At 41.0% G+C, this 255,957-nt stretch overlaps 3 protein-coding genes and 1 long non-coding RNA gene across 5 annotated transcripts; 2 read left to right on the top strand and 2 right to left on the bottom strand.

Annotated features, from left to right (window-relative positions):
• The first annotated feature begins 12,447 nt into the window (after window positions 1-12,447).
• On the top strand, window positions 12,448-14,079 carry LOC114143852 (uncharacterized). The gene is made up of 3 exons (XR_003595340.1): window positions 12,448-12,848; window positions 13,021-13,148; window positions 13,369-14,079. It is a non-coding gene; the product is annotated as an uncharacterized LOC114143852 (long non-coding RNA).
• Window positions 14,080-52,498: 38,419 nt separating this feature from the next.
• On the top strand, window positions 52,499-200,401 carry mtor (mechanistic target of rapamycin kinase). Of its 2 annotated transcripts, none has more exons than XM_028021230.1 (58): window positions 52,499-52,672; window positions 53,095-53,231; window positions 55,214-55,322; window positions 55,412-55,644; window positions 56,155-56,355; window positions 56,964-57,098; window positions 57,166-57,441; window positions 66,556-66,664; window positions 66,736-66,919; window positions 67,259-67,387; window positions 67,466-67,710; window positions 70,079-70,288; window positions 70,407-70,612; window positions 71,755-71,877; window positions 72,031-72,114; window positions 72,642-72,734; window positions 72,914-73,048; window positions 81,417-81,546; window positions 96,451-96,701; window positions 96,785-96,871; window positions 98,562-98,729; window positions 102,015-102,127; window positions 103,020-103,182; window positions 103,536-103,628; window positions 103,909-104,055; window positions 104,415-104,557; window positions 105,711-105,873; window positions 107,045-107,190; window positions 129,492-129,567; window positions 131,636-131,775; window positions 136,525-136,625; window positions 136,732-136,847; window positions 140,995-141,072; window positions 141,756-141,863; window positions 142,812-142,937; window positions 143,593-143,724; window positions 145,564-145,679; window positions 150,474-150,591; window positions 151,088-151,285; window positions 151,368-151,468; window positions 151,632-151,728; window positions 152,943-153,041; window positions 153,127-153,249; window positions 161,831-162,013; window positions 163,096-163,230; window positions 169,771-169,945; window positions 172,919-173,054; window positions 182,520-182,667; window positions 182,772-182,894; window positions 189,820-189,902; window positions 189,977-190,049; window positions 190,132-190,206; window positions 196,749-196,884; window positions 197,962-198,027; window positions 198,110-198,190; window positions 198,298-198,378; window positions 198,523-198,628; window positions 199,882-200,401. In XM_028021230.1, the coding sequence occupies exons 2-58, from the start codon at window positions 53,103-53,105 to the stop codon at window positions 199,895-199,897; spliced, it is 7,551 nt and encodes a 2,516-aa protein (XP_027877031.1). In that variant the 5' UTR covers window positions 52,499-52,672; window positions 53,095-53,102; the 3' UTR covers window positions 199,898-200,401. The 2 variants fall into 2 exon arrangements, with proteins under 2 accessions (XP_027877031.1, XP_027877024.1); XM_028021223.1 differs by lacking the exon at window positions 52,499-52,672 and adding an exon at window positions 52,686-52,801.
• On the bottom strand, window positions 109,683-113,118 carry angptl7 (angiopoietin-like 7). Its single transcript, XM_028021238.1, has 5 exons — window positions 112,616-113,118; window positions 111,140-111,240; window positions 110,858-111,052; window positions 110,475-110,670; window positions 109,683-110,374 (listed from the first exon to the last, which is right to left on the bottom strand). The coding sequence occupies exons 1-5, from the start codon at window positions 112,971-112,973 to the stop codon at window positions 110,205-110,207; spliced, it is 1,020 nt and encodes a 339-aa protein (XP_027877039.1). The 5' UTR covers window positions 112,974-113,118; the 3' UTR covers window positions 109,683-110,204.
• LOC114146849 (uncharacterized) lies at window positions 154,005-161,824 on the bottom strand. Its single transcript, XM_028021252.1, has 2 exons — window positions 160,052-161,824; window positions 154,005-160,020 (listed from the first exon to the last, which is right to left on the bottom strand). The coding sequence occupies exon 2, from the start codon at window positions 159,948-159,950 to the stop codon at window positions 158,991-158,993; it is 960 nt and encodes a 319-aa protein (XP_027877053.1). The 5' UTR covers window positions 159,951-160,020; window positions 160,052-161,824; the 3' UTR covers window positions 154,005-158,990.
• Window positions 200,402-255,957: the final 55,556 nt, after the last annotated feature.

Below are 255,957 nucleotides of genomic sequence, written 5' to 3'. Positions count from 1 at the left end.
TATTTTTATATTGATTTTTAAAAATACATCATTAAAAATATTAATTATTGGTGCGGGGTTTATTTATAAAGACCTGTGCTGTCCAATGGGGACACATCAAAGAACCAATCATATGTCAGTGATGAATTGTGATGTCATTGTTTTTCATCCAATGACTGAGAATCCATGTTGGTCTGCTGAAGTGCCTTTGCAAATGCTAGGCTAGTCGTATGCTAAGTAGAGTCGTTAACACCTCCCGAAAATCTGCAAATAAACTAAACAGAAAGGAATTAACTGACACACAAAATAAATAATTATAATAAGAAAGGACTGAATACAGAAAGACAAAAAAAAACACTGACCGGACAGATCTGGAAAGAAGAGATGGAAATCTTGAAGTCTGAATGCTGGGAAGGTGATTACTAGAATGCAAACTAGATTAGCAATAACAAATATTAATATTAAACGTATGGAACACCAGTTGTGACAAATTTCAAAAGATCATGACTGAAGTCTTTCAGTTTATTTGGATGCAACTTTGCAAACTTCAGTAGTCTCATTTTTTAGAGGAAACTCATAAATGTTCATTGTTTTTCTAAATGCACCGTTCTGAACCTTAACGTCTCACATCCTGATGTGTCTGTACGGCTCTGAGGATGTTCACCATTTATTCCAGCATCACACAATTTGGATTTAGGTTTCTGTGTTGTTTACTACTTAATTTAGTTCCTGTCATCTCGTCTTCCAGCTGCCCCGTTTCCCCGTCTGGCCCTTGTCTTTTGTCGTGTCAACCCTGCCTCTGTTTCATTCGTGTATAAGTCTCCAGTTGCTACCAGTATCTTATCTTATCTCATCTCTGAACTCCTAGCCTCACTGCTCACCTGTGCTGCCTGGATTTTGTGTATTTATCATCATTAAACCATCATTTTCACAATAACCTGGGTCTTCTGCATCATCCTCACCAACAACAAAAAATCACAACTCATGACATAACCTTTTGTATTTAAAGGGACAGTACTTTGTAATTAATTAATAATTTAAATTTTTACTTTATTCATCCCAGCAGGGAAATTATTTCGCAGTTACAGCACACGACAGGAGCTGTGTCTGCAGGCAGCCAGCTGAGCCGGCACCATTTTTTGAAGGAGGACCTGCGGCAGATGTCGTCGGGACCGGGAGTCGAACCCGCGACGTCCGCGGGTCTAAGGCCTCCAAACGTGGGGCGCGCCACCACAGCACACCCCAATTCATTAAAATCCATTTTTTAGCTTTACAGCATGTTATAAAGTTATTCCCTCATCAACATTCCTGGAGTTTTGCTGTGATTCATGCATGTTAGAGAAATCCTTTAATCTCCAAAGCAACCTTTCAGCTGTGTAAAATGAGTGGTGTAACCAAGCTCCGCTTTTGAGCAGCAGCTCCTCCTGACAGAGCAGCCTTGCCCCGCATCACCTTAAGACTAGCAGCAGCAATTAGTAAGCACCTGGTTTAACTGTGCCTCTGAATTACTTGAACATTGGTAAACAAAAAACATGTTGCTAAATGCTTGAAAGAGGAATGTGGTTGCATTGTTGTGTTGAAGGAGGAGTGTCAGAAAGAGCAGGAGCTTCTGAAAGAGACAGAGGCCCAATTTCAAGGCATTAATTTACAAAGTCAAATTATTTTTGTTTGATGTATACAACATTTTTATAAAAACTGAAGGTTAAATAGTTATTTGATTGTGCTATAAAATGGCATTATGTGCTCGGATCTAGGGTTGTTTTGGTGTTTTGATTATGTCATAGCAGTTTGATTATTCTGTGTTCCTTAGTCTCTTTCTTTGATTGAATCAGTCTGGTTCCTGTTTTACTCTTAGTGTTTCTATTTATGTATATTTCTTGTCTCTAGTTATTTCTAGTTACTCTAGTTTCATTATGTTTCATAGGTCTGGTTATTCTTTAGTGTTAGATTTATTCCCTGGTCCCTTGTGCCACGTTCTCTCCCTCCCTGTTAGATCATCAGCCTCATTCACCCTCACAGTATTTAAACCAGGGGTCTCCCAGTCCAGTACTCAAGGGCTACCACCCTGCAGCTTTAGATGCATCTTTGCTCAAATACACCTGGATCAGATAAACTGCTCATTCCCAGCCGATTGCAGAGCTGAATGAATGCTGCTGAGGGAACTCAGACATTTTAGAGCACAGATGTCTCTAAAAGTTGCAGGATGGTAGCTTTGGGACTCCTGATTTAAACCCTTCTCCTGCTCTCACTCCTTGCTGTTAAATCCTACACATCCCATTATCCCCCTGTTGTTCATGGTTGCTGTTATTTTTGTTCTGCTCTGGCTCCCTGTGTTATCCATTGTTTTTTTTGTTTTTTTTTCATTAAGAAGTTCAACATGCTCCCAGATCCTGTCTGCATTTTAGTCCATCAACAAACTCTGACCTGTCACCATGAGCCTGGAGAATACATATCTGGCCCTTTTAAATGCATTGGAAGTGTTCCTATAACCTTTTCCAGTCTGATGGGGAGCAACAATTGCTTCTTCAGGGTTTTGGACAATTTATTTCCACCCTGGCCGAGTGTAACAAACCCCAGAGAGCTCCAAAGCAGCAAACTAGCAGAACTCCTGCATTTATAGAGGTGGCCATGTTTGAAGTGGAAAAAGCTGAAAAACGGTTGTCATTATTATTAACAGAATTAACAGAGAAAGCTTCCTGGTGATGAATCAGAAAGGTGAATTGAAGCAGCAATGCAACTTGGTTGCTACTTAATATTAAAAAGCTGACTGTAGCCTCAGCAGATACCTCTGCATCCATCATAATATCCTCCTGATGACAGAGGGTCAGCTACACTTGGATTTAACTTTTTCATTTTGTCTTTTTACTTTGTTGAGGCTGGATAAGAAAAGAGCTGCAACCTGAGAGTTGGAACATCCATCCATCCATCCATTTTCTGTTCACCCTTGTCCCTAATGGGGTCGGGAGGGTTGCTGGTGCCCATCTCCAGCTACGTTCCGGGCGAGAGGCGGGGTACACCCTGGACAGGTCGCCAGTCTGTCGCAGGGCGAGTTGGAACATTTAGCAACCAATTTGAATGCTGTCCAGGGGCTGCATTTGACTAAGCAGCAGCTGCATTGCAGGTCAATCAGTGTCACAGTGAGAACCAACCCAGCCTTCTGGCCAGCGCTCTACTCATGTAAGGGATATCTTCCAGTGTGTGCCACATAAATAATGCACCATCCCTTTCCAGGTTTCGTTTTTTGTTTTGTGCTGTAGCAGTGGTTCTGTGTCAGCGCTCCTGATTCATAATAGTGCTGGCTCATTTCTTCTGTAAGTCGTGCTTTTCATTGCATCACAGTAAGGTGTGCAGTCCAGACATATTTTAGGAGCACCAACAGAAAAAAAGACGTTCCAGTTTTATCACACGAGCTGCTGGTGCTCTCATGCTGGCTGCTCTGGAAGACAGACCCACACCTTTTATCAGGTAGCAGCTTGGGAACAGTGAAGGAAGTTTTAGCTGCTTAACATCCATCTGCCTCAGGTTACATAGTTGGTGTTTGGTTTCCTGCAGCGAAAACTGACCTCTGTCCTCAGAAGTGACTGGACATGAACCAACACTGATGCACTTGGCTAAAAAGGCAGGCCTGGTCCCAACAAAATCTATAAAAGCAAATGCCAACATATTTTTTTTTCAGTTTCAAATATTACATGAACAGATGGTTATCTGGGTTTCATAATGAGCCATTTATATGTGTCCTTTCTCCACTTCACAATGATCTCTTCTTTGTGTTGGTGCATCACAATAAATCCCAGTAAAATACATTAAAGCGTAGCTATAACGTGAGAAAATGTGAAAAAGTCAAATATAAGATAAGACTAATCCATCCATCCATCCATCCATCCATCCATCCTTTTCTGCTTATCCGGGGTCGAGTTGCGGGGATAGCAGTCTAAGAAGACTATTGTACCAGTGAAATGTTTATGCAGATCGCCATAAAAAGTCTGAATTTTAATTCCCTTTAAAATCAGATTGTATAGTCTATAATAGCTATGTCTTTAATTTTCGTTCATGTTGACCAAATAAGCCTACAATAAGGAGACATTTGAGTCAAACCCCAAAATGATCAAACAGATTCTTAACAAAAGTGATGTTGGGGTGTTGAATATAGGAGATGTCCTGTACTTACAGCAAGATTAGAAACATTTTTACTTAAGATAAACTTGGGATGGCAGCCAGGATATAAAGCAGGAATTTAGCAGGTGGATAAAAGTTGCCTTGATGCTTTCATAAGGAAGATATCAAAACATACTGAGAAAAAACAACATGTAAAGTATGAAAAGCTTTATTAATTTAATTTTTCCCATGATTTTCCATTTGGTTCTGCAATTGAACTTCACTGGCAAACACACATATAAAATAAAATGCTTAAAGAATTTTATTTTATATGTAAAATAAGTAAAATGAGAACATGCTATAACCATCTCAAAGCAGAGATTTTTTCTGATATTTTCTCCTCATTAACATGCAGCAACTTGCTCCTATTTGCTGATGTCTGTAAACCTTTTGCTCTTTAGGCAAACCTTTGGTGCACATATTCAGCACATTCATTACAATTCAACAAATATACATGGCACAAATAACTGTTTTCAAAACATACATTTATTTTAAGACACTACACAAACTAGGAAGATTCTTACTCAGAGATTCATACTCAGAGTTTATAAAAAGATTTATTTGTTTTTCTCATGACACTGCATGCTTTCTAGATTCATACATTGCTGATGAGTCTGATTCTTTTGTTCAGTGATGTTTTTTGCATGAATGCTAAGGCCAACGTTCATGCAATTCATGATAATTTCAGTCCATATTAGACCAATCTATGAATTGTGATTTTCATCTTAGGTTATCTCAATGCCAAAAAATTATTGAAAATATGCTGTTTACTTAAATATGTTCACATGTTAAAGTCTAATTAATTTCAGACTGTGTTCACATGAATTTCTGCTCAGTATTATGAACTATAGGCTTGACTGGTCGAATGTATTCTAGATTTGGAGCAGAAATAATCAGATCCTCTGTGGCGTGGAGACGGAGCGCAGAAGTAAAAGGTTTCAGTAAACGGGTTGCTGATGACTGACAGAGCCAGATGGTTGTCTGCTTCATGGCGTCAGATCTAAACAGTCACACCTGGTTTTATTCCTGAACATTTAGCAGGAATGTAAGCTTAATCCCATGGAGTCCCTTCCTGTTTGTTTTTCTTTCCTCAGTTTCAGTCAAAATGTCTGCAGACTGTTGTAGGCAACAGTAAAGGTGATCACACAGATAATCGCCACATTTACCTGGAGTTAGGCACACTGTGCAACAAAAACTAATAATTTACCTCCGGCAGATTTCTTCAATATTTCCTTTTTTGTTGTCACACACCTAAATGTTTGAGATCATGAAATAAATGTTTCTGACAGACAAAGATAACCTGACCAAGGCAATATTTTGTTTTGACATGATAATTTCATTTATTATATCCAAACCAATCTGCTTTGAAAAAGTAAAAGAGATTTTAGAAAGATTCAAAGCATGAATAGTATGTTTAAGGCCATGACGCTGCATTTCAATCTTATTTAGGCATCAACTTTGTCTAGGCCACTCCCTAAGCTTCCTTTTTCTGAGCTTGTGGAGGTTCTATAATCAGGTGCCTGAGCTTAGAAGGCTATGAAAGGCTTACTGGGCATTCTTCTCTCTGATAGAGATCAGAATTCAGAATTTCCATCAATAACAAAAGTCCTTCAAGTTCTGAAGCAGCAGCACAGCCTCAGATCATCACACTACTGTCGCCATTACAGGTTTTTCCCAACGTTGTGGTGGTTTTTACACCAGATGTAACAGACAAAAATTTAAGTACAGGCTTGGAGGACAATAGAGGAGCAAGCCGACTGCCAGCTGGGAAATCCAGGAACGGTTTATGATTAAACTGCAGAGACGAAGAAGGGACTCGGGCAACCAGAGGGTAACCATCCACGGTGTCACGAGGGAGGAAATCCAAAAGCCAGGTCTAGGGTTTCACAGGGAAACTTCCAAGGCGTCATGAGGAATCACCATTACTGGCAAACACTCAAGCACTGAAGTGCTGGCAGTCTGCTCCTCTTAAGCTCCAGGATAATAGGACAATGAAACACAGTCATGTGTGCAGCCTCCTGCCACCATCATATGTATTTATGGGTGGCAACAGGGCGGACCAGCAGCTGCGCTCAATTTCCCACAAATTGGGATCTACCAAGGAAAGGTGCGCAGCCACGTGTGTGCGCACGGCTTGATACATCCAATTTTTTTTGTGCGCTGCACTTTTCTAAATTTGTCCGTATGCCATGTTTTAGTATGAAAACTGTGCACTCTTTTATGCATGGGCCCCAGGAGTTCTTAGAGAGATAGAGGCCCAATTTCAAGGTGTTAAATTACAAAGCCTAATTTCTTTTAAGTCATATATGATATAGCAATTTTAATAACTGCTGAAGGTAACATAGTTACTTGATTGTGCTGTAAAATGGAACTATACCTGGAAAATACATAATACTGCCCCTTTACCGAAGTGTGTGAAGGCTTTTTTCAGATCAGTCAAAGTTGGTGTGGAAAGCTTTTTTCACTTAAATAAATTCTTCATCATATTTGTCTGATATTGCAAAAAGAGTAAGAACAAGTAATTCGTAATGGCAGCATATTTTTTTGTAGTACTGTACTTTCTTTCTTCCTCATAAATGTGAATATCTCTTATATTTCCAAAAACACCCTCAAAGTCCTTAAGGTTTTTCTCCATTATTAAAATTTCAGTGGAGACAAGACAATGTTAGTGAGAAACACCATGTAGTGATAAAGTCCCATCACTTACTATTACACATTTAAAGTGTGGTTTCTTAAACTGTGCTACACATTCAGCAGTAACAGCAGGATGCTACAGATGAAAACCTAACCTCCAGTGTAATGTGCCAGTCATATTTCTGTAAATCATCATGTTCCAAACAGCTGGGATGTGTTTATCAAGCATATTGACAGGCTGTGAGTGATAGCGATCCTCCCCCATCAGTTTGTGACGTTCATCTGCTGCCGCTCATTTATGTGGAGTGGCCACAAATTTACAGATATCCATTTTGCTTAATGAATGCCGTTCATTCAGTCCCACAGCAGGCTTTGGTGGACACTGTCCCAGGACCATTAGGAAATGAGTCCACAGCCGGGCCGCCGGAGACAAGTGACGGCATCAGAACCTGAGTGACTCCTGCGTGAGTCAACACCGCTGGGTCTGCTTTCAGTCAGCTGCTGATGCTGTAAACGAATCCATTATGATGTGAAACACGGTTGGCTAATATTGCACCTTGTCAAGTCCTTCCTGTGTGACAAATCTAAAGTCACTGTTCAAAAATTATCACCTTCAAACTAGTGGGAACTCTTTTTGAAATGCACCAGAATCCTTCACAGTAGTATTAAATTTAAAAAAGGACATTTTGACACTTATTAATTTTGTTAAAAACCGGAACTGGTTAGACTTGAAATTGCTTTGCAAGGCAGATTTGTGGTGTAATAAATATTTCTGAGTATCAGTACCAGAATGTGGGTTCTTCAGGTGTTTGTCTGCAGCTGTCCTTAATCCTAAGGCATGGAGCCAAGCAGAGTACCAGAAGACAAACTACGCACTCTGACTAAAAATGTATCATCATCATGGATTCCACTTCTGCAGACTGGTCAATGTAAAACGCTTGTCAGGTTGGATTAGCTAAATGACCACTGCACTGTGTGAAGGCCGCATTGGACTTTTTCATATAATCAGCCCTAATCATCTAATTGAATTGAGCTTGACAGCTTAATCGTTTAAGTCTGAATTTGGATCTAACTGCACTTAAAAGAGTACATCTAAAATTATTGCAGGAGTAATTAATAATAGGCAGGGTTTCCCCCAGAAAACTTGCTAAGCCTGGTGGTCGGGGCGCCGAAGCGGTCCACCGTGTTTTTGTATTAAAAGATGCTCAGTAAACAGGAAATGTAAAAATATTACTGTGTAATTATATGTTACTGGAAGACATCGCCAGTGAAATACTATCTCAACTCTGAACTAGTCTTAAAAACAACAAATCAAAAAATGCAATTAAAATTAATATCAATTATTTGCACTTCTGTTTAATCCAAATTTAAGTCAGCGGCTCCATAAGGCCCCCCAGAGCTTTAGGAGCCCATAAATGCTAATATTTTAACATAGACCACAGATACATAAATGTAACATTTGTTTATTGAGATTATCAATGCTGCTAAATTTGATTTAATGGTTTCAGCACAAATAAATTAAAATATTTTAAATTGTTTAACATTTATATGTAAGATTTGAAGTCGCTGGCTAATTTACTTTGCAAAAGTTCAAAGTGCAATATTCATAGTTAAATTGTTTTGTTACCATAGTAACAATCTGATGCTGTGACTTTAATCTTTGAGTTTGAGCTGTTTGTTCACAAATACAAATCAGTAAACTGTAATTATAACTTATTGCTTTTTAGATTGGCCAGTTAAACTACTCCCCATCTCCCAGATTTCACTAAATCTAACACAGAAGCTGTTAGAGGTGCTGATGTTTTAGCAGCAAGAGGGGCCCCTAAGTCAAATTCTGCTCAAGGCCTCATACAGCCTTGGACCGGCCCTGCTTGATGAGTTAAATCCTCTGCACTGCGCAGAGATGTGGAACAAACGGGAGATTTAATTTAATGCTGCTAATGTGGCTTTAGTAGCTCTTCCATTTCGTGTCTATTGACTGTTTAACAAGGGGACACAGAAACTATTTTGGTTGGTCCGGTTTAAGGGACGAGTTCCTCAGATCTCCATGCAACCGTGCACATTAACGCTGTCTGATTAAGTGGACAAAGTATTTGATATGGTTTGATGTTTCGTGTAATCGGAAAAATAATACTAAAAATAACAACAAAATAACATAAAACCAACGTGATGCGCGACTACTAGGCGAGCGCTAAAGCTCCTCACTGGGCTGAACCTGCATGATGAGGTCAGAACTGGTTCATTAACCACTAACACACCGGTCAACTGGGAACACATACATAAACTTTACAGGGAAAACAGAGCCACACGCTAGGCAGCGTGTTGAGATGGAAAAGCTGCACAAAACTCTTTCTCCACAAATATAAATCATTCTCACCACTCGCTCAGCAACTTTGAAAACGCCACTACAAGTTATTCCTGGTTCATGTAGAGCTGCACAGCCAGAGCTAACATGCTGGGGTTTAAACTCCTACCTTGATCAAAAACTCTAAACAATTCCTCACAGGGGGTTGATGTAAATATTCATACAGGTCAGCCTGTGTCCAGCTTGAGTGAAAGGAGACGTGGGATCTGCGCTGAAGGTAACGTAAGACATCCAGCTGCTGCAACGAGCAAGGCATCGCGCAGAGTCTCCAGCTGTCTGATTGGTCCGGATTTAAACTATAAACCTATCTTCTATAAACTCATCTTTTAGGAATAATTCTGCTCCGTCAATGAAACGCTCAGAGCAACAGAGATGTTTGCAATCCAGCTTAAAAAAAAGACATGATTTTATTATTATTATTATTATTTTCCTAAAAACAAACAAGAAAGGCTTAGCCTGGCGGTGGAGCTAGTAAAGCATGGCGGGCCGCCGGGTCTATAATACACTGGGGAAACCCCTGATAGGTGAAGAGGCAAGTGGAGAAGTTGCACCAGAATGAGTCTGTAGCCTGTACAACCTTAGCCTGCTCACCTTTCCTTTAAAAATCCCAATTTGCGGGAAATATACCGCAGCTGCTGGTCCGCCCTGTCTCCACCCATAAATACATATGCAAATTAATATATATACCAAGAAGTCTGCCACCACGTGGGGCAATAATCATGGCAACGTCCTTGTTTGTAGCAGTATAAGTATTTATAATGATAATTGTAGATTTTATTCAAAAGGTGCTTTCAGGGAACATATGGTAACCTCACAAAAATAAAAAATAATACATTTTAATGAAAGAAAAAATTCCATATTAAAAAAAATTAAAAAATAAAGAGATCGTAAAAATGCCTGTTTGAACAGTAAAGCGTTCAGCCAGGATTTAAAGACAGACAGCGTGTCAGAGAACTTTGAGTGGGGAAAGTGAGCTTGTTTATTCTAAATAGAGGAATAGGCAATCGGTTTTCTAGATTCTGGTAAGTAAACTGTACTATTCATCTAAGTTGGACTAACTTGATGTAGTTGAGTTAAGAGCAGAATAATTTACTTGCTATTTCTAAGTTGTAACAACTTAACTAAACTAAGTTAAATTAACTTGACACAATTAAGTTCTTACAAAAAGGTCTTAAGTATACTGAACAATATGCCAAGTAAACAAAACGTAAGAATAGTAGTTAAATTTTCTCACATTTTTCAAGGCAATCGGTTTCCAAGATTTTTTTTAAAGTAAAGTCAACTTGTCAAAGTTTAGAGTGTGTGCATAAGTTGTACATTTAAGAGTAGAAATGATTTCTGTCCCTAAAGGCGCATTCACAAAGCGGGCGGCTCGATTGAAGAATGACTGCAGCTGGACCGGTACCGGTACCGCACGGCTCCTTTTTTAAGTTTTGCTCAGAGCTCCAGGATGATCAGTCTGGATCTCTAATCTAAACACTAATAAACCATCATCAACATTTACCAGCAGATCAATGTGATCTCTGATCAATCGCTCCCTCTGAATCCTTCCAATGGCGATGTTCTTCATCAGAGCCAAAGCTCTCCACAATTACGCGGCTCACCTTTGTGCTGCTACTTATATACGTGTGATTATACACCTTAAAAATAATCAAACCTGAAATGTTTGGAGTTAATTTGCTGATCCAACCCTGTTTTCTTTTTTAGTTAGAATGAAATTACCCCACGCATTTCATGCGCTTCGGCGCACAGACCGACGCCTTACATCTTTATGAGACAAAAACTGAGAAAAAGTAGGCTACTCTTTACATTCGAGTGAGGTTTTCACATCCTTTTATTTTTATTTTCTTTATTTTGTGTGTGTGTTGAGTTATTGTCTGAGGATAAATGCGGTTCTTCATCGTTTACGTTTAAACAATAAAGTTGTGAGGATTTGGATTTTGCATGTCCTTCCAGTTAATTGAGTCTCAAGTGGCTGTCGCGTCTTCCCCATGATTGTTTCCAGCTGTCCCTTGTTTTCCATGATTACCCTCTGTGTATTTAACCCCATTCGTGTCACCTGCCTCTTGTCGGATCCTTGTTGTGTGAATCCCTTGTATCTACCCGTGTTTCTGTTCCCTGCGCTTCCTGGATTTTGTGTAGGCCTATTTAATCATTAAAATCATCATTTCACACTATATCCTGGATCCACCGTGTCAATCCTCACCACAACTCCGCTATTCATGACAACAATATTAAAATAATAATAAACATCGGGTTTGATACTTCTTGGTCTAAATAACATTGAATGTAATCAGATTTCAGTGGATTTAGGTGAGTTTTGACGCTTTGTAGTTTGATATTGTTCACAGAAACGTTTGCTTGGCTGCTGCACATTTTCACGCCAGGGAAAAAGTGCATATTATATTTAAGCGTACTTTGACGCAAATTGAATTTTTATACATGCGGACTTGTGCGTAAAAAAAATGACACCAGGGCCGTGCAGAGACCTTTGGAGGGGCAGGAGCTCAAATTTAAAAAAGGGGCACATTGAACAAAAACTCCGTACAACAACATAGCAACAATCCATGTTAATCAAGTATCTAATTGGACCCTACTATATCATTGCCATCACACAGGAAAAATAGGAGAGTAATTTTTTCGGAGTTAACATCATTTTCATCTAAAAGAGTCCTGTTTATACATTAAAGAGTGAAATCATTTCCATTGGTCAATAGAATCGGAGTAAAAAAATAGAGGAAATTATATCGGAGTAAAACAAGAACACGCCCACTGAAGTTCCTTAAGTTTCGTTTCTTCCACCATCTTGTTATCCTGCAGTGGAAACGGAGGCAACGATTAGCTGTGTGCCAGGTAAGTCCCCAAATGGGTTGTAGATATATTTTACGTGGGGTTTTATGATTTTTTTAATTATTAAGACTAATTATGATGACGTGCTGCTGTTTGGTAGTGGGGGAAGGAGGGGTGCAGCGAGGAATTAACATGATTGGCTAACTAGTTAGCATGTGTGCTTCAGCTAACTTAATTTAGCCGTTTACAACAATGTAAGCAGAAAAAAAACATCAGTGTTGTACAATTCTACGTCCATTATTTTATTTTCACAAGTCAAGGCTGCCGCTATTTTTAAGCTGAGAAACGGAGTTTAAAAGAGGAGCGAGCTGTACTATCGGAGCTAGCTCTGCTAGCATGTGGAGTCAGTATTCCGCCCACAAAATGGCGCGGGAGGACTATGCTAGTAACTTTTCTTGAAGGTAGAGCAACGATTAAAAAAAAAAAAAAGAATTAAAGTTGTGCTTTGTATGCAAACTGTGTAAGTTCTCAGTAAAACATTTTTGATTTACTATTTTGTCCATAAACCCCGTTTATATCGAGTTGTATGGAGCTGATATGTTTTTTTTTCCGTTTTAGTTGTGGTAATTGGCTAAATTCAAGTAAATCCTGCAACCAAACTGCACAATAAGTTCCCAAGCTTTATTTATTAAATCCTAAGATGGATGTGAGAAAGTTTAACAAAATGATTTTTAAAACCTTCACTTCATCTAGGTTGAGCAAGATTTTACATTGATGTTTGGGGAAACCATCTCTGCAAAGTTCCTGGAGAAGTGGCCCACTGTCTACAAGTAGAAAGTCCTCAAACAAAGTCGTGGTCTCACACAGTCTGATGACCTTAAGAACCTTCTTGACAATGCTGAAGGCACAACAGAAGAGGAAAATGGTAAGTTGCAATGACTTATAAAGAAAGTGTTTAACAGAATTTTATATGAATTGGTTCAATATAAGTGCACCTTCTCCTGCCCTCAGTGTTTGGTAAGCTTACTCTGGAAGTATTAACATCGTTGCAAATAAGAAGTTTTGATAACTTATGTTTATTTTACTTTTTCTTCTAGGATGGGACATTGACATGTCATCCGTTTTGATCCTAGTGCACCTCCTGCCACCGTCACCTCTTGGGCGCAAGAGACCAGGAAAACTCTCAGCCAGACAAGCCAGTGAACATCTTGTGAAGTTTGTCAAGGTAAGGTTACAGTAAAGGGAACATTTATGTTGATCAAAATTCTCTATTTTTCCCTTTTTATATATATATATTTATTTATTTGTATTTCTTGTGAAGTTGGTCTCAAATTTAATTTCAAGTGACATTTAAAAGATGCTGAAAAGTAATTTGCCTTATCTATTAGAACCCTCTCTTCTTTGAAACCCAAGACTAATCATGTTTTATTCTGTTTTTGCCACAGACAGGAACCAGCATCCAGGAGCACCTTGATGGCATCGCAGAAAGCCGTCAACCATACCTGCTTGCAGTAGGGACTCAGAGGAGCGTGATTCACAAGTACTTCATTGTGATTGACAAACATGCCATACCTTGTAAATCACAAGGTTCTCTTGCCTGTTTTGATGAGCTTTTTAAAGCTCACTTTGTGTTCGGCACTTCATATGATCATAATCTGGTCAATGTGTACAACTTTCTGCAGACGGCCATTTATGAGATAGATGTTGAGACAACCAAAGTGAATCCTAGGGTTGCAGAGTTGAGGGCTCGGATGCTGCGTTAAATAGTTGTTTTGCTATGATTCAGTTACCAATCAACACCAAGGTATTAAATGTAAAATGGGCCAAACATCATGGAAATATGTATCGTGCAGATTTAGTTGTTTGTAAAGAAGTTTTTTGTGAAATGCCAGTTTTCCATAAGATCTACAATGTTGTTGTGAAAGATGAGAGGTTACTGTTTGTTACATTTGCTCTGCAAACAGTGTGTCTGAATGAGCATTTCAGTGCTTTTCAAGTTTTGTATACAAGAGATGGACCTCATGTTATTTATGTAGAAGAGCTTTACTGTTACAGAGCTTTTGATTTACAGGTGTCATACAGTCATGAAGATGCAAATGTTTATATTGTTCCATACTGTTTCCTGTGAACAATAAAAATGGCTGTTCAAATACTGATTTCTGGTCTTTGCATTGTACTCTTACAAACTCAGCTGTGTATTATAGCTATAAAAAATTGCTTAGTGAGTGAAATAAAGTTAAATTTGGCACTGTTTTAGAATTTAATTAAATGTTTAACTGCACAATATGGAATTAAATTAAATTAGGAGTAAAATTTTATACTATTAAGAGCACAATTTTACACTATATGGAATAAAATGTTATTCTATTTTGTGTAAAATTTATTTTTAGTTAGACTAAAATTTTTCTCTACTTAGAATAGAATGCAATTCTCTTTAGAGTAAATTATATTCCACTTGGAGTTAAAATACGGTAGAGTACTTTTTCTTTTAAACAACTTGGAGTAAATTCTCTTGGCATTGATTAAAGTTTTTGCACTAAATGGTGTTGATTTTAATCTGTAATTTCAACTCTTCCATGAGAGTAAATTTTACTCTATTTAGACTGGGACCAAATGTTGTCTTTTTTAGAGTAAAATTTTTTTCAAATTGAGTACATTTTAATCTGGAAATTTTACTGTGCATGCAGATAAATGCAAAGCAAATGTAGTCTATTTTCCCCAACAGGTATAAAGTTTCTGTTTCTGCTGCTGGCAGTCCTGGAGGGCTGAGTTGATCTGAGACTGTAGCTGTAAAACAGGCCAGAGGAGAGAAGGTCAAAGGTTATTAGCTTATTTCATAACTTTATAAAGTTATGAAATAAGCTAATTTGCTGCCATTTTATTAATGAAGCCCTAATAATATCTATTTAACCTCTAGAAAAACCTGGCTGCAGACTGATTTATAGATCGAAAAAGCTCAAAAGGGTTAACTCTATATAATAGTTTGATGTTAGCACCTCTGAGACCTAGAATTATAAGACTGGAATATCAAGGCAAAGAAAACTCAGTAGCTGCTGGTAGGGGCCATTAAGGGGCCTCCAGACATTCAGGGGCCCCTAGAAATGGTTTATTTGTAACACAGACCATAGATCTAAACCTGTAGCATCATTTGTAGAGAATGACAATGTTATTACATTTTATTTAATGCATTCAGCTGAGAACAATAAATAGTACATTTAGGATTTAATTAGGAAGTTTACTTTGTAAAAGTTTAAAGAATCGTCTTGATAGTTTGATTGTTGTGTTACCATGGCTACAATATGGTGTAATTTTTGTGTTTGAATTAGGTTTGTTCACAAATACATCACAGCAAATAACCAATAATTAGTGACTGATTTTAAACTCGGCCAATAAACCTGGTCTCCCTCTCACAGATTCACCTTATCTATATTTAAACATGTTGGCAATGCTGATGTTCTTAGTAGGAAGAGTTTCAGGGGGGGCAGAGGGGTTCTGTCTAAGGCCCCATATTACCTTGGGCCGGCCCTGCATGAACAGAAGCTGCGATGCGCATCTCTGGAATCTACCTGGAATTTACCTGGAATCTACCTGGAATTTACCTGGAATCTACCTGGAATTCCCCGGTGGCCCCTGTCAGATGCTTTGGAGACGTTTTGATTCATTTCATTGTGGCGTGTTTGGCTTTTTGCTGCGGTTCTAATTATTGCTACAATATTTTGTGAACTCTAAATGCTCTGGGCCGAATCTTCCTTTAAGACAGGGGTGTCAAACTCAATTTCACCAAGGGCCACTTCAGTATATTGGCCACCCTCAACGGGCCACATTGACGGTATAAATCAGGAATGCCCAAGTGCAGTCCTCCAGGCTGCAACTTTTAGATGCGTCCCTGCTAAAACATACCCCAGACAAAAAGTTGACTTCCCTCATTAGCAGCAACTCAGTTCTGTAGAGGCCTATGAATGAGTCAATGATCCAGGTGTGTTAGAGAAGGAACGCATCTAAAGTTGCAGAGTGATAGGTCTGGAAAACTAGACTTGGGCAACCCTAGCATAAATGTATGAAAATACAATGTTAAAAATAAATTAAACAACACCTCATATTGTTAAATAACTGATTTTATGTGTTCAAGTTTTAAATATTACATTTGAGTTTGCATGGATGTAAAATTCCAATATTTTTAAACTAAGCAGTTTAAAAATATGCTCAGTATTTTTAAACTGCTCAGCTAAACTTCGCTCTTTAGCTTGTCGATGTTTCAGTTTTATTCGCTGGGAAAATTAATCTTTGTCTGCTTTAAAGATAAGCAGACAAAGAATAAAAACAAGTTTTGATATTAACTCTCAACTTCATTCACAAAACTTTATCGTTATTTATTACACAACGAACATGTATTTCACATAAGAACAAAACAATGAGGTGATGCTGCCTGTCCTTGAACACAAAGCTGATCCCTCTTCACCCTGTCACCAACTCACACACATCCTCATTGTGTTGTGTTCTGTAAATAAACACAAAACAAAACACAAGCAAAATCAATAAACTATATACATATTCCAGTACAGCGGCGTAGGAAGCGGGGGGGACGGGGGGGACATGTCCCCCCCAATATTGAAGCCAGGTGGATATGTCCCCCCCAAAAAATTGTACCGCAAAATATTGGATTTTGACATTTTTTTAACTAGCGTGCTTTTATTTTGAAGGCGCAGCATCGCGTTACGTCACGGTACTCCCCCTCCCCTCTCTGAACTGCTGAGTGAGCACTTAGAAGGGAGGGAAACAGCGACACAGAAGTCAGAAACTTGCGAATGAGGTAAAATGGTCTGTCGGGAATGCTGCTATGAATATTGCTTATTTATAATGTCTTGTTGTCAGTTCACTTTCATATATAGGAACTGAATCTTTTTGGTTTAATCATCTTAGTCTTGAGATGATCACTCATCCAATATTTAACTGCTAACTTTCTCTAGACGTTTGCTACGCTAGCCAAAATGTCTTTTTTTTATATATATATCTCATTCAGTACAATGCCACCACCAACTAAAAGGCTGAAACAGCAGCAGGACTTACTCAGCTTTTTTAAAAAGAGTAACGTCAGTGTGAGTAACAGTCACACAACACAAGGGCAACACCTGTGTTGCCCTTGTGTTGAAATTAGCCCGGTCTGGGCGTGCGTTTTACGAGGATTTTTTATTTTTTGCGTGGTTTTGCTTCGCCGAAATGGACAGATATTATACCTGCCGCGCTCCTGATCGTTAGTTAAAACCACAGGGAGAGTTAATTTTAATTCTTAGCAGCGGCTAACCAACAAATTAACTTCTGCACCTTTATTTCCTCAAATAAACTGCTGGCTCCTCTTTTTAGACTATAAATAGATTAACACAACATTGACAACTCTGTAGTTTTCTCTGTTCTGTACTGCAAACTGGAATTAAAGGCGCCATTTCTACCAAAGGTCTGGACAGACTGGCGACCTGTCTAGGGTGTACCCCACACCAGAACCTCCCGACCCCACTAAGGGACAAGGGTGTACAGAAAATGGAAGGATAGATGGATTTCTACCAAAGGTTTAGAATGCGTTTTTGAACCAGATGCTTCAAAGCGCCCTGTCCATAATTCTTCAACACACTGTCAGCTCCCTGTCAGAAAGACTTTAGTTCAGAGTCCATAAGATAATACTCTGAAAGGATTTTAATGGATTTATTTTATTTGCCTCTGCGATTAACTCTGCGCGTAAAGTCTGTAATGTGACAAATAAAATGTTTTGTTTGATTTAAAATTGGCCATGTTAGGCTCAAGAGTTGTACCTCATTTCTGAAACCATCTCATATGTTTAGGAGCAACAATGCAGGGACAGCACAAAGGAGACAGGAAAATGAGAGGATAGTGCAACCGGGCTAGAGGCAGGAAGTCAGAGTGAGGGAGAGACAGGAGTGGAGCAACAGGTAAGATAGAGTAACTCATACGAGTAGATACTTCATGAGAGTCCACAAAAAAAGTTGAAAATTTTAATCTTTTGCTTGTAGTAAGTGTAGTTCAGGGGCATTGAGTGACATTGTAACTTTTCCTTCTAGGGAGTTCAGACTAGGGACACACAGCTGAGAGACTCTGAAGTCAGTGGACAGAGAACAGAGCCAAATCAGCCACATCCAAAATTCATAGACCCTCAAGCTCTAGCCAACAGAACTTTACATTTCCAAGGAAAGTGGTACAAGGAATTTCCCTGGCTACATTATGATGCAGTGAAAAATGGCATTTTGTGTTTTTATTGCATGGCAATTTACCAGGACAAACTCACACCATTTGGTGCAAAATCCGAACCCGCCTTTTCACTTCTGGATTTAAAAATTGGAAAAAAGCATGCGAAAAATTTAAAGCACATGAAAATAGTCACACACATCGTCATGCTGTTTCTGTGACTGCACAAGAAAGTCATCCTATAAATGCCCAATTATCCAGTGCTTTGGCAACTCAGCAAGGTGACAATAGGCACTGTCTGGAGAAAATTGTGAGCTCCATAAAATATTTGGTACGGCAGGGACAAGCTTTGAGAGGGCATGACGATGATGACAGCAATTTGTATCAATTGTTAAAAAATCTGGCAGAAGATGATGCCCTTTTGGCTAAGTGGTTGCTGAGGTCTCAGAAAGAATACCTAAGTCCACAGATACAGAATGAAATCTTGTGTTCTATGAGCAATAGTATTGTCAGTGAAATAGCAGATACAATCAGAAACCTACCAATTTTTGAGTTTGCAATTATTATGGATGGAACACAGGACATTTCTGGGAAAGAACAAGAAAGCATTTGTCTGCGATACATTGACAGTGACATGAAGCCCCATGAAGAGTTTATTGGCTTGTACTCAGTTTCTGAAACAACAGGAAAAAGCCTTGCTGCTGTTGTTAAAGATGTGCTGCTCAGATTAAACTTACCAATGCATGGTTTACGAGGTCAAACTTATGATGGAGCAGCCAATATGTCTGGGAAGCATGCAGGTGCACAGGCACTGATAAAGCAAGAGCAGCCACTAGCATTTTTTGTTCATTGTGGAGCACACTGCACTAATTTAATTGCACAGAAAGCTTGCTTAGCCTCAGTTCTGATCAGAGACGCATTGGATTGGGTGAACCAGCTTGGAGTTCTTTTCTCTCAGTCAGGGAAGTTTAAGGCAATCCATGCAGCAACAGCACATACAGAGAATCCATCGTGCACTGCAATAAAACCCCTCTGCCCCACAAGATGGGCAGTACGGAGCAAAGCAATCAGAGATGTTTTGTCACAGTATGGGTCAGTGCTGGCTAGCTTGCAGGAGATGGCTTCTGGTGCCTCAAACACAGCATCCACTGCTAATGGACTGCTGGGGCAGTTTAGGAAAGGTAAAACAGTTTTGGGTCTCATCCTTGCCTCACCTGTGATTGATGAGCTTGAATGCCTGAGCATCTCTTTCCAGAAGAGAACTCAAACCATTGCTGGAATGAGGACTGCTGTGAAAGTTGTTCAGACTTCACTTAAGGCTAAAAGAAATCAAGAAAGTTTCAACACTCTGTTTGAAAAGGCGATGGCTGAGGTTCAGTCTTTGGGTGTTAAACCCATCACAGTTACACAGAGAAGGCCACCCCCAAAACGCTTCACTGAAGGAGCTAAGACACATCAACCTGAATGTGCCAATGACCACTACAGAGGTGAATTCTTTAAAGTATTGGATGTTGTAGATGCACAGCTCACTGGGCTATTTAACCAGGATGACTTGCTGACTTTGCAAAAGTTGGAAGAGACACTTCTCAGTGGAACGATTGATGCTGCAGTCATTGGGAAATACCCAGAGTTGAATAGAGAGTTACTTTCAGTGCAACTTCCTATGTTTAGACTGAACTACTCATTTAGCAACAGCGCAGAAGCTGCAGGGATCATTGGTGGACTGCCTGGAGAGGTCCGTAGACTTTTTGGGCAAGTGGAAACTCTGGTTAGGTTGCTTTTGGTGGTCTCCGTTTCATCCTCTGAGGCAGAGAGAAGTTTCAGTGCGCTTCATAGACTCAAAACGTGGCTCCGGTCTACAATGACTCAAAACAGGCTTAATCATGTTGCTGTCTGTCATGTACATAAAGATAAACTTGATTTACTGGACAAGAAGTCAGTTTGCAAGCAATTTGTGGCTGCAAATGAAAGGCGGAAAAAACATTTTGGCTCTTTTGCCTAAGCCAGTGTTTGCCATCCTTTTATGTTTCCGGCACATTTTTGGCGAATTATAAATGCATGGCTGTAAAGTGCAGTTGTTCAGAAGCACAGAGGTGTTGATCTCTACCTAGGGTTATGTGGCCTATAATCTCTGTGCTAACTGCTTTTCCAACAGTTAAAGCACACTGTAGTCAGTGAGTTAAAAAGCTTGTCTATTAAATGTGTATTTATTGTTGGTAAATATTTCTTCATTTTTGATTTGGTTTAATTAGTCATACAGTTCGACAAACTGAATAAGCATATTTTGATTGATTTTCTTTTCTTCTTTTACTTAATGTTAAAAGTGTGAATAATTTGTTCACTACATTGTCTGTGAGGGCTCTTTCATCTCAGAATTTTGTTTAATCAAAGATTCATTTTTGACCATTATTGCAAGTTTGACAAAATAAAACATATCAAACTTTGCACTTGTGTGGCCTACTGAATTGTTTTTAATCCAACTGAAATATTTGATTTTCTAGTGTGTATGCGGACACTAAATATGCCAAGGGCTGAAGCCCTTGAAAGACATCTCCCTTTACTTAATAAAAGACTCCAGTCATTTTGTTTGGTGATATGCTCACATCTTATGAACAAATGCATTATGTAAATTTTAAATGCATTATTTTTGCAAGACACAATTTATAAAGGAATAAAGTAAAAGATTAAATAGCCTTTTTTTTAAGTAGCGTACTTAAGATATATTTCTGTTGAATATTTACGAATCTCAGATTTCCGACATGTGTCCCCCCCAATTGTAAACTTATTCCTACGCCCCTGTTCCAGTATACTGAGTTTTGGTTTTACATTCATTTTATTTAAATTTAGTTTGTTCGTACTTACCAATGTTTTCTGGCCGGATGTCTGGCACCGTTTTCCCCTGGTCAGTTCGTCGATGTTCGTTCTTGTGCTGAGGAAATCCGCAAAACGGCGTGTAGGTTTTCGTCAGTAATGCGCGATCTGGTCTTGGTCTTGTTTAAATTCATTTTTGAAAACATCTGTTCGCACAGATAGGTGCTTCCAAACATGGACAAAACACGAGCTGCATGGAGTCGAATCTGTGGCATCAAATCAGGGGGCAGTAGACGGTAAAAGTCCTCGATTGAAACATCACGGGAACTTCGCTCTTTAGCTTGTTAGCTTGTCGATGTTTCAGTTTTATTCGCTGGGAAAATTAATAATCAGCTTGAGGTGACTCTGCTGCACTCTAGTGGCGAGAAGCCGTAATGTTGGCTGGTAACAATCGGAAGGCATTATGGGAGATGTAGTTTGTAGTCAATTCGTGCTCAAAACCTATTTTAAGTCAATCAATGGGGCTGTAAAACGGTGGTGGGGGCGAGGGCCACATAAAATGACATAGCAGGCCACATGTGGCCCGCGGGCCTTGAGTTTGACACATGTGCTTTAAGACTTAATATAAATAACTTCTATTTACAGTCGCGAACCTCCAGCCCAGATCCCGTCAGCAGCGGCTTTAACCCGCCTGATAGTAACGTTAAGGAGAAGCAGAGCGAACGGTCAGCAGTTGAGGCTTTGAGCTACTCGCTGTCTTATATCAAGACGTCTGATGAAGACAGACATTCTTTATATCTGTCAGTGGACCGACTCAGATGGCCTGTAGTGAACCGGGCATTTAGCAGAATGATTCGTTCTTGTCCTTTCTATTCAATGCTTCATGAATCTGATTAGGGGTTATGTATTTTTATTTCTCGAGGCATTTGTGAATGTGCTTTTAACTTCAAATGGCAACTGTATTTCTGTTATCTGACGTAGTGCCGACAAATTCTGATTCTGAAGGTGGCTTAATAGATGTGCCATACTGAAGACAGACATGCTGCCCAGGCATGTGGGCAGATCCATTCAGACCAGGATACGATCCTGGGCTGCTGCCAAGTGAGGGGATAAAAGCCGCCTCCAGCACCTAGAACCAGATGCTACCTCATGAATCCTTTGGCAGGAATCTGTGACTAATACAAAATATATCCTCCCCCTTCTGAGAACCTGTAAAGAACTGGAAGGAGGGAGAATAATTAGGTGGAGGGGAATGAATGATGACAAGCATGACAGGAGGGTTGTATGAAGCCACGAATTAGCAGATAGACAGATGTAGATTGGTAAGGTGGGTGGAGAAGCAAGTACACAAGTAATTCATATCCTCCACCTTCTATTCCCCCTTTTTAGCAGTGGACTGAATGACATGCTCTTTCATCGGGAAAATATTTTCAAAGCAAAGTTGAGTGAAGAGCCAAGGCAGAAAATACAAGAGCAATGGCAGACAAATCAAAGCCTCCAACAGATAAGAGTGTGCGCCACATCCTGTCTGTCACTTAGCAGGAGGAGGAAGGCTGATTGTTAGGACAAGAGCCTCCATGACTGAGAGTGCAAACACATTTCTCTTGCTCAAGTGGCTGAAGAAGAGGCCAAATGTGTGTTTCACCTCATTAATACGCTCTTCTGCCTTTTTCTCTCATTCTCCCACACACACAAACCCTTTGGTGGAAACACATGTCTGACAGTAAAACGTGAGGTGCTGCTGACAGTGTCTCATTGGTGAAATATGTCCAGTTTGGCCCAGCAGAAGAGAGACCCTTGTGTCCAAATACAAAGATTTCTCCCATTTTGTTTCCCAACACCTCACTGTTTTATACTTTTACTTTCTCCATTTAAAACTCTGGAAACCGGAGTTGGTGTTTCTTCTTTAGAAATTTCCTTCCAATTGACAGCTTAATTAACTGATTTAATTTAAACATTAGTAAAACATGTTTTTTTTTAAAGTTAAGATCATAATCTACCATTGTCACTGTTGCGCTTAACTTGACCAAATTTCCAATACTATTCATTGAGACAATGCTGAGATGGTGTGTCGCATGGTTCTCCACTGAACAATGTCAATGTCAAGTTTATTTATATAGCACTTTAAAAACAGGTGTAAAACTGCACCAAAGTGCTGAACAAGAATGACAATAACACAAATTGATAAAAACAGAGTACCAAAACACTACTTCAAATAAATGCCAAAGGATACAAATTAGTTTTGAGAAGTGTTTTAAAATGATCAAGGCTGTTGGCAGATCTAATCTGGAAAGGTAAATTGTTCCATAGAGTAGGAGCAACAACAAAAAAAAAGCCCGATCTCTTTTCCTCTTAAGTTGAGTCCGAGGAACTGTCAATAATAGCTGATTATTTGATAGTAGGGTTCTGGACACTGACTAAAATTTTTAAAGTTCCCTAAGATATGGGGGGATAACCCATTTAAAACTTTATAAATTAATAAAAGAGTCTTAAAATCTATTTGATAAAAGATGGGCAGCCAGTGTAAAAAGGCCAGTATGAACATTATTGATAAACTGAGTTCTGCAAACAGTTTAATTTTTTTAAGTGTGAGGCTCCAAGAACACAAAGATTTAATCTCTAGAAAATATTTAGTGCCAGATGCTGGATTTGCTAAGAATCCTAAATATACAGACAAAGCTACAGAGTGGAACGGCTTACATCAGAGCATATTCATGTGTTACAATGGTCCAGTCAACGTCCAGACTGGAATCCAACAAAAAATCGGTGGAAACACTGTTTCTTTTGAGCTTTGTTGCAAGAACAAATAAGCTAATAAATAAATAAATAAATAATAATAATCTGTTTTCAGATGTGCAAAGTTGAGAGACTTAAACAGTTATCATTAAGATTATTACTAACCTTTATTTCCTCAGGAAAATCCCTTTGAGATTACAAATATATTTTTCAAGAGAACTGGGCCAAGATTTTTAGCACTTCAAAACTACCTACTACTTCGGGTTGTCTGTCAAATAGAATCACGTCAAAATACATTAAATACATTGTGTTTTAATGTTAAAAAACGCGAAAAAAATCAATGAGTGTGGGGTGTACGGCTACAACGAACTAACCGTCTAAAGTGAAAAATGTCGCCATCTTGTGGCTGACGTTTAAACTGTAGAGAAAAAACCATCACATTCGTGCTAAATAGCATATTCTAAGAAATATTTAATCAAAGTCTCAGTGTAGAAAAATCCTACGCAATAAAAATAAATATTTTAACATTTATTTGTATTTTCAACATCTCCACTTGCACCTGGCACCCCTGACAAGACATTCTCTTTGCTTGGGTTGTATACACGACTGGCATGAATTGTGGTTTGGTGGGGAGGATGGAATGCAGCTGGACCCAGGGACAAGGAGCATGGGACGGTGAAACTTTTATCTGATTTGTGGAACTTAAATAAAGGGTGATTTCAGACCCTTTTTTGCATCTGGATCACTCTAGAACTTCTCTAATTCCAAAACTACAACACCTAGACTCTTCAAATCTGGACTGGATTATTCTCAACCAATAACAGAATATTTAAAACCATATCTGAGAATATATGCAATAGAATTATGTACTATATTATTAGATTTAGAATGGGTGGAGGATACTAATATAAGTAAAGTAATAGTTTGTAGTGATTCATTATCTGCATTGTTTGAAAATGGAAGTACAAATAATTATCAAAATATATTATCAGGTTATAGCTGTTCATCATAGACTATGTGAACAAAATAAAAATGTAATATTATTTTGGACTCCTGGTCATGTAGGTATTTTGGGTAATGAAAGAGCAAATAGGTTGGCTAAGCAGACTGTAAAAAAGAAGATATTGATATGCCAATAAAGTTATCTAAATCTGAGGGCAAAAGTATAGTTTAGAAAGAAAGTAAGAAGCTATGAAAAATTAGGTGGGATGATTAAATAAATGGAAAGTATTATTATAGGATACAGTTGTTGTAAGGAGGAATAAACGGGAGAGAGGAGATAATTATAAATAGAATAAGAACCAGTCACAGATTTTTAAATGGCACTCTTTTTAAGATGGGGAAACATCTTACTGGTTTATGTAGTTGGTGTGATACTGTAGAAACAATGGGCCATGTTTTTAATAGCTGTAGGAAATAGGTGAATCAAAGAAGATTACAGCAAACGGAAATAGGTTTTATTATTAAATTAAAATTCACGAATGTGGTTGCTCAGTTAAATAGCAATAAAGGAAAAGAGAAGGTTTTTCTTTTTCAAAAATAAAAACTACCGGGCTCATTAGGAGAATTTGAGGAATAAGTATTAGGATCCAACAGATGGCAGTAGCGTAACAATAATGGATGCAAGCTGCAGTTAAAATTTGAACAAGAAGATTTTTGATTTTAACAAGACATTTATTCATACAATAATTTAACAAGACACAGTGAAATACATAATTGGGACATACTTAATAAATAAATATTCACATTAGTAGCTTCTTATATTGTAGTTGTTCCTGATTGTATGAGCTATTTCTCCATTTTCAGTTAAATCTTAGAATTATGATTATTTATTTCATTTTTATTTGCTTATTTTCTAGTTGATTTATAATTAGAATTTTTGTTTAATGTGTTATTTAAAATAAGTTCTTTAGTTAGTAATTCACTTAATTAGTTCATTAATGTCAGTTTGGGACGTGGGTGTTTCACAGTATAAATAGGTAGGTTTTAGGTAGCTCATTATGCACTTGGGTGGTCATATGGTTTTTTACCAGTCTATCCAATCAGTCAGTCCTCAGTCAGTCACTCTATCAACTTATAACTTGTGTTGCCTGAACTGTGGAATAAAGCACCAAAGAACTGCATTTTTGACTTTTTTGATCTTTAGGACTGCGTAAGCCAGAATCCACAGTGCATCAGGTGACTATTTGAGTTGGATTCACCTTTTGTTTTGACTAGTGATGGGTCCGGCAACACCGATGCGTCGGCGCATGCGTCAAGCCCATAGACAAAACCCCGTGTCGGTGCGCGTGTTGCTTTCAGCAAGTCACGTGACCGATACAGGAACTATTTCGCCAAACTGTGTTTATAAGGAAGCGAATCTGTCGACGTCAATTATGGAGCAACCTCAAGACTAACGAAAGGTTTCGTAGTTTAGGACCATTTTGATCTTATATCAGAAAATAAAGTATTGGTTATCACTTCGTTGTTGTTTCATCCGGTTCTTTTCAGTTTCTACTTGATCTATCTGAATTCAAATTCAGCTGAAATTGACTCTTAGTTTACTTTCATATTATGTTCTGCAGGTTAAGTGTTGCATATGTTTGACAGGACTGTCTTATTTAAATAAATCCACCTCCTCAATGCTGAGGCATTATAGGGCGAGGCATCAGAATGAAGTCCAGATACACCTAGGATAAACTCGGGTATACAGCCATTCTACAAATTACTCGGTTGCTTTTTATAAATTATTTCATATAAATGTATTGTTTACCTCATTTCTTTCTACAGCAAGATAAGTTGTCAAAAAAAGCGTAACAGACTAAATTTCAAAGTGTTGGAAAAGCTTATTTTTTAAATAAAAATTTGTGTCCTTCCCTCCCCCCAGTCCACAAGCATCCTCATTCCAAATACGTTCACTTAAATTCTCACTTTATGATACTTCTTCACATTATTTATTGACTGTATCTAAGAATATCAAATATATTTTGAACTTAACTGAAGATATGACATAGTACAATACATAATATACAATAAAATACAATGACTTAAATCTTATTTTATAGAGTAGGTCATCAAATCAGTCTGTCAACTACATTGCCTGTAGGGATTTTTTATGTCCAGCAGGTGTCAGTATTCAGTGACACAGTATCAACACAGTATCAATACAGTTTTGCTATGGGTCGAAACGCTTCATGACGCCTCATTTACCCATCACTAGTTTTGACCATCTTTAAATCTTAAGTTTTTTTTTATTTTGGAATTTGAGTTTTGGACAAATAGTCACTACAGCAAGTAAAAAACTGGATCTTGGCTTTTTGAATCAACAACAAGAAGTAAAAAAGCCAACCTTGGAGTTTAAGTCAATGCTCTCAAGTCTGCTGATACGCGGATGGATCCGTAAAGTTTGGAGGAAGCATCTAATTTGTTCTTTGGACGCTGACAACGGGAGGAAAGAGCCGCGCCCACAAGCCATGAAGGTGCCTCACCTACAAGCTACAAACGCTCACGTCTTTCTTCAACAACAGCGGTATGTACGATGATTGCTAATGCTGTAAAGGAAAATGGTCAAACGAGAGGAGTTTGATGACAGTGATCAACGTTACTGTACAAGTTTGTCATCATGAAGATGAATAAAAGACTGAGTAAAAGCGCTGCGCCTTTACGTACAGACAGTGGGTTTAAAAGAAAAAGACAGTTACAGACAGCAATAACAAAACTACAAGCAGTTCAAAGTGTTTGCCAAAATGTCTGATGTATTGAAAACACAGTTGACCAAGAGTGACTTGGAGGCTTCATCCAAACGAAGTATTAAACTGACTGAGAAAGACTTGATGTCCTATATAAAAATGTGCCAAGATAAAAGAAATGCTAAATTGAAGCAAGCAAGACGAATAATGGATGATTTAAATGTTTTGATGGAGTCAAATGATAAAATTGACTCGGTGAATTTTCTTCTTGCTACATTTATTCAGTGTTCTCAGGATGCAGAGGTGTCGCATAAAAACCTGACAAGTTTGCCACTCCTCTCTGATGAACTCATGAAACATGAAATGTAGCCTGTGACCTGCAGGAAAACAGGGGTCAGAGGGCATTATTCACTGATCTTGTTTTTAGTGAAAAACAAGTTAAAGTTGCCTCTGATACATTGTTTGGTAATATCATGGACTTCCAACAGCTCAACTCCAAAAACCCCAACAGCAGTTTTACCAACAGAACAAAAGGGGGAGTAGCTTTGCTACAAATGTTCTTGCAGTGAACAATGAATGTCGATCTGGAGATAAGATGAAGTTCTCCAAAGGTCACAGCTGTTTGTACTGTCTCCTAAATAATCATACAGTTGACAAATGCTTTAAGTTCAAAGACAAGCCACATGAAGATAAAGTAAACTTTATTTCTTTAAGGAAAAGGAAATGTGTGTTGGCTGTTTAAAGGTGGGTCACATAAGCAGAGAATGTAGAGGTCGCTTGGTCTGTTCTGTTTGTCACCAGCAGCATCCCAGTGTCCTGCACATTGACAAGAAAAGAACAGGAACTTTCTCCAGACATCCACAGAATCCTTTGAGTACCACCTCCACAATGACTTAGACCTGTGGCCATGTCAGGGTCTGTGATGAAGATAACTCAAACCTTTCTATTGTTGCAGTTCAAGCCAGGAGTCCAAAAACCAAGACCACTGTGCAGACATATGCATTTTTGTACCCAGGCAGCACAGAAACATTCTGCACTGAAAGTTTGGCCCGGAAGCTGCAACTGAAAGGTAAAAGAACTAGTATCCAACTGCAAACAATGGGACATAAAGACGTTGTGAGTACAAACATCATCTCTGGACTCCAAGTAGCAGCACTTGATAAAATTTATTTCATTGAACTTCCAGATGTCATGACACATCTGGAAACTAATGCCTGTTTCAAAGCGAAATGTTCCACAACAGGAGACATCGACAAGTGGCCATACTTGCAAAGCATCAAGCTCCACAACATAGATGCTGATGTAGATCTGCTCATTGGCACAAATGCACCTAAGGTAATGGAGCTGTGAGAGCTGGTCAACAGTCAGGATGAAGGTCCATATGCTGTTTGGACCCGAGTTGGATGGGTCATCAATGGATCACCCTGGAGCGAAAGGAACAAAACAGGCTGCCATGCTTTCACCGCAAACAGGATTTCTGTTAAACATCTAGAAACAATGTTGATTGAACAATACTGTATAGTCATGATTTCAAAGAAAAATCATCCCAAGAGCAGATTGCAATGTCCAGAGAAGATATCAAGTTTGTGAATATCATGAACAATACACCACAATTAAAAAAATGGACATTACTGTGTTGACTTGCCTTTAAAGGCTGCAAATTCAATCTTGCCTGTGAACTGTTGTATTGCAGAGCAACATCTTCCGAGCTCGAAAAGAAAGTTTATCAAGAACAGGATCACTGTCATAAAGTACATATGCAATGAAGCAGAGGGCAAGAACAGCCTTTCTTTCCAGCTCCAAGATGGACAGCAGTTGCTGCCCGGGCTGAGGAGATTCTCTAGAAACTGCAGATCTCTACAAAGTTGGGTCAAGCAGAAGATGACCAGAACAGCCTGCATGAGTATTTGGAGGAAGAAGAGGATGCCTGTCTAAAGCTTTAGCTGGAGAAGGTGACTTGTGAAGAAAAGATTGAGCTGGAAGACAACATCCTGGTAATGGAGAACCAGAACAACAAGTTGCTGAAGGTGTGCAAGCTAAATATGATGAAGCTAAAAACATCTGTAGCTTGGGGCTTAAAGCTCAAATAACTTCATATTCAGCTGTCTCAAAAAAGAAAAGAGTTTTCTACCATGATGCATCAGTCTGCAGAAGATGCGAACACTAAAGAGCAAAAGGTGTCACAAAAGATGCAGCAGTTTAAAACTATGCTGAAAACCCAATGTTTGACATCTGAAGATCTGGCTAAAGCAGTGCATTTCATTCAATTTGAACAACATCACAGGTTTGGACCAGAGATCAGCTCACTCAGAGCTGACTGGGCCATCTCAGAAGATGGCCAGCTATTCGGACTTGGTCCAGTGGTTTATAATGGAGTCCTCAGAGTGGGTGGACGTCTCGGATGAGCTGCTGTGCCATCTGGGGCTGGACATCCAGTTGTCCTGTGTAAAGCCGTGCATGTGACATTAATTCTGTGTTGCATTTACCATCTACTTGGTCCAGCAGGAAGAAACCACATGTTGTCCAGACTGTCAGAAATGCTGGATAGTCAATGCAAATTCTGCTGCCAGAAAGATCTTGTATGACTGTTACCTGCAGAAGAAATGGAAGAAAATTTCTAGAACAAAAATGGCCAAGGAAAAGGTACCACCAGACAAACGTCCTTTCACAGATGTTGGAGTTGATTGTACTGTTCATTTGAAAGTGGTTCATGCCCTGCATGCCACGAATTGTAGTAATGTAATCAGAAGATTCATCTGCAGGAGTGGTCCAGTTTCTTCAATCAGGTCAGATGATGAAACTCTGCAAATTGTTTTCTGTGAGGCCGAAGCCATTCTGAATGACACTTTGGTCTCAGATGATCCAAATGATTTAGAAGTCCTCACACCAAATCACATTCTCATTTTAAAGAGCAAACCTGTTCTGCCACCTGGACTGTTTCAAAAACAAGACCTGTACCTCAGGTGCAGATGGAAGCAAGTACAATATATGGCTGAACTCTTTTCGAAAGGATTTATCTCTGAGTATCTGCAGGAAAGACAAAAGTGGATGAGACGGAAAAGAAACATCTCTCCTGTAGACATTGTCCTGGTTGCAGATGCTACTGCACCTAGAGGATGTTGGCAGATGGGGAGAGTCCTGGCGGTCAAAGCTGATGCACAAGGCCTGGTTCGTTCAGTGCAACTTCAGACCAAACCCAGTGTGTTGGAGAGGCCAGTGACGAAGCTCTGTCTGCTCCTGGAGGCATCTGCAAACTAAAGACATTGTCATGCGTTGTCCTTGTGACAATGACAATAAAGATTTATCTTATCTTATCTTATCTACATTCTCATTCCTTCTATTCTCTTCTTTCTTTATTCTCTTGAAGGTTAATCATTAATGAAGAACAATGAAGAATTACTGAATGTCTTTGCATTAATATAGGATATTATTGAGGTTGTTAGAATAGCTCCTTTAGTTAGAGATGTAATTGTGATCTAATGCACAATTAGAGGCTGGAGTGTAGGAGCTATTTCTCCATTTTCAGTTAAATCTTAGAATTTAGATTGTTTAGTTCATTTTTATTTGCTTATCTTCTAGTTGATTTATAATTAGAATTTTTGTTTAATGTGTTATTTACAATAGGTTATTTGGTTAGTAATTCACTTAGTTTCAGTTTGGGACGTGGGTGTTTCACAGTATAAATAGGTAGGTTTTAGGTAGCTCATTATGCATGAGGGTGTTCATATGGTATTTTACCAGTCTATCCAATCAGTCAGTCCTCAGTCAGTCACTCTATCAACTTCTAACTTGTTTTGTCTGAACTGGGAAATAAAGCACCAAAGAACTGCATTTTTGACCTTTTTGATCTTTAGGACTGCGTAAGCCAGAATCCACAGTGCATCAGGTGACTATTTGAGTTGAATTCACATTTTGTTTTGATCATCTTTAAATCTTAAGTTTTTTTTGTTTTTGAATTTGAGTTTTGGACAAATAGTCACTACACTGATCAAAAATGGTGCACAAAACACTCTTAATACCCCACAGTTGTAAAACACCCTTCACTTCCCCGGTGGCTGTGTGGAAGCAAAACTCTAACCCCAGCCTGGCCTTGATGTTACACTTCCACAGAGCCACGGCATCAAAATGAGGTCCAGCCTGCAACCTCAGCCTCAAATAAATATCGGTCTGGTGCATAGCGGTCACTAGAGTGGACAGCTGTTTAAAAGTCATTGTTTCCTAAATGCAGTGGTTTCTATAGTGTGTTGTTGCGCAACACCCCCCCCCTCCTTTCTGTCTCTACTCTCTCACTCTCGTACTTCCTCTTCTGAGAGGGGAGATGTGCTACCAGCTCTCCGTCTAACGGGTCCGTTGAGTTTCCTAAATCTGCTGGGATTTACCCTGTCCAGAACTGAAGTAAACTCTGTTTAAGCTGGTTTCGAGAAACGATTCGCCTGGTTATCTGACGGCCTACATCCAGGTGTCCCACCCTTCTTCCCCCTGTGAATTAACCAGACTGAGCAGCCTATAGCCAACTAGTTTCACAGAGCACACCTGTTAACGGTCGCTCGTTCTCTATTTTACAACTTGCATTTGTTATTGAACCAGGTAGGTTTTGGTAACTCGGGCGAGTCCCAAGGATGATGTTTTACATATGGGCTACCAGCAACCTAAAACCATTTTCCACCTCTTCCTCTCCAGAATCAAACATCACAGCTATTTTACAACCATCAAAGAACTTTAAGGTGACTCATTAACTGAATGTCCACAACATCTTTTAGATTTTCTTTATGCTAAATATTTTATTAGTAAGGCATTTTTGCAAGGGTCAGTACAGCTTAATTCAGTAGCAGAAATAATCAAATAAGTAAAATCAATCATCTAGTCTATCTTTCCCTACTGCTGATACTGAGAACTAAAAAAGGGAACCTTTGAGAGAGACGGACGGAGTTTGGCGTTTCGAACCCCAGACCTGGCTTGATGATGAAGAAGGTGTGGCAGCAGGAGGAAGATGTTGATCGGCGAAGGCCAGGATCTCCGCAGGTCTGATGAGCCTCCTCTCCGCATGGATGCTGAGGTCACACAGGACTTGGTGCTGGCAGGAAAAAAGGCACCAGTTCTTCTTCCTTGTCTTTGTCTTCATCTTTGTCTTTGGGGTCAGAACCCAGCCGATGAGAGAAGTGCGATTCGAAGCCACAGATTGTGGGCCAGACGGGTTGGTCTCCATGTGCAGGACAGTCTCCGGCTCCGTGGCCCCGGCTCTTCTTCAGCTGCAGAGTTTTTTGTCCATCTCGATCTTGGCTCGAAGCTGCCCGGAGGATCCAACAAAAGGTTCCTCTTTTGCACCCACCTTATATAGGGTTCATCCACCCCCCTGGTGCGCCTGCTGTCTGCTTAGACAGATGATCTCATATCCATCACTGTCTTACAGACATTTCCTGATGTCTGTGCCAATGTCTCAGGGTTGCTCAACCTCCTGTGTCCCTTGCCTGCACAACCTTTCACCTACTCTCTACCTCCAACATATCAGTGATGTTTAATTGCAGTTACACCTTTTTACACCATTTCAAGTTTAATGTCAAAATCACATTTATATCACATTTATTTTCTTTAACTTCATTTATGATTTTATAACCATAACTTATTAATTATTCTTATTATAATCTTAATGTGAGTTATTACAGATGTTTTTCTGAAAAGAAACCAAGAATAATACATGATTCTAATTATTTACTACTAAAGTTACAGTTACTTGTTTTTCTTGTAGTTCCCACAAATATAAGTGTATTATTACAAGTAAACCAATATTCATATAAGTATTCTACTTTGAATCTTATCCAATTACTAATAATGTTTAGATTTAATTTTTTAAAACTTTCATGCTTTAAACTAAGAAATAGTCTCAGCTATTTTTATAAATCTGCAGGCTGGAAACTTCCTCTTTTTCCAGGAAACCTGCTTTTCCTGTTTAATGAATCTCTCTGACTGACTATGATTTCTTATGATTAGATAGAAAAAAGTAGAATTAAAGCAAAGTTTGCATGAGACAAAAACAACACACACAACTAGATTTATTTTATTGACACTTAAGTCTAATGTTGGGCCTTGATGTCACTTGAGTGATTCATTTTAAAGATAACTTTATTTATTATTACTGTTAAACTAAAATCTCCAGCATGGGGAAGTGGGATGAGCTCGGATTTTCTTGACAAGTGGAATTGCATATCAGTCTTTAGAATGCTCTCTACTTCTCCCCTCCATTGAGGTTAATTCAGTGGCAAGTTGTTGTAACTATAAGTTAATGTCATCGGCGTCAAAGATGGCTGACGGACACACTCGATGACCACTCCTGGAATATTCTCTCAATCCTTCTATTCTAGGAGAATCCTAGAGGCAAAAAAAGGCTGACATGCAGGAGTATCTAGGTAAACCTGGCCCTCCTGGTGTTAACTTAGTATGGAAAATTTTATTTCACGTAAGTAGGAAATTGCTATTAACCATGTATCCAACACAGTGGACATCATGCATTGCTGACTATATTTTTAACATAAGTCATGTAGTTGATTTATGTTTCATTATAACTGTTTTGCTTGCAATTAAGTTCATTTTGAGTATATCTGTTAGTTTTAAAAAAAAAAAAATGTTTTTATGCAGATCAGTTGTAGTTTGTGTTAGTAAAATTATAATTTACTCATACTTTTAGACCACAAGTGCAGCAAAGAATAAGGAACACTATATAATAGTCGATTAAATTCCGTCTGACTCCTCTGATGATGAGTATAGGGACAGCAGTGATGAGGAGTGGCTGCCAGAGAACGCTAGAAATATAGGAGATACGGATGATGAAAGAGATGCAGAAAGTCAGGATGATTGAGAGTCAAGATGATGAGGGCCAGGATGATGGACAGGATGCAGAGGGAGGTCAGCAAGATGAGGAAAATGTCCACATGGTACCTGCTCAGAGAAATATTCACAAGGGCCATGCCTGCATATGTCTGGAAATATGTCTGGAAAGTCCAAGACAATAACTTTGATGGAGACTTTCCACCTTTTCTAGGAGAAAGAGTAAATGTTGATGGAAGACAACCAATTAATTTCTTTAGGTATTGGTTTCCCTTAGATCTCACTGATGAGATGGTGCATAACACCAACATGTATGCACTGCAGACAAGGAAAGAAAATCTGGCAGTGACAAGCAAAGAAATGCAAATTTTTCTAGAGATCAACATGGTCATGTTGACATTCGGTATCCTAGGACACGGATGTACTGGTCTAGTGAGGATGGCCTTCGTCTTGGAATAATTGCAGATGCTATCTCTGTAAACAGATATGAGCAAATTCTGAGTTATCTACACTTTGTGGATAACTATACCTACCAGCCAGCAAACACAGACAGGCTCTTCAAAATAGCACCAGTGGTAAGTACACTTCAGAAAACATTCCTGGTGGCAGCAAACCCTGAAGAATTCCAATCAATTGATGAGCAAATCATTCCCTTCAAAGGCCAACTGTCAATCAAGCAATAAATACCAAAAAAGTCCAAACCCTGGAGAGTGAAAGTGTGGGTCAGGGCAGGGTCCTCAAGTTATATGTACAAATTTGAAGTGTGCCAGGACTCAGCAATTAGGAGTCAGAGCAGTGGCTTGGGAACGACTGGAGATGTAGTGATGTGCGTTGGTGACACCAAAAAGTACAAAAACCACAAGGTGTTTTGACAACTTCTTCTGCAGCACTCCACTCCTTGAGGCCTTGAAAGACCTTGGCATCTATGGCAGGTACATGCAGAACAAACAGAGTGAAAGGAGCGAGTCAGAAGAAACTTAAAGAGTGAAAAACAACTGAAAAAAGAAGGAAGAGGAGCCTGCTCTGTTGTCAGCACAAACAGTAACCTCACTGTCATACGTTGACTTGACAGCTCAGTCATCGAGCTAGCAGGCTACACAGTACAACGCCACAACAGAACGAAGGACTCCGGTAAGAGCAGAGGAGGAGGGCTCTGTGTGTACGTGAACAACACCTGGTGTACTAACACAGCGACTGTCATCAGCCATTGCTCCCCAGACCTGGAGTATGTGACTGTTAGGGCAGACCAATATACCTCCCCAGAGAGTTCACCGTAGTCATGGTAACTGCTGTTTACATACCACTGGATGCTAATGCTAAAACAGCTATTGGACTTTTGTATGGCAGCATTAGCCATCTGCAGAGCATCTATCCAGATGCTGTGCACATCATAGCGGGGGACTTCAGCCATGCAGACTTGAAGACGGCGCTCCCCAAATTCCACCAGCATGTAAAGTGTGCTACAAGTGAGGCTAACACTCCGGACAAAGTCTACTCCAACATCAAGCTAGGCTACAGGGCTAGATCACTTCCTCACCTGGGTCAGTCGGATCACCTGTCCCTGCATTTAATTCCTGCTTATGCCCCCCTCAGGAAAACTGCTCCAACCATCACCAAAACCATCAAATCCTGGCCCCAGGATGCGACACAGCAGCTGCAGGACTGTTTCGACAGGACAAACTGGGATGTTTTTGAACATCAGGACCTGGAGGTTTTTACAGACAGTGTACTGTGCTACATCAAGAACTGTATTGACACTGTAGCTGTGGATAAACTCATCCGGGTCTTCCCAAACCAGAAACCCTGGATGACTCAGGAAGTCCAGCGACTGCTAAAGACCAGGAATACCGCCTTCAGGTCTGGGGACAGGACCGTCTACAGTACAGCCCGAGCTAACTTGAAGAGCGGCATCAGAATGGCTAAGTCTGACTACAGGAGGAGGATATAGGGCTACCTTGACAGCAACAACAGCAGGCAGGTGTGGCAGGGAATCCAGCATCTCACCAACTACAGGACCAACCTCGCAGCTGCGGAAGGCGACGCCACGCTGGCAGAGGAGCTGAACCTCTTCTTTGCCCGCTTTGAGGTGAAGCCAACAGAGGCAACCACACTACACCAAGCAACCCACAACACCACACTCCTCGTTGTAGAGGAGCACGAGGTGAGGCGCACACTGCGGGCTGTCAACCCAAGGAAGGCTGCTGGACCTGATGGCGTCCCTGGACGTGTCCTGAAAGACTGTGCCGATCAGCTGTCTTCACCAGGATCTTCAACCAGTCCCTAGCCCTGTCTACAGTCCCATCCTGCCTGAAATCTTCCACCATAGTCCCCATACCCAAGAAACCTCACATCTCTTGCCTCAACGACTACCGGCCAGTGGCACTAACCCCTGTGGTGACGAAGTGTTTTGAAAAACTGGTCCGGGGTCACATCACAGCACTTCTCCCTCCTGGCTTTGACCACCACCAGTTCGCCTACAGAGCCAACAGATCCACAGAGGACGCTGTGATCACGGCCCTCCATGCTGCTCTGTCACATCTGGAGCAGCAGGGGAGCTATGTGCGGATGCTCTTTGTAGACTACAGCTCTGCTTTTAATACCATCCTCCCTCACAGACTGGTGGACAAATTGGGGGACCTGGGCCTCCCTCACTCCACCTGCATGTGGATTCTGAGCTTACTGACCAACTGACAGCAGAGAGTTAGGGTGGGAAAACATACATCCACTGCCCTCAGCCTTAGTACTGGCTCTCCACAGGGCTGTGTGCTGCTCTATTGTCTGTACACATATGACTGCACCTCTGCCCACCACAGCAACACCATCATCAAGTTTGCTGATGACACCACAGTGGTGGGGCTCATCTCAGGAGGCGACGAGTCCGCCTACAGGGGTGAGGTGGAGCGGCTGGTGGTGTGGTGCAGGGAGAACAATCTGCTCCTCAACAACTCAAAGACAAAATAGAATAGAATTACTTTATTCATCCCAGCAGGGAAATTATTTCGCAGTTACAGCAGCATAGAGACAAGACACACAACAACCACCACTGAGTAGCAATTGTACAGTCATGGCCAAATGTTTTGAGAATGATTCAAATGTTAATATTTACAAAGTCTACTGCTTCAGTTTTTATAACGGCAATTTGCATATACTCCAGAATGTTATAAAGAGTGATCAGCGTAACAGCAATTAATTGCAAAGTCAATATTTGCCTAGAAAATGAACTTTATCCCCCAAAACACATTTCAACTTCATTGCAGCCCTGCCTTAAAAGGAACAGCTAACATTGTTTCAGTGATTGCTCCATTAACACAGGTGTGGGTGGTGATGAGGACAGGGCTGGAGATCAATCTGTCATGATTAAGTAAGAATGACACCACTGGACACTTTAAAAAGAGGCTGGTGCTTGGCATCATTGTTTCTCTTCTGTGAACCATGGTTACCTCGAAAGAAACACGTGCAGTCATCATTGCACTGCACAAAAATGGCCTAACAGGAAAGAAAATCGCAGCTAGAAAGATTGCACCTCAGTCAACAATCTATCGCATCATCAAGAACTTCAAGGAGAGGGATTCCATTGTTGCCAAAAAGCTCCCAGGCGCCCAAGAAAGACCAGCAAGCGCCAGGACCGTCTCTTAAAAGTGTTTCAGCTGCGGGATCGGGCTACCAGCAGTGCAGAGCTTGCTCAGGAATGGCAGCAGGCAGGTGTGAGTGCATCTGCACGCACTGTGAGGCGGAGACTCTTGGAGCAAGGCCTGGTCTCAAGGAGTGCAGCAAAGAAGCCACTTCTCTCCAGGAAAAACATCAGGGACAGACTGATATTCTGCAAAAGGTCCAGGGGGTGGACTGCTGAGGACTGGGGTAAAGTCATTTTCTCTGATGAATCCCCTTTCCGATTGTTTGGGACATCTGGAAAATGGCTTGTTCGGAGAAGACGAGGTGAGCGCTACCACCAGTCTTGTCTCATGCCAACTGTAAAGCATCCTGAAACCATTCATGTGTGGGTTTGCTTCTCAGCCAAGGGAGTCGGCTCTCTCACAGTCTTACCTAATGAATAAAGAATGGTACCAGAATGTCCTCCGAGAGCAACTTCTTCCAACCGTCCAAGAGCAGTTTGGTGATGAACAATGCCTTTTCTAGCATGATGGAGCACCTTGCCATAAAGCAAAGGTGATATCTAACTGGCTCAGGGAACAAAACATAGAGATTTTGGGTCCATGGCCTGGAAACTCCCCTGATCTTAATCCCATTGAAAACTTGTGGTCAATCATCAAGAGACGGGTGGACAAACGAAAATCTAGGAATTCTGACAAAATGCAAGCATTGATTGTGCAAGAATGGACTGCTATCAGTCAGGATTTGGTCCAGAAATTGATTGAGAGCATGCCAGGGAGAATTGCAGAGGTCCTGAAGAAGAGGGGTCAACACTGGAAATATTGACTTGCTGCATTAACTCATTCTAACTGTCATTAAAAGCTTTTGTTACTCATAATATGATTGCAATTGTATTTCTGTATGTGATGACAACATCTGACATACACACATGAAAACCAGATGGCAGCAGATCATGTGAAAATATAATATTTGTGTCATTCTCAATACTTTTGGCCATGACTGTAGACAAAATAAAAATAAACATAAAATATAACATACTGTCAATATAAAAAGCAGCTTAGAGCAGTCCTTGCAAAGATTCAAAAAATGCAGATACAGTATGTATATGTAAATATATGTACAGCAAGTGTGCCACAGTGCAGTTGTGCAAAATTGGACTGATTAATGCAGAACAATGATTTAGCTTTTATTGTACAGTGAGATGGCATGTGGCAAGAAGGATTTTCTGTATCTGTCCCTACGACAGCGGAGCTGGAGCAGCCTATATGAGAAGGTGCTCCGCTGTCTGTCCACTATGTGGTGGAGAGGCTGCTGTTTATTGTCCATAATAGACAGAAACTTCTTCAGTGTCCTCCTCTCCACCACAGTTTCCAGGGACTCCAGCCTTAGTCCCAGTACAGAGCCAGCTTTCCTGATGATTTTGTCTAGTCTATTAGAGTCGCTGGCTCTGATGCTGCTTCCCCAACACACAGCAGCAAAGAAGATGGCACCGGCAACAACACTGTGATAAAAGGTCTCCAACATCTTGCTGCACACATTGAAGGATCTCAGCTTCCTTAAAGAACTCATAATAGATTACAGGAGGAATAAAACGGACATTACACCACTAACCATTGGGGGAAAATGTGTGGAGAGGGTAGCTGATTTCCGTTTCCTGGGGGTCCACATTGAGCAGGGCCTCACATGGAACATGAACACCTTCGAGCTGATAAAAAAAGGCCCAGCAAAGACTGTACTTCCTGAGGGTTCTCAGGAGGAACAACATCAAGGAGAAGCTGCTGGTGTCCTTCTACAAGTGCTCCATAGAGAGCATACTGACCTACTGTATCTGCGTATGGTATAACAGCAGCACTACGGCTCAAAGGAAAGCTCTCCAAAGGGTTGTGAATACAGACTAAAAAATCATTGGCTGCCCTCTCCCCTCACTGAAGGACCTGCACAGCGACCGCTGTCTAAGAAAAGCACAACATATCACAAAGGACACTTCTCACCCTGGACATTCTCTGTTCACACTGCTGCCTTCAGGCAGAAGATACAGAGCAATCAGAACAAGAACCAACCGTCTCAGAGACAGTTTTTACCCGTTAGGAATAACAAAACTAAATGCAATCAAAAACATCCATTAATCATCATAAATGATGTATGTGAGAATGTGGCTGTTCTTATTTATTAGTTTTTTTTTGTTGTTTTTTTTCCAATTATGTGTTAATTCTTACATTGTGTGTGAATTGTGAGACAGTTATTTTTTGTTTTTAAGCATATGCACTGACTGATGGCACCTTTTAAATTTTGTTGTTCTTGTGACAATGACAATAAAGATTTATCTATCTATCTATTTATCTATATATCATCCACATGGCATCGAAATGTGCAGGTCAGTCCCCTGAAGACACGGCCCAACCAAAGATGGCTGAAGATAGAACAAGCCAAGATCAGTGTCCAAAGACCCTACTTGGCGGCTCTTTATAACCAACACATGGGTGGGATGGATCTCGTTGACCAGTGTGTGGCAATGTATCCCCAGAGATGTAGAAACAAGCGGTGGTACATCAGAGTGTTCTTTCATTTTTTGGATGTGACTGTTGTAAATGCCTGGCGACTCTACCTGATGTCTGGATTGGAAAAGATAAATCTCCTCATTTTCAAAGCTTCTGTGACCCATGCACTGATAAATTCTGGCTCTGTTCAGCAAAACAGAAGAGGAAGACCCAGTGGAGCCCCACCTCCAGCAAAGTGCAGAGCAGTGACCAAAGTACCCAGTGAAGTCAGGTTCAGTGCAGGAAATCACTGGCTCGGGCTCACCCAAGTCAAAAATGCAAACAGATGCCACGATGCTGCATGCACAAGGAAGACCAAATACATCTGCATGCAGTGCCATGTGGCACTGTGCCTTGGATGCTTTGCCAATTTTCATGTAGCCTAGGAGTTAGGAAAATGAGTTAGGAGAGAAGTTAGAAGAGGAGTTCTGGAGATGTAGGTGTTTGATGAAGATTGTTCTCTTGGTTTTTACTAAACAGAAGGGCTATAGAATGTTAGAGTGTATGAAAGTATGTTCAAGTGCTTTTCAAAGCCCACAATGGAATATGTGGTCATGGATTTATGATCAAACTCAGATTAAATTATTCTTTAGTTAAGTTCATACTGTTCTATTTTGAGTGCTGAAGCGCATGTAGTCCACTGTAGTGGACATTTCGGTAACTTCCTGAAAAAATAACATTTTTGAAAAAAAAAAGTTCATATTTGTTTTTTTCATACCCTAAGAAGAGTAAAAACACATTTAAAAAAATCTTGACTCAGGGATTCATAATTCATGCATCAGAGGGATATGCATTTTTGCTTCGGCAATTAAAAAATTTTAAATTCGGGATTTGAAACCAGTGGCTCAATTGTAATGTACACCGTTGATAAAAACAGAACAGAGTTTTTAAGTCTTTTTGGTGTAAAAACTACACCAAAAAGGCTAAATATTCTCGTTAATTTTTTTTTAAAAACCAGTCATCTAAACACAATCCATGAAAACATGAAACACACTCTCAGACAAAAAAAGGACACTCATTTAAAACCCCAGGACTGATGGCCGATAAAAACGACTTTGATGCCATGGCACCGTGAAGGACCCTCCACTGAAGATCGTCAGTCCGGTTCTTATTAGAGGCTTGTATAGAGTCCTCCACTGAGGTTTCTGTCCTCAGAGTTTGTCACTCCACACACTGATGGCTCTCTTGTGTAGAGTTCTCTTATTCAGGATTTTCATGCAATATTAATACAGTACTTGTGGACCCATTCTGTATAAGTCCATCTCTGGGTCCATACTGTGCAGCAGGGGACCACTGTCCTCCTCAAAATCAGGGTCCAAGAGGATGTCTGGAAACTGGTCAGTCGGCTCAGGCAGACTGTCCAGCATCTACATGAAGTGCAGATGCAGGAGCTACCTCTCCCCAGCTGTCATTCTCCCCTTCACCTGTTCAAGTAACCGCCACACCAGTCTGGTGGATCGCACCCCAAGCAGCGAACCAATGTCCTGGCCATTTGAGAAGTCTGGTCCAGCCACCTGCACCAGCCTCCGCAGGGTCACCGTCCCGTATCTGGACAATGCCTCAGAAAGACCCGGTACGGTGCTGTCACAGGCGTCCAGTATTGCTCCACAGACTAATGGTTCTTCTAAAAGCCAATGCAGAGAACTATATTTTTGATCTGTGCAGTTTAAACAATCGCATGATTTAAAAACACTCTGATAAAACTGAGGCAACCCTTTTAACTTTAAAAAGCTAAAATTGGTTGTCAAGAAAACTGGTATGGGGTTTGAGATCTATCCAGGTACACGCAGAAAAAGGTGCATAAAGGCTTAGGAGAAATAAAGCAATCTTGTGTTTTGATTCATATTTTATTATGTTGAACATGTATTAGTACAATTGGTAATATGTGTATGCGAATAAGTAATCACTGAATGATTCTGAAATGTATGAATAATGATCTGTAATGATAACAACAAATAATTATGGTTGATGAGTTATAATCTGAAAGAGATGTAAGTTTTAATGAATATTAGAGCTGAGATGATTTAAATGATTTCAATACTAAGTTGTTGAATATGGTTGATAATGTTAACAAGACAAAGAGGGCAGTTATAGAAAAGAAGGAAGTTGGAACAATACAGTCAGCAGGATGGGTGAGGCCCGGCTGACAGGAAATGTCGCAAGTAGGCAAAAGGTTGCTAGACTCAGTAAACAGGATGGGGGCCGGTACTTTCCACCGGAGAGGCAGCAGATGTTCAGGAAGTCATGCAGACCAAGCTGTACACACACACACACACAGAGGAGAACAATATAAAAGGAGGCTGAAATGAGAAAGCAGGGGTTCTTTGTCCACGGCGCTGAAGGAGTCGAAACGGGGAAGCAGAGGAAACAGCGACGGACCGCACCCTGGAACCACGGGAGACTTGAGACTCAGCGCCGCCAAGAAGGGACAAGTACCGGACGCCCAAGCCCTGGTTCCTGATTCGATCGTCGGTCTTGCCTCAACCCAAATATATTGCAACAGACTTGGAGAAAAGACAGAGTTCCCGGAGGGATAAAGAGCTGGGTTTTCAAAGGATTTAAACCCGTTCTACTTTGCTACTATTCTAAGGAGGATTTTTCCGCATAAGGACAAAGATTCTGACCAAGGCTTCTGGATGTTCCTGTTGCTAAAGATCCATCAGCAACTGGGTGTGAGTTGAATTTGCCCCCAAAAATCTATCTTAGAACATGCGACATAAGTTAGGGAAAGGAGACAGCATGGTATGGTTATACATGTGGATCTTATTGTACTGCTCTCGAATTATATACAATTGATTATTGATTTGTATGTCACATATCCCTGCTTAAGCTTGCTTAATAAATTCATACTCTAAAATTCTAATGAGGTTGGTGGACATTGGAATTAATTGAGTTGTTTAATCATTTTTCAGTTCTTTTAATAAAGGTAAAACTAATGTACATGGTTCCAGTAAAGAGGAGGCTTCATAATTTCCTTTGGTGAGAGTAAAATAATGACCCAGGGACTTACATCCAAGTCACTAAATTTAATCTAGCCGGTTCCAAGAGCGAGTTATATTTTAGAAAGCGAGCTACCGTTAACAGAAGTGGTTATTGGAATTATGCAGCTGTGAGGGCTACTCAGCTGATTGTTCCCTAATTGAAAAGGGTCGTAGCTTCTGGATTGAAGGTAGTTAGAGCTAGACGAATTGCTTTCGACACCAGTTTGAATAGATTATCTCTTATAGATCTCGTTTAGGGTAATACCCAAGTCTTAGAGATTTTCCGGACCTGTTAGACAGAGAACTGGTCAGTAGTCAGCCCCGGAGGGTTGTGATGAAGTGGGCGGGGCTAGCTATTGCAGGATAACGGACATGGTTTAAAATGGAGCAGCATCCAGCCCCAGAAAATGTTTATATCTGAGAATGCAGCTGGTCGCATTCCTCCACACATAGTCAGGAGATCCTTTCAGGTACTTTTGAAGAAAACGGATTTGGAAAGAGGCAGTTTTACTGGTCAGGTGGAGAAGGCCCTGGCCCCCCTCCCGTCTTAGTAAAAACAAGACAGACTGTGGCAATGTAGACTGTTCCAGAAGAAATAAACCGTCTCTGATTGAATTTTTACAAGCAGACCTGATGGTGGGTCTAAAACAGAGAGTTTGTGCCACAGCTGTGATTCAACAAGGTTATTTAAAACCAGCACCCTGCCCCTATAAGACATTTGGGAGTGCAACCACCTCCACTTTGCCAACTTGTTTTTAATTTTTTACTCAACGTTTTCTCAGTTTATGCATACAATATCTTTACTACCTACAAACACACCAAGATATTTAAAACAGTATTTCCTCCAGACAAGACCTAGAGGGAGAACTGGGAGCCCAACAGAACACTCACCGATGGCCAGGGCTTTGCTCTTTCCCCAGTTCACCCTTGCAGCAGACAAGACAGAAAACTTTTCAGTGATCTTGGTTAAAATGCTGACATTTTTTTGGTCCTATATTAAAACATCGTCAGCGTAGGTAGATAAAACAATGTTGTTATTAAAACCAGGTAAAACCAGACCATAAACACTTGAGCATATTTTCTGAAGGAGGAGTGCGTAGAGCATCCCAGAGAGCACACAGCCCTGTTGAACGCCTTTACACACCCTAAAAGGAGCACACAGACCAGACTACCATTGATCTTCAGCACACCCTCAATGTTACTGTACAGCACCTGGATCTTGGCAAAAGGACCTTCACTGAATCCAAACCCCCTCATGGTTTTCCAGAGGAAGTCGTGTTCAATGCAGTCAAATGCCTTGAAATCAATGCTAGTGAAATCAAGCCAATTTTTAGACCCAATGAACCAGAGACCTCCAAAACGTCTCGAATTAGGTAGATGTTATCTACCATGGACCTGCTGGGGATGCAATAGGTCTGATCCCAGTGGATGACCTGCTCCATAGCCCTTCCCAGCCTAGTCATCAGGGCCTTGGAGAGGATCTTATAGTCAGAGGAGGGACACAGGGCACCAGTCCTTAATGTCCTGCAGGTTCCCTTTTTTGGGTAGTAGAGTGATAACTGCCCTGCGGCAAGACAAGGGGAGTGAACCAGCAAGCAGACTTTCATTATAGTTGTCTAGCAGGTCTTTTGCCAGAATGTCCCAGTAGGCCTTGTAGAACTCTACTGTGAGCCCATCACTGCCTGCAGTCTTCTGGCCCTGCATGCTGAGGAGGGTTGTGTGGAGCTCCTGAAGCCCCAGAGGGTGCTCCAGCTGACTGTTGGTCTCCTCGGAGACCTGGGGTAGTTCATTGCAGAACTCTCAGAACATTTCCTTGTTCTCTTTGTATTCGCCCTGGAACAGAGAAGAGTAAAACTCTAAAGCCCTCCTCCTGATCTGGTTCACTCAGTTGCTCACCTGGGTCCGACAGCGGAGAGTGGATCAGCTTCCTCTGCAAGCTGAAAAAGAATCTAGAGGGAGCATCCATCTCATTGATGTTTTAGATCCAGGACCTGACAAACACACCTTTATTTTCCAGCAGGTTTGCTAAAACTAGCCAACTAGATTTGAGAGCTTTAATATGCTCTCGACTTCCTGTGGATTCACTAAGTTGTTCTAATTCCACTATATTAATCTCCAGATCTCTGATAGATCTGGTAATGACATTGAGAGAGTGCTGCTGACTCAGCTGTTTTATTTGGACTTTCCCATAGTCCCACCACTGTCTGACAAGTAAAATCAGACTTTCTCTGTCTAAAACCAGCTCAAAAATAACTTAAAATCTCTTTAAAACCTTGATCATAAGTTAAAGCCGAATTAAAATGCCAGTAAGTGCTTCTAGGTAAAATGTTTCTAATAAAAACAATAAATATATTCCTTTATTTAATCAGGTAAACCCCGTTGAGATCTAGATCTCACTTTCAAGAGGGACCTGAGCAAAACTTTGCAATACATAGCAACCTGGTTACAAGGTTAAAACAATTAATACATATGCACAAGTATAAAACAATAAAAACAATTTAAAAACAATGACACTGTTTCATAGAATCTTGTTGCCTATCTTTAAGAACTGCTCGAAATAAGTCCAGTGAAATAATTTCCGACATCTTAAGTTCAGACTGCAACTGATTCCACGCTGTGGGGCCAACACACTGAATGCCTGCTTACCTTTTTCAGTTCGAAAGCGTGGGACATGCAGAAGAATAATGTTATTGGAGCGAAGAGAACGAGAACTGACAGTTCTATGTAGGAGAGTGGATAAATATGCTGGGGTTAGACCGAGTAAAGATTTATACATCAGGATCATTAAATGATTGTTTCTCCGTACACTTAAAGGAGCCATTCAGCTTTTGCGTACAAATCACAATGATGTGTCAGACGTCTACTACTGGTTATAAATCTTAAAGTGCAATGATACACAGTATTTAATGATTGAAGACATTTGGTCGAAGCATTCATATATAAAACATTTCCATAGTCCAAAAGTGGCAGGAATGTCGCTGCTACCAATTTTCTTCTAGCTTTGAGTGTAAAACAAGATCCATTTCGATAATAGAACCCAATTTTCATTTTCAATGTCCCTAGTAGATTTGCTATGTGATTTTTAAAAGAGAGTTCATTATCTAGAATAAAACCAAGATATTTATAATTACTGACAAACTCGATTTGTGCTCCTACTGCAGTGGTAAGCAATAGGGAAGTTTCTGGTAGTTTTCTAGCATGTGAGAAAATCATTGCTTTTGTCTTGTCCACATTCAAAACCAACTTCAGAGTTTGTAAACGTGTTTGAACTACATTAAAAGCAGACTGCAAATACTGTATTGCCTGCGATAGTGATGCAGAATAGCAGTATATTATTAAATCGTCAGCATAAAAATGGTAAAAAGCATTTGACAGATTATCACACAAGTTATTTATATAAATAGAGAATAAAAGCGGACCCAGAACTGAGCCTTGAGGTACGCCATTTAAAATAGTGAGAGTAGAAGAAGTGACACCAGAGAATTGAACTCTCTGGGTTCTGTTTGAACCCAGCTCTCACATCAAGCTACCCACATGGTAGCTTGATGTGAGAGCCCAATCCTGTGTAGAATTTCAATTAAAAGCTTGTGATTTACTGCGTCAAATGCCTTTGATAAATCAATAAACAAAGCAACACAATGTTTTTTGTTATCAAGAGCCTGGATAAGATCATTACAAACCTTTAACGTGGCAGTAACAGTGCTATGTTTTTTTCTAAAACCAGACTGAACATTTTGTAAAACACAATTAGAATCTAAAAAATTCTTCAATTGATTTGCAACTAATTTTTCAAAAATTTTTGCTACGATACATAGTTTAGAGATTGGTCTGTAATTGTTTGCCTGTGACGATTCCCCACCTTTGAATAGAGGCAAAACAAATGCTGATTTCCATACACTAGGGATTTTATTAGAGATTAGACTTAGATTAAAAATATGAGATAATGGCTCTGCATAAACTCTGCAGCCAACTTTAGAAAAAAAGGATCCAGATTATCTGGCCCCGCTGATTTTCTGGTGTCTATGTTTTTCAGTTCTCTGAGAACCTCAGCTGTACAAATAGGGGAAAAGTTAAAAATGGTGGAGTTACACTCATTATTCAAAAACAGTTCATCAGTATAAAAGCAGCGAGTGATCTGCAAAAGCACCGGTAAAATCTGGCATGTTTTAAACACGTTAAAATTGAGTTTAAAACAATAAATACCATCAAGACAAGCTAAAGAGATTCAGTTTTCCTTAATTTGGGACCATGTGTACTGCCTGGAGCCTGCGTTCATGCGTTCTGAGAGGAGACCAGCTGCCGCACAGCATGTTGGGCCGCTGGACGAGGTTCTGCATAATTATGGTCTTAAAATTCATTTTCAGTACATTTAAAATCCCCACCCCACCCCACTTCTGTAGAGTTTGGGGTGAAAGCTTTGGGACAGAGGAAGCCCATCCCTGCACTCTGGGAGGTGCCGTGATTTAAAATTAACTCCCCCTTCCACTCTCTACCCCAGTCTGTTTGTTAAATGATCACTAGATTCTTGTACATAAATTACATCAATTCTCTTTTGATTCAATTTTTTATAAATTAAAGAACATTTTACAGCCTCCCTTGCCCAGTTAAGATTCAAAGATGCTATTTTATAAGAATCCATGTTAGGTGAGAAGTTAAAAACAACACACCAAAAAAACTATTAAAAAAATACGACAGTGCTATGGTGCATCATTTTATTTAAAATTGTTTTCTAGCCTAGCTTTGTACATTATTTTCTTTCATCTGAATACTTCCTGATCTGTACAACCTGATACTGTCATGAGGTGCGGTGGTGAAGGTGGTGAGGCAGATGCTGTAGACCCAGGTTGAAGTAAAGATGGTAATTTTAATAATAAATCAGGTTCAAAACAGTCCACAAAGTTCTGGCGGCACAGCTGAGCAGAAGCCAGGGCTCACACCGGTAGCAACAGTAATTATCTGTGGCAAATGAACAGGCAGACAGAAATGATGCGACGAGGACCCGACAAAACACAGAGACACAGGTGAGACTAAATACACAGGAGGTAATTAGGGAACGAGAAACACCTGGGAGTAATCAAGGGGAAGACAGGACAACATGGAGACACAGGAAACTCAAAATAAACACACAGAAAAACACGGAACACGACAGATACCTCTTGCTGAAAAATAAAATCATCTCAAATTAGTAAATTAACTTTTAACTTTTATTCCTCTCAGACCTTTACTTTGTTGTAGAAATGTTGTAAAAGACTACTGGGTATCTAGGTTCTTTGCTGCTTGTTTGACACTTCCTTTCTCTCTGCAGTCAGCTTGAGGTGGGCTGGAAATTAATGTGGCTCCTTTTGATATTTTTGTTTCCTAAATGGATTACCTGTCACAAACTATTAGATGATAATTTTTTATTTGCTTTCATATGCTGTCTGTGTGGGCACATCACTTCCCTATCAGTTAGGTAGAAAGGGAAAAACAATGGTTATTGTGGAGCTCACTGCTAATTTTCCTACTGATCATATCATAGTTGGAGGGGATTTCAATTTGGCTCCAGATGAATGTATGGATCAATGGCCTTCACTGCTGGTAAAAGAAACTCCAAATCCTATCCTTAAAGAATTTGTTAGTAACACGAATTTAATAGACGTCTGGAGAGCACTACACAGTGGAGTCAAACAGTTCACCTGGCACAAACCTAATGGTCAAAGTAGATCACGCATTGATTATTGGCTGGTCCTAGAGTGTATTAAAGAAACAGAGATAGCAAACTGTCCTGTAAGTGATCACTGCATTATCAATTTAAAACTACAAAAAGTAGATAGAAGTTCTAAACTCAATAATTACTGGAAATTTAATTCAAACCTTCTTACAAACTTAGAGTTTTGTCAATTTATTAAGGAACTTATTCTAAATATATCAAGTGACAATTCTATTGAAACACCAATTCTTAAATGGGAATACTTGAAATATAGTATTAGAAAATATTCAATTAAATTTGGTCAAGAATTACATAGAAAAATAAAAGCAGAAGAGACAATGATGATTAAAGATCTTATGTCACTTTACAGAAAATTAAGTTGGACTGACAAGGATAAAGAAATAATAAATAAATTGCAATCTAAATTAGATGAGATATACATAAATAGGGCAAAAGGTGCTTATGTAAGGTCCAGAGCCAGAAAAAAATAGTGCTTTCTTTTGTAACTTAGAAAAACGTAGACAGGAATATAATGCTATTAATAGTCTTATAATTGATGAAGTGGAATGTTCTGAGACTAAGAGAATAACAGAAGAAGTATTTAAGTTCTATAGTAATCTTTATAAATCTTCACATACAGAACAAATTACTTCATCCTTTTTTGATAAAATAAGTAATCTAGTTCCTGTTATTGATGAAAACTTCAAGGAAATTTGTGATGAAGAGCTAAGAATCTCTGAAGTTAACATTGCTATAAGAAATATGGCTTCTGACCGCCAGACGGCCTCACAGCTAATCTTTATAAACATTTCTGGGAGGATTTAAAACTGTTTCAAGCCGTAGAAGAATGTGTAGGAAAGAACTCATGGAAACTATGAAACAAGGTGTAATTAAACTAATCCCAAAACCTGGTAAAGATAAGAAAAATTTAAATACGATAATTTAAGACCTATCATGCTTTTGAACACTGACTACAAGATCTTAACAAAAGTTTTGGCAATGAGGTTAAAAACTGGTTTACCTAAAATAATTAGTCAAACCCAATCCGGCTTTCTGAAAGGCAGATCCATCATAACAACATCCGCCTGGTTCTGGACCTTATTGATTATAGTCATTAATAAAAGATGATGGTTTTATGTTGTTTTTAGATTTCCACAAAGCATTTGATTCTGTGGAACATCAATTTATTGTTAACACGTTGAGACATTTTGGTTTTGGAAATAGTTTTCTTAATATGATTACCATGTTAAACACCAATATCAACAGCTGTGTGTCTTTGTCACAGGGCACATGCCCCAGATTCAAAGTAGAAAGGGGAATCAGACCAGGCTGCAGTATCTCGCCTCTCTTATTTATTTTAGTTACAGAACTACTTGCAATAACAATTAAAAACTCTAATATTGAAGGTCTGGAAATAAATAACCAGAAAATAATCATTAGCCAATTTGTAGATGATACAACCCTCTTCCTAAAAAGCAAAGAACAAATTCCTCCAGCTCTAAATAAAGTTGTTCTCTCAAGCCTCAGGGCTACAGCTAAATGTAAATAACTGTGAAATTGTGAGTATCCATAACTGTTCTGATTCTTCAATTTTCAATATTCCAGTTAAAAATGAAATTAAGTACTTAGGCATGTGGATTACTAAGTGTAAAGCTACCAGTGTTAGAAAAAATTTACAAGACAACATTGATAAATGTGGGAAAACCTTAAATATAGAACTTTATTAACAAAAACTGAATCCTTATCCAGGCTGACGTATCCTGCATGTTCCTTCGCCGTCCCTCCAAATATCATAAAACAGATTAACAGATGAAATTTTAATTTTATTTGGAAAAATAAGCACCATTACATCAGAAAAAGTGATTTGCTAAAACATTTTGAGGAAGGTGGTATCAAGGCAATCGATTTTGAAATTATGAATGGTGCTTTAAAAATTAGATGGCTTCAGTCCTTTTTAAAAAACGGTGATCTTATTTGGTTTGTTATACCGTCGTTCGTATTTCAAAAAGTTGGAGCTATTGAGTTGTTATTGAAATGTGATTTTGAATTATCAAAACTCCCTCTACAACTCTCTAATTTCCATCAACAGGTTTTGTTACAGTGGAAATTAATGTTTAAATAACTTCAGCCTCATAATGTTCCACTGTGGAATAACAGAGCCATTCTATGTGGTAGAAAATCTGTTTTTCTAGAAGATTGGTGGAATAAACAAATCTGGTCAATTACTCATTTACTGGATGGAAATGATGAAATTCTAAGTTTGGAGGAATTTAACAGGAAGTATGGAGCTGATTGTTCACTAACAATTTATAAGAAAGTTTTACGTAGTATCCCTAATGTCCTCATAGAATAGAATAGAATTACTTTATTCATCCCAGCAGGGGATGTTAAATGGGGGGAGGTCAGTCAGTTAAAAACAATTTACCTAATTTCTTTATTCCAAGACTCCATAAGATTCAAATTGAGCATGTGGACATTAGAGATAACAAATGCAATAACAGGTTTTTGAATCAGTATTCTATAAATAATATGTACCCAGGAAGAACAAAAAGCACAGTTTTCTTACAAAATTTTAAGAAATCTATGATAGTCAAAATTAGGACAAATTATTTGAAATTCCCTATTCCTCCTAAATATAAAGAATTACATTTTATTACCCCTCCAGGGGCTCTTTTGTCCCTTAAATGATAGTAGGCCGACAGGAAACAGGGAAGGACATGCAGCAAATGTCGTCGGGTCCGGGATTCGAACCCGCGACGGCCGCGTCGACCCACGGCACGCCCAGAATTACGTTGTAAAATAATAAATAACATACAGTATATCCTTCACATGAGTTCTTAAGAGAGAGATTTAAGTTTAATGTTGAGAATTGTGGTTTTTGTACAACTCAATTGGAAACAACTAAACATTTGTTTTACGAATGTAAAGAAGTATTAAACTTATGGGATCAACTTCGAAACTTTCTGTCTTCTAAAACAATAAATGTGGATTTTATTTCCTTACAAAACATTAAATTCGGTTTATCTATGAAATACATTTTTTTTTGGAATTTTTAGTCAATGTTCTAATGATTATAACAAAATATTATATCCATAAATGTCGCTATGCAAAATGTTCCCTCTCAATCTCTGCTCTTAAAAATGATCTTTCCTTTTTTAAAAGATGTCTGAGAAAGATGCAGAATTTAAACGCAATTAAATTGTTTGAGTTAATGGAAGAATTTCAGTAAGTAGTCCCCTCTGATTAAGTTATTTTATTATTATTATTATTATTATTATTATTATTATTATTATTATTATTTTATCTATTTTTATTTTGATTAATACTTTGTTGTAGCCTTGCATCTAATTGGTTTTGTCAACAGCAGGAGTTGTGATATTAGTTTTTTTGTAATGTCTGTTATTTACGTGTTGTTTGAGATTGTTATTGTTATTCTTATATATTCAATAAAAAAATAATTAAAAAGGTAGAAAGGGAAAAAAGAAAATAAAACTTCATGAAGCTTTGAGTTGCGCTCAGTTTGCGCAGCTGAACCCTTGTGAGGATTTCCCCCTGTGCATTACTTTGGAGTCGCTCTAACACAGACATACCTCTGTTAGTCACCGTGAGCTGTCCTAGGCTATTAGTAATACAATGAGAAATACCCTGGATAAGCCGAATAGTATTTAAGCGGCCGTCCGGCATATTAATACAAACACGTAAGTAACTCAGACGGCTGCTATCTCTGCGCACTGTAGGAGCTACATGAGCTAGCTTAGCATTAGCACCGGGGCTAAAGCTAGCTAAACAAACAAGCATGACCCTGTCTTGCCTCAGGTACAGTGCCTGTAAGTGTCTAAGCTAGTCTAGTAACGTAACTTAACTATTTAAATCAAGCAAAGGTCATTGAAATGTTTATAACTGTCCATAAACGTTAACAGGTAATTCCCTTGTTAACTTAAGTCGTTAGCTTGTAGCTGTCTGTAAACGACATAAGATGTCTCCTCATTTATAACCTTCCGCCCATTCATTCCCATTTTATGATTGTCTCGTGCATATTCGTTTTGCCTCGTTAAAGGGTAAGCCCTACTAACCCAGAATAATGATGTGGCACCTCTCCCTTGTTACTTGTTATTTTCAGATAAAACCATGGTGATCATGTCAGGGACAGCCACTGTGCTGCAGCAGTTTGTCAGCGGGCTGAAGAGCAGAAATGAAGACACCAGAGCAAAATCTGCCAAAGATCTGCAGCACTATGTCACCACAGAGCTCAGAGAGGTACCACACACACGCCCACAACACGCTAAGTTTACACAGAGACATCTCAGACATGAACAAAATGTTCAGTTCTCAGCGTTGGGTGCCATTCATTATTACATTAGGGCATTTACTTGTAAATAATATAAATTTAAACCAAATGTGTGCTCATCTAACTACAGACATCCAGCATGTAACATTGCAGTATCTGTAATACAAACTGCAATATTAGTTGGTAATGATATAGAAATATATTGTCATCACATAGTATACGTTTGCAATATTGATATTATAAATGACTTTTTGGAATGTTTTATTTGTTGATGGTAATACTCCAAGCAAACGGGTCCAATGTGACATTCACTGGGTATGTTGGGCAAAATTACCACAAATATTTAAAATAAATATCTAGGGCCCAGTCAAAACGTAGCTGGATGTCTGGGAAAAACAAAACATTTTTGGCCTTCCACCCACACAAAAGCTCTGTTTTATACCACTAACCTTAATATTTATGAAAACTCAGACCAAAGTGGAGATTTGAGAAAGCTCTCTAATTGTGTGTGTACAAACGGAGAATTATGGTCCTGCACATTATAGTCTGCGACAATATATCCACATACTTGCTTTGACATGACTTCCAATTGCTATCTTGTGTTTTATTATTTTATATTCTAGTGCGCTCTTTAAAAGTAGTCCAACCTATATATCTGTCGACACAAATGAACCTCCTGGCAACATGTTTAATTCTTAACAGGAAGTCGTGTTTTTTGTTTTGAAGGATTCTGATTGGCTGATGTAGCTTTTAGCTTTGAGTTACATGGCCCTGTTTGGGTTTGGCATGTTTATAACGCTTGCTCAGGGGCGGATTTATGGGTCCATGTGGATGAAAACTTATGATATTATTCTTCAAAACGATGTGGCGGAGATGTTTGTTTTTATAAAGATTCGACTATGTGTACAAGGCCTGAAACATGATCTGATGTCTTTTATTCAAAACAAATGATCAGCATTTATTTCTTCTGATGCTAAAACCTGTTATTGCACTTATACTAATGTAATGTTTATATGTTTAATTCTAATAAAATGCTAAATAAAGGAAGTGATTTTCCAAGCTGAGAAATCTACATGTATGTAGTAACAGTTGACTGACAGAGTGTTGCTTTAACAAGAGCAATGAGTGATGCTCCTTTAGTTCGACTCTACTTGTTTTGAACTATTTGATCTATTTCCAAACAGCCAAACTGGTAAACCTAGGCAGCAAAACACTGTAGTTGTCCTTTTTCAGTCAGCTTACTGGCATTGTGCAGCAACCCTTAGGAATGGACCGGGGAAAACTTCAGCCACTCCAGCATTTCCTGACTGTATGACTGTAACCACATAAACAGTTTGGTGTTTCTGCAGTTCTGAAATTATAACTTGGCAAAAAAATAATGGGGTAATCCCCAGAATTAGAACCAGTATTGAGTTTTTAATGTTACACTAATCTAAAACAAACTTCCAGAAACTGCAAAACTGCCGAAACACTGAGTTCCTTTAAATCTGGGCTAAAACACTCATTAATAGCTGGAACACTGATGAATATGTTTGATATATTTGCCTGAGGATTTTAGACAAAACGTAATGTTTGTTTCTTGTTTCATAATTGCTTAGTACATTATGTTTTTATGGTATAAAGTTCTTTCTTGCTAAAATGTGCTACATATATTTGACCTGTCTTATTGCAGGTGGAGTGAATTTACTCTTTGGATGCCAGTAATGTAATCAGCCTGACGCATGGAGTTTCATCGCAATAGATACTTACACTTACTCACAGTAGCCATAAACTTTATTTATGGCTACTGATAAATCCAGCAGCCATAAACAGTTTGTTACTATTGTCATCATAGCAACAAGCTGTGAAATTTAGTCATGATTTCTTAATCTCCACAGTTCCAGTGCTTGTACCACCATGGCAGTGGTGTCTTAAGAATCGAATTATCTGTTGTATGTTTTGTGTGCCACAGCTGAGCCAAGACGAAGCCACTACATTCTACGATGAGTTAAACCACCACATATTTGAGCTGGTATCCAGCTCTGATGTGAATGAGAAGAAAGGCGGCATCCTTGCTATAGGTAAGCTTCAGGCACAAGCTTCTCACTCAGGTGATTATGAACCTGGGCTTTGTGGGAGATCAGCGTCTGACGTGGCCATTTCTTTCCAGTGAGTCTGATTGGAGTGGAGGGAGGCAATGCCACCAGGATCAGTCGATTTGCCAACTACCTCCGTAACCTACTCCCTTCCAGTGATCCAGTGGTTATGGAGATGGCCTCCAAAGCCATGGGCCACTTATCGATGGCTGGAGACACGTTTACTGCAGAGTATGTGGAGTTTGAGGTGAAGCGGGCTCTGGAGTGGCTGGGAGCCGACAGGAATGAGGGGAGACGCCATGCAGCGGTAAGTCACTGTCCGTCAACACTTGACTGTGTTTGTTGTTCAAATACTCGAACCTGTTTGAGGGGATTATGGCTGCCATTGCTCTCTTGAGTTTTAATAATGTGTTTAGGGTTGAAGTCTTTTATTTTCCTTGCTCTGTTTTCTATATTGTTGACCTATATTTATGCCTTTTTCATAGTTTATAGAAATGTTTTTAAACAACCATCTGAATGGTCCTAACCTGGATGTGCATCCCATTGTTTTCAAAGCCTCTGTAGTCTAAACAGTCATGTCACAATCATCCAACTTTTCCGTCATTGATGTGAGACGTGCATCATACTTCTGAATCAGAAGAAGCCAGACGTTAACTTTGAAGTTCCTGAAAGTCTGTGTACTTTTTGGGTTCATATTTTGCTGTCTTGAAAAGCGTGACCCTTTTTCAACATCTCTATAGTGTTTTATGTGACAGCTGTCTGTCAGTTTCTTATCTGGAAAGCAGTGACGGATCGAGTGGCTTTGCATCTCCTCCAGGTGTTGGTGTTGAGGGAGCTGGCTGTGAGCGCGCCGACCTTCTTCTTTCAGCAAGTGCAGCCTTTCTTCGACAACATCTTCTATGCGGTGTGGGATCCGAAGCAGGCCATTCGAGAGGGAGCGGTGTCCGCTCTGCGGGCCTGTCTCATACTCACCACGCAGAGGGAGACCAAGGAAATGCAGAAGCCTCAGTGGTACAAAGTAAGGCTTTGAGCTGAAAAACTCTTAAATATTGGGGTGGAAGGTTTTTCTCCTAAGCAGTAGGAGTTAAAGCTGTTGAATGTAATTTTTATTCTATATTTGTTAATGCTATGGGAGATAATTTGTGAAAAAATTGAGTTTCTCTGCCTTCTCCCAGTGCTAACTAGAAACAACCAATCAGAGTTTTAGTGCTATCAGTCATCCTCATGTACAGTCTGCTCACTCGGCTACACTACAGCTTCTCCCTGTCAGCAGAGCCTGTTGTGAATGCTAAGGCTAGTTAGCATAGCCACCAATGACAGCAGATAAACACTCCTCCTGGTGTCAGTTGTTTCATTAGCACATTGAGCAGCACATACACAAGATTGATTGACAGCACTTAGACCCCAATCCTGACTGTGATTGGTTGTTTTTGATTGGGAGCGCTATATTTCTTCAGACAACAATAGTAACTCAAGGAAGAGGTGGACGAACTCAGTTTTTTCAAAGATTCCCTGTTTCATGTTACATTGTCACAACATGGTGACAGTTTTAAATAAAACGTAAAATGCCTGTTTTTGACGGTAGTTAGACAGTGTAGCTATAAGTGTTTGTGTTTTGTGGAACAGCAAACCTTTGAGGAAGCAGAAAAAGGCTTTGATGAGACCCTTGCCAAGGAGAAAGGGATGAATCGTGACGATAGAGTTCATGGTGCGCTGCTGATCCTCAACGAGTTGGTCCGGATCAGCAGCATGGAGGGAGAGGTGAGTTGGTATTTTCCTCCGGACGCTCGGTTTGTGTCATCAAGCTAAGTCTTTCCCCCTTCTGTAGCGAATGCGCGAAGAGATGGAGGAGATCACCCAACAGCAGCTGGTTCACGATAAATACTGCAAGGAGCTGATGGGATTTGGAACAAAGCCTCGCCACATCACGCCCTTCACCAGCTTCCAGTCGGTGCAGCCACAGCAGTCCAATGCCCTGTTGGGGTTGCTAGGCTACAGCACGCCGCAAAGTTTCTTGGGCTTCGGTGCCACGCCAGTACCTGCTAAGAGCTCCCTGGTGGAGAGCCGGTACTGCCGAGAGCTGATGGAGGAAAGATTCGACCAGGTGGGAGTCACACCAGGCAGAGCAATACCAATACAGTTCTACTGGTTTCAACTTGTAAAACGTAGAGACGCAGCGGTCCACCTGTTTCACTTCCCATATTGATACCTGAGGTTTAGTGTCAGCTGATACCGATCTGATATGGAAAATCAGCGGAACTGATTAAAGGTGAAAGTACAGGTAATTTTATTTATGTAGCGCATTTTCAGCAACAAGGCAATACAAAGTGCTTTACAGGAATTAAAAGAAAATACAAACAAAATAACAAACCAAAGGAAAGGAAAAGAAGAAAAATAATCAATTGTTGATCTAAAGTATGTAAACTAGGTGCTCCTGTTCAGGGTTGCTAAGTATCCTCTGGTCTAATTCCATTTTTGGGTTGGAAGAACTGGAGTCTAAAAAGTAGTCTAGTAATGTTGATCCAAAGTATACAAACTAGATACTCCTATTCAGGGTTGGTAGATAAGTATAAGTAAGCATCCTCCGGTCTATTTCCATTTCTGGGTTGGAAGAATAGGAGTCTAAAATGTAGTTGCCAAGGTAGTTTTTCTGGATTCTAAGTTTGTTCTAATCCCTGTTCTGGGTTACTAAATAAGTGCAAGTAAGTATTCTCTGGACTTTCTAACTGTGCTCTAAATTTGCAAAAGTAATGAGTACTCCACAGTTTCTAAGTAATAATAAAAACTAAATGTTCCTGTTCTGCAAGATTTTCTTTCTGGATTCTAAGTTTGTTCTAATTCCTTTTTTGGGTGCAGTAATAGGAATCTTTCTGCATAATAATCTAAAAATTAATCTAAGAAGTATAATATTGGTCTAAATAATGAGTACTCTAAATTTCTAAAAGAAAATAAGCTAAAGAGTGACTAATTCCTTTTCTTTGTTAAAAGTGAGTACTCCACAGTTTCTAAATAAGATAAGATAAGATTTATTTGTCATTGTCATCAACAGATTACGACGAGATTGAGATTTGCTCGACTCGAGTTAAGATGCAGGTTATGTGTATATACGTAATATACAAAGATAAAGAAATAAATAGTACAAAATGAGAAATAAACTTAGACATCAGAAGATGGTTGCAGCACCTGGAGGTGTCGCAACAGAATTTACATTTATAGCAAAGTGGTGTCAAGAGCAGAAGTTCTTATGCCTTTGAATTTAGTGCCATGATTGCCATCGGGTAAAAACTGTTTTTTAGGTGATTTGTCCTGGTTTTTTTAAATATAGTATATATTAAATATAAATATATATATATATATTATAAATATATTAAAAATAGTAAAAGGGGAATGAAATAAAAAGAGGAAAGGACACATTAGGGCACTAATTCTGTAAAAGTCCAATTCATTAGGGCATAGCAATATTCAGACAAAACAAAGGACAAAACAAAGACATGAGTGAAGGCGGTGACATCACAGGGACATGAAACCCAGTTGCTTAGCCTCCCAGCAGAAGTACGATAAGATGTTATCAAAGGCATATCCTTGGGAGTGCTCAGCTCCACAGCTGCATTATATTTACATATATTCAAGGAGATTGGAAATATGCAGCCTTTCCAAGGCAACATGGGAAAGCCAATTCAGATACAAAATGTATAGGTCGGGTATATTATAAATTTCAATCTCCCCTAAAGTCTCTCCGATACATCTCAGTTCCCAATTATCCAAATTAGCGTGGCCGTTCCATTTAACCGAAACTAGCAACTTCTCCAAGATCAATTAAATTCTTTGTGAGTCCTTTTGTCTCAGCAAGTTTCACATCCAACTTGCGTCTATGTCCACACCAACAGTCTGAGTGCTCGCTAATTCGGCCAAGTTCATCACAAATTTGTCGATAAGCCAGGAATCCACAAGCTCCAAACAGCAGAAATCCTGTTATCATGAATAAATCCAGGCTGTTGTCCTGCCGGGTGTGTCCCTGCAGGACAAGAGGGCTCTCATGAGCCCAGTCTTCTCGTGGAGAAAATGTGATCAATTGCCAGTGGCACAACTAGATACTTTCTGAGGTGTATGCGAACATGTCATCGGCACCCCAATTCCCCTTGCGCCTGTAAAGGAAGAATTATTTATTAAAACTTTGAACAAAACGTTTGGCTCGTATCTTCCTTAAAAGCCCTGGATCCTCTCGGCAAGCAGCGGGCAGCTGTAAAACGAAACTAAACAAGGCGTGTTGACGTCACAGCTCACAGAGTTTAATTCATACAAAGCAACGCATGAATCAGTTAACAAAGCTGCAGAGGTACAGAGATATGCATTTTATCACAAAATAACAACAGACAAAGACAAACACGAAACACACAGACAGACAAAGGCGCCCACGTGGAGAAAAGATGGAAAAAACTCTCTCTCTTTCTCTTTACACGTCATCTTATACAAAGAGGTGTTTCCGTATTTTAATTTATGCAACGAAGGCGTTCTGTTGTTCAACCAATCAGAGACCTGTTTCGGCCCCCCAGAGAAACTTGGAAACTCCCCTCATTGCAGCTCAGATGTCTGGTTTTTATCTAAGTAAGAGGGCGGACCACTTCGTGCTCATCTCTGTCTGGCACGGGCGATCTCGGGCGGAAGAGTCCCTGTTTTGAGATTTCCCAGATATCTCTAACGTCTATCCCCCACATTCCAGCGCCGTTTCCATGGAGATGCTAATTTTATGGCCCTTGTATAGGCGCCTGCTTGTCTCGATCGGGCCATCTCAAAGGGTCACACAAAGCCTGTTTTTCCAATAAGAGTGCTTAATATTCCTTTACACATGTTGTAAGTATTTTAGCACTTAAAAAATCATTTTCCTTAACACGCCCCAATGACATAAACTTATACAACTCATCTTTAATTAAAGTATCAATAGTAATACACTCCTGATCAAAATCTTAAGACCAGTCAAAAAATTGCAAGAATTTGCATTTTGCACTATTGGATCTTAAGAAGGTTCTAAGTAGAGCTTCACAATGTTAAAAGAAGAGACAAAACCTTTTGAGCGGGGAATTAATTGAAAACTGCATTTATACTCAAACATGATTTTTTTCAGCTGATCAAAAGTTTAAGACCATAGCTCAAAAAAACCCGAAAACCCCCCAAAACAGAAACAAAGTGTCAAAAAAAAGGACTCAGTAATGAGTAGCTCCACCATTCTTGTTGATGACTTCAAACAATCATTTAGGCATGCTTGATGCCAGTGTTTCCAGGAGGCTAGTGGGAACGTTGCTCCAAGTGTTGAAGATGGCTTCACGAAGGGCATCCACTGTCTGGAACTGATGTCCATTTTTGTAAACTTCCCTTGCCATCCATCCCCAAATGTTCTCAATTGGGTTTAGATCCGGGGAACATGCAGGATGGTCCAAAAGAGTGATGTTATTCTCTTGGAAGAACTCCTTTGTCAGGCGGGCATTGTGAACTGCAGCATTGTCCTGTTGAAAAACCCAATGATTACCACACAGACGAGGGCCCTCAGTCATGAGGGATGCCCGCTGCAACATCTCCACATAGCCAGCTGCTGTTTGACGCCCCTGCACAACCTGAAGCTCCATTGTTCCATTGAAGGAAAACGCACCCCAAATCATGATGGCGCCCCCACCACTGTGCCGTGTAGAAAACATCTCAGGTGGGATCTCCCTGTCATGCCAGTAACGTTGGAAGCCATCAGGACCATCAAGGTTAAATTTTTTCTCATCAGAGAAGACAACTTTCTTCCACCTTTCAATGTCCCATGTTTGGTGCACTCTTGCAAAGTCCAAACGGGCAATTCTGTGGCGTTGAAGAAGACGTGGCCTTTGAAGACGTTTTTTGTTTCTGAAGCCCTTCTCTCGCAGATGCCGTCTGATGGTTATTGGGCTGCAGTCAGCACCAGTAATGGCCTTAATTTGGGTAGAGGATCGTCCCGTGTCTTGACGGACCGCCAATCGGATCCTGCGGCTCAGAGCTGGTGACATTTTTTTGGGTCTACCACTTGACTTTTTTGTTCCATAACCCTCAGGATCGTTTAAAAAATGCAAAATGACTGTCTTACTGCCTCCAACCTCAGCAGCGATGGCACGTTGTGAGAGGCCTTGCTTATGCAGCTCAACAATCCTACCACGTTCAAAGTCAGTGAGCTTTTTTGCTTTTGCCATCAGGAGGTCTTGACAGTGTAAAGACTTCACAGAAAATGACATGGAATCCAGATGTTTGCACAGCTTTTGGCTTTTAAAGACTATGGTCTTAAACTTTTGATCAGCTGAAAAAATCATGTTTGAGTGTAAATGCAGTTTTCAGACAATTCCCTGCTCAAATGTTCTTGTCTCTTGCACTGATTTGTCCTTTTAACATTGTGAAGCTCTACTTAGAACCTTCTGAAGATTCAATGGTGCACAATGCTAATTCTTGCAATTTTTGAACTGGTCTTAAGAGTTTGATCGGAGTGTAAATGTACATATATGTGACTAAATTGCTGCCTACAGGGCAATTAAAAAAGAATGAAACAAAAACAGGGCAATATTTCATTATTTGATATATAAGTGAGCCAAAGAGCCACTTCTGTTAGCCTGTGTCTAGAACCGTCTATGGGCTGCAGGTCTGAAGCATTTTTTTTAGCATGTTTTCTTTCATTCTTGTAGCCTGATAGGAAGCCTTATCCAAACTGGCCACCCACATTAATAAAATGGTGAAATAATATTGACCACAAAACACTGTATTTATAAAAGTTAGGTTCTGACAGATCTGTGGTGTTCCTCTCCTGACCCATTCTGTCTGATATCAAACAACCCACTGTGCGCCACTGAATATCGCGACACATTTTTTTAATGCCCCTATTAAACTTCACTGTAATTGTTTAACCTGGATGGAAGACTCGCGTCTGTATTTTTGCCAGAGGTTTTAAGGACGGTGTAGTATCGGGTGGACATTTTAAAAAGACGCGAGTTGATAGCGGCTCACCGCGGCTGCGTAGTGTCCGTCTCTAAGCAACTGATGAACAGCGTCAGTTCGTGGGGGTTGGAGGGTGGGGCTCCTATTTAGGTCCCTCAATGACAATTTAGCTGACCTTAATATTTCCTGTGTTTGGCTTTGGTCATTATTATTACACTTATTGTTGAGATGTGTGTGATAGATGTGTCCATCAGACATTTATGACAATATGGAATAAATTGCGCCCCGTATTAGTTAAATACGGGGCGGAGACAACAACAACCACCTGTTATTTTAGGCTAGCTTAAGCTAACCTGAATATTTACAACTCTCTTGTTGATACACTGACATTACTTACCTACTGTCTTTCAACCACTTTGCAAAGCTTTTCTTTGTCTCTCCAACATCTTTATCCTTCCCCTCTTCCATTTTCTGTTTTGTGCCCCAGAGTTTTTTTCTGCTGCCCCCTTTTAGCTCCCTGTTGTCGAGTGCACTAGTACAATTCAAATTTAACCCTCCAGTTATGTTGCAGGTCAAATTGACCCGTTTTAAAGTTACTTTTTTTTTTTTAATAGTTGGAAGTATTTTTTTGCATGCAACTTTTTCTATTTGTCTTAATAGGTGGACTCTACATATAAATTGAAAATTTATTCATTTTACACATTTGTAATCCCCCGCGTCTACTTTTTACATAGATAGCAACACTCTTGATCCTTGACCCGGCAGTCAAGTTTGAAGTGCAAAAAAAGATAAATGTTTCCTTGGATACATATATATAAGGATATATGTTTCCTTGCAGCTATGAACCATTTTTCACCACACACACACAAACCCAGCATACCACACATGTACATGCACATGTGGACACACACAAGCCCACTTTCTCACTATTCTCTTTACTTCACTAGGAAACTGCGAGAAAGCAGGTGTTCATACAACTTTTGATGGGAACCTTTTCTGTTCCCGTGGACAAACTCAACCCACACTGAGTGGACACTCAGCAGAAGTGGATTAAAATATAAATCTGCATGACTCATTTATCTTGATTTTAATCAGTGGGTCAATTTGACCCTGAACAGTACATTTGTCTCAAGTTCAACTATAAAGATCACCCATTATAAAAAACAAAATGTAATATAAAAAAATTTACCAAAGATCAATTTCAAGGAAATTATTGTTTTTTTTTGTGTCTAGGTTTTTTTCAGTGGACATAAAAAATTTAAATTCCATTTTTTATGTCCTAATGAGTAAATGAGTAGGTTGTCGTCATTGATCCTTAATTTCTGAGAAATAAAAAAACATCAATGAAACAAATATTCATTGAAATGGTTAGTATTGGGAATTAATAATCAGATACAAAAATATTTTGGAGGAATTTTCTGGTTTCTGACACTATTGCATGATTAAACACTCCCCATGGGTCAAATTGATGTAGAAGTTTAATACATAATTGCTGACTAGAAAAAAAAAATCCTGCATCGTTTTTGCGCCCCCTCTAGTGCACCGCCCCTATGTGTTGCATACAGTGAATACCCACTTTTTGCGCCACTTTCGATTGCATTGAGAGACCGGTTGACCATATTCATAATTTGTAGATTTGGAGGATGTGCAAAGGAAGGCTCCAAAAATAGAGAAAAAGACAGCACAAAAACAGAGCAAGCAGGGCATGCAAAGGCAGGAAGGGAGCGGAGGAAAAAAGCGTCCGCCTTCACCGAAAGCAGGAGGGAAAAGACTAAGATTAAAACGTTTTGTTTTTTTTAAAACACAGACATAAATGTACTGAATTACTAATTTCTTTGATAACTCTCCACCGGTGCAGCTCACTGATCCATACCAATAGCTTCACAAGCTAACATGGAAAACATCTTTAATTTGATCAGTCAGCCCAGTTGGCCGAATAACAGCCAATGGAAAATAAATAATAAAGAAACTGAAACTGACTAAAAACAAAAGTCTGACTATCTTGGTCAAACGTAAAAATAAACTACAACCTCAAACCTACAACAAAACTACAAGTACAAACCTCCTTTCAAATGGCTCAGAAAATCCATCCATCCATCTTCCGCTTATCCGGGTTCGGGTCGCGGGGGTAGCAGCTTCAGAAGGGAGGCCCAGACTTCCCTCTCTCCGGCCACTTCTTCCAGCTCTTCTGGGGGAATCCCGAGGCGTTCCCAGGCCAGCCGAGAGACATAGTCCCTCCAGCGTGTCTTGGGTCTTCCCCGGGGCCTCCTCCCAGTGGGACGTGCCTGGAACACCTCACCAGGGAGGCGTCCAGGAGGCATCCTGACCAGATGCCCGAGCCACCTCAACTGGCTCCTCTCGATGTGAAGGAGCAGCGGCTCTACTCTGAGTTCCTCCCGGATGACTGAGCTTCTCACCCTATCTCTAAGGGAGAGCCCAGCCACCCTACGGAGAAAACCCATTTCGGCCGCTTGTATCCATGATCTCGTTCTTTCGTCATGACCCAAAGCTCATGACCATAGATGAGGGTGGGAACGTAGATCGACCGGTAAATCGAGAGCTTTGCTTTTTGGCTCAGCTCTCTCTTCACCACGACGGACCGGTACAGCGCCCGCTTGACGGCAGACGCTGCGCCAATCCGCCTGTTGATCTCCCGCTCCCTTCTTCCCCCATTCGTGAACAAGATCCCGAGATACTTGAACTCCTCCACTTGGGGCAGGACACTTCCTCCTGACCCGGAGAAGGCATTCTACCCTTTTCCGGCTCAAGACCATGGCCTCGGATTTGGAGGCACTAATCCCCATCCCGGCCGCTTCACACTCGGCTGCGAACCGCTCCAGCGAGTGCTGCAGATCACGACCTGATGAAGCCAAAAGAACCACATCGTCTGCAAAAAACAGAGATGAGATCCCAAGCCCACCAAATCGGATCCCCTCAACACCTTGGCTGCGCCTAGAAATTCTGTCCATGAAAGTGATGAAAAGAATTGGTGACAAAGGTCAGCCCTGGCGGAGTCCAACTCTCACCGGAAATGAGCCCGACTTACTGCCGGCAATGCGGACTAGACTCTGACACCGGTCATACAGGGACCTGACAGCCCGTATCAAAGGGCCCGGTACCCCATACTCCTGGAGAACCTCCCACAGGGCTCCCCGAGGGACACGGTCGAACGCCTTCTCCAAGTCCACAAAACACATGTAGACTGGTTGGGCAAACTCCCATGCACCCTCCAGGACCCTACTGAGGGTGTAGAGCTGGTCCAGTGTTCCACGACCAGGACGAAAACCACACTGCTCTTCCTGAATCCGAGGTTCGACTGTCCGACGGACCCTCCTCTCCAGGACCCCTGAATAGACCTTGCCAGGGAGGCTTAAGAATGTGACCCCTCTATAATTGGAGCACACCCTCCAGTCCCCCTTTTTGAACAGGGGGACCACCAGTCCAGTCTGCCTTTCCAGGGGAACTGCCCCCGATGTCCATGCGATATTGCAGAGTCGCGTCAGCCAACACAACCCTACAACATCCAGAGCCTTAAGGAACTCCGGGCGGATCTCATCCACCCCCGGAGCCTTGCCACAGAGGAGCTTTTTAACCACCTCGGCGAACTCGTCCCCAGAAATTGGAGAGCCCAATTCAGTGTCCCCAGGCTCAGCTTCCTCAATGGAAGGCATATTGGTGGGATTGAGGAGGTCTTCGAAGTACTCTGCCCACCGGCCCACAACGTCCCGAGTAGAGGTCAGCAGCACACCGTCCCCACTATAACAGTGTTGGTGCCGTACTGCTCCCCCCCCCGAGACGCCGGATGGTAGACCAGAATCGCCTCGAAGGCGCTCGCCATCATGCCCCCCCTCCAGGCCTTTGTCCAGAGTGGGGCCCTGGTGACCCGCGTCCGGGTGAGGGAACAAGAAGTCCAATGGTGCCGTTCATCATTGGGGTCTTCGGGCTGCGCTTTGCCTGGTCCCTCACCTAGGACCTGTCTGCCTTGGGTGACCCTACCAGGGGCATGAAGCCCCAGACAGCATAGCTGCCATTGGGGCACTCAAACCCCTCCGCCACGATAAGGTGGCAGCCCAAGGAGAGGAAAATGCTAAATATAATGTAAGATAATTACTAAATTATGACATTGTTCAGAGCACAAAGCATAGAGCTAGACTGAATAGATCTGGCCTTATGTACTGAGCACATTGCCACAGATATCTCATTTAGAGTTTTTTCAGTATCAAGACTGATACAGGTATTGATATCTGTGCATCTGTAATGAAATTTACTTTGCCTTAATCAGGTGTGTCGTTGGGTTCTGAAGTATAAAACCACTAAGAACCCTCTGATCCAGATGACCATCCTCAACCTGCTTCCGCGCCTGGCTGCCTTCCAGCCGCATACCTTCACAGGTGGGAAATTCAGGGTCAAATTCCTGCTTTTTCTTTCTGTGGTTTGTAATGATGTTCTTTCTGATTGGCAGACCAGTACCTGTCTGACACCATGGGCTACCTGCTGGGCTGCCTGAAGAAGGAGAAGGAGAGGACAGCAGCTTTCCAGGCTCTGGGGCTACTGGTGGTGGCCGTCAGGACGGAAATCCAGCCATACCTCATGAAGATCCTGGAGATCATCAAGGCTGCTCTGCCTCCCAAGGACTTTGCTCACAAGTCAGTCATTGGAAACAATTTCTTTTTTTCTTTTTTTTTACCAGACATGCAAATATCCAAATGTTGTGACTAATTTTTAAACTCCAGTTTTTGTAAAGCCTGCAGATACAGATTTGATCCAAAACCGGTTTAAATTTAAGAGTGATTATATTTAGGGGTGTCTCGATATAAATCTATCTCAATATATACATGTTTTCTTAATCATTCCCCAAAAGTTATCTTAGTATTTAAAAAAAGAAAAACTGACCATTTTGTATTCGGGTAGGTTGGTGGAAAAATAATGTTGAAATGTAAAAACGTAGAATGACAGTGTTGCTTTTTGACCTTTGACCTATGCAGAAGGCAGAAGACCATTCAGGTGGATGCCACTGTGTTCACCTGCATTAGCATGCTGTCCAGAGCCATGGGCCCCAGCATCCAGCCAGACATCAAGGAGCTCCTGGAGCCCATGTTAGCCGTAGGGCTCAGGTACCAAACGTAGGACACACATGGGGGTTTATATTTGGGTTTCAACACAATCTCACAGATTTTAGTTTTTCTCTTTAGTCCGGCACTCACAGCAGTGCTGTATGACCTGAGCCGCCAAATCCCCCAGCTGAAAAAAGACATCCAGGACGGCTTGCTGAAGATGCTTTCCCTGGTGCTGATGCACAAGCCCCTGCGACACCCGGGCATGCCCAAAGGCCTGGCTCACCAGCTGGCCTCTCCCAGCCTCACCAACATCCCTGAGGCCAGCGACGTCGGCAGCATCACTCTGGCCCTGCGCACTCTGGGAAGCTTCGAATTCGAAGGTAACAATCTCTGACAGCAAAAGAATTTCCTCCTATTCTTTTTGTACCTTTGAAGTCTTTCAGGACTTCCTTCATCGTCTTGGAAAAAATCCATTAAGGTGTGGAGTTTGATTTAAGTATTGTAGTACTTTTTAGTATCCATCTGACTTTCAGTTATCTAATTTTTCCACCTGTCCATTAGTCCGTTTCTCTTCCTGTCCCAACGGTTTGCTGATTTTTGCTGGTTTTATATTTAAAGTTTGGTCATATGTTCTGTCAATTCATATAGTAAATGCTTATATTTGATTTTTTTAAAAAGGGGCTAGGGCCAAGGGCGTAAATCCCATCTCATTATTGGGGGGGACCATAAACAGTAAAATTTTTTAAGACCAATTTTGGGGGGGTCGGAAATGTTACAGTGAAATGTAACGTAAAATGTGGTTTAAAATTTTTTTAACCACATTCAAGCTGCACGACCAAAAATAACTAGTAATGCACATCAAACATGTTTTATTCTCAGTAAGCAAATTATTGAGAAATAAAACTAAAAATCAAATGTTGCTTCTTATAGGAGATTTGAAAGGCTCCTATCATTTCTATTCCTCCTCTTCCTAGTTAATACAACTATATTGATTAATATATTTATTTATAAAAGTATAGAAATATAAAATTCAGTGCACAATTTTTAATGTGTGCACACAATTAATTATGTCAGAACTACAGTTCTCAGCCCAAGCAACAGAATCACTTTACTCCTCTCCAGAGATCTTAGACAAAGAAATTAAAACAAGTACTGCAGTTTAACTCACAAAATTATCCTTAAACCTCAGTTTTCCAAAACTTTAAGGCTTCTTTATTCACAACAGTTACTCATTTTCCAAACAATAACACAGGCCACACAGACAACTTTTGACAACTTGTCCCTCGGCCTCTTTTTTCTTATTCTCTTATTCTCAGTGCTTGTCTCTACTCAAATTTTTTTCACAGACCACTATCTCTCCAAGGAGAAGGAAATTCTACCAATGGAGATTTGTAGACATCACGTGCTTTCCGGATAAGAAACATGATTCTGGGTCTCACAGCGCTTTAGAGCAGTGCCACCCCCCCCCCGAACTCATGGCCTCTTGCCATATTTAACAAATCATGATATGTATTAATTAGTCAGCTCACGAAAGTGCTTGCTCAGAAGAACTTCACCAGGCTTGCTGAAATGCGGTAACTTATAAAGCAGAACGAAAATTCCTAAAGTGTTACACATCGAGAAAAAGGGCGCAAAGCCAGACTGACAAAGGTGCTTATTTTTAGGGTTGTTTTTCTTGCCCGAATGTAAAAAGGTAACTTTGAGCCTTGGTGTTTTTAGACAACCCCACCTTGCGCAAGGTACCGTTTGTCAATGAGCAGGAAAGAACCTCTTCACTTTTTAGCTCTTCAGACCATCAACAGACAGGAAACGTTCTGCAATGTAACAAGCAAGAGATAAAAATCTTACCTCTTTTTCTGTGTCTGGGCCCGGTTCCCTGTTTTGCAGCCAGCCTGGAGAGAGACACCTTTTCTTCAACTTTTAACTCTGAATCGGCTCAATCGGCACGTCGGGGTCACCATTTTTATAGGAGATTTGAAAGGTGCCTAAACTCATAGAATATATAAATAAAGAATTACACAAGACTCGGAACTCCTTCTGTTCATAGTTGAATGGGAAGAGATTTTAATGCACATCTGCTATACCAAAACATCATGTACACATCGTTACAGAAATCCAAAATCTCAAAAAACTTCTGATAACAGTTTTTTTTATAGAGTCCCAGGTCTACTGGTGTGTATTGGGAAGCCTTGACCAATGGCGTTGCTCTCCTCCATTTACGTAGCTCTTCTGGCTCTGTCTTGCACTGAATGTGTATTGGAAGTTCCGAGAATTAGGAGTTGACCTCCTGGAATAATTAGAGGCGTCTTGACTTCACATCTGCTCCATTTTCAGAGGTTCTATTAGTAAAATTGTTTGTTCCTTATCTGTCCAAACAGATTTTTTCCACTCACATTTTCCACTTACATGGAAAAATCTGCAGAATGTGTCAATAATAATCAGAATAATTGATAGATTAATCGATAACTAAAATAATTGTTAGCTCCGGCTCACCTAGAGTCAGGAAAGGAACAAAGCTTTGAAATAGCAACACAAATACCAGCAGCTATGTTTCTTCTTTTTTCTTAAACTTATTGATTCTGGAAGTTATCATTTTCTTTACAAATTTGGATCCTTGATGGAAAAGCAACAAATATTTTCAAGGATTTGTCCATAGAATTAATTATTACCTTATAAAATCAAATAAATCATTAGTAACTAGTAATCATTAGTAAGTGTTACATTAGCCGATGCTGTTCTTTTGTCCAGGTCACTCCCTGACCCAGTTTGTGCGCCACTGTGCCGATCACTTCCTGACCAGCGAACATAAGGAAATCCGAATGGAGGCGGCCCGAACCTGCTCTCGACTACTCACGCCATCCATTCATCTCATCAGCGGCCACGTCGTCAGCCAGACTGCTGTGCAGGTGGTCGCAGATGTGCTGAGCAAGCTGCTGGTGGTTGGCATCACTGATCCAGGTGTGACGATTGACTTGCAAAACGCATAAACCTTCATTTCTGATGAGCAACGTTCTGTTTGGAAATGTGACAGGACGGTAAAAACCCAGAACTACATTCTGTCCTGATTCTCCTGCAGATCCAGACATTCGATATTGTGTTCTTGCGTCTCTTGATGAGCGTTTTGATGCGCACCTGGCCCAGGCCGAGAATCTGCAGGCTCTGTTTGTGGCTCTGAACGACGAAGTGTTTGAAATCAGAGAGCTGGCCATCTGCACTATAGGACGGCTGAGCAACATGAACCCTGCCTTCGTCATGCCCTTCCTCCGGAAGATGTTGATCCAGGTAAGAGGTGCCCACAGATGGCTTCATGTCAGCCATTCACCTCTTTATGAGGAGTTAACATCATTGGAGGACCGTTAGCAGAAAACATTTCAGCAGCTTTTACATTCTGGGTTCATTTGGATTTTTTTGTTCCTCCTCACAAATTGGAAAGCTAGAAGGAGAAAATTATACTTAATTGCACTCAGGAGTCTTTAATGTAAAATTACATATTCTATCAGAACTTTTACAGCTGCTTTGAAAGACATCCAAGTTTTTAACTGATCCGGTTTGCCTCATTTTATTTTTCGGTTTAAATTAGTTTTTTCAGTGTTTTATTTTATTCTTGCAGTATAAAAATATGATTTTTTGTGTTGTTTTTTGTTTTGCTTTTTTTAGGGATGCAGCAAAAACGTACAGTGTAGGAAAAGCAATCGTTTCCAGAAAATTTTCCAACTGTAAACTGTTGCTTATAAGTAAAAGTTACACTTTCCTGCTAACTAGCTTTTAGACTGACTTGATCTAAAAACTAACTAAAGAAGTGTAAACCAGATGTCAACAAGTTATTAATCAGAACTTTATCTAGCCTTGAAACCAAAGCTTTTTATTCTCTTTAGTGGTAGCATTGTTTTTACACAGTGGAAAAATGTTTCACATCAAATCATTTCAAACATTTAACCCCTATAAAAAATAATAAAAAATACTTTGAAAATATCAAAATTTGAATAATTAAAGGGGGGTTAAAATATCATTTATGAATGTTTTAGCACCGTTTGTAATAGAAAATCTAAAAATAAAATGAGAAAGCTTTGTTCAGATTGCATGTGAATGATTCCAGAAGGCTTCCTAATGTGATTATTCTTGTATATTTTATTGGGGGGGGGAGTACAAATTTACAAATTCTAAACATCATATTTTTTACTTTAAAAAAGGCAATGTAGCTTTTCCAATCAAATATAATTCTGCTGCATTTTGTCTCAGGCAAAATGAAACTTTGTTTGCAGTTTCACATGGATGCCTTTAGAGGGGAGCAAAGCCCGTAATATTGCATGTAAAACAATCAAATTTCCCTTTGTTGAACAATAGAAGTTTGTAGTTTTACTTCACACCATAACATTTAATGAGAGAGAGCATAATAATTTATGAGAATCGTGGATATTTTTCAGATTTTAACCGAACTGGAACACAGTGGTGTTGGCAGGAACAAAGAGCAGAGCGCTCGTATGCTTGGCCACCTGGTCTCCAACGCACCTCGCCTCATAAGACCCTATATGGAACCCATTCTCAAGGTAATATTCTGCAAATTTTCAGTGTCATTTATGAGTGTAAGGCACATTTTTATGTCAGTTTTTCTATACTGTACACTTCCTCTAAACATGTAGTTTTAAATGTTTGTAATAAATCTTTCTGGTTTTGAACTTGCTTAAATTTTTTGTTTGCAGGCTCTAATTCTGAAGCTTAAAGATCCAGATCCCAACCCTGGAGTGGTGATCAGTGTCCTTGCTACAATCGGCGAGTTGGCCCAGGTGACGGTACCGGTTCAGTTTCATGCTAAAATGCTTTTAGGAGGAGGATTAAACACACACACACACAATCGTAAACGATGAATAAGTCTGCATAGAATCTGCCTGTATGGAGATGGATAAGGTAAAAAAATAATAAGTAGTGTCCTTCTTACGCCCTTCTGTCTAGGTGTTTAAAAGGGTCAGGATAGAACCGTTAGAGGCCAACTTGTTTTGCAGTGCAGACAGAGTGCAGGAGACGTTCAGGTACACCAAGTGTTCACAACTGGCTGTCCTGTTGACGAATCAACAAACCAGAAACACCAGACAGAAAGCAGGGAAAATACAAATCAACAAAGGCTTGGATGACTGGTTTAAAATAATTTCTGGCTCTAAATAAGGAAACTGGAACTTTTCCCACCTGTTTTAGTTGTTTCATGCAGTTAGATTGCTAGAAAGTCATAAGTTTGTTTAATGTTTTGTAGGATTCTGCTGAGAAAACAGGGATATATCTAAGATATCTGTGGTGTGATGTTCTTGTGATTGTGTAGGTGAGCGGACTGGAGATGAGGAAGTGGATGGATGAGCTGTTCCCAATCATCATGGATATGCTGCAGGACTCGTCCTCATTGGCTAAGCGCCAAGTATGGAGAACCAGCTAATGCACAAAACTTTTGTTGCATTTTAATAATGAACTAAAATTGCTTTTACATGATGTTCCTCTGCTCCAAATCAAATTAGACCGGCAATGTTTCACCTGTATTATTTTCCTGTATTGGCTGTGTTCAGCAGCATCAGCTGTCTGTTTCTGGCTTTTCTTCAGGTGGCACTGTGGACTCTGGGCCAGCAGGTAGCGAGTACAGGCTACGTGGTGGAGCCGTACCGCAAATACCCTTCCCTTCTAGAAGTGCTGCTCAACTTCCTAAAAACGGAGCAAAACCAGGGGATCAGGAGAGAGGTATGCACAGTCGCCTGCAGGGGGACGTTTGCTCTGTTTGCCTTTCCTGGGGAGTCTTACAGGGTCAGCATGATGTGAGTAGATTCAGGAGTATTCTCTGTCAATGTGTAATGAGTAGATGCAAGTTTTCCGCCAGAAAACTTGTTATGCCCAGTGGATGGGCTCTAGGGCAGTCATTCATCTAGCGACCCGTCGTGTTTTTGAGTTAAAAAATGTTTAAAGTTGATGGTTGTCGTTGCACCCCCCCCCCCCCCCACTACTTCTCACTCTCTACTTCCCCTTCTGAGAGGGGTGATGTGCTACCAGCTCTCCGTCTAACAGGTGAAACGAGTTTCCTAAATCTTCTGGGATTTACTCTGTCCAAAACTGAAGTAAACTCTGTTTAAAGCTGGTCACGAGAAAGATTCGCCTGGTTCCTGACAGCCTCCATCCAAGTGTCCCACCCTTCTTCCCCCTGTGAATTAGCCAGACTGAGCAAACTGCAGCCAACTAGTTTCACAGAGCTCACCTGTTAACGGTCGCTCCTTCTCTATATTACAACTTGCACTTGTTACTGAACCAGGTAGGTTTTAGTGACTCAGCGAGTCCCAAGGATGTTATTTTACATATGGGCTACCAGCAACCTATAAAATATTTTCTGCCTTTTCCTCTCCAGAATCAAACATCAGAGCAACCATAAAAGAACTTTGAAGTGACTCATTAACTGAATGTCCACAACATCTTTTAGATTTTCTTTTTGCTAAATATTTTATTAGTAAGGCATTTTTGCAAGGGTCAGTACAGCTTAATTCAGTAGCAGAAATAATCAAAGAAGTAACATCAATCATCTAGTCTATCTTTCCCTAATGCTGAAACTGAGAACTAAAAAGGGAACCTTTGAGAGAGATGATGAAGAAGGTGTTGCAGCAGCAGGAAGAGGTTGATCGACGAAGGCAGGGATCTCTGTAGGTCTGATGAGCTCTTGTCTCTGCGTGGATGGTGAAGTCACACAGGACTGAGTGACTTCACCATCCACTTCACCATAGACCCTTAAAGCGGCAGGTCTCTGGTCTTAGGGTGACTTCCTCATGTGCGTAGCGTTCCTCAGCTTCTTGTCTCTTGTCTCACGATCTTTCTGGTCTGTTGAGATGTAGACGAGTTGACCTCATGGAAGGAAGGCCACAGTTGTTCTTCTTTGCCTTTGTTCTTGGTCTTCATCTTTGCCTTGGTCTTTGTCTTTGGGGTCAGAACCCAACTGATGAGAGAAGTGCGATTTGAAGCCACATGTTGCGGGGCTGACAGGTTGGTCTCCATGCGCAGGACGGTCTTCGGCTCTGTGGCCCCGGCTCTTCTTCAGCTGTAGAGTTATTTGTCCATCTCAATCTTGGCTCGAAGCTGCCTGGAGGATCCAACCAAAGGTTCCTCTTTTGCACCCACCTTTTATAGGGTTTATCCACCCTACAGGCACATTTGCATTGGCTAGCACTGTTGCTGTGCTTGTTTCATTGGCTGTCTGCTTGGATAGATGATCTCATATCCATCTTTGTCTTACAGACCTTATGTCTGTGCTAATGTCTCAGGGTTGCTCAACGTTCACCCTACATGCATTGCCTGCACAGTCTTTCCTCTAACAGTTTAAGTTGCACAACAATCTGTTTCCAAATAAGGCGTTGATCATCTCTGCCCTCCTGTTAGTTTCTCTTTTCCCCCTAACCTTTCACCTACCATCTACCTCCAACACAACATCAGTAATCTTTAATTACAGTTACACATTTTACACCATCTCAAATTCAATGTCAAAATCACATTCATAACCCTTTTAGTTTATTTGATTCATGCATCTATAATATTATAACCAGAACTTATTAGTTACTCTTATTATAATCATAATCTGAGTTATTACTGACATTTTCTGAAAAGAAACCAAGAATAATCCATGATACTAATTATTTGATACCAAAGTTACAGTTACTTGTTTTTCTTGTAAGTGTTCCCACAAGTGTAAGTATAAGTCCAAGTATTCTTGCAAGTAAACCAATACTAATATAGGTATTTTACTTTGAATATTATCCAGTTACTCAAAATGTTTAGATTTCATTCTTTAAAACTTTCATGCTTTGAAAAAAGGAATAGTCTCAACTATTTTTATAAATCTGCAGGCTGAAAACTTACTTCCTCTCTATTCCAGGAAACCTGCTCTTCCTGTTCCATGACATTCTCTCTGTCTGACTATGATTTCTTATGATTAGATAGAAAAAAGAAATAGAATTAAAGCAAAGTTAGCAGGAGACAAAAACAACACACACAACCAGATTGATTTAATTCAGGTTTGAGTCTACTGTTGGGTCTAGATGTCACTTGTGTGATTAATTTTATAGGTAACTTCATTTATTGTTACTGTTAAACTAAAATCTCCAGCATGGGGAAGTGGGATGATCTCGGGTTTTCTTGACACCCCCTCCTGGAGGTCAGACCTTTCACTTATGGGGAGTCCAAAACCCTCCTGCAGGTCTGTGTCTTCATCCCCTGGAAAGAGAAGAGGTTTGTCTGGGATGTGAAGATGCGGCGCCCTGCAGCATAGGATTGGCAGATGACATCCACAATCCAATCCTCTGTCCAAACAGAGGACAGCCTAATCTAGGGCCCCCATAACACAAGAGCTGGTCTGAGCATCTTATAGCAGCAGTGGCTGCAATATATGCCTCCACTGCCCTCACTGGGCACAGTAACTCAGACCTATCACCAGCTTCCCCTGACAGGCTGAAAATGCGCCAATCTCAATGGTTGGTTACAATGAGAATGAGAAATCACATTAGGGACAAACGGCGGGTTTGGCCACAAGGTAACGCCAGAGCCATCTGAACGCCATCTGAGACATGATGGGCTGACAGAAAGAGCATGTAGCTCACTGACCTTCTTAGCTGAGACAATAGCCGACATCAAAGGAGTCTTACATGACAACCATTTGAGGTCCACCTGAACCAAAAGCTCAAATGGAGGGTGGCACAGAGCACTGAGGACCAAGGACAGGTCCCAAACTGGTGCTTGCGGAACCGTTGGCAGGTGCAATCTACGAGCACCACGCAAAAAAAGAGAAACCAGATTATGGCTCCCCACTGTACAGCAATTAGTGTCAGCATGACTAGATGATATACCCGCTACATATACCTTAAGCGTCGAAGGAGAGCGGCCCTTATCAAGAAGAGACTGAAGAAACTCCAAAATAGTGGATGCCACATAGGTGACCGAATCATCATTACGGGCAGACCACCGGGAAAACAGATGCCATCTGTTTTCATATTGCTGACGAGTGGAGAATGTCCTGGCACTCAAAATAGTGTGCATGACGGGACCTGAACATCCAGTCAGTTGCTGGTCAAGCCTCCCAGTGGCCACATTCACAGCCGGAGGCGTTGGGGATCGGGACGCCCTATCTGACTCCCCCAACTGAGACAGGAAATCCCTCCTGGCCAGAAGACACCATGAGAGACCCCGTGACACAGATTCCATAGAAGTGGGAACCATGGCCGTGCTGGCCAATACGGAGCTACCAGCAACATCCTGTGGCCCTCCTCAAGAACACTCTGAAGAGTCGGCCAAATCAGGGAAAGGGGCGGAAAGGCATGTAGGAGGACCCTGGGCCAAGGATGGCCCGAGTAACCGATGTTAGTTTGCCCAGCAGCTGCAGGAAGGTGATGTAAGGAAGCTGCCTGCCCAGCCTGAATTGACTCACCAGCTGGAGAATGTTGTCCACCCTCCGGACAGATGGTAGGCTGTCATGGAAGGAGAATCCAAAAGCACCCCAAGAAAAGTGGTTGTCTGCGATGGAAACAGACAGCTTTTCTCCAAGTTCACCTTGAGGCCCAACCGAGACACATGAGCAAGTAGGCGACTCGTATAGCAAGATGCATGCTCTCGAGACGGGGCACAGAGAAGCCAATCGTCGAGGTATGGCAGAACCTTCATGCCACAGGCCTGCAGAGGAGAGAGGGCTGCCTTCACGCACCAAGTGAACACCCTTGGGGAAAGGGAGAGGCCGAACAGGAGCACACAGCACTGCCAGTGGTGACCCCAATAGGCAAACCTGAGAAAGCGGTGATGTTCCGCTGCAATAGGCACACGAAAGTACACATCTGTGAGGTCAATTGATGTAAACCATTCTCCCTTTGTCACAGCCCAAAGAATCTCTGCCATCACGAGCATGTGAAATGGCAGTACTTTTAAATACTGATCGAGTCATCAATGCAAAGGCCTCAAGCGCTGCATTGCTAAAGCCAATAGCTGCATCTGCCCCACTGGTATCCTGAAGGGATACAGAAAGGGCAACCATGAGGTGCGCCAAGGAATTGCCAAGGCGGCCGGCACGTGCTTCGGCATTACACCGTGTTCCAAATTATTATGCAAATTGGATTTAAGTGTCATAAAGATAACATTTTTTGTTGGGCTATTAAATTTATTGGTGGTATTGTGTGTCAGGGCTCTTTGAATCACTATAATTAATTTCAGAGAGCTGGGTTGATTAATTTGTTTTTTGAGCTCAGTTAAAGGAAATCTACTTATGAACAATGTTCCACACTATTAAGCAGGCCACAGGTTTCAAGCAATATGGGAAAGAGAAAGGATCTCTCTGCTGACGAAAATCATCAGATAGTGTAGTGCCGTATGACTAGGTCAAAAAGATTCTATGTTGCATTGTGTTTCTGTGTTTGATATGATGTAAAGCACTTTGAAATGCCTTGCTGCTGAAATGTGCTATACAAATAAAATTTCATTGATTGATTGATTGATAGGTATGAAAACATTAGTTTGATCGGATTAAATTGATTAAATTGATCAGAATAAGAGAGCAGCTGTTTAAATGCCCTTACAAAGCAGCAAACAGTTATTTGAAGCTGCTGGTGCCTCCAGAACTTCAAGGTGGAGGATCCTCCAGAGGCTTGCGGTGCATGAACCTACTATTCGGCCCCTAACCAGAGCTCACAAGCAGAACCGGTTGCAGTGGACCCAGCCGTACATGAAGATTCATTTTCAAACAGACTTGTTCACTGATGACTGGTCTGCAACCCTGGATGGTCCAGATGGACGCGGTAGTGCAGGGGTGGGCAACTCCAGGCCTTGAGGGCCGGTCTTTTGCAACTTTTAGATGTTTCTCGACTTCAACACACCCGAGTCAAATAATGAGGTCATTAGCAGGACTCTGGAGACCTTGACTGCACTTAGGAGGTGATTCAGCTGTTGGGTTCAAGTGTGTTGGACCAGGGAGACATCTAAGAGGACACCGGCTCTCGAGGACCATGATTGCCCACTCCTGCAGTAGTGGATTGGTGGTGGATGGCCATCACCTCCCAACACGGCTGTGATGTCAGCAAGGAGGTGGTGGAGTCATTTTTTGGGCCGAAATCATAGGGAGAGAAAGAGAGCTGGTTGGCCCTTTCAGAGTTCCCGAAAGTATATGGACTTTCTGACTGATCACTTTCTTTCATGGTTTAGAAAGAAGAGCCGTACCTTCTGTAGCAAAATCATCTTCATGCATGACATTGCACCATCTCATGCTGCAAGGAATACCACTGTGTCATTGGCTGCTATGGGCATAAAAGGGGAGAAACTCATGGTGTGGTCACCATCCTCCTCTGACCTCAACCCTATTGAGAACCTTTGGAGTTTCCTCAAGCAGAAGATCTGAGGGTGGAATGCAGTTCATATCAAACCAGCAGCTCTGAGAAGGTTTTGTGACATCCTGCAAAGAAATTCAAGCAGAAACTCCACAAACTCACAAGTTCAATGGATCAAGAATTGTGCTGTGATCAAAGAAGGGGTCCTATGTTAACATGGAACTCGGTCTGTAAGATGTTTTTGATTGAAGTAGCTTTTGATTTTAGTACCACTTAATGCTGCACATTCAAAGAATGATCATTTGCAGTTTTTTATAATCCATAAAATGTTTAGAAAACCTGCTGTGCATAATAATTTGGAACAGTGCATTTTGAGTTTTTTTATTTTTGAAAAAAAATACTGTTCTCATGGGGATCTTTGTTCAGTAAAATTAATTTATACTGTAATAGTTCATGACTTGAAAATTATACTGACCATCATTTGCATTGACCATTTAAGAAAATCTGAGAAAATATCACTTGCATAATAATTTGGAACACTGTGTGTGGGTATATATATACGGTATATATATATATATATACACTGCTCAAAAAAAATAAAGGGAACACTTAAACAACACAATATAACTCCAAGTAAATCAAACTTCTGTGAAATCAAACTGTCCACTTAGGAAGCAACACTGATTCACAATCAATTTCACCTGCTGTTGTGCAAATGGAATAGACAACAGGTGGAAATTATTGGCAATTAGCAAGACACACTCAATAAAGGAGTGGTTCTGCAGTTGGGACCACAGACCACTTCTCAGTACCTATGCTGTCTGGCTGATGTTTTGGTCAGTTTTGAATGTTGGTGGTGCTTTCACACTCGTGGTAGCATGAGACGGACTCCACAACCCACACAAGTGGCTCAGGTCGTGCAGCTCATCCAGGATGGCACATCAATGCGAGCTGTGGTAAGAAGGTTTGCTGTGTCTGTCAGCGTAGTGTCCAGAGGCTGGAGGCGCTACCAGGAGACAGGCCAGTACACCAGGAGACGTGGAGGAGGCCGTAGGAGGGCAACAACCCAGCAGCAGGACCGCTACCTCCGCCTTTGTGCAAGAAGGAACAGGAGGAGCACTGCCAGAGCCCTGCAAAATGACCTCCAGCAGGCTACAAATGTGCATGTGTCTGCACAAACGGTTAGAAACCGACTCCGTGAGGATGGTATGAGGGCCCGACGTCCACAGATGGGGGTTGTGCTCACAGCCCAACACCGTGCAGGACGCTTGGCATTTGCCAGAGAACACCAGGATTGGCAAATTCGCCACTGGCGCCTTGTGCTCTTCACAGATGAAAGCAGGTTCACACTGAGCACATGTGACAGACGTGACAGAGTCTGGAGATGCCGTGGAGAGCGGTCTGCTGTCTGCAACATCCTTCAGCATGACCGGTTTGGCAGTGGGTCAGCAATGGTGTGGGGTGGCATTTCTTTGGAGGGCCGCACAGCCCTCCATGTGCTCACCAGAGGTAGCCTGACTGCCATTAGGTACCGAGATGAGATCCTCAGACCCCTTGTGAGACCATATGCTGGTGCGGTTGGCCCTGGGTTCCTCCTAATGCAGGACAATGCTAGACCTCATGTGGCTGGAGTGTGTCAGCAAGATGAAGGCATTGAAGCTATGGACTGGCCAGCCCGTTCCCCAGACCTGAATCCGATTGAGCACATCTGGGACATCATGTCTCGCTCCATCCACCAACGTCACGTTGCACCACAGACTGTCCAGAAGTTGGCGGATGTCCAGGTCTGGGAGGAGATCCCTCAGGAGACCATCTGCCACCTCATCAGGAGCATGCCCAGGCGTTGTAGGGAGGTCATACAGGCACGTGGAGGCCACACACAATACTGAGCCTCATTTTGACTTGTTTTAAGGACATTACATTAAAGTTGGATCAGCGTGTAGTGTTATTTCACTTTAATTTTGTGTGTGGCTCCAAATCCAGGCCTCCATTGGTTAATAAATTTGATTTCTATTGATGATTTTTGTGTGATTTTGTTGTCAGCACATTCAACTTTGTACAGAACAAAGTATTCAATGAGAATATTTCTTTCATTCAGATCTAGGATGTGTTATTTGAGTGTTCCCTTTATTTTTTTGAGCAGTGTATATAATGTATATACACCCATAAATGTACATGGGTGTGTGTGTATATGCCGTCAAGAAGTTCACCCGTGGGTATAAGCATTTCAGATGAGTTACTATTGATAATTGTCTATATCCAGAATTATTGATTTTTTTCCTTAATTATCTAATATTCTACCAAACTGATGGGCTTTCCTGTTTTATCCACATTTTTCACTCCATGCTGTTTATTTCTCAGCAGTTATTAATGTAAACATGAAACTGCTTTTGTGCAAGTTACTCAGCAGGTTGTTACTAGGCAACCAGAGACCGAGTGAGTTTTTTCTATCAACTTAGCTAGTTGTGACAGGTTGAGTAGCTAAAACCTAAAGCTCAGCCCTTTCTGCTTGACTTATTAATACAGTTTAGAGCTGATGTGTTTATTTTTTTGGACTAACCAGTTAAGAATTGGTAACAGAAGTTTCTTAGTAGCAGATTTTTTAACTGAATTTAAACTGCGTGAAGCTACAACTGTGACACTTGATATATTTTGTGTAGAATATATTTACAAAGTTTTTTTACCTTAAGTGCAAGGTTCACAAACCTGCTGTTCTAGCATTCTGTCACAGAAGTGGCCAGCATGATTCATCAGAAGGTTGATGTGCGTCCCAACAGGCCATCCGAGTCCTGGGTCTGCTCGGCGCTCTGGATCCCTACAAGCACAAGGTGAACATCGGCATGATCGATCAGTCACGGGATGCCTCTGCTGTCAGCCTCTCCGAATCCAAGTCCAACCAGGACTCGGGTAGGTCCCATCCATGTTACCCACACGTGTTTTTCTCACAAAGAGCCACATTGTGGGTGATATTATCTTTTCATTAGCCTTCCTTGAAATTTGCAGCAGTTATGAGATTTTTATTTCAAAGCTGGAAACAGTTCTATTTTTTTTTTTGTAAAAAAACCCCCTCAAATCAAGCCACAGCCACATGAATATACAGTATGTTTTACTATGTCCAGTCTGGTAAATATTTTTAACCACCTGAGAAGACTTTGTACTTCTTGGACTGCTTCTATTTGTTGTGTCACAGCGAGTGGTTGACAGAAAAAGAACAAGAAAAGTGACTTATGATTTAAATAGGTTTTTGTTACACTTGAAAATATTGTTTGGATAAAACCAGTTCAATTACTGAAAATGGGATTTATGTAGTAACAGCACTGACTTAATGCTGCCACAATTATGAGTTTCTAATTAAATAGTAATAACATTTTAAGCAAAATAAAATGTCCTTCTTTCAAACTTTGTAAATTAAATCAAGGTGGTTATGTTACAATGCTCTGAAAAAGTATTTGCCCCCTTACACATTTCTTCAGTTCTTTTTTCTTTTTTTACATATTTGTTAAAAGTTTCAGATTGTAAAACTAATTTAAATACCGGACAGTCAGTTTTTAAGTTACAGTTTCTAGGCATGCATAATTTATCGGCACTAAGATCGGTATCGGCCGATATTAATCATGTTTTAAGATATTGGTATCGGTCTGATAAATAAAACTGGGACAATTTTAACAACTGGTAATTATTTCATGTTGGTGTTTCAGGAGAGGTATGAAGGAGGCTAGTCATTTGCTATTTGTTTGGCCATATTATAGCGCTGCATAGTGGCAAGTTTAACTGAAGCACTGGTGAAGTCAGTGGGGATGGTCATTTTTTTTTCCAAGGTGTCAAAATGGTAGTGAATTTTATACATATCGTGGTGGATCTCTTATAGTTTCATTTATTAAGGGGAAAGAAACCATCCTGCCCAACTTGTGTGAAGAAGCAGTTTCTACTTTGGTAAATTACGTATATGGGATCAAACACATTTGTTTAAAAGGTGGATTAAATCCACATCTAAACCTGATTACTTCCAGGCTTGTAGAATCAGTTGAATAAAACTCTTCTGACAACATGAAGTAGGCTGAAAGACAGTCAGTTTCATCTAACATCGTGGAAAGGGTAAAAAGCCATTTTTAAAGCTTTTCACTCCAGAGAACCAACGTTGTCCACAAAGGCAGAAGACATGCAGCAGTGGTGAAACCTCCTGGGAGTAGTAGGCGTGTCCAAATTTCACAGCAACGACTCATCCAGCAAGTCACAAAACATCTTCATCATTGCAAGCCTCACTTGCCTCAGTTGAGGTCAGTGTTCATTGTTGAGCAATGAGATGGAAAAACTGGACAAAAACGGCACCTATGTGATTTTTACAAGGCTAACGTCACTGTTGACTGAAAAGAATAGAAGGCCGCATTTGTATTCTTTTGAGGCCATCAACATAGTTTTGGAAAGTGGTCAATGGATGGAAGAGGTGAAAAAGTGAAAGGTACCTGGACGGTGTGCGTCCCATGACGTCTGGGACAAGAAAAACATTCAGTCAGACACTGGGAGTGATGTAACTGAGTAGCGTTCAGGGATGCAAGTTATCGATTAATCAGTTAATATAAAGTTCATTCATTTCATCAATTGACTAATGATTAATTATTAAGTAGTTGTAAGGAGTAGTTTTCTGTTGCTTTAAGAGGGCTGACCATCTTCGAAACATAAAGGGCAAAATCTTTCATCACATGCCGAATTTAAAAAGTCATTACATTTTAACATTATTTTGTTATTGGCAAAATAAACAAATAATTGTGGTTTTCTCACATTACTATTAAACTTAGACAAATGTATAAAACATAACAAAACAGGATTCTAATAAGGTTGTTGAATTTAAAAAAAAGATAAAAAGAACAAAATATATAAAACATTTGAGTCCCATAAACAGATGTTCATATAGAAGAACCATCTTTGGTTGCTCTTGAAGGAACGTTAAAATTTCTCCATTAACTCACAAATATCACTGATATCACCAATGGCGTTATGTTCTGTTTCCATGTTAGAGGTTTTCTGCGTTGGCTTCTAGCACATCAGTAATTTTTTTATTTTTTTTATTTTAATAATTATATTTATTGGTTTTCAATGTTTTGACAAATAAACAAATACAATACAAGAACAAGAGAACAGTCCAGCTCTTATAGTTACATACCTGTGTATATACATATGCATGCACATACACACCAAAGAGAAAAGAAAAGAAGGAAGGGAAAAAAGAAAATTGAAAAAAAAAAAAACAACAACAAAAAAAACAATGAAAGACAAATGGTCTGCACCAGAACATTTCAGGTCTTTACAATTCGGTCCTCCTCAAATTACAAATCCTCTCCAGAGAAGCACAGAAGTTTCAAATCCTACATAAGAAATAAAAGGCTCCCAAACTTTATGAAAGTTATCTTCTTTATCGTGCAGTTTGCTCGTTAAATAGTCCAGAGATATATAGTCCAGTACTATATTTAGCCATTGTGATTTACTTGGAGCTTTGTCAGAAATCCAATTCAGTACCACATATTTTCTTGCACAAAAAGTAAGCATTCTGTAGAGTTGACGCTGACATTTACCAGTAATGCTGGCGTCAGTTAAACCAAGTAGTAAATACAATGGATTGAATTGTGTGCAAACAGAGAAAATCTTATCTAATTCACATTTTATTGTATACCAAAAATGTTGAATTTCCCTGCAGGACCAGTAACAATGTGTAAGACCACCAATATCTGTTCTACATTTTAGACATAATGGCGAGAAGCTTGTATTGAACTTACTTCGCTGAGAAGGAGAAATGTGCGCACGGTGTAAGATTTTCAATTGCATGGCCTTAACCCGATTGCAAATACTTAAAGACTTTGCATTCCTCCAAGCCTCGTCCCACCCCTCCTGATCTATTGCCCACTGCAATTCCCTTTCCCAGACTTCTTTTAACACTAGGATGATACGGTTTTCGAGTCCTTCCCATATCGGCTCAACAGGGCCAAAAGGCCGGAGTCCACCCTGACGACTCTGATAGCTCAAATTAGCATCCCTTCTTCAATTGTAAATGTGGCCGTTGACCGTCAGGCCAGAAGGTAGGAGTGTGAATTGTCCATGTTGGGGGTGGGTATCTATGATACCTGCAGGAGATCAGATCTCCTGTAGGTAGTGCTCTTCAGTTTAGTTTTGAAGCATACATGAAGTGTTTTTGGAGAGATGTGACCTTTTGCAGCTGATCCATGATGTTGTGCTGCATTATCCAGGTCATTTTGCCAAATGTACATAGAGTTTGCAAAACATACAATCTATTTCAAAAAATATGCAAAGGTTTTTCTAAAAGAAATGAGTAATGTTTCTCTTTGAAATAAAGCTAAGAGGGTATAACATGACAGTTTAGAAATAAACTAACCAAATTAATTGTGTTGATCCACCTCAAAAAAATCATGCAAAAAGTGTAAGCAAAAGAGATCTGGGAGACTTTGCACATGCAAATTTGCATGCAGCCTTTTGTGCTGTGGAGGATAAATAGGTGACTGCTTCACCTATTTAGTTCACAAGAACTAATGGCATTTATTTCAGTCATAATCTTGCGGGGGGTGACCAAGGTTCCATCACTATGTGACAGCTGGTCAGCAAACCTGGCAAACATGATTGACATGGCAGCACTGAATGCACATGTGCTTTATCAGGCATGCATTGGGGTGCAGGAGAGACGGGTGGACTTCCTGGTTGAGCTTGCAAAAGAGTTCGGTAACTCTCATGTGAGTGAGAAGAAGGCACACAAGGAGAAACTGCTTCGGCAACAACCTTCCACACCCAGCTCAGGCAAAAGGGCGAAGTGTCAGGTCAACCATCGATGCAGGATGCGTGTCCTGAGGCCGAAACATCATCAGTGACCCCTCACACCCCCACCATGGACTGTTCTCCCTGCTGCCCTCTGGAAAGAGGTTCTGCAGCATCCGGTGCAGGCCCACCTGGTTCCGAAACAGCTTTTTCCTACTTGCCATCAGACTGCTGAACTCTTAACTGGACTGCACTCAAAAACTGGTCTCCACTTTATACCTTGCACATGTACAGAGCTAAATAACTTCTATTTTACTGTCAGTCCTGCACTTTATATTTTATATTTAGATTTATATTCATATTTTATACTGTATTTTATTTTACTCACAACATTGGAACCTCAAACATTATCCTGAGCCGTATGCAACGAAATTTCGTTCTGTATACACCCTGTGCATTGAAAATGACAACAAAGTCAGTCGAAGTCGAAGTCTAAGGAACAATTGTGCAACTGTGAGATGCGTTGAGGCCACTAACAGGTACTGATAAGGTAATGGCCCTATTTACTGAACAAAAGCACCTGCTAGATAAAATCCTTCAGGCCAGTTGGACTATCTAAGCCGAAATAGGTATATGTCAAAATGGCCTAACTCAAGCCATTCTAGTGTATTTGATAAGGGGTGCTCTTTCAGTAAATTGTAAAAGATTTTAATTGAAGTTCTTACCCTAGGGGAAAAATAGCTGTTTTTCACACACCGAAATTGTTTGGTCTACATCGAGTGTGGTTTTTTTCTGTATAAAATCTCTAATTTGTAAATAGCGAAAGAAATCCTGTCTCCCAATGTCATATTTATCCATTAGTTGCGAGAATGATAATAACGTAGCACCTTCCATCAAGTCGGAAAGTGTACGAATTCCCTTTATTGACCATATTTTAAAGCCAGACTCCATAGCGCCTGGTAGGAACATGGGATTATCACAGATAGGTGTAAGAGGTGATATAATTTGGGACCTGTCCTCAAGTTTTTGAACCATTTGCCATGCCCTCACAGTGTTAATAGTAATGGGGTTACTGCAGTACATTTTTATAATATTATTTTTTTTCAAAAAAAGTAAATTTTTTAAAGGGAACCTGGACATAGAGCTTTCTATATCGAGCCACAGAGAGGCAGGACCCCCTGTCCAATCAGCAGCAGCACGCATATGGGCACTGATCTGATACTTTCGTATGTCTGGGAGAGCAAGGCCTCCACCTGTGGCCGGGAGGCACAGTGTAGAAATTTTTAAGCGTGGTTTCCTTCCTGCCCATATAAAAGAACTTAGCCACCCATTTAGAACCTTAATTGTTTTACGGAGAAAAAGAACTGGAATCATTTGTATGGGATATAAAAGTCTGGGCAGGACATTCATTTTTAGGAGAGACACGCGGCCCAACCAAGAGAGAGGCAGTGTCCTCCATCTTTCGAGGTCCAGCCGGATCCGTTCAAATAAGGGAGTGAAATTGGCCCTATACATTTTGTCGAATGAGGGGGTAATTTTTATTCCCAGGTATGAAAATCCTTCTGGGGACCAAGTGAAAGGAAAAGGAAAAGGAGCAGGTATAGATGGTTGGTGTTTTAATGTGCCTAGTGGCATAACCTCTGATTTGTTGTAATTGATTTTATAACCCGAAAAATCCCCAAACCTGTTAATGGTCTCAATGAGATGTGGAATAGAGTCCTCAGGCTGAGATAGAAATATGAGCACATCGTCGGCATATAAAGTAATCTTGTGTTGTCTCTCTCCAATGGTCAGACCGCCTATCTCCCCATGGGTCCGCACCGCCTCCGCCAGAGGCTCTATAACTAGAGCAAAAAGCAGGGGCGAGAGGGGGCAGCCTTGGCGCGTTCCCCTCCGCACCTGAAAATTTGCCGATCGTAAACCGTTAGTAATAACAGCTGAACAGGGCTCGCTGTAAAGTATTCTGATCCAATTGACAAAATTTTCCCCCAAACCGAACTTTCTCAGAGTGTAGAAGAGATATGACCACTCAACGCGATCAAATGCCTTTTCAGCATCTAGGGAGACAACTAGACCAGGCATTGCACTTTGATTGAAGAATTGGATCACGTTGAGCAACCTACGCATGTTATTGAAGGAGCTACGTCCCTTAATAAAGCCAGTTTGATCTTCATTGATAAGTGTTGGGAGTAGGATCTCCAAACGTTTTGCTAATATTTTTGAAAGGATCTTTAAGTCTACATTTAATAAGGAAATTGGCCTGTATGAGGCACAATCTTCCGGTGGTTTGTTTTTTTTAAGTATTAGAGATATATTGGCTTCCCTCAATGACATGGGCAAATGACCCTTCCGAAAAGAGTCGTTAAACATGTGCAACAGTGGTTCGGCTAGTAGAGTGACGAACTCTTTGTAAAATTCTACAATAAGAAAGTCAGGCCCTGCTGTTTTTCCAGGCTGAAGACCTTTAATGGCCTCCGTAACTTCCTTAATAGTTATAGGACTGTCTAGTGTCGACTTTTGGATTTCTGTCAGACAAGGAAGGTTAAAGTTGGAAAAAAAGGTGTTCATTAGCTCTGTAGTGTCAATAGAGACCTGGGATTTGTAGAGATTCTCGTAAAAATTTTTGAAGGTATTATTAATACCATTTGAGTCAAAGAGCTGTTTGCCATTCCTGTCATTAATGAATGATATATTTTGAGAATCTGATTTCTTTTTGCACATCAGTAATTTAAATGAGAAGCTGATGCTGCTCCATCATGCAACTCAGCTGAATCAGTGCTACTAATAAGATAAGATAAGATAAATCTTTATTGTCATTGTCACCAGGACAACGAAATTTAAAAGGTGCCATCAGTCAGTGCATATGCTTAAAAACAAAAAATAACTGTCTCACAATTCACACACAATGTAAGAATTAACAAATAACTGGTAAACCCCCCCCCCCCAAAAAACTAATAAATAAGAACAGCCACATTCTCACATACATCATTCATGATGATTAATGGATGTTTTTGATTGCATTTAGTTTTGTTATTGCTGTCAGGTAGAAACTGTCTCTGAGACGGTTGGTTCTTGTTCTGGTTGCTCTGTATCTTCTGCCTGAAGGCAGCAGTGTGAACAGAGAATGTCCAGGGTGAGAAGTGTCCTTTGTGATATGCTGTGCTTTTCTTAGACAGCGGTCGCTGTGCAGGTCCTCCAGTGAGGGGAGAGGGCAGCCAATGATTTTTTAGTCTGTATTCACAACCCTTTGGAGAGCTTTCCTTTGAGCCGTAGTGCTGCTGTTATACCATACGCAGATACAGTAGGTCAGTATGCTCTCTATGGAGCACTTGTAGAAGGACACCAGCAACTTCTCCTTGATGTTGTTCCTCCTGAGAACCCTCAGGAAGTACAGTCTTTGCTGGGCCTTTTTTATCAGCTCGAAGGTGTTCATGTTCCATGTGAGGCCCTGTTCAATGTGGACCCCCAGGAAACGGAAATCAGCTACCCTCTCCACACATTTTCCCCTAATGGTTAGTGGTGTAATGTCCGTTTTATTCCTCCTGTAATATATTATGAGTTCTTTTGTCTTTGAGTTGTTGAGGAGCAGATTGTTCTCCCTGCACCACACCACCAGCCGCTCCACCTCACCCCTGTAGGTGGACTCGTCGCCTCCTGAGATGAGCCCCACCACTGTGGTGTCATCAGCAAACTTGATGATGGTGTTGCTGTGGTGGGCAGAGGTGCAGTCATATGTGTACAGACAATAGAGCAGGGGGCTCAGCACACAGCCCTGTGGAGAGCCAGTACTAAGGCTGAGGGCAATGGATGTATATTTTCCCACCCTAACTCTCTGCTGTCAGTTGGTCAATAAGCTCAGAATCCACATGCAGGTGGAGTGAGGGAGGCCCAGGTCCCCCAATTTGTCCACCAGTCTGTGAGGGTTAGGGTTAGGAAGCAGAGCTGTAGTCTACAAAGAGCATCCGCACATAGCTCCCCTGCTGCTCCAGATGTGACAGAGCAGCATGGAGGGCCGTGATCACAGCGTCCTCTGTGGATCTGTTGGCTCTGTAGGCGAACTGGTGGTGGTCAAAGCCAGGAGGGAGAAGTGGTGTGATGTGACCCCGGACCAGTTTTTCAAAACACTTCGTCACCACAGGGGTTAGTGCCACTGGCCGGTAGTCGTTGAGGCAAGAGATGTGAGGTTTCTTGGGTATGGGGACTATGGTGGAAGATTTCAGGCAGGATGGGACTGTAGACAGGGCTAGGGACTGGTTGAAGATCCTGGTGAAGACAGCTGATCGGCGCAGTCTTTCAGGACACGTCCAGGGACGCCATCAGGTCCAGCAGCCTTCCTTGGGTTGACAGCCCGCAGTGTGCGCCTCACCTCGTGCTCCTCTACAACGAGGAGTGTGGTGTTGTGGGTTGCTTGGTGTAGTGTGGTTGCCTCTGTTGGCTTCACCTCAAAGCGGGCAAAGAAGAGGTTCAGCTCCTCTGCCAGCGTGGCGTCGCCTTCCGCAGCTGCGAGGTTGGTCCTGTAGTTGGTGAGATGCTGGATTCCCTGCCACACCTGCCTGCTGTTGTTGCTGTCAAGGTAGCCCTCTATCCTCCTCCTGTAGTCAGACTTAGCCATTCTGATGCCGCTCTTCAAGTTAGCTCGGGCTGTACTGTAGACGGTCCTGTCCCCAGACCTGAAGGCGGTATTCCTGGTCTTTAGCAGTCGCTGGACTTCCTGAGTCATCCAGGGCTTCTGGTTTGGGAAGACCCGGATGCGTTTATCCACAGCTACAGTGTCAATACAGTCATTGATGTAGCACAGTACACTGTCTGTAAAAACCTCCAGGTCCTGATGTTCAAAAACATCCCAGTTTGTCCTGTTGAAACAGTCCTGCAGCTGCTGTGTCGCATCCTGGGGCCAGGATTTGATGGTTTTGGTGATGGTTGGAGCAATTTTCCTGAGGGGGGCATAAGCAGGAATTAAATGCAGGGACAGGTGATCCGACTGACCCAGGTGAGGAAATGGTCTAGCCCTGTAGCCTAGCTTGATGTTGGAGTAGACTTTGTCCAGAGTGTTAGCCTCTCTTGTAGCACACTTTACATGCTGGTGGAATTTGGGGACCGCTGTCTGCATGGCTGAAGTCCCCCGCTATGATGTGCACAGCATCTGGATAGATGCTCTGCAGATGGCTAATGTTGCCATGCAAAAGTCCAATAGCTGTTTTAGCATTAGCATCCGGTGGTATGTAAACAGCGGTTACCATGACTTCGGTGAACTCTCTGGGGAGGTATATTGGTCTACATCTAACAGTCACATACTCCAGGTCTGGGGAGCAATGGCTGATGACAGTCGCTGTGTTAGTACACCAGGTGTTGTTCACGTACACACAGAGCCCTCCTCCTCTGCTCTTACCGGAATCTTTCGTTCTGTCGTGGCGCTGTACTGTGTAGCCTGCTAGCTCGATGGCAGAGTCCGCTACGTCTGGATGCAGCCAGGTCTCCGTGATCAGAAGAATACAGCTGTCCTTCACTGCGCTGTGAGATGCAGCCTGTAGTCTCAGTTCATCCATCTTGTTTGCAAGGGATCTGGCGTTTGAGAGAGAGTGAGGGGGAGTGATAACTGAAGGATTCTGTTGAGGCTTTATTTTTCAGAACAGAACCACATAATGTTAATCCCACAACGGACTCTGTTTGGACCGTTTTTCTTTTCAGTTCAGGGAGGTATATCTCCGCCATCTTTGTTCCTGTATCAACGTAGTCCTGCTTAAAGATGACCAGTGGTGCCCTCTGCTGGATGGCGGCCAAACTACCACATCAAAAAAAGGTCTAAGCAGATTTTATTAATCGGTTGGAGCTAATTTTACTCTGATAAACTATTAATCGACAATTAATGGTTTACATTCCTAGTAGCGTTGCTTTGCTTCTTTAGGACCTGGACATCTTTCTGTATTTAATGAAGCAAGAGCTTGGAAACGTGAAATTCAAACACAATTAGTTCATAAAGAATGATCCAAAGTATTGATGAGTAACTTCTCTAAAGATCAAATGAAGTGTGCATTTAAATGTGACTGTGGTGATGTGGTATGAGCTTTAACAGGCCATGCAAGCTTTAAAAGCTTTTGATGAGGCTGAAAACCACCTAGACAGCACAATATGAATGAAACGACATTGATTCAATGTCAGGCAGAAACATTGAATCTATGCTGAAGCCTGACATTGAAACAAAATTGAAAGAGGTTTGTGACTTACATGTTGAATTAACGTTAAGGTTTCAAACATAGGTGACACTATATCAATGTTGATTCAACCATCATCTGAAAGTGCATGCACAATGCACATGCACATCTGCATGCACATTTGGGTTGATTTTATATTGAATGAAGGCAAAGGAATCAATGTTGATTTATGTACATTTTTTGGTCTGATATGTCTACATGGTATGCCATTAAAAGTTCACTGGTGTTATACACAGTTTTATTGGCACATTATTAGTATTATGTCATTCAAAATTATCTGACATTAACATATTTCCAAAAATGTCTGTACACAAGCTTAAAAATGACAACATGGCATTAATATAACATTTTATTTAAGAAAACAGGGATAGATCTTTAAACATATTTGACTCCTTTTTGACTGTTAGAACAACAGTCTATTGTCCATGAAGAACAGCATTCATGAGGTTAAGCTTTGTACTGTATGAACCAGGGAAACAGTACAAGTTAGGGTAACCCAGCGCTTCTCAATTCCAGTCCTCAGGCCCCCCTGCTCTGCATGTTTTAGATGTGCCTCTATTCCAGAGCAGCTGATTCAAATGACTGCATGACTATCAAGTGCTACTATCAAGTGCTGCAGAAGCCTGTTAATCACCCACATATTCAACCCAGGTGTAAGGCAGAAGGGAACCTCCTAAAACATGCAGGGCAGGGGGGGCGTGAGGACTGGAATTGAGAAACACTGGGGTAACCCAAGTTTGACTCTGGTTGGCATCGCTTTGGTTCCTTGCGATGCCTTCCTCCCATTCTGGCGCCTAGTGAAGCCTCTTCTTGACAGTTTCCCTGCAGTCCTTGACAGTCAGCTTTGGGTCAAACTGCTGAGCAGGAGCTGAAAAACATAAAAATAAGAGTGAGGAAAGTACCGGTTAGAAGATGATAAACATTTTTGAATTACAAAGTTGGGGGGAGGGGGAGTAAAGGGGGAAAGGTTAGGTGTGTGTGGGTGGGGTCAGGAGAAGGGGAAGTTGGGAAGGAGTGGGGTAAGGGTGTGACAAACGACATACTTTGATTCAAATTTTCCCAACCCTGGTCCTTAAGTCAAACTGACCTGCATGTTTTCAATTCAGCAAATCCCTGTTAATCAGCCATCAATTTAAATCATGTGTGGTGAATAAGGGAAGTGCCTTAAACTTGCAGGGCAGTGTGCCTGGAGGACCAGTGTTGAAAAACACTAGATTATACATTGGCATTTCAATCATTAGAATTTGACCACAAAATAACATTGATTCAATGACATCTTTTCAACATTAGTTAATTGGCTAGAATTGGATGATTGTTTGATGATTTATCCACCATCAGTCGTCAAAATTAACCATAAATTCAACCTTTGTGATCATAATTCAACCTTTGTGATCATAATTCAACATTGAATTAACATATTTTGCAAACAAACCATCAGCGAAGTCGCTGTGTGTTTGGAACAACCAACTCATGTAAATAGTGGGGGTGGACCGCTTCACTCCTTGTAGATGTTTTTGTGTCAACATATCACGCACAGTCAGTAAAATGTTTTATGGACAAGTAAAAAAATGTACAGATAGGAATCACAACCCATTATCTTCAACAGTGCTTAATTTAAAACGTGATTAACCCCCACTCAGGGGTGATCTCCTGAGTGGGGATCAGGATCTCACCCAGAGCTCCGATGAGGAGGAGAATTTAAACCCAGCCATTTAATTCAAGGATTTTCAAGACATTTCTGCTTGTTTATGATCCGTGCTAGAAAATCACTCCAGAAGAAAAGAAGAAAAATAATTAGTCAGTTTTGACTTGTGGAAAATATCGCAGATCAGAGCAGGACTAAAAAAAAACTAAAAAAAACCAGCTGGTCTTTCAAAGACAAAACGATTGCTGTAGGACTGAACCGCAGAGATGATTGATTATGCCCTACGATGATGACATATGTTTGCAATAAGGCAATTATTTATTAGTCAGGGCAAACCTACTGCAGTCCAATGTTAAATCTGGAGGGGACTGCTTGTGGTTTTAGTCATGTGAATTGCTTAATGTGTCTTATATAAACCATTAGAATCTTGTCTGTCCAAACCCACTTGCTTGAAGATATCCCATAGCTCATTGTATAAATCTGCACGTCATTAGAAATAACACTGAGGGGATGTTTACCTTCGCAGTCATGACAGGAATACAGTTATTGGACAGTCATAATCCTGGCTCTGAAAGGCTAACAGATTTGTAATTTGTTTAAATCTTTATTGATTTAAATTGAATCCCAGTCCTACTTTATCTCCCCCAGTTTAACAGTGAAAGACTCCTGAGTGAACAAGTTAGAAAAGAGTTATTCTTTTTATAAGTCAATGACAATAACTTCTATCTTTCACTGTCCTTGCAGACAAAAATGGCTCAGCCTGAACACCAGCAGGTCATTAACAGTTTCTACTGGTGATCCAACATGCTGATTGGTACCGGAGGATTTGCTCTTAACATGCTTTGCAGAAGTTTCCACACCTCTTAAACCAGAGGTGTGGAAACTTTTTCGCCACAGAATTCAATTAATTAAAATGAGGAAAAATATGTCCATTGTGATTTTTTTCCTCCCTCAGTTTTACCTACTCAATATAAACATTTCTATAAAATCTGTATATAATTAATGATCCAAAACATAAAAATGACTTTGGACTGTTGCCTTATTAAACGAAAACAGACAGACATTTTTTGTGTCATAAATTGTTTTCTGTACTGTTGGTCAAATTTTTACCCCTCTTGCCTTACGGATCAGGGGCCCAATAAAATCATTTCAAGGGCCACAAATGGCCCCCAGGCCACACTTTGGACACCTCTGTCTTAAACATTCCCACATTATGACATTCAACAACCTATCTTATTTTTTTTTAAAAAGTCAAAAAATCTACATATGGTACACAATGGATTTTGAGTCATCCATCATCAGGTCATGAAAAATTTAAATAAAATCCATTGAAGTTTGTGGTTGTGATAAAACAAAGTGTGAAAAATGAATGGAGTATAAATAGTTTTGCAGGGTAATGTGCTGTTATTGTTGATTGATGGTGTAACTAAGCAAGCATGGCCTCCAACAGGCTTTACTACTCTTTACTTCAATCTGTGTGGAATAAATATCTAACTGCAGACACTGGTTAGACCAGTTTAGCTTGTAAATAACAGCCAAACGTCTCATGGTTCTTCTGGAGAATTTGACTGGAAATTTTCTGCTTTCACGAACAGGCAATCATGTACAATATCTTGAAAATTCACGGTAACAACGGTAAAAATGTCCCATCTGTCTTTTTTTTTTTTTTAAAGATTTTATTGGCTCTAGTGACCTTTATTTGACAGTGAATTGACAGGAAAGAGGGTAATGAGAGAAGGGGGAAGACATGCGGCAAAGGTCGCCAGGCCGGGAATCGAACCTGTGACAGCCACATCAAGGACTAAGGCCTCTATATGTGGGTTGTGCTTAATCCCTGCGCCACCACACCACACCCCCTGTCTTTTTGTCATTCGAAACCGGACCGGACCGCCTCTTCTCTCATCCACTCCAAGTATGACCTTGGACTGTACAGTAATGGTTTTCCCAGTTTGTTTTTGAACTGAATGGACTGAGATCAGAACTGGAGGTTGTATATCTGTTGGCGGGCTTGTCAGGGTCACCGTCTGGGGCACGACAGCCCACTTCTGTATGTGAGAAGAGCCTGGATATATTCGTTGCCTCACCTGACTTCAAATTACAGTTTTCACATCAAAACAGTACCCAAGAGTCATAAAAACGATGAAATGCTGCCTTCTTGCTGGATCACAGGGCTGTTTTATGTGCGTTATTATGGCACTGGAACAATTCATTTTTTCTATCTAGCTGAAGGCTAAATTATTACAGCACTGTTCCCTTTCTGGGCTGGTCTTGGTCTTCTTAGTGAGCTGATATATTTAAGCATCTTTACACATCTGTTTGTTTTTATGGGTTTAAGTTTGGAATAACAAAATGGTGAATAGAAAAGCTACTTTATTTTGACTGAAAGTGTCCAGAGTCAGAGATGTACTGTAGAATATAACTCTAAGAAGCCTTGTAAAACTCTGATGGTCTGAAGATATTTCTCAATAACAATGTTGATCTGTTTCTTATGAGACAAAAAAGTAGATACATTCAGTTATTGCAAGAAATATGACATCACTGAAGATGGAAGCCCAAAGAGATCATTGGTGGAATTTATCATTTGGTAATATTCTAATATTTTGGGATATGTCTATTAATTGTAGAGTTTAAATCGGACGTAAAAAACACATCCTGACCTGAGCCCATAGGCATTGTGTCTTAACCCGATCCGACCTGATTAATTAACTTTAATTAGAGCCATGAGCCCAAAGTAAATCCAACATACTATTTCAATTAAGAATTTATCGCTTTTGTCCCGTTTTAAGCTTCTAATGTCTTCTAGCTTAGAAGACGTTAGAAGCTTGTTGTAACCGCAGGATGAGAAAAGGTCAAATCATCTGGGATGTGTGATTAGTGGGATCTGATCTCTGCTGCAGGTGCAGCAGGTCAGGGCTGATGCACTTCTCCACCCTGCTTACTTACTTTGTCTCCTGAACAGGTTGAACTATCTAGCCCTCTTTTTAGACTATAATAAGTAGCTTAACTTCTGTTTGGTTTTATCTGTGCTGGATGGGTTGCACAGATAAACCCATCCATGCTTCTGCTCCACAGAAGCATGAGATCCAACCTGACCCTAAATTCTGGCCAGAATTATTTGCCTGAGGCTCGGGCCATAAATCTAAGCTCTTTATTAGTTGCCAGAGTCTGAGTCTCTTGATTGCTCTGTACCTCCAGCGGACTACAGCACCAGTGAAATGCTGGTGAACATGGGCAACCTGCCTCTGGACGAGTTCTACCCTGCGGTGGCCATCGTCACTTTGATGCGGATCCTCAGAGACCCCTCGCTGTCCAACCACCACACCATGGTCGTTCAGGCCGTCACCTTCATCTTCAAGTCGCTGGGCCTCAAGTGCGTCCAGTTCCTGCCACAGGTCATGCCCACGTTCCTCAACGTCATCCGGGTTTGCGACGCCAGCATCCGAGAGGTAAGCGGAAGATCGGATAATTAAAAACACTTTTTTTTCTTTCTAACTGATGAGGTGTAATGTTTTACTCTGTTCTCTTGCAGTTCCTCTTCCAGCAGATGGGAATGGTTGTGTCCTTTGTGAAGATTCACATCCGGCCATACATGGATGACATCTTCACCCTGATCAGAGTGAGTAGCTCTGTCAGCTTTCTTCATCTTCCTTCTCCGTTATGTAATCCTTGTTTTTCCAGTGAGTCAGACAAACAGCTGTAAGCTATTAACTGCATTCATTATTCATTCATTAAAAGGATTTCAGCACATTGGGTGATGAACATAACCGTCATTGAAGAATCTGAGCTTTTGCGTTTAGATTCATACTCAATAAACCTTAGTGTTCAGATAGAAATATTTTAGCACTTATTCTGTCTCCAAAGTTTGCCTCCCTCCTTTGGACCCAATCTTACTTAAGCTGTAACCCCATATCGTTTGTGGCTTTCAGCCCATCATGTGATGCAGAGCTACTGTTAAAGCCATTGCCCCTCCCCCACTTTACAAATACACTTGTCTAGCACATAATCATATGGAAAGGAAAAGACGTCTCCTGATTCTGATACAAAGAAATTGTATCAGAATCAGGATATAATCTGATTCTGATTCTGAACCAGGGTTCGCAAACCTCCTGGGTGGTGGTAACTCCTTGTGATGGAGAGTAATGGAGAGAAGTAAACCGCTGCGCCTTCTGCCCCAACCAGTTAATAAAGGGCAAGTGAAACAAAGGATCTATTCATTATTGCTGCAGTTCTGCTTCTGCATCCAGATGAGGGGGCTGCTCTAGCTATTCAAGATGTACTGCCATGGGCAGGCAGGGCAGGAAGGGGGGGGGCTGTTTAACTTCACCACAGATGAAACCCACCGACTGATTGACTGATTTTGTGACTTCAAGCCTTCGACTTTAACAGTCGGTCTTTTTAAATTTTTTTTATTTTAGTCGTACTGCTTGGTCGTGCCTGGGTTTTCCAACACAGTATCACAGACAGACAAGAGACACAATATCGGTTCCACCTGACAGGAAACTGTCTCCTTTTCCCTGCCATCTAATCTTCCTCTTTGCTTCTGGCATCTGGAAATTCAGGGTTTCCAGAGAAAATTCAGTCCAGACATTTTCTCTCATTCAGATTATAGATGGAAACACATTCTGACCAATTTCTGCACTTCCTTAAATGGAGCACGCTCAGTGAGTTAATGCATACGTCTTCATAAAATGAGAATAACATCAGTTCACAAATAATTGAAGAAAGGATTGAATCACATTTTATTTCAAACATATGAGCAGCAGATTTTCAGAGATTAAAACTGCACGTATTGATTATTCTGACAATTAATCAGATTCACATTCTGCAGATTTGCCAATTAAGCTTTTTCTATACAATGTTAGAAATGCAGTAAAATATGCAAAGAAACAAATTCCATTTTTAAAACAGAATTTGAAGAAGGTGAAGCTAAACTATGCCACTAGTAGAGATGAAGATAAAATATTTCAAAAAGGTGAAGCTTCCCCTGTTTTCTGCCAATGTTGTATTTATTAAACACTATTGTGTTCAAAATAATATCAGTCTAGTCTCTGTTTTGATGAGAAACAGTTTTCTACATGGCAAATAATTTCCATGTACCGGTAGGTGTATTAGATTAATAAAAAACAAACAGACCCACCATGTTCAGATGAAGAGCCACACCCAAGGTAAATCTGGCAGCACGTGTTTCATTGACCACAATCCTCGTTTTGGTTCTTTGTTGTGTACTTTAAAAAAAAAAACAGAGATGTGCATATGATTGACTTCTAATTAACACTGATATGCTGTGTTTTGGTTTTGTTCTGCAGGAGTACTGGACACCAAACAACCCCATGCAGAACACCATCATCCTCCTCATCGAGCAAATTGTAGTGGCTCTGGGCGGAGAGTTCAAGCTCTACCTGCCTCAGCTCATCCCACACATGTTGCGTGTCTTCATGCATGATAGCAGCACCGGCCGCAGCGTCACCATCAAGGTAGAAGACGCAGAATACTGCTGCGTTTTGCCTCCCGTTCACAACTTCCTCTAGCATCTCTTTAAACATCTGAATGTGTTTGAGTTAATCAGCTAATTTACTCTGAATAGATTTCAGCTTACAAGAATTGGACATATTTTCCCCCTAAAATGAGAAATAGCACTGCATTCAGCCGGCTTCTGAATATAAAAGAAATGAACTAATTTAAACTTAATTCATTCTTTTGTCTCTATAAAGGTAATGTTGTCATGAAAGAAGGTTTTGTTGTGTGTTTACTTATTAATGTGGACTGGAGGCAGTCTTTGTTCTCCTTTTATGAAATTAACCAGAGGTTTAATCAAATCATGTCTCTAGCTCTGCCATCTGATTTAAACATAATGAAATTATCTAACCCTGTTGGTAACTGATACATAAACACATGATTATTTTGCATGCTTTTTTTAATGACTCTGACTCTGGTGGTTTATACTAGCTCTTTCTCAATTATATTATTTTATTATTATTTACCATTTAGTTGGACTCCTCAAAGTGCTACATGCATTTAGCATTTAATTTAAGTCTTTCTGGCAATATATCTGTTAATGCAGTGAAACACAAATATTGACCTAACAATTGAACTATGAAACATTACTTCATATGCCTGTTACATTAATCAGTACAACACACAGTGCATTCAGGCATATTTTCAAATGTATTAGCATTTATTGATTCTGCATTAGAAGTAGCAACAGTAATTCAGAGCGTGCTGTCAATCTTTTATGTTTGCAAAGACCATTATCAGAGTTGATTATTATTGCTTTTCCACTGATGATAATAAATAATTTGCTACACAATGATGAATCTATCCCATTTAATCCAGGTTTGTTCTTTCAGATCTACTTTATTCCATGCAGTTTGAACTCGGTCTGATCCAATCAGATTCAGTAGATCATAAATTGCAATCTCTGTCTTTCCAAGGAAACTCTCAGCATAGCGTCGGATTTTGAATTTCCGTATTTCCTGGACGCCCCCATTTTCCATAGCTTACTTCGTCCAGAACAACTTGTATATGTTTCTTTTTTTCTTCTTAATGCATTTTATAATACGACTTATAATCCAGAGCAATTTATAGTCCAGAAAATATGGTAGCTGCAATTCCACATCCTGAGAAAGCATGGGGCAACAGTGGAGAGGAACAACTCTGGTTTAACAGAAAGAAACAGCGGAATAGTGTGTGTGTGTGAGCGTCTTGGGTTTAGAATGAGACCCAAAACACAGAAGCGCTTACCCTGGAATACTTTCTATGAAAAGAAACACTGGAAGCACATAAACTTAATTAAAGCAATAGTTTCAGATTTTCAATATATCCCCAGCTAGTGTTGTTTTATAAAACTACTTGTCTTAAATATGTACAGGGAGTCTGCCTTTTTATGTGAGTAAGGGGAATAATAAACATTAAAAATGCTTTCTGTATATCATTCCTGAAAATATACAGTAGTGGTATTTGAGAAGACGTAAAGTTCAAGACCCTTTATTAGTATTGGTACATAAAGCTATGTGCAGACAGCAGTGTTTTATCTAATGAGTTGGAAGTTGGGCATGCTGTTTATCATAAATCACACTCTTTAAGCCGCAGCACCTGGATTACATGTCACATTTTATCCATTATATTTATTTTCCTCGTATTGCCAGGAGGGTTTTTGTTCAATACTATTGCTGCTATTTTACACCCAGAATGCAACCAGCAGCTGACATTATTAGGGCGTTGTTTTCTGTTTGCGGTTGCTGTCAGTACCCATTGAGAACTTTCAGGTTTAGGCTTTTCACTTCTAATATGTCATTTCAAAGACAACATAAATCTGGAGGTAACACACTCTTCGGTTTCAGGAGCCACTGCCAGCAGTTGTCAGGGTTTCTCTCCAATGCTAAATCATGGCTTTGGGCAGAGAGCATAAACACAGAACCATAAGTAGTGTAGTCATCCACTTTGCTTTCCTTTGGGGCATTACAGTCTTGGTGTGTACAGTATTAGAAGATAGAATCTAACTTGGTTGCTAGTGTGGAGCATAATCTGGTGACTAGGATACCGACAGATTGAAATTGGGAGTCATGTTACCTAATGGAGTAAATAGAGAGGAAAAGAAAAACATCTCAGCCCCCCCACCACCACCACCACACACAGACACTCACACACATAAATACTGTGACTTCCTGCCGTCTCGCCATGTGAACTTTAGACATGGAGAGGTGGTCATGGTGCGCGTTGGGACTGCTTATCCAGAACACTTCGTTTTGTCCAAGCCTCCTCACTCCCAATAAGTTTGTATTCTTCATGCAGCGTCGTCTCTACAGTTAACTAGACAATCCTCAGCTTTTTACTAAATACTGTTTTCTGAATTTGGCGAACATGAACTGCCGATCTATGGTTATAGATTACTTTGCCATACTATTCATAAAATCTGAGTTAAATTGCAAAACATCTTTTTGTCTTTTTATCATGTTTTACAGCTAAAAACTTGAGTATTTTATGTGGTAGACCTCTAGAAAGAAGCGAGTGATCTGTTAAGAATATATACGTATATATTTTTTCAAAATAAAAACGGCTCATGCTCAGATTTATTGACTAGGTTTTAGGAACATCTGTATTCAAATTTTGATTTAGGGCTGAAGGTCTAGTCAAATGGTCTTTGACTAGACCATTTTAATACATGATTATGATTTGATATAAACTATTTCAGTGTAGCTCAGGTTCTGTCCAGCTCTGCATTACCCTCCCTCTCATTTCTCCCCAGCATGATGCTGCCATCACCATGCTCCATGTGGGATGGTTTGTTTAGAATCATGTTTCATGCTTTTTCCGTCCAGTTTCAGGTCTGCAGCCTGAAACTTTTTGGACCTTCCACAATGCCTTTTAATACCTTTAACCAGAAATGAAAAAGAATCAACCAATGTTGTTAAATATGGATATCGTAATAAATGCAGTTTTCACTATAAATTCCTCTTTTGTCATGGAATAATTGCACTGAATTTACAAAACAGAAGATGATTTTTAGATTTATTTATTTTTTGCCTTTAGGTTGGAAACGCTAACTATATATACCCTACATTCACAAAGTTTCACATTTTTCTTTCCTTCAAAATCTAGACATAGAAATGAAACAAAAATGACAACTGAATTCCTCTAGTAGATATTAATCTTCCTTGCAATAGGTTATGTAATATTTGTGATAGGTTAAAAGAAATTAGCATTTTTTCCCTAAACCTACAGAAAGCTGAAAGTCTGTTAACGTATTTTTATTCTTCCAGCTGCTGAACGCGATCCAGCTGTTTGGTGCCAACCTGGATGACTACCTCCACTTATTGCTGCCTCCTATTGTCAAGCTATTTGATGCCCCTGATGTGCCGCTCCAGGCTCGCAAGTCAGTATTGCAAATGGCGGTTCTCATTTAGTTTTATTGAACAGCTTATTGCAATAAATAAAGATATTACAACATGATTACACTGTAGATGTTATGTGGGTATGTGTATGTTAGCCCTTTGAGGGTTGTTTGTTGTAAAGGCACATCTAAAGGTTTTCAAGACTCCAGCTGTGTTTCCACTGACCATAAAGTTGTGCATATTGGAATTAAGAAACACTGCAATTTAGAAAAACTCCTCACTATTTTTGATAAAAGTTTTTGCTCTAGCATGTGATGGTTTTTCAGCCGTATGAAAATTTACATATTTCATAGAGCTGCAGTGGAGACACTTTTTTTCACAAGTCACACCATGTGAACTTTATCAGCAGCAGTGGCCTGATTTTAGGCATTGGCCTCTTTGGACAGTACACAGCCGGCTCCACGCATCTCAGTTCATCAAAAGTTCAGTTGGTAATTTGAAAGTGTCGAATCCATAGCTGTTCAGTTAAATGACTGACTATCATATAAATATATACGTAGGCACTCCTATGGTGCTTGTCGCGCCAACGCACCACAGTAAGATTGGCTGAACACACTGAAACATGAATCTCTTGTGAGGGAAAACGTTTGTTGCCCCATGATTTTTAATGACTCATCATGTATTCACAAACGTATTCACATTTGATTTTAATATAATTTCTTATTTAATGGGAACACTGCGATTGCGAAATATTTTTTTGACGTCAGCTGAACGTGGGCGTTTAGCTCATACTTGTAATAGAAATGCAGTAACTCGTAGACTGGTGTGTGCCACCTCTATTTTTACATCTGTTATACTTTCAGATGGTTCTCTTTTTGTCTTTGCATCTTTCAACATCTTGCCAACATATTTCCTGGTTTTTCTCTGGGTCAGGGTCGCCCTGGAGACGCTCGACCGTCTAACGGAGTCCTTGGACTTCACAGACTATGCTTCCCGCATTATCCACCCGATTGTTCGGACTCTGGACAGCACGCCGGAGCTGCGCTCCACTGCCATGGACACCCTGTCCTCGCTGGTGTTCCAGCTGGGGAAGAAGGTAGCCGTGTTAGCCTCCGAAGCTCCCTGTAATTTCAGCTGAGGCGAGGCGCAACGCTCAGTCTGAATTACTTCCTGCCAGACTGCTTATGTCACCGAATGGTTCCCCTTTGGGGAGGCAATGTTTATGAGTGGATGAGGTCACATGTAGCCTCTCTTCTCCCCACAAGCCCTCTAGTTTACACCCAAAAACACTTGCATTGTTTTGAGGTGTGACCTCTGAACCGCCAGCGCTGCTTTTAGCTCTGTAGGCTTCAGAGAAGGACTTTGATCTGCGTTTATCTTGTGGTTGAAGTTGCAAACCAAACCACAGAAAATCCACAGAGATTTTTATTTACTCTTTCTTGTTTCCAGTACCAGATTTTCATCCCTATGGTGAACAAAGTGATGCTGAAGCACCGGATCAATCACCAGCGCTACGACATTTTGATATGTCGCATTGTGAAAGTGAGTAGCTCCCGACATATTCACATTGTTCATCGTTAAGCACTCTCATGCTCCCATCTGGTTTGAATATTTATTTTCTCTGTGACACCAAATGCCTTCACATGACTTAAACATCATAAAATAAATATGTTGCGTCCAAACTTTTGTTTATAAACAGCCCAGATGGGAGGAGATATCCTTCTGCGTTCATTCATAAAACATGTTTTGTAGCTTTGATCAACTGTTTGAATGTGTGTGGGCTGTTTGCTTGGGGCCTCTGTGTGTGTGTTGTTTATGATAGGGTTACACTCTCGCAGAGGAGGAAGAGGACCCTTTAATTTTTCAACACCGGCAGATTCGGGGCAATCAAGGTGACACTCTGGTCAGCGGCCCCATAGAGCCAGGCCCCATGAAGAAACTCCATGTTAGCACGACCGCACTCCAGAAGGTGGGCGCTTAGCAGTTTCCTTTCTTCAAAAGCGACATGTTCCTATAATGAAAGATTGCAGCGCTTAGAGCCTAGTGTTTGTTTACTGGAATCTCTGCTGGTGTTGATGTCACACCTAGTAAACAACTCTGACTGAAAGGCCACAGTTTATTTCTTCTCAAAAAATATGAATCAACAAATTGGCGACTAGTTGAAATGAAAACCCTCCTCAAAACGAGCAGCAGAGCTCAATGGCTTGCAGGTGCAAACTTTTGGAGCGCACAGGGATCACGGCGCAGTTCGAATGTGAGGTCTGGAAAAACTGATGCTCCCACACAGTTCCCAGTCAGCTTTAAATCCTTGCCTTTTTCTTTTCTAAGGCCTGGGGTGCCGCTCGAAAAGTGTCCAAAGATGACTGGCTGGAGTGGCTGAGGCGTCTGAGCGTGGTCCTGCTCAAAGAGTCGTCCTCCCCGGCTCTGCGATCGTGCTGGTCTCTGGCGCAAACGTACATCCCTCTAGCCAGGTACAGCGTGACTGACACGTCTACTTTTTAACGTTTACTTCCTCCACAAAGTAATGCTCCTCTTTCTTTTTTTTTTCTTTTTTGAAACTTTAACAACTGTGATAAACCACAGTGAGTAAAAGCATTCCCATAGTTTTTTTTAAAGAGAAGACACAAGTAAGTTTGGACTTTTTCCTGCAGTACAGCTGCAAAACCTCATCACATCTGGCTGTACAATGATCCTATAAATATACAGCTGCGTGTCTGCACTCGTTTATAAGTTTGAATGTATGTAGATGGGTCTTCGGATGGAAATTAGCATTAAGCTAAATATGGTATATTTACGACAATATTGGACGTTCATTAATATGCACACTCTCATGTTAAATAAATGAAGCAACCTTAAAAAGTCTTAAATTGGTGTGTCTAAAATTAAGGCCTTAAAATGTCTTGATTATCTACAGAAAATATAAGTTGAGCATAAATATGTTAATCGCGGGTCTTAAATTTTGTCATAGCAAAACTATTTCATGTGTGTTTTTTTTTTACTTGTGGGACATTTCTGTCAATCAAAAGTATTAAATCGCACCAAACATCTTCATTGAATTTTGTGGCTCCAGGCTAACAACAGCTAGCTACTAATATCCCCTGCTAGCTAGATGGCTTTCTTAGCATGGACACAAAGGGTTCAGTTGTTGGTTTGTTTGTAATGCAGCGAGATCCCCCATCTACTCCCTATATTTGGTCTTAAATTTCAATGAAGGTGACATTAAAAGGTCTTAAATTTTGTTGTGGCAGGACTATTTGCCACAACAGTTCGGTCACAAACATCTTTATTGAATTATGTGACTCTAGGCCGCTAATATACCTTTGATAGCTAACTAGCTAGCTTTTCTGCCTCTATCATGGACACTAAGCCAGGTTCACAGTTTCTGCTATGCTTGATCTTGATTGTAATGCAGCAATATCCTCTAAATTTACAGTTTTTTTAATCTTAAATTTTACTCAAAGTGGGATTGAAAAGTCTTAAAAAGTCTTACATTTTGCTTGCTGAAGGCTAACCCTGGATTGCCTTCTTACTAGTTCCTGCTTCTGCAAAATACTTACATTGTCATGTTTACTCACACATTTTCTTTTCTTTAAACTAAATCCAGCTGTCTTTTCTGTGCTTCAGAGACCTGTTCAATGCTGCTTTTCTGTCCTGTTGGTCGGAGCTGAGTGAAGACCAGCAGGATGAGCTCATCCGCAGCATCGAGTTAGCTCTCACCTCTCAAGATATAGCCGAGGTCACGCAAACGCTGCTTAACTTGGCAGAATTCATGGAACACAGTGATAAGGTAAGCAGGAAAGTGCATAAAATCACACAATCCCTTGTCATATCATGATTTTTGAATCGCTTTATACTCTGGACGTATAGTCCGGAAGATACGGTATAATAAGAGTACAGGCTACATTATTGTATTCCTGTGTTTTCCCTTACACTGAAGGAGAGTTGTGTTGTTTTTACACCAGATAGTTTGGTAAATTTGATTCAACTGGGAACCAAAACTGCAACATTTGTTACATTTTCAGCTGCTGCGATTCTTTCAAAATGCACCAAGGAATCCAAACCCTTTAAAAACCTGTTCCCCTCCTCCCCAAGAAATACTGAAGGAAAAATGAAAACCTCTGTAGAAGACACTGAGCACAACTTCATTCTTCACAAAAAGTAAACCAAAATGTAGTGGTGTCAGATTTACGGGGTTTTATGATTTCTCTTGTCTTTGGTGAAAGACCACAAGCTATTTTTCCCACTAGCGCTAGACATAAGTGTTTGTTTTGGTTGTATTTACCCAGAATGCTCTGCACCGCTTCCTGCTTTTGGGGCAGTCTTTTTTCGCTATTAAAAGGTTTACTATAAACAAAGTTTGGTTTGCATCCTTGTCGGTTTGTGCAATCATTCACGCAGTAACCATTGACCAATTTTCCAGTGAAATCAGCTAAATAAGTGATTTTAGGCTACCAACTGTTTGTTTAGATTGTTTGACATCCATCATGTCGGAGTGGGCCACTTTCCAAAGATGGTGACTTTACGCACTAAAGGTCAATGCAGGCCTGAATCCTTCTTCAGTTAAGAAATGATCGCAAAAGCATTGCATTCAAACTTGCAACAGGAATAAAAACAAATTTCTCAGCTTCCATCTTACCATCTGATTATTTTACTGGAAGAGGAATCTGAAACAGCTGGTGAAGACTTGATGACAGACCACACAACCTGGGCCGTTTAGCAACAATAGCGTCACTTTGAGAACTGAGACTCTCATGGTTTGGTCGTTACTTCAAAAAAGAGAAAAAAGAGACTCCTGGTTGGACTGCTACTCAAGCCCACTGAAAATAAAAACTTTAGCTGCTAATTGCCACGTGGAGGTTAAATTAAAAATGACTTATGTATTTTTACTCGGTTGTGTTTTCATTTGGGGGGAAAAAGAAAGGTTTGGTTATTTTATATGGCTCCATTTCCTTTTCCAGGGCCCTCTGCCCCTCAGAGACGATAATGGCATCGTTCTGCTTGGAGAGAGAGCCGCCAAATGTCGTGCCTACGCCAAGGCGCTGCATTACAAGGAGCTGGAGTTCCAGAAAGGCCCCTCTCCCCTCATCTTGGAGTCTCTAATCAGGTGGGAGTGCTGAAAATTCATGAATTACTCTTCCAAAAAGCAAGCTCGCCTTTGTAAGTATTGAACTAATTCAGCCATTAGAAACACAATCTCTAAGTGAAAGAGACCAGGTTTCATTTTGCTTTTTTGTTCACCTGACTTATTTGATTGTAGAATTCATAAGGTGATCAGTAGTGTTAAGAATCTCTCTAGAACGTGTTGTTGCATCTGAAATTCAAAGTCCCATCTAAAAAAATTCGCAAAGAAATTATATTGTACTTCTCATGTTACCCTGTGGTACAAGGTTTGGATATCTTTTGTCAATTTTTCCATGCAGTTTTCTTGTCCTTTTCCTTTCTATACTGTTGGCATGGCACAGAGAAATCTGTTTTCCAGCCATCTAATTGGACGCTCGCCTCCTTTTCATCTGTGAGTGTCTGGACTTGTGTTTCTTCAGGGCCTGTTTTCAATTTCTTGGGAGCCGTGATGATGATGAATGATGGGAGCCGGCACTCTGGTGTTAGCCCCATCTGGTTCTCACCTCTCTAGGATTTCCCATAAAAGATTTTGCCTCGGCTTTGCAAAAGTACAATGAAAGTGTCGTCTTTATTCAGAGCTGGCACTGTTAGGAAAAATGCTTTAATTTCTGCAGGTATTGTTGATATTTGTTGGAGACTTTTTAGTTGTGTTTGGGGCTACTCTTGCAGTTTTTGAAACGTTATTTTATTTATAACTATGACTTTTTAGAAAATCTGAACTGATGGTTTAATTCTGTAACTGTTAAAGATTCATTGATTGAAGTTTTATGGTAAATTTTAAATTTTTTATTTTTGTGAAGTTTTGATCTGTGTAAAAATAACTTGGTTGATTCCAGTTTCTCTTTAAATAACTACCTTATAAAAGAATGAACAGCTTTTTAATATAACTGCCTACCATAAAGTCCCTTGGGAAAGTATTCGGCCCCTTGAACTTTTCAACCTCTTGCTGCTTTTCTTTGAAAAGTTCAATGGGGCAGAATACTTTCACAAGGCACTGTAGCTTCTCTGAGAAGTCATTTTTATATGAGATATATTGGAGGTACAGGCTATGTCACACTGTGTAAGAGAAAAGTTGCTGTAGATCTTTTTTTTTTTTTTTTTACAAATATTTTAAAATAATGACAAAATGATAATAGAGTTTACATTTTAAATAGTCTTTAGAATCTCATATTAGTTTGATTAACAGAGTCAAATTTGCACTACATTCTATATTTCCTACAGATGTAGACATTTACCTTAATTACAAAAATGTAGACATAACATAACAGACCAGAGCTGAGAAGACAAAGAACAGTAAAACTTTCTCCAATCCCTTTAGCTTTCCTGTTATCTGCTGAATCTCTCTCTCGTTCTCTCTCTCCCACAGACATGCCTTAACATGGCATAAAATAGTTTTTTTTTTAGTGACTTTCCACATCTCTGTGCTTACTCTGACTTCATTTCCACCTCACTTATGCTGAAACAATCAAACTTTGAGTCCTTTTTTCTTCAGTAACAACTTCCAGACCCAAGAATGTTGTTTTTGCCACATTCTTGCATGTTGACTTATCGGAAAAAAGTTTTTTTTTTTTTTTTTTTCTTTTTTTGTACGTCTCAGTTACAATTCATTGGTTGATCGCCAGCTGATTGTGTCTTGTTACTGTTATTCTGCTCTATACCTTGAAACACAGCTAAAGTTTCTGGAACTTGCTACTGTGCTATTCTTTAATGTTCTTGTAATGTCCACATCCATTACAAATCTTTTAACAACATGACTAAATATGACAGAACCTACATCAAAACTCTAATAGTTGCATCTTTTTTCAGATGCAACTTCATCAGATTTAAATTTTTTCTAGAAGCCTATAATACTTACCATAACACTGATGGTAAAAGCCTCTTTGGAGAGCACCGTTAACATTTAAAGTCCACCGAAAAACTGGAGCCACCAATTTACAGCAACCCAACCCTCAATATTCCTTGTCATTGCTCCCTTTATGGTGATAAAGTTTATCACCATGGTAAGTGCCTCTTGTACTTGCTCCCTGCACTACTGCCGAATTACAGATTTAGCTAAAGGGGGCTCACATATTTGGAAAACCCTTAAAATGCAGTAATTTTTGTCAGTTTTAGAATATGTTGTCACAGCTCTAGTATTCTTCTGTGTTCATTTTTGCCTATGGGATAAAAGTTGTGTTTTACTTAGGATTTCATTGAACATGTTGCTTAAAACTGATTTCTGGTTTTATAAAGGGAGCACTTGCTGTAAGAAATTCCTTCTAGGTCGTAAACAATAAAATGGTGTTTTGCTCTTCAAGTAGAAATCTCAGCGGTATTTAACTAGACGGTACAACATGTGTGGTCTCTCTTTCCTGTATTTGGGTCATGTGTTTTAGGACCTTTGGGCAGGATGTCAGCTTCTGACCCTGGCGGAGCACAAATCACTTCTGGGTTAATCACAGGGTACAATGTTCCACATCTGAATGAGACCTTGTGTCGTGTTTCTTTTAAAAAATATCTTTATTTTTCCATCACATTAAATGGCATCATTCAAAACCTGTACACAGTTTACAAATTACATATTTCCATCATGACATTTCATCAGACACTACTTATTGGAAATACCTTTTGGTGTAGGTCATATCCCATCAACAATTCACAAACACTATTCTTTAAATCTTTAAATATGCCCTACAAATGCCCTATGACCTCCACTATAACCAATATTAACTAAAACCTAACGTAGTGCTTTCATGAATTTGAGAGAACTGATTAAAATCCAGTCGCCCGTAAGGGACAGTGGTTTAAAATGGCACATTTAGTACTTAAAAAAACTAAAATGTTACTAATGAATGCAAACCCCGCCCCCCTGACAATTTACAAACACAAAATTGTTTGACTGTAAAAACAGGCCATCAAAAATGTATTACTCGCTTTGCTCTTAAGTTGAAAACACAATTTGGTCATAAAAGCGTTAAGAGAGATTTACGATCTTGAGCCGGTAGACACAGCTGAGGCTTAGGGTTGGAAACCCACCGGCCGTACCTTCATTTCCACTCTCTTCAGGGAGTAGTTGGGACCGTGCCAGGCGTACCAAGTGATCCCGTCAGTGCCCTTTGTGTGCTCACCGTAACGATAAAGAACACCGTTCAGGTTGGAGTCGGTGCAGCAGTTGTACCAGTAACCACCTAGGAGCAGCGGAGGGAAATGAATCAGGATCTGCCTATGTTTTATCCACCTGTAATTACCTTTCTGGAAGCTTTGGCTACATCAGTGCCAGTAGATCACCTTTGCGCAGGGCAGCGCAGTCATCCACGCATTTGTCGTTGTCCTTGTTCATGGTGCTGAAGTTGGTGTTGTTGTGGTAGCGTAGGGAGTCTCCGGCGTTCCCGCTGTAGTTGGCGATGAAGAGCTTGTAGCTGTTGAGTTCATTGCCCACAGTAAAAAAGCCGTACTCAGCATAGCGTGTCTGTCCCTCCCAGTCCTGCGTTTAAACACATATACAGTGATTTAGTCAGGAAGGGTTGTAAAAACAGAGGTTATTGGCTCTCCATCTCTGCAATTAGTAAGATTTATTACTAATTTTTATACTCAAACAGACGTAATATGGTTCTGTCTGCTTGCTTTTGGCTATGAAATGGTTCATGCTCGACAAAAGTTCCAACACTTACCTCCAGCTCGATCCGCAGTGTGCTGGGTTGCCTCGTTAGGCGGAAGATGTGGTCGTTGCCCAGCCAGAAGTCTCCGCGGATGGATCCAAAGCCGTTTTTGTACTGCTTCCAGTCTCGGTTGAAGGAAGTCAGGCCAATTTTGCGCCGCTGAATCAGAGTCCAACCCCCTCCGTTTGTCTCCATATCGCAGAAGACCTGAAACAGAAGAGCGTTTGTTTTCCTGCATCGCTACTGAATGCTAAGTGGAAAAGGAACTGCTCTGAACTCAAACCGTGGACTTACGCTGAGCTCAGGTGCACCCAGAAACTCGTCTTTAGGGAGCTTGTACTCGCCAGAGATCTTGTAGCTTTTTCCATAAAGGGATGCGCAGTCATATATGGCATCTGGAAAAGAAGGACATTAAGTTATTCTAAAAGCATATGCAGTTTCATGAGCATATTTCAGAAAAGGGGTTCCTATATATTCAGCTCTATGGTTGTCTGAGTGACTTTACAGATGCAAAAATGGCTTTTTAGCTCTCATCAAAAACAAAACAAATGGAATGAATCTGGACTATGTGCTACATGATTTTTGTAGGTTCCTCTTTCATGGTATGGTGATGTAATTAAAAGCTTTATGAGGTCGATATGAGCTTTATAGCTGTTGAGAACTGAGGAACCCCATCAACATTTTCTAATCTGTGCATCACTTCCTATCCTGCTCTCCAATCCCAGATTGACTCAAGCTTTAGAAAGGCCTTTCTGTTCTCTCCTCCTTTCATCACACATGTGGCTCCATTAGACCACACAGCAAAAGTACCAGAAACAACAGAAGGCCCAATTACTGTTTTGATTGGTTGGGTTGAGTCTCTGAGTGCATACGGCTGTGTGGGAGCTATGCATGCAGACGGGACTCTGTATTTTCCAAATTAATGCTTTATCCTGCTGCTGTGCAGCTTGCCGTGTGCACTGTAATCTACCTGTCTACAGATTCACAGCGGCTCACGGGGCCCACAAAGCACAGATGATTACAGTACTTTGCAGCTGAAGTAAATACATTTCAGTGGAGAGTTGGATATTTTTCAAAAAATGTGCTACTTACTAATAAATAAAAACTCAACAGGATAACTTGAGTAGAGATTTACCAATCAATCCTTTAGAAATCAGTATGGGTAATTTTTTCTTGATTTGCTCTAATTGATGTTCAAGATCTTAAATACTGCAAAATCAGACTTTACTTCCCCTACTCATTTAAGAAGCAACACTAAGAACTCCTCTAGTTTAGTCTATCAACCATCAACTTTGGTACACTTTTTTGAGATTAGTTATAACTAAGATCAGGAAGATGATCTTGGATTTTTTAAATTCCGTGTTTTCAAAACTTTTACCTTAAAAGAATCTGCAACATTTCTAGTCTCTTTTATTTGTCATAGATGAAATTGCAGTTGGTTAGAGTTGGATTCAGGAGCTCAGAGCTCAAAGAAAACCAGAAACCGGTATTGGCCAGGTCAGACATGATCCGTGCACCTGTAGTTTTTAAAATTAGTGTTTTTTCTTCCGTATTTCTAGACCATGCGTGAAAGATTTAACAACAGCTGTCCAACAACAGTCTGAAGAAGTAACGGGTTAAGCTGAACTGTAAACAGTGGTAATTTTCTCCACATGTGGCCAATTTTCACCTTTCTCGAGTGGTTAAAAATCACAGAAATATGCCTCAAGTTGATACAAACAAGTGCTACTCATATAAAATTCCAGCTAAAACATGACATCCTCTTTTCACCTGAGGAAGTCTGGGTTGCCGACTGCAGAGTCTGGAGCTGCATGATCTCCACGCGGTTGTTGATCTCTGAGTACTTGCTCTCTGCCTCGGTGACCCGGCCCTCCAGCTGGTGGTCCTGCTTGTCCAGCTCCATGATTTGCCTCACGACGTTCATCATGTCCGTCTTCTGCTTGTGGCCCAACTCCTCAAGCAGACTGGTCAGGTTGGCCACCTGGACCTTGAGCGAGCGCACCTCATCGCAGCACTGAACCTTGGGGGGTTTGGACGGAGCCGGCTTCTTCTTGGGGTTCTGGGCGCCGGTCCTTAGCAGAAGCAGTGTGACGCCTAAAGCTAGGATGCTCAGATTGATTTTAGTCATGTCTAGATACGTTAATCCTTTTGGACTTGATGCTTTTAAAAAAATTTTTTAAAGAGCTTCTGTTTCTGAAAGAAGTCAAAAGGCAACGTTTTAGTGCTGCTAACCAAGGCTCTGTCCTGTTTCTCTCGAGCCCTGCTCTGAATCAGCATCTTAAATATTCTGCTTGTAGGCCCTCCCCCTCCTTACTGGTGTGCACCAGTCCTTATGCTGACCCATGTGGGTGGAGGACCTTTTTTTTATTATTATTTTTTCAACCCCTTTTCTCCTATACGTCACCTCCCTCCCCCCAAACTTTCATCCATGCTGTACGGGAATTGCCCACACATCCGTTCTCTTTGTTCAGTGTAAGCTTTCTGAGTAGTAATGACTATTTTTGCCATGTTGCTGGGATATTATAATAGCCTACTGTCTGAACTTGCAGCATTTTTTTTCTCAGTGATTTGAAACGTTTAACCTTACAGAGAATTATTAAAAGAAACTCAAATGTGACTTGGGCATCATGAATTGTTGGTTTGTGGAGAGGAACAGCTGCAGGTAATTTCCCTGCCTGTTGTCGCACTTAACCTATCATTTAATGACATATTTGATGTTATCCTGAGGGCTAACCATTTTTCTGGTCTTCATTACTAAAAAACCGTGTGAAGTCTCTAAGTGCTCTTAATTATCGGCTTTGGGTTCGGTGAGGGTCGTGTTTTCTAACAGATGTTTGTGACCACATGTTATTTCATTAAACCATGTTTATTTAATTCATTTGCAGTTTAAAATCAATATTTCACATTGATATAAAGTTTTGAATGAAATGAAATAGAAAAACAATCTACCCCCTTTCTCAAAAGTCAGTTTACTATACTATAAGTAACTAAGCATCAATCAACCATCCACCTTTAAACAGAAAACAGGCAATGTATTAAAAATACTATACATATACAGTATATTATCTTTTCAATGATGCAGCACTTAGACAGTATGCTTCATTGTGCCATGATAAAATGTAATATTTTATTATTTTCTTAAAAATTAAAACTGATCTTCTCTCTTTAGTTTGTTTATACAGATTTTTCCATAAGCAGATACACAATGTCCCATTTGTTTAGTTTTGACTTTGGTTTTTTTATTATTAAACTTCTAGGAAACAATCATTTAAGTTGTTGGAATGTCTTCAAAGGAAAGTGAACCAGGTAATTGTCCTTTAGTTGTTAAAATTCACAGTTTTGCCTTTTTGTATGAAGTTTGACTGCTTACCCACATTACGTTATGACAATTGGGAAAGAAAAAATTAAAACCTCTTTAATTTTCCTTCACATCTTTTACTCCATTTGAAATCTCTTTTAATGAGGAAGTAAATATTTGGGTGATGGCAAGTAGACCTAAACATAAACATATTAACTGACTGTAATGTCTTTAAGATTTAAAATGTATTAAAATGTAGATACTTACAGGTGATACTGTCAGTGTTGATGTATTGAAGCTGGACTCTTACATACAATTTGTATTTACATTCCTTCAGATCTAAGAAAAGTTCTTCAGACAGAGTGTACTATATATGTATGTACTATATGTGTATTATATGCATTAATTTGCAGATACTGTTTGCATTTTATTAAGATGTGAAGTAATGTAATTATTTGACCTGCTGGGATTAGCCACTATTAACTTTAAATAAACGTGCTTTGAAGAGGTCTTCTCAGTAGGGGAGGAAGCATAATGGAGTAATTATTGAAACGCTGTGTTTAAAAATAATTTTTTTTAAAAATGCTCACTTGATTAAACACTGTATGATTTTTGCAATTGCCAGTAGGAGTTATATTTTCTAACACTTGTGTTTGGACAGAATACAAAGCAGCGCTGAAAGCAGAGCATGTTGTTTCTGCTGTTTCAACCTCCACATCCCCAGCTTACCTTGTTATTTAAGATTAATAACAATGTTTGTAAAATTACTACCTCTTGAGTTTTTTCTCTTAAAAGTCTCTACTGTGCCTTTCACTGAGTGTTGGAAGAAAAAACACCTTCATGCTTTCTTAAGTTTTCTTTTCTTCTCATCCCACCTTCTCTGACATGCCCAAAGTTATTATCTTTGGTTTGATGGTGCAGTTAAAATTAATTCATAGCTATTTATTCATAACAACAAAGGGCTATGAATGTATTGTGGCAGAAAATGCATCTTTATATTATAGTTTCTTTTTCTACTTACATTTTCTTTTTTGTCATTTAGTAGATTCTGAATATGATCTTAAATGTTTGGCTTCAGATGTGGTCCGTTAAATAAACTGTCAAAAGCTACAACATCTTGAGAGAATGAGGGGTAACAATAGTGCTTTGTAACATGAAAGGGACATCTGGTTGATACCAGGTTGTCATTTATTGCCCAAATGTTTTATGAAATATTACATAAGCAGAAACCTCATGTTTCTAACATCAGAATGCTTTATTTGTGTCTCTGTCTTCTAACACTTTGATAGAAAGAAACAATGATTATACACCAAACATCCATAATGCATCAAATTTGTATCATGGAAACTACTTCAAGAGGACAAAATAATGACTATTCATTTTCCTAAGGATTACAAAACAAGTGTGCTTCCATTGTGTTGACGTCTCACAGAATTGGCAGTAAATATTTGGATGTGGTCTCCTTCTTTTTCCAAGACTCTATGTTCCCTAAATGTTGCTGGCCACTTTTTTTTTTTTCTTTTTTTTTTTTACAAAGGGTCACTGGTGTTTCATTTTCTCCTTTTTTCCTTACTGTTTTTTTTTTTCGCTTTTAAAAACTTAAGTCCATTTAACTTCTCGTTTACTTATAAAGATGCATGTATTCATTTTCTGTAGCCAGTAATTTCAGAATTGGTTAGATGCTAAACTTTACAGATTTCTACCCAAAAACACTATAATGTATTTTGTACCAGCAGGTGGCAACAATGTGGATTCAAAATTCAGAAGAAAATCGTGGGCATGGTTCAAGCAGTGCTTGGCAAAAAAATCTACCAAAACAACACTTTTTTTCAGTCTTTAGCTTCTTCTTTTCAGCATTAGAGGTTTATTGTAGAGAGAAACAGAGTGAATGGAGACAGATGAGAGCAAACACACATGCACAAAAATGCCTGCATTTTTGATGGGGCTTCTTGGACAAAAGCAGTCATGGGCATGAACAAAGCTGGCCTCTATGTCATCGTTTCTGATAATCTCCAGATATCTAGGCCACATGTGTACAACACGTTTGGAATTTTTAAACTCTACATATTGTAAAAGTTTAAACAATATGCACATTTGTTTCTATAAAGACTCACACATGTATATACATATGCACACGATGTGTATATATAGATATATATATATACATATACACGTGTATATACAATCAGAAATTTGCATCTGGCATTACAGCATCACAGTTGCCAACTCCTCAGTTGGCAACTGAAATGGCAGTAATTTTTTCAGTGATACCATGATCTAATTTGCATATTTATAATTTGTACGCAACTGTAAACCTCAATGTATAAAAGATGACTAACAACGAAGGAACAATAAGTGAGCATGAAACATGCCAAATTAAGAATAACAATAAACTTTATCAGTTCAAACATTTAAATTTGTTTTTAGGTCTATAGCTAGTTTTTAAGGCTATGATCTGCTCAAAGACCTGTAATAAGGTATAGTATAAAGCCTAAAACTATTTAAAAAATGTTTTTACAATCAATGTAATAATTTGTGTTTATGAAGTGATTTATTTTAGACGAACATCACACAGTGACTATGACTTCATAGAGTCATAGAGCAATTCATTTTTCTGGTGCTTTTGACGTGGAGGACAGGAGACTGGGAATAAACTGAAGTATAAGGACTTGACAGCTTATGAGTGCTTTGCTAGTTGTAAGTAAAGAAGTTGCAAGAGAGATCGGAAAACTATTTACATTATGCAACAATGTAAATGGTGGTAAACCGTTGCCAGTATGTGGAAAAAACAGTGTGGGCATTTTGAGCAGGTTCTTCTGGAACCGTCCTGTTTTCTTTTATGAGATCATGTAAAATGGTGACAGAACCAGAACAATTTAAGATACTGTATAACTAAAAAAAAGCTTCTATTTTATTGACACCTAGCCAATAAATAAAATGGCTGATATCCATCAAGCTTTTTCACACCACTTCACTAAGTTCGAATATTTTAAAAAAGCCTAATTTATTTCAGGAACTTTATCTCTAACGTAAACAAAATATAGATTCCTTACACACCGATAAATATTTGAAAACCTTTATTTCTGTGAATTATGATGGTTTTCCTCTTAGTGGGCATGAAAACACAACATTTGAAATTAGAATATTACACAAGACCAATAAAAAACAGGTAATGCTGAAATATGGTCTTAATGAAAATTATGTTTTGCACCTTCTTGAGGGGTGTTATTTTCAAAAGGTATCTTTAATCTGAGAAACAGAAAATAGGAGGGCTCTGCTTCATATTTGAATTTAGTTAATATGACTATCCATTGATCTCAAGGTATTCCTATAATTCTTAACCTTAAGGCGTTTATGTGTGTCAGTGCTTCTTGGTAAACTGAAGATCACTTTCCTTCCTGGATTCTCTTATGACTCTACCTTCTGTTTGAGTCACATCCGACTGCCAGCAGTTCTCTCCGGAGGGATTCCTTTGCCTGGACTCTGTCATTTAGTATTAGTTCAGTTCCAGTTACTGACACCTTTATGTCGAGCACTTTTTTTTTGTCCTTGCAACAGCATCTTAATCACGATTCCCTCTATGCTCAAGTTCCATCATGGTCTGTATGAAGAGTATAAGGCTCTTGCTGGAGGTAGACCTGCAACTTTCACCAAACCTCCATTGTTAAAATTACTTCCTCAAAAACACTAGACATTTTCCATTGCATAAGTCTTTTCCTTTGCCCGTAAAGCAGAGCTGTTGCTCATGCTTTGATAATTACAGCTGTCATCTATTTTGTGTGAACAGACTAAAAGTATGTAAATGTAATGTGGCTAAAAGCACTCTTGTGTCCCAAAATACTCTGGGGAAAAACATTTTTCAGTCAGACAGAGAGTACAGGAGCCAAGCTCTCAGCAGAGAAGTAAATTATGTCTGGTGAGGTCAAGCCCGAGCCAATCAGAAAAGCTTGGATTATATCCTGTGGAGTGAAAAAAAATATTTCTGCTTTCTAACTACACCTAATTGTTCCAAGGTAATCCAAAAAATAACAATGAACATAAGAAGCAGTCTTTAACCATTCCCCTCAATCAGAAAATAATTATGGAGTTCAGCTTTACTAACCACACCCGAGACTTTTGGGGATATATTCTTTTGATTGACTGAAAGCAAGTGGAACATTTTTGAAATAATTGAATTTGTTAGCCCAATAACACCATACCATGTTGGTAGCATGATATAATCATGCTGTCATCATGTTGGTAGTGTGATGGTATGTCGGTAGAATGATTGTAGCTTGATGGTAGCATGTTGGTAACTTGATGGTATCGTGTTGACAGTGATGTCAGTAACGGGCCAGTTACTGACATCGGGCCACTTTTGTCAGTAACTAATCTAACGCGTTACTATATCAAAACTAGTAATCAGATTAAAATTACTTACCCAAATGACTGTGCGTTACTATTTGTCTTTTGTAATGTAATGTTATTTTCTCTACACGCCGTTTCTATGCAACAGCAGCAGCTAATCACTTTGACAAAAATGTAAACCATGGAGGGAGGAGAGAAATGTGCATTTTGTTGCTGAAAAACCAGACACTATTTTGAGTTTTTGTCGTCAAGTCCGATTATTATAAGCAGTTTTGGGCTTGTTTTTTCTAAAGTTGCTTGCAAATTTAATGAGTCGCAGGTTGTGCTTTTTTGGGCTTGATTTTGAACATGAAAATTGAAATAAGCAGGGTTTTGAAATAAGCAGAGACACATAATGAGCCCCAGAATTTGTCTGACATACAGAAAGTTTTAGTCAGGCTCTCCCTGTCCATCATTTCCCGGATGATCCGTCCCGCTGTGTCTTTGTTAATGTAAAGTTAAATGTATTTGCTGTGAATGATCGAGCTTTGAGTTGCCCTCCGGAAAACTGCAAACATTGAGACTAATCTGCACAGAGTATTAAACGTGAAAACAGCCATGAATGAACGTGTCCGTAGAGGTGAGCAACTAAGCGCCATTATAATCATTAATATTAAGGAAAGTGTCACAAATCTGTGCAGCGGGCCAGCCGAGTTATAGAGCTGCAGGAGGAGCGCTGCGCGCTGACAGCAAACGCAGGGCTGTAGCACAGAACCTGCGTTCTGTGTTACAGAATAATTATTATTCATTATTTGGGTTTTTATAAAAGCAACCGATCAAAAAAAATAATAATTACACACTAAAATCCAGAGTGAAAATAAAATGACTTAAAAACCTCAAAGAACAAAAATAAAACAGTTATGTACATATATTTACAGGTAACAATAATGAATAATTATTGTTATGTCCCCCCCCCCCCCATGGAGGGGGGAACTCTAAAATCCTATTTAGTGTTTTCCAGACAATGGTGAAACACACAAAAACACGCAAAAATTACTGAAGTTTTTTTTGTACTCTTTTTAACAACTAAACAATCTTCCATTCAGTTCAACCTTATAAGTGGATACACATAGTTGATATTACCATCATACAGTAACTTGCAATTAAGTATTGGCAAAGCTCAATGTAATTTTCACAGGTGGTGGAACATTATTGTCAACAGCTGCTGAAAGTAACTAAAAAATAACTTTTAATGTAACAAAGGAGAGCACTGAATCAGTCACTTAGTTACTTTCCAAATCAAGTAATCAGTAATCTAACAAAGTTACTTTTTCAAGGAGTAATCAGTAATCCGATTAAAGTTACTTTTTCAAAGTAACTATGTCGGGATCTGTTCCTTATCTGTGTTTATTTTGAGTTTCTGTCTCTCTGAGTCTCCGTGTTATCCTGTCTCCCTTTGATTGTTTCCAGGTGTTTCTTGTCTCCTTGATTACCCTCTGTGTATTTAACCCCACCTGTGTTCTTTGTTCCTTGTCGGGTCCTCGTCGTGTTTGTCCAGTACCAGTTGTCACTGTTTGTGAGCTCCTGCATCCGCTCCTGTGTGCTGTCTGGACTTTGTGTTTTGGATTCCCTGGATTATTGTTTTCATTATTAAACCTTTTTATTCATCTTACCGTGGGTCTGCTGCCTCTGCCTCACCACCAAATCATGACAAACTATGCCATCACTGCATGTTGGTAGCATAATGTTAGCGTGATGGTAACATGATGATGGCATGTTGGTAGCATGTTGGTAACATGATGGTAGCTTGATGACAGAATGTTGGCAGTATGTTGGTAGCATGAATGTACATGATGGCAGCATGATGGCCATCATCTCTGTCCATCATTTCCCGGATGATCCGTCCCGCTGTGTCTTTGTTAATGTTAAGTTAACAAACATTAACAAATTATGTTAACATCATGATAGCATGATGTTGCCATCATACTGTCATGTTGGTAGCATGATGGTAACATGATTGTACTATGATGGCAGCATGTTGGTAACATGATAGTAGCATGATGATAGCATGTTGGTAGCATGTTGGTAGCATGATGATACCTACCTGAACGAGGCAGGAAGTTGTTGTGCATCAGTTTGTGCCATGACACAACCTTTAACTGGCCGTTCAATCTTGAGATTTTTTTTAAAAGGTACCCTCACTTTATACAGTGAACAGCTATAAATCCTGTAAGTCCAGTGGGCATCTAAAACTGTTGGATGTAATGACAGTGTATGAGCTATAATAGTAAAATGGTAACTCTGCTGTAAACGTTCGGGCTAGAAGGTTATTTACAATTTTCTCATCTGGAAAGTCATCAAGAGTGGAAAATAACATGTAGTGCTACGTTTATAAGGCATTATAAAATCATCATTCACCTCGGACTTGGACACTGGAGGCAATCAGCCAAATTGCTGTAAAGTTTCAAAATAATACCCTAAGCAGTCTTCAGTATCCCTGTTAAAGCTGGTCACGTTTAGAAGTAAAATAAACTGTTCCATACTGTCAGTAATGACGGCCATGGTATGTGGTGGTGTATCCTCCAGTTTTAAGAGTGGTAGACTTCAGACACTGCAAGGCCATCCAGAAGTCTGGTCGTCTAAGCCAGGCATGGCTGCCAGCTGTTGTCTGTTGTCCTGTACTGAATACTCAAGTTGTTCCTGTCCATGTGCCATCCTATAAACCCCAAAAGCTGGGACAAACAACAGTACAGAGTAAGAGGACTGACTCAGTGCTCTCCTTTGTGAATAGCTTTCTGGTGTAAGCGCCGCTGCCCTTTAACTTTGCCTCGGAGAGAGATTTCGTGACTCCGAGACATTAACCGGTTGGAACAAAAGCCACTTGTGCCAACATTTAGAGGGTTCTGTTTGATCTTTTTTCAATTTTGTTGCCAGTTAATTTTGTTTGGCTTTGGATATAGGAATAAGTGTAATTTTGTCTTGTGTCTTTATGCATTTAGAATGACTTTCATTTGGTTTCAAGATACATACAGTAAATGCAGCTTTCAGTCACTATCCAATTTGTAAAGAATAAGTTAGTGTCTGCTGTTTTTTTCCATCTTTCAAGGCAAAAATCAGCAGACATGGCTCTATGAAACAAACGTATCAATGATACTCTACATCTGTTTTCAAAATGTGATGTTTAAAGCTTCAGTTTGTGCATCTGTTTCACCATAGCAATAACAGCATTCCAACGAGGTGAACGTTGGGTCTTTTTTCCTTCTTGGACTGCTGGAGACTTTTTGTTCTGCTGACCTTTTGACCGGAAGGTGAAGCTCCCTGGAGGTGCCTGTTAGAGCAGAGTCCCAATGTGCTTATAGTTTATTGTTCACACGCATGCAATAACTTGGTCCATGTCTCAGGAGCTTCTTAACATGTCTGCTTTTCCCCCACAAGTCTAATTTTCACAGGTGCTACTTTTGCTGTTTTGTTTTCTTTTACTTCCTCTTTTTGTTCTCACTCTTTATATCCCAAACCTGTAACCAGTCCAGAACAATGCAGAAATGCCTTGTAAAGTGTTGACTGGAGCTAGTAAGAAAGTATGATTACCCACAGTAGAACAAATTCATACATGGTGACTCACAAAGGAAGTGTCATAAGTTGCGGTTAGAGGTGGTGAGGTAGACGCGGTGGACCCAGGTTTGTAGAACGAATTATGATTTTATTGAGGAAGTGTACAGAGAATCCAGGCAGCAAAGGTGAGCGATGAGACAAGGCAAACTCATACACTGGCAGCATTGGTGGTACTAAACAAAAGCACAACACAATGGTAAAGACACGACTAGGATCCGACAGAGAGCAGGGGACACAGGTGGGATTAAATACACAGGAAGGTAATCAGGGAAAACAGGACACAGCTGGGATCAATCAAGGGGTGGACAAGATGACACAGGAACTAAATAAACACACAGAAAACCCAAATTGTCACAGTACAGCCCCCTCAAGGGCAGCTTCAAGATGCCCAAAACAAAAACAACCCAACTAGGGTGGGCAGATGGACGCCAGACAGAGCGTCAGAGTCCAAATAAACACAAAGAAAACAAACTCAGTCCACAACAAAAAAACAACCCAACAAAGGTGGGCGGAGGGGTACCTGACAGGGGGCCAGAGTCTACAGACAAGGAAACAAAAAAAAAAAACAACCTCAGTCCAAAAGTAAACAAAGCGGTCAGGACGGGGCCTGCCACAAAAATCCCAGCAGGTGGCGACGAAGGAGGCAGACCCATGGTGGCGGGTCCAGAGGCCGGCAACGGAGCAGGGGGCAAGTCCCATGAAGAGGCGGAGGCAGTCTGCCCTGAGGCCGGCTGGACCCACGAAGGGTGGAGGCGATCGGCCCTGAGGCCCTCTTTACCCATGAAGAGGTGGAGGCGGGCGGCCCTGAGACCGGCTAGACCCACGAAGATTCGGAGGCAGGTGGCCCAAAGGCCAGCTGGGCCCACAAAGAGGCAGAGGCGGGCGGCCGGGTGGCACGGACCCACGTAGAGGCGGATGCTTGCAGCCAGGTGACCGCACGGACCCACAAGGAAGCAGCGGTGGTCCAGGTGAGTTAGCCGCTGGTTCTGGCAGCTCGGGCTCGTGGAGGCTATGCTCAGTGAGCTCGGGCAGGCTTGGATCGGGCGCTGGGAGAGCATACGGAGACTCGCTGGGGGTCTTGGACGGAGTCCTGAGGGACTCAGAAGGAGCACTTACTGCGGCTGGTGGCCCGCTTACTGGGGCTGGAGGTGCGGCTGGTCCTTGTGACACAGGGGTGATTGGAGCTGTGGAGGAGGAGCAGAAAACCAAGATATCTGTCTTAGGTGGCAGTGGGTCCCCGATAATCATTGCTAGCGCTGCCTGGCTGTGCTAATCTGCTTTCTCCATCAGCTCTGTCAAGTGCATCCATGGGAGACGAGGAGACGAGTTCTGCAGAACAATGAGACAATTTGTGGCCGCCTCAAAGTGTGTCTGGACAGAGCAGGGTTGAGCCATAGTGTTGATGAAATTTCTGACCACCCACATAAGGCGGTCCAAGTTCCTGGGTCCATTTGTAGTTTTTTCTTCTTTCTTCTTATCTTTTCTTGTCGCGAGCCTGACCTTTACTTTTGGTTGGGTCCTTCTGTCATAAGTTGTGGTTATAGGTAGTGAGGTAGATGCGGTGGACTCAGGTTTGTAGAATGAATGATGATATTAATGATATAGTGTACAGAAAATCCAGGCAGCACAGGTGAGCGATGAGACAAGATAAACACAGACACTGGTAGTGCTAAACAAAAGCACGACAGGACGGTAAACACATTGCCAGTATCCGACAGGGAGCAGGGGACACAGGTGGGATTAGATACACAGGGAAGGTAATCAGGGGAAACAGGACACAGCTGGGATCAATCAAGGGGTGGACAGGAACTAAATAAGAACACAGAAAACCCAAATCCTCACAGGAAGATACTACAAATCTTAGAGCAACATAAACAAGCTACATTACAGTTTGCTAAAGAACTCTTGGAATAACTGAACCTTAACTTTTGGAGATGTCCTCTGGTTAGGTCTGTCACAGTACGAAATAAATCAATTAATCGCAGGTCAATCAAAACAAGCTTATATTTCCATTTGCATGATTTATCATTTTTATCGTTTCTCTCTTTTTCTTACAAAACCTGGATGATGAAGTCTTCAGTCTTCTGCTGCTGCTGCTTCATAATTCATTTTATTGTTTCTGTTTAATTATCTTGGATATTTAAAATGTCTTCTACTTCCAATGTTAAATCTTTATTAGAATTTAAAGTTTATTAATTTCTGAGAATATGTTCATGGGTTATTTTGCCATTACCATTAAATTACCTGAAAATGATCTCAAAACAACAATATTATTGTAACAATAATAACATTATTGTTACAACTTCTGGGACAAATTATCATCCAAAAAATGATGACAGGTTTATGTGTGGTCTGATGACACTACAGTTCAGGCATTTTTTCCATAATGACTGTCATTACATTTGGAGCCACAGAGCACCATCCTATCAGTGAAGTATGGAGAAGGAAACGTCATGCTATGGGAGGGACTGCTGCACTTTACAGATTTCATGGCATCTTGAGAAAAGAACAGACTGAATTTTTCATAATTTCATTAAACTATTGGAAGAAGCTCGTTAAGGATGTCCAAATCTCTAAATATCTAACTAACCTTGCGTTTGGAATACTGATACAATATTCCAAACCAGTATTCTAACTGACGTAAAACTGGAAAAGTTTAATTTAAACTAATGTCAGTGAGCAAAAAAAAAATTTAAAAAAATGGTTAGGTGGTTTTTAAAACAGTTAATGTACAAATTTGGTGTCAGGTGCACATTTTGTATGGTGTACTCAATAAAATTATCAATAGTTAATATGATTTTTTTTAATGATTATTTTATGCCAAATACTGTATGTAGCAGATCCCAACAGTTTGGGAGTGAAAATTGGCTGCAGTTGGAAGATTTAAGCTCTTCAAGGAAACCAGATTTATGCTTAAATGACTCAAGGATTTAGTTTCTCTGATTTCTTTTTCTGTTTCAGTTTATTTTTTATTGGCTTGTTTTTATTAGAAAAGAATGAGCCTTCATTAGTCATGTCTGTTTCTTACCAACATTAGTAGTCTAGTATAATTTCCTGTCAAAACTCAGTCATTCTTTTACAAATGTCCGGCTCAACAAGTGAGATTGTTTTTCAATTCATTAATTCATGGCTTGTTTTTTCAGTTTTCGTTTGAGAATTGGCTCTGAACGCTGATGTCATCCGTTCTTAATTCTGCCTCTTAGTGGCCTCTCTCCACAAGTCAACAAGTTGGTTGACTTGTTTTCTCATAAATATGAGCGCATCTTATTATTGATTGCATTCTGACTAGTTTTTGCATGATTGGTTCCTACAATGGGAACAAGTGTCACACTGCGTCTGTAGTTTTTCCATTCAGCATGGAGTAGGAGCAATTGGTTAATAATGCATGTATGAGTTCATATAAGTTTTTATCCAAACAAAATAAAATGAAAAATTAAAACAAAATTTTATGTGAATTAACTTTCTTTTCACGTCTGCATTCAGTGTGCTTCAATTTCTTTACCTGCTTCTTAAACTTATTTGATCAAAAACAAAAGAACAAAATATTCTATGTATAATCCAAAAATCCTTTTTTGTTATCCCTCTGCACTTTCTCTAGTCATGTTAGAGACCAAGCATGTATTTGTGTGAAAACCTTTAGAAGTTTGTTTTTTGTAATTTAGCATATGAAAAATAGTTGATTGATATTGACATTTTATAATGGTAATCCCTCCCAAAATTAAAAATGTTGAATACAGTAGAACAACTTGAAACTTCAAAAATGAAAGAAGATACAGCACAGAGTTGGTATTCTTTAATGGAGTAAAGAACAATATATGATTTAACAGTATATGAATGAATATATTTTTGACATTACTGAATCAGTATGTCTTTCCAGCATTCACTCAGTATCCCACATTGAGCATGCTCCATTTCCTTCCCTCAGAACTTCCAGTTTCATTGGTCAGCCATGATTGGCTGGCAGCTGTGATGCGGATCTTCTTCACTGATTTCTTTTGTTTTGGTGACGTTGAGAATAAGGTGGTGTGATCTTCCATCTCCACTGCAGTTTTAACACACTTGATGTTTACGTTTGTGGGAAGCTTCCTTCTCCACTGCAGTATGTAACTTTTATAAAAAATCGTTGTTGAAACTGTCACCATGTTGTGACATTAAAATTTGAGACAAATAATCTGTGAAGAAATTGAGTTCCTTCACCTCTTCATTGAGTTACTCTTACATTCTACAGCCAGTAGGAGCCAGGAGGAGGGTCTTACTGCTGTCAGTCATGCCTGAGTATGTGCTGCTCACAGCCCTCCCCTTGCCCTCATGCTTGCTATGCTGCAGCTTTTTCTCAATAGCAGAGCCAGCCATGAATACTAAGGCTAGCCGCCAATATCGACAGAAAAACAGTTTTCCTGTAACGCCAAGTTGTTTATCTGACATATAAGCATATTTAGCATTGCACACATGAGCGTGATTGACAGTGCCAAGACTCTCCTCCTGGCTCTGATTGGTTGTTTTTAGTTGGAGCGGTGCATTACTGTTGACTGCAATAGTAACACTGGGAGGAGGTGGAGGAACTTGATTTCTTCTCAGATCATCTGTTTGATGTTATACTATCACAACATGGTAGTTTTATCAAACATGTAAAAAAACCCTTTTGTTTTAAAATAAAAGTTACCTACTGCAGCTTTAAGGTGTTAGAGCTAATATCAGTTGATCTATGATCAAAGGTTGTTTGTATTGATAATGTATTTGAAAAATTTTTGCCATTGCCAAAGCTTTTTTTATAAAGTTAAATTGTTTATAAATTCACTCAGTAGTCAGTAGGTCTTATTGTTGATACATTTACTGCAGTCCTCTTCTGAAGCACTACAGAGCAGTAAAGAGACTATTTATTTATTGTATCGTAAATTTAGCTAATACTAAATACAATGTTTAATGGGTGTGTGGAAATTCAAAAGTGAATTTGACATGTATATAGAATCATACAGTATTCACTGTACTACAAGATAATAAAATATCTCAATCGTACATCAACATATTTATGGGAGTACCCAGGGGAGCCGCCAGGAATCTTGGGCCCCATGACAAAAAATTACCCCCCGCCCCCACCTCCGCAGCTGCTGTTAAGTCTATTTTACCCATCAAAAGCGTCACAATTTTAAAGGCTTGCAACTGCCTTGCTTTCTTTTTCTCAATACTGATACTAGCACAATATTTACTGCTCATGAATTTTACATGAAACAGTCAGCATACAGTTTGCAAGTAGGTTGCTTGCATTTTTTCTATTAGTTTTAGATACTGAAATGTCCCTCCCCACCAGCAACAGTCATAAGCAACGTGCAAAATGTACATGAAGCAATCCAGACTTCTCAAAAAATGCTATGTAGTTGTATTTTATTAAAGCTGCAATACATAACTTTAATAAAAAATGTTTTCTCCATATTTGTTAGAGCTGTCACCATGTTGTGACAGTTTGTTATGAGACAGCTAATCTGTGAAAACAATCAATCTCTTCCACCTCCTCCCTGAACTACTATTACTGGCTAAAGTAATGCAACATTCTGGCCAAAAACAACCAATCAGAGCCAGGAGGAGGATCTTAGTGCTGTCAAGCAACCTCATTCACTCACTACTAAATGTGCTAATGGTAGAGAAACAACTTATTGTTATTGCTACCTACAGCACAGCACAGAGCAAGGGGATGGAGTGAGCAGCCACACGAGATTGTGATTGACAGCAGTAAAACTCTCCTGCCTGTGATTGGTTGTTTCTAGATAGTACTGGGAAAAGGCAGATGAAATAATTTTTTCGCAGATTATTTCTATACCATACTGTCACAACATAATGACAGTTTTAACATATATGTAAAAAAATATTTTTTATCAAAGTTACATACTGCAGCTTTAATTTCACTTAGGAGAGGGGAGGTCAGGAGGGACGTGAGTTAGAGCTGCTGCTGAATGACTCATCTTTTAAGTGGTAAAAGGTACAGGGACAAGTTAAATATATAAATATGTTGGTAATTTTTTTTCTTTGTTCATAGAATGCTAGTGAAATGATGGCAAACAGTAGTCTGAAGCTGAGCTAATTATGCTAAATGGTTGATAATCTCACACAGTCTACCCACCACTTGTAATTTCAGTTTATCCCGAGTATTTCTCCTTTGTTCAGACTTCACTGAGCTTCTGTACTTGTGTTTTTGCCTCAGAAGAAACACAGTCTGAGAACTATCTTCTTCTTGCCTTCTCACATGTGACCTTGGTTGTCAACATTGATCAGAAGCTTGACAGCTACCAAGAGGAGATTGTTCATTGTCTCTAGTTGGTTTAAGGAGCCATTTGCTCCATTTCTCTCCTACCATTCCCTTGGATATTAATATTAGCTCTGTCTGTGCTATATCAGCGAGTTTTTGCTCTTTCATCCAACCAGGTGTTTGACTTATAACCTCAAATAACCTTTTATCAACTTTTTCCCTGCTGACCTCAGGAGCTTGCCTGTATACTAGTGCTCTTCCCTGCGTTTTACAGATGTATCAGACTGGCCTGCGCATGGCTTTTTCATTTGAGGAAATATAATAGACTTGTGGTTAAAATGAGTGTGTGGAGGGTAAACTGGAAGGTTTACAGTTGGGAGTTCTGGTGTCTTGACAAACAATTTGTGACCCAATGAAGCAGTGTGACAAACATCAGAAGGCATTCTTGCTTTTTACAATAAGCCTCAGCGGGAAGACGAAACATTTATTTTGTGGTGTCAAAACACATTGAGGCAGCTGTTAAGACGCGGTGGTTCTGCTATGAGTGTGTAACTGCTGTAGGTAGCTCTTCAGGAGCCTGAATTGATTCTACTGTCATCTGAATTTGAATTTATGCAACGTTTGATTTTAAAGAGATGTTTGCTTTCATTCTCCTAGCCTAATACTGATCAAACTGCTCAAATGAAATCTGTAAGCCTATTACAATAAGCAATACATTCAAATTAGCTTTCCATGTGGACAACAATGTTTAAAGCTGGCATTTTGAGAAACGCTACAAACACAATTAGTTTGCACTTTCTGCCACTTTTGCCTGTTTTCCCTGTTTACACAACTTTGTAATCAATTTTAATTATTGTTGTTTTGTTTGTTTATTTTAGATATTTAACATATTTTCCAGTTCTGGTGTTAAATGCTTTTTAGAAATTAAATGATTTTTTAATCTGTCAGAGCAATAATGCATATTATTATTATTATTATTATTATTATTATTATTATTATTATTATTATTATATTAGTTGAAAATGGTATCAAAATGGAAATATTATTGTTAATCACAATAATCTCTGGGACAATTTACTGTCCAGCAGAAGAAGTTATGGCCTCGGGCCTTTTGGTCAGACTCTGTAAAATGACACTAATGTTATCAGATTATTTGCTCCATCTTGCAGCATCAACAACAAACTGCAGCAGCCAGAGGCGGCATCAGGAGTCCTAGAATATGCAATGAAACATTTTGGTGAACTGGTGAGTACATTTTTTTTCTCTTCTATATACAAAAGGCACCTGGAAGTTGGTTATGTTGCTAATGAAGCAAATATTCAGATGTATACAGTATATTATTTCATGATGAACAGAACTCAACATCTGGGATTTGGTTTCGTCACTGCTAATGGTTGCAAGAGTTCACACACGTTCGGACCACATTTCTCCTTTTACTGTTTTGACCTACAGTACATGTAAGCATCCAGTGGTCTGCATTGGACATGATTTGCTCTACATGTCTTCCTCATGTACATATTTGGACACAGAGATGGTAGATCTTTAGGGTTATTTTCCTTTTTTACATGTGCTGCACATTATGAACACATTGTTGTTAATGTGCAGCATGTGGAAAAGCCATCTGCCTTATTAATCTGTAGCAAAGGGCAAGGAGAAGAAGGTTTTTTTCTTTAATTGACTGAATGTTTGACTTCTCCTGCACTTTGCAAATATTTTAAGTGCCTCTTCAACTGGGTCTTTTTTAAAGCTTTGAAAGGATTTAAAGCTTTATCCCTGGGAATACAAACAGAACTTTTATCATAACAGTAATAGTTTGTCTACTATTAAAGTTAAATATTGAATATTTTCTCTTTCCCTCCAGGCAAGTGTTTTTTCTCTCTGGCGTTCTTTCCTGTACAAGCTGACAGTTTATAGCTCCTCAGTATTTCCAGCAGTGCTCTGGCGTATTTCATCTTAGTTGTGGATGGGCCTGGTCTTCATATGAAATGATTGTCCAATGATAGACATGAATTGGACATGACCAGACATAGTTTCCACATATATTACATAAGAAATAAAGAGAATCTTGCTTTTCTCCTTTGAACCCGGTTTATAAGATTTACTAGATGTGGTCTCTACTTTTACCATTAAGAAATGTACACATTTTGATCTGAAATATTCTGATTTGTATTTTTATATTTACTGTATCTTTCACATAAGTAGAAGGCATTAACATTGAGGACTTTTTTGCATTGAGATGCTATTTTAGGCTTGAATATCTTTAGTCATAGGCTAGCTCCTTCTAGCACAACAATAGTTTTTCCAGCATCCAATCAGATCATTTAGAAGCAGAAATAAACCCCTAGTGGGCCGAGAGAAGCAGCTTTGTTGTCCATTGCTGTTCTTTGCGGATGTCGATTGTGCATCAGACTTTGGTAGGTGATAAAATGTGGAAATGTTGTTGTGAATATGTGCAATTCATTAGTGTAGTATTTGTTACTTCTCGGGTGGGGCTAGAATGTTATTTATAATGTTAAAATACAAAACTGGATTGTGCTTTTGTTCTAAACTGTGAGCAGTATTTTCTTGATGCCCCACCTTAGCGAGTGTGTAGTTCTGGATCCGTGGTTCTTTCTGTGCTTGAGAGAAGCATTTTTGCCTTCTGTAAAAGCTCAGAAAAGACTCATTAAAAATAGCTTCACTGTGACGTGCAGAATAACTGTGTTTATGAGTTGACCATTTGGAAAGCTTTAATGTGGGAGGATGCAAGCTTTTCCTTTCAATTACTTTAACAACAAGGCATCAGGAAGCGGTCCCTGTTGTTAAGGTTGATGGGTCCCTGAGCTGATGACAGAACCCACTCATCAAAAACTCTTTATCCAGCCAATAAAGCCACATTGATGGATTGCCTTAGCTATCTTTGACTGTAAACTGACTGTGCATTTGACTATTTTGACTGTAAACTTGATTATTTTTGAAAAATCAATAACTTGATTAACATACTTTTCCTTCTCTTTGGGAAAAGTTCAATAATCATTCAGGTTCCCAAGTAATCAAGTCCATGTGTTAATAATGATGTTGGTTTGTTTACTTGCTGGAATGTGTATTATGTGTTTCTAATTTAATTGTGGTGCTCACATTACTTTTATTGTTGCCAGTGTATTTAGTTGTTTTAGCAGGTTTGTTTAGTGATGGTGTCTTGGACAAATTTTCCCTTGTGGACAGTAAGGCATAGATCAATCTGTCTAAATGGAGAGGGAAGGTTAAACTAAAACTGAAGTATGTATGTGTTTTTTTAATCTGCTACCTACTGTGTGTATATTTCTTTCTTTAGGAAATCCAAGCCACTTGGTATGAGAAGCTTCATGAGTGGGAGGACGCCCTAGTGGCTTATGACAAGAAGATCGACATGAACAAAGAGGATCCGGAGCTGATCCTGGGCAGGATGCGCTGCTTGGAGGCCTTGGGAGAATGGTATGTCATTTGTTAGACATACCACATCCACACGTTTACTTTAGCTTTTGATTTAAGATTGGAGTTTTGGGGTTCTTGGGCTTTTGGTCGAGCCTCAGCTGAAACAAATAAAGTCAGCGTCTGAGGTTTTGGCTGTTTCATCTCCCACTTTTCCTGACTTTCTGTGATTACACAACCTGTTCTAATGAGTCCTGTTATTTGGTCTCCCCTGTGGTCGCTCTGATTTGACCGACGCAGTTTTACTAGGAAATGTGTTTACTGACATGGAGAGCCTGTAAGAAACTGAAGTGAGACTTCACCACAGCTGAGGCTTGACTTCATAACACCCTCACTCAGTGTGGAAGGACATCTCTAGGGAAAAAATGAAGTCACAGGATGTCCAAAGAGTCCATATCAATGGATCGCCAAGGAATTTATGACACAAACCAGACCTTGATTTGCTTATGTAACCATTTTTGGGGGCAGTCTACGATTCATAAGAAAATGATTCCGAAGCTTTACAAGATAATATTTCATCCCACCTCAAGTTTTGTGTTTGCATCTGGATGGATAAAAGCTGGAGAGGATTTACCAGATGACCTAGTGGTGAGCCAGGATGAAGCTACATATGGTTACACATTGACATTGTGCAGGTCTTCCAGTTATTTACCTAAAACTGGAAAAATTATTGTTAAAGTGCAATTTATGTCTGTTAGAGTGAAGATCAAATGTTACTGTGGCTGGTAAGTGGCTCTCTGGAAACTAACTGGAACAGTTTTGGTGGAAGAACAGCTTGTTGTATTGTTACCAGGGCAACAAAGACAGGTTAGTTCAGGCTGCAGTGTTGTTTATAAAAATTTGACTTACCTTGAATCTGCCATAGAATTTTGCCACATGGGTTTTATTAAATGTTTTTATCTTGAATTTAGTATCACTGTTGATGTTAAATATTGTTTAAATGCTTGAACATGTCCCATTTAAATCCAATACACACTTTAAAAATAAAAAACTTGATTAGTTAACCTTAGTTTTTAATTATATAGGACCAATTCAGAACCAATGTCGTCTCAAGGCACTTTACCAAACAATCTGATTGACTACAGAAATATATATTCAGTTCAGTATTATTAGATTTTTCTTCTAATAAAATAAGTATTGTGTCAATATTTAAATTTGTGAAAGATTTTATATCTAAGGCAGCCCAGCCAGTCGCAGGGATCTTCCTCAAGCAACTGGGGATTTGAGACACTCACTAAACGCACGGAAGCACTGATCCAGTAACACGTTGTATGTTCAAGAAGAAAAACTCGGCTATTGTCAAAATTAGCTGGTGACTCTCTCCTCCAAGCTGTAGCTGCCAAACACATTAGACTCCGGAACCTCAGTTTAGCCATAAACCTGCATGTCAAGCTGAAGTTGGAACTGTGTCAGTAAGTTTAACTGTCTGTTCAAGTTCATGTTTAAAACCTCCAGTCAGACTGCTGTTGAACATTTCATAATGAACCCTAAATTTGATGAAATTTCCACAAGTTATGTCTAACATGCATAATTACTAAAATAGGATACTTTTTATAGGACTACTTGATACTAATTAACAATGAGAATTAATTTGGACACTTATGGTACTAATTATGCAACACAATCACTTTGCTTTTAGACTCTTCAACTTTTAGACGACCCCCGCATGTTTTATTACCTCTCCAATCAGATAATGTGTGGCATGAATAAAACCTTTTGTAATCTCCTCCGTTTGGGTCCCATAAGTGTTTCTGGTTTTTATGTGATTAAAGGTTTCAAAAATCTAATTGTTTTGAAGAAACTGTGACCAGTGTAGAATAACTCAGTTCTGCTTTTATTTGTTTGCCTCCTTGAAGCACTAATATTCATCACAATACCAAGAGCATTAGTAAAATACTTATTACACTCAGCCTTTGATGACAGATTTGTATAATGATGTATTAGTTAGGGCTGCAGCTAATGGCTGTTATGGTGATCGATGAAATGGTATGTGTAGAGGATGTGTGGGGTCTGTAGCGATATTTACCGCTATTTACCTGACCATGAACCTTTACGAGGTTTGGATGGAGGGAAGGTCAGCAGTTTGAACCGTCACTACCACTGATGATTTAAACACTTGTTTCTAATTGAGTAATAATCTACTGTACACACACAGACACACACATGCACACAGTAAGCAGATCGTTTATGTAGTTATGTAACAGACAGATGGAAAACGGCTTCAGTGACCCCCATCCAAGCGGTCCTTTCCTCAGACTGCTCCTCTGCCTCTTTCAGCTTCCTGCCTGTTAAACACATGTAGCCAGTTTGATCTGCAGCACAATCAATCCATCTTTGTTGAATAATTAGTCTTGGTTACACAAACATTTCCCCTAAGGACACATCTGTTTGTTTTACTATGCTCAGTCTCAAACCATTTGAAACGATGAATGGTTTGAGATGGGTTTTTTTATGCCAACAAGGAAGTAAAAATAAACCATGGAAGATGTGATAGAAAGCTTGGTTTTTTATCTCTGCTGAGGTTTTCTTACATCTGCAGCCAGAAGTGCTCGTCTGTTTCAGCTAACGTTGCTTTTAGTACAGTCATTAACAGCAAAAGTAAATGTGAACAGTATGTATTAGTAAAAAGAAATTAACATTTGGCATGCTTTCCATTATAGCCCTCATACATGAAAGCCAATACTGGAAGTTGCCATGCGTTTTTTTTTTTGCTGCTTTGTAACATTCCTGCAGTGTCACAGTACTATCTGTGGCTGATCTGTCCGATCATCAAGATGAATCATTCAGCTCACCAGCCATGTTTCCATCAAACTCTCATGCAAATTTAAAGCTAATTTTTAAAATGTCTCAAAAAACAAAATGCAATCAAGGCGTGTTTCAACCAGGCCAAGCAAAACAACTTCCAATGTTAATTTTAACACCGCATTTGTTATTCTAACTTTATTTAGTGTAGCCTTTTTACGAAAATGTCATTTAGTTTTAGTCATAATTTAGTCATCAGATTTGTTTTAGTCTTAGTTTTAGTCAACTAATTATGATAAAATTTTAGTCAACTAAATCTGCTGTCAATTTAGTCGACAAAATTACATGTAAAATGTAAATAAATTTGAATTAACACAAAGTAAATCATGTTTCTAACCAGTTATGGCATATTGTTATTGACCGAATATGTAATACATACAAAAACAGATTACATTTTTTTCAGGTGTCTTTATTTTTCTGACCTTGCCTTTAACAATAACAAATTATTTCAACCAGTTGGCCTGTCCTGCCTGAAAATTATATTAACTATTAATAACTATTTGCATATTCCAATCTTCATAAGTTATTCTTTTTCTTTTTTTACTGTAAATCTAAAATAGACACTACATGTAACAGTTAAGCTATTGAAAATAAAACTCACGGGGCTGATACTGCTGTATTAATGATAATTTAAAATCAACATTCATGAAAATCAAACCACAATGTTCCACTGAAAGCACAGCAGAAAACAGAATTACTCATGTCAAACATCATGTCAGTTTCAGGAGCTGATTGTGGAGAAGCTGTGGTTCTGATGCTCAGTGTGTCGGCACTGTTTCTGTTTCTCCCCTCATCCATTCTGTCTCATGTCAACCCATCCGTTTAAAACACTCACTGGCATGTTTTGAAATTTACCACATAGTCATCCTCTCTGATGCATCTTCCTGCTCACATTACGTCTGTTTTATTGCAAGAGTTCTGAGTCTGTTCTGAGGACGCGATGAGGAACCAGGTGAAAGTTTTAGCAAGAGATGTTAAGAGCAGCCCCATGTTTGTTTTCTGTCTCTACGCGACCGTGACAACCGTTTACTTGATATTTCTCATGTTTCAGCAACATTTAGTATTTTACCAGATGGCATCAGTCCTGTCCTGCCATAAATCCCTGTATGTCCATGTAACAGCAATACATCAACATGCAAACTGACCTTATAGTGCAACCAAACAAACGTTAGCCTGATGTTAGCACCCACATGTGCCAGATATGGGGAAGGCGATGGCCTTCAGATTTTCACGTCACAGAATAATTTCCATCTTTCTGCCTTTCTTTGCGTAAACAGGAAATATTCCGTTAATGGACCCCTGGCTCCACTGCTTCCATCCTAGAAGGCCCGCTTCTCCGTCCTGGAGGTTTGGACTTGGACATTTTTGACGCACAGATCCACAAAATGGGGAAATGGGTTTCCTCCAGAAAACCTGCTGAGCCCAGTGTTGGGGGCGCTGTGGAAGTCCACCAGCAGCCCGCCATGTTTTTGTGTTCAAAAAGTGGAAAGTTTTGGATTTGCATGAACAGCCATCATAACTGGGAATTAACAGTGTGAGACCAACAGACAGGTGCAGGGATGGTGCCCCCTAGTTCAAGGCATCACCTCTAGACTTAGCTTAATTCTATAGATCATAACAATAATAAAAACAATGCTTAGCCTGGTGGGGGGGCAAATAAAGCCTGGTGGCCCGCCATGCTAATGATACACTAGAGCAAACCCTGGGGAACAGTCGCTATGTCAGAACTTATTGCGTTTCCCTTTACCCTAACTCTTCTTCAGAAAATCCTAAAACCACCTGAAGCGAGCGTAAAAACTTTCCCATAAAATATAGGAAGATTTTTTCAAGTTTTCAAAATGTGCAGAAAAATCCTGGATGGAAACGTGGTGACTGAGTTTATTTCTGTGAAGGTGGTAGGGGTCAAATTGGGATGGCCTTTTTCTGATGTGGGTGCCTGATGTTCTCCAGGGGTCAGCTGCACCAGCAGTGCTGTGAAGAGTGGACGCTGGTCAGTGAAGAGACTCAGGCCAAGATGGCGCGTATGGCCGCTGCAGCTGCCTGGGGTCTAGGTAACGGCCATGTTCCCTCTTCAGTCATCAATCAGACACCAACGCTGTGCAGGGTTACACCACATGGTCTTTAGTTATTTATCAACCAGTTTTCTTGTTTTTCCAGGACACTGGGATAGCATGGAGGAGTATACATGTATGATCCCCAGAGACACACACGACGGCGCTTTTTACCGAGCAGTTCTAGCTCTCCATCAGGACCTCTTCTCATTGGCTCAACAGGTGGGTTGCATTATTGCTCAGCCACATAAACGCCAAACAGGATGTACTTTGAAGGTTTATGTTTTTGAATGTGTTCTCATAAAGTCACACACTTTTTGGAATTTGTCTGGCCTTGAAGCTCGTGAAATTTTGCTTCATCTTTCTGATTATTGCTATTATTTCCATTTTATTAACACTTCAGTGTTTTTTCTGCTGCCCAGAGAGGATTGAACTCCTCTCTTTGACTCTTGACTCTTCATTAATAATAGTAATAATGAAATGCACAAGGTTTGCTGGTTCTTTCTCTTCTTTTCCACGTGGAATACTTTTGGTGTGAAAATGTTATGTAAGCGTAGCTCATTTCAGCGTTCAGCTGCCAAAGCAGGCGACTCCTCCCGTGGTTTGTTGGAGGTTAAGATGATGGTTTTCCTCCAGTTTAAGGAAGGTTAGGCTTTTGTCAATGACCTCCGACTCCCTGGAGCTGGATGTGCTTAAAGCGAATGGAGAACACACAGACAGCATGCTTCAGCAGCCGACAAACGGTAAACCAGGGATGGCCAACCCGCGGCTCGGAAGCCGCATGCGGCTCCTTGACCGGTTCCATGCGGCTCTTACGTTCATATAGTCGCATTTTGCCAGACGTGCAATAATGACGAAAAGTAGTCAAATGAACTGTCAATTATTGACAACAGCAGCACGCCATTACTGTTGGCCGTAACCACGCAAAAACAACACAAACAAAAAACAGTCTTTGTTTCTCTTGCAGTCTTACTCTTTCCAGTCGTTCGCCATCTGCTCTCACACAAACCTCCGCTCACCCCTCACTCTCACTCCCCTGCCCCCTCGCTCTCTCATCCATCCTGATGCATTCGCGGACAGTGGGAAATCATACACTCTAATTTTAATCTCTAAACAGCGTAACATCCAGTAACATTTAGCACATACTGTAGGGTCGCTATAATATCCAAGTTTCGCTTCGCTTGAGTGCAATACGGTATTTTCGTCAAATGCGCATGTGCGCAGTTTTTCAGTAAGAGTAAAATCATTTGAGTAAACCTTTCGCACTCAAAATGGCAGGGAAAAAATGCACAGGAAAACGAAAATATGAAGATGAACACAGGACGTTTTTGACAGAGTGAGAGAATTTATATTTTTTTGTTGAACGTAGTGGAAAGCTATTCCGCCTTATATGTCAGGTGTCCTTGTCGCATTTTAAGGCTTCAAACCTTCAGCGCCACTTCAGCTCACTCCATGCTAACATCGACCAGGAATTTTCAAAAGGGACTGAACTTCGCAAGCACAAGTTGGTTACCTTGAAAAGTCAGACAGAAAAGCAGGCAAAGTTTTTCCAAAAATTTACAAAGCACTCAGACTGTAACGCTTGCATCATATCAACTGGCTTGGAACATTGCACGGGCCAAAAAGCCATACAGTGAAGGGGAGTTCATTAAAAAATGCCTCTGTGACGTTGAAATCTTGTCTCCTGAAAACGATAAACTAAAACGAATGGTATCAGACGTCCAACTGTCCCGCCACACTGTTGAGCACAGAATATCAGACAAATTTACAATAAATCTGGCTGAGCAAAAATATGAGTATGAGGAAGGGATGGGTTGATGTTCATGTGTGTCCATGCATATGATGTTTCTCTTTGCGGTAACTTGGTAAAAAATGTGGCTCTTGGTCTTTGTCTGGTTGGCCACCCCTGCGGTAAACAGTTGATCATCCAGTTGCCCTGTTCTTGTCCTCTGGAGATTTGCTTCCCATGACTCTCCTTCTCATCACAGACATTCTCCCTCTAATTTTGAGATTACATCCAGGTGCGGCTAGTAGGTCTCTGAAACTACTTAGTGCCTGAAGAATAGCTGGAGCTGACAATGTAACACACACACACACACACACAGCACAGAGGAGAAGAAAGGGGGCTTAAATGTGTGGTTTTCCAGATGGAGTTTGTCATTTTCACACAGAGCTTCCTTTGATTCAGTGGGCTGTAGCTTTCATCCTTTACATCCAGACATATGCTCCAAGGGTCATGTTTGAGTAAAATTTCTCGAGTTGATGTCTGAAGTTTCCTGTTGTGGTCTGTGTGACACTCGGTGTGTTGCAAACATTTTTAGGATTGTAATGATTGCTTGAACGATGAGAGAATCTTGATTTTTAAAAGTCCAAATGATCCGCCTCAAGGCTTCTTTAAGTAGTTTAACTGTCTAGCGCACTTTCTCTGTGCTGGAGGATTTTGTTGTGCCGATGAACTATTGTTGAGTACTAAGTACTATTAGCAGTGATGGAGGAAGAAGCGTTACCAAGGAGATAAAATGTGTCCAAAGTGTGGGTTCACTCACTTTGGATATATTTTTCTTCTTTTTAGGGGGAGCTACCTACTAATCTGTGATGTGAAAAATATATAGATTAGAAATGTAAAAACACTTTGTCATGCTTCAAACTTTAGACTGAAAGTAAAGTTTAATATAAAAGGCAGTGTTTACTACTGAGTTTGCTTTCTATTTTTAAAAGTTAATGTGAAATGTTTCATTTCTCTTCTTTTTTTATGCATATAGTTTTTTCTTACTTCAAGCTTTAAGACTAAAAGTGATGTTAGAATCATATTGCATCTTAAGTAATAAAATGTTGTTATAAGAAAAAGTTTTTTACTAGCCTTTGCTCTGTCATATATTTCTTTTACTATCTTATGTAGCATCAATTCCACTTCACAGTGTTGTAAGGTAATTTAATTTATATGCAGCAAAAGGCATTTCAATGTTCTTTACATGAATTAGAGGAAACATAAACAAAACAAAAAAATAAAACAAGAAAATTACTTCACAATTTATAAACTAATAGTTTCTCTAAATCCTAAGGTTGTTCTATCTAATAGGTTTTACTCCTGTTCTGGGTTGAGGAAATGTTCCTGTTCCGTGTTGCTCAGCAGAATAAGAATAAGTACACCATAGATTGTGCTCCTTTGTGTTGGCTGGTGCATATAATTCCAACAAGATTCACTGAAATTATTGTCTGAATTGTAATGCTATAAAACTCCTGGGGAACTCAGACCTCCACTGTTGGTTATTTAAAAGAGCCTTCTGGCTTCATGGCTCTAATAACAAAGTTACATCACAGAGCCCTGATCTTATGTGAATAAATGCAGCTTTACGTAAGAGAGCAGAGGGCTGGTTAGCTGCTGTTTTGTGCTGCCAGAAGCCAGACACTGCATTTACTGGGAGTCGTCTGGACTGCACATTGGCAGCTTGGCCCCAGCGCAGTAATTCAGGCGTAAACAGCACTAGAACTCCATGGAGAAACAGCCTCATTGTCACCTCATATCAAGGCCAGTGTCCTAACTCCACGACTTGTTATTTGTGCCTCAGGATGTTTTGGCATGCCATCATCCCTGCTTTCCCTCCCCGTAAAAAAAATAAATAATTGGTGTTGGTTTGAAACAGCTTTGTGCCCCTCCGAGAGCTTCCTCACTTTTCTCCTTTATTTTCTCTCCCTGTTAATAAAAGTTGCCAAATGATGCGGCCGATAAGGCTCCAGAAATCACTTTACGAATATCTGTGTCCTTGGTTGTCCTCGTCGTCTTATTTCCATCATCTCTCTCCGTCAGGAAGTGTTTCCACTCCTCAGGGCTCTTACTGGCTGTTTGCTGACTCTGTGGGTGTAGATAAGTCCTGCATTTGCAGGAGAAGTCAGATGGCCAGATTCCTGCAAATGATTCAGCAGAAAGCAGAAATGCCTACAAGCAGGATGCTAACCAAATAGTTTTTAGGGGTGAATCTATGGGCAATATAAATAATATATATTACTTTTATATATTTATAAAAATAACCTCTGGAAATACAAAAAAATTGTTTTTCAGAGTTCTCATCTTTTTTATTTTTAATCTGTTACCTTCTACCCCCTCTGCCTGTTTATTTCTCAATGTGGACACACTTTACAAAGCTTTCTAAACTTCCTTTGTCATCCAAGTTCATGGTTACATAAATGCTGCATGGCTGTTCTCAACACTTCATCTACCTCTGTTCAGAAAATGTTTTATTGGAAACATAATTATTGAAATGTTGAATTAATCTGCAACTTTATAATTATTTAAAATCATATTGTAAATATCTATCATGAAAAAAGGAATGATGTAATGTGTCTGTTTATATTTCTGTGAATAACCTAGTGCATTGACAAAGCCAGAGACCTCCTGGATGCTGAGCTGACGGCCATGGCTGGAGAGAGCTACAGCCGTGCCTACGGGGTGAGCGTTCATCACACCATCAACATAAGATCACTTTTCTTTTCTCATTATATCAGAAAAACAGATTCATCACGTGGTTCTCTGTCCCACTCATGAGTGGATTTTTTATAGCAGTTCTTGAGTTGTATTCTTGTGTTGTATTTATATTTACTTATATTCTATATTCTTATTCCTTGTTTCTTGCATAATTTAAGGTTTTTCTTGCATAATTTAAGGTTTTGGTTACTCACATTTAGTGTGTACCTTAGTATTTAATTTGTATTTTGTATTCTTTTGCACTTTTGCTTACTGTGTGTTATCTTTGTTTTTTGCCTGGGAGCTGCTGGTAACTTCAATTTCCTGAGGGAGTTTTCCCAAAGGATCAATAAAGTACAAGTCTAAGTCTAAGTCTAAGTCTGAGATTATCAGTAAAAAATAGAAAACAGCAGGCTTGGTAAAATCTAACCCTTTGAATTCTTGTATACATAGTGCACCTAATCTTCTTAAAAACTCTTCATCAGACTGAACTCTGTTGGAAATTGGATTCTTGGGTCACCAAGTGAATTTATCTCAGTCAACTTTAATTTTCCTTTCAGATTGTCCTTTCAATTTATTTTCCTCTTCTGTACCATATATGAATGTTTCAGTTCCAATAAAGTGAAAGAGTATCACTGAAAGTAACTGTGTGTGTGTTTGTGTCCCAGGCCATGGTGTCCTGCCAGATGCTGTCTGAGCTGGAGGAAGTGATCCAGTACAAACTGGTGCCGGAGCGGAGGGACATCATCAGGGAAACTTGGTGGGAGAGGCTGCAGGTACTCAATGCTCAGAAAAACACACACACACCCACGCACACACACCCACACACACACACACACACACACACACAGCTTAAAGGAGTTCAAATCTTCATTCACGTGTGCAGTTCAAGCATGCGATGTGAAGCAGATGCTGTTGCTAATGGAAAACATCCCGTCTGCAGGCATGTGGAGACTCAGCAGTGTCTCAGACTGATCTATTGTTGCTCTTAGTGTTTCTTCTCTGATGTGCTTCCAGATATTGTTTCTATAAATATGAAAACTGTTTTAGAGAAGCCATGAGTCCTGGCTTCTGCTATCGGTGTTCCCACAAGACAATCAGCAACTTTTAAAATGTTTTGTGGGATCAGTTTGATACAAAGCTTGGTTAGTCTTTGGTTTATGACAGTGATTAATATAAAAATAGAAAACCACATTCAGCTGCATGTCACCACATTCAGCTGCATGTCCACACATTGACAAAACAGATTCACCACACGTTGCAGGACTAGGAAAACAACTTGAACCTTTTCACGTTTTTCAAGTTAACAAAAGGGGATTTTATGAAGCACATCAACACAAAGTATAAAAGTGCAGAAGTGTTTGCTGACAGGATCGCTCTAGTCGCCACAAATCCAGTCTTTGTGGAACTGTGGCAAAGAAGAAAGCCATTGTCGATAACAAGAAGATTTTCTGTTTACAATTTGCTGCAAGCTGTGCAGCGAGACCGCAAACATGTTTCACCAGACCAGATTGAACTTTGATTCAAAAAACGGTGGAAGAAAAATAATACTACACATCATCCCTGGACAAAACATCCCACCATACTACATGGTGGTGGCAGGGTCATGCTGTGGGGAGTTGGAGCTCACTTCTCTTTCTATGTGCTTTCTTGAGTTTCAATAGCTGCTTCCTCGTTCATGCACTGCTAAATGAGGGTGTGTGTTTCTGTGTGTTTTCCTTCAGGGTTGTCAGCGCATTGTGGAAGACTGGCAGAGGATCTTGATGGTCCGCTCTCTTGTCATCAGCCCCCATGAAGATATGAGAACTTGGCTGAAATACGCCAGCCTTTGTGGCAAGAGCTTACGCCTGGTCAGTGCACTGACGTATTTATATTGGATAGTAATAGACCATCTACTGTAATTAATAGAAGCTCTCCAAGATCCTATTCATTGTCATTATTAATAATCAGGCAGAGTAGACTTCTAACTTTCCTTAACAGGAAATTATGTTTTGGCTGAGAGGAAGTTAAGTGCAGCTATCAATTAAACTTCATTCAAGTTTTTCTAAGCGGCCAGTAATAAAAGCAGTGAAGCTTACACTGGGTCATGCTGTGTGGAAACTTAAAGTGCATATCTTCTTAATGAAACAGAGGATTTGTTTCATCTTTAACCTCACTGGTATTCCAATAAGTTGGCGAAGACGATAGAAAGTGTTGTTATAATTGACCACAATTTAGAATCAGACATCACTGAATGTGCTGCTATTGGAAAATAGAAAGATGCATTACACCACCAGTAAAAATCTATTTGCAGTTTTGGGGAAGAAAACAAACCCTCCTTATTGAGCTTATGTCATTTTGATATCTTTCTTTTACTTTCTTTTGCCTTATCCCCTGTTCTTGCTGGTCGAAAAAGTATTTATTCACAAATGTTTTTATCTGTTTGTATTAAAGTATATGTATGAAAAACAAAGTTCTGTTCAGTTTGTTGAGTAATTCTGCTAAATGTGCTGCATTCCCCTCCAGGCTCTGGCCCATAAGACCCTCGTGCTCCTCCTGGGTGTTGATCCCTCCAAGCAGCTCGACCACCCGCTGCCCACCACCCACCCACACGTCACATATGCATACATGAAGTACATGTGGAAGAGTAGTCGCAAGGTAGGAAAAGCCACTTGGTCACATAAAATCTGGTAATTACTTTCTTTGTTTCAGTGCAATATGTCAGTATGGTCCGACTGTCTCTTTAGGGTTTCATTCAGGTTTATTAACAAGAGTGTTTGAGATTCAAGGTTTAAGAACATTTCTTTAAAATACACACATCATTTAATCTTATTTCTGTTTTTGTAACCTTTATTTATCCACAATTTGTATGTGATACTAATACAAGTTACAAGACACAAGGCAAGAGCTTACGCCTGGTCAGTGGAGCGACATATTTATATTGGATGGTAATAAACCATCTACTGTAATTAATAGAAGCTCTCCAGGATCCTATTCATTATCATTATTAACAATCAGGATTTGTATGTGTTACTAATACAAGTTACAAGACAAACGTTTGATATTAAACTGGAAATATCTAAACAAAATTAAGCAAATCAACAGAAAAAGGTTCAGTTTAAGAAAATCAGTCTTTCAATAAAGGAGTCTAAAAGAGATCCAAACTTACAGATGAAAGTATCAAGCTTTTCATATCCTCTGTAAATTAAAAAACTACATAGTTCTGCCAACCTCTGAAAAAATATCCTAGGTATTTGAAGAGTAGCCAATTTAAGAAGCATAAATCATAGCAGTTGTGTGACGATATTAATATATTCTTTGTATTTTTTATCTATTATTTTAAGTTTTAATAATTATCTCCATAGAAACTGTTAGTATAAAAAGTATTTTTCTGATTGAATTGATAAAAACGCAAAGAAAAACAGCAGCTAGAAGGTTGTGGTGAGTATTGAAGAATGTGTGTGTCCTCTAACTAATCATGTTTCTTATAAATACTGAATAATTATCTTCATATCCAAATAAAACAAACAGCAACGTATTGATGTTGAAAGTAGACGCTGCTTCTCACTGGGCAATTCCTGTAATAGCAGCTTCATCCAGCCAACTTGTTTCACCAATGTGGCCAAAACTTTCCCAAACACTTTCGGAACATTAGTCACAGCTGCAAGGATTACATAAGTTACTGGTTAGGTTGACCAAACAAAAAATCTAAAACATTTCACACAGCAAGAGGAAAACATTAATGATGATAAATAGCTATAGAACTCAGTTTTTAATGTTACTTTTTTATTTATTTTTAAAAATCCAAAGGTGGATCAAATGTTAGTAAAAGCAGCTGTGGGTGATCTAAAGCTGTGCTTTCTAACTCTCCACTGCTCCAGCTTGTTTCAGTTTTTTTGTGTGATGTCTGGAGAACAGGTGAACCAGTTCAGAGCATAACTTCACTGTTTTCTGCTTCTGTTTTCCGTTTTGATAGAATGAGCAACGCAAGATGGACGTCCCCACAATCAATGGGAATAATTCTCAGTAGAAAACCGCTCTTACATCACACATAATAATGCAGTATTTAGTTTAATATTTAGTTTTTGCTGATATTTGGTAAGTAAGGCTTCAATGGGTGGAGCCAGAACAGATGTTGTTTGGCTGCCAAACATGTAGCGCCTGTTTGTTGAAAGTGAGGGTCTCATTTGGGGGCGTAGGTAAGTGTGAACGTTAGCGCTAATGCTAACACAGCCAACTTCGTTTCTCAACAGATATAAAACACAGATGAGCAGAGGGGAAAAAAACAATCTACTGTTGGAGAAGACATTGACTCATCATCACTGAGACAAATTTCTCAATAGATGATGAGCCGTTGTTGCATTCATTGCTTACTATTTAGATTTTTAATGATTTTAACATCTTTTATGTCCTTATCTCCCAGCACAATGCCTAATAAATTGACAAATGGTTGTAAATGTTAAAAAGCTGATCACTGACTATGTTGTGTCTTGACAGATTGATGCTTTCCAGCACATGCAGCACTTTGTCCAGGGAGTCCAGCAGCAAGCCCAACATGCCATAGCAGCTGAAGACCATCAGCGCAAGCAGGAGCTCCACAAGCTGATGGCCAGGTCTGTTCATCAGCAGGAGGCAGCAGCCACTGCTTCAGTAATGGCTACAACAAAAGCACAAACAGTAGAAATGTTTATGAAATAGCAGATTGCCATGTTTGTTTTTTCATGTGCAGATGGACAGTTGGCTCTGTGATAACTTCACTGAGGATTCATTAGTAAAGTATTTATTGTTGTAATTTTCCAGAAAAATTACCCATCTTACATCACAATGTTCATAAGACTTCATAAACTGACATTTCTCAGAAACTCATTCCTTAAACATTGCCCATCTGGTTTCAACTTTTCCACTTAAAATCATGCTCTACATTTTACAGAAGCGATAACTTTCCACTCCCACCCTTAAAAGCCTTGCAAATGTACTTACATGCACATTTCATTATGATACAACAAACAATGTTTTTATCAGATCGACCAGCACAAAATACCACAGTATTGTGAACTATTAAATATCCATCTTATATGTTTTTTACTGAACAATACCTGAGCAAAGTTCCTCGCCACCTGTTTCAGATCAAATCACATTGGTGACAAACGTTTGTGCAACAAAAGTTTCTTTACGTTTAATACATTTTTGTAGAGGTCATCAAAGGTCAACCAGCCCCCCCACATTTACAAAATCAAATGGATTTTGTCAATCAGCTGTGCTACAAACATTTTAGCTGCACAAACAGCAAAAATAATTCTCTAAGTTTTGTTTGATTTGGAAACTTTCTTAAAATCTTAACAGCACAAATTGAAATTCTTGCAGCATGAACCAGCTTAACTGTAGCACAGTTTAATGACACCACATTCTGTTTGGTTTTGTAAATATGGACAGACAGGTTAACTTTCCCCAAACGTGTTGTGAGGGTCTGCTGGGAACTTCTGGCGGAGTCCCCTGTGAGACGGAGCTTTAACTCCCATCTCCGGCAGAAATTTGAACACGTTCCGGGGGAGGTGGGGGACAGCGAGTCTGAGTGGACCATTGTCAAGGCAGTTTATTGGAGCTGTGGCCGCAAGGTTGTCGGTGCCTGTCGCGGCGGCAACCCTCGAACCTGTTGTTGGACACCTTCTGTGAGAGATGCTGTCAGGGTGAAGAAGGATTCCTATCGGGCGTTTTTGGCCTGTGGGACTCCAGAAGCAGCTGATGGGTACCGGCGGGCGAAGCGGCATGCGGATCAGGTGGTTGGTGAGGCAAAAACTCAGGCGTGGGAGGAGTTTGGAGAGACCATGGAGAAAGAGTTCCGTACGGCTTCGAGGCGATTCTGGTCCACCATCCGCCATCTGAGGAAGGAGAAGCAGTGCAGCACCAACACTGTTTAAAGTGGAGATGGTGTGCTGCTGATCTCGACTCGGGATGTTGTGGGCCGGTGGGCAGAGTACTTCGAAGACCTCCTCAATCCCACCAACATGCCTTCCATTGAGGAAGCTGAACCTGGGGACTCTGGGTTGGGCTCTCCAATCTCTGGGGACGAGGTCGCCGAGGTGGTTAAAAAGCTCCTCTGTGGCAGGGCCCCGGGGGTGGACAAGATTTGTCCTGGATTCCTTAAGGCTCTGGATGTTGTAGGGTTGTGTTGGCTGACGCGACTTTGCAATATTGCATGAACATCGGGGGCAGTTCCCCTGGATTGGCAGACCGGGGTGGTGGTCCTCCTGTTCAAAAAGGGGGACCGGAGGGTGTGCTCCAATTACAAGGGGGTCACACTCTTAAGCCTCCCTGGCAAGGTCTATTCAGGGGTCCTGGATAGGAGGGTCCGTCGGAAAGTCGAACCTTGGATTCAGGAAGAGCAGTGTGGTTTTCGTCCTGTTCGTGGAACACTGGACCAGCTCTACACCCTCAGCAGGGTCCTAGAGGGTGCAGGGGAGTTCGCCCAACCGGTCTACATGCATTTTGTGGACTTGGAGAAGGCGTTCAATCGTGTCCCTCGGGGAGCCATAACCACCAAAACAGAGGTGGTGGTTAAGCTCCGTGGCCTTAACCACGGAGCTTTTTGAGGTGGACGCAAAAAGCATCTCTGCTTTTTGCGGATGATGTGACCTGTTGGCTTCATCAGGTCGTGATCTTCAGCTCTCGCTGGAGCAGTTCGCAGCCGAGTGTGAAGTGACCGGGATGAGGATCAGTGTCCCCAAATCCGAGGCCATGGTCTTGAGCCGGAATAGGGTAGAGTGCCTTCTCCGGTTTGTGTCCTGCCTCAAGTGGAGGAGTTTAAGTATCTCGGGATCTTGTTCACGAATGAGGGAAGAAGGGAGCGGGAGATTGACAGGCAGATTGGCGCAGCGTCTGCCGTGAAGCAGGCGCTGTACCGGAAGAGAGAGCTGAGCCAAAAGGCGGAGCTCTCGATTTACCGGTTGATCTACGTTCCCACCCTCATCTATGGTCATGAGGTTTGGGTCATGACAGAAAGGACGAGGTCACGGAGACAAGCGGCCGAAATGGGTTTTCTCCGTAGGGTGTCTGGGCTCTCCCTTAGAGATAGGGTGAGAAGCTCCGTCATCCTGGAGGGACTCAGAGTAGAGCCGCTGCTCCTTCACATCGAGCGGAGCCAGTTGAGGTGGCTCGGGCATCTGGTCAGGATGCCTCCTGGACGCCTCCCTGGTGAAGTGTTCCAGGCACGTCTCACCGGAAGGAGGCCCCGGGGAAGACCCAGGACACGCTGGAGAGACTATGTTTCTCGGCTTTCCTGGGAACGCCTTGGGATTTCCCCGGAGGAGCTGGAACAAGTGGATGGGGAGAGGGAAGTCTGGGTCTCCCTTCTGAAGCTGCTAGCCCCGCGACCCGACCCTGGAAGAAAATGGATGATTGGAGCTTGACTTTTGGTGACCTCTAGAAACATTTGAAGGTTAGTGGGCAGGGCAACTTCATTCAGGTTTGAACTATAGGAAAGAAAAAATCAGTAGAGTTAAACGAACTGAGATTCTTTGGCAAGAAATGAAAGTTGATATTTACTGGTAATCTTTTTCTTGAGCTTTTCAGTTTTAGTTATTCTGTTCTGAAAATAGGAGTAAATAAAAAGTTCAAGCATTATCTTATCAGTGCTAAATAAAAATGCTTTTCACGCATTTCATAAATTCACTAGTAGATTTTTTTTTTTATCAAATCAAATCTTCCAAAACATCCACTAAAGTTTCTGCTTTTAACATGACAAAATGTAGATAAATAGTTCAATGGGTTTGAAAGAGTTTTGAAGGCACTGTAAATCTCATTTCAGACAAGACTCTGAAGTGTTTTGAAATTCTTCCTAACAGGAGAACCAATTGAAGAAAATACTGGCATATTTTTCTGATGCTGGTTCGACGGTAGTTTGGAATTTCATCAAAGTCCCAGAACAGGCTGTTTACAATTCCTCAAACTATCAGGGCTAAAGTCAGCTGCGTTTGGTCCTGACAAGAGGATAATTACCTTGTAAAGAGCTTGTCTGTGTTTCATTGGGGTTTTTTTCTTCATGTTGGTCACGTAACACAAACCAGCCAGAGGTGCGGCTTCGCATCAGACGGGTATAATCCAGGTTCCAGTAAATCATACGCCACAATGTGCCAGCAGTGGCCGTGTCCTCCCATCCTGTAAATCAAACCTGACGAGACTGAAGCATGACAGCAGGCTGAAAAGGTTCTTTTTCATTTTCTATCTGCCACACAACAGCTTTCTGAGGAATGCATGTGAGGAGAAAACACCTGTATAAAGTCAGCCAGGACGGGCCGCCCCCCATCCTCACACACTTTAATGAATGCAGGTCGGCTGCTGGTATGGAGCACACCTGGATTTCTCATGTTCACATCATCTCGCACAACACTTCACTCTGACTCAGTAGTTCTGCTATCTGCTTTTTTTTCATATGTTCTGTAAAACCCCTGCATGCTAACAGATTTTGGAAGCAGTTTTGGCATAAATCCTTTGCTAACACATGGGAAAACAAAGAAATTATGTAATGGCAATGGGGAAATTTATTAGTGGACCCTTCCAAACAGTATTCACATTATTGATAAATGTATCCACGAAAAATCTGTGTTTGCCATTTGCTCGCATTAGTCTAGGTGTGTAAATTACACAACTCAGCCTCACCAGGCACAACTAGTTGGACTTCTGCCTGTTAGCATCTGTTTATGCTTAATAGAGGCCTGTTCTCCTCTGAAGTTTCATAGCTCAACACATAAGCGACAGAACCGATTAAATTTTTTTTTGATGAGTTGGTGCAAAATTTCCAAGTTTTCAGTCATTAAAAAGTGTAACTTTTCTCTGGTAAATTGCGATATGTTTAAGCCAGTTGTTCTGTGGGAGTTAACATTAGCAAGTGTAACATTTTTGGAAAAGAAACAAACTTTGTACTGCAGTGATTCCTTGGTTAATGGTTTTCTCCAAGAGAGAAACAAACAGATTCACACCTGTCTTTATGGCATATTTATTGTCTAGTTAACTGACTGGATTCCTCGTGTATTGTCAATGAAGAAAGCAAGGGTTCACCAACATGCAATGTGAATTTATGTGGAAGCATTTATACAGTGAAAGAACTGAACCTTGTGGTACTCCTTATCTGACTGTGGTTAGATGTATTAACATGAACAGACTGACATCTGTCAGGCGAAATTTGCTCTGCACTCAAACAAAGCAAACAATGATGACTTTAACGTTTGACTTTAGTAACTTTTATAACCTACAAAATGTTTTTTTTCAGTTAAATGTTTGAAAATATCTCTGTTAACAGTTTTAGTTTATACAGTGTTATAATGGAGGCTATGTGTGAATGAAGATTTAAACTACTATAGGCTATGTGTGTGTGTGTGTGTGTGTGTGTGGTGTGTGTTTCCACCATGTAGGTGCTTCTTAAAGCTGGGGGAGTGGCAGCTCAGCCTGCAGGGCATCAATGAGAGCACCATCCCTAAAGTCCTTCAATATTACAGCAGTTCAACAGAGCATGACCGCAACTGGTACAAGGTCAGTGTCCGCCCCCCACCCTTCCTGCCTGGTGACAGTAAAATCCGAGTTGTGTCAGAGAGGAAATTTCTGTCGGTGAACATTAGACACCCCATGTTGTCGCTTTTTTTAGAGCTTTTGGTTTTCATGTCTCATTTACATATATTCCTTGTTAAATGGAACTATTTTGTTGTCTGTTTGTTTTTAAGGCATTAGCTAACGAAAACAGCTGTCAGAATTTCCTCCACTGTGTGTGTGCGCGTTTGTTTGTAATACCTTGTATGGACCATTTTCCTGACACATTGTGGGGACCCACTGCTCCCTGTAGGAATGGAAGGGGAAACGCTGTTTTTGGGTCAGGGGTTAGATTTAGGACTTAGGTGTGAATTGTGTTTTGGTTAGGGTTAGGTATGTAATGGATAGAGTTAGGGCAGAAGTCAGCAACCCAAAATGTTGAAAGAGCTGGAAATGATGTCACAAATAAACGTGGAAATCATTTCCCACCGTTTCTCTGCAGGCCTGGCATGCGTGGGCCGTCATGAACTTTGAGGCAGTGCTGCACTACAAGCACCAGAACCAGGGCCGCGATGAGAAGAAGAAGCGGCGACACACCAGCGGGGCGAGCGCCGCCAGTGAGGCAAGCAACAGCGACAGTGAGGTGGACAGCGCCGACCACAGTCCCATGCCCTCACCGGGCCAGAAGAAGGTCAACGAGGTGAGAGCCCACCTTCTGCTTCTGTGAAAGCTTCTGGTTTGGTCCGTTTGAAAACGTTGCCTTGTTTTCTGACCTTTGATAGGACCTCTCAAAGACTTTACTGCTCTACACAGTCCCTGCTGTTCAGGGATTCTTCCGCTCCATTTCCCTGTCCAGAGGAAATAACCTGCAAGACACACTCAGGTGAGAGAAATAACTAGAATGCAAACAAGGCAAGCGGTCAAACTTTACTGTTTATGTGAAGGCCTGGCTGATTTCCCCATGTTAATGAAGTGTGGCCCTCTAGTGGCTGATATCACTCTTTGCTCTGAGAGGAGGTGAGCTCACTGCGTGTTTTAACTTTCAGGGTTTTGACGTTGTGGTTTGATTACGGCCACTGGCCTGAGGTGAACGAAGCTTTGGTGGAGGGAATCAAGACCATACAAATAGACACCTGGTTACAGGTAATGTGCACAACTATTTAGTCTTTTTTTGCTTTATTTTTTATTCTTCTGCCCATTGGTGGAAACAAAGACACAACTAACACTCTTAAAGCAAAATAGGGTCAGCCCTAAATCAATCCAACAGAGAAAATTGGCAGATCAGTAAATGTTCCCATGTTGTCTCCATCTCATGTTTTTCTCTTTTTCAACATGTACATTATTTTCCATTGAAAAAATAATCAGAATAAGCAAAGAAGGGAGCAATGTAGCAATGTTTGGCCTAAAAAAAATGATCATAGACATCCTTTTAAAGTAGTAAGCCTTGTAATCAAGAAAATTTGATGTTTCTATTTCTATCAATAAAAATGAAAATAGTTGACAAATAGTTTTTTAAAAAGTATTTAACTGGGTTTCAATGCAGTCTTTTTAAAATATAAAATTAAAGATTTTCCATGTTCAGATAAGTATGAAAAAGAAAAAAACTCTGGTTTAAAAAATTGTTAGTTTTCTACAATCTTTCTACAAACTCCATGTTTGCTGCAAAATAAAAAAAAATTTTTTAAGAACAATTTCTTTTCCTCACAGTAAATGTTTTTCCTTAAAATGTACAGACTTTTTGAAAGCATGGAAAAGTGTGGTGGTATGCAACTTTTGTAAAATCATTTTTTTTGTGTGTATTTGCTCAAAATGTTACCATGTTGTGAGACCACGAAACTGGTAATGTGTGAAAAGATTAATCTCCTCCCTGAGCTGCTACTGTCTGGAGTAACGCACCGCTCCTAGTCAGAAACAACCAATCAGAGCCAACAGGAGGGGCTTAACGCTGTCAATCATGCTTTTAAGTGAGCTGCTCTGTGTGCTAATGGCAGAGAACAGCTTAATATTCCAGGAAAACTATTTCTTCTCCTTTATTGGCCATGCTAACTAGCCATAGCATTCACAACAGGCTATGTTGTGGGAAACTAGCTCTAGTCTAGTAGAGATGACATGACGATGATTGACAGCGTTAAGCCTCTTCTCTTGGCTCTGATTGGTTGTTTTTGACTGAACTGTATATTTATGTCTTATATTTTTCTGTCATGATACAGTGGCAGTTCTAACAAATATGTAAAAACATATTTCTGTAAGAAGTTAAATACGGCAGCTTTAAAACTGAGGTATGCGGAAAGCGCTGATTCAGTCAGACTTCTGTGGCGTGTTTTGAATGTATTGAGTTTTTTATTTTCCTTTCCCAGGTGATTCCTCAGCTCATAGCTCGTATCGACACGCCTCGAGCACTGGTTGGCCGTCTCATCCACCAGCTGCTGACAGATATCGGCCGTTACCATCCTCAGGTTCTCCACCACGGATTCTCACCTACACAACACGGAACGTATACAACACTACACTTTGTTGATTGTTTTACTGTTTTTTTCTTAGGCTTTGATCTACCCGCTCACCGTGGCCTCAAAGTCCACCACCACCGCCCGGCACAATGCTGCTAACAAGATCCTGAAGAACATGTGTGAACACTGCAACACCCTGGTTCAACAAGCAATGATGGTAGAGACTGAATTATTTACAGAAACCGTTATCCTTCCACTATCCAGGTTTTAGAATAGAAGGAAGCAAAGTGAAAGACTATTTTAATCACAGCTGAGCACAGATAACAAAATAAATGTTGGAATTGTGAACTTCATTCACTGAATGAACTCATTTCAAATGTGTTGCTGGCTAAAGGAGTGGAGCAACAAATGGCTGAAAAAGCCAGGCTGTCCATAAAACATTTAACTGGGAGAACATGGAGCAGGTCAGATGTGATCAGCTATGTAAGGTTATCTTAGAGGGGCAGAGGAAGGACAGCAGAGGAGCTGCAGTATGAAGTGAGGGTTCAATGTGTCAAAAACAACATGGAGGCTTTTCATCTGAAGTGAATGACATCATCAAAAGATTCAGTATTTGGACATGTTTGTGTTGAGGACAAGGCCACAGACCTTTGTTTAAAGCCCGCTGACTTCGGGCCCCAGATGGGGTCCCACTTTGCAGGATTGCATAAATGGAACCAGGACTCCAGATTTCACATCTTTGTTGTTCCACAAAGACGTTGTTTTTATTTCTCGAAAGCACATAGTTTGGGTCAGATTAATTAAAACAGGGGTCCAACATGTGGCCATTTGAGGCCCTTGAAATAATCTTGGCCCCCAACTGCAGATCAAGAATGATACAAACAGTTGGAGACTTTTGTAATTTTTTTGTAATGAGAGTTTCCATTGCACGTTTATATATTCCTAAATGGAAATGTTTTTTCTTTTTTAAAATTTATTTATCACAGGGACAATGCATATTATTAGCATTTCTGTAAATAAGAAGGCTGAATTTTAACCTGTATTTTCTAAACAGTTGGATAAACAAAAAAAAAAACATGAATAAAAGTAAAAAATTGAAAAGTAATTATATGAACACAATAACAAATACAATACCCATAATAAAATAGATTATAAAACTGAAGTGCACATTACTACCCTGTCCTGTTCTCTGTTTCAGTGGCAGTACATGAGATCAAATAGAACTTGTTGACAACCATGAAGTTTTAGAGTCAAAAATGTGAAATTAAAAATAGTACAAAATTATATTTGTTGTCATATCACTATTGACCTATCCTTACCCCAGACATATAAATGTGTCATATCAATATGTTTCAGGAAAGATTGAACCAGTCCGGTCCTCAGGGAACTTGCTTCCCTGGTCCTCGAAGTATATGACCCCAATATCCCTGATTTACAGCAGTAACAGTAAAATATATGTTTTCAGGAACAAAGAACAGATACAGAACGACTCCAATAGTAAAACATAGTGAATGAAAATGAATAGCGAAAAAACACGTACACCTCCAAGAAGAGGAAGAAAAATGAATGAATAAATAAATAAAAGTAAAGGAGGGGGAAGAAGAGAGCTGGGTGCGCAGGGGGTGGGGGGGTTACTTTTCTACATTGAAGCAACAAAGTCAATAAATGGTTGCCATTTAGAGTAGAATTTGTTCAAGTTTCCAGTTTTTGTATATCTAATTTTCTCCACTTTCAGAAAGGACATGACCTCATTTATCCACTTTGTGCTGGATGGGGCTATAGTTGATTTCCAGTTAAGGAGAGTGGCGCCTCGCGATCAAAGAGGTAAAAGCTATCACTTCCAACTCTCTTGCGGAGTATTGAGTATATTGCTCTGGGAGACCAAAAATACCAGTATGAGCTGAAGTGTCAATAGTTCTTGAAACTACAACAGACATGGTGTGAAAGTAAATTTGCCAGAAATTTGTGAGGGCTGAGCAGGTGAAAAACATGTGCGCAAGATTGCAGGGCAAGCTCCCGCATCGGTTGCAAACATCTACCATATTTGGGGAGATCTGTGCCAGCCTAGTTTTTGAATAATGACATCTGAATAGCACTTTGAACTGTATCAAACTCAGGCGGGCACATATAGAAGTTTTATGAATGGTTGTCAGGGCTGCCTCCCACCAGTGCTCATCAAAAACCAGCCCTAGTTCACCCTCCCACGCTCTTAGAGTTCGTAGTTGGAACTACATCATATGACTGAATCAAGTTATATATCTTTGAAATTAAAGACCTTTGCAAGGGGTTAAGTTGTATAAGTTCATCCCACGACTGCACAGGTGACAGGTGCGGGAAATTGGGAAATAAGGATTTTGCACATGCCCTTATCTGGAAGTATCTAAACAGATGGGAGGGTGGGAGATCGAATTCAGACGCCAAATCAGTGAAAGAGCAAAACAACACTTCTTTATAAAAATCCTTGAAACATTTTAGTCCCTTATCCTGCCACAGGGAGAAGGTCGGGTCGGTAAGAGCGGGTGTAAACACTGGGTTTTTTAAAAGTGGGGGTATGACTATGGGGCCTGTAAATTTAAACTGCTTCCTAAACTGAAACCATATTCTCAAAGTATCTGCAACTATGGGATTGTTGGTTTGGCCAGAGGGATTTAAAGAAGTTGGACCTGTAAGTAAAGCCTAAAGTGAGGCTGAGGGACATGAGTGTGCTTCTAGCTGACACCAAGGTACATCAGCTGAATTAAACCATAAAGCAATTTTAGTTATGTTAGCTGCCCAATAATAAACTTGAAAATTGGGTGGGTAGGCAGAAGCCGCCATAAAACCTACAGTTCTGAAGTATTTTTTGTCTTACTCTGGGAGTTTTGCTGCTCCACAGAAAGTGACAGATAGCTGAATCTAATGATTTTAAAAAACGTCTTGGTAAAAATGCAGGTAGACACATAAAAAGAAACAGAAATTTTGGCAAGATGTTCATCTTAACAGTACTTATTCTCCCAGTCAAAGTAAGTGGAAGGGACCCCTATTTTTGAAAGTCTTTTTTAATGTCTACAAAGAGTGGGAGGACATTTTTAGAGTACAAAGACTTATAAGATCTGGTTATGTTGACCCCAAGGTACCAAAAACCCATAGGGCACAGCTTAAAAGGAACATCAGATTGGGAGAGCTGCAGTGCTAAGTGGTTAACAGGGTAACATTCACTCTTGGCGACATTAACTTTATACCCTGAGAACTGGCTGAATCTGTGAAAGAATTTAACAGTAGCGGAGCAGGTTCCTATTGGATCAGAGACATATAAAAGCAAATCATCTGCGTATAACGATAGCCTTAGTTCTGCATGACTCCTGATGATTCCATTACCACTGGGAGAGGTTCTCATAAAAATACTCAGAGGTTCTATTGCAAGTGCAAACAAGAGGGGCAACAAGGGGCAACCCTGTCTACAACCTCTATTTAAAAAGAAATATCCGGATCGGTTGTTATTGGTAATAATACTGGCACAGGGCAGTGTATAAAGAAGGCGTATCCATTATATAAATTTTTTCCCTATTCCAAATGTAGTTAGAACCGCAAACAGGTAACTCCATTCTACCCGATCAAATACTTTTTCAGCATCGATTGATATGACAACCTCAGGCACAGCTGTTGTCTCCCTTGAATAAACAACATTTAACAAGGTGCGAACATTGTAATAAAGTTGACGCCCCTTTATGAAGCCAGTCTGCTCCTTGGAGATAATTGTTGGGAGAACTTGATCAAGTCGCTGGGCCAGGGCTTTTGTGAGAATTTTTGTGTCCACATTCATTAAAGATATTGGCCTATAGGAAGTACAGAGGTCGGGATCTTTGTCCTTCTTTAAGAGAACACTGATAGAAGCTTGTCTTAGGGAGGGGGGGAGTGAACCAAGTGATAAAGACTCAACATAGACAGAGTGAAGCAATGGGATAAGTTTGGCTTGGAATGTGTTATAAAATTCAACTGGGAACCTGTCGGGTCCCAGAGCTTTGTTGTTTTGCATATTTTGTAAAGCAGCATTTAACTCCTGAACAGTCAGACCAGCTTCAAGACGATCAATCAGTTCTGAGTTTAAAGGGGGAAACTGAAGCTCAACCAGAAACGTATACATATCAGACAAATCTGGAGGAGTTCACATTTATATAGGGACTCATAGAATGATGAAAAAACCGAATTAATAACTTGCATGTCCTCCTGCAGGACCCCCGATCTATCTTTAATGCGAGGTATTAAACGTGAAGCAGCTTGACGGCGCAATTGGTGAGCTAGCAATCTGCTGGACTTGTCGCCATATTCGTAGTATCTAGCACAAGAATGCAGCAGAAGGCGCTTTGCCTCATTAGTTGTGTTAAGGTCCAACTCAGTTTGTAAGACCAAGCGACGCTTAGAAAGACTGTCAGATGGGGTGGTTGCAAGCTGTTGGTCAACCAATTCCAACTCAGAAGTAAGCTTCTGAATGTTTGACCTTCTCAGTTTTCCCACATGTGCAGAATATGAAATTATCTGACCACGTAAATATGCCTTCAAAGAGTCCCACAGGAGCGCTCTAGAGATTGGTTCAGATTCAGAGTCATTAAAAGCAATAAAATCCTCTGTTGCGTCCATAATAAATTTGTGAAAATTACCATCTGATAATAGTGAAGTGTTAAATCGCCATTGAGAGGGATAGTGAGGTCCGGGCGAAATCTGAAGATCGAGAGAGACAGGAGCGTGATCCGAAATAATGATTGGGTGATATGTAACATTTGATACTTTAGGCATAATTTTAGCATCTAAAAAAATAATCTATACCTGAAAAAGTCTGGTGAACATGTGAATAAAAAGAGTACTGCCTACTGGTTGAATTACGAAATCTCCAGGGGTCAACACAACCATTATTTAGCATGAAACTATGAAGGGTTCTAGCCATTGATGATTGGGTTAAAACAGATTTAGAACGGTCTAAACAGGGATCAATAGTACAGTTCATGTCCCCTCCAAAAACCAAAACACAATTATTCAAAGAGGGTAGAATTTCAAACACCTTGTTCATGACAGATGGGTTGTCAAAATTAGGAGCATATAGGTTAACCAGTAGGGTGGGTACCTGGAATAGAGTACCTAACACTATCAGAAATCTGCCGTCTCTGTCTGAGATGGTTTTGGTCAATGTGAATGGTACATATTTACCTATTAAGATGGCAACCCCTCTAGCCTTTGAATTAAAACTGGAATGGAGTACTTCTGCAACCCATGGACATTTAAGTCTTAACTGGTCTTTATTTCTCATGTGGGTCTCCTGTAAAAAAATAATGTCAGGTTTCAAACGCTTTAAATGAGAAAACACCCTACACCGCTTGACAGCACCCCCTAAACCTCGAATATTCCAGCTGATAAATCTTACATTTGAGTTGTTCATATTAGCCATGTGAAATATGAGTTAACATTGATGAGGCAACCCGATTTCATCCCCACGCACCAGGTATAAGGAAGAGAAGAAAGAGGACAAAACAACAACAAAAAAAACCAACAATATTTCTGAACTGACACTATCCCTCATCCCACCCCAGATAGCACCTACCACTACCCCGTCCCCAAACAACAGGATACCAGTGCGAACTCCTAATGGAGTCATGAACCTAAAGACTAAACTTAAGGTTTTGGACCAAACAGTCATCCTCAGTTCACCTCAATTCAGTTGGAGCTCCTGCAAACATGTGAAAACTGAAGTGTAGCTAATAACAGAGCAGGTACATTACATGTCGTCTAACTCGCCTATGCCTTGGGCCGGCCCGGACCGAACAATATGAGCGGCTCCACTCACAACAAATTAAACTATACAAAACCGAAGTGATTCAACTGTGCATTACAGCCATCACTGCCAGAAGTCACTTTGGATGCGCCGGTGTAAAGAGAAACCTGGCCACAGCTATACTTACACTCGAACCGAAATTAGCTTTCAGGTGATTAAGCCAGATTTATTTCATCTTGAGTGTTTTCACGAAGGCAGTCGCCTCCGCGGGTGAAGTAAAACTCTCTCGTGACACCTCCCTTGGTGATGCGCAGACGCGCTGGATGTAGAAGCCCAAACCGGATGTCCGGAACCTCTCTGAGCTGGCGTCTGACGTCGTTGAAGGCTGCACGGGCTTTTGCAGTCTGAACGGTAAAATCAGGGAAGATGGAAATTGTGGAATCCCCCACCTTGACTCGCTGCTGGGCTCTGGCACGTCGTAGGATATCGGCGCAGTCTGCATGATAATGTAAACGAGCCATTATGGGACGGGGCCGCTCACCGGGCTTCGGCTTGGCTTGTAGAGATCGGTGCCCCCGGTCTACAACCGGCTCCTTCTCCAGGCCGAAGGCGTCCTTGAGCAAGGTGGAAATCGTGTCTGCGCTGACTGGGTTACGCTCTTCCGGTAGTCCTATGATTCTAATCTCATTACGCCGAGATCTTGACTCCAAGTCTTCACATTTACTGTCAAGAGCGAGGACCTGCGCTGAGAGCCTGTCCAAATTGCTCTTGAGTGAGACCAGATCATCAGTGCATGAAGACAGCGGTCCCTCCATGTCTGCAACAGTCGCCCTTAGTGCATCCATCTCCGACCTGATAGCCGCAATGCTAGCACTTAGCTCGGTCTTCACGCCGTGCAGCTCTGATTTAATCTGGGTCAAATTGTTAGTCAACGCCGTCTCCAATTCAGTCTTGAAAATGTCCACCATCTCTGCACGAAGTGCAATGAGGAGTTCAGCTTTAAAATCCGGGGAATATACGTTCCGGGCCGTGGAAGATTCTTCCGAAGGCGGTCGCCAAGTAGCCGAGCCCCGCGGTGGATCGGTATCAGCAGGCCGAGGTTGGGATGCAGTCGGTGGACCAGGCCTCGCCACCGTAGTTGTTGAATTATTCGTATTTTTGGGCTTTGGAGGCATCTTAAGCTGTAGTAGAGTCGTTGTAAGATTTAGAGGACATGCAAAGTGCACGAAAATGCCCAAATACACCTTATAAAAAAAAAAAAAAGATCTTTTATGGATTATAAAAAAGATCATTTGCAGGAGCTCCCTCCACCACGTCTTACTCAATCAGTCACAAAACCGGAAGTCCCCTAAATGGAAATGTTGAGCAAAACACAAAGAACTTTTCTTTTAGCAGCATTTTTTTTCTTTTATTGTTATTTTGTAGTAAGTCGGGACCCAAACAGAAGAGGCGACCCCAGAAAACTTTTACAGGGCTTCCCAGAACAAGCCAGTAAATATTTTAGGGGGGAACAGTTAAAAAATAAATATACATTTATTATTGTATTTGTTGGATTTTACATTTATGTCTTCACTTAAGAAGATGAATTTGTATGTCTTTCTAGGACATGAATATGATTCTTTGGGCAACATTTTCAAGAGGGGGCCATGGGACGTCTCTGGCAATCCAAAGACTTTTAGCTCAACATGCGACTTGGCCACACCATCCATTCATGATACTTGGGTTAATAGAGCAAATGTTTAAAAGGAAATTACTGCTGGAAATACACAAAAATATTTTATGGATTAAAAAATTTAAAATGATAATAGAAGAAAGTTAAATAACGGAAAACATTGGGGCAATTATCAGACTAATGTTCTGTATGTTATTCTGTTGCTAAAATGTTTCGTTCTCATTCAAATATTGCAGGTCAAAGAGAAATAACTCACAGTAATATTATTTTTCAGTTTTTATTTGGGGGCAAAAATGTGATTTTGTCCCCTGAGTATTTTCAACTTTACGATTTTTGCTGCAGGAAGTTTGAACACGGCTAAAATAAAAAGTGGGTGCATTTGATTGTTCCAGGATTTTAAAGGCATAAAATTTAACTTCTGGACTCAATCATGTTGAAAATGTGTGAATATTTCTTAAAAATGAAGCTATTAAACATATTTGAAATGAAGTTAAAAGGTGTAACTGGCAAGAGGTTGACAGTGATTTTTCCCCAACCTGAGCTGGTTTGCGTTCTGCATGAGAAAACAACCTGCTGTTTTCTCCATATGTGTGGAATTAGGATTTGGATTGAAAGCCCAGAATTCATTTCTGTCAAAGAAAACATCCAGTCCTGGCAGAACCGAAATGAGAATGTGTTTATGGTCTGGTGAAACCAAACTTGGAACTGTTCAAGGTAAAGAGAGACTTCTCCTGTTTTCGCCCACATCACAGCATTTATCCTAATCAATAAAACAGTGAGCTCATCAGGAACATTTTGAATGTCATAGTTCAGAACTGACGGAAAGTCTTGACGGTCTGACCGATCCCATGACCTTTTCACTGCAAGCTTTGCAAACACTGGGACCAGATGTGGACCCAAAAAGTCTAAATCATGGTTCAAAAAAATATTAGTTTTATGGTGTGAACACTGATGTTTCCAGGTTACTTCAGCTCTTTTACTTTTATATTTTCCCCTCAAACAGACTTCTTTGTTTTTCAGTGGAACTGTACTGGAAAAAATGTCATTTTAAAAGGGGAACATACAGTAGTTGAAATGATTCATTATTCTTTAATTCTTGACATTTTAGCAGTCCTGTGTACACATTTGATACAAACTGTGTGTGAGTACATAAACCTGGCATTTTGGTTACCACTTGTTAAATAAAGGATCTTTTTTTATTATTTAAAAAATTACAGAACATAGAAAACCCTTGTAGTTTTTCAGTGAAAATCAGAAACATTGAGCATCCTGGATGATATCTCTCTGAAAAACATGGTTGTGTTAGCCCGGGGGCTCAGGCTGTGTTATGAAATTAATATCTTACAGCAGCCTGACCTTTTATTGTTGTCTCTCTTCATCCAGGTGAGTGAGGAGCTTATCCGCGTCGCTATCTTGTGGCACGAGATGTGGCACGAGGGCCTTGAGGAGGCTTCCCGTCTTTACTTTGGCGAGCGTAACGTAAAGGGCATGTTTGCTGTGCTGGAGCCACTACACGCCATGATGGAGAGAGGACCACAAACCCTCAAAGAGACTTCATTCAACCAGGCTGGTGTCAGATTTTTACAAAGTGCACTTTGGGTTTTTCCTTTGATGTTTAGCATGTTTTCTGGTTCATAGGCAAGGCCAATTTATTTCTATAGTACATTTTGTGTACAAGACAGTTCATAGTGCTTTATAGAAAGAATAGAATAAGAGTTTCAAAACAGATCAAAATCATTGGTACAAATTTAAAACAAAAGAAATATGAGGAAAGAATCATTGACAAACAGGAAAAAAAATATAGGCAACATACTTTCGGCTCTCACATGCACAGATATATGACAGTTGTGTCGAGCAGTCAGCCAGTTACCAAAAATAAATAAAATAATTCTGCACCGACTGTTTGGTAACTGTATGACTGTAACTGCACGACACAGCTGTCATATACAAACAACAACAAACCCAATTGAAATGCACTCCTTTAGGAAACCAGTCTCTTAACAAAGTGGGAATTTGTATCTCTAAACTGCACACAGTGCCTGTATTATAGTGACTGTATTTCATCATATTTTCCCATTTATTGATGCTCTCATTTGAGGAGAAAATAGTAAAAATAACAATCCCAACAATACAGACAGATTTGGGGAGTTTTAAACATTAATTGGGATTTGTTGTGACAATAGCAAATCACAATTTTATGATAAAAAATGTATCATGATAAGTGATAAACGATACGATACATGCCCACCACTAGTGAGGAGGCCATTACAGTAGTCTGACCTGCTGGGGAGAAAAGCATGGATTCATGTTTTGAGGTCTGGTTTAGATACTATTTTCCTCCTGCTGCCAGTGATATCATCCAGACTCATCTGCATAGTTGTGGTAGGACACATTATACTTCTGAATTAACTGGGACACTGGAAGCATGAACAAGTTGAACAGTAGGGGTCCAAAGATTGACCCCTGAAGACTCCCACAAGTCTGACAGTTTCTAAGGTCAATTAAATGCCTGTAGTCCTCGAGAAAGAACCGATTTAAAGCCATACATATAAAAAGATGTACTTTGTTTCATGGTTGTTGGTGTTGCTTCATCTAATGCATCGACTGATTTTTTTTCTCACTTTTCATCTCCATTTTTCTTTCTCCAGGCTTACGGCAGAGATTTGATGGAGGCCCAGGACTGGTGCAGGAAGTACATGCGCTCTGGGAATGTGAAAGACCTGACGCAGGCCTGGGACCTTTACTACCACGTGTTCAGACGCATCTCCAAGCAGCTGCCTCAGGTAGGCCTGTCAAGATAAACGATGAATCAATTAATCGTACGATAAATTAAAACTATCAAACTCATTTTAGTTATCGGCTTTATCGTCTCTTCCGGCCTTTTTCTCTTTCTGTTGATGACACTGAATGAAAAAAGGCTCAACTCCGGTGCTCTCCACTGACCCCCCCTTCCTCATTTCCTTAGTGTAAAGCCCAGCGCAGACTACAAGATCTTAGAGCTGTCGGCCCATTTTCAAAACCTAAGAGACCACACATTAGCCGACAGAAATTCTAGGTATATCGGTTCGGTCCTGCCGTGTGGTGTCCAACAATGGGCACAAAATAATGGCTACAAGTTCAGTGAACTAATTTTAAAACCAGGCATTAATCAATGCTTTACTACAATCTACCTGCAATACATGTGGCTAGTGTCAGTGTAAAGTCCTGACTGAATGAAAATCATTAGAACCTATTTATGTCACGTTAACGAAGAACATCTGAAAAGTTACCGGGTTTATCAACTGCGGTAGTAATTTCGCTCCAACTCCTCCTCTTGTCATTTCTATATTCTTTGCACAAAATGTTGAATAAACATTAATGTTGTTTCCACATATCTCTAGTGCTGGGCTTCAGGTTGTCAGCTGTTAGGGATTCCCCTCTGTAATTTCCCCTCAGAAAGCATGGAGGAGAATCCAGGCTTTCTTATTGGCTACCTGTCACATTCAACAGGCTGCGTTAAGATCCCAGTCGGGGAAACCCCCCTGATTTAGCTCAGAGCAGATGATCTACCATAACACACCACACACTACAGGATGATCGGTTATGAAATCGCAAGCAACAATAGTAGAACGGCCAACGTTCTAAGATTGTCATAAGGGGAAAATCAGGGCAAAACATCATATAGTGTGAACTATTGCATCTGGTAGTCGATGTGCCCATTTTCTCTATTTAAATCTAATTATTACTGAAGGGCAACATAATATACAGACTTCATAATCTGCACTCTTTTGGTTGAATGCAGTATTTATTTCCACTTTGACTTTATGTTGTTTAGTTTTTATTCAAGTACATTTTTTGTTAATGGAGACTGAGAATCCATTTTATTTTTGTTTGTGGTTGTTTTGTTTATTTTGTTCTTCAGTTCCAGTGTTTAGTGTTCTTTTGAAAATAAAGTGTATTTATCTTTGGCAGGAAATCACATGCATTATTACGTCATTTCCATTAAATCAGTGCAAGAAGGTCTTCAAACAATATTATCGTTTATCGCAATAATTTATGAGACAATTAATCGCTCAGCAAAATTTGTTATCGTGACAGGCATAGCCTCAGGTTGGTGGAAAGGATCCGATTGCTGTTTTTTAACCAAACAAAAACAAATAGTTAGCTTTATATACTTTCACTTTATTTTGCAAAAACACACAATTTTACCAAGGATTTCTAGTGCAGATATCTTTACACACTTCAAATAAGACAAAAATAACTTCTTAGCAAGATGTTGGAGCTTGTTTTGAGCCAATAATTTTCTAATATTGATGAAAAAGTATTGATTCCATTGATTATTTCACTTTCAACATGGGAAAAATGTCTTATAAGCAAAATATCTGACAATGGAACCAATACTTTTTCATCAGTATTAGGGTATTATTGACTCAGCACAAGCTCCTATATCTTGCTGAAAAGTTACTTGTAAGTTATTTTTGTCTTAAATATAGTGTACTATAACATTTGCAGTAGAAACTAGACCAAAATAACTGGGTAATATTCTTGTTTTTGCAGTGTAATGTGATTATTTGTGTACTGGAACATCCAAACTTTCTGCAAAGGAAACAACTTTGACAGACTGGAGAATGTTTGGAACGTCATGTGAAAAATCTATGACTGGAGACTTCTGGAGATTTAGTTGTAGTTTAATAAGACTTCAGAAAGCTAGTACTGCGCTGCACAAACATGCCAACAGCACGGAGGAGAAAAATCTTACATTTCTGAGGAGTTCATCGCCATTAATAATGTTGAACAGAACTGAAAGAAGGCAGGGTCTTATGAAACAGGAGGATGGTTATTGTTTAAATTTTTGTCAGACATAATTTTTCAGTTATTTTAATGACGTCATTGTTTGTTTATTTGCACCCAAGGCCTCGCCTTTATTTTGATCAGCTTTCTCCACCTTATGTTGTGTTCACACATAATATGGCAGAATCTAGCAAAAGAAATCTGCCCTCATTTTAATTAGAGCTGCACAATATACTAAATCGCATGTGTCCTTGCAAAATCAGTGCCTGTAGGTCGCAATCTCAAGGATTGGGTGAAAGTTTAGTGTCAGGAATTCAGACTGAATATTTTTCCAGTTGGTTGCATTAATATTGCCCCTAATGGCCACATCTGGTAAATAGATTGATTGGCTGAGATATTAAAACTCATGAAGACCGGTGGACATTGTGAAAAAAAAAAACAGGATTAAGTGTAATCAGTACTGTCATCTCAAATATGTATTTTACTAATACAATGCCCCAATGTCTTTTTTATTGTGAGAAGCCTCCCAATAAAACCTGGCCTCTTAATTGGAAGATTATAATTATTAGTGAAACGTAGATGATTTCCAGTCCTGGATTTTATTTTTGCTACAGTTACATGTGCAATACCCCCACCAAATAAACAACAGATATCAGTTCTTAGAGCAGCAATCAAAAAAATGCCATCCCAAACAGGTCCAATTCAACTGTAAAAAAAATCAGTTTTGTCCAAATTCATGTTAACTCAGGTCAGTTTTTTCCAATCATATTGTCAGATTCAGATCACATAATGAGATTTATTTTATCCTAACTTAAGAACAGTCAAATTCAATTGATCCTGTGAGGCCAACTTTTAAAAAACTTATCTACCTAAGCAAGTCCAGTTCTGGTCCTGTTTGGTCTGCTTTAATCCAACTCTAGTTTGTTTGCCTAGAGCACATATGTCAAAGTCAAGGCCCTCGAATTAATTATCTATGGCCCCCTGGATGATATTTAATGGGCTCTTTGCACCTGCCGCGCAGACGTCACAACCGCAATGCGCAAATGCGGCTCTCTTTTTTCTGCTTTGAGTTACCATGACAGCTAGAAAAGACAAAGTCGTATTTCAGACGCAAATAAAACAATACTATGAACATTATTGTCTTCCTAATATAATGGGCTTTTAAGGTTTCATGGATTTCCAAACGGTCCTGAATTAAGAAGATGATGGCTTGTAAATATTCGTCGCTACCAGTTAAAGCTAAAGCGAAGTAACACGGAGACCTTACGGAACACGGCCATATTTTTCTTAAAGCAACAACTCTGAACCTGAACAGTCAGCTGAACTAGAACTCCAACACCAGAGCTGCTCTACTGTTAAGCTATGGGCTTGTTGTTCCTCAGACTTCAGAAGCAAAAAGCCTGAACCATAAAATCCCAGTTACTTGGTCTCTGACACTAACGACAATAAACACACGTAATATACTTGAAAATATGGTAAAAACATTGTCCGTTAATGAATGATGAAAAATGTTTAGATACTTAAATAGCACATTTTTACAAAAAAAATGTCTGGCATAAGCTAAAGCTAATGTTAGCCACAAAGTTTAAAGAAAGTAAAACTCACCTTCATATCTGTGTCTAATGAGGCGAACATCTTAAAACCTTTCTCCAGCTTATTTGTTGGGGCTTCGGATCGATGTTCATCATTAATTGTTACCTTGGACAAGCCCTGCAAATACCCAGTGTAAAGAGCCATTTTCAATAGATCGGAAAAGATTGAGCTGCTTTTCCCCGAACGTGGAAGCTGAGGCGCAAAGAGCCCATTACTATTAGAACTGCCCGCAGGCCACAGCCGTTGCACACACCAACACTACATTCCCCACAATGCAACGGTATAGTGATGTGTCGGTCGCGAACGATTCGGCTCTAAGAGCCGGCTCTTTGAAGTGAACGATTGGAACCGGCTCCACAATGGGAGCCGTTTTAGGATCCTATTTGGGAGCCGGGTTTTTTTCTACAGTATATCGCTGTCTCTCCGCCTCCCTGTCGTTGTGCTTGTGCTCTGCAAGTGCCAGAGCCGATAGTTTTTCCCCACATCGTTTTTTTTTGTCCTCGCTGTCTCTTCTCCCCTTCTCCTCCCCCTTCTCCCTCTCCTTGCGCGTTTTGCTCTTCTGCCAGTGCTAGAGCGGAGAGTTTTTTTCCCTCGGTCGGTCCACTGCCCTCATGTCAAGCGTGTGCTCCACACATCTGACCAATCACACATAGTTTCAATTGATAATGTGGCGGGAAAACACTGAAAAAAAGTTTATCTCCACTTTTTTTGTGGAAACAGCAGGCAATTGGCCAAGCTGTATAGCGTTCGTCGGCAGGTGTTTATGTACAGACACTCACTCAGCGTCAAGAAGCACAACAGAAAGAAGGGGAGTCAGTATGAGAACTGAATAGGTGAAAATAAATGAGTGACAGAAAACGGAGCAAGATTTGGACTCATTTTAATGCTACATCAAGCTCCAGGGCAGAGTGCAGACTGTGCAAAGTCAGCATTTCCTATCGTGCAGGCTCGACAAACAACCTGCACAGGACATGCGGACATCACACGCATCGGTATTGCTATAGCATTGTTATGCGGCATTTTTACTCATCATAAGTGCTTAACAATGTCAATAATGAAACAAAATATTATAAAATTAGGTTTAAGCTATTAATTAATTAATAATGTCAAAAATATATATGGGGAGCCGTTTGGGAGCCGAAAGAGCCGGCTCTCCACAGTAAGAAGAGCCATTAGAGCCGCATCTCGAAAAGGAGCCGAAAATCCCATCACTACAACCCGGGTCTTTTTAAAATGTCCACCGATACTGCTCCGTCCGTAGAAGTAAAACCTCTGGCAAAAATTCAGACGGTAGTGGGACGACGCACATTCCATGCTAAACAATTAGTGAAGTTTAATAGGGGCATTTAAAAAAAATGTGTCAGCGATGTTCAGTGGCGCCCAGTGAAATCTTAGTGATATCTGTGATATCAGTCAGGAGAGGAACCGAAGAACCTAAAGAACCAGACATCAGTCTCTTCATCCCTCAATCATTTCCTGAGACCGAAAAATAATATAAATGGCAATTTAAAAGAACAAATCATAAACATAGATTAATAGTAAATAAATACATATTTTCTTTTGAGGTTACTGACAGAACCATAACAAAATATTGCTTTATTTTTTTAATGTACAGAACATGCAATTTTCCTTTGAAGGAAGTTTGTTTTTGTATGTTTGCCTTTTGAAAAATGGTTTCACTTGAAATTACTGACAGATCCATAAGAAAATATTGGTTTATTCATTTAATTATTAAATATACACTGTGTTAGCTCTTGGTTCAATAGGCTATGTGCAATCATTTCTATATATTTTAATAAACATTGAACCAGTCTGGTCCTCGGCTTGTAGCAAATTTGGTTTTTTGGCCTTCGGTGTATTTGACTTTGACATCCCTGGCCTAGAGAGTACGGTTTGTCTGTGGAAGTCTGATGTGAAATCAAACTGATGTCGACCAAACAAGTGAACTCTGATCCCTAAAAAACTCAGTTTGGTTCTAGTTGAAGTGAAGTGTAGATACAAGCGGACCGGAAGCAGGAAACCGACTACAGCGCAGGGCATTCTGGGTAAATACAACCAAAACAGACACGCTAGCCCAGCACTAACTTTAGATATGGATCATGGTCTTTTACCACAGAGAGAGGAGAAATTCTACAACCACCAAAGTCTGACAACACTCCCTTTTCTTCCATTTGGTGAAGAAGGAAGTTGCGCTCAGTGTCTTCTTCAGACATTTTCATGTTGTTTTCTTCAGTGATTCTTGGTGTGGAGGGGAACAGAATTTTCAAAGGGTTAGGTTTGTTTGACTCAGAGCAGTGTCAAGGTGAACCATAGCAGCTGAAAATGTAACAAATGTTGCAACTTTGATCCCCAGTGGAACTTAGTCTGTGAGTCTATGATGCATGAAAACAGAGACAGACTCCGTACCAGAGAACATTTCTTTTCACTCTAGTGGCTGTTAAAGACCTGCTGAGCGTCTCCAAACACATGGAAATCTTAACATTTTATCTTATTACAGCTGTCCAAAATTTTCAGTAACCTCAGTGATATTTTTACTTATTGTGTTTTCTTCCCCAGTGTTATTTTGAAGCTCTGTCAAATGTGACTGTAAACATTTCTAAGAATTTTACGTACAAGCCTTTTCAGAAAGAATGTATAGCAACAAATTATCTGCTGGATTCATCCAAACAGCAGATTTAGAGCCAGCCAGAGCCAGCTCCATGTCTAGTGACCATATATTGACATTAAACTCCTCTGGTTAAGGTCTCCAGATCCAGCAAACTCATAGAGAACCTTAAAGTTACGGGTTCTCATCGTAGCATCTTAATAACTTCAGCAAGGTGGAACCTCAACCTCTGTATAAGCCAGTGTCTGGTAGGATTTGCATGGCTTTAGGCTCTATGGTTGTTGTTTTTTCTTTTTCGAAGCTCAGCAGACTCCACAGTAATTGTCTGTTCCTGTCCTACATGCTCGCCTCACAGCTCACCTCCCTGGAGCTGCAGTACGTTTCTCCCAAGCTGCTGATGTGTCGCGACCTGGAGCTGGCTGTGCCTGGCACATACGACCCCAACCAGCCTATCATTCGCATCCAGTCCATCGCTCCCTCGCTGCAGGTCATTACCTCCAAGCAGCGTCCACGCAAGCTCACCATCATGGGTAAGATAAGGAGGAAATTGCAGTAATACATGGCTGCTGTGAGCCCCGTTTACAGGAGCAGAGCAGATTAGAGAGTGCTGGCTCAGGCCCAAACAGGAAGCCGCCTTGGGGTGAGAGGTCAAGGCTTTATTTAAAATTCATCTTCTGGGGGAAGTTTTGTGTGTGGCTAATAGAGGAGCATCAATCCTTCATTTTCTGCAGCTGAAGGAAGGCAGAAAAATGGTGAAGCAAACCAATTGCAAAACAACTAGAATACATAGATTTGTTACCTCGACCTGTTTTCCCGTAACATATAATTACTCAGTAATATTTTTACATTTCCGGTCAACTTAACATATTTTAATACAAAAACACAGTGGACCACCGGTGGACCGTCTCGGCACCCCGACCACCGGATTTACCAAGTTTTCTGGGTGAAACCCCGAAGAAGAAATTCTTCTTCTGCTATTGCCTAGTTGTCAATGAAATATAACAGTGAAGATTATATGAAATGACACAGGAGACACTTTGTCAATCAGTCACAGCTTCACACTGATTCGCTGGACGTTTTCTGCTTTGTTCTGACGTCAGCCATCAGTGTTACACAGCACAGTCTGTAAAGGATAATGGCTAATATTTCATCTGACCTCTGGAGCAAGACTTGAAATTAAGAGTTAAATTAAGAATTCATTTCCCTCAAGCACAGTTCTGTCTGTCTGATAGCAGTCCGGCTCCTTCAGAGGATAAAACTTCATCCAGAATACTTCAGATCTAGGTTTAATAGTTTTACACATTGTTATTTTATTTAATTTTGACCTGAAATATTAAACTTTAGTGTCCATTGGTTAGCCATTTGTCTGCTAGGTTAGCTAGCTTAGCATTGTTTTTAGTTTCAGTTTAGTTTTTATTAATTGCAGTTTTACACGATAAAAACACAGAATCTTTCCAAATAATTTTGTCAAATTTGTGTAAAATCTTAAAAACTATATTTTAAAATATCTTAACAACAATTACATTAAAAAAATCCCAGAAAACCAACACAGTTTATAGAAAATGTGTTCTCTTAGGACAAGTGACCGACCAAACATATCAGGCAAATAAAAAAACATTAAAACATTTTGTGATTTTTTTTTTTTTTTTAATCTGTGAAATCTGCTATATAAATATAATTGACTTTGTTGGGGCGTGCCGTGGTGGCGTAGGGGTTAGCATGACCTATATTTGGAGGCCTTGTGTCCTCGACGTGGCCGTCGCGGGTTCGACTCCCGGACCCGACGATACTTGCCGCATTTCTTCCCCCCTCTTCTTCCCCGTTTCCTGTCAGCCTACTGTCACATAAGGGACACTAGAGCCCACAAAAGACCCCCTGGAGGGGTAAAAAAAAAAAAAATTAAATTAAAAAATTAATTGACTTTGTTACTTATTATTGGCAGAATAACTTTCAAAAGTTCAGCAAACAAGTAACTCACTCAGTCAAAGCAGCTTTAGTTTGAGCTTTTCTAGTGGAGGTCTTTAAAAATATACTTTATTTGGGAAATATTTATCTTGGAGATAAAATCAATACAGTAATAACACTGTAGGTTATTTCATTTTTATAAATTTTAACAAAATATTATCACCGGAATGTCACCATGTTGTTCATGCTGCAATGCATTCTGAATAAATGACGTGTAATGGTCCAACTGTCTGGCTCCTCCAGCCAAAACAGTGATGAGTTTTTTAGTTTGTCCCGGAGCTCTTTGAAATAAATCAGAATGTAGAAATCACAAGAGATAATGAAAATGAGGAGGACCAAACAGAGGAAGAGGACATAGTTGGCTGTAGGAGCTGCTGGTGTTTTGCTGCTGCTGCCGTCTGCTTTGTAAATGAAACCATGAACAACAGGTACCTCTGGTCGGACAGTGTGATCCGGTAAGTACTTCTATAGCTCTGTGTCTGGACTTTAACACCGACACCGGACCTCCAGGATCAGGTCTGATCTGCTATACCGCAGGCAGTATAGCTCCTGTTAGCATCTCACAGAGCGTCCAGCTCTGCCTGTCTCTGCACGGCATTTATTTTTAGCTCGTTAAGGTAACATCGCCTGTTAGAACCTTCGTAGGTTCTGCTGGTATAAATGACTCAAAGTGTTCTGGAGAAATGTCCAGGGTACAGATTAGGTCCTTTGGAAGTTGTGTTCCACTCTGGCTCTTGCACTGTGCTCTCCTGTCTTTCATGTGGGAAATTATCCAGAGTCCCCTCAATTTTTATTTTTATTTTTTTAAATTACAGCCAATACAGTAGTGTCACAGTGTGACATTGCATTTACACCAGTCAAATGCAATATGATAAACAACAAATTGCAACATATTTAGGCCAACATGTTCAACTAGTCGTGAATCCTAGTTGAACATGTTGGCCTAAAGTAGAATGTGATAAAATATGGTCTACATATTTTATCACATTTTACTGCAGGACAGTTTTACCTCAAGCTAATTCTGTTCAAAGTAATCCTGAAAACACATCAATAGATTTCATAATCAAAAACTAACCACATTCCCTAGTAGTTTAGTTGTGTTAGTTTGGTGAACACTCTTTACGTTTCTTTAATTTTAGTTTTATTTTATTTTTTTTCAGTAAATGAAAATGTTTTTTTATTCTAGTTTTTGTTAGTTTCAGTTCTTTTTTTTTAATTCTCAAAGCAGCCACGGTGGGTTCTTTCTTCTTCAAACTCTGCAGTCCTACTTTCTTCATTTCAGTGGCACATTGTTCCCCCAGCTGTCAGAAATAATATATTTTAAGATATTGCGTTGTCATTGGATATTCTGGTGATATGAGAGCTCTGCTGTAAGCCGTGCTTTAGGACTAATTCGTGTCTTATGAAATAATTTTTCGTCCAGCCAGACTCAGCCTCAGGTTCTGCTGCTGCAGAGCAGCATCCGTATGACTGTTACCCAATACCATAGCTCCTTCTGAGCAAAGCATCAATAAAGTATGCTGTGGCTCCCTCTGCAGGAAGCAACGGCCATGAGTTCATGTTCCTGCTGAAGGGCCACGAGGACCTGAGGCAGGACGAAAGAGTCATGCAGCTATTTGGCCTGGTCAACACGCTTTTGGCCAACGACCCAGCGTCTCTGCGCAAAAACCTCAGGTACACACACAGGCTGCAGACACAGCCTACAGGTTGTGTCCTCCATCATCCACAGGACGGGCATCAGATAAAAAGAGAAACAGGAAAATGTCTTTACCAGCTGAAACACAAGTCCTTGTGCTTATTTAAAGAAGTCGTGTTTTCCAGGTCGTGACCCACATGACCAACATATACTGTACATGGTAGAGAGGAAGTCCAAAGAAACCTCAGTTTATAAATGACATCTTAAAGGGGCGGTATCAGGTGTTTCACAGGCACATAGTGACATTTTATAGCACAATTAAGTAAGTATGTTACCCTCTGTTGGTTTAAAAATTACATATCAAACATGACTTCAAAGAAGCTTGACTTCCTAAGTTGACGCCTAGAAGTTGGACCTGTCTTTTCAAGAAGCTGTGGCTCTTCCTAAAATCTGTCTTCAGCACGTCATCACAACAATGCTTCTCCATTATTCTGTTTATATATATATATATATATATATATATATATATATATATATATACGGTATATATATATATATATATATACACTGCTCAAAAAATAAAGGGAACACTTAAACAACACAATATAACTCCAAGTAAATCAAACTTCTGTGAAATCAAACTGTCCACTTAGGAAGCAACACTGATTCACAATCAATTTCACCTGCTGTTGTGCAAATGGAATAGACAACAGGTGGAAATTATTGGCAATTAGCAAGACACACTCAATAAAGGAGTGGTTCTGCAGTTGGGACCACAGACCACTTCTCAGTACCTATGCTGTCTGGCTGATGTTTTGGTCAGTTTTGAATGTTGGTGGTGCTTTCACACTCGTGGTAGCATGAGACGGACTCCACAACCCACACAAGTGGCTCAGGTCGTGCAGCTCATCCAGGATGGCACATCAATGCGAGCTGTGGTAAGAAGGTTTGCTGTGTCTGTCAGCGTAGTGTCCAGAGGCTGGAGGCACTACCAGGAGACAGGCCAGTACACCAGGAGACGTGGAGGAGGCCGTAGGAGGGCAACAACCCAGCAGCAGGACCGCTACCTCCGCCTTTGTGCAAGAAGGAACAGGAGGAGCACTGCCAGAGCCCTGCAAAATGACCTCCAGCAGGCCACAAATGTGCATGTGTCTGCACAAACGGGTAGAAACCGACTCCATGAGGATGGTATGAGGGCCCGACGTCCACAGATGGGGGTTGTGCTCACAGCCCAACACCGTGCAGGACGCTTGGCATTTACCAGAGAACACCAGGATTGGCAAATTCGCCACTGGCGCCTTGTGCTCTTCACAGATGAAAGCAGGTTCACACTGAGCACATGTGACAGACGTGACAGAGTCTGGAGACGCCATGGAGAGCGGTCTGCTGTCTGCAACATCCTTCAGCATGACCGGTTTGGCAGTGGGTCAGCAATGGTGTGGGGTGGCATTTCTTTGGAGGGCCGCACAGCCCTCCATGTGCTCACCAGAGGTAGCCTGACTGCCATTAGGTACCGAGATGAGATCCTCAGACCCCTTGTGAGACCATATGCTGGTGCGGTTGGCCCTGGGTTCCTCCTAATGCAGGACAATGCTAGACCTCACGTGGCTGGAGTGTGTCAGCAGTTCCTGCAAGATGAAGGCATTGAAACTATGGACTGGCCAGCCCGTTCCCCAGACCTGAATCCAATTGAGCACATCTGGGACATCATGTCTCGCTCCATCCACCAACGTCACGTTGTACCACAGACTGTCCAGAAGTTGGCAGATGCTTTAGTCCAGGTCTGGGAGGAGATCCCTCAGGAGACCATCCGCCACCTCATCAGGAGCATGCCCAGGCGTTGTAGGGAGGTCATACAGGCACGTGGAGGCCACACACAATACTGAGCCTCATTTTGACTTGTTTTAAGGACATTACATTAAAGTTGGATCAGCGTGTAGTGTTATTTCACTTTAATTTTGTGTGTTGCTCCAAATCCAGGCCTCCATTGGTTAATAAATTTGATTTCCATTGATGATTTTTGTGTGATTTTGTTGTCAGCACATTCAACTTTGTACAGATCAAAGTATTCAATGAGAATATTTCTTTCATTCAGATCTAGGATGTGTTATTTGAGTGTTCCCTTTATTTTTTTGAGCAGTGTATATATACAGTGTATCACAAAAGTACACCCCTGATATTCCTGCAGATATTTAAGTATATCTTTTCATAGGACAACACTGACAAAATGACACTTTGACACAATGAAAAGCAGTCTGTTTGCAGCTTATATAACAGTGTAAATTTATTCTTCCCTCAAAATAACTCTATATACAGCCATTAATCTCTAAACTACCAGCAACAAAAGTGAGTACACAGTTAATGAAAGTTCCTTAGGTGTCAATATTTTGTGCGGCCAGCATTATTTACCAAAACTGACTTAACTCTCCTGGGCATGGAGTTTATCAGAGCTTCACAGGTTGCCGTTGGAATGCTTTCCCACTCTTCCATGACGACATCACAGAGCTGCCGGCTATTCAAGACTTTGCGCTCCTCCACCTTCCGCTTGAGGACACCCCAAAGATGTTGTATTGGGTTTGGGTCTGGAGACATGATTAGTGAGTCCATCACTTTCACCCTCAGCCTCTTCAATAAAGCAGTGGTCATCTTAGAGGTGTGTTTGGGGTCATTATCATGCTGGAACACAGCCCTGTGATCCAGTTTCTTTTGCTTCAGTATTTTATAGTACATATCGGAGATCATGAAATATAACTCCCCAACACCTGCTACACTTATGCTGCCCCAGGCCATGGCATTCCCACCACTATGCTTGACTGTAGGCATCACACACTTATGACACCTTAGACCTAGTAACACTAACAAGTTACATGACATTTTGGAAGGAAAAGACAAACAGTGCTCACTTTGGACATTTATGGGTGTAGTCTCTTAGGAGTGTACTCACTTTTGTTGCTGGTAGTTTAGACATTAATGAATGTATATAGAGTTATTTTGAAGGAAGAATAAATTTACACTATTATAAAAGCTGCACACAGATTACTTTTCATTGTGACAAAGTGTCATTTTGTCAGTTTTGTCCCATGAAAAGATATACTTAAATATCTGCAGAAATGTGAGGGTTGTACTCACTTTTGTGATACACTGTTAGGCCTGTCACGATAGCAAATTTTGCTGAGCGATTAATTGTCTCAAAAAATTATTACGATAAACGATAATATTGTTTGAAGACCTTTTTACACTGATGTAATGGAAATGACCTAATAATGCATGCGATTTCCTGCCAAAGATAGATACACTTTATTTTCAAGAGAACACTAAACACTGGAGCTGATAAACAAAATAAACAAAACAACCAAAAACAAAATGGATTCTCAGTCTCCATTAACAAAAAATGTATTTGATAAAAACTAAACAACATAAAGCCAAAGTGGAAATAAATACTGCATTCAACCAAAAGAGTGCAGATTATGAAGTCTGTATATTATGTTGCCCTTCAGTAATAATTAGATTTAAATAGAGAAGATGGGCACATCGACTACCTGATGCAATAGTTCACACTATATGATGTTTTGCTGCTATTTTTCCCCTTACAACAATCTTAGAATGTTGGTCTTTCTAAGATTGTGTGGTGTGTTACGGTAGATCGTTGTTACCGCTCCGATCTAAATCAGGGGTTTTCCCCACTGGGAGCTTTAAGGACACCTGTTGAATGTGACAGGTAGCCAATCAGAAAGCGCGGATTCTCCTCCGCTTTCTGAGGGGAAATTACGGAGGGGAATCCCAAACAGCTGACAACCTGAAGTCCAGCGGACATTGGAGATGATATGTGGAAACAACATTAATGTTTATTCAACATGCAAAGAATATAGAAATGACAAGAGGAGGAGTTGGAGCGAAATTGCTACAGCAGTTGATAAACCCGGTAACTTTTCAGCTGTTCTTCGTTAACGTGACATAAATAGGTTCTAATGATTTTCATTCGGTCAGGACTTTACACTGATACTAGCCACATGTATTGCAGGTAGATTGTAGTAAAGCATTGATTAATGCCTGGTTTTAAAATTAGTTCACTGGACTTGTAGCCATTATTTTCTGCCCATTGTTGGACACCACACGGCAGGACCGAACCGATATACGTATCTTGTAGAGAAAAAGGCCTTTTTTCATTCAGTGTCATCAACAGAAAGAGAAAAAGGCCGGAAGAAACAATAAAGCCGATAATTAAAATGAGGTCGATAGTTTTAATTTATCGTGCAATTAATTGATTTATTGTTTATCACACAGGGCTAGTGACAGCCCATCAGTCTGGGGAAAGCTATAAGACCATCTCCAAAAAATTCCATCCACTGTGAGACAAATCATTTACAAATGGAGGGCACTAGGCATCACCGCAACTCTGCCCAGAAGTGGACGGCCGTCAAAACTTACACAAATAGCACCAGAAAAATAATAATGCAGGTAAAGGCCAACCCACGCATCACCTGAAGAGAGTTGCAGACCTCTTTTTTCTTTGTTTCCCTTACTTGGAAGGTCTGCTTTATAATTTGAGATTTGGATGTTCATTTCACATGATTATTATGATTTTTCTTTAGAAAACAATGACCATGTTCGGGTGGTTCACAAACTTTCAAGCAGCACTGTATATATGTACAGTGTATAGGCCTGTCGCGATAGCGATAAACGATAATCAATTAATCGTACGATAAATTACATGTCAATTATCGGCATTATCGTCTCTTCCGTGCTTTTTCTCTTTCTGTTGATGACACCGAATGAAAAAAGGCTCAACTCCGGTGCTCTCCACTGACCCTCCTTCCTCATTTCCTTAGTGTAAAGCCCAGCGCACACTACAAGATCTTAGAGCTGTCGGCCGATTGTCGGCCCATTTTCAAAACCTGAGAGACCACACATTAGCCGACAGAAATCCTAGGTGTAACGGTTCGATTGGGTTCCATCGTGCTGTGTGGTGTCCAACAATGGGCACGAAATAATCACTGCAAGTCCAGTTAGCTCATTTTAAAACCAGGCATTAATCAATGCTTTACTACAATCTACCTGCAATACATGGAGGGGAATTCCGCTTTCTGATTGGTTACCTGTCACATTCAACAGGTTGTGTTAACTCTCTGGTCGGGGAAAACCCCTGATTTAGATTGGGGCCACGACAATCTTCAGTAACACACCACACACTAGGGGTCACCAACCTTTTTTGAAACTGGGAGCTACTTCACGGGTACAGAGTAACATGAAGGGCTACTTGTTTGATACAGACATACATTTTCTTGGCTCACCCTTTATAACAATAATACATATATGTATATATGATTACATGCTGCCTGATCATATTAATGTTAGGGACTACTCACAATAGTTATCAGTAAGGCAGCTATGGTTAATTGCTATTATGTGATCAGAAGTTCTTAGTTCAGAGTTTTTTAGTTTGATTCCCTTTTGGAGCTCTTCTGTGTGATTCTAAATTGCCCACAAGTGATTGAGACTGGATTGGTGCAGTAACGCCTGCAGCTGTACAGCTGTACGCACTGAGTGCCTTGAAATTTTCCTTTAAATAAAAAAGAAAAGAATATTTATTGTTTTATTATCTAACCCTCTTTACTATTAGCAAAATTGTGGAGAAAAAAATATATTTTGTGTCTAACGTTATTGTACACATAGCTGTGTACAGTCTGTGAAGGGTAAGGTGGGGGTACGCCTAAACCTAAATCTGATTGGGCAGTTTGTTTTTGTTTATTTCACAGGTTGGCATTTTTCCGTAAGCTAAACATGAATGAGTGGAGTTTGAACGTCCCGTAGTTCTAAGAGCCCGCCTGAGCTTTTTACAGTGTGCGGATATGGCGGGTCGCCGGTTTATTAGCTTTTTTTGTAGTTTCGCGAACAGCTGACAGGTCACCCGCTGGCTAACACCAGCAAATGTCGAAAAAAAAAAAGGTCCGACAGATCAGTAGCACAAAACTATCACTGCACCTGACCTGCAAGAGCACAACCACCTCCCCAATGCGCAAAAATCAAACCTAAACCACAAGAGCAGCGGACTTTTTTTTTTTTCTCCAGACGATGCTAAATAATAAAGACATGGAAGCGAAGCCTACCGGTGTGGTTCACGGAAAGAGGAGAGTGTTGATCGCAGGTTCAGGTGGTGTCAGATGTCCAGAGGACGAGAAGGTGAAGCAATAATATTTGCTTAATTTCTACTCTACTTTGGCTAGATTAAATTCGACTAGATTAGTCTCTTCAGGAAGAGCGTCGTGCATTGCGCTCAGGAAGAGCGGCAGATGTCAGCCGACAGGTGACCCGCCAGCTCTCCAGTTCGGGAAACATCGAATAAGCTCATAAACCGACGACCTTCCAGAACTGCACCCGGTAAAAAGCTCAGCCGATCCAAACGACCGCTCTTAGAACTACGGGTGGTTCAAACTCCTGTCATTAATTTTTATCTTACAGAAAAAGCGCCAGGTCGCCAAATAAACAAATGTAAACTGACCAAAAAGATTTAGACTTTAGGTGCTCACCCACAGAGATTCACACAGATGTGCGCTACATACAAGATGTTTTGGCACAAAAGATCTTTCAGAAATTATTCTTTTCTTTTTTTACTTAAAGGAAGATCTCAAGGTACGCAGAGTATGTTCAGCTGTATAGCTGCAGGCGCTGCTGCCCTCCGATAATATCCTGCAGGCGTTCGCGAAAGTTCTGAACTTTAACCGTAGGAAAGAGTTTTATACATAAAGCAATTTATTTTAAATGTTTTTATCATTTCCTTTTTGAAAACTCTAAATATAAACAAATGTTATTACTTCAATGTAAAAACATTAAATTAAATAATTTCTTTGGCAGTGCTGCCTAATGACAATGGCTATTTTTAGAACTTGCTCCGCGGGCGACTGACAAGGTCCCCTTGGGCGACCAGGTGCCCGCGGGCACCGTGTTGGTGACCCCTTCACTACAGGATGATCAGTTACGAAATTGCAAGCGACAATCTTAGAACGTCCAAGGTTCTAAGATTGCTGTAAGTGGAAAATCAGGGCAAAAAATCATATAGTGTGAACTATTGCATCAGGTAGTCGATGTGCCCATTTTCTCTATTTAAATCTACTTATTACTGAAGGGCAACATAATATACAGACTTCATAATCTGCACTCTTTTGGTTGAATGCAGTGTTTATTTCCACTTTGGCTTTATGTTGTTTAGTTTTTATTCAAGTACATTTTTTGTTAATGGAGACTGAGAATCCATTTTATTTTGTTTTTGGTTGTTTTGTTTATTTTGTTTATTAGTTCCAGGGTTTAGTGTTCTTTTGAAAATAAAGTGTATTTATCTTTGGCAGGAAATCGCATGCATTATTACGTCATTTCCATTAAATCAGTGCAAGGTCTTAAAACAATATTATCGTTTATCGCAATAATTTATATATTTGTAAATCTGATTATGATTAAGTCAATGTCTCATCAACTATGAACCTCACCACACGTCACTGATATATATATATATGTGTGTGTGTGTGGGGGGGGGGGATGTATGTGTGTGTGTGTGTATATACACCATGTTCCAAATTATGATGCAAGTGATATTTTCTCAGATTTTCTTAAATGGTCAATGCAAATGATGGTCAGTATAATTTTCAAGTCATGAACTATTACAGTATAGATCAAATTTTACTGAACAAAGATCCCCATGAGAACAGTATTTTTTTTCAAAAATAAAAAACTCAAAATGCACTGTTCCAAATTATTATGCACAGCAGGTTTTCTAAACATTTTATGGATTATAAAGAACTGCAAACGGCCATTCTTTGAATGTACAGCATTAAGTGGTACTAAAATCAAAAGCTACTTCAATCAAAAACATCTTACAGACCGAGTTCCATGTTAACATAGGACCCCTTCTTTGATCACAGCACAATTCTTGATCCATTGAACTTGTGAGTTTGTGGAGTTTCTGCTTGAATTTCTTTGCAGGATGTCAGAAAACCTTCTCAGAGCTGCTGGTTTGATATGAACTGCATTCCACCCTCAGATCTTCTGCTTGAGGAAACTCCAAAGGTTCTCAATAGGGTTGAGGTCAGCGGTCAGAGGAGGATGGTGACCACACCATGAGTTTCTCCCCTTTTATGCCCATAGCAGCCAATGACACAGTGGTATTCCTTGCAGCATGAGATGGTGCATTGTCATGCATGAAGATGATTTTGCTACAGAAGGTACGGCTCTTCTTTTTGAACCATGAAAGAAAGTGATCAGTCAGAAAGTCCATATACTTTGCTGAGGTCATTTTCACACCTTCAGGGTCTCTGAAGGGGCCGACCAGCTCTCTCTCTCTCTCTCTCCCCATGATTTCGGCCCAAAGCATGACTCCACCACCTCCTTGCTGATGTCACAGCCCTGTTGGGACGTGGTGGCCATCCACCACCAATCCATTACTGCATCCATCTGGACCATCCAGGGTTGCACAGCAGTCATCAGTGAACAAGTCTGTTTGAAAATGAATCTTCATGTATGGCTGGGCCAACTGCGACCATTTCTGCTTGTGAGCTCTGGTTAGGGGCCCAATAGTAGGTTCATGCACCGCAAGCCCCTGGAGGATCCTCCACCTTGAGGTTCCAGAGGCACCAGCAGCTTCAAATAACTGTTTGCTGCTTTGTAAGGGCATTTTAACAGCTGCTCTCTTATTCCGATCAACTTGTCTAACAGAAACCTTCCTCATTATGCCTTTATCTGTACAAACCCATCTTTGTTCTGAATCAGCCACAAATCTCTCCACAGTACAATAACGCTTCAGTTTTCGTTAAATATCTAATCTTTTTATATCTTGTCATACGGCACTACACTATCTGATGATTTTCATCAGCAGAGAGATCTTTTCTCTTTCCCATATTGCTTGAAACCTGTGGCCTGTTTAATAATGTGGAACATCCTTCTTAAGTAGATTTCCTTTAATTTAGCTCAAAAAACAAACTAATCAACCAGCTCTCTGAAATTATAGTGATTCAAAGAGCCCTGATACACAATACCACCTATAAATTTGATAGCACAACAAAAAAATTTAATCTTTATGACACTTAAATCCAATTTGCATAGTAATTTGGAACACTGTGTATGTATGGAATAACAACTGATATATATTTGTTCGTGAAAATAATTACCAGGATGAGTCCATGTTTTTTCATGTTTTTATGGTTGTCCTGCTTGTCCTTTTCTTATTGTTCTCCATTAATCTTTCAGTGTATTCGTCCATCCATCTGTTTGTCTATCAGTTTGTCCATCCATCTGTCTGTCCATCAGTTTGTTTGTCCATTGGTCTCCCTATACTTGTTGCTTTTTGCAGGTTGTGTCATGTCTGACATTCGATGTGATTTTCTAGAGAAGTTTCGTCTTTACAGCTCCAGGTCTTCAGGGGAAGCTTTAAGTTGTGATGCACGTTTTTGTTTTCCACAAGTTGATACCTCAGACAAACTAACGGCTGGATGTTTGTGGCTGTTTGTGTCCATCAGCATTCAGCGCTACGCCGTCATCCCTCTTTCCACCAACTCAGGCCTGATTGGCTGGGTGCCCCACTGCGACACGTTGCACGCCCTCATCAGAGACTACAGAGAGAAGAAAAAGATTTTGCTCAACATTGAACATCGCATCATGCTCAGAGTGAGAATTCACCTCAAAGTTTGAATAAGATTACTTTTTGTTTTTAAACGTGTAGAAACAGCTGGAAGTTGGACACAGATTGGTTTGACCTGGGTTTGTTTCAGATGGCGCCAGACTATGACCATCTGACGCTGATGGAGAAGGTGGAGGTGTTCGAGCACGCCGTCAACAACACGGCTGGAGACGACCTGGCCAAGCTCCTGTGGCTCAAGAGCCCCAGTTCTGAGGTGCGATGCCGTCTCCTAACTAGGGCTGTTGTAAATTAATATTTTAGTAATTGAGTAATCTATTGATTATTCTTCCGATTAATCGAGTAATCGGATAAAAAAGAAAGATAAAATAAATATTGGTAAATCTAGCATAACACCAGTGTTACTATTTGATATTAACATCAGTCCAATTTTTCATATTTGAGCATCCCTAACAGTCACTTTTCTGTAGTTTAGAAAATTAACCTGTAACAATAAGACAAGTTTCTAAGTTAAGCTGGAGAAAAGCTATACAAGAATCTGAAATTATATTCAAGTTAATAATAAAGAGGCAGGCTCTAAACTTCACTTATAAAAAATGTCTATGCTCCATCGTTTAGTTTATGTATTCATTTTCAGTCAATTTCATAGATGAAGTCTCACTTTGACCAGCCATTAATAGCTTTTGTGTCCATGTTAGCGATGGGATTTGTAATCTTACACCTTCGTTCGTCATACTCAGAAATTCATCTACCAGCAATGTATCACCACAATGATTTCTGTCACCCGTTTGTTCAGACCGGGATGATATGAACTTTATTGTGCGGTTCGTCCTTATAGCTACACTTACGCTATACACATCAACTACTCAGCCCCCCGGCATGTTCAGTCTATCCGTATATAAATACTCCCACAGAGCTCTTTAACCGTTCGCTCTGAACCAGCAGCTCCTGCAGGAAAATGGCTGCCGTGATACAGGGATCGATCCAGTCATTTTAAGGATGTTTATTGGTCCCCCAAAAACGATGGAAACCTGGGCATTATCATCAATCAATAAAATCCCCACGAGCCGAAGCTGCAAATTGGACGTTATGCTGCTAACACTTAGCTTTCGTCAACAACTCATAGGTGGAAGTGAGAGCGCTGCGTAACGCAAATAATATCCCGATTGGAACTCAGTGAGCTAAATAATAAAAGAAGTTTTGAGGCAGATAAAATTTTCATTTTAATAATCGGGGTACTTGAATCATTCGATTAATCATTTCAGCCCTACTCCTAACACTCTGCGTAACCGGGACAATCAGTCAGGCTTAATCTTTTCAGACAACATTTTTGAATTTTCCTAATTTCTGGGTAAAATGTCAAGAGCTGTGAATTATACAGCAGACGTAAGAAGGAAGAAATAACATTTTCCTCTGAGAGACAGCCTTCTACTGACAAACAGGTTCTCATTTTATCATTTCAGGACTTCATTTACAGTGTTCCATTTCCAAGAACACAAGAACATTTCTGTCATTTTAAAGATATTTGTGAAGATGGCTGAAGTTCAGAGACGTTTATCTATGAAGCACAGTTTAGCAACAAGCCATTCAAAGAGACTTGCACCATAAAACATAATAAAGTAACCAATTATGAAACAAGGAATAAACATTACAGTTTGTCATCAAAATCATCAAATATGTTGATCAATGTTCCAGTTATTATGAATCAAATGAAACTAACCAAATGGGTTTTTAGCCAGAACCAAACATGGAGGAGCAGCATTCAGCTTCTATGATCCACAAATCTGGAAAACATCCGAAACACCGAGTTCCTTTAAATCTAAACTAAAACACTCCTGGTTGGAGCTGATTCTGAACCATAATCAATGAATCATCAATCAACATATTGATGTTTGTTACAGTTGGTGATTGTAACAAGACGGTTCAAAGTCATGATTTTATGACTTTGAACCGTCTTGTTGCTGAAATGTGCTACATAAATCAATATGGTTGATTGATCGATCGATTTGATCTTTTCCATGTTTGATTCTGGATTTGATGCAGAGCAGAACCAGAACATGAGAGGTCAGCAGGTTGATCCAGCAGCAGATCTTTAATCCGTTTTGTGATTTCTAAACTCCCAGCAGGATTGTAAAGTGTCTTCTCTCAGTGAAGGACTGTGGAACCGGGCCAATCCACTCCATCTCCCTGGTTTTAGTCGGAACATGAGTTCTATTTCATCCCTACTTGACCGCCAGAGGGCGGTGCTGAAAGCACTGAATGTTCCCTTTGCGCATGCGCCGTTCAGTAATAATATCAACAGAGTCACACCTGTGACATATTGGATGATCAATCAGAGGCTATATAGCATGACGTCATCCGAGGCTCTGCTCCTCTTTTCTTCTCGGGTGCGGTTCGCTTTGTATGGCATCGGCCTTTTTAATTTCTGGATCTTTTCACCGTCGTTGGACGCCCGACTGCCAGTTGGCCGGAGTAGCGGTGTATCGCCCTCCTAGGGCTGCGACGGATCTTCGTTCAAGGTACTGTTTGTTGGAGATGACAGCGTTTTCCGCCTCCTCTCCCAATTCACAGCTTATAACCACTGTGTTTGTACACATGTTGGAGCTTAGCTAACGGTGTTAGCCTTTCTAAGATTTGACGTTTTGCTTTAATTGGTGACGGTAGCGTCTTGCCCCCTCTCCCAATTTTAGCCGACCTTATAATCGGTTTGTTATTACTTTGATTGATAACGGGAACCTTTTTGGCCCCCTCTCCCAGTTTTATTTGGATTTTCGTCCTGTCCGGCCATATCTGACGGCATCAGCCCTCTTTTTCTTCACCTGAAGCTCTTCGTTTGCTGCTTTAATTGGCGATGGCAGCGTTTTCGTTCTCCTCTCCCAGTTTTATTATTCCGCCCTTTATTCTGGACATAGCTGACGGTGTCAGCCTCTTTTTGTTCTTTTATTGTGATTGGTGACAATCACAATCTCTGTCCCCTCTCCCAATCGTAGTCTGCTCTGTCTGCCTGTGGTTGGACTCGCTTCAGTTTTGGACATGATTAGCTCCCACTGTTGTGCGGATTGCGGGGCTGTGCTTCAGGCAGATGATGGTCACGACCTGTGCCATGTCTGCCTTGGGCATGATCACCTGGTTGAGGCCCTTTCAGAAAATCCTTGCATGAACTGCAGCTACATGCCCCATGGAGTGAAAGTGGCTTGACTGGCCCAGTTACACCTCGAGTGTGGAAATGACCTTCCACCTTCTGAGCAGGTGGCCACTCCTAGGTGCTCTAAACGCAGGACTGAGGCCACAACCTCTGTGGTTCCTCCTAAGAAGAAGCGAGCTAAGTCTGGTCAGGGTCTTTCCACAAGGGCTGAGCAATTGTCTACAGAGTTGACGGAGATGGAATCACCTTTTTGGGCACCTCAGGTGGATGCTCCCATGACTAGGTTCTCTTTCCCAACTGTGCCAGTGTTAGCTGTGGAGGACAATGTGCTGTCTTTGGCTGCCTCTGACTCTCACTTTGGGAATGAGGAGGAGGAGGCACAGACGTCTCGCGCTTTGGAGACTGGCTCATGCTCTTCTTCTCAGAGTGGGGCTAGTGGCTCAGGTGACAGTTCAATGCAGTACATCATTCATATGGCCTTGAGACTGCTGCAGCTGGATGTCCCGCAAGTGCTGGGGTCCGCTCCTGGCAGTGCCTTTTTCAGGCACGGACAAGCCCCTACTCCCTTTTCTGTCCCTCCATCAGAGGAGTACCTCAGGGAGTTGCATGCTTGTTGACGGGTCTCTAGAGCCTTTTCACGTCTCTCTGCAGATGGTCGGGTGTTGGCAGCTATGCATGATTCGGTCAAGGCAGGCTTGGATCGTATGCCTGCGGTCGAACCTGCCGTTGCCTCGCTCATTGTGTCCCCAGATGAAGCCCTGCGTGATGATGTTTGGTGCCCACGCGCTCAGTGTCGCATTACAGATTGTTTCCTCTGTAAAGCGTATAATGCTGGAGCTCGTGCCGGCTGCCTTGGCAATTCCTTGGCGCACCTCATGGTTGCCCTTTCTGCATCCCTTCAGAATACCAGTAGGGCAGATGTAGCTATTGGCTTTAGCGACGCAGCGCTTCAGGCCTTTGCAATCATGACCAGAGACCTTGGGCGTGTGATGTCCTTTCTAGTCCAGGCTCGCCGACAGGTCTGGCTGGCTCAGTCCACATTGACTGAAACATGCCGCAGGACCCTCCGCAGCATTCCTGTGGTGCCAGGGGAGTTATTTGGTTCTGCTGCCTTGGAAGCACTGCAACAAACTGTTCAGGTGCGGCAGACTAGACAACAGCTTTCAGGCCTCAGCAGAAGTATGCCTCCTCCTCCTCATAATCGGGGGCTCCCATCGGCTGGCCCCATCATTCGACCGCCGCCTCGGGGTTGTGATCGGCCTGGTGGGTTTTACCCTTGTGAGGTACAGCAGAGACCCAGCAGGGACATTTCTGTGCCGGTCCGTCAACCAACCAGGCACACCCGGGCCACAGACTTTGGTCGCTGCCCCCCAGAGCCCCTATGGATCGTGGGGAACGAAAGAGAGGCTGCCAGGCCAGCCGTTGGATATTTTTCTCATCAGCAGCTCAGTTACTGGGCTGCTCTCACTACGGATCCATGGGTAGTTGCCACTCTGACCCATGGTTACCAGTTACATTTCCGACGGCGGCCTCACATCTCACACCGGGTCACCGTCATCACTGACCCAGTGAAAGCTCAAGCCCTGGACTAGGAGCTTTCTGCACTCCTGGCCAAGGGTGCATCGAGGCAGTGGATCCTCTGCGGCAATCCAGAGGCTATTATTCAATGTATTTCCTCATGCCAAAAAAGACAGGCGGATTTCGTCCCATTTTTGATCTCAGGGGACTCGATCAGTATTTAAAAATACTGCCATTTCACATGCTCGTGATGGCAGAGATTCTTTGGGCTGTGACAAAGGGAGAATGGTTTACATCAATTGACCTCACAGATGTGTACTTTCGTGTACCTATTGCAGCGAAACATCGCTGCTTTCTCAGGTTTGCCTATCAGGGTCGCCACTGGCAGTGCTGTGTGCTCCTGTTCGGCCTCTCCCTTTCCTCAAGGGTGTTCACTTGGTGCGTGAAGGCAGCCCTCTCTCCTCTGCAGGCCTGTGGCATGAAGGTTCTGCCATACCTCGACGATTGGCTTCTCTGTGCCCCGTCTCGAGAGCATGCATCTTGCTATACGAGTCGCCTGCTTGCTCATGTGTCTCGGTTGGGCCTCAAGGTGAACTTGGAGAAAAGCTGTCTGTTTCCATCGCAGACAACCACTTTTCTTGGGGTGCTTTTGGATTCTCCCTCCATGACAGCCTACCATCTGTCCAGAGGGTGGACGACATTCTCCAGCTGGTGAGTCGATTCAGGCTGGGCAGGCAGCTTCCTTACATCACCTTCCTGCAGCTGCTGGGCAAACTAACATCGGTTACTCGGGCCATCCTTGGCCCAGGGTCCTCCTATATGCCTTTCCGCCCCTTTCCCTGGTTTGGCCGACTCTTCAGAGTGTTCTCAAGGAGGGCCACAGGATGTTGCTGGTAGCTCCGTATTGGCCAGCATGGCCATGGTTCCCACTTCTATGGAATCTGTGTCATGGGGTCTCATGGTGTCTTCTGGCCAGGAGGGATTTCCTGTCTCAGTTGGGGGAGTCAGATAGGGCGTCCCGATCCCCAACACCTCCGGCTGTGGACGTGGCCACTGGGAGGCTTAACCAGCAGCTGACTGGGTATTCAGGTCCCTATTTTGAGTGCCAGGACATTCGCCACTCGTCAGCAATATGAAAACAGATGGCGTCTGTTTTCCCGGTGGTCTGCCCGTAATGATGATTCGGTCACCTATGCGGCATCCACTATTTTGGAGTTTCTTCAGTCTCTTCTTGATAAGGGCCGCTCTCCTTCGACGCTTAAGGTATATGTAGCGGGTATATCATCTAGTCATGCTGATACTAATGGCTGTAAAGTGGGGAGCCATAATCTGGTTTCTCTTTTTTTGCGTGGTGCTCGTAGACTACACCTGCCAACGGTTCCGCAAGCACCAGTTTGGGACCTGTCCTTGGTCCTCAGTGCTCTGTGCCACCCTCCATTTGAGCTTTTGGTTCAGGTGGACCTCAAATGGTTGTCATGTAAGACTGCTTTTATGTCGGCTATTGTCTCAGCTAAGAAGGTCAGTGAGCTACATGCTCTTTCTGTCAGCCCATCATGTCTCAGATGGAGTTCAGATTGCTCTGGTGTTACCTTGTGGCCAAACCTGCCGTTTGTCCCTAAAGTGATTTCTCATTCTCATTGTAACCAACCATTGAGATTGGCGCATTTTCAGCCTGTCAGGGAAACTGGTGATAGGTCTGAGTTACTGTGCCCAGTGAGGGCAATGGAGGCATATATTGCAGCCACTGCTGCTATAAGACGCTCAGACCAATTGTTGTGTTATGGGGGCCCTAGATTAGGTTGTTCTCTGTCCAAACAGCGTCTCTCTCATTGGATTGTGGATGTCATCTGCCACTCCTATGCTGCAGGGCGCCGCCCCCGGCCAGTTGGTGTGAAGGCACACTCTACCAGGAGCGTTTCCACTTCCTGGTCAGCCTGGAGAGGAGTTCCACTGGAAGCTATATGTGCTGCTGCATCATGGGCTTCTCCAAGCACATTGACTAGATTTTACAATGTGAATGTAGCCTCCTCCCATCCTCTGGACCAGGTCCTTTTACAAGGGTCCTCTGGGCCTTCTCAGTGAGGTATGTGCTCAGGATTCCTTGTGGCATCGCTGGTATTAGTCATTCAGTGCTTTCAGCGCCGCCCTCTGGCAGTCAGTAGGGATGAAATAGAAAGAAAGTTACATATGTAACTACGGTTCTATGAATCCCAGATGACCGCTAGAGATTCTCTGTCACTCAGAATCCTTGCATTTCGCAAGAAGATTCTGTAGGAACAGAGCCTCGGATGACGTCATGCTATATAGCCTCTGATTGATCATCCAATATGTCCCAGGTGTGACTCTGTTGATATTATTACTCGAACGGCGCATGCGCGAAGGGGACATTCAGTGCTTTCAGCACCGCCCTCTGGCGGTCAGTAGGGATGAAATACAGTAGAACCGTAGTTACATATGTAACTTTCGTTTTATTTACCTGCATTGGATTTTTTGAGGAATGATGTTACCTGTGTTCCAGGTGTGGTTTGACAGGAGAACCAACTACACGCGCTCCCTGGCTGTAATGTCCATGGTGGGCTATATCCTGGGCCTGGGTGATAGGTGAGCTTGCCCTCATCAACACACACCTTCTCTATAGCGATAAAGCAACTAACGGTAGACTTCCTGTTACCCAGACATCCATCCAACCTGATGCTAGATCGACTCAGCGGCAAGATCCTCCACATTGACTTTGGAGACTGTTTTGAAGTGAGCAGTAATGTTTTTCAGTCCGACATAGTTGTTTTTCTGTGATTAGTCAGAAACTCACCTGTATGCTAACGTTGGCCAGGTGGCGATGACCAGGGAGAAGTTTCCTGAGAAGATCCCGTTCAGACTGACGAGGATGCTGACCAATGCCATGGAGGTAATGCTGTGGGAATACTGACAAGGAACGGATGATCTGTGAGGATTTACTGCAGGAGTCTCTGGGCCTCCCAAAATTGCTCCTAATAATTTGGCCAAGAAAGAGGAGAACCAACGTGTTTTTTACACAGATTTTAGCTGGGGCTATTTTTAGATAGAATAATTGCATTCATTTTCCACAACAGAATTACACAATTATCAGTAATATCTAATATTTTCTTTTGCATCATTATGTTGGAAACTACCATATTTTACAGACTTTAGAATGCATCTTACTATGAGCCGCATCTACAAAGTTTAAAAAAAATAATAAAATCCTGGAGAGGTACATATATAAGCCTCACCGGGCTTTAAGCCGCTGCTATCTCCGTCGCGCTCAGTTTTTCAGAAGAACGCAGCAGAGGGCTGCGTTCTTAGTAAATCTGCTATTACGCAGCCTTCCGTCTCCAACGCCGAACCATGGTTCACGCTGAGCGGCAGCGGCTCTATTTCCCTCCTGTACTACCAGATCGATAGCCCTCAACTTAAAAGCTGAGGGCTATCATATCAACTTCTTCATATCATATCAACTTCTTCGTGTTGTTTCCATGATGAGGGCGTATGAGTTTGAAGAAATTTCTCTGTCGTGCCTGCTGCTAGCATGTGAGTGTTCTACATGAAAATTAGCACTTTCTTCTTTGATTTCCAATGTTTACTTCCAATGATTCACTTCCTGCTGGTTGAAGAAAAATCCACAGAAAAGCCTCACCAGGCTATAAGCCGAAAGGTTCAAAGTGTGGGAAAAAGTAGCGGCTTATAGTCCGAAAAACACAGTAAGTCCTTTTTTGGTTTACATAATTTTCCACAAACATCAACTTCCCGCAGCGGAAAATCTGAGATCAACCTCTTTTTGTTTGTTTGTTTTTTGTTTTTCTTAGTTTAAAACCTAAAAACAGAAACAAATTAGTGTAAATTTATACTCATTTTGGAAAATGAGCACAAATACTATTTATTATTTTTTTTTAACAAGTGGCGCTGTGGGAGACGGCTGCCTCTCCAGTAGCTCTACAGTTACTAACTACAATTAGTTTTTAGCTTTTTTTTTAAACTTCTTAAGTTGCTGTGTGTGCTCTTTATTTATCCCATGGATAATTTCAAACTAAATACGCAACCAGGAGACTTTTTTCTCACTTATTCAAGAGAGGAACTGCTGGACTGTAGAACAATGGGACAAGCCGGCATAAGGCACAACATTCCGGTGGAGCTGAGGAGGAGACCGAGGGGCTGCAATGCTGGGGCTAAACTGAAGGCCAAGCTAGCGGACAATAGGAGGCTATACAAGCCATAGATTCCCACTGTAATCATGGGGAATGTGAACTCGCTGCCGAACAAGATCGATGAGCTGTCTGCACTGAACAACCAGCGGATCTACAGAGAGAGCAGCTTGTTCATCTTTACAGAGACATGGCTAAACCACCTCGTGCTGGATGCTAACGTGGACCTGTCAGGATTCACCGCTGTGAGGGCTGATAGGGACACGAAAGCAAGTGGTAAAAGAAAAGGTGGGGGACTCATCATGTATGTGAACAACCGATGGTGTAACCCAGGACATATCACTGTAAAGCAGTGTTGTATAAAGTACTGAAATCTCAGAGTCAAGTAAAAGTACAAGTACCTCTCCAAAATATGACTTTGGTAAAAGTCAAAGTCACTGACTGAAATGTTACTTAAGTTAAAGTCTTAAAGTATCTGAAACTTCTTGTACTTAAGTATGGAAATTACTGTAAAAATGGATGTACTCAAGTAATGTAATGAAAAGTACAAGTAAAAAGTAAAACAAAGCAAATGCAGTTTGAATGACATTTTTTATATTTTGGTAAACTTGTCAAATACACTTAAAATAATGTACACAACCAAGTGCAGGCAAAATTAAACCTGTTAATAGATATACCTGCAGGCATCATTTAGTTAAGAAAATTAGGTGCTTTATCTATAGCACAAGGTTAACTTAACCTGCTTTACAACTGAACCAGCTTCTTAGTAAACCCTCCAGGACAGAAAATACAAAGTTTTTGTAAGCCTTAAGTTTTCCCTTCAAGTAAGGTCAGTGCTGAAAATGAGAAAAATAAATAGTACAGAAAATGCGGCCAACATGAAGAAAAAGAGCTGTTACGATTACTCTACTTCACAAATCAGTGAATCAGTCAATGCTACAGTCAGTAGGTGGTGCACACAACTGGTCATTATGCAAAAGAAAAAAAGAATTGGGAGGGAAATGCAGCTTATTGGCATCTGTAAACCTGGTTTTGAACTTGCATGCCTTTCTTATATTCGTTAAATTCAGTCTAAATTGCTATCGCTATGGTTTCTGTCCCCCCTTGAACAGAGGAGTCTAGGTAGCCTGATACAGTCAACATTAGGCCTAAGCTAAATACACCACGTGTGGAACTGAAACAATGCCAAACAAAGTTAATTTATGGTCAACGTTTCACAATACAGTAGTGTCTAGTGACCAAGCTATAGTTACTGAAACAGGAGGATTATAACCATTTCATAAGAAGTTACCTCGATGCGTTTCTTCAAGTTGGATGGGGAGTTTTTGTAAGATAGAATTTCCATGTGACTGCTACTGATTGCGAGACTTGCTTTGTGTTTAATGGGAGAAGTGAAACAGGTGTATCCTAATTAAAAGTAAAGAAATCAAGAAATGGCAAAAAATGTGGAATGAAGATAAGAAAGGAAGAAGATTATATGAAGTACAAAAGTCAGTTCAAATTCGAAGCATTAATGAAAGAAACAGAAGAGAAGAAATAATAATTAGTAGATTAAGAGTAGGTCATACCTACTTAAATGACATGCTTTATACAATAGGGAGGAAAAATAATGATAAATGTGAAAGATGTGGAGTGAAAGAAAATGTAGAACACATATTGATGAACTGTAAGTCAAATGAACTCGAAAGGGAAGAATTAAAGAGAATAGTTCGAAACATAGGGCATGAATGGAATCTTAAAGGTATATTAGGAAATGAAGGAAACATAACAGATATTCACAAATTAAGGAAAGCATTGTTTATTTATCTTAAGAATACAAAATTAAAAAATAGAATTTAATAGATGTGAAGTAATGCTTCTACACACTCATGTACAGTAGGTGGCGGTATGCACCTTAAAGTTGCTTGTGATCCGCCATAATAGAAAAGAAGAAGAAGAAGGTGTATCCTATTGGTGGTGATGAACAAGCCCAGGCAAGTAGGCTACGGACTTTGTTCGGTAGCCTACTTGCTACTTGCTAATCAGTAGGTGGGATCAAAACACTTTGTTTCTCTCTCTCGCTTTTTTGTAACGAGTAACTAAACCACACATTGAAAATGTATCGGAGTAAAAGTACGCAATTAAGTTCGGAAATATAGTGAAGTAAAAGTGAAAGTCATCAAAAATTTTCATACTCCAGGAAAGTATGAAGTACTCCAAAATATACTTAAGTAAAGTAGTGAAGTATTTTTACTTCGTTACTATACAACACTGCTGTAAAGACTGTTTGGTGTTGCCGGGACCTCGAGCTACTAGCCTTTAGCCTGCGGCCATACTACCTGCCGAGGGAGTTTAGTCACGTGATCTCCATCTGCGTTTACATCCCACCGAGAGCGGACGCTACCACTGCATGTGAAAAAATCCACTCTGTCACAGCAAGGCTACAGACACAACATCCTGACGCTTTTATTATAATTTCTAGGGACTTCAATCATGTGACTTTGGACTCTACTTTGGCCACTTTCCACCAAGCTGTTGACTGCCACACTAGGAATAACAGGACAATCGACCTCCTGTATGCCAATGTGAGGGATGCATACAGAGCAACACCCCTACCCCCACTAGGGAAGTCAGATCACAACCTCGTTCACTTACAGCCACTGTACACCCCCTTGGTCCAAAAGCAGCCTATAACATCCCGCTCCATCAGGAGGTGGTCCCCTGAGATGGAGAGTGCTCTGAGAGACTGTTATAACACCACGGACTGGGATGCACTGTTCAGCCCGCATAGCAAGGACATAGAGGGGCTGACACACTGCCTGACGGACTATCTGAACTTCTGTGCAGATGTGGTATCCCCTGCCAAGACTGTCCGCTGTTACCCTAATAACAAGCCATGGGTAGTAACGCGGGAAGTCAAAACTGTCCTCAATAAGAAGAAGGCTGCTTTCAGGAGAGGAGACAGGGAGGCCATGAAGGCAGCACAGCAGGAGGTGAAACAGTGTGTGAGGGAAGCAAAAGACAGTTACAGGAGAAAGGTGGAGCAGAAGCTGAGAGAGAACAACATGAAGGAGGTCTGGGAAGGTGTGAGGACCATCACTGGCCTCAACACAAAGACCAGAGTCGTTGGGGGAACAATGGAGAGGGCAAACGAACTGAACAACTTCTTCAACAGGTTCAACCAGTCCATGGCCCCCCAAGCCCCTCTCTCACTGCAGCCACCCCTGCTCCTTACCACACACCTCCCCCCAGACAACACTACACTGACAACCCCCCCACACACCTCAGCACAACCCCCGCCCCACATCACCACAGACCAGGTCAGAGAACAGCTGAGGAAGCTCAAGCCCAGGAAAGCAGCAGGGCCGGACCAGGTGTGTCCAAGGCTGCTGAAGACCTGCGCTACTGAACTGGGAGAGCCACTACAGCGGATCTTCAACCTCAGCCTGCAGCTAAGGGAAGTGCCCACCCTCTGGAAGACATCCTGCATCGTCCCAGTGCCCAAGAAGAACAGGCTCAGCAAGCTGAATGACTTTCGGCCCATGGCACTTACTTCACACCTGATGAAGACGTTGGAGCGGCTCTTCCTCGGCCTCCTCAGACCCCAGGTGGAACATGCCCAGGGTCTCCTGCAATTCGCCTACCAGTCAGATGTTGGTGTGGAGGATGCCATCCTCTACCTGCTGCACCGGGCCCACTCCCACCTGGATAAGGGCAGCGGCACGGTGAGGATCCTTTTTTTGGACTTCTCCAGTGCCTTTAATACAATCCAGCCCCTTCTGCTCCAGGATAAACTAAACAGCATGGGAATAGACCCGCACCTGGTCACCTGGATCCATAGTTACCTCACCAACAGGCCGCAGTATGTCAGGCTGAAGGACACCGTGTCTGACACTGTGGTCAGCAGCACAGGAGCCCCCCAGGGCACAGTGCTGGCCCCTCTTCTCTTCACCCAGTACTCCTCTGACTTCCACTACAACTTGGAGCTGTGTCATATACAGAAGTATGCTGATGACACAGCCATAATCGGATGTATCAGGGACGACAGAGAGGAGGAGTATCGCTGTCTGGTGAGGGACTTTGCTCTCTGGTGCCACACAAACCACCTGGAACTCAACACCGCTAAGACGAAGGAGCTGGTTATAGACTTTGGGAGGTCCAGACCAAAGCCGAGACCAGTCGCATTAGAGGGAACTGAGGTTGAGGTCGTGGACTCCTACAAATACCTCGGGCTGTGGCTGGACAGTAAACTGGATTGGTCAAAACACACTAGCCACCTGTATGGGAAAGTGCAGAGCAGGATGTACTTCCTGAGGAGACTGCGGTCCTTTAACATCTGCAGCAAACTGCTCTGGATATTCTACCAGTCTGTGATTGCCAGTGTCCTCTTCTACACCGTGGTGTGCTGGGGAGGCAGCATATCCAAGAAGGACACGTCCAGACTGGACAAACTGACCAGGCGTGCCGGCTCTGTGGTCGGCATGAAGCTGGACTCTCTGGTGACGGTGGCAGAGGCGAGGACACTGAACAAACTGCTGGACATCATGAACGACAGCAGCCACCCTCTACACGCCGTCATCAGCAGCCAGAGGAGCCTGTTCAGTGACAGACTGCTGCTTCCCAAGTGCCGGACCAATAGATTTAAGAACTCTTTTGTCCCCCATGCCTTCAGACTGTACAATTCCTCATTGGGGGGACACAGGACAGAGGGTAGAAGGAGTAGTGACCCCTTGTATTTTTCTCCATACTTATCAGGTCAAACCACATAGTGCAATACGATATCACTGGTCAATCTATCCGCCAAATTCTTATATTTTTTTTGTGTTGTATTTATACTTACTTATATTCTTATATTCTATATTCTTATTCCTTGTTTCTTGCATAATTTAAGGTTTTTCTTGCATAATTTAAGGTTTTGGTTACTCACTTTTAGTGTGTACCTTAGTATTTAATTTGTATTTTTGTATTCTTTTGTACTTTTGCTTACTGTGTGTTATCTTTTTTTTTTGCCTGGGAGCTGCTGGTAACTTCAATTTCCTGAGGGAGTTTTCCCAAGGGATCAATAAAGTACAAGTCTAAGTCTAAATCATCACTGGGCTGCTTTCAGTTTGTTTCTGAACAAAATAGTCTTTCCCATTTATGAAATGTTTTAACAGAATTTATAACTCTGATTTGTTCTTAGTGAAGATAGAAGAAAATGAATTTCAAATTAAGTCAAATTTGTAAGAATTTTAGTCGAAAGCATCTCAATTCTTATTTAGAACTCGCCATAAAACCAAAAACCCTGATTTCCATCTGTGTGTGTGTGTAGGTGACGGGGTTGGATGGGAACTACAGGATCACCTGCCACACTGTGATGGAGGTCCTGAGGGAGCACAGAGACAGCGTCATGGCTGTCCTGGAGGCCTTCGTTTACGACCCGCTTCTCAACTGGAGGCTCATGGACAGTAAGGAGCCGTCGAGCTGTTCTCCCTGACACACACCTCACACAATAAGCTGTTCCACCTCACACACACAATTATTGATTGAATCGATTATTGAAATAATTGTCAACTAATTTAGTAATCAGTTCCTCGTTAATAGTAGGATACATACTGTAAAAAAAGACAATTTTCTGACAAAATAATACTCAGAGCGAGGGCTGTTGTAAACAAATATTTTAGTAATCGAGTAATCTATCGATTATCCTTACAATTAATCAAGTAATAGGATTTAAAAAATTGATAAAATAAAATATTAGTAAGTCTAGCATAACACTAGTTTTACTATCGGATATCAATCTCAGTCCAATTTTTCATATTAAAACATAATTTATCGAAGCTTCGAGGCAGATAAATTTTTCTTGAGGAATTTTAATAATAGACTTACTCGAATCATTCGAGTTCTAATTGAGCCAAAATAGTTAAAAAAAAACGTTAACTTTATATTTAAGATAAACAATAGTTTACCTGTAAACATGTTACACCCAAAACTCCTCCAAAGGCAGTTTTAGCTCCACCTGGTTCAAATTTTGTAGAAAAAAAAAGAAAATTGAACATCAGTCCAGTTAATCGTAAGTCCAAAAAATTAACTTATTAGTCTCACACTGTTTTCATGCTAAGTCAAGCAGAAAGAGCTGAACTTACAAATATTGTTAGACGATTTTTTCATTGCACATAAAACCTTTGCTGAAAGCAATTAAGCAAATTCTGTTGTAGCATTTTAGGCAACAAAATGCTTATTTAAAAACTGAATTGAATTATTTGTTTGTTAGATTTTGCTGTTTTGACTCTGTGGCTCATCATAACTCAACAGACTTATGGAAGATTGCATTTCAGACAGAAATATGACAGTCAAGCCCACAAGGCGTGTATGTAAACTTCTGACCAGATCTGTAGATTTCTACAAATTAGAAATTTACTAATAAATTATTTGATCAATTTTTTAAATCCTATTACTGACTGAGAGGGATTTTTATTTCATTGATGAAAACCTGTCTCTGTAAATAAAATGTGGAATAATGTGGTTGTCTGTCTGTCGCACAGCAAACACCAAAGGCACCAAGCGTTCCCGAACCAGGACCGACTCATACACCGCCGGCCAGTCAGTGGGTCAGTAGCATGCAGACTGCAGAGAGAATGACTTCGCCTTAGCAGAAAACACAACCAAACATTTGAATGTTGTCTTCTGCAGAGGCACTGGATGGCATAGACCTGGGAGAGACCACGCACAAGAAACCCGGGACCACGGTGCCTGAATCCATACACTCCTTCAGTGAGTCCATCTGTTTCTATGGAGCTCCACATGAATGTTATTGTATTGCAAACAGACTGTAATTTTCTAGATCAGTGTATTAATGCTGGCATGTTTGTGTTTTAAAGTTGGAGATGGCCTTGTGCAGCCGGAGGCTCTCAACAAGAAAGCCATTCAGATTATCAACAGAGTACGCGACAAACTCACAGGTGGGTTCTGGACTCAGAACAGACCCAAACTGGACGATCACAGCTTGGTTTTTCCTCAACACGCTGCTGTACAACAAAACCACCTGAAGGCTCTAAAGCGCCCATCTCCAAATCTAGCCACTCACGTAGGGTTTATGTTTTCAGGGCGAGACTTTTCTCATGATGACACGCTGGACGTCCCAACACAAGTGGAGCTCCTCATTAAGCAGGCCACGTCCCATGAAAACCTGTGCCAGTGCTACATCGGATGGTCAGTATTTAGCGATCAGACTGACATCATGATGACTGCCAACACTGGATCATTTCCACATCTTTCATGTTTCAGTCACAAACCTTTTATTAGAATTTCTTTGATAGATCAACAAGTAATACTAGGTAGAGGTTAGTTATCAATATTTAAAGGGCCAGTATAATTTTACAGGCACATAGTTCCTTTTTATAACACAATCAAGTAACTGTTACCTTCAGTTGTTATAAAAATACAGCATATCAAATACGACTTAAATTTAACACCTTGAAATTGGGCCTCTGTCTCTTTAAGAGGATCCTGCTCTTCCCAAAGCTCCGTCTCCATTAAGTCATCCCAACATGGCGTCTCTAATAACCCTTTAACAACATTTTTACCAGCGTCGCTCTAAGCAGTAGCTCCTAAAATGCATCAAAGGAAAAGGAACTTTTAAAAGATATTTTCTGCTATTTGTAATTTGTTCTAATGGAATAAAAATCTATTAAAATTATAAATCAGATTTGGTATAAAAAAAATATTTTCTTAAGATTTTATTTTTAATTCTCCACTTTAACCTAGTGCAATGTTTCTAAGAAGGTTACAAATGCCACTATGGAAGAGCTTTGCTGTGGTGTAACCTGGAGGCAGATGGAATAAAGAGAAGGAGCTTCTTAAAGAGACAGAGGCCTAATTTCAAAGTATCAAATTATGAAGTCAAACTTTTTTTCTGTCCTGTTTAATATATGCAGCATTTTTATAACAGCTGAAGGTGACAGTTACTGTTCTATAAATGTCACTATATGGCTGGAAAACATGATACTGCCCCTTTAAGGACAACTGTTAGTTTTTATCTCCACAAATCAGGTTTTTGACAGTAGAGTGTCAAAAAGAGGGTCACTGTTGGAAGAAAGTAATAAAGTTTTGTTACATAAACTGTAGCTTTCACAAGTCAAATCACACCATATTCTTGCCTTAGATTGGCCCAGTCAAAGCCCAGACCTATTTGTAAGTTTTTTTTCCATGTAATTGGACTGAGCTTGAAATATTTAGCAAAGTGAGAACATTTTCAGTCTTCAATAAGGTTTCAAATTCACGCATTTTGTGTGAATTTGTCACATAAAACCATAAGATAAGATACCTAATTTCATCATTGTAATGAGACAAAATGTGAAACAGTTTGAGGAATTCCTACCAATAGGCCACATCTCTACATCAAGCACCTCACCTGGAGTTACTCAGTTCGTTTAACATTCTGATGCTTTCTTTCTACCTTCCAGGTGTCCGTTTTGGTGAAGTCACAGCTGGAGGTCTGATGAACCAAGGGGAGAAATATGATGGAAAAACTTTCCCTAAAGTCCTGAGTGCAGAGCTGCTGGGAGTGATGACATTTTCTCTTTTCTGTTCAGTGATTGTGTGAATAACCTGTGACATGCTCTGAGATTACTGTTTTTACTCCATAATTTATCTATTCAATGCTCAAAACCACTTTCCAAATTTTTAATATAATAATTTGCTAGAAGCTTTCGATGGAGTGCATATTGTAATAAGTTATATTTCTTACAGGCCGAGTTGTTCTTAAAGCCAAACATGCCATTGTTGCTCTGTTAATGTGACAACTGCAGCCATGTTGTTTGCCCATTGCTAACTGAAACACATCATATACTGTGAGGTATGTTGGTGTGCCATTAAAGCTTGTACAGATCAATGTATTTGTGCCGAGTTCACAGAACTGAGCTGCTCATCTTCTGCTGCGAGTTCAAACAGAAAGCAAATAAAACGTCTAATAAGGAAAAGCTCCTTGGAAAAAGTTAATTTTGCTTTTGCAGTTCCTCTGGCAGCTACTGAGGGCACTCTGACTCTTTACAAAACCTTTCTTACACTTCTCTAGTCAAGCTTGAAGGAAGGAAAAACATCCTCTATAGGGTTAGAGACGAGAGGAGCAGATCCCACCTCAAAACCACAACTAATAGTGGATTTTCTTTCTCCAGGCTGAGATGAAATTTCTTGTTTTTTCTGTCGCTGCTGCTATTTTTGTCATTTCATAACAAATATAGCAGGGAAGACTCCAGCTCAACAGGGAGATGCAGCCTTGCACAAATAAAACTGAATCTGATGCTGCAAATTGCAGAGGCAGCACAGGAGACAACTATTAATTTGTGCTGTTATCTGCAGAGTGAGGTAGCCTCTGTTCTGTTTGCTCTCATTGCTTTTCCCACTTAGTTTCACCATTTATTTCTCCTCTGAAGGTTAATTACTTATAGATAGTTAAGGATTAGGGATCAACGGAAAGTAGTCATTGATCTCTTCCCTGCCATGTCCACCTCTGCAATGTCACACTCTTTACACACTGGAACAGAGGCCTGGTGATTATCTGCTCATATTGATCCAGTCCTCTGTTTTTCTCTTGCTTTTCTATTTTTTTACTTGCACACGCTTCCCTTTTAGCAACCAGAAACTCATTATCACAAATGTGACTCTTCATAGCCAGGGCCACAGTTTCTGCTGTGTCTTTTCTCTCTATCTTAATTTGTTTGTATTATTTTAGTTTCTAAAGTCTGGTGAGTGCCAAGCAAGTCAATACCTCAAGTTAAATAGCTTCCATTGATTGGGAGACGAATTTAGCTGTTTACCAACTGTGGAAATGAGCTAAGACCACAAAACACCAACCAAGGTGTGTGCAAGAAGCAGGTCGATGGTGACGAATGATGCTCTCTGGGAGGCAATGCCCCCAAGGTGAGGGAAGGTGAACAGGTTTGGCAGTGGGAGGTGGGATGGACACCAAAGGTTCATTCAATCAGGCTTTCAGGAAGTCACATGACCAGCCATGACAGAACGATGGCTTACAGTACAACCTTCCCTGCTTTAATTATTTATACATCATTAAACAAAGACAACCTGAGAAATTCCAAAATGTCGTTTTCAAACGATTATTTCTGTTCTTAAGGGGGAAAAGCATTTCACCCCTGATGGTCAGTTGCAACACTTGCTTCCACACTACACCATGTTCCAAATGATGGTACAAGTGATATTTTCTCAGATTTTCTTAAATGGTCAATGCAAATGATGGTCAGTATAATTTTCAAGTCATGAACTATTACAGTATAGATCAAATTTTACTGAACAAAGATCCCCATGAGAACAGTATTTTGTTTCAAAAATAAAAAACTCAAAATGCACTGTTCCAAATTATTATGCACAGCAGATTTTCTAAACATTTTATGGATTATAAAGAACTGCAAACGGCCATTCTTTGAATGTACAGCATTAAGTGGTACTAAAATCAAAAGCTACTTCAATCAAAAACATCTTACAGACCGAGTTCCATGTTAACATAGGACCCCTTCTTTGATCACAGCACAATTCTTGATCCATTGAACTTGTGAGTTTGTGGAGTTTCTGCTTGAATTTCTTTGCAGGATGTCAGAAAACCTTCTCAGAGCTGCTGGTTTGATATGAACTGCATTCCACCCTCAGATCTTCTGCTTGAGGAAACTCCAAAGGTTCTCAATAGGGTTGAGGTCAGCGGTCAGAGGAGGATGGTGACCACACCATGAGTTTCTCCCCTTTTATGCCCATAGCAGCCAATGACACAGTGGTATTCCTTGCAGCATGAGATGGTGCATTGTCATGCATGAAGATGATTTTGCTACAGAAGGTACGGCTCTTCTTTTTGAACCATGAAAGAAAGTGATCAGTCAGAAAGTCCATATACTTTACTGAGGTCATTTTCACACCTTCAGGGTCTCTGAAGGGGCCGACCAGCTCTCTCTCTCTCTCTCCCCATGATTTCGGCCCAAAGCATGACTCCACCACCTCCTTGCTGATGTCACAGCCCTGTTGGGACGTGGTGGCCATCCACCACCAATCCATTACTGCATCCATCTGGACCATCCAGGGTTGCACAGCAGTCATCAGTGAACAAGTCTGTTTGAAAATGAATCTTCATGTATGGCTGGGCCAACTGCGACCATTTCTGCTTGTGAGCTCTGGTTAGGGGCCCAATAGTAGGTTCATGCACCGCAAGCCCCTGGAGGATCCTCCACCTTGAGGTTCCAGAGGCACCAGCAGCTTCAAATAACTGTTTGCTGCTTTGTAAGGGCATTTTAACAGCTGCTCTCTTATTCCGATCAACTTGTCTAACAGAAACCTTCCTCATTATGCCTTTATCTGTACAAACCCATCTTTGTTCTGAATCAGCCACAAATCTCTCCACAGTACAATAACGCTTCAGTTTTCGTTAAATATCTAATCTTTTTATATCTTGTCATACGGCACTACACTATCTGATGATTTTCATCAGCAGAGAGATCTTTTCTCTTTCCCATATTGCTTGAAACCTGTGGCCTGTTTAATAATGTGGAACATCCTTCTTAAGTAGATTTCCTTTAATTTAGCTCAAAAAACAAACTAATCAACCAGCTCTCTGAAATTATAGTGATGCTTTGGAAGATGTTTCCATGACATCTGCTATAAAAGCTAAGAATATTTCAGAAAAAGACCATCATCCTGCCATCAAACATACTGGTGGAGGTGGTGTGATGCTGTGAGATGGCTTTGCTGCTTCAGGGCCTGAAAAATTTGTTCTCACTGATGGAGCAATGAATACTTCCCTCGCTCAGAAAATCCTCCTAAACTGATCAGATGCTGTGGTGAGTAAAGAATCTGGACTGAAATTCCTCCACAGCTCAGTGAAAGACTGAGTTATCAGAAACGCATGAGTGAAGTTTATGCCACCAAGACTGACGCTGTTTACATGGGAAAGGGAAGTGGGGGGGGGGTGCCACTCATGATCTTCCTGTCTGAAACTTGTCCTGAAATGGAACCTGTGATGGCGAGAAAAGTAATATAACATTTCTTTTAATGACTACTTTAGCTTTTTGAGCCACCTTTAGGTTAGACCAGGGTTTTTTAAAGTATGAAAGGGTGAGCCTCCCTCCAAGGAGCACAATGCCTGCTGCCCCCCCCACCCCCCCAATAATCAACCTACACACAAACAAATGCCACTACAAAACACCTTCTAATTGCTTTTATTTTAGAACCATCTCATCTCTTAAAATGACACTTTATCTGAATGAAATTTAACACATGAACATTTTAAAACATTTCCTCCCATTTTAATTATTTTTATCAGGGCCTTTGTATGGCAAATACGCCCTTTTTTCATTTTTCTAATGATAAGAACAACCCCAAACCCATTTTTTTTTTCATTTGTTTTTTTCTGTGTGCACAGCTCCTTCAGCTTCCTCTCAAAAAACTCCCGCGGCTTGGTCACTAAACTTGGGTGCTGTTTCAATGTGACGCTGGAGCTTACAGGGTCTCATGCTATCATCAGCCAGAACCTCCTTGCAGATTACACATTGCGGCCTTGGTGCATCATCTGGAGCAGTCCAGGAAAATCCAAACTTTAAGTAGTCGTGGTCATACTTCCTCTTTTTTCTACTTACGCCAGAGCTAGTCTCCCCTGCCTTTTTCTTTACTAAAAAATTGTCCATTCTTTCTCTCACATCAGTAGACAGCAAGCAGATAGCTTCTTTTCAGGTTTATTTTTTCCCTCGCACCGCGCCTCCCCTAAAGTGCTCTGGCGCCCCCTAGGGGAGGCGCGCCTCACACTTTGAAAGCCGCCGGGTTAGACTGTTGCTGATAGAAGTTTATTTAAGTACAAATTTAGACATCGTCAGATTTAAATTGGATGTTTAATTGCAACAAAGTTTATTATTTACACAGGAAATAGAAGTTGGAAGAGGGGGAAAAGATCTTCCTGTTTGAAACCTACTGAGAACAGAACATGTAAAAATTTTCTAAGATTTTAGTTGGGTTCAATGTTAAAAGTTTGTATTGGTTCTGGTCTGTCCGGATAAAGGTAATTATACTGTGGGTGTTGGTTCTTTTCAAGTTATTTTTAAAGTTTAGTTTTCTCTTGCTGTAATCTCTGCCACAGCAGTAATCTCTTCTTCAAACTTCAACTGAAGCTGCAGAAAACTGAGATATTAACCTCAGATATCAGAGGGTTTTTGAGAAAAGCTTTCATCAGATGTGCTAACGTTTCTGTTAACCTTCTGTTGTTTCATCACTCTCTTAATGGCTCACATAACGCTGCTCGTTGTCAGTCTCTGCTTTATTTTGATTTAACTGCGTCTAAAAATTCAAAAACTGGCATTTAAATTTAGACGTAGACTTCCAGTTTCAGAGACATCCCGTACAGGAAGCTAAAAGCTGGGCTGTTTTAAGAGTGTGCTTCACTTTGGTTCGTCTGACTGCACTGGAGATGCTGAAGGAGCATTTATGAAATCTCAGGGGGTTATGGAAAGCTAAAGAGGGTGCATGGATGTGGAATAACATCCTGAGGGGGAGCGCTAAGGGAGGACAGGAAGATGGAAGAAAAACATCCAGAGCTGTGAAAAAGTCTTTTCTTCTTACAGATTTCTTCTGTTAGACGTCCTAAAGTGATAGACGTCTGGCTGGACAGCGAGGAAACGATCAGGGAAATGATCCGAATGTCCCATCAGTTCGCCAAACCATGATTAAAAAGAAACCTCCCGAAAGGCATGCACCGGGTCAGGGTGACCTTCTATGGTCAGGGTGACACACTGGGATCAGAGTGACTCTCATGGATCAGCACAGAGGGTAAAACGCTCAGGTGTCTGTGGTGGTTTAAAGGTCCATAAAATGACATCTTTGGCAGCAGAGGTCTAAGATGGTTAAACGTCTGTTTTGGTTATGGGAACTCCTACATTAGCCGTTAGCTTTAGCCTCCAGCACTAAGTAAAATGTTTTACAACAGGCAAAGAAGGTTTCCTTCAACTTCTTTCAAACTAATGCTGATTCCCCCTCTGAGGCTGGAGGTTTTGGAAATTCAAAGCAGCAGAGGATGTAATTAAGACGTCGAAGGGAGAGGGGGGTGTATCGCTCTTCTAAAAGCTGTGAAAGATCCAGGCTGGGGGAGAAAGCATGCAGCACTTTTCTTGATTACTCACTAGGAAACAAAACATTCGTCTGGCCCTGCTATGGTTCTTAGAACACTTTGGCCCTCCAACCGCCTCTTCTCTAACTCCTTTTCTCCAGCCAACAGCTGTGAAAACACGGACAGACAGAGGCGATAATGACGACCAGAGTGGCTGTTCGATCTCAGGCTCTGAGTCATTGAAAGCTGGCGCCTGCAGACAGGACTTGGGCTGTCTCTGTGCACTGTGCTGTGAAGTCAGTATCGATGAAGTTGACAGCAGTTTAGCCCGTCTGAGATGTGCTGGCCTCTGAGGATGCCTCTGAGGCGTTGTGCTGCCAGCATCAGCCTAGTTTATCCTGCCTGGTGATGTCACAGTCCGGCAGAAAAAAAGACTTTGCTTATCTGGTTCTCAGGCAACACGAAGGAGCCGGCTGGCTGACTTACAGGCTTCCAGGGTTACCTGGAGGCAGATTTGAAACTACAAATTAATCCCATGAACTAGGACTTTTCTACACAGGCGATGCAAAATGCACAAAACTCATGTTTCCCATGAAACTTGTTCGATGAACTGGTGGAACTGACCAGTACATTTACTGACATATTTATTAATTAATGTAATTTATTTCTTTACATAAATGGTTAGCACATAGACCTGACCTGAGCCTCTCACCCAATGAATGCTGGAGACTGACCTCTGACCCAGAGCATAGAGGGAGGGAGGATGGATGGATGCCATGGAGAAAAATCACTAAATGGAACAGAAACAAATTCATGTATTTTGAAGCTGATGAGTTTTTTAAATTTGAAAAAAGCTGTGTGTTATTGTTCTGAGCTTTTAAATGTCAGTTTTCTGACATTTAAAAGCTGTTTCTGTTTCTTTTCAAACTTCCTGTATTAGCTAGCTGTGCTGCAGCTTCTACACAACCACTAAGAAAAAAATCATCTGGTTGTTTTTCTGTATGGTTTGTTGTCACACTGATTGTGTAATGGTAACATGGAGTTACTATTGTCTCTTGAACCAATATTTAATAAAAGGTTAAAGTTCAGAGAGGTGAGAGGTACAGTGGACGACAGCCCACATATGGAGGAAGTCAGTCCAACACACCACCATCTTCAGACCTTTGCTGCTTGTTTTACACATTTTTGCTTGTTTGCTGATACAGCAAACAAGCATCAGCTTTAAGCTTCATTATTATGAAGCCTAAAGCTGATACTTTTCTTACATCCTGTGGCAGCTAGCTGTACTGCAGTGCTAACAAGCGAGAGTGTCACAATTAAAAGACGTGGCATAACTTTTATGTAATGTTGTTAAATGAGTTGAAGCACATCTCAGCCTCTGTAAGGAGTTCTGGAGGTTCTGTTGGAGGTTCACAGCTGAAGTGGCTTATTGAGACGAATGCTTTAAATAGGCCATTATTATGAGGAAGTGGCCACTTTAAGTTCTGTAAACACTTCCAGAATTGCAGTGCAAATTCAAAACTCCTACTGTTGTGTTGATGTTAATGACGTCTGAACAATGATACTGATGTGCTGGCAATACATTGTGCATTTCTCTTTTTTATAGTGGTTGGACTTTCACAGTGGAAATGCTTGGAAGATTCTGATCAATAAAGCTTTGAAAAACTAAACTCCAAATCTGTAACAAATATCTTTTTCATTTCACAAGATGCAAAAGAAATCTATTATTCCAACTTCATGGACAGTGAAATCTGTAAACAGCTGATCAATCTGTCTTAGAGTAGCTAAACATTTTTAAACAACTTCAGTTTTTACTTTGTGGACTGACAGTGTTAAACTTTTTTAACATGATCCGTTTCAGCTTGGTTTAGCAAAGCCTTTTCTGCCTTTTAGTGTTTGTATAAAAGCACAATTAGTAATTTTCCTGCAGAAGAAACCAGAACATTTACAGTGCCTGGTGACCTTTTTCAACCTTTTGCTGCTTTTCAGGCTTCAAACATAAATATCTAAATTTTTAATTATTTTGTGAAGAATCAACAACAAGTGGGACACAATTATGAGGTGGAGCAAAATATATTGGATATTTTAAACTTTAACAAAAAAACTGCAAAGTGGGGCATGCAATGTTATTCGGCCTCCTTACTTTTTAGCGCCACCTTTTGCTGCGATTACAGTCGCTTTGGATTTGTCTATCAGTTTTGCACATCAAGAGACTGAAATTCTTGTCCATTCTTCCTTGTAAACCAGCTGGAGCTCAGTGAGGTTGGATGGAGAATGCTTGTGAACAGTAGCTTTCAGCTTTTTCCACAGATTCTCGATTGGATTCAGGTGTGGACTTTGACTTGGCCATTCTAACACTTGGATATGTTTATTTGGTGATTGACTTCAGAAGGAAGAAGACATCTTCACGGCCACTGAAGATCAAAGGGGAAGTGGTGGAGGAGGTGGAGGATTACAAATACCTGGGAGTTGTAATCGGCAACAGACTGGACTGGGCATCTAACACTGACGCTGTGTGCAGGAAGGGGATGAGCAGACTCTATTTTTTAAGGAAGCTGAGATCCTTCAATGTGTGCAGCAAGATGTTGGAGACCTTTTATCACAGTGTTGTTGCCGGTGCCATCTTCTTTGCTGCTGTGTGTTGGGGAAGCAGCATCAGAGCCAGCGACTCTAATAGACTAGACAAAATCATCAGGAAAGCTGGCTCTGTACTGGGACTAAGGCTGGAGTCCCTGGAAACTGTGGTGGAGAGGAGGACACTGAAGAAGGTTCTGTCTATTATGGACAATAAACAGCACCCTCTCCACCACATAGTGGACAGACAGCGGAGCACCTTCTCATATAGGCTGCTCCAGCTCCGCTGTCGTAGGGACAGATACAGAAAATCCTTCCTGCCACATGTCATCTCACTGTACAATAAAAGCTAAATCATTGTTCTGCACTAATCAGTCCAACTTTGCACAACTGCACTGTGGCACACTTGCTGTACATATATTTACATATACATACTGTATCTGCATTTTTTGAATCTGCAAGGACTGCTCTAAGCTGCTTTTTATATTGACAGCATGTTATATTTTATTTTTATTTGTTGTGTGTCTTGTCTCTATGCTGTAACTGCGAAGTAATTTCCCTGCTGGGATGAATAAAGTACTTCTATTCTATTCTACTCTATTCTATTTGTGAACCATTCCATTGTAGATTTTGTTTTATGTTGGAAGATAAATCTTCCTTCCAGTCTCAGGTCTTTTGCAGATTCATGGTTCTGTATTTGCCTCCATCCAGCTTCCCATCAATTTTAACCAGCTTCCCTGTCCCTGCTGAAGAAAAGCAGGCCCAAACCATGATGCTGCCACCACCATGTTTGACAGTGGGGATGGTGTGTTCAGGGTGATGAGCTGTGTTGCTTTTACACCAAACGTATCGTTTTGCATTGTGGCCAAAATGTTTGATTTTGGTTTCATCTGACCAGAGCTCCTTCTTCCACATGTTTGATGTGTCTCCCAGGTGGCTTGTAGCAAACTTTAAATGAGACTTTTTATGGATATCTTTGAGAAATGGCTTTCTTCTTGCCATTCTTCCATAAAGACCAGATTTATGCAGTGTATGACTGATTGTTGTCCTATGGACAGACTCTCCCACCTCAGCTGTAGATCTCTGCAGTTCATCCAGAGTGATCATGGGCCTCTTGGCTGCATCTCTGATCTTTCTTCTCCTTGTTCCAGATGAAAGTTTAGCAGGACGGCCGGGTCTTTATAGATTTGGTCTGATACTCCTTCCATTTCAATATGATCGCTTGCTCAGTGCTCCTTGAGATGTTTAAAGCTTGGGAAATCTTTTTGTATCCAAATCCTGCTTTAAACTTCTCCACAACAGTATCGGACCTGCCTGGTGTTCCTTGGTCTTCATGATGCTCTCTGTGCTTTAAACACAACCTGAGACGATCACAGAGCAGCTGCATTTATAGGGGACTTTATTACACAGAGGTGGATTCTATTTATCATCAGTCATTTAGGACAACATTGGATCAGTCAGAGATCCAAACTGAATTTCTGGAAGGAGTTTGCTGCACTGAAAGTAAAGGGGCCAAAAACATTGCACGCTCCACTTTGCAGTTTTTTATTTGTTAAAAAAGTTTAAAATATCCAATAAATTTTGTTCCACCTCACGATTGTGTCCCACTTGTTGATTCTTCACAAAATAATAAAAATTTTATATCTTTACGTTTGAAGTCTGAAAAGCGGCAAAAGGTTGAAAAGTTCAAGGGGGACGAATACTTTCACAAAGCACTGTATATTAAGTAAATCTAGATTGTGATCTAGAGCAGAACTCCAGGAGGAGATCAGGTAGATTCTGGTTTTTAAGAAAATCTTGCAGGATGGTCTACTGTGAAGATTTTCCATTTGATGCTTTTATTCCTGGTGAAAGTTGAACTGAAAACTTCTGACTTTTAACTCTGCAGCTATGTTTTACACATTCAGGATTTCATTTTCACCTCCCACTCTTATTATTTAAAACTGTCTTAAAGTGAACAAAGTTCTTGTATTATCTCAACCTTCTCAATAAAATTTAGCCTTTAATATATATACATATATATATATATTTAGAGCAGCCAACAGAACTGACTGTACTCTCACTGGATTCTTCTGAGCCAGCCAGACTGTAGTTCTGAAACAGACGGTTAGTTTCTGTTTCTCTTCAGCTCAAACTTTGATTTAGTTATGAAAATACTTTTTTCATATTTTTTATAGAAAAAGAACCTGGGCCTTTTTTTAACGTCACTGAGCTCAACTTTTCACAGAAATGCGTTCCTACCTAATAAGCATACAAAGTAAAGCTTTATAATATTTTCAGTCTGACCCAATGAGTCAGTGTTACTCTTAAAAGCAGCTCTGGACTCCACTCTGTTAACATGTGAAGAGTCGCATTTAAATCATTCCAGATATTTTTAGTCCGGCTGATTGCTGGAGTCATTTAACCTTTCAAACTTAGAGCAGCTAAGGTCAGACAGAACCAGCAGGTCTGATCCAGTTTTACATGATACTGGGTAATAATCAGACACTTTTAGAGCAGAACAGAACTGCTGACAATCATCTGCACAGATACATTGTTTAGTGATGTTTAATAATGTTTAGTAATGTTTAGAGAGCTTTCTCTGTCCCTAAAGAGAGAGTTATTTGATCCTGTTGAGAGGTAATGAGTAGTAAACATCTCACCTCCTTTTAATGACTTCATATAATAAAACAGATTAGAAATCAAACAGGGTTAATATATAAAATTGACTGTGTGTTCCTTTGATTTTTTTTTTTATTCATGTTTGAGAAAACTTGAATCTCGTTGAAACCGTTCAGGCGTCGCCTGTATCCACAAGGTTCCTCTTAAGAACGTTGTGAGCAGCTCAACAGAGAAACATTGTGATGATGAAGGCAGAGGGTCAGTAGGTGGGATTTTCTCTCTAGTCCAGCAACAATAGCGCTGTTCCTATTGACCACATATTAAGCAATTTGACATTTTGTTTTACAAAACTGCCATGGAAACGTTTCTTTCTCATTACAAGTCATGCATTTAACAACCAGATGTTACTGCTGGTGGGAATGACGAAGAAAACGACAGGAAGTGGTAGGACGATGATTGTTTTATCACATGAATAAACTTATTCACATGTGACTTTATCTGCATTTTTTAAAAATGGAAACAGCAATTGCGAAATTGTGTTTTTGAATTTAGTGGAATATCAACAAGGTTTTGTGCATATTTCTAAAGGAAACGCAGCTAAAGATTTTATTACACAGAGAATGAAGCTGGTCTGGGTGAGTGGACTTAGGCACTGGGTTTGAACAGAGCCTCAAGCAGTGACCTGAGGACGAGAATCTCACTTTTCCAGAGGATTGGAGACAGGCACATGCAGAGGGGGGGCGAAGGGGGCTTGAGTCCCTTCCCCTTTTATCCTTGATGCCCCTAGTGCCCTTTTTGAGTTGTTTTTTTTTTTTTTTTTTAAATTTTTTTTAAACATTTTTTATTTTTAATCTGTATCTGCGAGTGTTTTAGGAATCCGAATGTAAAAGAACATTAGAGCAGGCAATGGAGCGGAGTGATTTGCCAGGATTTTTTCCTGTTATGATATTTCTTTACTGCTGAGATCTTGATACGAGCGGGTTTTGCTGGCTCTGCAGCTCTAGCAAACAGGTCAGCGGACTGATTTGAAAGTCAAAACAAAGCCAGTTCTAATTTGGTTTGAAGGAAAAGCTGAGCCGGTCCCAGTTCTCATTTGCATCTTGGTGACAAGCCAAGTAGTATGGCGTCTGCTCCTGGTGACAGGAGGTGGCCCCGCCGTCTGCTGTGGCCGTGAGGCCGGCCGGCCGGTGAATCACCGCTGCTCACTACAACAGCGGCCTGTAGCGGCGCAGCGACACCGAGGCTGATGATATTAGCCTGGATGTGATCCGGTTATTGGGCAGCATCGTGTTCGTTCCAGCTGAGACGCTCGGCGGGTAGTGCCGCGTTGCTGTGAATGTCAGCCAGGTGTGAGACTGGATGGATGAAGCTGCAGAACTCGGCAGTAGAATCCTCCAACACCACAAATAAAGATTCTTACAGCTTCTTTTGTTTTTCTCTAGATGCAGTTCTGGGTAGCAGGCGCTCCCACTGAATAGAATTCAACTTTATTGTCATTGCACTGTCACAAGTACAAGCAACGAGATGTAGTTTGCATCTATCCAGAAGTGCTCTACGAGATATAAATATTTATTTACAGATGTACAAGACTATGTATGTATGGACTATAAGGGGTTATAGCAAGAGATATACTGTAGATATTGTGTATAAATATAAAAGATTTTTATATTTCATCATATTTATAAATGGATTATATATTGTTGTTGCGCAACACCCTCCTGCCCCCCTTCTCTTCTTTCTCTACTCTCTACTTCCTCTTCTGAGAGGGGTGATGTGCTACCAGCTCTCCTTCTAACGGGTTTTTTGAGTTTCCTAAATCTGCTGGGATTTACCCTGTTTCGAAAAACGATTTGCCTGGTTCCTGACGGCCTACATCCAGGTGTCCCAACCTTCTTCCCCCTGTGAATTAGCCAGACTGAGCAGCCTGCAGCCAACTAGTTTCACAGAGCTCACCTGTTAACGGCCGCTCCTTCTCTATATTACAACTTGCACTTGTTACGGAACCAGGTAGGTTTTAGTGACTCAGCGAGTCCCCAGGAAGATGTTTTACATATGGGCTACCAGCAACGTAAAAACATTTTCCATCTCTTCCTCTCCAGAATCAAACATCAGAGCTATTTTACAACCATCAAAGAACTTTAAGGTGACTCATTAACTGAATGTCCACAACATCTTTTAGATTTTCTTTATGCTAAATATTTTATTAGTAAGGCAGTTTTGCAAGGGTCAGTACAGCTTAATTCAGTAGCAGAAATAATCAAATAAGTAAAATCAATCATCTAGTCTATCTTTCCCTAATGCTGACACTGAGAACTAAATAGGGAACCTTTGAGAGAGACGGACGGAGTTTGGCATTTCGAACCCCAGACCTGGCCTGATGATGAAGAAGGTGTTGCAGCAGGAGGAGGAAGTTGATCGGCGAAGGCAGGGATCTCTGTACAGTCATGGCCAAATGTTTTGAGAATGATTCAAATGTTAATATTTACAAAGTCTACTGCTTCAGTTTTTATAACGGCAACTTGCATAGACTCCAGAATGTTATAAAGAGTGATCAGCGTAACAGCAATTAATTGCAAAGTCAATATTTGCCTAGAAAATGAACTTTATCCCCCAAAACACATTTCAACTTCATTGCAGCCCTGCCTTAAAAGGACCAGCTAACATTGTTTCAGTGATTGATCCATTAACACAGGTGTGGGTGGTGATGAGGACAGGGCTGGAGATCAATCTGTCATGATTAAGTAAGAATGACACCACTGGACACTTTAAAAAGAGGCTGGTGCTTGGCATCATTGTTTCTCTTCTGTGAACCATGGTTACCTCGAAAGAAACACGTGCAGTCATCATTGCACTGCACAAAAATGGCCTAACAGGAAAGAAAATCGCAGCTAGAAAGATTGCACCTCAGTCAACAATCTATCGCATCATCAAGAACTTCAAGGAGAGAGGTTCCATTGTTGCCAAAAAGCTCCCGGGCGCCCAAGAAAGACCAGCAAGCGCCAGGACCGTCTCTTAAAAGTGTTTCAGCTGCGGGATCGGGCTACCAGCAGTGCAGAGCTTGCTCAGGAATGGCAGCAGGCAGGTGTGAGTGCATCTGCACGCACTGTGAGGCGGAGACTCTTGGAGCAAGGCCTGGTCTCAAGGAGGTCAGCAAAGAAGCCACTTCTCTCCAGGAAAAACATCAGGGACAGACTGATATTCTGCAAAAGGTCCAGGGGGTGGACTGCTGAGGACTGGGGTAAAGTCATTTTCTCTGATGAATCCCCTTTCCGATTGTTTGGGACATCTGGAAAACAGCTTGTTCGGAGAAGACAAGGTGAGCACTACCACCAGTCTTGTCTCATGCCAACTGTAAAGCATCCTGAAACCATTCATGTGTGGGTTTGCTTCTCAGCCAAGGGAGTCGGCTCTCTCACAGTCTTACCTAATGAATAAAGAATGGTACCAGAATGTCCTCCGAGAGCAACTTCTTCCAACCGTCCAAGAGCAGTTTGGTGATGAACAATGCCTTTTCCAGCATGATGGAGCACCTTGCCATAAAGCAAAGGTGATATCTAACTGGCTCAGGGAACAAAACAGAGATTTTGGGTCCATGGCCTGGAAACTCCCCTGATCTTAATCCCATTGAAAACTTGTGGTCAATCATCAAGAGACGGGTGGACAAACGAAAACCTAGGAATTCTGTCAAAATGCAAGCATTGATTGTGCAAGAATGGACTGCTATCAGTCAGGATTTGGTCCAGAAATTGATTGAGAGCATGCCAGGGAGAATTGCAGAGGTCCTGAAGAAGAGGGGTCAACACTGGAAATATTGACTTGCTGCATTAACTCATTCTAACTGTCATTAAAAGCTTTTGTTACTCATAATATGATTGCAATTGTAGTTCTGTATGTGATGACAACATCTGACATACACACATGAAAACCAGAGGGCAGCAGATCATGTGAAAATATAATATTTGTGTCATTCTCAATACTTTTGGCCATGACTGTAGGTCTGATGAGCCTTTTTCTCCTCATGGATGGTGAGGTCACACAGGACTTGGGTGCTGCCAGGAAGGAAGGCACCAGTTCTTCGTCTTTGCCTTTATCTTCATCTTTGTCTTCGGGGTCTGAACCCAGCTGATGAGAGAAGTGCGATTTGAAGCCACATGTTGCGAGCCTGACAGGTTGGTCCCCATGTGCAGGACAGTCTTCGGCTCTGTGGCCCCGGCTCTTCTTCAGCTGTAGAGTTATTTGTCCATCTCGATCTTGGCTCGAAGCTGCCTGGAGGATCCAACCAAAGATTCCTCTTTTGCACCCACCTTTTATAGGGTTTATCCACCTTTTGGTGAGTTTGCATTGGCTAGCACTGTTGCTGTGCTTGTTTCATTGGCTGTCTGCTTGGATAGATGATCTCATATCCATCACTGTCTTACAGACATTACAGAGGTGTGACCAAGTCACTGTGTTGCAAGTCTCAAGCAGTGGTGGAGAAAGTACTCATACAATGTACTTAAGTAAAAGTACAAATACACAGACAAAAATTTACTCAAGTAAAAGTCAAAGTACCACATTATTATTTTACTTAAGTAAAAGTAAGAAAGTACAAGCTTTTAAAACTACTTAAGTATTAAAAGTAAAAGTACTTGCCGACCATAATACCTAACGGCTTATATAATGTCATTAAGTGTACCTATCGTATTTAGTTTTAATAAATCAGTAATGTACCATTTTAATGAGCAATGCTGCAGATAAAGCATGTTTTTATTGTGTTCACCCCCTGTGACAGTTTTGATTTAGATATTTTATTCTATGCATCAGAATTCCAGGGATGACCTGCAGGGTTACATGTAATTAGGCAAAATGAGAGAAATTATTATACCTTTGAAATGTTTTATTTAATTCAAAATAAACACGTTCAAAAGAAAATTTTTTCCCTGAAAAAAGGGACTTTAAACTGACCTAACAAACATCAAGCGATTTGGAAACATCTAGTCTTTCGTCCTAACAAAACATGAACTTAACTTTTTTGCCAGCTATTTTGAGAGAACTCTTAACAGAAAGGGGCTGACAATAAACACCTTCCAGGCAGGGGGGGTCCGGCTGACTCTGTGGGCGGGCATGTCCGCCAATGTCGCCGGACTTGCGACAATTGCGTCTCATTGGAACCCATATTCTAATTTATTGAATATGACTGTAACTGTTACATGGAGATTATTTTAATGGCGCTAACATTTATTCAATAACCAGGACGTGAAGGAGTTTAGCGTCAACTTATATGTAACATTCATGGCGGGAGACACGACCGCAGTAATCACTGTTACTTGCAAGTTCATGCTAGCTTATAACAATATACAGTAATCGTATTTATTTACTGCAGTCGAGTTCAACAAAAAGCTTGCTAAGATTACATAAAACTTCACTAACACAAATTAATTTAACATCGATAGCGTTTAGCAACTTAACTTACCTCAATATGTTTTTTCAAATTTGATGGTGAATTTTTGAAAGATAGAATTTCATGCTTTCGGGGAAGGCAAAGGCGGCATTGGAATCTCCAGGAAGCGTTTTTTGACCCAGTTATTTCAAAGAAATCTTTTAAATAAGGCCATGGGTGGGGCAGGTCTTCTGGAGGATGACTATCCTTGGACTCCATTCTGGGAGTTAATGATTCTGCAGGTCCTGCGTACTGTGCTGCTCTTCTTGAGGGAGGGCCTAATGGTTATTTCCCGCTTTGGATTGGTTCAGCGGACTGATTCTGCTCTCGCCATTGGATACTTTCAAACTAACGAACAAATCAAAAAACTGAAATTCGTCTTGGATGTAACTAGTAACGAAACGCTATATAGAAATGTAGTGAAGTAGAAAGTACAGATACTTACTGTTAAATGTAGTGGAGTAAAAGTAGAAAGTATCCATTATTAAATCTACTTACGTAAAGTACAGATACACGAAAATTATACTTAAGTACACTAACGAAGTACTTGTACTTCGTTACTTCCCACCACTGGTCTCAAGTAAGTCTCAAGTCTTTTTCCTCAAGTCCGAGTCAAGTCTCAAGTAAAGACAGGCAAAAGTCGAGTCAAGTCTCAAGTCAGGAACCTTTAATTTCAGGTCATTTCGAGTCGTTTTTATTTTATTTTTTTTTTTTATAATTTGCAATTATACATAAAATTCAAATAATAGACCATTTGTTCGTTTTAAAATATGTATTTATCTCAAATGATAGAACATGTGTAGCTGAACACAAAGTATAAAGAACATTTTTAAATTGGACCACTTTATTGCCCAGTTCTGTTAAACTTGATATTCAATAAAAAAAGACGAAAATGCTGACATTTCCACAGCACAATACAAAGAACCATAACAGCAGTTTTTTCCTCTTTTCTCTGACCTGTCAAAACAATATATTGTCAATATAATTTCCCAACGTAGATGTCTTCAAATACACCAACCATCCTTAGATGATACTAGACCCGGCTCATCATCATGATGGGACAGAGAGACTCTGTTCCCTGTGTTCAGGTCCAGAATCTGCTTTCTGTTCCGGAGCCCCGCTCACTATCCACCGGCTTCCTGAGCTAACACGGTGCACATCATTTGTGGAGGCATTTGTGGAGGCATACATACATAAGGAGAGAGGAAAACCATAGTGACGGTCTGCGCATATTGATACGGAATGAGTGAAATTAATTAATGACGCCACTTTATAAATAATGTGTTTAAAATTTTAAGACTTTGAGTAAAAAATATCAAGTCTTTTCAAGTAAACAGCTTCAAGTCGAGTCAAGTCTCAAGTCAATGGCATGAAAGTCAAAGTCAAGTCCGAGTCTTTGAGCATTTTTTCAAGTCAAGTCTCAAGTCGTGATTTTAACGACTCGAGTCTGACTCGAGTCCAAGTCATGTGACTCGAGTCCCCACCTCTGAGACATTATGTCCTGATGTCTGTGCTAATGTCTCATGGTTGCTCAACCTCCTATGTCCCTTGCCTGCACGACCTTTTCTCTGAAACATTTACGTTGTTCAACAATCTGTTTCTAAATAAGGCGCTGATCATCTCTGCTCTAATGTTGGTTCCCCTTTTTCCCTTAACCTTTCACCTTTCACCTACCATCTACCTCCAACATATCAGTGATGTTTAATTGCAGTTACACCTTTTCACACCATTTCAAGTTCAATGTCAAAATCACATTTATTTTCTTTAGCTTCTCTGATTTAGCATTCATTTATAATTTTATAACCATAACTTATTAATTACTCTTATTATAATCCTAATGTGAGTTATTACAGATGTTTTTTTCTGAAAAGAAACCAAGAATAATCCATGATTCTAATTATTTGATACCAAAGTTACAGTTACTTGTTTTTCTTTTAAGTGTTCCCACAAATGTAAGTGTAAGTATTATTATAAGTAAACCAATATTAATATAAGTATTTTACTTTGAATCTTATCCGATTACTCAAAATGTTTAGATTTCATTCTTTAAAACTTTCATGCTCTAAAATAAGGAATAGTCTCAACTATTTTTATAAATCTTCAGGCTGGAAACTTCCTCTTTTTCCAGGAAACCTGATTTTCCTGTTTCATGACACTCTCTCTGACTGACTATGATTTCTTATGATTAGATAGAAAAAAGAAATAGAAAAAAAGCAAAGTTTGCAAGAGACAAAAAAACACACACAACCAGATTTATTTTATTGACACTTAAGTCTACTGTTGGGCCTAGATGTCACTTGAATGATTCATTTTAAAGATAACTTTATTTATTATTACTGTTAAACTTAAATCTCCAGCATGGGGAAGAGGGATGAGCTCGGGTTTTCTTGACAATATATATATAATATGATACAAGATAAATAATGGCAGATAAAATTTACAGGTTGTATGTGTGTGTGAAGAAAACAGTCCGTGATGTGTGTGTGTGTGAGGATAGTCCATGTGTTATTGTTGTATGAGAGGATAGGGGAATACAGTCCTTATAGTTTATGTTTTATGTCAGGAGGCGTTCAAAAGCGCGACAGCTGTGGGAAAGAAGCTGTTCAGGTGCCTGGTGGTTCTGGTCCGTAGGCTTCTGTAACGCCTCCCAGAGGGCAGGAGGGAAAAGAGTGTGTGTGCTGGGTGAGTGGAGTCCTTTGTGATTTTCCCAGCCCTTTTCAAACACCACTTCCTGTAGATGTCCTTGATGGCAGGGAGCGGTGCCCCAGCGACATACTGGGCAATTTTCACCACCCTCTGCAGCGCCTGCCGGTCGGAGACAGAGCAGTTCCCGTACCAAGCTGTAATACAGTTGGTGAGGATGCTCTCAATGGTGCAGCGGTAGAAGTTCGTGAGGATCTCTGAGGACAGGTGGTTCTTTCTCAGGGTCCTCATGAAGAAGAGGCGCTAATGCGCCTTCTTAATGAGTTTGGAGCAGCTGGTTGTCCAAGTCAGGTCCTCGGAGATGTGGACTCCCAGGAACTTAAAGGTGTCCACACGCTCCACCACTGTCCCCTTAATGTGGATGGGTGGATGTAGGTCAGCGTTCCTCCTGAAGTCCACGATAAGCTCCTTGGTCTTCTCGGTGTTCAGCTGCAGGTTGTTTTTGTCGCACCACTCAGCCAGACGGTCTACCTCCTCCCTGTAAGCGGCCTCGTCATTATCTCTGATGAGGCCGATCACCGTGGTGTCGTCTACAAACTTGATGATGGCGTTAGAGCCATGGACAGGTCTGCAGTCGTAGGTGAAGAGGGAGTAGAGGAAGGGACTCATCACACAGCCTTGTGGCACTCCGGTGTTTATGATGATGGTGGATGAAAAGTGGTTGTCCAGCCGGACATGTTGAGGTCGACTGGTCAGGAAGTCGAGCAACCAGTTACACATGAGTGAACTGATGCCGAGGTCTGTGAGTTTGGTAATGAGTTGTGATGGGATGACAGTGTTGAATGCTGAACTAAATTCTAAGAACAGCAGTCTGGCGTAAGTGTTCTTACTGTCCAGGTGAGAAAGGACAGAGTGCAGCGCTATAGAGACTGCATCCTCTGTGCTCCTGTTCTGCCTGTATGCAAATTGGTGGGGGTCTAGTGTGGGGGGGAGACAGGATCTGAGGTGTGCTAGGACCAGCCGCTCCAAGCACTTGGTAATGATGGGGGTAAGGGCTACCGGGCGGTAGTTGTTAAAAGTCCGTCTGTTTGTTTAGCACTACATTACCCAAGATGCATCTGTTCATTTGTGGTTCCGTTTCACGTAGCTTAGTGGCTTGTTTTTCTGTGCTACTGTGTGGCTCGGTGGCATGGAAGTGGCATCCGCTGACATCCACCATCAATCTTTCTTGGGTCTTTCGTGTATGAAACCTGTGTGCGTTTTTACGATGTAAGTGTGCAGTTTCATGTTCTATATTTTTGTTTGTTTCAGTTGTTGGCCCAGGAGGTGAGGCCCGTCCTCGTGTTTCTCTGGCTGCCGACAATGAAGGCGTTTAATTATGATAGCTCAGGTTATACTATACTTTGCCAGATACATATTGTTATTGTATTAGTATATGAGGGAATTACCATTCATTTCATGTGTTCTGACGGTTTTTGTCATTTGTATGTTTCTTGCATTTACCCGACTGTTCATTTGTAGTGTTGTGGTGCCCTCCGGTGGATTTCTGTAGTGCTGCAAGCCATTTTTGTCCTGTATCTACGTGTAACTGTGTTTTGCTCGCATGGCTATTAATATGTACCTTTATTGTTTTTTGTTTCAGATAACCCCCCCCACACACACACACACACTCATATACGAAACATCAAAAAACTTCTGAACTGCACCGTTGGAGTCGCCCTAGTCCTTCTGACCGAGGAAGAGTCGATTGATGAGAGATCTGGATTTAGCGCCTGTTTAGACACACACAGTCTTCTACAGTAGTTATTGAGTCTGGTTGGGTTGGGATTCTTGGGGATTGGGACGATGGAGGTAGACTTGAAGCAGGTCGGTACCACAGCGCGGGCCAGGGACAGGTTGAAGATGTCCGTCAGCACTCCTGCCAGCTCCCCAGAGCACGTTCTGAGGACACGTCCAGGTATGCCATCAGGACCAGCAGCCTTGTGGGATTTAATCCTGCTCAGAGCTGCTCCTACATCAGTGGGGAGGAAAGTCAGTGGCTGTTGGCCTGGGGTGGTAGCTGCTTTGGTTGCAGTTGTGGTATTCCCTCTCTCAAAACGAGCATAGAAGTTGTTAAGTTCGTTGAGGAAGGCGACATCAGTAGAAGCGGGGGTGGTATTGGGGTTCTTGTAGTCTGTGAGAATCTGAAGGCCTTGCCACATATGTTGGGGGTTGGAGATAGACTTGATTAAATGTTACTGATTCACTTGTTAAACTGATTTTAGAAATTATTTTGAGACTTAGAACAATAAAACAACAGTTTTGATAGTACGGTCATACAATGCTGGAGCCAGTGGTTTGTACAGATAAATTATGAACAGATTCACAGGGCACTGGGGAGGCGTGAAAAAAATTATGATCCCTAAGGTGGGCATGACATAAAATAATTGAGAAATACTGACATAGAGACAGATGAGACAAACAAGCATTCACTCTCACTGCTACTCAGTTTATTTAGCATTTAAATAAACACATGCTATAAGAAAACCAAAGCAAACATGGGAAATGCGAGAAACTCCTTTCTGCGAGTCAACGATTAATCAAATTGACTTTAAGGTAAACCACCACTGCCAAATCTTTAAAATGTAACAGAAACTCTGTAAAATTTGGAGCGGCACAGATTAGTTTATGTTTTGGGCTGAATGTGGTGAGGTCAAACTCTGGAGTGGACAAGTTTCAGAAACAAGGCTGATGAGAAGAGACAGGAAAGGGGGGGGGGGCTCAGCGTGCACGTGTCACTCCATCGTCCTTCACTTCACACATTGTAAAAGCCAGTGCCACAGGCAGAAAGCAGTTCTGCACCAACAACGTCCCATAAAAGCAGAAATAACAGTGGTTTTATCCACCGAAGTGAACACGCCAAGCAGAATTAACGAGTTGCAAGATTCGGCCCCTGTTCAACCAATTTCCCCAATTGGGAATGAGCGCGTGATGGGCCAGAACAAATAAAGCTTGTCCATGGATGCATGTTTACTCACCATCCGGAGACATTTCACACTCACATTGATGAAACAAGCATAGGGAACATTTTACATTTTTATTTTTATCTTCAGGGACAAAATTATAGTCAAGCACAAAAGATAGAAAATGACTCAGTGTTCAAGACTCTTCCTGATATATCAACTTGTTTTTATCTAAAGCATTTTAACATGTCAAACTCAGCACTGAGAGGACTTTGACATTTCTAAAACTTTGACATTTCTTTACACATGATAAAATGTAAAGGACTTATTAAGTATGCTACAGTAGCAGCACTGTGGGGGTGCTCTGTTTTTTTTAACCACGGAACGATAAAGGCTTAGCTGAAAGACATGAATGCATATCATTCAACATTAATGCTAGTTAGATCACATTCTTCTGGCCATAAGTCAGAAATAAATGTCCCTTAAACATGCATTCTCTCTAAAAGATAGTCTTTGTAGAAGCACCCTACTTTTTCCATTTGAACAGTGCATGAACAAAACTTTCTCCCTGCTGTGTTCCTGGTTCCTCACAATACTGTTTATTGGGGCCTGCCATGCAAAGCAATGGCAGGAACCTATTGCTATTCTCCCAAGAAAAGTTTCTTTATTATTATAATTCTTTATTTTTCATCCGTAACCGTTAATGCGGCTCATACCGCTGCGTGCACACCTACAAATGACGTATCAAAACGTGCAGAAAATTCACGCCATTGGAGCTATTACTTTTGGTGGGATTTGGGGTTAACGTGGCGACATAATTCGCAAAAAACTACGAAAAAAACCCCATTATAAGTCAATGGGAAAAATCCTAGAAATACCCTATTTTTGAGGATTTTCTGTGTCGTCACGAATTCACGTAGAAATGCCATTCAAATTTCATTTTGTAGATACGTCTGTGATCTCTTCGGAAGTGAAGACAGCTCGTCGATACCAGTTACGGTTTGTCCACAATTTGCCTCTAAGCGACCCAAAGTTTCTCATTTTTCCTAAAATTAGAGTGTGAATCTTCCTCAGTGCCCCTCTGCTAGAGTGAGAAATGAAGACAACTTTTTCACCCAAAATAATTTTGAAATCGCCATCACGCCCACAAATATCGCACGATTTGTATCAAAATCGGTCCTGACATTGATACGCCTGTCTGCTCCGGTAAAATGTTTTTGAAATTTATCTAGACCGTACGGTTTTCTGTCACGGTGCTTCAGAGCAAAGTCATGCGACAGGATTTTCTGAGGCTGCCTCAGGCTTTCTCCCATGTATTTGACTAGAATTTCAGATCTGGGCACAACATTTCTTTCTCTCATCGCTGTAAATGCTCTGAGTGAGGTACAGATATGAATCTCGGGACTATCGCAGAAGACACATAGGCCTCTCATACGCTTAAAACGCTTTTCGAATATGTATTACGGTTCCCGAACAGGAAGGATTTGTTTCCAATGCTTTTTTTCAGTAAAACTTGTTGGCTCAAAGAGAGTGTCTGTCTCAGCCTCTGTCAGCAGTTCACACCCTGCTGAGACCATTATTTACCATAGCAACGGAACTCAAGAGGCTATTGGCTGCTGATTAGGACTACAAATACGCATCACTGTAGTTCTAACTATAGTGGAACCCTCAGTTGAAACAGATCAGGACTGAACTGGCCTTTAGAACTACGTGCTGCTATGGGCTGTATATAACTGATTTAACTCAGTAACTGTTACACGTGGGATTAGTTTGGAACTTTAAAATTAAGCATACTGAAAATTTCAAAATAAAAGCCTTGAATATTTTTACATGACGTAATTGCTCTTTTTGGCTTCATTTGACTTTTTCATCCAAAGCACTGATAAACATAGGATTAGTTTGGCGCTTTGAAATGAAGCTTAACAAACATTTCAAAATAAAAGCCTTTAATATTTTTACATCAACTACTTGTGTTTTGAGCATTATATAACTATTTTAACCCAATGACTATTACGCATGGGATTAGTTTGGCCCTTTGAAATGAAGTTTAACAAAACTTCCAAAATAAAAGCCTTGACAAAATTTTAAATCATACTGAATGGTGCACGTCCACCTTACTTAACATTATTGCGGTTCTTCGCATGCCATTGATTACGTTGCGGCGTTCTTTAGCATCGACGCCAATTTGTAGCGTGACAACGCCGGGCCCAAACCCACGGGCGCGCCTTGGCAGGCCCCGGCTAAATTTCTTCAGAAATTTTCTTTTTCTAGTTCTCCAATGTTCTCTAACAAATCTCTGAGAGAACATTAGAGAACAAAGAGTTCTAGCTCCTGCATTTACTCTGAGATCCACATTTTTGGACTTTTCGTCTAAAAAGTTGCAAACCATGTATCCTGCTTCTTCCACTTCACAGCTTGGTGGTAATTTGTCTTGATCCTTTACGTTCAGATCCACTCAAATACATGAAGGTTTGTGATTTTAAAGGAACAACATACAGCTTAGTGTTACAAGTGTTTTAACTCCAATCGCAGAATTCAAACATGAAATTGAGATAAAAAAATTATGTTTGCTATTTATTAAAAAGTAAAGAAATTGATTCAAACTGTTTTCTACAAGGTTCAACGAGGTGTTGGAAACTCAGAGATTCTGATCCAGATTTGTCAGCTGTGCATCCATAATGTTAATGCAGCACAGAGTAGCACTGGGATGTGGAGGGATGTGCACTGGGATGTCCCTCCACATCCCAGTGCTACTCTGTTAGTCTCGCTCTAGCCGGTTAATGTCTGTTTTGATTCTAGTCAAGTTGGCTTTGTCTCCATTGGCAGTGTGTTCCTCACTATGTGGCCATGGATATGGGCAGGAACGTGAGTGCAGGAGCTGTGGCCACCAGTCCAATGATGTCCTTCTGTGCATGTATCTTTGTGTGTCCACTTTCTCCAAAATCTCAACATAATTGTCCATTGCAGTTTGCCCCATCCAGTTGACGCTGCAATGTGCTCTTCTGCCACAGTTGACAAAAAGGTTTTTACCTCCAGGTTTGACCATAGAATCATCCATTTACAGCTCGACACCTTGCCAACTCAGGGTTTCCCCCTGAAAACTTGTTAAGCCTGGTGGTCAGGGCGCCGAGGCGGTCAACCAGCAGTCCACCATGTTTTTGTATTAAAAGATGTTAAGTAGACAGAAAATGTAGAAATATTACTGGGTAATTATATGTTACTGGAAGACATCGCCAGTGAAATGCTATCTCAACTCTGAACTAGTCTTAAAAACAACAAATCAAAAAAGCCAGTTAAAATGAATATGAATTATTTGCACTTCTGTTTAATTCAAATTAAGCCAGCGGCTCCAAATTAACACAGAAGCTCTTAGAGGTGCTGATGTTTTAGCAGCAAGAGGGGCCCCTAAGTCAAATTCTGCTCAAGGCCTCATACAGCCTTGGACCGGCCCTGCTTGATGAGTTAAATCCTCTGCACTGCGCAGAGATGTAGAACAAACGGGAGATTTAAATTAATGCTGCTAATGTGGCTTTAGTAGCTCTTCCATTTTGTGTCTATTGAGTTTTTAACAAGAGTCACTGAAGCTGTTATTAAGGAAGAATTATTTATTAAAACTTTGAACAAAACGTTTGGCTCGTCTCTTCCTTAACACAGCCGGGTTCTTCTCGGCGAGCAGCGGCCAGCTGTAAAACGAAACTAAACAAGGCGTGTTGACGTCACAGATCACAGAGTTTAATTCATACAAAACCACACATGCATCAGTTAACAAAGCTGCAGAGATACAGAGATATGCATTTTATCACAAAATAACAACAGACAAAGACAAACACGAAACACACAGACAGACAAAGGCGCCCACGTGGAGAAAAGATGGAAAAAAACTCTCTGTATATTAGCGTTACATGTACTTTATACTGAGTAGGCGTTTCCTCACTTTAATATATGCAAAGAAGGCGTTCTGTTGTTCAACCAATCAGAAACCTGTTTTCGGCCCCAGAGAAACCCGCGAAACTCCCCTCCTTACAGTTCAACTCAAAGGTGATCTGTTCTCTGTCACACCAAACAGGGGAAAGTCCCCAGCACCGAAGTCCTGATATAAATCTCGCAGACTCCCCTGAAGTTTCTTCCTCCCACATTCCAGCTGCCGTTTCCATGGAGATGCTAATTTTATGGCCCTTGTGTGCTCTTAAGCAGACAGTGGAAGGCGTCTGCTTGTCTCCTTGGGCCTCTCTGAAGGGTCACACAAAGCCTGTTTTTCAAATAAGAGTGCTTAATATACCTTTACACATGTTGTAAGATTAAGTGTATTTTTAGCACTAAAATAATCATTTTCCTTAACACTGTTCTGGTTTCTGGAGTTAATGGGACGAGATTTGCAGATATCGATGCGGCTGTGTGCATTAACAGGCTGGTTAAGTGGACAAAGCATTTGATATGGTTTGATGCATCATGTAACTGGAAAAATAATGCTAAAAATAATAATAAAATAATATAAAATCAGCGTGAATACAAGGCGAGCGCTAAAGCTCCTCACCGGGATGAACCTGCATGATGAGGTTAGCGCTGGTTCATTTACCACTAACGCACCGGCCAACTGGGAACACATACATGAATTTATCAGCGCAGACAGAGCCGGGCGCTGGGCAGCATGTTGAGATGTTAAGGAAGGATAATTTAATGTTAACTTTGGACAAAACGTTTGGCTCTTTCTTCCTTAAACTCCCGAGTCCTCAGCGAATGGCGTGCAGCGAGAGTGAAACAACAACACTGCGCGTTGACGTCACAATATCACAGAGTTTAATCCCATACAAAGCTACAGAGAAACAGAGATATTCATTCATTACCTTGAGACAGGAAAAATAGAGAAAGAAAAAACAAAGAAAAAAAAGCAAAGACGCGTCTTTGGAGATAGCTGCTGCAAAAAAAGCAAAATAGTGGCAACTTTCTGAATTTTTAGTGCTGAGACCAAATTTTATACTAAGGGGGTGTTTTTTCTATTTAATATGTGCACTCAAGGCATTCCTCTAGTTGACCAACTGGAAACTCCCTTAAGCACTCAGAGAAACGTAGGAACTCCCCCTAATTTACGGCAAAGATCAAAGGGCCATCTGGTCTCTGGTACAACAAACGGGCCTCCTGACCCCTGTGGTTCCACGGCCATCCCGGGCACAGTAAAATCCTGAGATAAGACTTCACAGATAGCTGTGAAATCTAAAGTCTCTTCCATTATCTCTCCTTAAATTCTCAAAACCCCAGTTTTGCTTCTCTACAGTCAGCACCCCAAAAGATTGAGTCCTGCCAAAAGTAACACATAAAATCAACAGAACAAAATAAAGTATAATTCCTGAGCCATTTTCTAATAGTAAACAAAACATTTTCATTTAAACAATTTCCATTTGCTTCTGATAGTCACAGATAATACAGTTTTCAAATACATTCATCATTTAGTCGTTGCAAAATGAGATAATACAATCTTCAGTAAAAACATGGTATTGATACTTAGAAATTAAATGTTAGCGGTTTCAATCGTCTATGTTGCATTAAATTTCACACCCTCCCAGATGTTGGTTTCTTACAGGCTTTTATCTGCTGTGAACAGACCAGATGTCTCTCTCTCTCAATCTCCAGTGCTTCTGGCCTACAGAAATGCTAATTTTATGGCTCCGTGGTCTGGCCTCACAGCGGGGAGGCCCCATTGAGTGATCTGCATTTTGGCCCCTGTTTGTCTGGTTCAAAATAAGAGTGTTGAATATACCTTTTACACATGCCGTAAGATTAACTGTATTAAGCACTAAAAATAATCATTTTTCCTTAACAATGTAAACGCCCCACATAACTCTTTGTTCATAAAGATAAATTATTCTCAAAGCACACCTCTGAAAACGCGACTACACGTTATTCCTGCAGTTCATATAATGCTGTGGGTTGTAAACTCTTACCTTGATGTAGAGTTCTCCAAAGAATCATAATTCCTCACAGGGGCTTGATGTAAATATCCATACAGCTCAGCCTGTGTCCAGTTTGAGTGAAAGGAGGTGCAACAAGCTTCTTAGGAAAGTAGCTGGGTTTGATAGATTTGAGATGGGCGATACTGAGAAAAAGGGATGAGACGATTCAAGGTACAGTGAAAAAAGAGCAGCCAACTAAAAAAGACAGGAAAAATTTGGAGTGTGTGGAGGAGTTTGCAACTTTAAATAGAGGCAGCTTTTTACAAAAGTGATGAGGGGGGATAGATAAAGAAAGGGAGAATAAAAGTTGCTCCTGGGGAAAGCACTGAGATGGAGAGTGAAAGAAATCAGTTGGCATGGAGGGTTGAGATGCTCAAAACTGGAGAAAGTGTGTCAAAAAAAGAAGGCCGTTCTCCTGTGAGAGCTGTGCTCTCTGCTGCAGCATCACTCCACTGTCAGGTCCACCTTCCGTGGACAGTCAATGCTTGTCACATTAATGGCCTGGAAGAAACACTGTCACTTTATCACCTCCATGCAATGCTAATGTGGCCGCAGCTTTTGTCTCCCAGCTCCCTCTCTGCTCCATAACTTCCTGCAAATAACTAATTGATCCCAAGAGACCAACACAACTCCCTACCCTCCACCCCCCACACACACACGCACACTGCCCACCCCCACCCCAACCACCTGTCTCATGGGCTGATGAACAATGTGAGGAAAAGCCGCTGATAAAGGGGAAAAGAGAAAACCGGATATGTGCCCGGCTCTGGGTAATGTAGCCCACTGTCTGCTGCGGTGCCATCTCATTTCCCCACACAATAGTAACATCTCCACTTTGTAAATGAAAGTCAGTCGGGCAAAAGAGGCCCTCATGCTCTGGCAGCTCCTTCTGCAGATAATGGCCGCATGTACATCATTCCTGTAGACGTGGGATCAAGTCAGGAAAACCAGTAAGTGGATACTTAATGAATTTCATTCAAGTGTGTGAGCCTCCTGTACCCACAATGCATTACAGAAGTTATTCAAACTTTTGAAACTTTAACAAATCTACACATTACAACCATGAACTTAATAGATTTTACTGGTTTTGATGTGATGGATCAACAACATGCACATTTACACACTGACATCTTTGGCTATTTGTCTTTGTAATTAGCTTGACATCAGTCAAACTGGATGGATTTTCAAGTATTGATACAGATTCTCAACTGAATTTAGCTCTTGACTTTGACTAAGCCATCCTAACAAAATGTTGTTGTGTGTTTATACTTGTTGCCCTACAGCAGTGGTGTCCAAAGTGGGTCCTTGAGGGCCCGCATCCTGCATGTTTTAGTTCTCTCCCTGGTTTAACGCACCTGGATCAAATGATGGCTCATTAGAAGAACATTGACCTGCTGAAAAGGTTGTTACTACCACCATCCAGGTGTGAAAGTGCTCGTTGCAGCAGGAAGATGACTGCATTGTCCACTCCTAAGTGGGGCTGGTAGGCAAATTGCAGGGGGTCTAGAAACGTCCTCACCCTAGGCCTCAGCTGGGCCAGGACCAGTCTCTCCATGACCTTCATCACATGAGATGTGAGAGCAACTGGTCTGTAGTCCTCTGGGTCGAATGGCCTTGGCTTCTTGGGAACAGGAACCACATGTGATGTCTTCCACCGCAGCGGGACTCTCTCCAGCCTCAAGCTCAGGTTGTACATGTGTGCCAGTACAGGGCACAGCTGGCCAGAGCAGGTCTTCAGGATCCGTGTTGTAATGAAGCCTAGGCGCAAATTCAAACTGGAAGACTCTTTAGCCCCACCCGCATCATCCAATCGGCGCGTCCCGCTCATCACCGCCGACCTATCAACGCTGGACCAAGCCACGTCACGTCCAATCACCGACCAAAGCCCAGTTGATAAGGACCTCCATCCATGGCATCTTCCGCTTTCCAGCTGCGCTCAACCTGTTCAGCCGCACGCCTCAGCTCCCAGCCAGTTATCTCACCAGATCCTTTTCTCCGTGATTGCTCGCCCTTCCACCTCTAATGTCCCTCTTAAAAGCCGCTAAGCCGCTTGCTCGGCCCCTTCTTTCCCTCAGTCGCTCCTCAGACGGAAGAAGTATTCCTCCCGGCCTCATTCATTCTAAGCAGCTTCTCCCGCCGCTCTCTCGCCTGACCGGGATCCACCGTCCCTTGCTCCCGCGCCACCCACTCCACGGCCTGTCTCTGGCAAGCGGCCACATAATCCCACTGTCTTCATCCCTGGGCCATCTTTCTCCGCCTCAGGCCCCTGGCTGGCCCGCCAAGGTCTCGCCGCACCGATCTCTGTCGCCCTCCCAGCTCGTCGTTCATCTTCTTTCCACCGCGTTCACCACATCACCTTTCCACCGGTTCCCTGCTCTGGTTCGGCCACTTCAACAGCTTCACTCACTTCCGCATAGCTGCTGGCAGCCCGGTCATCAGCGCCTCCCTTCGGATTTCCCACGCTACGCCCGCCTCGCGCTTTCAGGGTAAGACGTAGCCTCACTTGTCTCATTCATGTTTGCAACGCTAGGAAACGCGGAACTTAGTCTATCCCCTTCCCGAACTTGCAGGCCCACTTCGCATGCGCCACCCGGGCGCGGTTCAAGTGCTTCAGAGCTTTTAATTGCATGAATGCATAAATGAATTAGTAAATAGTGGCATCCCTGCCGGCGTGACCCAAGGTGGATCGCCAACCTCTTTTCTACAGCTTCCCGACCTTATTAGTAGCCTCCGTTATCAAGCCCCATATATTCCTCCTCTAACTTTATTATGCCCGCACTGGATTTACCGCTCCTTTCCTCGGCCCCTTTCAAGCCAGCATTCGTGTTTGGTCACGTTTATCCGCACAGCGGGATTATTCATTCATAAAAAAAAACCAAACAAACAAAAAAAAACAGTAGAAAACTGGTATGAGGTTTGAGATCTATCCAGGTACACGCAGAAAAAGGTGCATGAAGGCCTGAAGGAAATAAAGCAATCTTGTGTTTTGATTTATAATGATTGAGTGTTTTGATAATGATTAAGTTGAACATGTATGAATACAATAGGTAAAATGACTGTATGTAAGTAATCACTGAATGATTCTGAAGTGTACGAATCATGATCTGTAATAACATGACAACAATGAAATGATTAAGGTTTGATGATTTATAATAAGTGAAAGAGGTGATTAATGCTTATGATTAATGCTTAATGGAAATCAGCACATAGTTTTTAATATTTGACTGTGTTTAAAAGTTAATCAGAGAAAAGCACATAGTTTTTAATGTTAAAAGGAAAAGGGGAAAAAGGAGAAGGGGAACTTGTGAGTTCCTGCTGTCGCAAGCAGTTCTGAACAGATGGCCAGACGCACAGGATGGGTGGGGCGGTATGGTTGGCTAAGAACAACACGCTGAGGAAAGGACGGTACTTTCCATCCCAGCCAGCAGACAGGAGGGGCCGACGGGGGTTTCCGTGAAATCAGCAGATGTTCAGGAAACCACGTAAACTAACACTCCCGATACACATACATGGCAGAGAACTGTATATATGCAGACGGAAAAGGAGAAGTTCTTGTTCTTTGTCTGCGGCACCGAAGTAGAGCTAACACGAAGAAGCAGATCGAGGAAACAACAGCAGACCACACCCTGGAGCCACGGGGAAAGCTGAAGCTTCGTGCCGCCAAAGGGAGACAAGTTCCAATCGTCCAACCCGGGTTCCTGATTCGATCGTCGGTCTTACCTCAACCCAAACATTGCAACAGACTTGGAGAAAGGACAAAGGTCCCGGAGGGATAAAAGAGTTGGGTTTTCAAAAGCAATTGAGCCCTCTCTACTTTGCTTCTATTCTAAAGAGGATTTTTTCACACAAAGGATAAAGACTCGGACCAAGGTTTTCGGACGTTCCTGTTGCTAAAGATCCACCACCAACTGGGTATGAGTTGAACTCGCTTCCTAAAAAGCTATCTCAGAATCTGCGACATAGGTTAGGGAAAGAGACAGGAGGGTATGATTGTACATGTTGATCTTATTACACTGCTCTTGACTTATATACAATTGATTATTGATTTGTATGTCACATATCCCTGCTTAAGCTTGCTTAATAAATTCTTACTCTAAAATTCTAATGAGGTTGGTGGACATTGGAATTAATTGAGTCATTTAATCATTTTTCAGTTCTTTTAATAAAGGTAAAACTAAGGTACATGGTTCTAGTGAAAAGGAGGCTTCATAATTTCCTTTGGCGAGAGTAAAATAATGACCCAGGGACTTACATCCAAGTCACTGAATTTAATCTAGCCGGTTCCAAGAGCAAGTTATATTTTAGAAAGCGAGCTACCGTTAACAGGAGTGGTTATTGGAATTATGCAGCTGTGAGGGCTACTCAGCTGACTGTTTCTTAACTGAAAAGGGTCGTAACTTCTGGATTGGAGGTAGTTAGAGCTAGACGAATCGCTTTCGATACCAGTTTGAATAGATTATCTCTTATAGATCTCATTTAGGGTAATACCCAGGTCTTAGAGATTTTCCGGACCTGTTAGACAGAGAACTGGTCAGTAGTCAGTCCCGGAGGGTTGTGATGAAGTGGGCGGGGCTAGCTATTGCAGGATAACGGACAACGCATGCGCACCCAGCACGTAGAGCCATTCATGGGCCGTCATGGTTACCGCATTCATTTTCTCTGCTTCAACAGTGACCATCTTAAATGGTGCACCCGCCGTGTTTAACTGCGTGACAGTACGTCACGCTCCCATTGATATTACTACCGCATTATCACCAAAAGGGAAGAAGGAAAAAAAAAAAAACCTTGACGTTTTGCATGCCGTTGTCAGGATTTGAGTTTTCTGCTTATCTATTTTGAGTTTCTGTGTTTTTCCGAGTCTCCGTGTTGTCCGTCTCCCCTTGATTGTTCCCAGTTGCGTCTCGTTCCCTGATTACCCCTGTTTATTCGTCACCTGTGTCTCAGCGTCTCTGTCGGGTCCCTGTTAGTCGTCTGTTCGTAGCAGTCATATGTCATTCATTTTCTGCCCCTTCGTTCACTCTGTTCCTGCATTGGGCCCTCGTTTCCGCTCAGCAGTGCTGCCTGGGATTTAGGACCGTTTCGGATTGTCATACTGTTTATTCATCGTTAAAACTGTTTAATCCATTAGACGTCGTAACCTGCTTCCCGAGCCGCCCTCAAACGCAACTTGAACTCTGAGACGCTTGCTGGATTTACACAGGTGCGGCAGCGAAGGAGACCTGCTGCTGCTGCACAGAGCTGTGTATGTCCATTATAATCATGCCACAACCGCAGAATCCTGCTAAGTTTTCCCCCAAAGTAACCGACCAAGTTAAGCAATGCTGTCGGATGCAGTTAATGACAGAAAAATTATGCTCAGCTGATATTACAGCATCTTAAGCCTGTTAACAAGTAGCCCGCGGCTACCGAGCCGTTATCTACGTTCAGCTACGTAGATTCATTTCTAGTAGATTCCTTCATCTACTATCATCCCGCCATTCGAACACTCTCGCTTCCCCAGCTGGCCTTCATCTTCCAGCTTCCTGCCATTCTAACACTCTCGCTGATAAGCTATATCTCCCAGCCCTTGTTCAGTCCAGTCCAGCTACTAGACAAAATAATCTATTTCAAACCCTCATCCACGCCTCGCACCGTAATTTTATTCCCTATAGTTCCTCGGTTTCTCATCCTCATTTCCAGTTTTAGCTTCCTCTTCATGCTCATCCATCATTCCAAGCCCCTGCATTCTCACAATCTCGAGGCTGTAATTTATATACGACATCATTCAACTCTTTAGATCACGTTTAACCGTATTCAAGGTATTCTCTCGACCTTACTCCAACAGCTCCATAGTCATCTTCAGCATTCTCTTCATATAATTTTACGTATCTCGTCTCCGTCTTCATAGCTTCCCTCAGTGCCCGACGTGCACTGCGCAATTGACTGGTGGTGGTTGGTCAACCTCACGCAAAGTGCATACTCTCATCCAGCAGATGTTATGCTCATCTTTCCCTTTTGTCCTTCACTCCCCTATTTTAAGTTTCATTCCAGAATGTCCCCATATCTCGCTCGCATCCTCTAACGTCACTCTGCGAATCTAATCCTGGTTCTAGCATCTCACCTCCAGTAGCAGGCAGCTATCTTCTTACGTCCTAATCTATTCCCTCTCCCATCCTTTTCTCGCTATCTCAGTATCACGCAGCTGATCTCTTTCCTACAGCTAAATTATCATTTCAGTCGATCTACTCTACGAGCACCCTGCCATTCCACGCCCATCTATGTCTCCAGCTGACCTTCATCCATTGGCTTTTTATCATTTTACCCTACCATCAGTAACGTCACCCTGTATAGACTCCTTAAGGTCCCAGCCCGCAAGCCCCTAGTTGGCGTAGCTCCCAGCCTTTTCTCACTCTCCCAGTCTCTTAACTCCCAGCTTCGGCCCCAGCCTCAGCTTTCATTTTTGGGGGGATATTATTTCTAATTGACATACTATTTCATAGCATCACCACATTACCCAAGTCGGCCTTCATCTACCAACATCCTGCCGTTTCATCATAGCGGCGCCCCCAAGTTAGCCCACATCTACCAGCATCCAGTCTTTTCATGCATAGCGGCGTCCCCAGCTGGCCTTCATCTACCAGCATTTAGTCATTTCATGCATAGCGGTGTCCCCAGCTGGCCTTCATCCACCAGCATTCAGTCATTTCATGCATAGCGGCGTCCCCAGCTGGCCTTCATCTACCAGCATTTAGTCATTTCATGCATAGCGGCGTCCCCAGCTGGCCTTCATCTACCAGCATCCAGTCACTTCATGCATAGCAGCATCCCCCGCTGGCCTCCATCTACCAGCATCCTGCTATTTAACGCCGCACCTCTTCCCCAGCTGGCCTTCATCTACCCACATCCCGTCATTTCATACCTCGCACCATCCCAGTGTCTTTCATCTACCAGCATCTCGCCAATACACGCCTAGCGGCATCCCCCGCTGACCGTTATCCATCAGCTTCATAATTTACCCCTATCACAGTAACATCACCTACTACGATCTCCTCAAGTCCTAGTCTGTAAGCCCCGAGCTAGCGTAGCTCCCCCACATTACTCTCTGACCCTGATACTAATTCCTCGGCCTCGGCCCCGGCCTCAGCCTCCTTTTTGGGGGATGACATTCCTAACCTACATCGGGAATGCTCATCCGAGCTGATCGCAATTCACAGCTCAATGTCCTCAGCCGGGGCCCGAGCGCCAAAGAACTTTAAATTCATGCATGTCAATAAACCTTTTTAATCGCTGTTTTTTCCGTCTGAGTCTCTCCAGATTGAAATGAAGCCTAGGCGCAAATTCAAACTGGAAGACTCTTTAGCCCCACCTGCATCATCCAATCGGCGCGTCCCGCTCATCACCGCCGACCTATCAACGCTGGACCAAGCCACGTCACGTCCAATCACCGACCAAGGCCCAGTTGATAAGGACCTCCATCCATGGCATCTTCCGCTTTCCAGCTGCGCTCAACCCTCCTCCACCCCTTCTCCACCTCCACTCTTCAGGCTCCCATCCTTCACCGACCTCCACCACCAGTGTCGGGTCCCGGGGGATGACATTCCTAACCTACATCGGGAATGCTCATCCGAGCTGATCGCAATTCATAGCTCAATGTCCTCAGCCGGGGCCCAAGCGCCAAAGAACTTTAAATTCATGCATGTCAATAAACCTTTTTAATCGCTGTTTTTTCCATCTGAGTCTCTCCAGATTGAAATGCCATCAGGTCCTGCAGCCTTCCCTTGGTGTAATCGCTCCAACTGTCTCTTAACCTGGTCTGTAGTTACCATTAGCTGGGGGTGGGTGTTGTTGTCTGCAGTGAAGATGGGGGAGGCGGCGGAGAGGGCTTGGGGGGCTGAAGGAGAGGTGGTGTGCAGGAGAATGCCGGTAGGTGGTTTGAACAACTTGGGGCAGTGTGGATGTTTGGGGGGATGGTGGTGGTAGGGGATTAGCAGGAGGTGAGCTAAACCTGTTGAAAAACTGGTTAGACTGGTTTGCTCTATCCAGGCTCCCAGATGTCTGTGTCCTTCCCCTTTCAACCCAGCAATTTGCTTCAATCCTTTCCACACATCTCTCACACTGTTCTGCTCGAGTTTGGACTCAAGCTTCCTCCTGTAGTTGTCCTTGCATGTCCTCAGTGTCTCTCTGAGTTCACGCTGGACTCTCCTCTGTTCCTCCTTATCTCCAGACCTGAAAGCCATCTTCCTTTTGTTTAGAAGTGCCTTCAGGTCACTGGTAATCCAGGGTTTGTTGTTGGAGAAGCTGCGCACGGTCCGGGCTGGCATGACAGTGTCCTCACAGAATCTGATGTAGTCCGTGATGCAGTCAGACATGTTGTCGATGTCCTCCCCATGAGGCCCACAGAGCACATCCCAGTCTGTCGACTCAAAGCAGTCCTGCAGTGCCTCAGCTGCCTCCTGTGCCCTTAAGCTGTGTGTGTTAAGTTTAGACTGACTTTATTGTCATTTTGCATGCACAGGGTGTATACAGAACGAAATTTAGTTGCATACGGCTCAGAACAATGTTTGAGGTTCCAATGTTATGAGGTTACTCCAGAATAAAATAAAATATAAAATATAAATGTAAATATAAATATAAAATATAAAGTGCAGGAATGACAGCAAAATAGAAGTTATTTAGCTATGTACATGTGCAAGGTATGAAGTGGAGACCAGTTTTTGAGTGCAGTCCAGTTAAGAGTTCAGCAGTCTGATGGCAAGTGGGAAAAAGCTGTTTCGGAACCTGGTGGACCTGCACCGGATGCTGCGGAACCTGTTTCCGAGGGCAGCAGGGAGAACAGTCCATGGTGGGGGTGTGAGGGGTCACTGACGATGTTTCGGCCTCGGGACACGCAGCGCTGGGATGAAATGATCCTCTCTGCTGTCCGCACCACTCTTCTCACATTCTTCCAGTCGAAGGCGCTGCAGCCTCCACACCACACAGAGAGGCAGCTGGTCAGAATGCTTCTGTAGAACGTCTTGAGGATGACAGGGGCAGGTGTGCTCTTCTCATCCTCCGCAGGACATACAAGCGTTTCTGTGCCCTCTTGACCAGAGACGTGGTGTTCACAGTCCAGGTGAGGTCATTTGTGATGTGCACCCCCAGGAATTTAGTGCTGCTGACCACCTCCACAGCCGAGCTGTTGATGAGCAGTGGAGCGTGGCTGGGCCGGTTCTTCCTGAAGTCAACGATCATCTCCTTCGTCTTGTCAACGTTCAGGATCAGGCTGTTGTCTCTGCACCAGTCCACCAGCTGCTCCACCTCCTCTCTGTAGTCCAGGTCGTTGTCGTCTCTGATGAGGCCCACCACCGTTGTGTCGTCCACGAACTTCACGATGTGATTGGTGGCGAACCTGGGGACGCAGTCGTGTGTCATCAGAGTGAACAGCAGAGGGCTCAGGACGCAGCCCTGAGGGGAGCCTGTGCTGAGGGTGATGACATCGGAGGTGTGTTGTCCGATCCGAACTGACTGAGGTCTGTTGGTGAGGAAGTCTAGCAGCCAGTTGCGCAGGGAGGTGCTGAAGCCCAGGTGTCCTAGTTTTCCTGCCAGATGCTGTGGGATGATTGTGTTGAACGCTGAGCTGAAGTCCAGGAACAACATCCACACATGAGTGTTCTTCTCCTCCAGGTGAGCCAGGCTCAGATGTAGGGCGGAGGAGATAGCGTCCTCAGTGGAGCGGTTTCGGCGGTAGGCAAACTGGAACGGGTCGAATGTGGAGGGGAGTCTGGAGACGATGTGTTCTTTTACCAGCCTTTCAAAGCCCTTCATCATGATGGGAGTCAGTGCCACAGGCCGGTAATCGTTGAAAGAGGTGACTTGAGGTTTCTTTGGCACCGGAATGATGGAGGCAGTTTTGAGACAGGCTGGCACTGTGGCTTGGTCCAGTGAGGTGTTAAAAATGTCTGTTAGGACACCAGCCAGCTGACCTGCGCATTCCCTGAACACCCGCCCAGGTATGTTGTCGGGGCCTGGGGCCTTCTGTGGGTTGACTCTTTTCAGAGTCTTCAACACATCGGCTGTGTCCAGGCAAAGTGCCTCCTCTTCCTGGTGGGGAACAGTTTTCTTTGCCGGAGTACTGTTCAGTGCCTCGAACCTCCCAAAGAAGTTATTGAGTCCATTTAGAAAGTCAGCATCAACTTCGCCCACTGGGGAGGAGGATGGATTGTAATCTGTGATCGCCTTTATGCCTTGCCACATACTCCTGGTGTTGCTGGTGTCGTGGAAGAACTCCTGTATTTTCTGACTGTGGGTTCGCTTTGCTAACCTGATAGCACGGTTCAAGTTGGCTCTCGCTGTCCTCAGTGCCTCCTTGTCGCCAGACTTGAAGGCTGAGTTCCGTGCTTTTAGCATTTCCCATACCTCCTTAGTTATCCAGGGTTTTTGGTTGGCCCGGGTGATAATGTTCTTAGTGATGCTGACGTCCTCTGTGCACTTGTTGATGTAGGCTGACACAGTCATGGCGTACTCATCGATGTTGATCTGGTCGTTGTAAGTGGCTGCTGCCTTGAACATCTCCCAGTCAGAGCACTCAAAACAGTCCTGGAGTGCCTCCATGGCCCCCTCAGTCCACACTCTCACCTGCCTCACTGTAGGTTTTGTTCTGATCAGCAGGGGCTTGTATGCAGGAATTAGCATAACAGATAGGTGGTCTGAAGAGCCAAGGTGGGGGCGGGGGGCTGCTCTGAATGCTTCTTTGATGTTGGTGTAGGCCAAGTCTAGAGTATTCACTCCCCTGGTTGGAAAATCCACATACTGGTTGAAGTGAGGGAGAACAGTCTTCATGTTGGCCTGGTTAAAATCCCCAGCAATGATGAAAACGCCCTCTGTGTGTGAGGATTGCAACTCACTACGGTCCGGTAGTGAACACTCACAGCCTCTTTAGTGTTAGCACTGGGGGGCACATACACAGCAGTGATGCTAACAACAGTAAACTCCCTGGGCAGGTAGAATGGTCTGCAGTTAACAGTCAGAAGCTCGATGTCCGGGGAGCAGTAACTGGCGACAGTCATGGCATTTTTACACCAGTTGTTGTTGATGTAAATACACAGCCCCCCTCCTCGGGTTTTGCCGCTGAGAGCGCTGCTCCTGTCTGCGCAGGATGTAGCGAGCCCCTCCAGGCTAACAACGTTGTCCGGTATGGACGAGTTGAGCCATGTCTCCGTCAGAATGAGAGCGCAGCAGTTCCTCAACTCTCTCTTTGAAGACAGTTCTAGTTGCAGATGGTCTATTTTGTTGTCCAGAGAGCGGACGTTGGAGAGGAAGATGGACGGAAGCGGCGATCTGTGGGGGTTAGCGTTTAGCTTAGCTGTTAGTCCGCTTCGACAGCCGCGCTTCCGCTGCCGGTCGCACCGCCTTCGCTTTCTCCTCCGGCTAGTGCTGCTAGGCGAGTCCGCTGCGCTGTGGGCCGCTGGGTCTTGCCTCCGTAGCACTCCGAGATCACATAAACACTCCAGAGTAGTCGTATTTATGAGTCCAAAATCACTTGATGATCGTAATTCCAGCAGACGCTGTCGATCATATGCTAACTTACTGATGCAAAGTTTGTAGCGTTTTAGGCAGCGTATTTTGCTCAAATACTCGCAAGTTGTCGAGAGCCCATGCAGCCGCAGCCATACAGGGCGCCGCCATTTTAGAAGCTGTCACTTTAAGTCGTGTACTAGTTTTCCTCCACAAAATGTTTTTGCATAGAATGTAAAAGCATAATTTGTAGTATGTTACTTTTATTATTATAATAAATACTTTTATTATTATAAAAGTTATTATATTATTATGTTACTTTTATCATAAAAGTAACATACTGCAGCTTTAATATGCATTAACACAGACAATGAAAACCTTAGCATGGCCATAGAAGCCAAAATCTACAGCCTTTCTTATCCTTCCTCAGCATCAAGGAAAATTCATAGTGCTCATTCTCTTTAGAATATTTCTGACTTGCTCTATGAAACAAACCATTAATAGGTGAATTTTATGGGAATCATTTTTAGCAATGGCCCACAGAAAAATCTGCATATGAACTGTGATTCAACGACGGTCCACTAGTCGGCTTCAGACAAAGTTTTTCTGGTCTGTTACATGAAAACCCCACATGTCTTCTGGTTCTGGTTCTGAGGATGCAGAGTAGGACCAAATATGGAGAGGCAGCATTCAGCTTCTATGCACCACAAATCTGGAACAAACTTCCAGAAAACTGAAAAGATGCTGAAAAACTGAGGTCCTTTAAACCCAGCTGATTGGAGATGATTCTGAACCATAATAAATAAAACATTAATCAACATATTGATGTGTATGAATTTGGTGATGTCACTCATCAAAATGTAATGTTTGTTCAGTTCTTGACTCCATTGTGTTTTCTTTATAACTTTGTAATTTTCTATTATATAAAGCACGTGCTGCTAAAATGTGACATACGAATAAACTTGATTGATTGATTAAAGTTTGCAGTTGTAATTTGATTTAAAGGTGGAAAATGTCAACTTCTTTCCCAAACGTAGAGAAGAAATGACGAGCTTGTGCCTGAAAACATTCATTAAACCGTTTCACAGCAGAACTTCGCTGTATCTCTGCTGGATCCCGCTCTTTTTGGTCTAAAGCCACAAAGCGAGGTATTGTTTACTTCCCTTCATCCTGTTGCAGAAAGCCCCAGGATGCAGAAAAGTGGAGTAAAAGAAAATGCTTGAGAAAAAAACAAATAAGATAAACAGAAAGAAATAGACCTACTCCATTTTGAGGAGGAGGCCAAGGCAGTGTCGGTGGAAATAAGCCAAGTGAACAGACGGTTGGTAATGTACCTAAAGGAGGAGAGGATCCTCCTCCCTCCTTCCAGCTCTGGCCTTGTCAGATATGGTTATGCTTACTGGAGACACAGAGGGAAGGGGGTCAATGCACCAGCGTGCCTCAGAACATCACCACGCCTGGGTTATGATAAGAACAGCGTCTGATTCATGGCTTACTGCGCAGTAATGTGTACAGATGATGCATGGTGAGTGAAGTAAAGATAAGGCTAGGAAGCTGGACAGCCACTCTTCACCATCAAGCAGATTGTTTGACTTCATTCAGGCAGCGACGCTTGGGGAGGAAAAATCTGTAGCATAACATGATTTTATTTTAGGTTGAAATATTTTCTGGATCCTGAGTTTTCCAAGTATTTGAGAAAAAAAAACACAAAAAGGAACAGAAATTTTGATTTAAACCTGAGATGTGTTTCTTAAAGATACTATTTAAATACCAAATAGGTGCAATTTAATAAAAGCAAATAATTATTTCATTGATTCATATACATAAACTGTTTAACTGATCAGCTTTGAAGGGAGATAAATATAGATTTACTACTCACAATATACATTTGTTTTAGTTTATTAATTCAGAATCAGAAGATCATTTATTGATCCACAAGGGGAAATTTATTATTAGCTGACAAAATATTAAATATTAGCAAATACAAATATAGTCATAAGCAATAACAATTTATACGTAAGTGTGATAATATAAGTAATTTACCTATGACCTAAATAGAAAATAAATAAGGTAAGATAAGTATGTACATGGAAATATGTTGATCTATAAATAGCACAGAGTAAACCTAAACTTAGACAATGAATTACTTATTAATGGATCAACTCTGATAACCCTGAATAAAACTCAAAGCCAGCAACACTCAACTAGTGGACCTAATTGGTGTAAATGCAAAGTAAAAGCCATTGGTCATCAACCTTGTTGGAGGGAGGCGTGAAGAAAGCTTTGAGGTTTGCAGCTATTTTTAGCATACATGCAAAAAGGCATGTAAGGTAAAATACATGAACACTGTCCCTATGACGTCTCTTACCATTATTCTTTGGGAATGCTTTTCCTCAGCAGGGACTGGGAACCTGATAAAAGTGGATGAGAAGATGAATGGAGTGAATTCAATCATTCCAGGCTCAGACTTGAGCCTGGAACAGCCGAGATCACTTCACATCCAGAATGTTCTCACACCAGATAGTCCAGTAGACTCGCTTCGATTAAGGACCAAAGCTGCAACATTTGTCACATTTTCAACTAGGGTGGTTCACTTCCACATGCCACCGTGTCAAACGACCCAAACCCTTCGAAAAACCTGTTCACCTGTTTGCCTGTGGAGGCGCAACACTGATTGATACAACACAAAAAGCTCTGAAGAAGACCTGAGAGCTTTTTCTTCACAAAATGTAAAGAAAAATGGAGAGGTGTCAGATTTTAGCGGTTGGAGGATTTGTTTTTTGTCTTTGGCTAACGACCACGAGCCATTCTCCTGCTAGCTACATTCAGGTCTGTTTTGGTTATAGTTACCCAGAATGCCCTGCGCTGTGGTCCACTTCCTGCGTTTGGAGAGATCTCCGGTCCGCTTGGCATTCACATTCGAACTGAACCAGAGTTCACTTCAACCGAACCCTGACCAAGGTTTGTAGGCAGACCAGAGTTTGCTTTCTTGGTTTGGGTCAGAGTCCAATTACACATTCACCTTTCCCAAAGCAAACCAGACTTTCTAGACAAAGGAACTAGAGTTTGATTAAAGTGGAATAAACAGGGCTGGTGTGAACACCCTTTAAGCGATTCATGTGGTAGAATGGCCCAGTCATAGTCCAGATCCAAATCTTCTTGATATTCTTTGGCAAGTCTTCATAATTGATGTTCTGATTCACTCTCCTTCCATTCTAGTGGTTTCTTCTACAAAGTGTAGGAATGTAATAAATGGATTATTAGACAATTCTTCCAGAAGCACATTTGTAAGGTCCAACACTGCTGTTGGATAAGAAGGTCCAGTTTGCAGTGTAGACTCTAATTCAACCCAAAGACACTGTGTTAGGTTGAGGTCAGTACTTTGTGCTGGCCACTGAAGTTCCTCCAAGCCAACAAACCCAATGCCTGAAGATCAGGCCACTAATATTCTCCTGCCGACTTCCAACCAGACTCATCTATTGGATTAGCAGGCAGAGACATTCTCCACGTCTCTAGAGTTCAATGAAGGCGTCCTTAACATTACTACAACTAATGCTTTGGTGACGTAAAGTTTGGATGCTTAGACTTAGCAAGTCATTCCATGAAGTTTTCTACAAAATGTTCTTGAGCTCATCTGAAGGAGAACAAACTTCTGAGGCCAGCAGATGCTTCCTCTGTGGAAAGTTAGTGATCATGAACACTTTTGGAAGACACCAATGACATCTCCTTAAATTTATTGACTTATTTTAATTTCAAATTCAGTTTAGCCTTAAATTCCTCTGAATATTTACATTTTATCTGTGATTTTATCTCTTTCCATGTCATCATGCTTTGACAGGAATTAAACTCTGGCTTTTTCCTCTGCTATGAGCTGCCTCTCATCACGCCATTCTATAAAAACTGTTGGATCGGTTGGAGCCACCATGTACCATCTCAGGGCCACAGAAACGGCTCTCCTCTCCTGCTGCGGCTTTTATTAGGGCTGTTAATTACACCACTGCTATTTCCACGCGGAACATAAAAGTCTGTAGTGAAAAAGGTGGTTTTTATTTCTTTAGATGAATCTTGCTGAATGCTTCATTTCGCATTAGAATCTGGTTGCAGAATCCCCCTCAGAGGAGTCCCGCAAGTGATTTAAGGTTAAAGAGAAAAAAAGAAAAGCTGGGTTGTGTGCAGTGGTTGGAGCAGACGCCCCATGTACTGAGGCTGTAGGCATCGATATGGAATCACGTTGTCCCGTCCTTGGTTCCTGTGCTGCATATTTCCCCTTCCTGTCAGCATAGTGTCAAATGAAAGTCACTAGACTGCTTTCTTTGCAGTTTCCTCCTGTAGCTCCGTCTCACTCCATCCCTGTCCTCTCCTCCCAGGTCGGCTGATCTCTCCCCACGCCGCTGTCACTCCCCCATTTTTTTATATACACACCCTAATCGCTGAGACTTACAGAATAATCAATTTCCACTAGCCAGTGAGGAAAGGCCCAATGTTTCACTAGTGTGTCTGATTAATGATGCGCAGACGCCATCTCATACCCCACTGCTTTTTATTGCACCTCGGAGTCGGTAGCCATTCTCTGCATTTTTATGGCAAATAATAACAGGAGATGGAATAGCAATTCCCCCTGGTGAGTAAATCTCCAGGGGCTTTAGAGGTGGAGGTTTGGGGGACCCAGACAGCTGGAGGACAGTCTTGTAACAAGTTACTTAAGCTGAATGATTAGGTCCACTGCTGTGAAGTGGCCCCTGGCCCAATCCGACAAGTCAGACATGAAGGCTGTTTCTATCCAATCTCAGCTTTCAGCTTCTCGGCAAAACAACAATGCTTATGGCTTTAATACTGCTGAGTAGCCACTTTATCAGCTGTGTCTGAGAAACTCACCAACAATAACCCAGAGAATGCAGACACTTTTAAGAGGAAGCACCAGGACGACACGTGCAGAGGACACTTGACTCCACCGTCTTCACGTGGGCATCTGCCTTTTCAGAGACGTCCAAAGTGCTCCGCTCTGGAGAGTTTCACAGCCTCTGAACAGGGTGTGAAAACAAAAACATACAGACATTGACAGCTCTGAAAGGACAACACCTTGTCTGAGAGGGAAGCCAGAGAACAGCCAGAGACATCATTAAGAGCCAAATAAGAAGGTTGACTGCAACCAGTGGGGAGATGAGGTGTTTCAAAACAAACAATAATAAAATGTAACGCTCTTCCAAAGATAAAAGCATTTCACATATACAGTATTTCCGCCATGCTAAACCTACCCTTAAAAACTCCCCCATAAAAATAGCTAAATAAAGAATCCTTTTCAATGCTAAACTTAAGATCACCAGCAAAAACATTTAGAAAAACATCACAAATTTCACAATGTTGGACACTGAAAAATATAACTAATTATCACATTACTAGTGCTGCAGAACTCCTCAAATATTACATTTTACATCTCCTTTGGAAGGACAAAACTCTACCAATAATGCTTACAATTATAATGTGTTATTCACAAAATGCAACATGTCTGAGTTCAGCCCTGAATAGTTGGTATTCCTGATAAAACAGGAAAATAAACGTTGAATTTTGAAGCATCAAGAAACTTTTTTGAGTTCATTAGTTACTAATAATAAGAGACATTCAGACCTTAGTCAAACCAACATGGTTCCATCATGGCCCTCAAGCATTTAGCATGCTCTTCATCAACAAATCATGACATCAGGGTACATTATTATGAACAGAACAGTGTCATAATAAAAAGTGGTTGACATTACAGCATCAATTGAAAGGTGATGCTGGAAGCTGTTGCTATGACAACTACTTATAACCATGTTGCTAACCATGTTCAGACCCGAAGGGACCTTTTGGCTGGAACGGCTTGAGGAACTGATAGAAGTCCAATTACCTTCTACATATTTGCACAGGATTATAAGAACTGAAAGATTATTAAAAATGTGATTTTCAAAGATTTGTGCTGTTTTCATGGTGCTTAGAATAACATTAGAATAACATAAGAATAACATTTGTATAAAGATTTAACTGTTGAAGTTTAGGATGATATGAATTTGTTTCAATTAAATTTATTTATTGCACTAATTCTAAACAAATTTACTCTCTTTTAAAAAAAAATCACTTTAAAAAACTCTTGATCTGAAATAACTTTGATTTTTTGGTGTTGAAACTTGGAAGCAGGAACTGAGGCTACCAGTAAAGACAAATATAAATGTCTCATCAATAAGGAGGAGTTGATATACATTTGGATACAAATGTACACATGATAATAATAATAATAATAATACTAATAATAATAATGTAAACTGCACTGTAATATATACGATATTGATAATATATGAGTAATTCTCACTGTCACTAAATTTTATCTTGTTTTAACTGCTGCTATTTATTTGGTTTTAGTTGTACATCAGATAAAAATGCGCTTAAAAAGTAGAAGTTGAGTTCTAAGTCTCATTCCTCTCCGCAACCATAAAATAAAAAGCTAAGCTCCAACAGAAATGTCAGACTGAATAGCTTGGAGCGGCTGGTCCTAGCACACCTCAGATCCTGTCTCCCCCCCACACTAGACCCCCACCAATTTGCATACAGGCAGAACAGGAGCACAGAGGATGCAGTCTCTATAGCTCTGCACTCTGTCCTTTCTCACCTGGACAGTAAGAACACTTACAGGTGATGTTACCTTAACGAGCTAAAAATAAATGCCTGCAGAGACAGGCAGAGCTGGACGCTCTTAGAGATGCTAAAAGGAGCTATACTGCCTTTTGGCCTTTTGGCCAAAAGGCAGTATAGGCAGTATATACATCAAGCGAGACATCGGTACTGACATCACTGATCAGACCTGATCCTGGAGGTCCAGTGTCGGTGGTAAAGTCCAGACACAGAGCTATAGAAGTACTTACCGGATCACACTGTCCGACCAGAGGTACCTGTTGTTCATGGTTTCATTTACAAAGCAGACGGCAGCAGCAGCAAAACACCAGCAGCTCCTACAGCCAACTATGTCCTCTTCCTTTGTTTGGTCCTCCTCATTTTCATTATCTCTTGTGATTTCTACGTTCTGATTTATTTCAAAGAGCTCCGGGACAAACTAAAAAACTCATCACTGTTTTGGCTGGAGGAGCCAGACAGTTGGACCATTACACGTCATTTATTCAGAATGCATTGCAGCATGAACAACATGGTGACATTCCGGTGATAATATTTTATTAAAATTTATAAAAATGAAATAACCTACAGTGTTATTACTGTATTGATTTTATCTCCAAGATAAATATTTCCCAAATAAAGTATATTTTTAAAGACCTCCACTAGAAAAGCTCAAACTAAAGCTGCTTTGACTGAGTGAGTTACTTGTTTGCTGAACTTTTGAAAGTTATTCTGCCAATAATAAGTAACAAAGTCAATTAATTTTTTAATTTAATTTTTTTTTTTTTTACCCCTCCAGGGGGTCTTTTGTGGGCTCTAGTGTCCCTTATGTGACAGTAGGCTGACAGGAAACGGGGAAGAAGAGGGGGGAAGAAATGTGGCAAGTATCGTCGGGTCCGGGAGTCGAACCCGCGACGGCCGCGTCGAGGACACAAGGCCTCCAAATATAGGTCATGCTAACCCCTACGCCACCACGGCACGCCCCAACAAAGTCAATTATATTTATATAGCAGATTTCACAGATTAAAAAAAAAAATATATATATCATTTCCACTGTGAAAGTCCAACCACTATAAAAAAAAAAATCACAAAATATTTTAATGTTTGTTTATGATATGTTTTGTCGGTCACTTGTCCTAAGAGAACACATTTTCTATAAACTGTGTTTATAGAACACAGTTTATAGAAAATTTTGGGGATTTTTTTAATGTAATTGTTGTAGCTTCTGGATTTTGTGAAGAAAGAATACCCAGTAAAAATCAATGCACACACTGGGAGAACTCCATTTAAGCAAATGTATCAGTGACCTCATAGCATAAGTCATATCTTGTCCAAAAGCAACTTCCTGTTCGTATTATTAAACTTCAGAAGACTTCCTGCTCCACACTGGAACAAAAGCTGCACACAACACTCGCAGCTAATTTGTTTGCTAGCCTCTTCTCACCATTACACACACACTGTTCACTGTGTCTCCTCTGCCCCTTTACACCGCTCTGACAGCTTTGTCACAAAGATGAATTCATCGTCAGCACAGCAGCCAAAACAAGTAATTTGATTGCCTGAACCACAAATTAAGTTAGTGTGATTCAATTTTCGATTTGGGCTTCTCCTGCAGCCATACATCAAGCGAGACATATTTCATTACACTGCAAAACCACAGAGGGAGGGAGTGGCGGCGCGCTCCCTCTGTAAGAAGACATCGTGGCAGCATTATGGCATTTACTCAATACCGCTGCAGGTCCGGTCAGGACGGTGTCGGACTCGGTGCCAGTCTCTGAGCTTGTTAGCCACGGGACAAACGCTGCCACATGTAAAAACAGCCGACATATGCATCTAGTTGGGACAGCTGTCAATGTGTCAATGTGCAGGAAGGAAGGTCGGGCTGAACAAGGAATCACAGGAAAATGGATCAGAGCCCAGAGTTTCAAAACTATGGCAGGTTCAAAAAGTATTCAGCCCCTGAACATTTGTACCTTTATCTTCCTCATCACACAACCACACATTTCTGGATATTCTATTTGAATTTTCCATGATGGCGCACCAACAAACTCACTCAGTGTCATGTCCCGGCTGGTATTAGCTGATTTACTCATTTTACATTTCCACTGGTATTTGCACATGCCATGTTTGCATCATTTAATTTTTCTCATATTGTAAATAGACTTTTGTTTTTAATGCACAAATATAAATGCACATTTCTCTCCATATACATGTAGCAGCATAAATGGTACGCTGCCACTTTAAGATCAATTTCGGCTGCTGCATATAAGCAGGTGTCTACCTGCCACAAGACCACTTGCGTCATGACGTCAACTAATTCTGCTTAGTTTGTTTGCTGAGCTGTGCTGGCCTCCCTTGCTGTGCCTCCAACTCCTGGACCAATTTGTTCGGTTGTTTGCTGCCGGGAAGCTGCGCTCCATAGGTGAACTTGTGGATCTGTTTATCTGGCCGTGTGGTAATTTACAGCCTCCTGCCGAGTCCCTGACTATTAAATTTGGACGTACACTCGCTGCTGTTTTGCCTACAATGAAATGTTTTAAAAGATTTGTATGAACTTTCCCCCGCTGCCAGGAGCATTGATGGCACTACGAACGGGATAAAAAAAAGCAATATTGTAGTGCTATTGTATCACTGTTTTACTCGTATTGTTTCATTTTTTTGTCTTTCTTTTAGGGACTGAGGCTTCTGTGGTGGCGGTGGTGACCCCTGGTGGCGGTGTCTTGTCTCGTGTGTTTTGTGGAACACCCCTTTTTTTTGTGTGTGTTTGCCGTGTCTTTGTAGTGTCCAGGGTGATCCCTTTTCTTCACTGGATGTTGCCCCTTTCCTCACTACTTTCCCCCCACTGGTAAGCCTCAGTTTCCTTTGAAATTTAAACATTTTATAATCAACTTTATTAAAAAGACATTCACTGTTTTAACTATTCAATTTCAGGTTATTGTTAATTTAAACAACCTATTAAAGTTTAATACATTTTTTGTAGAACTGTCTGAATCTTGTCTCATTCCCAGTAGAACGTACCTGTGTCCTTATTATTCTATTTTCCTGGAGTTATTCCAGGTGGGGTTGTCGGTTTCCCTCATCTTAAACTTTAACATCTTACATTTGGGTCTCATAATAAAGAAAATCCACCCCAGGTTGCCACATACATATGGATGGATGGATGGATGTGGCAGGAAGAAGGTGGATTTCAGATGACTTAGCACTGATGTCACCCAATGCAGATGAAGGGCAGGAAGTAAATGCAGCACATTTATTTCTATTGATCCAGCATCAAAATGCCTAAAGTCTGAGTCGTGTATGGTTGTTCCAACCGCTCTAATAGAGAGAAAGATAAACGTTATTTATGTGTTTCGAAGGTAGTTGGTCATAAGGGAGGTAATTTTAAAAAACTTACCAAAAAAGAAGAGAAAAGTGGATCAACAATCTATAGATAAAAACAGGTGTGAAAACTAACAATGCCAGAGCTTGCAGCAACCAGCTTCTAACGGGTAATGATGGCATTGTTTAAATTGTATTTCCAGATATTTTATTGGAATAGATATTCATTCATATGTAAGGCAAGATGTATTATTTTTACGCCCTAGCTTGGTTGTCCTCAGAGTGCTAATGTTGTTTGCAGCTAACTCAGTGCTGAGTTCCGGACAGAAAATATAATGTTTATTCTAATGCCAATTTAAAAAAAGCTGAATAAATTAAATATTACCTACACAGCCATACAGTCACAGTGAGCTGTGGCTATTTCCCCACATGGTTCGTGTCTGGACACAAACTATATTCATGGCCAGACACGAACATGGGGTTTCTGTAGATTGCTGCAAATGGTTGACCTACATTAGACTTGAATCCAGCATCTTACAACAACTCAACATTAATATACAACTCCAGGATGAATTTGGTTTTACAGAAGATAAATACATTTTTACCAGGAGATCCAGGCTCATAGAAAAAACATGGGTTAGTTTGTTGTTAGCGATAGTATTGTTATCATAGACTAATGATAGCCTTTTTTGGGCCAACGCCCCCTATCCATCATCCAGGCACCTCAACCCCCGTCAAAGAATTTGTAGGCTACTTTGCACTGAATGTTATTTTATTATTAATATTACTATCGCTATTGTTGTTGTTTTAATTTTTATGGTTGTTTCAGTATTTATCATCAAAAGTAATTTCCCAGAGAACAAAAAAGCCATGGCAATAAAAATAATTTCTACAGACATTCAAGTTAAAATTGGTAAGCCTAACAGCAGCCAATCAGAGTGGAAAAAAATATTCTTGTTCTGTGCCATTTTATGATGTTAACTGTTAAATATTGTACAAAATGACCAAATAAAAGATGTACAACAATATAAGTTTAAACTTTGAACTATTTGCAAAAGACAGTGCTCTGCAACATTGAAACATGGATAGAACTGTAACTATATCAATCAGGACTTTTCTTTTCTTCAGTGTTTCTGTGAGTTTCTGGCGGTGCAGCTCTGTGCTGCCTTCAGGAGAATGAGACATCAGAGTATTATCCATAAAATTTCACCCACATGGCATTTACTGTGTAAACCAGTGCTTCAGCAGAAAAGTAAAAGTTCCAGATCCTTTTAAGGCCATACAAATATGGGACAGAAACGTGGATTGTATCTTTATATAGACCTGTCTAGTGTTGCGTTTCTCAATGGGGGTGGTACCATGACCTACCGCGCCCAAGAGCAATTTATTTTTCTTTTTGTCCTTAAAATAAACATTTTATATATATTATTGTAAAAACAAATCACTACCTGTTGAAAATGTGTATTTTTGTTATTATAATGACACAGAAATAATATTAAAAAATAAATAAATAAATAAATCAGCCGAGTAGGGTCCCAGGCTTAGTTTGCTTATGCCTTGGGCCGGCCCTGGCCGGGATTGAGTTACTGCTTATCCGACAGTTGAGGGAGACCTGAGTCTGGGACACGTCCCCTATATGAACAAGGAGCAGATGCTTTCGCTCAGTATATCTAATTGTGCTGTGCCAGCTGAGCACCAGGACTTTTTTACGGTATATCTATATATATATCAATCAATCAATCAAATTTTATTTGTATAGCACATTTCAGCAGCAAGACATTTCAAAGTATATATATATATATAACAATAATCCATAGCTGACTGGATAGCTCAATAGATAAGACATCAGTATATCACCAGAGAGGGCGGGGTTCGAATCCAGTCTGGGTCCTTAGGCAAGACCCTTCAAGCTACTGCCTACCTCATACCATGAGAGATACTAAAATGCATAACATGCTGGCTCAGACGTCGCCCGGCCAAACAAGGTCTGTTGGGGAACCAGAGCACCTTGATGACAAATGGGCTACTGGAACAAGACGGAAATGGGCAAGAGTGACCTACTCAAGTAACCCTAATCAGAGAGGTTACATGCAAAGACTGGTGAAGGAATGGTTACTTCGACATCCCCAGTCAACACTAAGCACTAAACAACTAGTAGCTCAGTGTTCCAACATCCGCAAACGGCAACTGCTATCACAACTTGAGATTGACGAGATACAACGCAAATACTATGACCTGAGAGAGAAAATCATGACCCGAATGACAACCAGATACTTTTAAATTACAGATACTTGGCTTTAAGAGACCCAATACCCAAAAACAAGGAGGGAAGTGAGCCAACTGTCAGAGCTCCACAAGGGTACAATGAAAAGACCAGTACCCAGAAAGTACAGGCAGATGCCCATACCTGAAGCACTCGAAACTGCCAAACAGAGGCTCCAAGCCTTGGCCAGCCAGAGAGATACACAAGGGAGAATGAATCCAGAAGGATTAACTGGCTCTTCTCCACTCAACCAGCTAAGGTGTACTCTCAATGTTGTAATAACAACAGAGTAAACCCACCAAGGCTGGAGACTGAACAATACTGGAAAGGCATATGGGCGTCCCACAACAGCAATGCACAGTGGTTGATCTCTCTACGAGAGGACCATAGTAACCTCCCTGAGCAAGCCTTGGTAACCATCACTGTGACAGATGTCCAAGAAAGAGTCTCAGGTATGAAAAACTGGACAGCACCAGGGCCTGACATGATCCATGCCTACTGGCTAAAGAAACTCACTGCCCTCCAGGAGCGACTGGCAGGCCAAATGAACCAGCTGCTACAAAGTGGGACTCACCCTGAATGGTTAACTGAAGGGCGGACAATCCTAATCCAGAAGGATCCATCAAAGGGTCCAGTCCCACCCAACTACTGACCAATAACCTGCCTCTCCACAACATGGAAGCTCATGTCAGGCATCATAGCGGCCAAGATAAGCAAACACATGGATAAACACATGAGCATGGCACAGAAAGGTATCGGTGTAAATAGCAGAGGAGCCAAACACCAACTCGCCGTAGACCGCACAGTTGCCCGAGACTGCAAAACCCGACACACCAACCTGTGCATGGCTTGGATTGATTACAAGAAAGCCTATGACTCAATGCCGCATACTTGGATCATTGAATGCTTAGAGATGTATAACATCAACAGGACTCTGAGAGCCTTCATTGCAAACTCGATGAGGCTGTGGAAAACCACCCTTGAAGCCAACTGCAAACCACTTGCACAAGTGTCCATCAAATGTGGCATATACCAAGGAGATGCTATGTCCCCGCTACTGTTCTGCATAGGCCTGAACCCCCTCAGCCAAATTATCAACAAGACTGGCTACGGATACCGACTCAAAAATGGGGCCAACATCAGTCACCTTCTCTACATGGATGACATGAAGCTGTATGCCAAGAGTGGGCGAGACATCGACTCACTGACCCACACCACCAGGATCTACAGCACAGACATTGGGATGTCATTCGGACTAGAGAAGTGTGGTCGGCTGATCACCAAAGAGGGGGAAGGTCATCTGCACAGAAGGGGTCTCACTCCCAGAAGGAACAATAGCAGACATAGAGGACAGTTACAAGTACCTAGGTATACCACAAGCAAATGGCAACCTCGATGAGGTCACAAGGAAAGGAGCCACAGCTAAATACCTCCAACGAATAAGGCAAGTCCTGAGAAGCCAGCTCAATGGCAAGAACAAAATCCGTGCGATAAACAGCTATGCCCTGCCAGTAATCAGATACCCTGCTGGAATAATTAGCTGGCCAAAGGAGGAGATAAAAGCCATGGATATTAAGACTAGAAAACTACTAACAATGAATGGAGGGTTCCATCCCAAATCCAACACCCTGAGACTGTACACGAGCCGCAAGGAAGGAGGCAGAGGACTAGTGAGTGTGAGAACCACAGTCCAGGACGAAACAACTAAGATCCATAAATACATCAGGGACAAAGCCTCAACAGACAATGTGCTCAGTGAATGTCTCAGACAACAGGGAACGGAGGTTGAGGTGCCAGAGATACCATCATGGGAGGACAAGCCCCTACATGGGATGTACCACCAGCTGGACTCAAGGACAGCACAGAGGCCCTCATCCTGGCCGCCCAGGAACAGGCCCTAAACACCAGAGTAATAGAGGCCCAGATATACCACACCAGACAAGACCCAAGGTGTAGGTTGTGCAAGGAGGCCCCTGAGACAGTCCAGCACATAACAGCAGGGTGCAAGATACTGGCAGGGAAAGCATGCATGGAACGGCATAACCAAGTTGCAGGCATAGTGTACAGAAACATCTGTGCAGAATATGGACTGGAAACCCCGAGATCAAAGTGGGAAACACCCCCAAAGGTGGTGGAGAACACCAGAGCTAAGATCCTGTGGGACTTCCAGATCCAGACAGACAAAATGGTAATGGCGAACCAACCAGACATTGTCGTAGTGGATAAACAACAGAGGAAAGCCGTTGTGGTAGATGTAGCAATACCAAGCGACTGCAACATCAGGAAAAAGGAGCACGAGAAACTAGAGAAATACCAGGGCCTCAGGGAGGAACTGGAGAGGGCCTGGAAGGTGAAGACCACAGTGGTGCCTGTGGTCATCGGGGCCCTCGGGGCAGTCACCCCCAAACTGGACCAATGGCTACAACAGATCCCAGGAACAACATCAGACATCTCAGTCCAAAAATGTGCAGTCCTTGGCACAGCCAAGATACTGCGCAGAACCCTCAAACTCCCAGGCCTCTGGTAGAGGACCCGAGCTCAGAGGATAAGAACCACCCGCGGTGGGTGAGAAGGGAATTTTTTTTTTTTTTAATATATATACAGTATATGGCCTAAAAAACAGTTTTTACCCAATGGCAATCATGACACTAAATTCAAAGGCATAAGAACTTCTGCTTTGACACCACTTTGTTAAAAAATGTAAATTCTGTTGCGACACCTCCAGGTGCTGCAACCATCTTCTGATGTCTATTTATTTCTCATTTTGTAGTATTTATTTCTTTATCTTTGTATATTATGTATATACACATAACCTGCATCTTAACTCGAGTCGAGCAAATCTCAGTCTCGTTGTAATCTGTTGATGACAATGACAAATAAATCTCATCTTATCTGTATATATATATATATATATATATATATATACATATATATTATTGCCTATATTTTAATAGCAGTTTGTCTTTTATTTCTGTATCCCTTTTTTATCTCTGAGCACCAAAGATGGTGTGTTTGGGCCTGGATGAGGGCATCCTTTTTTGGTGTGAGTGACTGTGCAGTGATCAACACAAATAGGTGAAGAGAAACCCAACGAGTGAGTGTGACTTCACAGGTGTTTGTAGAGATTTCTTTGTTTTGGAGTCTTTCATCCAGGTCCTTGCCATACCTACCGGTAACCCTCAGGATTTATTTTGTAATTTTATTTTATTTTTTTTGTTCACATACAGGTATTTTACTGCTGTGATAATAAACTACCATTATTATCTTGAAACCATGTCTCTGGCTTATTGCAAAACAGACTTGTGTCCTTTATTGTTATTTCCTGGGTATAAACCCCAGGTGGCGCTGTTGGCAACAAACAAATTTAACTGCACAGTTAAACCACTGAATGCCACACTTGGCGTTATTGTTGGCAAGATTTTTTGCAATTTCAAGCAGAGACTGTGTTTCAAGTATTTTAGTTAATGTCTAAAAAATTCTGTTTTTAAATTTTTATTGTGTCTCTTATCAGGCAAAGCAGCAGCTGGTTAATTGGTGGAATTTTAAAATTTTGGTTAGATTTTTTTTCCTACTATTTTGTACTCTGGTATTATTGTAGCACACCTTCACGGGCCAGGGTTCAGTTATGGAGGCAGAAATGCAGGACCTGAAAAGCTTAATTGTTCAGTTGAGAGCTGAAAATGAGAAGCTGCGCCAGGAATAGGCGGCAGCTATTTCTGGGCCTACTGCTGCTTAACCTGCACCTGGGTCACCTTCTGATGCAAGCCCCTCTGTAATGGAGAGGTTTGTCTTTGTGCCACGTGATAGAAGAGGGAGGCATTGGGTTAACTGAGTGGCTTGAGGAAGTATAGGCCTGCATGAGAGTACGTCATTTGTCCACAGCTGATCAGGCTTTCTTTTTATTTGATCAGTTAGAGGGGGAAGCACGTGATGAAATAAAGTTTCGAAAAGGGATTGGAGCTCTTGTTTGCCACATGTTTTGTATGCTTATAGCACTTTTTGAGAATAAATAATTCTGTGTTTTTCTTCTATCTCTGTTAGCTAGTTGCTAAGCTAAAGCTAAAAGAAATGACATGTTAGGAAATGCCCTCAAAGCTAAGATTACAGGATACTAGGAGCTCTTTGGGGCGTAACTTAGATAGAAGCTAAACAAACGAGATCACAACTAGGCCTGTCACAATAACAAATTTTGCTGAGTGATTGCGATACCGATTTGTTATTATCTTTGTAATTGTGACACATTTAAAATTTCCCCATATTTTTTCATTACTCATAAATTACACAGGTAGGTACTGAGTCAAACTGCTGTGATCCAAGTTTTAAACATCTCTTCTATGGCCTTTTTCAACGTTCCATGATAAAAAATTATCCTAAGTCTTGAACTATGTCTCAGGATCACAAATGTCTGAGTCAACCAGAAAATAAGTTTGAAACAGTTCTCACCCAATGGAGGGCATCAATAAGGTCCTTATGGATCCAGGCGGTCAGCAGCCATGGGGACGAGACCTCAGATTCCCCTCACTGGAGGTGGACTGAAGACAAACTCCTCAGGCTGGCCAATGCATCCGATCTCCTGTCGCTGCGACCTCCTGACACGATGAATCCCACTTATGACACCAAAATGTTGTAGAAC

The sequence above is a fragment of the Xiphophorus couchianus genome, chromosome 1, assembly GCF_001444195.1.
Source record: "Xiphophorus couchianus chromosome 1, X_couchianus-1.0, whole genome shotgun sequence".
NCBI classification, from domain to species: Eukaryota; Metazoa; Chordata; class Actinopteri; order Cyprinodontiformes; family Poeciliidae; genus Xiphophorus; species Xiphophorus couchianus.
Note: the sequence above shows the minus strand (reverse complement) of the source record. Positions and strands in the feature narration are given on the sequence as shown.

Excerpts from the sequence above, each read along its gene's own strand:
- mtor (XM_028021223.1), top strand. The coding sequence starts at position 52,771 with ATGACCCTGTCTTGCCTCAGGTACAGTGCCT. Across the intron at positions 73,049-81,416 it reads ACCAGGGGATCAGGAGAGAG|GCCATCCGAGTCCTGGGTCT; the intron begins GTATGCACAGTC and ends GCGTCCCAACAG. Across the intron at positions 190,050-190,131 it reads ACTTTGGAGACTGTTTTGAA|GTGGCGATGACCAGGGAGAA; the intron begins GTGAGCAGTAAT and ends AACGTTGGCCAG.
- LOC114146849 (XM_028021252.1), bottom strand. The coding sequence starts at position 159,950 with ATGCCTCCAAAGCCCAAAAATACGAATAATTCAACAACTACGGTGGCG.
- angptl7 (XM_028021238.1), bottom strand. The coding sequence starts at position 112,973 with ATGACTAAAATCAATCTGAGCATCCTAGCTTTAGGCGTCACACTGCTT. Across the intron at positions 110,671-110,857 it reads CACTGCGGATCGAGCTGGAG|GACTGGGAGGGACAGACACG; the intron begins GTAAGTGTTGGA and ends GTTTAAACGCAG. Across the intron at positions 110,375-110,474 it reads CTGCGCTGCCCTGCGCAAAG|GTGGTTACTGGTACAACTGC; the intron begins GTGATCTACTGG and ends CGCTGCTCCTAG.